At 46.6% G+C, this 249,369-nt stretch overlaps 3 protein-coding genes and 1 long non-coding RNA gene across 5 annotated transcripts; 1 reads left to right on the top strand and 3 right to left on the bottom strand.

The window, feature by feature from the left end:
- Nucleotides 1-4,296: 4,296 nt before the first annotated feature.
- On the bottom strand, nt 4,297-30,957 carry LOC106827324 (uncharacterized). Its single transcript, XM_070485380.1, has 11 exons — nt 30,901-30,957; nt 24,829-25,061; nt 24,433-24,550; nt 19,925-20,038; nt 18,863-18,945; nt 16,930-17,104; nt 15,604-15,646; nt 8,255-8,381; nt 7,883-7,978; nt 7,610-7,795; nt 4,297-5,697 (listed from the first exon to the last, which is right to left on the bottom strand). The coding sequence occupies exons 1-8, from the start codon at nt 30,955-30,957 to the stop codon at nt 8,338-8,340; spliced, it is 867 nt and encodes a 288-aa protein (XP_070341481.1). The 3' UTR covers nt 4,297-5,697; nt 7,610-7,795; nt 7,883-7,978; nt 8,255-8,337.
- Nucleotides 30,958-55,934: 24,977 nt separating this feature from the next.
- On the top strand, nt 55,935-216,545 carry RNF216 (ring finger protein 216). 2 transcript variants are annotated; one of them, XM_044746461.2, is made up of 17 exons: nt 55,935-56,112; nt 72,731-72,866; nt 77,909-78,042; nt 88,799-89,650; nt 91,123-91,199; nt 98,426-98,528; nt 99,669-99,833; nt 107,005-107,119; nt 111,351-111,490; nt 114,746-114,796; nt 115,978-116,115; nt 117,769-117,917; nt 118,439-118,517; nt 190,720-190,817; nt 197,978-198,200; nt 212,534-212,603; nt 213,488-216,545. In XM_044746461.2, the coding sequence occupies exons 2-17, from the start codon at nt 72,800-72,802 to the stop codon at nt 213,808-213,810; spliced, it is 2,784 nt and encodes a 927-aa protein (XP_044602396.1). In that variant the 5' UTR covers nt 55,935-56,112; nt 72,731-72,799; the 3' UTR covers nt 213,811-216,545. The 2 variants fall into 2 exon arrangements, with proteins under 2 accessions (XP_044602396.1, XP_044602397.1); XM_044746462.2 differs by having other exon boundaries at nt 55,938-56,112; nt 88,970-89,650.
- Nucleotides 216,546-225,705: 9,160 nt separating this feature from the next.
- FSCN1 (fascin actin-bundling protein 1) lies at nt 225,706-235,126 on the bottom strand. Its single transcript, XM_014835095.3, has 5 exons — nt 234,193-235,126; nt 227,984-228,140; nt 227,778-227,899; nt 227,377-227,544; nt 225,706-226,916 (listed from the first exon to the last, which is right to left on the bottom strand). Exons 1-5 carry the CDS (start codon nt 235,022-235,024, stop codon nt 226,714-226,716), a joined length of 1,482 nt encoding a protein of 493 aa, XP_014690581.1. The 5' UTR covers nt 235,025-235,126; the 3' UTR covers nt 225,706-226,713.
- Nucleotides 235,127-244,275: 9,149 nt separating this feature from the next.
- LOC139040117 (uncharacterized) lies at nt 244,276-246,534 on the bottom strand. The gene is made up of 3 exons (XR_011494008.1): nt 246,387-246,534; nt 245,957-246,045; nt 244,276-244,733 (listed from the first exon to the last, which is right to left on the bottom strand). It is a non-coding gene; the product is annotated as an uncharacterized lncRNA (long non-coding RNA).
- Between the last annotated feature and the right edge of the window lie 2,835 nt (nt 246,535-249,369).

Below are 249,369 nucleotides of genomic sequence, written 5' to 3'. Positions count from 1 at the left end.
AGGAACCTGGTGCACACAGGAGGTTCTCACTATGAAGCATAGACCCTCCCCCTGCCCCCTGGCCCCCGCCACCTCCTCCCCAAGCCTTCCAGAGAGGAAGTCCTCTCTCCTCGAGAGAGACCCAGGGATGGCATTCCTAATAGAGCCTGCCAGTCCCTGGCGCCCGGCCTGCTGTGGTCGTTGGACACGTGGTCGATTTCGTCCCAGCACATCTCTGGAGGCAGGGTTAGGCCCCAGGGGTCTCCTAGCAACCCTGTTATCCAGACCGTACGTGGTAAGAGCAACAGCCACAGCCAAGGGGACCATTTGCCTTTGACTTGGGCCTCCTTGGGGGAGCAGTCTGGGCACTGACCAAGGGGGGCGTGCCTGCTTTGGGGTCTGATGCGGCTCACCTCTCCGTCTAAGGTCAGGTAGGGGCCCGGCCTGTGTCTACTGAGACTGGCCCAAGATCCCAGGGGTCTTTTAAAAGTTGGTGCATTTGGGGTCTGTGGGATACAGCTGGTGGCCGCATTTCTGTGGCCATGAGTAGCGGCTCACAGCCGGCATCAAACATGCTCCACAGCCAGCCAGCCCCTTTTTTCTGCCTCCTGTGGCACAAAGTCTTTTAAAATATTTTGAATCTTAAGACACGTAAACTATCAATTTTGGTTTCTTTTTTAAAAATGTATTTATTAAGGGGGCTGGCCCCATGGTGTAGCGGTTACATTCGAGTGCTCCGCTTCAGCGGTCCAGGGTTCACACGTTTGGACCCTGGGCACAGACATAGCACTGCTCTTCAAGCCACACGGTGGTGGTGGTCCACATAAAATAGAGGAAGATTGGCACAGATGTTAGCTCAGCGACAATCTTCCTTAAGCAAAAAGAGGAAGATTGGCAGTAGATGGTAGCTCAGGGCCAATCTTCCTCACCAAAAAAAAAAAAAAAATTTATTGAGGTATATTTGACATACAACATTATATTAGTTTCAGGTGTACAACATCATGACAATATTTGTATATGTTGCAAAAAGATCACCACAGTAAGTCTGGTTAACATCCATCTCCTGAAAAAGTTACCAATTTTTCTTTTCTTGTGATGAGAACTTTTAACATTTACTCTCTCAGCAACTTACAAATAGCAACACAGGTTCAAGTTTTGGTCTCTCATTATCATCTCTCACCGATTGGACCTTATGGCTCGTTACCAGAAAGATCCGTGGAGGACGTCCTTGGCCAGGAGACTCATAGATGGCTGCTCCCTGTCCGGGGTGTCCCCATTGACCCCCCCTGGGATTACGGTCGCCCCGACTAGCATGAGGGCGGCAGGATGGCTGGGGCGCCCCGCACACCCCCAGGCTGTAGAACCCGCACCTTGGCGTGTCGGTGCATCGAGGCGCAGCGCCCAGGCTGCTGCCCGGGCCTTTGGCATCCAGGGAGGAGCGTGCTAACCTCCTCCGGCCTTACGGGTGGCACTGGCCCCGGGCACTCAGGCCACTAGATCTTGTGGCACCATGTGCCGGAGGTGGCACCCACGATGTCCCATAGGGTCTGGGGAGGTGGTGCAATAGTGGCAAGGTGTGCAGCAACACAGGGGCCCCTGCTGCACTCGCCTTCTTGGGGAACCCTGCCTCCTGGAGCACGGGTGCCCCACTTGGAGGGGTTAGGACTGGGGTTAGGACTCGGCAGCCGGCGCAGCGGCGAGCACTGCCATCCAGGGAGGGGAGTCTGCCTGTCCTCCTGCGAAGGGCACTCTGGGCGCCTTACTCAGGTAGCCTATCCTTTGTTGGGGGGGGGGTGGTCTCACTCGAGTGTCCGGCTGTTAACAGCAGGCCCTTGTGAAAGCCACGGCCTGTCCTCCCACCAGTCCGCAGTCGGGTCCTCGCTTGGAGGAAACTCACTGAAGCCGAGCGCCTGCTCGTGTCTCCGACAGGCGCAGACACACGCAGGCGCCTCAAACCAGCCTGTGACTCCGCTTGCTTCTTCAGAGCTTGCACGTCGGGATGGGCAGGCGGCGCCGATGGATGCCAGCAAGTGGTGGGACACACACCCCCGCCCCCATGTCCTCCACCCGGCAACAGGACTACTCACTTCGGGGAGCCAGTTAGCCAGCCATTCGCACCTAAAACGCGGAAGCACATGACACAGCTCGAGGGGACGCACGGGGAGGTCAAAGCAGAGCGCAGACAGGCACACTGGATTCGGGGCACAAGCCTTTCTTAGCGTCCCTGGGTGGAGGGCTTTGGGGCTCCCCGCTAGGGCCGGATTGGGCGATTCAAACCAGAAGAGCAGGGTTTCGGTAAGCGCCAGGGGGTCTTATCTAAGGGGCGCAGAATGCACACAGGCGCCCCAGACTGCTGATCACAGGACAGTTGGGGAGGTCAGCAGGAACGTGGGTCTGTCGGTGACCCTGCAGCTGCTGTCTAGGGTCTGCGCTTGCATGAAGGGCTGGCGTCAGTTTAGGGACGCTGCAGACCCCTTCGCGAAACAAAACGGATGCCGAGGCTGTACCACCACCGAGTAGCTTAGCTAAACTCGGACACTAGACATCTAGATGTTAATCTGTTTGCATTTATCTAGCTAGGCATACATCGTGCTGCCTAACACGTCTTTTGTCAAATCTGAGCCATCATATCTTTGGAGTATTTACTTTTCTCCCATTTTGTCAATTTTGCCTTCCAGGAACTCCTGCTTGCTCATCTCATTTTAACCCCTCTATGACGCTCACCCACTTTTTCACATTTTCCATCTCTCCATATACTGAATTCTATGAAGTGGCTTAGCTCTGTCTTCTGTTCCCTTTCTCTTCAGGGGAGTTTAATCTACTGTTTATGTTGGAGTATTTTAATGTTGTTTTAAGTTTCAATGACAGTGTTTTTCATTTCTAGAAACTCTACGTGGTTCTTTTCCAAATAAACTAGTTATCCTTGTGCCTTGCTTTCATATGGCTTTAATTTTTTGTTTTTAATCATTTTTAAAGATAGTTTTTCTTATACAATTGCAAACTTTTCTATTACCTAAAATACTTGAGGCTCTTATTTTAAAAGTTACAATGTCTGTTGACTTTCATTGTGCATTGTTTCCTCACATTCTGTAATTCTGGATTGTGAACTCATCTGGGGTTTATATGTCAGAATCCTGAGAAAAGTGGGTTGAGAGGGTCTTCCTTCAAAAAGATTTTGTGTTCACTTCTGGAAGTTGTTTCAAAATCAGAACAAATCTCTACATTAACTGTTCAGCTTTTCAACTGGGATATGAATGGGCAAATTCAAAATTCTTGTACGAGGTACAGATCAGGGCTTATGAATCAGGAGGGTAAACTCTTTCCCCATTTGAGCCCAAGGAGAGACAGATAACCTCTTGTGCAAGTAAGATTTTTCTCTAGTCCACCCCTTCCCTTTATGTATGGACTTCTGAAATTTCTGAATTTGTTTCAGCCCCAACTTTCTGCCTTGTGTGGCCCCAAGGCCTTGTCTCTCAACCCTCTATAGTCTATGACACCCAAGCTTCTGGGTAAACAAGATTAAAGCCACAGGGCAGCAGCAGCATCAACTCACACTGTATTTCTGGTTTTCAGTTCCCTCTCCCTACCTGGCACCCGGAAACTTCACTTATCTTCTTGCAAGCTGAGTTATGCATTTAAAAGAACGTTATCTGTTACCGTCCGTCATTTCTAGTTGTTTACTGTGGAATGGTTTCCACTTTAGATAACCCACCACTATATTGCCAGAAAAGGGAGTCCCAACCTTACACACTTAATATAAACGTAACTTATACACTAGTTGAGAGGCATCAGAAGATGTCATGAAATTGCTGGTTTCCAGATCCAGGGGGCTCTGTAACACGCCAGCAAACACAAGAGAACTGGCATGTGGTACAGTGTGTGGACTCTGGTTTAATAAAAAATTCATGTCGTTCCAGTTATAAAGTATATTACAAAGACAAAAAGGTATGATTTAGTGTGAAAAGTCTTGACAGACTTTGTTCTATCTGTCTACAAGTTCACAATTATGTTCCATTACCAATGCAGTTCAAAAATAAATGAAATTCTTGGGGCCGGCCTGGTGGCATAGCGGTTAAGTTTGTGTACTCTGCTTTGGCAGCCTGGGGTTCACTGGTTCGGATCCCAGGCATGGACATACACCCCGCTTCTCAAGCCATGCTGTGGCAGCATTCCACATATAAAATAGAGGAAGATGGGCACGGATGTTAGCTCAGGGCCAGTCTTCCTCAAAGTAAAACAGAAATTTAAAAAATTATTTTTATGTAGGAACATAACCCCTATATACCCCTGGGATTGTTCTGATGGGGATTAGATCTGTTGTCTTAATGATTTAATTTATTCACATACTTCAAAGTTCAATATCCACAGTTAATATAGATACAGACACACATTGTAATTAAGCATATCCTATAAAAATATACCACTCTAGAACATTAATATCCTTCTATTATTAGTTTTAAGAGAACAAGTTTTTCCTAATTCTCCAAATGGGTAGAATTTCACCTCGGGGTGAATGTCTGCCCACAGTGGCACTGGACTTCTTGCTGAAGGGTTTCCCACATCCGGAATATCCACAGGTTTTCATTCCTAGAGGTGTCGTGACTTCTTGAAGAGACCTCCTCCCACCTCACCCATACAGTTTCTCCCTGGTGTGAATTCGGTGATGTCTGATGAGGTTAGCCTTCTGGGAGAACGTCTTCCCACAGTCAGAGCACTCGTAGGGCTTCTTTCCCATGTGAGTTCTCTTGTGGATGATAAGGCATGAGTTCTGGGAGAAGGCTTTCCCACACTCACTGCACTCATAGGGTTTCTCCCCTGTGTGAGTCCTCTGGTGGAGAATGAGGTGTGACTTCTGGAAAAAGGCCTTCCCGCACTCGCTGCATGCATAGGGCTTCTCTCCTGTGTGGATGCGGTAATGGATGATGAGGCACGACTTCCGGGAGAAAGATTTCCCGCATTCCTTGCAGCCGTAGGGCTTCTCTCCCGTGTGAGACCTATGATGTTCGATGAGACGTGACTTGTGCGAGAAGGTTTTCTCACACTCTGTACACCTATAGGGCTTCTCTCCAGCAAGAACCGTCTCCGGGACAGACAGGCTTGTCTTCTGAGAGAGCGTGTTACCACAACCACCGTTTCCACTGGGTCTCTCTTTGGTGTGATTTCCCCGTTCGTTGAGGCAAACTTCCTCCCTGAAGCCAGACCCCTGTTCGGTGCATCCATTGGATTTCTCGCCTCTGTGGACCCTCTGATGTGTAACGAGTTCTGATTTGTGGGAAAAGCCTTTTCCACACTCGGTACATTCGTGGGGTTTCTCACCATTGTCGGTTCCCTGATGGGCGTTAAGGGCTTGGTCATGGCTAAAAGCTTTTCTACAGTGGCTACATTCACGGGCATGCCCTCCAGAACGTGGCGTTTCCAGCTTAGAATAGAGAAATAAGGTCCCCTGTCCATCACACTCAAATCTCCTTCTTGCAAGGTACGCGCTAGGACTAACGTCTACGTTACATTTCAAACTTGTCCCACATGAGTCACATTGGTGGACCTGTTGTCTTGAAGGAACACCGTTTGTGTTCTGACACGTTTCTTTTTCAACTGGATGACATTCATGGTGCCCTTCTGTGGTTGACTTGTTCTTGTCTAGGAATGCAACTTGCCTCAAAAGCTTGTCTTGGTGTTCCTGTTGTCTATCTTCTTGGGTATCAACTTGCAAAACTTCTTCTAGGAAAAAAAAAATAAGGACACAAACTTGTTAATCTTTTCAGGATCAGATCACAGATCTAAATTATTTCAGAAATGTTTGGAGGGAGGATTAAGTTTGAGGTTTCCAACCTAATTGTCCAGATTAAGTAACCATAATCCTAATCCTACTACAAACACTTTCTACTCCCTTGGCTTTTGTAAAAAAAAACAATGAGATGCTGGAAACAGGGATAAAACATTCACGATGACTGGAATTCGCTTTGCTATCAACAAGTCTGGCACAGTAAACTGGGAAGAAAGCAGAAACACACGCAAGGAAAAGTGAGTAAGAGAGAAAAACTGGAAGAGCAGTGGATTCAAGGCCATGATGTGCTGAAGAACCAGCTCCCCAGGGGCAGGAAAACCCTGATGTGTGGCATTCACCAATTTCCATGGTGAAAACACCCCCCCCCCACCACCAGGGCCAATTTCAAGCCACCAAGATGACGTCACTGAGTGCAGAGCTGGGAAGGGTCAGCCACAACCGGCTGTCACAGGCCAGCACCAGCTCTAGCATCCCTCGATGAGGGGGGCACATAATAAGGAGGTCCCATCAGGAGACAAGGATATTCGAGCAAACTATGAGCAAAGACTAAAGAAAGACTAGAGTTTCCAGGGGAACCTAGAGAGAAGGATGTTTCGGAAACATGAGCGAAGGACTCAGGCTGAAAGAAGTAAAACCGAATGTGAGTTCCCTCCATTTATTCCCAGGTTACAGATAGACTCTTCAGTCGTCTGCACGTCCTGTGTCCTTGCCACCTTGTGTTCCCCTTCCTTCTGCCTCCCGGATGAATTTTCTCGAAGCATCAAGTCCTTTCTTGTTAAAGGACTTATCTCAGGGCCAGAGGTCCATTCTGCAGCGATTTAGTCTCACATGGACCTACAAGATCTTTCTGATGTCCAGTGTAAGGACACAAGAATAAGTACCCTAGGCACAACGCTAGCCGTCCTTGCTCTGGCAGACTCCCTGTTGTATTCTGATTGCTGGGATGACCGTTTCCTTCAGTCGTGGTTCCCTGATACCAAATCTGGGTGACAACCAAGTCCTGTGTGCCCTTCCCATCGGTCTGACGGCCTTGGCTGCAGACCAGCCCCTCACTAAACCCGTATTAACGTCCCTCGGGCGTGTTGGTTTCCACGTCACTACGGAATCTACTTTGAGAATCTTAAATGTTGGGTTCTCCACCCTCTGCTTAGATCCCTATTTGCTTTTGTCTTCACTGATGTTTGAAACCACATGTGGTACATGCTGTTTCTCCCTGGTACCCATACGCCAATCAAACCATGGAACCTGTTTGTCTACAGATGTGTAAGCCCCAGTGCTGAATTCCTAAGAGACAAAATCAATGCCTCCTGATCTTTCCTCATCAGATTTTCTGGGTTGGGACCCAGCCTGGGGGTGTTTTCCAAGTTTCTCAGGTGATTCTGGTGTGCACCCATGATTAATAACGACTGCCCTGAACAAACGCTTGATAAAGGACCGTTGTCCTGGAAAGAAGAGGGAGTTAGTCAGTGTCCACCATGTGCATCCCACAGAAATAAGGACGAACAAATTAAAGGTCTTCTCCCCATGGGATTACACTGAAGTGGGGGAAAAGCTTTAGTTATAACCTATTAGGCAAAATGGGACCATATTACATGGTTTTGAAAGAAGAGAAGTTTAAGGTCATATAAAAGGTAGCAAATCAGTGTTTGAGGCATTTCAGGGTAAAAGAAGGAAGAGAAAAGAAAAAAGGACGAAAAGAAAAATGAATCCCCCAAAATGACACAGTTATTTTAAAATAGGGCAAATCTATGAATTCCTGAAAGTATAAGAAAGTCTATTTCATAACCATGGGGAAAAGTGTAAGACGGAAGATTCTAGAGAAAGACTGAGCAAGCAAGGTCTTACATGGGGAGAGCAGGGTAGAACCAAAGGCTAAATAAGAATAGAATATGTCTTTCTCTAATAATCCAGGAAAGGAGAGTGATCATGCAGTGATGTGTGCAGGTGGCAGGAATCATGCGGGCATCTCAAGGTCTCGGGCCAAATGTCCACAGCTGCTTGCAAAGATCCCAGGCTTTTAAGAACAGTTGCCTGAAACAAGAAAACATCCAAGGTTCTGCTTTGTGACCTCCCGGAAACTGATGTCCACCGTCCCCCTGCAGGATGGTTCTCTCTCACCTGGAAAGCTCCATTCGAGGATCTCTTCGTCCTCCACCCATGCTTCTTGCCCCTGCTCCAACCTGGAGATCACAGCTGGTTTGCTGACTTGACACCCTGTTCGTGAGAAATAGTTACAGGATTTATGCTGAGCCGCCGGGGGGCCATCGAAGGAAGCAGAAGGTTGAGGCTGCACGAGGACCATGACACCTCAGCCAAAGAACAGATACTTCATTTGGGAGGGAAATTCACAAACAATCCGGGTGAGAGGAAAGCAGGACTCATTGACAACTGGAACCCCAGGCCAGACACTTTTAGCACTTAAGATGTTTTACGTGACTGAGAAAGGAAAGGAGCTCAGACACAATCGGGGACACGGGAAGCCTTCCTCACCCACTGAGACCAGGTGGCTATAATTCTCCAGCATGACATCCCGGTACAGGGTCCTCTGCGTGGGGTCCAGCTGCTGCCATTCTTTACGAGTGAAGCCCACGGCCACGTCTCTGAATGACAAGGACCCCTGGAACAGCACATTCCTGATTAATCTGGAGCGCTCGGCACAGAGTATTACAGCAAAGATGGATCTTAGCACCTTCAGAGGTGAGCTTCCCCCCATGTGAAGTTATATGGGAAGCTTAGCATACCCCTAACTTTGTGCCACATTTTGTGGGAGAGAGAAAAAAAGATCATTAGAGAAGATCTCAGTTTTGGATCTCCATTCATTCATTCATTCATTCATTCAGTGAGAAAGCATCTACTGAAGACCCAGTATGTTACTGGCATTCTGCTTGGTGCTTGGGGTCAAAAGCTGAATGCATGCAACACTGCTCCTGTTCTAAAGGTGTTCACAGCCTGGTGGAGTGAGATGAACATGAAAGATTTCTATATCGTAAGATTACCCTGAAGACTGTGACAGAAGTAAATTTAAGTCAGAACGGACACAAAGAAGACAGCAGGCAAATTCAACGTGCTGACGTCTAGTTAAGCTTCACCGGAGGTCTGGTTTGAGCAGAGTCACGAAAGATGAACAGTGTGTTCTGATGTCAGAACGGTATTCCTATCAAGAGGCACAGCATGAGAAAAGGCTAAGCGTCACAGGAAAATCTGGTGGGAAGTGCAAACAGTTGGGAACGACAATACAGAGTATAAGGGGTGTGTGTGTGTGAGAGAGAGAATTTAATTTATGTAGAATATTGTAATACTCTAATGTTGGTGTGTAAATCATTTTTAACACAAGTATAGAAATTAAAAGGCAAAAGTCTAAGAACAACCATATTCACAGATTTGTTAATGAAACACAATGTAAAAGGAAGTAAAACCTGCCATAAATAATAAAGTGTGTGTGGGCCGAAGTAAAGTGTAGAGTTTCTGTATGTGATTCAAGTTAAGTTGTTATCAGGTTAAAATGCTGTTCTAGGGGCTGGCCCCGTGGCCGAGTGGTTAGGTTCGTGCGCTCTGCCGCAGGCGGCCCAGTGTTTCGTTGGTTCGAATCCTGGGCACAGACATGGCACTGCTCATCAAACCACGGCTGAGGCAGAGTACCATATGCCACAACTAGAAGGACCCACAACGAAGAATATACAACTGTGTACTGGGGGGCTTTGGGGAGAAAAAGGAAAAAAATAAAATCTTAAAAAAAAAAATGCTGTTCTAACTATAAAATATTCAGTGTGAGCCTCCTGGGAACCACGAAAAGCAATCTATAGGAGATACACAAAAATCAAGAGAAAAGAATCAAAGTATATCACTACAAAAAAATCCTCCAACCACAATAAAGAAAACAGAGAGGAACAAGAGAACGACAAAACAGAAAACAACCAACAAAACGGCAATAATAAGTCCTCACCTGTCGGTAATTACTTTAAGTATAAATGAACTAAATTCCCCAAATTAAAACAAATAGTGTCGCCCAACGGATAACAAACCAAGATGCATCTACATGGTGTCCGTAAGAGACTCACTTTAGACTCAGGGACATACACTGGGTGAAACTGAAGGGGTAGAGAAAGATATCCCGTGCAGATGGGAATCAACAGAGAGCTGGTCTGGCTATTCTTGTATTAGAAGAAGTAGACAGTCAAAAACTGTCACGAGATGGGGCCAGCCCAGTGGCGCAGTGGTTAAGTTCACACGTTCCACTTCGGCAGCCCAGGGTTCACCAGTTTGGATCCCAGGTGTGGACATGGCACCACTCGTCAAGCCATGCTGTGGCAGGCGTCCCACATATAAAGGAGAGGAAGATGGGCACAGATGTTAGCTCAGGGCCAGTCTTCCTCAGCAAAAAAAGAGGAGGATTGGTGGCAGATGTTAGCTCAGGGCTAATCTTCCTCAAAAAAAAAAAAAACTGTCACAAGAGATAAAGAAGGTTATTATATAATTATTAAAGGATCCATTCAACTGGAACATATAGGGATTATAAATATATATGCACCCATCAAAGCACCTAAATGTATAATGCAAACATTGACAGATCAGAAGAGAGAAATAGATAGCAATACAATAATAGGAGGAGACTTAAATAGCCCACTTTCAAGAGTGGATAGATCATCCAGACAGAAAATCAATAAGGAAACAGCAGAAGTGAACACCACTACAGACCAAATAGCCCTAAAAGATATATACAGAACATCCCACCTAACAGCAGCATAATACTCATTCTAGAACATTTTCCAGGATGGATCATACGCTAGGTCACAAAACAAGTCTTAACAAATTTACGAAGACTGAAATCATTCCAAGTATCTTTTCTAATCACAATGGAACAAAACTAGAAATGAATGATAGAAAGAAAATAGAAAATTCAAAAGTACGTGGACATTAAACAACACACTCTTTTTATTCATTTATCTATTTTTTTGGTGAGGGAGATTGGCCCTGAGCCAACATCTGTTGCCAACCTTCCTCTTTTTGCTTGAGGAAGATTGGCCCTGAGCTAACATCTGTGCCCATCTTTGCTCTATTTCGTATGTGGGGTGCCGCCACAGCATGGCTTGATGAGTGGTGTAGGTCCACACCCAGGATCTGAACCTGCAAACCCAGGCCACCAAAGCAGAATGTGCCAAACTCAACCACTACACCACCAGGCTGGCCCCAAACAACTCACTCTTAAACACCACTGGATCAGAGAAGAAATCAGGGGCCGGTCCTGTGGCGTAGTGGTTAAGTTTGCACACTTCAGCAGCCCAGCATTCGCCAGTTCTGGGCCCAGGCAGGGACATACGCACCACTTATCAAGCCATGCTGTGGCAGGCATCCCACATATAAAATAGAGGAAAACAGGCACAGATGTTAGCTCAGGGCCAGTCTTCCTCAGCAAAAAGAAGAGGACTGGTGGCAGATGTTAGCTCAGGGCTGATCTTCCTCAAAAAAAAAAAAAAGTAGTCAAAAACGTAATTAGAAAATATTTCAAGACAAACAAATGCAAAAGCACAACAGACCAAAACTTCTGAGATGTAGCAAAAGCAGTGCTAAGAGGGAAGTTTATAACAATAAACACCTACATGAAAAAAGAAGATCTCAAACAAACAACCTAACGTTGCACTTTGAGAAAAAGAACAAACTAGGCTCCAAATTAGAAAGGAAATAATAAAGATTACAGCCGAAAGAAATAGAGAATAGAAAAATAATAGAAAAGATTCAATAAAATTAAGAGTTGGTTTTTTGAAAAGATAAACAAAATTGACAAAATCCTAGCTAGACTAAAAAAGACGGAGGGAGAGAAGACTGGAATAAATAAAATCAGAAATCAGAGAGGAAACATTACAACTGATGCCCCAGAAATAAAAAGGATCATAAGGGATTATTATGAACAACTACACACCAACAAATTGGACTGGCTAGAAGAAATGGGTACATTTCTAAAAACACATAACCGACCAATACTGAATCAAGAAGAAATAGAAAGCCTGAACAGGCCAGTAACAAACAGAGAATGAAGTAGTAACCAAAAGACTCCCAACAAAGAAAAGCCCAGGACCTTCACGGGTGAATTCTACTGAACATTTAAAGGAGAATTAATACCAATCCTTCTTAAACTCTTCCAAAAAGTAAAAGAGGGAACACTTCCAGACTCATTCTGTGAGGCCAGCATCACCTTGATACCAAAAACAAAGACACTACAAGAAAAGAAAACTGCTGGCCAATCTCCCCAATAAACACTGGTGTAAAAATCCTCAACCAAATAGAAGCATATCAAACTCAACAGCACATTCAAAGAATCAAACACCACGACGAACTAGGATTTGTCCCTGGGACGCAGGGATGGTTCAACATTCGGAAATTAATCAATGTGATACACCACATTAACAGAATGAAGGATAAAAATCACATGATCATCTCAATAGACGCACAAAAAGCATTTGGCGAAATTCAGCACCCTTTCGTGAAAAAACTTCCCAACAAATTAGGCACAGAAGGAACTTACCTCAACACAATAAAGGCCATTTATGAAAAGCCCACAGCTGACATCATACTCAATGGTGAAAAGCTGAAAGCTTTCCCTCTATGATCAGGAACAAGGCAAGGGTGCCCACTCTTGCCTCTCCTATTCAATACAGTACCGGAAGTCCAGCCAGAGGAATTAGGCAAGAACCAAATAAAAGACATCCAAACCAGAAAGGAAGAAGTAAACGTGTCTCTGTAGATGACATGATCTTACTGAGTGCAAGATCTCCAAGAGACACCTGCATTTCCATGGTCGTAGCAGCATTATTCACAACAGCCAAGATACGGAAACAACCCAAGTGTCCACCAACGGATGCATGGATAAAGAAAATGTGGTCCATACTCTCAATAGAATATTATGCAGCCATGAGAAAGGAGGCAATCCCATCATCTGTGACAATATAAAGAGATCTGGAGGACATTATACTAAATGGAGTAAGCCAGACGCAGAAAGACAAATACTGCAGGATCCCACCTCTACAGGGAACCTACAATAGTCAAAGTCACACAACTAGCGAGTAGCATGGTGGTTACCAGGAGCGGGAGGAGCGGGCAAACGGGAGGTGTTGGGCAGAGGGGTCAGTCTCGGTTATGGACGATGGGTAAGTTCTGGAGATCAACTGCCTACAGTTAACACTAGTGTATTACATAAAAGTTTGCTCAGAGGGTAGATCTTCTGTTACACGCTCTTACCACAAAAGAAATAAAAAGTATTGAAAAAGGCGGGGCAGGAAGAAACTTGGAGGTGACGGGTAAGTTTATGGCCTTGATTGTGCAATGATTTCATGGGTGTACGCTTATCTCTAAAGTCATCAAGCTGGATACACTAAATATGAACAGATTTTTGCATGCCAATCATACCTCAATAAAGTGGCATAAAAAAACAGAATTTTCTAGTAGTCACATTTTTTAAAGTAAAAAAAGAAATTAGTTAATTTTAATAATACCTCTTATTTAACCTAATATATCCAAAATATTATGTCAACATATAATCAGTATTTTAAAATCACCGATATATTTTTGATTCTTTTTTCATACCATGTCTTCAAAACCTAGGGTGTATTCTCCACTTACAGTACATCTCAATTCAGAAACTATATTTTCAATTTCCCTTTAGTGAAATATAGTCCTATCAAAACAAAAAAGTTGTGTTTAATGGGAAAATATTTGACTTTGATTCAGTTTTAAATTTTAAATGTAAATTAAAAATTCAGGCCCACAGTTACGCTAACCGCACTTCGGGGACTCGGTCCCCACCTGTGGCTAGCGGGTGGCCAAGGCAGGTCTGGATCACATCCTCACCACTGGACTCCCGGGCTGGGGATATGGAACCGGCAGACAAACCACAGTTCAGTTCAGTCCCTAGGGGCCCAGTTCTGTGTCTGTCTGTCTGAATTCAGGTCCCAGCTCCATCCCCTAATAGACATGAGAACTCAGCCAACCTGCTTAATACCCCCAGCCTCCATTTGTTCATCTGTAAAATGGAGGAATGGTTAACGATAACATCTGTCTCACAGGTTTATTCACGAAATAACATATCAAGAACAGAGACCGGCACATAAGTGTTGGACAGATGGAGTTTTACAACTTTTATTGTCATTATCTTTATGGCAGGCAGCCCTGACAAGGAGAGGTACCCACTGAGAGTAGGTTTCCTACAAAATAACAGCTTCCCCCAAAAGACACCACATCTGGCCGGCTTCGCATCACGGGCGCGTCTGACAGCCTCGCGTCACAGTTGGCTCTCTCCTCTGAGAACGCTGTGGAGTCGCCAATTTGTGTTCAACCCCTCCTAGCGGTCCTGTCCCAGATGTTTCTGGTATTAACCACCGAGAGAGTCCTAACTTTCCTAAGCACAGACACATCAGTCAAGACAGGGTCCTGAGCTAGAAACGAAGACCCTGTGGACGCTTTTCTTCCTGGAGTGGACAGCTGTAACGTCTGCCCACAAGGCCTCATCTTCCTCTGGGACTAATGTCCCCACCCCCCGCCCCAAGCACGCGGTGCTCCCAGGAGCTCCCCAGCACAGACCCAGCCCCTCAGCCTAAACCTGAGCTAAGCTGGACCACTGCAAACCTTCCCCAAAGATCCTGCAGACCGCCTCCATGAAAGGAGGCTTGGTCCCTTTCCACGGCAAACTCGAAAATGTGAGGCATGGGAGCCGGTGGCCATTCCATTTCTGGCCACATGGATGAAGTCAGTATGAGAGAAGGAAGTCACAGAAACAGAGACAAGGGACAAGAAAGACTCCTGGGGATAGCTGGGTCCAGCTGCACACCTGCTCTTCCCACAGTTCGGGGTGCTGGCCTCGATTCTGTCTTTGTCCTAAGCCAGTCCTAGCTGGGTTTCCGGCTCTTATAACGTCAAGGGTTCTGACCAGTGCACTTGACATTCATGCATCCCGAGAGTCCAGGGTAAAGAGAAAAGCCTTTAGGAGCAGAGAAATGCGAGAACGCAGACAGGCTGATGGCAAACGAGGATGCTACTGATGTCTGAAGAAAAGCAACGATGAGTGAGCGAGCAAGGACCCAAAGGAGGCCAAGTGCACATGGGCGAGGTCTAAGTCCCGAAAAGAGAGGGAGGCCGCCTCCCCAGACTCGAGGAGAAAAGGCCAGGAGAGCTCAGCCCATCTTCCCTCCCCGGCCCTGTCAAAGACCAAAACTTGGAGCTGTTCGCTCTCCATCTGTGTCCAAAATTATTATGAAAACTAAACTTGAAGAACACGCTTTGCATCCATCCTGCTAGATAATGCCGTGTTTATCTAGGTCGCTTTGAGCCATAACAAGGCTGATTATGCAGACCTGAGTATTCTGATTCCCTAAGCAACTGTAATCACAGATTCCTGCATTGGCATAAGATCATCTGTTTACACTGAGGAAAAGGTCACAGGAGATTTGCTGTCGTGCTTATTTCCATGTTGCTACTATTAAGGAACCCGCCTGCGACATCGCACGTATGAAGACCCAGCACATAACTTTCTGAATACCTGAAAAAGCTTTTATTTCCCTTGAGAAGTTGACACGCTTGTCCCAAACAGACGACACAAGTCATATATTGGACGGAATCCATCTTCTGAGAGTACCAGAAATGTCAAACATAAATATATGGGGGCAGCTAGTAACTCCAGCAGCCTCTGGAACACGTCCACCCCGCCTCTCCCGTGGCCTTGCTCTTCCATCCTCTTTCCATCTTCACTGATCCTGATTTCCGCCTGCATCTGGTTGTATTGGATGCATTCTTGTAAGCATCCTGAAATCTTTGGTAAAACAAAGCCCAGTATAAAGGAATCCCACACTCACCTGGCCCATGATCCTTGCCGGCTGGTCTGGGAAGAGGAAACACCTGTGGGGGCAGAGATTGGGGTGGGGGAGGAGAGGACGTGAGAGGCCAAGCTTGCCTTCAGCCTCAGAGCCAACTGCTGGAACCCCCCAGGTGCAGACGGAGAGGCTCCCCCCAGGACCCCTTTGTCAAAGCGAAGCCCTCACCTCGAAATGTGATGGGGACACAATCTTATGAGGCTTGAACTGGATTTTTTTTTCCTACTTAATGAATATATGTATCTGCGTCTCAGTGATCAATATGCAATTTACTACCCTCCCCTCACCATTACTGGTTCTATTAATAAATTAATAGAAATTTATTGTAAAGAAACAGTCATGAGTTCAAAGATTTAGCTGCCAATGTATTTATTCAATTTGGTGAAACTCTGAAAAAAACAGAAATAACTAAATATCCAACTACAGAGGACTAGTTGAATAAGCCTACTGCATACAAAGGGAAATAAACATTATGTAGCTATCAAAAACAAAATCATAGAGGGGCCGGCCCGGTGGTGCAGCGGTTAAGCGCACACGTTCCACTTCAGCGGCCCGGGGTTTGCCAGTTGGGATCCCGGGTGAGGACATGGCACCACTTGGCAAGCCATGCTGTGGTAGGTGTCCCACATATAAAAGTAGAGGAAGATGGGCACGGATGTGAGCTCAGGGCCAGCCTTCCTCAGCAAAAAGAGGACCATTGGTGGTAGATGTTAGCTCAGGGCCAATTTCCTCCAAAAAAAAAAAAAATCATAGAAAACTATTTATTGGTAGCATCCTGATAATTGAAAAAGGTGGTTGAAAACCATTTGCTCCAACACACACACATGCACACACTCTCACTCACACACTCATACAGAATAATCTCTGAAATGATGTAAGACAAACGCTAGTAGTGATTAGCTTTGGGTAGTTGGATGATGACCATTTTTAAATTTTTTTCTTTGTACTTAGATACGTTTTCTAAGCTTTTCCAGGACATTTACATATGAAATTCCTTAACAGTTATTTTTAAAATATCTGTAGCCTACTAATGTTCTAACCCAAAGCGTCTATCACCAGTCCTGCCCCTGGTGTGGAGGAGGATAGAAAAATGGGTTCTTGAGGGCACTCCATTAAATGGAGCTCAGCTAAGGCCACTGGGGGCTATGAACCTGGGGCGCTCACTTCTCCCCAGGGATCTTGCTAAGTAAGCTTTGTTTATTTCTCCTCTGCAAGTCGCAGTTTGTCAGTGATAACTTTTATTATCACACAGCTAAACTGTGCTGCTCTCTGCCCAGGAAGCGGTCTTGGTCTGGCTCTGCCACTTACCAAACATGGGACAAGATCTGGTGACTTCTCCTGAGCCCTCCTCCTCCTTTCCTCATTTTCCCAGGGAACAGGAACACGAAGGTTCAGGAGCAAATTTACTGTGGCCGGAAGCATCAACGGGACCCCACACCTATCTCTCTCCTGAATAGACACGAGGTCGGTCTTAGGTACGTTCCTACTCAGGACAGAGACACACTGGAGTTTGATCCAAGAAGTCTGCAGAGACACTAAAACTCTAGAATTACCGAAAACTCAGTAAAGAATTCTGAGGGAGGTTTTAAAAAAAGTGGAGGCTACGGAAGTGCTTAAAAATAAGAGATTGGTTAATCAATTATGATACAATTAAAGCATGTCAAGCTATGAATCAACTTAAAATATTACAGAAGAAATATCTGACGTGGAAAGATCTTCCAGCAACACCAGTAAGTGGAAAACACAGGGTACATAAGCATATGATTCACAGATAGGTAACAGGAGGATGGTTGGGATTTTCCCAGGTGCCTTAGAGTTTTAGCTAAATCCCAAATGCCCCAGATTCTAAGGAGGAGCGGCTCGACACATCCTAACAGACTCCTTTCTCTGGGAGAGGGAAAGAGCTGAGGGAGAGCTGTCTATTGCGGGAGCATTCTATGGGATTTTCCTCCCCTCCCCACTGGGGACTGCTGCCTCCCAAGCCGGAAGAGAGGGCTGCACAAGGACTGTTCATGGAGACTGGAGGGAGCCTGACAAAAGGGGAGAACTCACCTCGCGCCCCAGGGTGGACATGTGCCCAGCTGCAGAAACTCTTAGGCACATGGTAGTTCACCAGAAGGGAGCACGAGAGAGCTCCTGGGAAAGTTTAGGGCGTGCCGGAACCCACAAACAGGAGCCAGCTGAAGAATTGGCTAGTTAGAGGCTGGCTAAGCCCACCCATGGTGGCCAGGTGGGGGGGGGGGGGGGGGCGGGGGTTACAAGCGGGAACCACCTTCAGAGCCTGCATTTGCTGGAACAAGGATGCAGGAGTTCCCAGGTGCCAAGAGGATGGCTGTGAACTCAGCGGACTTGACCTTTACTGCAAGGATGCTGTGCAAGCAGGCTGCCTGCAGGGCGAGGACAGCTGGCCCTGAGAGGCAGGACCACTGGGCCAGGAGCTGGGGGTCAGCACAGACGTCTGCTACAGAGCCCCTGCTGGCGTCCTAGGCTGTTCGCCCCACATAGAGCCATCCTGCGGCCTCCTGCATAATGGAGGGCAGCCAGGATTAGGCAGGTGAGAGCGACAGATAGCACCAAGAAAGGAAAAATTGGTGTTACTTTCCCTCTGTCTCCCCCTCCTCATATAGAGCCTGACCCTGGAGGAGAAAGAAGAAATCCAGTGGGTTGAAGGAGAAGTTAAGGAGGAGCAGAGACAGAACAGACCACAGGCCCTTCATGTGGGGAGGTCCCAGCCTAGGGTTCCCCTGGCAGGAGGCAGAAGCTTGAAACTGGCCGTGAGAGTCAAAGGTCCCTTAGACTGAGGCCACGTGAGAGAGACCACTCTTTACGACAGCCTGAAGGACTGGGCAGCCGTGGGGCTTCCCCGAGACCCCCTCCTGGAGGGGAAGTGCTATGGGTTGAATTGTGTTCCCCAAAGAGATCTATTGGGGTCATAGCCCCCAGGACCTCAGAATGTGACCTGACTTAGAAACAGGGACTTTGCAGCGGATCAAGTTAAAATGAGGTCATTAGGGTGGGCCCTAATCCAGTATGATTGGATTGGCGTCCTTATAAAAAGGGGAAATTTGGACACAGAGACACACACACAGGGAGAACGTCAGGTGAAGAGGAAGGCAGAGGTGGGGGTGATGCAGCAGAAACTAAGGGACCCCAAAGATGGCGAGCAAAGCTCCAGGAGTTAGTGGAGAGGACTGGACCAGAATCCCTCACCGCCCTCAGAGGGACCCAGCCCTGCCGACACCTTGATCTGAGGCTTCCGGCTTCCAGAACTGAGAGAGAGGATGTTTCTGTTGCTGTCTGTGGTGCTTTGGCGGCCCCAGGAGACTAACATGGGGAGGAGGAGGCAAGAGGGTGGATCAAAAACAGCGGTCAGAGACCCTTTACCCAGCTCCTGTTTGCACAGGAAAAATTCCTTAGGAAACCATGAAGTGTTAACAATCGTTACCCTTGCACGGTAGGGTTTGTTTGTCTGTTTCTACATAGTAGCATTTTCTAAGTTCTTAAGCAATAAACATGTACTCGTTCAATCTTTACATAGTTCATAGAAATATGCATATATCATCTCACTGGGTTTTCTCTCCACCCATCAGAGTCCTGCCCCTGGAAGTCCGTGAGAAGGTCTGAAGCGAGGAGGAGGGAAGGGTGCACACAGGAGGGAGCCCCCTGGGGACAGGCGCCTGGGGCTGCAGCCCGCTCAGCCTCCACAAAGCTGGGTGACTCTGAGCATCTCTCATGCCCATTTTCCTTCATCTTTAACATGAGAAGGAAAAATGAAATTCTCTTAGGTTAAGAAAGCGACTTCCACGCCTTGACAAAACTAGAAGGGGGTGACACATCCCCAGAAGTCGGATATGGGGGCGACACTGGGATGGGATGATCTAGCCAGCCAGACAGGAGAGATGAGAGCAAAGGAGTATGAACATAGAGAAATCGGTGGTCGGGGGTCATCCTCTGAGAGTCACGGGGATCCCTTCATGCTTCTCCCCCCATCTCCTCCCAGCACACCTTCCCCTAAACCGAATCCTAGACGACCTGCCCCCCCAACAATGACATCACCCAAATTCCCTCTGTCAGCAAGCGGGGCTGGGTGTGTTAGGGACATTTTTCTGGGGGCCGCCCATATTGTGAGCCTCCAACGTCAGCCCTACGCTATGGGGAGGTCTCAGAGACGGACCCCTCTTTCCAGAGTAGATTGATGCTCCCCGGGTCGCCGTCTTTACAAGGACCATTTCTGGGATGCCTGGAGCTTGAGGATCGGGGCCAGTTCAGCAGGCAAAGCTCTGCTCTCCTGCTGAGAACTTACCAGCAGCTGGAGGCTCCCAGACTCAAGGGTAGGAACGAGCCGGACTACGTGGACAGGACTGAGCCGCCTTAGTTCCAGGCTGATTCTAAGCCTTGGCAAAGACACTAAGAAAACCTGCAAACAAACAGACGACATGGTGAGACGCACGTGAAAACATCAGCAGGACCCCTGACTCTGAGTCAGAAGCCGACCGGGCGCAGAAGGGGACGTCGGAAAGAGTGGAAACCCAAGAAGGAGCCGTGCCCCATTTCTGGCTTGGAAAACGGACATGCCAGTTGCTGGGAGAGGACCTCAGCTGACAGCCAGCAAGGAATCAGGGACCTCAGGCCTCAACCGGTCAGAAACTAACTTCTCCTGACCCTGGCAGGAGCCTGGAGCAGACTGCCCCACAGATCCTTGCGGCAGAGGCCAGCCTGGCCACCGCCTTGATTCCGGCCTCCAGAGGCCTGAGCAGAGCCCAGCCACGCCCACCTGGATGTCAGCCTGTGCAACTGTGAGCTAATAATCAGTGATGCTTTAAATCACTAAATGTGTGGTTACTTGTCACCCAGAGATAGAGAACTAACCCAGATCCCCACCAAGCGCTCTCAGGAATGACTAGGGCTGAGGGGGAGACCACAGAGACCCCCCTGGGTACGAAGTTTGGAAAGAGGAGACTGGCTGCCATTGTGGGAAACATGTAAAGCCCCATCCGTCCAGAAATTTCTCTCCTGAGAACAAAAGCCTTGCGCTACTGGGGGAAGGACAGCAAACCCCGTGGCTCCCCGAGCACAGGCAAGCCCTAGGGCATCTGGCAGGGAAAAGGGGAAACCCTCTCCTATGGAGTGGCACGTGGCCTCGGCTGACTTGGACAGCCTCCTACCACTGGGCGGGGCAGCATCCTGGACAAGGCCCCTGGCCCAACTGAGGGACCCAGGGCTCTCCTGAGACCAAGAAAGAAAGAGCAGCCGTGCCCCTCCGCCACCGGGCTGGCCAGCACTGAGGAGCGAGCAGGAGGAGAGAGCCGAAGAAGGGAGGCTGCCAGGCGCTCCAACAGGAAGCAGCCACTCTAAGCACAGAGCCAGGCAGAGAACTGCAAAGCCGGTGGCCTCATGGTAACCATAGAGACAACAAATGCCAGCCAGGCGCAACTCCCGACCAGTCCAGTCGCATCGCAACCAACCTCCTGGCCTCCCAGCTCCACACACATTAAAAGCCGGAGTCTCTGCTCTCCTACAGACGATGTCCAGCATTCATTAAAAAAAACAGACATGCAAAAAGCAAGAAACCCATTGCAAAGAGACAAAGCAAGGACCAGAAGCCAACCCAATCTCAGGTCTGTGCGCACCAACAAATGTATGTGAGGCATATGCATCTCAGACGCTCATAAAACAAACATTGACGACACGATTTGAAACTGATAAATCCTCTATTACAGTAAAAAGATTTTAGTATACGCTTTCAGAAACGAAGATCTAAGCTACCAAAAAAAACAGTAAGGATATACAACAATTGAATAACAATTTAAAAGCTTGATCTATTGGGATCAGACAGAGGAATGTACTTGATAATCAGAGAATACACATTCCTTTTAAGCAAATCTGTGATGGCTGTAAAAATTGACAAGCTAAAAAATAAACCTCAAAAAATATTTTTAAAAATTGCTATTGTATTGATGTCACTCTCTAAACCAAAAAGCAGTAAAACTAGAAAATAATAAAAAGAATGCAAAAGTATATATAATGACTATGAAATACATTACATATCAAAATTGGTGGATATTTACAAAGGAAAACTGAAGTCCTAAAATATGCATTAACTGAAAACTGAAAATTAATGACCTTCAACACAGGAGGCTAACACAGAAAAAAAGAGTAAACCCAAAGACATAAAAGAAAAGAAAGAAGTGTGAGCAGAGATTTAAAAAGAAGAAATCAAAGAAATAATCAAGCAGGTGAAAAAAAAATCCTGCCACAAACGTATGACTTCAATCTAATCACGATGAAACACTACATAAACCTAAACTGAGGACCATTCTACAAAATAACTGGCCTATAGTCTTCAAAAATGTCAAGAGACAATGAAAGACTGGAGATTGTCACAGAGTAAAGGGGACTAAAGAGACATAAAAAAAAGCAGTGTGTGAGCTGAGATTTCCTTTAGCTAGAAAGGGTATTATTCAGATGACTAGCGAAATCTGAGTAAGATCTGTGGGTTAGACAATGGTATTGTACCAAGGCTAATTTCCTGAGTTTGATCATTATATGGGGGTTGTGCGACAGAATGTCCTCATTTTGGGGGAAATGCACACTGAAGTATTTGTACACGCACATATGTATGGAGGAGCGAGGAAAAGAAAGATAAAGCAAATTGTTATATAAATGAGCCAAAGATGGCCTCTATAGAGTGGCCCCTAGGTTATTTCTTTCTTCACAGCGGGCTGAGACCCTTAGTTCAAAAGACCAGCAACACCAAATTCAAATGTCAACACATGCAATTGTCTTAAACAGAGCCCAAACATAAGGAGAGTTTTAGTCATTTAGAACTTGCCTGCTTTGCCTAGCCCGTGAAACCGGACCCAACATCTGGGAGCCACAGATAAAATAAAGCACACGGCTATAAAGACCCCAAGCGCTGATCCAGATACCCAGGATTTCCTGGTCCTCCTCCCTTCTGGGAAGTGGTCCCTGGGTCCCAGCCTTGGGATGGTATCATGCTGCGAGGGACCCCTCTCCCCCAATGCACATTCATAAATAAAGCTTCCATGTGCTCCTGCCATCTCATGGTTACACCTTTTTCCTTCACTGGCCCTGAAACCCCTCAGACTCCCTTTTCAATTGTGGTAAAATGTTAATATTTGGGGAATTTAGATGGAAGGTATTTAGGAATTCTTTGTACTATTCTATCTACCATTGCAACTTTTCTTTAAGTCTGAAATTGTGCCCCAAGAAAAATTAAAAAGAGAAAACTAAAATCAGTTCCTGGAAAGGATTTATTAAAACCAATGAAACAACTGATCTGTATTTAAAACTAATAAAATAGACTAACCTCAGGCATGATTGATCAAGAAAACAAGAAAGCAAAAATAAACAATTTTTAGGCATGAACAAGGAGACAATTCCAGATATAGTAGAGTTTTAACGAGACTACTATAATTTAATGCCATAAGTTTGAATTAAATTGGACAACTTTCTAGAAGAATACGTTACTGAAACTGACAAAGCAACAAAAAACCGAATAAACCACTAAACATTAAATGAAATGGATCCATACTCAAAAACATATCCATTAAAGAAACACCAGCCCCAACCAAATTCCATTCAAGATTTTCGCAATGTGCATAAGCCAAAATGGATTTGTATCCAGAACATATGAAAGAAAAATACTAAAAATAAATAAGAAAAAGACAATCCAAAAGGAATGTAGGCAAAGGTAACGAACACACAAAATAATCTTAGGTACTGTTTATGGCTACATTCACATCTAGTAAGTAAAAAACATGGGAGGATACACAGCAATTCCCGGAGCTGTTACCCCTGAGCGAGAGGAAGGAAAATGGAATACGGAGGGAGCAACATTTGCTCAATCTGGGGGATGAGTACAAAAGTTTTTTTACTTTGCTATGCATCTGAGATATTTCCTAATATTCCTAATTAACAATCTTAAGAAAGAGTTATGGATTGTAGCAGGGAAAACCTCCTTTATTAAGACCCAAGTTCAAGTCATAATGGAAAAAAATGGATACATTTGGCTTTACCAAGATTTAAAATTATACTACCGATTTCACTGCCCCCGCCCCAGCTCAGGTCTGTCCCATTTAGATGAAAAAGCCTCCAAGAAAGGCAGATCCTCCTCCATCTCTGCACCACTTCCCACCTTCACTCACCCAGGCAGGGCGCTGCCACGTCTCCACAAACCCGAGATACGGCCCCTTCTCACTTCTCTCATTATCTCAGTTCAGTCCCCACCAACTCTCCTCACTGCTGATAAACTATTAAGGACAAAAGACAAACATAACCAACCATGCCACTGTCTTGCTTAAAACGCTTCAGGCACTGACAGGACCCAGTCCACACCCCCTAACCTGGCTTGATCTGCTCCCTGAACCACCTCCAGCCTCACCTCCAGGAGGCTCCTCCCAGGCGCCAAATCCAGCAGTACCCACGCGTCCTATGCCTCTGACCTTTCCATATGTTGTTCTCTCCTCCCGGAATACCCTTTTGCCCCCTTGCACCTGCGCAAGACCTTATTTTTCTTAAGTCTCACCTTGAGTCACGCCTCCCCCAGTAGAACTGACCTCCCGCCCTGGGGGTCCATTCATCCACTAGGGACAACTATCAGGGGACCCTTATCTGTTCACATGACCGACATCTCCATAGGACTCCAGCCAAGGATGGAACCCGGTGCTTCCCCAGGGCCTGACCCAGACACTCAAGAAAGGTTTGTCGGATGAAGACAAACACTGTGGATCCCTGACATAACCATCATTGCACATCCTTCCTCGGGGGCCCCCACAGCTCAGAGCCTACCGTTGGCCGTGATGTGGGGTCCGCAGGAGTGAAGGAGGGTCGGAGAGAAGGGGGGCTTTTCCTCAGCAGTCCTTCCTCGCCCACAGGAGGCTCAGACGCCTGAGTGAAGTTCAGGGACCTGGATGCGCAGAGAAGCTCCAGGTCAAGCGATGGGAGCAAATCGACTATCGGGAGAGAGGGGTGACCATTCGGGGGTGAGCTAGCCCCCAGCTCACTGGGGCCAAGGCTGTCCCTGGGTCCCCTGCACTAGCCCCCTGTGGATGGTGGGCTCCGAAGAGGCTGAGCTGCAGGAGGACAGAGGAGCAGTGAAACCCCGCTTGCCCGCACCCCCCGCCCACCCCGAAACCAGACAGGAACCCCGACCCTCCGCAGCAGACGTCAGACGGAGCCGCCCACCCGGACCCTGGCGCCGAGCGCCCGCCTGGCTCTGCGGCCGTGGACTCCACCACACGTGCCCTCTCCACAGCTGGGCGCGGAGGGAACCACCGACCCGAGGGGCAGCGGATGACCTCAGAACCGACCAGGTCCGAGGTGGAGGCCACGGCGAGTCCAGCCTGGGGTCCGGAAGTGCGCAGATCACACTCGGAGACCTCCCAACACCGCGTAGGCGCCCCTGGACTGGGGCCGAACTACAACTCCCGGGGGCCTCCGCGGCGGGGTGCTTCCGGTTGGCTGCTGACGCGTTTCCGGCCACGGGGCGGCTGCGCTGGCTAGCGTGGGCGGGCGGGCGTGGCGCCGGGGACTGGCTGGGAGAGGAGTCTCGTGGCAGTCCCAGTAGACGGGCGGACTGTCAGGGAAGGCGGTGTATTGCACGTTGTTGCCACGGCAGCAGAGGCCTTGGCAGCTTCCCACCCGATCTGATCTGCTCCCTTCCCAGCCCTGCACCATCTGTAGGGACGGATTACGGCTGCCCCAGGCTTGGAAGTCTAGCTTGGGCCTGGCCTTAGGTTCATCCCAGAAGATCTACTGCCCGAGAGGCTCCCCGTCGAGCACTTAATTTTTTTAAAAAGGCCGATCTTTCAGTCCTCAGGACAATCCCCGAAATAGGTATCTTTATCCCCAGTTAGCAGATGAGGAATCAGAGGCAGCCTTTCTCAGTATTTTTACTCTGGAGGAACCCTTGAAATAATTCTCAGGTCTCAGGGAACCCCTGCATAAATATTCTATCAGCAGCTCATGATAGAATAAGGCAATCATGAAATTATACATGAGACACTGAATATACAAAAGGACAATGGCCCGAGCATATATAAAAACAGAACTCTGACCTACCACCCCTGGCAACCTACGCTGAAACCAACTCCTTCATCTACAACAAACAGCCCAGGGAGCCAGATAGCTATCTCCAGTCACAATCTGGGAAGCTAAACAATAACTTCTCTAACAGTTGGCCCCAGGTGACCAAGACTTGATCAATATCTGACAGCTTCCCTAACTTTTGTCCCACTTATAATTTAGGACCAATTAGAAGAAAGTCAAATATGCTCCTCTAACCAGTCACCCAGGAAGCCCCACTTCTAGTTAGCCAGCCTCCAGCTTCCTTGTGCCGACACCCTCCAGTGAGGGCAATACCAGAAGCCTCCTTTTCCTCTGTAAAGCTTTCCCATTCCTCTGGCTGCCTTTGAGTCTGCCAAAACGCAAGTGACAGTGCTCTGAGTCAATAGACTTTGCCTGTTCTCATTTGATTGGTCTTCGTTTATTTTCAAAGATAGAATTGTCAATACTTTTCTGTCGATTCTGTTTGTTTTGGCTAGCTACTCTTTCGTGGGGTTTTCCCCTCATCATTTGCCATTAAAAATTTATTACTCAAAATTCACAAAGTAAGTGAAGGTAAAACAAATTTAAACTTTAAAATGATGCTTTTTATATGCTTGTAGCATTTATACTGTTAAAGTTATTAAAGCTTCACACTTTGGGATATCCTATATTACATGATGGTGTTAATAAATTAGACATTTTACAGTGTTGCTGGAATTTCCTGTAGGGTTTAACAACCGAGTATGATATTGGTCTAAAATAGATATTCTTTATGATAACGTATCATGTGTGAGAGACAGCGAGAGGTTCAGGCAATGAATGTCATCATGTGATTTTTAAAAAACTAATAAACAATCATTTTAGCTAGCTATTAATATGTTCAAATGGTAAGTTTCATATCAATTAATCTATTTTGCATTATTAGATACAGCCCTTAAGAACTTTTAAAATATACTGGTGGATTCAGCTCTTGCTCTTTTTGAAAAAAAAAAAAAGTAATCCTGTTCTTTTGTAGCATAGGATTGCTTCCCTTTTGTTTCTACTTCCTGTATCAGGTTTGGACATCAGCGATTGGTGTCCTTTGCAAATTCAGTTACATAGCTTTCTACCTTTTGGGTTGTTCTAGACAGAATTATAAACAGTAGAAATTATCCCTACTATTCTTTGTGAAACTTCTGAGCGTAGAACCTTTTACAGGATAATTCTTTGGGATTTTATGTCTTTTGTTCTTTTCTTCCTGTTTAACCAATTTTGGTGATATATTTTTTTCTTCCAAATTGTCCTCTACTTCAGTATTTTCAAGTTTTTTAGTAAGTTTTTTGTTACACCTGTTACTTTAAATTATTTAAAATTTCTGGATCGATTTGCAAGAAATGGTATCTCTTTTGTATGAATTAGCACAACCAGAGATTTGTTACTTGCTTTTTTTTTTAGACAAAGCTTTAGATTTGTTTACTTCAATTTTTCTTTTCTTCTCTGATGAGGAAGAAAATAAAACTGTCACAGTTATCATCTTCCAACATAAAGATGACATGGGAGCTACTGTAAAATAAATGGGGGAGGGGAGCGTTCCAATTCTAATTACAAAAGTAGAACTAAAAATGGATGGAGCTATATTATTTAGGATGTGGATAAAAGTGCTGTAATAAAGATGCCAAAACAACAGTGCCTTAAAAAATCACAGATGATTATTTCTCATAAACCCGTCTGCCCAGCTCCAAGGGAGTTAGAAAACTAGGCTCCTTCTAAATTACTACTCTACCATCCCTATGGGGTTTTCCTAATCCATATGGTTCAAGATGGCCAACACCACTTCTGTATCTCAGGCAGCCTTAAGAGGGAATACGGATGTGCATAGACGCTCTTTCTTTTAAAGGCGCAATCCAGAAGAGGCACACGTCACTTCTACTCACATTCCATTGGATAAGTCATTGTCATACGACCACTACTATCTACAACAAAGACTGGGAAATCAAATCTTTATTCTGGGAGGGCAATGTTCCCAGCTAAAAATTGGGGGTTCTATTAGAATTTAGGAGTGGAGAACAGATACTGGGAGATTACTAGTAGTCTCTGCCATAGGGGATGAGAAGACTGGAGATGTCACAGAGAATGCCAGCCACACGAGTTTGTGATATTGACCATGAACCACCCCCCACCTCATCGAGTTAGACTATAGATAGCATGGACTTTTATTTATTTTCTCCATTTCACCAGAAGACAAAATTTAATCTTCTAGGGATGGGAGTAGACAAGATAAACAATAATAGCTACCCAGATATGCTGGACAGAGCTGGAGACAAGAGAATCTAATGGTTCTGATTATAGATTTTCACGTTTTTCAATTTACTTGAAAAACATAATAAATGTATGGTGTAATAAATCAAACAATTCAAATACAGAAAGCTAATCCCCCTGTCTCCATATTCCAAAGTAACAAACATAAATGGCCTAGTATCTATTCTTCCATATAATTCTCCTGCCTCTATGTGATCAGATAAAATCAAAGACCATTCATATTTAATATGATTATTAACATGGTTGGGTTTAAATCTCTCATCTTGCTATTTGCTTTCTATTTTTTCTTTATTGTTCTTTTCATTTTTTCCTGCCTTCTTTTGAATTGAATGTTTTTTACAATTCCTGTCTCAGTCTGTTTGGGCTGCTATAACAGAATATCACAGGCTGAGTGGCTTATAAACGACAGAAATTTACTTCTCACAGTTCTGGAGGCTGGGAAGTCCAAGATCAAGGTGCCAGCAGATTTCATGTCTGGTGAGAGCCGGCTGCCTGGTTCACAGATGCAGATCCACTCACTGTGGCCTCACATGGTGGAAGCGGGGAGGGAGTTTGCTGGGGTCTCTTTTATAAGGGCACTGATCCCATTCATGAGGGCTCCACCCTCATGACCTCATCACCTCCCAAAGGCCCCACCTCCTAATACCGTCAAATTGGGAGTCAGGTTTCAATATATGAATTAGGGAGAATGCAAACATTCAGTCTATAGCAATTCCATTTTATCTCCTTTGTTAGCTTATTAGTTATAACTCTGTTTTATTATTTTAGTGGTTGCTTTAGATTCATAGTAACCATTTTAACTTATCATAATCTGTCTTCAAGTGATATTGTAAGATATCATGTATAGCCCTCTCTGGCGTTCTGTCCTGAGAACTCGACTGTGATTGCCCGGGGCTTCAGGTCCAGCTGCTCAACTCAGGGAGTCTACTGGACTTCACCTGAGTTACCCTTTGTGCCTAAGCCCGAAAACTCTCCCAAGGCTGTACGCTGGGGTAATCGCAGGGTTCCGTCATTTATTTCCCACGTCTCAGGAATCACTCTTCATTTCCTCACGTCCAATGTCACACCAATAATTGTTTCATGTATTTCGTCTGTTTTTTTTTTCCAAGTGGAAGGGTAAATCTGGTCCCTGTTACTCTATCTTCACTGGAAACAAGCTTGTCTTCATTTTTGAAAGATATTTTCTCTGGGTATAGAATTATAGGTTAACAGGGGTTTTTTTTTTTTTCTTTCGGCACTTAAAACAATGTGATTCCATTTCCTTCTGACTTGTTGAACATCTTCTACTGCATAGAAATTGCATTTTTTTCCTGTTTTTATTTTTATGCTTCTATATTAGAATTTTAGAAAAAGAACCACAAACTAAACCCAAAGAAATTAGAAGGAAAACGATAATAAGATTGGGGGGATAAATTGATAAAATAGAAAATAAATAAAAGTAGAGAGGGAGGACCAAAAATTCAAAACATCTAGTTGTGAAAGGCAAAATTATATCACTTTTAGAAGATATAGGAGAATGTCTTCACGATTTTAGAATGGGGAAGATGATTTCCTAAGAAAAACACAAAAACCATTAACTATAAAGGAACAGATTGGTAAGATTGTATCACGAGTAAGGACACCACACAGAGAATGAATGAACTAGCCAAAGAGCAGGAGAAGCTACCTATAATATGCATGACTTACAAAGACTTATCTGCAGTATTAAGAATTCCTACAAATCAGGGAGCTGGCCCAGTGGCGCAGCGGTTAAGTTCACATGTTCCACTTTAGTGGCCCGGGGTTCGCCAGTTGGGGTCCTGGGTGCGGACATGGCACCACTTGGCAAGCCATGCTGTGGTAGGCATCCCACATGTAAAGTAGAAGAAGATGGGCACGGATGTTAGCTCAGGGCCAGTCTTCCTCAGCAAAAAGAGGAGGATTGGCGGCAGATGTTAGCTCCGGGCTAATCTTCCTCAAAAAAAAAAAAGTGGAAAACATTTACACAGCGTAAAACAGCATGACCAGAGTAAAAAGACAAATGACTTACTGGGGGAAATATTTGTGATGGATGTCACAAAGTGTTCCTATGCCTAATACAGAAAATGCTCCTAAAATTAGAGAAGAAAAAGACAGAAAGCCTGTATAAACCTGGACACAGGATATGGACAGACAGTTCACAGAAAAAGGAAAGCAAATTCTCTTCAACACATGAAAAGTTGCTCAAGCTCATTCATTATAAGAGAGACACAAGGAGAGACTGTTTCTCACCTACCAGATTGGCAAAAATTCAAATGTTTGACAACACAGTCAAAAAATATTCATTAATTGCCTTTGGAAGACACTAGGAGACCAAGTCATTATTTTGAAAACAGGTGTATTACAGAGGGAAAAAAAATCAAACATTTACCTTGTCTTTCTTGTATAAATAGTACCCTTAGGTAACCAAATAACTCATAAGGGGAGATCAATAAATTAATAATTGAGAATCATAATATTTATCATTTCGCAATCCCTAATGAACTCTTAGGCAATGATCTCCAATGACCGCTGACATCTTTTTTAAAATATGAGAAAGCCAGACATTCTGTTCATCTATGTGGTTGTACACATTACCTATGAGTAATCTTGAGAAAAAAAAAAAAAAAAAACCAAAAACCTGAGTCTGACCAAGCCTCTGGATCTAACGACCAAATTACAGGAAAAACAAGGGGCAGCAGAAAGATATGTCAAATAATACCACGATAAGACAACCCGCAAAATCCAGGCTGTGGGAGATTCCACACTGTCTTCAACACTTACATTAGCTTCTCCACTGCCCTTCCCTCTCCCTCGGGGTTTTTATCATTGTTATGCTCATTTTACAGATATGTAAACTGAAGCTCAGAGAGCTAACGCACACAACACTGAGATGCAGGAGAAACTCATACATACAGAGTTGGCCCAGTCATACAGGTCGGAAGTGGCGAAGCTGGAATTTGATTGGATCATCTCGTTCTGAAATGTCCTCTGCCACCTAATTTGCTTCTTGATTCCCCTCAAAATAGAAGCCACAGAGGCCCCTGGGTGCCTGATGGCAGCCAATGTCTTGCATTACGTGCATTTTTTACACAATCGGGCAGCCTCTGGTCTCCTCCCCGGCAGAGCTCCTACTGTCCCGTTTCGAGGCACACCTCCCATGTGCCTGTCCCCTCTTGATAGCCCTGAGCTTCACTACCTGCGTTCTGCACCTAGGGAAACCGTAGCCTGAAGAGGTTAGCGACAAGACAGGGACTAGACGTCTACTCCTCTATCTCCTACTCCGGTGCTATGGTCTCCTGACACCTTTCCCTGGAAGGGGGGAGGGCAACAAAGAATGACAAGACGCCCTGGGACACCCGGATGTCCTAGACTGAGGGAGAAGGAGGAGGAGTCTGACATGACCATCCTCAGAGCAGGTCTAGAGCAGGGGGTGGTCGACACGCACACGAGACAAGAGCCCAGACATCACCCCTGCCTTGAAAAAGCAGGCAACACACACTAGCCAATGCTAAACTCGCTCTCCACCATAGAAAAAGCATTTTAGAGACGCTCTGGGGCTGTTCTCCAAGGCTGCCTTCGCCCTGTTCAGTCAGACGTATGGCTTTTATTGAGATAAAATTTACATTTTATGTGAATGTACAGAGCATAAGCGTGCAATGTGGTGCAGCTTGACAAATACACACGCTCATGTAACTAAAACCCAGTCAGGACGTAGAATTGTCCAGCATCTCAGAAACTTCCCGCACGCTCCCCCCTACTCAGTGTCCATCCTCCCCTTGCACCACGACTCTGAGAGGTTCTAACACCTTCTGGAGCACTCGAGTCTTCTCGGTCTTTCCGCTCACCAGTGGGTCCTTGCAAACCACGTAAGCATGAGGCTGCCAGGTCCCTGTGAAACGGAACTAGCTTTCTGAACACCGTCCACGTTGCTGGCTGTCACCACGAGGCCACCCAGGTCAACCACCTAGTGGAATTTTTCACTTCCTCCAAAACCTTCCACAGAGCTGATTTTTCCTTCTCTTTCGTGGCACCTGAGGCCCCAAGCTCATTTTATCCCACGGCTAAGACCTATGACAAAGCAGGCTCTGATGGAGCGCATGAAGATGCCTGCAATTACCTTAGCAACGGAACATGCTGTGCAACTGAATCATATAATCCCATCCCCATAGCAACCCAGAATCCCAGAATCCTGACCCTTTGGAGCCCAGTGGCAATAGCACTCATAGTCCAACCCCTTAGATTAAAACAGAGCCAAAACCAAACCAAAACAAAAAATGTCACTTTCAGCTCAGACAGCCTTCATATCCTTGTACCTATTCTTGATCCGGATTGTTTATAATGGATACTGACACAAATGAGATAAGCCCAGGAGTGTCCATTTGGGCTCTTGATTCTTAGGCTGACTTTAGATCTAAAGCTTTGTCCTACGCTATTAGGAACAAAGGGGGATTATTTCATGGACGGAGGCAGAGCAAGTCTGCCAGAGAAGAACGTAGGTATGTTGGTATCAGAGACCACAGAGCTGTGGCAAGAATTCCTCATTCAGGGGCCAGCCTGGTGGCGCAACGGTTAAGTGCGCACGTTCTGATTCTCGGTGGCCTGGAGTTTGCCTTTTGGGATCCCAGGTGCGGACATGGCACCGCTTGGCAAGCCATGCTGTGGTAGGCATCCCACATATAGAGGAAGACGGGCACAGATGTTAGCTCAGGGCCAGTCTTCCTCAGCAAAAAAAAAAAAAAAAAAAAAGAGGAGGATTGGCAGCAGATGTTAGCTCAGGGCTAATCTTCCTCCAAAAAGAAAAAGAATTCCTAATTCATTTATCTCTTAATGTGTCTTCATAAGCAAGATTGCATCCTCCTTCTGCCTCTGAGGTTGGCATGTTAGTAATGACCTTCTCTTTTATCAACTGGGGTTAGGATGGTAATAGGAAAATATATTCTCTAAGGTCAAAATGCCTTCAACTCCTTGGCTCAGAGCAGCTCTCCGGGCCAGACGGTACTTTAATACGAAATGTAAACATGGGGTCTGGAGAGGTGGCACCTCTTCCTGGTATCTGCTCTACCTTCTAGATACATCTTGGTCTCACTCAGCACCAAGAACTCTGGAGCAGGGTGGTGTCTCTCGGCCCGCCCTAGGAGGCCGCTACAAGCTGAGATTTACAGAGCAGGGAACATCTGAGCTGGCCCTTGAAGGATGCATGGATTCCCTCCAGGCAGGTGGGCTGGCAAGCGCCACAAGAGAGAGAAGGGGTCTGCCTGATTTGCTGCTGCATCGCTGGTGTGAAGCCCAATTTCTGGCATAGATAAGTCACTGAAAAAAAATATTTTAGTGTGACAGGTAATGGTGATAGGTTTGTCTTGAATGTTCCCACTTCTAAAGAACTGAACAAAGCCAAAAAGGATAACGGGGCGGGGGGGGGGGGGGACCGCGATATCCACAAACTATACCTGGTCAAATCCCCACAAATTTCCAAATTCCCATAAAGGCGGACAAACTGCCTAAAAATGGACAGGACTCTAGCTTTCAGTCCAGCACGTAAGGAGCTTGGAAGTGGCCACTCCATCCTAACAACAAGTGAAAAGCTGAACAAGCTGAAAAATCAACAATTCTTCTTAGATCCATCCTGGAAGCAAGGTCAGGGGGCAGAGGTCAGGGGGCAAGCCCGCTGCCCCTCAGGTTAGAGAGATCGACAGAGAATACGGAGAACCATAACTTACCAGAGCAGAAGCACACAAGCAGAACCCTCCAAAGGAACCAGTGCCGGGGAGCAAAACCTGTACTGTAATTGATGAACTGCTGGAGGCTCTGCGTGGACAAGGCTGAGAGTCAGAAACTCCCGGTTGGGGGACCCCACACTTTCCTGAGTTTTACCTCCAGAAGCTCCACCAGATTCTCACAGCAAATGTCGGGGGAAATCCCTTCCTGCTTCCTGCAGGGGGAGGGGGAAAGCAACGATTTTGAAACACACCAGAGCATTCTGTCCCTCTTAACAAGGCCTCCCCTCAGGAGAAACTAGTTAACCACAGCCTAACCTGCTGGGGTCTTCTCAGGGTCTAACCCACCTGGGAAAGGGAACGACCTCACTCAAGCTGACTGTAGCCTTCCTCATGGGGGAAGGGACATACCCACTGCAGCCCACTCTAACTACACTATCCCCTCTAAGCCGGAGGGGGCTGAGAAGCGCTTGTGAGGGTCACGCAGTCCAGTGGCACAGGCTCGCTAAAAAGACTGAGACCTAATCATTGGACTATAGACCACTTCCCCTCCCCCAAAACTCACCAGCACATTACCAAAGGCCTATTGATGGCAGTTCCTTCTACCCAGTACATCATGTGAGGCTATCAAGAAAAAATTACAAGGCATACTTAAAGGCAAAAAAAAAAAAAACCAGTTTGCAGAGAGAGAGAGCAAGCATCAAAACAAGACTCAGATATGGCAGGGATGTTGGAATTATCAGACCAGGAATTTAAAACAACTGTGATTGATATGCTAAGGGCTCATGGATAAAGAAGACAGCATGCAAGAAGAGGTGGGCAGAGTAAGCAGGGATATGGAAATTCTAAGAATTAAAAGGAAATGCTAGAGTTCAAAAACACTGTAACAGAAATGAAAAATGTCTCTGATGGGCTTATTAGTAGATGGGACGCATGTGAGGAAAGAACCTCTGAGCCTGAGGATATCTCAACGGAAACCTCAAAAACTGAAAAGCAAAGAGGAAAAAGAATGAAAAATACGGACTATCCAGGAACTGTGGGACAACTGCAAAAGGTATAGCATATGTGTAATGGAAATACCAGTAGGAAAAGAAAGAAAGAAAAGAACAGAATCAACATTTGAAACAATAATGACTGAGATTTTCCTGAAATTAAACCACCAAACCAAACCACAGATCCAGAAAGCTCAGAGAATACCAAGCAGGATAAATGCCAAAAAACAACTACAGCTCGGCAGATCATATTCAAATTTCAGAAAATCAAAAATAAACAAAAGATTCTGAAAGAAGCCAGAAGAAGAAAACAGCTTGGCTACAGAGGAGCAAAGATAAGAATTATATCTGACTTCTCCTCAGAAACCATGTGAGCAAGAAGAGAGAGGAGTGAAGTGAAATATTTAGAGTGTTGAGGGGGAAAAAACTCTACCAACCTAGAATTCTTTACTCTGCAAAATTATTCTTCAAAAGTAAATGAGAAATAAAGACTTTCTCAAACAGAAATTGAGGGAATTTGTTGCAATAGACCTATTTGCAAGTGATGTTAAAAGAAGTTCTTTAGAGAGGAGGAAATGATATAGGTCAGAACCAAGATGTTCATAAAGGAAAAGCATTAGAGAAGGAATTAGTGAAGGTAAAATAAAAACGTTTATTTTTCTTATTCTTAATAGATCTAAAAGATAATAGTTTGTTAAAAATAACAGGAACAATGTGTTCGGTTATGCGTGCTTTATTAGATGAAATGAACCAATTTCTCAAAAGAAACAATCTGCCAAAATTCACAAAAGAAGAAATAGACTATAGAAACTAAAGCAATTGAATCAATAATTAGTAACCTTCCAAAATAGAAAGCACCAGGTCCAGATGGGTTCACTGGTGAATTCTACCAAACGTTTCAAGAAGAAATTATACCTAGTATCTACAATCTCTTTCTGAAGATAGAAATAAGAGGAAATAGTTCCTAAACTCATTCTATGAGGCCAGCCTTACCCTAATACCAAAACCAAACAAAGATATTACAAGAAAATCACAGCTTATACCTCTCATAAATATAGATGCAAAAATCCTCAATAAAATATTAGGAAATTGAATCCAACAATGTATAAAAAGAATTATACGCCACAACTAAGTGGGATTTATCCCAGGTGTGCAATGCTGGTTCAACATTTAAAAATCAATTAATGTAATCCATCACAACAACAAAGGAAAAATCACATGATCATATCAATAGATGCAGAAAAGGCATTTGACAAAATCCAACACCTATTCGTGATAAAAGCTCGCAGTAAACTAGGAATAGAGAGGAACCTCCTCAACTTGGTAAAGAACATCTGCAAAAAAACCTACAGCCAACATCATACTTAGTGAAGAGAAACTTAAAGCTTTCTCACTAAGATCAGGAACAAAGCAAAGATGTCCCCTCTCACCACTGCTTTTCAACATTGCACTGGAAGCCCTAGCTAATGCAATAAGACAAGAAAAGGAAATAAAAGGTATATTGATTGGGAAGGAAGAAATAAAAGTTTCTCTTTTTGCAGATGACATGATCGTCCATGTAGAAAATCCAAAAGAATCAACAGAAAACCTCCTGGAACTAATAAGCAATTATATTAAGGTCACAGGATGCAAGGTTAATATATATAAGGTCATTGATTTTCCATATGCCAGCAAGGAATAGGTGGAATTTGAAATTAACAACACAATACCATCTGCATTAGCAACCCCCGAAAATGAAATATTTAGGTATAAATCTAACAAAATACGTACAAGATCTGTATGAAGATAAGTACAAACTTCTGATGAAAGAAACCAAAGAAGAACTAAATAAATGAAAGGATATTCCATGTTCATGGATGGGAAGACTCAATATTGTCAAAATGGCAGTTCTCTCCAACTTGACCTACAGATTTAATGCAATCCCAATCAAAATCCCAGCCAGTTATTTTGTGGATATCAACAAACCAATTCTAAAGTTTATATGAGAAGGAAAACACCCAGAACAGCCAACACAATACTGAAGAGGAAAGTTGGAGGACTGATACCACGCAAATTCAAGATTTACCATAAAGCTACAATAATCAAGACGGTGTGGTATTGCTGAATAAAATGCAAGCTGTTACACATTATACCTCCTACTATTAAGAAAGAAGCTGAGCATTTGATAGGCCTTTCCAGATTGTGGAAACAACATATATCACACATGAGAACAGTGCTACAATTTTTTTTTTAGGTGACTCAGAAGGTTGACATTTTTTAGTGCTACCCTGAGCTGGTGGTTCCCAGCAATATATAAGAAGATTCCACGTTTAGTGAGGGCAGACCAGATTTCTGGGATTAAGAAAATGGAGATTGGTGGGGCCAGCCCCGTGGCCGAGTGGTTAAGTTGGCGTGCTCCACTTTGGTGACCCAGGGTTTTGCCAGTTCAGATCCTGGGCGTGGACATGGCACCGCTCATCAGGCCAGGCTGAGGTGGTGTCCCACATAGCACAACCAGAAGGACCTACAATTAGAATTATGCTTCTCAAAGCAGAAGGGTAGAGAGCGACAGGGGCCTCATCTAGAAATGAGTGAGTAGGTTTGGAGATGAAAATTTGAAGGGGTCTATGAAGGATTCGCCAATATAGGCTTTCCGCTGATGGGAGCTGGGTAATGTAGGATTTTCCTCAATTTAATAGAAAGTAAGATCGAATTATGGGCAGGCGTAAACCCAATATGGAGGGCTGGAAAAGCTGGTGTGGAAAACGTGACACACTTTGACCAAGGGAAAATAAGGACTAGCAGAGTGGGAGACCATGAGACGTAGCGGCCTCAACCCACATTGTTGCGGGAGGTTCCTCTGCAGCCCACAGGAGGAGCAGAAGAGTTCCGGGCTATTTTCAGGGCTGGATGTGTCCAGTTAGCAGATGTGCAAAGTCAGGCAGTGGCAGGCTCATAATTCCAGAAGGCCTCTGAAGTGCCGAATGGTCATGGAGACTGAGCCAGCACTCTAGAACTGGCGGGCAGCTGTGGATGGGGGAAGGGGGGTGAGGATGGAGGAGGAAGTTCCCAGGGGTAACCAGGGCTTACCCCCACACGTCAGAAATAAAGCCTGGAGCAGCAGGAATCATTTATGATTCCAGGAGAATAGGAGATTCCAAAATACCTCCTGTCTTGGCAGTGGGGGGCAGGATGCAGCTCATATCAGCTTGCAAGAGATGGCTTTTGCATTTTTAAGAATTCTGCAAGCCAGTGGACATCAAGTTGGTGGTTGAAATCGGCCACAGTGGGAGGATTTACCCACGGAAATCATCAAACAATGCGAGTTGTGGATTTTTTTCTTTTCCTGGAGAGAAGATGGTGAAACATTTCCCAGAAAACCACTGTGCTCTGGTAAAAGTTGGCCCAGAAAAAGAGGAAGTGTGAATGTGTCAGGGCAAGGTCCACAGCTGCTCCTAGCAGGAGAAAGCCTCTCCTGCCATGTGTCTGTCACAGCTGGGGAAAACCCGGAATGCAGCCAGCATGATGATGAGTGGCTATGCAAAGTGGAAGCACACATCTATGCCTGGCTCACACTAGTCCCCGTGATATAACAAACTATTCAAAGTGAGGTTAAGAACATCCAGGAAGCAATTAAACACAATGGAGGGTACCACCATCTCTAGGGGAAACTCTAGTGATCCCCGGGAAAAAGGGCATGAGTGAGTGCTCTTGGAATAGCTTCCACTTGCATGTCCCAGCCTTGGCCATTACCAAACTTGGCCCATTCCTACAACACAAGGCTGCCATTCACAAAATTTAAGAAATCGGCCTTCTGGGACACCAGCGATGTTGAGCCTGAATCTTCTTGGGTCTGATAACTCAGCTCTGATCCTGTAATTGGCATTTGGACCCCAGGTGTCCCTCCATCTTTTGGTTGACTTGATGGGCCATCTCTGATCAGAATCCTCCAGTCTGGCCTTGGGGGCGAATACATCTTTCTCTTCCTACTGTGCGGGCATCCCAGCCAAGTCATCCCAGTATCACCAGGACAGGCAGGGGAGGGGGCTGTCAAAGGAGAGGCATTCGGTCATCGAAACCAAGAATCTTTGGTTCCAGAGTTCAAGCTCGTCTTCCTGACATTTTCAAGACAACCACAGCACGCGTCCCTTCTGCTGCATTCTACCAGTCAAAGCAAGCTCAAGGCCAGTCGAGATTCAAGGGGAGGAGAAATAGATGGCATCTCTTTGGAGAGGGGTGACAAAGTCACACGGTATCTTACATGGACACCAGGGAGGCATGATTCATTGTAGGGTCATTATGGTGACAACCAACAGTCCTTGGTTTCCATTTCCATAGCTGAGCCCGCTCTAAGAGAGACTCCCCCAGGCTCCAGCCCCCTCCTCATGGCCCAGCCCCCTGTGTGGTCCTGCGCTTCTGCTCCAGCTGAGCACTGCCAGCGGGACCCGGAATTGAACCAAGGCCTTTTTTCCCAGGTAACTGAATAAAAAATTAACTGGAGATAAACTTTTTTGCAGTTAAACTTTTTCTTTCATACATGTGGTGCAGCTCAATTTCTCAGACTGTAGCAGGAGTTCTCAAACTTACTGGCCTCTTGAGCCCTTTACGCTTCTAAAAAATTTTGAGACCCCCACCCCCACCCCCGCAAAGAGCTATCAATATAGCTATTTCCATATTAGGAATTAAAACTGAGAATTCTTTAAATGTTTACTTATTAACTCATTTAGAAATAATAATGAACTCATTACAAAGTGAGAAAAAAATAAGGAACTCATTGCAAAGTAACATACATTTTTATTTTCATGGAAAATAACTCTATTTTACAAAACAGAACCCAAAAAAGCGTTAGTGAGGAGAATGGCATTGTTTTGCATTTTCTCAAATGTCTTTAATATCAGATTTAATAGGAACCCAGCTGTATTCTCATATCTGCTTCTGCATTCCGTCTGCTGCAATATATTGTTTTGGTTCAAGTGTGTGAAGAAATTATGGCCTGATACATATATATGTGATTGGAAAAGGAAGGAGTATTTTTTTCTTTTTCTTTTTTTTTTTTTGAGGAAGATTGGCCCTGAGCTAACTGCTGCCAATCCTCCTCTTTTTGCTGAGGAAAACTGGCCCTGATCTAGCATCCGTGCCCATCTTCCTCTACTTTATATGTGGGACGCCTGCCACAGCATGGCTTGCCAAGCGGTGCCATGTCCACACCCGGGATCCGAACTGGCGAGCCCCGGGCCGCCGACGCGGAACGTGCAGACTTAACCGCTGTGCCCCGGGGCCGGCCCCAGGAAGGAGTATTTTAACAGCTTTTTCAGATTGTTGTGGATGTTCTTCTTTGATATCTTACCAAATCTTACGTGCATGATTTTGTAACATCAGGCATTGATCATTTGGAAAATATTGGTTCGCTGAGTTATGCAGCTTTTCCAAGTGTTGACACATTTCACAAACTATCAGAAAATCACATTCATTAATATCACCCCCATCTCATCAGAAAAGTTTCTAAGTATTGGTAAACTGTCAAGCTCACAGTGGCAGATACAAATGTTCCAAAATTCTAATTTTCTCTCGAAACCTCAAATTTTATCACTGGCAGCAAATACAGTTATTTTCCTTCATTCATTTTTCAGAAAATGTCTGCCAAGTACCCAAGTCTGAATAATCATAGTTTGTCGGCCAGTCATTCTTTCAAGAGGATGTTCCATAAAGAAGGTAGCCAGTTTAGCTCGCGACTCAATGACACAAGGGCTTTCCCTCGAGACAGCCACTGTGTTTTGTGCATACTTCCCGTCTCACTATTCAGAGTATGAAAAAGACGTGTACACAAGGGTCCAGATTTAATGACATCAATACTTTTCTTGCTTTTAATGAAGTACGTTCTTGAGTGAAACTGGACTTGTTTCCTTGCAAGCGTATGGTGTGAATAATACAGTGACCACAAGTGTAGTTTGGTGCTGTTGTCTTGATTAGTGCTAAGATACCAGCAGTTTCCCCCATCATTGCTTTTGCATCGTTAGTACAAATAATGCCAAGTGTTATTATGAAAACAGTTTTGACCCTGTGGACTCCCTGAGCGGGTCTACGAGACCCCCGGGGCTCTCCAGACCACACTTTGAGAATCACTCTACAACAATGAGAATGAATGATTTACAGCTACATGCAGCTACATGGGGATGACCCTCACAATCATAATGCTGAGATTATATATTGTATGATTCTATGTATATATAGGACATAAAGGGTCAAAAAACTTGAAAACCCAAGCTATGGCATTAAAAGTAGGATAATGGATACCCTTAGAGAGGTGGGTAGTGCCTGAAAGGGAGAAGAATGGGGCTTCTGGGGTGCCAGTCAAGTCCTTTCTCTTGTCTTGGATGCCAGCTATACGAAAGTGTCCACTTGGTGAAAACTCATCAAGCCTAAGATATGTGCACTTTCCTACATGCATATTATTCTTGAATTAAAAGGCATTTACAGCATGGTTTACAGCAGTATCAAGTGAAAATAAGCATTCCCCCAAAACCAACAACAACAAACCCTGAAAGATTTTCCTAAATGAAAACAAAATGTCTCTGTGGCAATAACCATGACAAATATTTGCCAAATATATGTTCATAAAGGGATCTCCCCAATAATTCTTTCATTACTTATGTGGCACCTCCTACCTGCCGAACAGGTGGGAGAGAACCGCCCGCTGGAGAGGGATGACAGTGGGGGGCGGCACCTGGAATGTTTGCACAACATTAAGCAGGGGCATCTTTGTAAATTTCTATCAGAGATTTGGTCAGAAAGATTCAGGATGTTGGGGTATGTCAGCTGCTGCGTGCACCTTTCCAAAAGGTCCCTCAAGAAAGAGACAAGCTGAGGCTCAAAATGACTCAAGTGAAAGCAGAGAAGGTGCAGTTCTGGGAGAAGAGGCTCCTTGCCTCGGGCCTGCTTTCCAGGAGGAGCCAGACTCCACCCTAGGTTCCAGGCAAAGGGAGTGAACATTGGAGGGTCCAAGTGTGCCTGGGGGAAAGTGGATTACCAGGCTGGTCAAAAGCACCTCCCTTTGGGCGCCCTCACCCGACGGGGGTTAGCTGACTCGTGATGGAAGACAGTGAAATGGGCAAACAGTTAGCCATTGATGATTAAGTAGCTAGAACTAAAGGTTCTTTTCCTTTTTTGCAATGACTGATTATAGCTTTTAGCTGTTTTAACCCACTTGTTAAGTGCACTGCTTAGGCAATATGCTGACTCCCACTAGGTTCCTATGGATAATATCTCCCTGGAGCCTGGGTCACCATGGTAATGGGTGTGTGAGCTGTTCTTCAGGAATTAGAACACCTTTGTCCACTCCAGGCTGGTTGAGACTACCAACTCATCAACTGGGCCCATGCAGATGTCCAACAGGCGACCTTTTGATGTCAAGAGGCTGAAAACTGCACCCTCAAATCATGCTCACGCCGCCATTTTGTGAACACGGGCCCTATGAAGAGGCATGGAGTCTGACCACGCTTGCGCAGATCATCAATGACCTCACCTCTCCTCACCTCGAATGACCTGTCTCCACATTTCAGACCACCTTGCCCCCATCCCATAAATATCCCTGAGTCCCTATTTTCGGGGAAGCAGATTTGAGACTCACTCTCTCGCTTCCTTGCATGGCTGCCTTGTGATTAAACTCTCTCTCTGCTGCAATCTCGTCATCTCAGTGTTTGGCTTTCCGAGCAGAGGGAAAAATGAACCTGGCACAGTAACAATAGCTGAGGTGCATGGGGGCCCAGCATCTCAACCCAGACTGTCCCGGCTGAACTCACGGCTTTGCCCTCCAGGATGGAAGCTCCTCTGTGCCCCATCTGTCTAGTTCCCCAAGTCAGAACCTTCATCCCCTTTCCCTAGTCACATGAAGCCCTCAGAATCTCTCCTGGGAAATGGTCAGGGAGTGACCCCAGGCGCAAGCAGCCCTGAATATCCAACTGACCCCTCCGGATCTCTGCCCAGTAATGACTCAATATCTTGTTAGCTCTTTGATGATTTTAAGAAATTTTCTTTATGTGACATCCAGATTACTTTTGTCGTCTCCAGTGGAAGGCTTGCCTGAATGACCTTTGCTCTTATTAAATGGACAGAGCCATCCTCCAGGTGGGTTTTTTAAAAGGAAGCCTGTACACTTCCACTGGCTTCTGACCCTTCTCCGCTGCTCTGTTTGCCGCCCCCAATGAAGTTCGGGTTTCTGAGCTTGGCACTCAAAGCCTTTTGTGATTTCTTTCCAGGCTTTCCATTCCCTGCCTCCCACCTCCCGCCTCCATCTCTACTCCCTGTGTTATCTCTTCAGCCTGTACATCCTCTGCTCACCGTGCTCTTTCTAACCATCAAGGCTTTGCTTCAGAGCATCCTTCACACTCTCCTCTCCTCCCCCAGCCCAATCTCTTCACCTAATAAATCAGTGCTCATCCTTCCAGAATCTGTCTCACCCGCTGTGGATGGAGCCACCCCTCATCCCTCTCCCAGGAGTGAGTGATCGCCCCCTTCTCTGCGTCTCTACAGTCCCTGCTACATTATAGATTGAAGCAATTTTTTTTTAGTATCATGCATTACAACATTTATTAACAAAGTTTTCCCCATTTGAATATCTCTCATCATTTCTTTACTTGAGTAGTACTGCTAGTTGCCTGTATCAGTTGGCTGGGGCCGCCATAGCAAAGTACCACAGACTGGATGGTGACTGAAACAGCAGAAATTGATTTTCTCACAATTCTGGAGGCTGGGAGTCCAAGATCAAGGTGTCCACAGGTTTTGTTTCTTCTGAGGCCTCTCTCCTTGGCACAAAATGGCTGCCTTCTCCCTGTGTCCTCACATGGTCTTCCCTCTGTGCATGTCTGTGTCCTCATCTTCTCCGAGTCATATTGGATCAGGGCCCACCCTAATGACCTCATTTTAACTTAATTACCTCTTTAAAGACCCTGTGTCCAAATAGGGTCACATTCTGAGGCATTAGGGATTAGGACTTCGACACATGAATTTGGGGGGACACAACTCAGCCCATAACATCACCCTACTAAGAATTTGACACTAAGCTTATTATTAGAGACGAAGCACGTTGTTGCTGCATTCCGAAGTCGAGTGAAGAGCATTAGACACCTATTTTAATTTCAAGCAAAAGCACAAAGGAAGTTATTTCAGCACCTCTCAGGTGCCTTGCTGGCTCTCAAGGCAAACAAGGTGAGGGCGATCGTTCTGCAGAGTTTCTCACGGGCAGGCAAAGCATTGGAGCCCACAGGGGGACCGCTGTCCTCTTGAAAAGGCAGTTTGCTGTCCTGGTGGGCAAGCCCCTCACCAAGGATCCTCCAGTCACACTTTGACTACTAACAAGAAGGGTTTTGTCCTTCAAGGTTCTGTGTCCACTTCTTCTTCTGCAATGCCAACAGCCGATGAGCGGTGAAATTCCCAGGATCACTGTTAGGATGTCAATCCTCGCCGTCCTTCTTGGATGAGATGGTCCCTCCATCTGCTGGCTGGCCGTGTGTGTGTAAAATTCCTTCTTTGGTTCTTAATCTTTTTGTTCTCCCTGGTCTGGAGTCCCATGATGGTCGAGACTTTGGATTTCTGATTGGTCATCTGTGACGGCTGGATCTCAGGGCAATATCAAAGCTCACATCCCCTGGTGATGCTGGCTAATTCGGGCGGCTTCAGGGTGCCCCGGAATTCTTCCAAGGTGGAGACTGAAAGGTAGCTGGCATCATCTCTCCCAGAGGGGGCTACAGGACCAGATGCCACATACTGGGGTCACTACTATGGATCTGAGGTCATACTTTCCAGCTCTTTTGCTTTTTGGAGCTCAACCAGGAACCTGATCAGATCATGAACATGCATCTCCTTGAGTCTTTAGTAGTTTACGCCTTCTCTATTCATGCTCTTGTTACTATATTCATTCAACAAATATTTACTGAATGCCTTTTATGTCCCAGGCATTTTGCACTAGAGGAAGAGTGGTGAGCAAAAAAAAAAAAAGAGAGAGAGAAAAATGAAAGAAACCAGCCCCGGCCTCTGTCCTTCTACAGTGTACCACAGTGAAGGAGAAAGCATTAACCAAATAATCACATAATTTCAAATTGTAAATAGGCTATGAAGGAATGTTTCAAAAGGAAACTGATCTAGCCTGAACTGTTGGAAAAGGTTTCCCTGAGAAAAATAGCATTTGATCTGATAACTGAATGATGAATACGCAAAGAGTAGGCACTCAGTACACATCTGTGGAATCTGCTTCTTCCTCTAAAAGCTTCCTGTGACCTTGAGCATGTCACTTGCCCTCTGTTTTCCACCTATGTATACCACTTAGAGATTAGACGGGGCGGATGCCACTGGTGCCAAGCAAAATTATTTTAATTGGTTCATGTTTGCACGTTAATAGTTATTTTAACATAAATACAAATAAGTACCATATAAAATCCATGACTTCAAAAATATGACTGCTCAGGAGAAGGTTAAAGTAAGAAGTGCTGGGACCTCCACTTTTTATGTTGATGAGTAATAAGGACTAGAGTCATCCTCCCACAGTAAACACCTAGAAAACTGAACATAGTTATGAACAACAGTTTTCAGACATTGGACATCATGCAGCACAGGACCCGATGCCTGAGAGAAAGATAACAAACGAGATGAGCCCCATGACCACCCCAGCTTCTGTCTGGAAGTAATTTCCGGACCAGAGGCACAAAGAGGGAAAACCTAATCGGAGCTCAGGAGCCTTACTGGGTGGAGGAGATAGAGATCAGAACTCAGGGAGACTCAGGCAGCTTGAAGGTGTCGGGCATGATTTTGGAAAGGGTAGAATTGTGGAGTTCATATTATCTGTGGAAGTAAAAGCACAAAAGATGGGCAGGGGAGATGAAAGCATATTCTTCATAAGGGTCTCAGATTACGCATAAAGCAGGAGAACACTATGGGAAGATGGGTTGTCCTAAAGTAAGGATGCATGTTGTAAACCTTAGCGGGATCATTAAAATGTTAATACAAAGAGGAATAGCTAATAGGCCAACAGTAGAGACAAAATGGAAATCTCAAAATTACTCAACTAAATCCAAAAGAAGGCAGGAAAAGAGGAAAAGAGAACAAGAATATGAGGGTCCAGTAGAAAACAAATACGAGGCAGCAGATTTAGATCCAACCATATCAATAATTACATTAAGTTAAAATGGCCTGAACACTTTGACCAAATGACAGAGATTGTGAGATTGCATAAAAATGCAAGACCAACTATATGCTATCAATAAACCTACAACAATAGCTGGAGATTTCAAGACTCCTCTCTGACTAATTGCAAGAACAAGGAGACAGAAAGTCAGTAAAAATGTAGATTCTAACACTGACCTAGTTGACATGAATAGAACACTCCACTAAGAACAGCAGAATACACATTCTTTCCAAAGGTACACGGGAAATTCACTGAAATAGACCGTGTCCTTGGCCACGTAACAAGTCCTGATAAATGTTTTCAAGTTGGCAGCATGCAGAGTGTGTTCTCTAGCCACAAAGAAAGTAAATTAGAAATCAGTTACAGAAAGATATCTAGGAAACTCCCCAAGTTATAAAAAACTTAAAGCACAGTTCTAAATAATCCATAAGTCAACAGAGACATCCCAAGGGAAATAAGAGAATGTTTAAATTGAACGGAAATTTAAAACATATATCAAAACTAAAACTTCTGGGGACCAGCCTGATGGTGCAGAGGTTAAGTTTGCACGTTCCACTTTGGCGCCTCAGGGTTTGCCAGTTCAGATCCTGGGCATGGACCTACACATCGCTTGTCAAGCCATGCTGTGGCAGGTGTCCCACATATAAAGTAGAGGAAGATGGGCATAGATGTTAGCTCAGGGCCAGTCTTCCTCAGCAAAAAGAAGAGGATTGGTGGTAGATGTTAGCTCGGGGCCAGTCTTCCTCAGCAGAAAGAAGAGGATTGGCGGTAGATGTTAGTTCAGGGCTAATCTTCCTCAAAAAAAAAAAAAAAGGCCAAAAGATTGAATAGACATTTCTCCAAAGAAAATATACAAATGGACAATAAGCATACGAAAAGATGCTGAATATCATTAATCATTAGGGAAATGTAAATCAAACTACAATGAGATACCACCTCACACCCATTACTATCAAAAAAACAGAAAAGTGTTGACAAGGATGCCGAGAAATTGAAATCCTTGTGCACAGTTGGAGGGAGCATCAAATGGTGGAAAACAGTAGGACGGTTCTTCAAAAATTAAAAATAGAATTACCATATGATTCACCACTCTGCTTCTGGGTGTATACACAAAAGAATGGAAAGCGGGGCCTTCAAGAGAGATTTGTACACTCATGTTCATAGCAGCATTATTCACAACAGCTAAACCATGGAAGTAACCCAAGTGCCCATCGACAGATGAAGTGATAAGCACGATGGGGTAATACACACAATGGAATAACATTCAGCCTTAAAAAGGAAGGCGATTCTGACATATGCTACAACATGCATGAACACTGAGGACAAATATTCCAAGTGAAATAAGCCAGTCACAAAAAGACAAATACTATATGGTTCCACTTACATGACATATTTAGAGTAGTCAAAATCATAGAGACAGAAGGTAGAACAGTGGTTGCCACGGGCTGGGAGAGGGGGAGTGGGGCGTTATTAACAGGTATAGTCTCGGTTTTACAAAACGAAAAGAATCATGGAGATGGATGGTGATGGTGGTAGCGCAGCATTACGAATGTATTTAATATCACTGAAGTGTACACTTAAAAATGAGTCTGATGGTAAATTTTGGGTTTTTTACCACAAAAAATGAACATACGTTGAGCAAAAGAAACCAGACACAAGAGTACATGCTTTATGATCTCATTTATCTGAAATTACAGGGAAAAGAATTCTAATCTAAAGTGACAGAAAGCAGATAAGTGGTTGCCTAGCACCAGGGATGGGGGTGGTGGATGGACTAGGAAGGAGCATAAGGGAACATTTTGGGGTGATGGAAATGATCTCTGTCTTGTTTGTGGTGGTGGTTACGTGGGCATATAAATCTGCCAAAACTCATAGAAACGTACACTTAAACTGGGTTCCTTGTAATGTATATAAATTATACCACAATAACATTGATTTGGAAAAAAAAAAAGCAGTGGGCCAGAATGGCAGGAAATTACTACTTCTGAAAGCAGACAGAGTTCAGGAATAATTTCCTCCAAGGCCAGACTAAAACAGCTTCATCTAGATAAAGCTGATGGCAATACTCACAGCTATTGGGAACAAAGTGACAATGCACAAATTGTGTATCATGGCAGTCCTCTACTTTTATAAGTGATTTTACAGGTCACAGGCACATTAAACTAATTGCAACCAGACAATGAAATAAAGGAAGCAATGCTGTGATGACTCACTGAAGGTATGAATTATACCACAGCTTTCTGGAAGGCTTGGAGCGCTCATGTATGTTTCACACCGTCCGCCATCACTGCGTGGAAGTGTAGTCAGTATGGATGGTGCCAATTTCCACACTTCTCCCCAGGAAAATAGCAAAATCACTTGTTGACAATAATTTTGTCTGCAAGTAGATATCTTTTGCGCTTTCTGATTCTTGGTGTCGGTTAACGTTGAAAGCAAAAGAAGTGACTCCTCTTATCGACATAGAACTCATTTTTCCCTTCAACTGAAAACACGGACCAGCTATCCCTTTACTTCTAACTGATCACAAACTATTCCATTCTTCTCTTAAGGAAGCTTATTTTCAGTTATACGTTTCCCACCTTGATTTGATTTAACTTTTACTTGTAGTTCGTTGGTTTCTTTACTCTAATTATGTATTTTAAAAAATTCAATAACATTGCTTTATTTCATTGCATCTATTTTCACGGTTCCTTTCTGCTTATGGAAAGTGAGAGTTGTCTTCTATTATAGTAGTGAACTAAAGTTTCCTTTTTAAATAAATATCTTTTAAGAAAAAAATGAATCAGTCGAAAGAAAAATACTAAGAGTGGGTAATAAGTGGATTAGGCAAAAATTGTGGTGGTACTGCCCAAATGTCTGAGGTATGGGAAAGGCTGTCTCCTTTTCAGCTCTACTGTGTTGTGGTTCTATGAGAGGGTGGGTGTGGGCTCGCCTGTGGCATCTTGATAAGATGGGGCAACGTCAGTCTGACTTGCTGTGGGACTTGGACATGTCCCTTGTCAACTCTGGACCACCTACTCCCTACAACCCTTTCTGGCCCTCACATCTGATGACTCCATACCTCTGTCCCTTCCTGTTGGCCCTGTCATACTCCCTTCACCTGGTTTGTGTGAATTTCAGTGCACAAACTCCTTTGTGTAGAACATACCACTTTTCTAATTATCTAGGACTCAATTTAGTTGGTTTTTTTTTTTTTTTTTTGAGGTCCCAATACAGTGAGAAGTCAGAATCTAAGTCCCAGATAATTCACTGTTCCCCACACCTTGCTTCCCTGCTTAGGGTATATCTAAGGGTTTGGGCAGCACCAAGATGGTGATGGAGAGTATCTGGTACTCATGTCACCTGCCCGCAAAGGCACCTATTATCCATCCATTTTCCAATGGAGTGCATCCAAAGCACTCTTAGCCAGGAATCAACCATGCAGGTCACCTCTGGCTCCTGCACCCTGGTTCCTTCATGTCAAGTGACTCTTGGTAGCCACTTGCATGACACCACCAGGGCCTGCCTGCCTGGACGCAGCACCATATATCCATTCCCTCTCTGGCCTACTCCCAGAAACTGCCTTTGGCCCTACCATCATCACCACTCTCAACATTTTCCCTCCATTTCTTCCTTTGCCCAGCCCAGAGGGTTCCTTTGACTAATCTCCATGATTAGTAAAAATGACAGTAGAAAATCACTTGGTATTTTCTCCTCAAATGTACACCTTCTGTGTTGAAGTCTCACTAAGAGACACTTAGCATCATCTCTCCAGTGGGGTTAAGCTTTTAGAAGACAAAGGCAACAAGTCAGGCCACAAACCTTCCCAAAGATAGGAAGAAAAAAGGAGAAATATTTGAAGAAAATCTAAGACAGGAAGTTAATATTGCAAAACATTATCCTGCCACACTTGTAGCCTTAGCTAGAACCAGTTGCCATGGGAATAAAGGCCTGAGGCTTCAAAGATATGCAGAACCATTCCAGGAAACCAGGAAGGAGAGAAAAGGCTCCCTATTGCCCTCACTAGAAGATAATGCAGAGATGGCGAAAAGAGCCTTTATGGTTCTTCCAATGTTTAAGACACCACCACTATCTAGACAAATAACTTCTCAATTCATACATGATCCCATTTTATCCTTGCAAGAACACTGGGCAAGAGATAATGTGAAAATACATATGTTAGAGAAATTACAACAGATACCACAGAAATGCAAAGGATTATAAGAGAATACCATGAAAAGCTACACGCCAACAACTTGGATAATAAAGAAATGGATAAATTCTTAGACTCATACAACCTCCCAAAACTGAATCAAGAAGAAATAGAGAATCTGAATAGACCAATCACAAGTAAAGAGATTGAAACAGTAATCAAAAACCTCCCCAAAAATAAAAGTCCAGGACTAAATGGCTTCCCTGGAGAATTCTACCAAACAAAGAAGATTTAATACCTATCCTTCTCAAACTACTCTGAAAAATTGAAGAGGACAGCATGCTTCCTAACCCATTCTATGAGGCTAACATTACCCTGATACCAAAACCAGACAAGGACAACACAAAAAAGGAAAATTACAGGCCAATATCGCTGATGAGCATAGACACAAAAATCCTCAACAAAATTTTGGCAAATTGAGTACAAGACATTAAAAGGATCATTCACCACAATCAAGTGAGATTTATTCCAGAGATGCAAGGATGGTTCAACATCCACAAATCAATTAATGTGATACCCCACATTAACAAAATGAAGAATAAAAATCACATGATCGTCTCAATAGATGCAGAGAAAGCATCTGAGAAGATCCAACACCCATTTATGATGAAAACTCTCAATAAAATGGGCTTAGAAGGAAAGTACCTCAGCATAAAAAAGGGCATATACGACAAACCCACAGCCAACATCATACTCAATGGCAAAAAACTGAAAGCTATTCCTCTGAGAACAGGAACAAGACTATGATGCCCACTCTCACCACTCTTATTCAAGATAGTGCTGGAAGTTTTAGCCAGAGCAATTAGGCAAGAAAAAGAAATAAAAAGGATCCAAATAGGAAAGGAAGAAGTAAAACCTTTGCTTCTATTTGTTGCTTCTTTGTTGCTATTTGTGGATGACATGAACTATACAAAGAAAATCCTAGAGAATCCATCAAAAAACGATTAGAAATAATCAATGAATACAGTAAAGTTGCGGGGTACAAAATCAACATACAAAAATCAGTTGCATTTCTATACACTAACAATGAACTAGCAGAAAGGGAACTCAAGAATACAATCTCATTTATAATCACAACAAAAAGAATAAAATATCTAGGAATACATTTAACCAAGGAGGTGAAAGACCTACACACTGAAAACTATAAGACGTTATTGAAAGAAATTGAAAAAGACATAAAGAAATGGAAAGATATTCTGTGCTCATGGATCGGAAGAATAAACACAGTTAAAATGTCCGTATTACCTAAAGCAATCTACAGATTCAGTGCAATCCCAATCAGAATCCCCATGACATTCTTCATGGAAATAGATCAAAGACTCCTAAAATTTATATAGAATAACAAAAGACCCTGAATAGCCAAAGCAATCCTGAGAAAAAAGAACAAAGCTGGAGGTATCACATTCCCTGAATTCAAAATATAAGACAAAGCTATAGTAGTCAAAACAGCATTGCACTGGCAGCAAAATAGATACAGAGATCAATGGAACAGAACTGAAAGCCCAGAAATAAACCCACACATCTATGGACAGCTAATCTTCAACACAGGAACTGAGAACATACAATGGAGAAAGGAAAGTCTCTTCAATAAATCGTGTTGGGAAAACTGGACAGCCACATGCAAAGGAATGAAAGTAGACTATTATCTTATACCATACACAAAAATTAACTCAGAATGGATTAAAGACTTGAATGTAAGACCTGAAACCATAAAACTCCTCAAAGAAAATACAGGCAGTACACTCTTTGACATCAGTCTTAGCAGTATCTTTTTTTTTTTTTTTTGGCTGGGTAAGATTCTCCCTGAGCTAATGTCTGTTGCCAATCTTCCTCTTTTTTTTCCTCCCCAAAGCCTCAGTACATAGTTGTATATTCCAGTTGTAAGTCCTTCTAGTTCTGTGCCAGCTGCCACCACAGCATGGCTACTGACACATGAGTGGTGTGGCTTGGTGCCTGGGAACGGAACCCAGGCCGCCAAAGCAGAATACACCAAACTTTAACTACTAGGCCATCAGAGCTGGCTCTTCGCAGTATCTTTTTGAATACCATGTCTACTCAGGCAAGGGAAACAAAAGAAAAAATAAACAAATGGGACTGCAGCAGACTAAAAACTTCTGCACAGGAAAGGAAACCATCAACAAACGAAAAGACAACCCACCAAATGGGAGAAAATATTTGCAAATCATTTATCTGACAAGGAGTTAATTTCCACACTATATAAAGAACACATACAACTCAACAACAACAAAAACTGAACAACCTGATAAAAAAAAAAAAAAAGTCAGAGGATCTAAACAGATATTTTTCCAAAGAACATCTACAGATGGCCAACAGGCACATGAAAAGATGCTCAACATCACTAATTATTAGGGAAATGCAAATCAAAACTACAATGAGATATCGCCTTATACCTGTTAGAATGGCTATAATGACCACGACAAAAAATAACAAATGTTGGAGAGATTGTGGAGAAAAGGGAACCCTCATACACTGCTGGTGGGAGTGAAAACTGGTGCAGTCACTATGGAAAACAGTACGGAGGTTTCTCAAAAACTTAAAGATAGAAATATGATATGATCCAGCTAGTCCACTACTGGGTATTTATCCAAAGAGCACAAAATCAGTAATTCAAAAAGATATATGCTCGTTGCAGCATTACCCACAAAAGCCAAGAAGTGGAAGTAACCCAAGTGCCCATCAACAGATGAATGGATAAAGAAAATGTGGTATATATACATACAGTGGAATACTATTTAGCCATAAAAAAGACGAAATTGTGCCATTTGCGACAACATGGATGGAGCTGGAGGGTATTATGCTAAACAAAATAAGTCAGACAGAGAAAGACAAATACCTCATATATGGAAGATAAACAAACAGATAGATAAGAAGAATAGATTAATGGTTACCAGAGGAGAAGGGGGATGGCAAAAGGGATAAAGGGGCACATATGTATGGTGACAGATAAAAACCGGACCGTTGGTGGTGAACACAGTGCAGTCTACACAGAAACTGAAATATAATGACGTACACATGAAATTTGCACAATGTTGTAAGCCAACATGACCTCAATAAAATAATTTTTAAAAAAAGAAAATCCTCATTTTACAGATGAGGACTTCTCAATTCAGCAAGGTAACTTGATTCTGGGAAGAGTACGTTTCCGTCGGCCTTCACAACAACCACAGCAGGGTTCAAGGGTCCAGGAAGATCCTTGTACTCCTGCTAAGACCACCAAGCCCCACTTCTCAACATTCCCTGCCTCGACATTACAAATGGATCATGGGAACGGTCCCAAGAAGGGGACTATAACTGAAAGTGACTATCCGAACCCGCCCAAAAGGAGTGGCATGGAGGATAATCCCATCAGGCCCAACGCCCCTGTTTTACCCACCAGGTTATCCCAAGACCTCATCTTCCTAAGTCTCAGTATTAAGCTCTCACTCCTGTCTGCCCTGTAAACTCTCCCTTCCACTGCGCCCTCTGGAACTCACGGTCTGCTACCAGTAAAATCCCCATATCCGTACCTTCTTCTCTAAGCAGCTTTCACCTTCTCTGTCACTGAAACATGGCCATTCCCTCAGGACACTGCTTCCGTGTAGCCCTCTCAAGCAGCGGTCACGTCCCTCCAGGGTAAACCTCCATAAGCCACGATCCTCTGACCTGGAGGAGGGGTACTCATCGCTGCATCCAGACTCTGGTTCCTCCTACTCCCCTTAAAACAAAGCAAAGCGAAAACGACAACGATGACAGTTAACTGACTCTTCGGAAGCACGTGCCATCAGACCGACTGGACCACCTTCTTGCCTGTGCAGCTGTCTGCTGGCCTGCTGGTCATTCCTGCTCATTCACTGACATCTGAGGAACTGTCTTATTCCTTGCCCCCTCTCCTCATTTCTGTCATCTTTCTTGACGATTTAACATCCTGTTAAATAATCTATCCATACCCGGGTCTCTTAGTCTCTTGATCCCTCTCCTTCAACGATCCGAGACCTCCTCTCTACCCCAGTCAGCCACTCTCACAGTCACACCCAAGGCTTCGTCATTACCAGCAACTGCACCATCTCCAAGACCTCAAGTTCAAGCACGCCCCTCTTTGACCCCCTCCTATCTCTCCAGTTCTTCTATTTCCTCTGCATTTAAGCAGGTGGCTGGAGAAAGACCCACATCCTTTCTGCCTGGCCTCACTTTACATTTATGATCACAGAATTCCAGGGCCAGCAAGCCTACTGCATCCTGCTGGTCATTTAGCTCTCTACTCTTTCCTCCACAAACCTCCAAGACACTCTCTCTGACCTCACTCTCCTTCTTGTTTCATTGAGACTCAGATCCATTGTACTCAGTCTCTGAGCAGCATTTGGTACCACTGCTCCTGGGAACACTTTCTTTCCCGGGCCTCTGGGATACCACGCTCTTCTAATTTTCCTCCTCCTTCACTGGCCTTTCCTTCTCAGCATCTTTCTCTGGACTCTAAATGTTGAAGTGACCTCCGTATTCAGCTGTCCTCTCTCCTCTATCTACACTCATTTGCTAAGTATAAGTATAGCCAGTCCCATGGCTTTATATATTATCTTTATCTTAATGACTCCCAGTATAAATCATTAGCTTCCAAGTCCTCCCGTCTTTCTTAAGCTGCAGACTCATATATCTAATTGCCTGTTGACATCTCTACCTGAAAGACCACTTGGCAATTTAACATGTCCAAAATGCGTTCACGTCTCCCAACCTGGACCAGAATCTGTTCCTTCTGATTTCCCCCCATATGTGTGAACGGAACCGCCATTTACTCAGTTGCGCAAGCCAAAAACCTCATAGCTATCCTTGACTGCTTTCTTTCTCTCTCACCCCACCCCCAACCCATCAGCAGATTTCTCTATTCTACCTTAAAAAAAAAAAAAAATCCCTCATCTGACCATTTCTCACCACCTCCTCCCTGACTGCACTAGTCCAGGTCACCCTCACTTATCATTTAGACTCCTGCAATAGCTTCCTAACTCACTTTCCAGACTCACCTCTCATCTCTCCATAGTCTGTTCTCCAAAGAGCCACCCCAGTGATCTTTGGAAACCACGGGCAGATCAACTCACGCCCCTGCTCCCAATTCTCTAATAGCTTCCCACCACACTTAGAAGAAAATCCAAATCCCTTATTAAGACCTTCTATTATTTGACCCCCCGCCACCTCGCCAAACCCATTCCCTACCACTGGTAGCCGTAGGACATCCCTGCTGTTTTTCCAACACACCACGGATATTCCCAGCTTGGGGCCTTTGCCCTTTCTATACCCTCAGCTTGAAGGGTTCTTCCTCCGAGTGGTCACCAGGGCTCACTCCCTTACCTCATTCGTCTTCTGCTCAAATGTCCCCTCCTCAGAAGCTGCTTTCCCTGATGACGCTATTATCCCCATCACTCTCCATCCCTTTCTCTGCTTTATTTTTCCTTTTTTCTCAACACCTCCCGCCTGAGGCAGTATTTTAGTTAGTTCGCTAGTTATTGACTTGCCCCCTAAAATAGAAGCTTCATGAGCCCCGGGACCCTTTATACCGTTGCATCCCCATTCCCAGAACAGTGCGTGGCACACAGGAAGCCCTCCAAAAATATGTGTTGCATGAATGACTTGCCAAAGACAACGGATGCAAATAGGTGCCTATCCAGATTTCCACGGCCACCTGCCCCCACGCCCTTTTCGACTCCAGGGAGACATGGTGACACCTCAAGGGGTTCAGGGGGCCTCCGCTGCTTTCGTCCTCCCGCCTAGTGGGGGAGTCAAGACTCAGTGGGCGGTGAGCGGGGTGGGGGGGTGGGGTGGAAGAGCCGACGGGCGCCCCTCTCTATGGTCGGAGTCCCCAGGCTCCTCCTCCCAGCACCCGGCGTGCCTCTATGGTTCTTCCTGTCATTAGTCGGGAGGGGGCGCTGTGCGCAGGCGCGAGGTGACGCCGCGGCTGGGCCGGAAGGAGCGCGGCGGCGGCCTCGGCGGCGGCGACGGCGCTATCGGCGGCTGCCTGTGGTGACTGGAAGCCGCGGCGACAGCGGCCGCCGAGCCCGCCTCGTGAGGGGACGAGCCGAGTGGCGAGTAAGTGTCGGCCGCGGGGCGCGCCCGGCTCCTCGGCGGGCTCTGTGAGGCGAGTGGCGTCTCCGCCTCCATGAGCCCGGGTGGGGGTGGGGGCGTCGCCGTGAGGGGCCGCGGGGCCGGGGGCGCGGGGCTGGCCCGGCGGCGGCGGCGGCCGCACGCGAGCGGGCCCGGGGCCGGGGTCGAGGCGGGAGCCACAAAGGCGCGGGCGGCCGGCGGACCCTCCCGCCGCTCCCGCCACTTCGGGAAGTTTCGCGGGCCGGTCGGTCGGCCTGCTGCGCGGCTGCGGCGGCGGACGCGCCGAGAGTCCGCGAGTCCTCGGCGGCCGCGCGCGTGGGGGCGGCGTCCGGGGAGCCGAGCGCGGCCCGGAGCCGCGGGGGGCGAGGCGCTGCGACTTGCAACTCGCACGGGCGGGGCGGGGCGGGCTCCCCCTTCCCCGGACGAGTGTCCTCCCGGGCAGGGCGCGACTCCCCTCCCCGCCCCCCGGCGCTCTGCGAGCGTGCGGACCCCCTGTGCGCGCGGGGAACGTGAGCCCGACACGTGCGCCCGGAGCCCGGGCGGCGGGCGAGAGCGACGCTCCCGCGGGGCGGGCGGCCGGAGCGCTGCGGAGCAATTGTCAGACTTGGGGCCGCTTCCGTCCGGGGTCCTCCCCCCATTCCCTGCCGAGTGCCCGCCGGGTCCCGACGTTTCTAGGGGGGTCCCATGTAACCCAGGCGGGGGGCCCCCGGAGTGCGTAACTGGAACGCGCGGGGATAAGCGCCTTGGGATGGCGCGATCTCGACGTTTGGCTACGGCAAAGAGATGACTTAGTCGGCTGGGGGAGGACAGGGAACCCCTTGGGACGGACCCCAACCTGAGAGCGCTATGGAATGGCTTTGCTGGGTTTTGTTTATTTGTCCAAGTGCTTTATTGTGGCTGGGAGTAGGGAGTGGCCGAACTTGAACATGTAGCTGGAGGGCCTGGGGCCAGACTTTGGACCTCTCTGTAGATCGAAATGGAGGCTTTAGATTTTTTGTCCTGGAGGCTGGCAGCGGCGGAGAGGGAAGCCTTGCAGCCGCTACGGAGAAATCTAACGCTGAAAGTTTATGAAATCGGTTAAACGAGAGAGCCTCCGTTTGCCAACTAGTATAGCTCCTCCTTGATGGGGGTTTACTATGTTCTAGGCTGTGTTAAGGTCTCAAGGAATGACAGACGACATAAGTAATTCTCACGCCTGACAATGTTGTTGTTTTATCTTCGTTGTTAATAATAATAGGACAAAACCTATGCTGTGTGCCAGATGCTGTCCTAAGATCTACCATATATTAAGACTTTTAATCTTCAGTGACGTAGATTCTGTTAACATCCTTATTTTAAAAAGGAAGCAAACACGTGCTGAAGAGCGGCTTAGCGCGTCACCGAGCTTGTAAGGGTCGGAGCCGGCACTTGAACCGAGTCTGGTGGCAGAGTTCCCGCCCCTGATTATCCTGCTCTACGTACTGGGAGGGACATTTGATATTTATTCTCAGTTCATCCGGAGCATCTGCTTGGTGTCAGGCAGTGTGCTGTGTCCTGGGGCTCTGGGAAGAAATGAGGTGCAGGATCCGACGGTCTTGGACCTTGTTTTAGCAGAGGAGATAAACGTGAAACGTGGTTTCCTAAGCAATTCTGTGATTATTATTGTGCTCAGTACTTGGAAGAAGTGAGAGACGTGTGAGTGAACGCTGGGGATAGTCAGGAAAGGTTTTTCTCTGAGGAAGTGACTTTGAAGCTGAAGAACTGAAGGATGGGTAGAGTTAGTTGGGTCAGAGAGAGGCAGTGAAGAAGAGTAATCCAGCCTGGAGTGGAAGAAAGGAGCGTGGCATGTTCAGGGAACTGAGCCATTGTCACAGGAGAATGAGGAATGGGGGGAGGAGGTATGAAGCGATGCTAGCTGTGTCAGCAAGGGTCATATGAGGCAGTTTTTCAGGCCATGGTAAGGATTTCTTTTTCTTGAGGAAGATTGGCCCTGAGCTAACATCTGCTGCCAATCCTGCTCTTTTTGCTGAGGAAGACTGGCCCTGGCTAACATCCCTGCCCATCTTCCTGTACTTTATATGTGGGACGCCTGCCACAGCATGGCTTGTTGAGAGGTGCCAGGTCCGCACCCAGGATCCAAACCTACAAACCCCAGGCCTCGGTAGCAGGACGTTTGGACTTAACTGCTACACCACCTGCCGGCCCCCATGATGAGGGTTTTGGTTCAACCGTGATGAGATTTGTGGTTTAAAAAGACTCTCGACGCGGGGCCGGCCCCGTGGCAGTGGCCAAGTGGTTGAGTTCGTGTGCTCTGCTTTGGCGGCTCAGGGTTTCGCCGGTTCTGATCCTGGGTGCGGACATGGCACCACTCGTCAGGCCATGCTGAGGGGGTGTCCCACATGCCACAACTAGAAGGACCCACAACTAAAAATACACAACTATGTGCCGGGGGGCTTTGGGGAGAAAAAGTAAAAAATAAAATCTGAAAAAAAACCCAAAAAACCTCTCGATGCTGTATGAAAATACATCAGTGGGTAGAGCGTGCAGGCAGTATTAGGATAGAAGGAGCAGGGTGTCAGAGTTCACAAAGGTGTCAGAGTTCACTGTAAAAAGATCATTGAAAACACTGATTTTTCCCCCTTGTGGAGGAGAGTGTGCTTACTTATCTGTCCCAGTTTCTGAACCAATTTTCAGTTGTCACTTGAGGAAAATCTTAATGATATAAGTTCAACTTTTTAGCCCACCCACTGAAGATTTTGAATTTAATTTTTGGTTTAAAATCTTTCCTGTTGTAAAAAGACACTGATAACGGGCTTTTTAGAGCTCTTTTAAACTCAGCTTGATCTCCAGACTAATTGTTCACATCATTATTTTCTGTAATTGGGAATGTTGTTTTGCCTTGGTTATTTCATTTTGTCTACATATTCAAAGTGACACTCATTGCATTTTCTTATTCTGAACTCATCACTGCCTTATTCATTCTTAGTAGTATCACCATCCTCCAGTAGCCTGATCTCAGCATCTAGGGCAGCGTTGACTCCTTTCTTCCTCTTGCCCTCATGGCCAGTTGCATACAAAAATTCCATTGAATCTAACTCTGCAGTCAGTACCTTGTCCCCTTTTCCTCCCCCTGCCTACTGTTAGCTCTGGTTCAGGCGTCACTGGCTCAAGTTTCCTAGATCTCCTGCCACCAGATGTCCTCTGCAGTCTGTCTTACACGTTGCAGCTAGTTTGACTCTCATTGCATTGCTTCCCATTGGTGAGGAAATAAAAATTTGAGCTCTGCTTCAGTTATGTTGACGCGTGGCAGAGCACCCCCAAACTTAGTGACTTAGCACAGCAGTTTGCTTTGTTGACAGTTTTGTGAGTCAGGAGATTAGGAAGGGCTCACCTAGGCCGTTTTTTCCTGGTCCACAGGGCTGTCAGCTGAGGTGGCCGAGGCCCCAGCCACCAAAATCAATTTCCAAAATGGCTTCTTCACTCACATGCCTTGTCGGAGATTGCTGGAAGCTTGGGCTCAGCTGCCCCTTCCCTCTCCACGTAGCGTGAGAGCTTTCTCTCCAGCAGGGTCGTCACACTTCCTCCAGGCTGACTCTGGGCTCCCGGAGCCCTCGCTGGAAGCTGCTGTTCTCTGAAGGGCTATTCTAAGCCTGGAACTGGGACAGCGTTCAGTTTAGCTGAAATACTGCTGTCTCCACTGAGCCTTCCCTGACCACCTGCCCTCCTCCGACGGGAGTAGGCTCTTTATTGAATTAATGACTTCATACTTTGTAGGGTACTTATTTGTGTCCATATTTTCTCTCAGGACTCTTAAGTTCTTTGAGGCAAAATCCATGTTGGATTTTCTTTGTTTGTATCCCCCGTGGTGCATAACACAAATACTTTACGCCACGTAGCAAACCCACAGTAGTATTCTTTTAACAGCTGAATTCTTTTAACGTATTTTAATTTTAAAAGGTAATGTAAATCATACCAATTTAGCATTAAAAAAATCAGAAAATATATAGAACTAAAAAAATAAAACTACCTTAAACTTACTACTTAGAAATAACCATTATTAATTCTTTATTGGGTTGATTTAAGATGATTAAATACTAGTATGAACTTACAAAGAATGGGTATCCAAATAATGGTTAAGATGAGAAGCTAGTATTTGAGTGAACAGCAATAATCATTTATAGACACTTAAAAAAATATGCTAGGAAGAGGTGTTGTGGGGGCTAGTATGACATGGGCTTGTCACCTTCTCCCAGCCTATGCCTCACTCTGCTTTGCCTCCCTTTCTCTGGAATGTTCAAAGAGATTAACTCATGGAATTGGAAACATCTTTCATTACCCCAAAATTGATGTTGCAGAAGTGACAGGCATATTTATGGAGATTACTCTAGAAAATGTTATCTGACTCTGGTTCTGTGTGGCTAGGCTGAACAGCCCTGTCTCTGACAGAGGAAGATGTTTTTGGAGCCACTCATTCATTCAGCAGCTGTGCAAGACACTGGAAATACGGCTGCGAATAAGACATAGTCAAGGGCACATGGCGAAAACAATTAAAATGTGAACTCTTTGTTGTCATGTGTTGATTCATCCATGCAAGGAAGAGAAAGGGATAAAAAAAATCATTAGGACAGTTGTAGGAGGTAGAAGAGAGCATAGAAGAGCTGTCATCTGATTTTCTTAAATTTTTACAATATAGTGGTAGTACATAAGATTCTCCACAGGGTCAATGAAGTGCTGAAATATATGCTAAATTTGGGTTCTAATTTGGAAGGATTAAATCCTGTGTTTGACTGTATAGTCATAAATGTACATATGATAATTTTTGTTATAAAAAGAAGAGGCAAGAATGAAATAGTCTTTCTTGGGTGACATTTCCTATTTCTGGACGGTACTTTTATTTAACTTTTCTTCAGCCATCTGAGAAGAAGTGAAAAGACTTATATAGAGCATCTTGCTACTTCCGGAGGGAGAATGAAGTTTCTTATAGAAGCGAATAGAAGTTATACTGCAAATAGTTATCATACTAGTAAAGAGTAACTTGGAAGAGGAAAGTAAAGGTCCCCTCCGCTGAGTTTATTATTAATAAATACTGTGATCTGTTGTGTTCTTGTGATAACAAAGCTCTTGTGTTAATGGCGTTTACCATATACAAAGTGGCTTCTCATATTTTATTTAATCTTCAACATAGCCTTAGAAGGTAAGAATAGCTATTTCCATTTCACAGGTAATAATAATAGTCATACTTGTTGTGTGCCAGGCACTATGCTAAACGCTTTATATATATTTAACTCAATTTTAAAGTGACCGTTTCTCATTTTACAGATGAAGACACTAGGCCCCAGAGAATAAGCAGTTTATACAGAGTCACTGATGCGCTGACTGGTGAAACCAGCGTCTGTGCTTAAGGGTTTTGATCTGGAGTCCAAGTGAGAGGACTGAGTGTCAGAGTTGAATGACCTTTACGGAGAAGCTAGGCAGGAGTAGAAATTCCATCACCAGGCTTCTTTTCTCGCTGCAGTTGGGGCCACTGTGTGTGCCACTCATGAGGACTCTTGCTTTAAAGCACCACTAGTAATCTGCTTAACTACAAGCTTGACATTTTAAATTGGATGTAAAATGAACCACATTTCCCTTTGATTTCCAGTGTAAAATGGAAGGGATCTAGTTGTGGTAAAAGGAGAAATAAGAGACTTGGCTCTTGGAATTCTGTTCAGAATACTTTTTAAAAATTATATTTGAAAGAAAAAGGGCTTGATTAGATGCAGTTCAACTTCGACAGCAGAGCTCTTTCCTTTATACCATGCAATTTATAAATAACATTATTATTGTTATTTTAAGTGCGAGACCCAAACTTAGACTTTAATTTGTAAGTTTTAAAAATTGAGATACCTTTGTCCAGTTATAGATAGCAGAAGGTTCTGTTGTAAATCTTAAACATAGTCTTGGAATACAACTTTGTATCCTCATAAGTTGGAAAAATGCTGTTATTATTTGACTATTAACGCTTTGGGGACATCATTTAATGAGAAGCCCGGGTCTGGGGCCTGCCTCCTCTGAAGCAGATAATTTCTTTCAGGAAGGCAAAGCCAATTGAGATTGTCCGAGAGAGGAAGACCAATGTTGAATAGGTAGGTTACAGGTAGGATCTTGGAACTAAAGAGGCCCCAGAGTGATTGTAATTGTCCCTCTTTGGTTGTTATTTATTGATTTTCATTCTTCTAATTTTCATCAAAGTAAAGAAAGAAAATGTTTAAAAAATCAGGCTACAGAAGGACTGAAGTAAAAGCAATTATCTTCTCTTCCTGACCCCCAGCTACTGTTTCACAGAGGCAACCACCTTTTTTTTTTTTAATAATGGCTTTTTTCCATTATTTTCATTCTGAAATACAGCACACACGAAGAAGTTTCACCCCAAGCAACTAAGTTTAGGCCTATGCCTAAATTTTTTCTAAGCGGAGTCATTCAATATATATTCTTTTATGTCTGGATTCCTTCACTCAGTTGTTAGGTTTTAAGATCCATCCATGTTGTGTGTGATTGTAATGGCTTCATTTTTGTTGCTGTATAGGTTTTCATTGTATGAACATACCACATGTATTTGTCTATTCCATCATTGATGTGAGTCCTCCATTTTTAGCTCCTTAGAAAACTGCTGTGAACATCCTTGTTCATAGACCTGGTGCATATAAGCATGCGCTTCTCTAATGTAGATCTCTAGCAGTGGATTGTTGGGTCTTGTGGGTCTGTATCTTCCCTTAGAGTTGGTAAAGTATCAAGCATTTTTGCACAGTTGCAGTACCAGTTTACTCTCCACCAGTAGTATAGGAAAGTCCCCATTGCTCCAAATTCTCAGTAACACTGGTCATCAATTTTCAGACTTTTAGCGATTGTATGAGTTTGTAATATCTCATGAGAGTTTTTTACCCTTTCAAAATAAAGCAGTATGTAAAACCACATAAAACAAATGTATAGCTTAGTGAATTATTATAAGGTGCTTGTATCCCATACCCAGGCAAGAAGTAGACCATCCCAACCCCTCTGTGTATCCTGTCCTGTTCATAGTTCATTCCTTCCCCCAAGATTAATTGTTAGTCTGACTTTTATAATCATTTTCTTGTTTCTTTATGGTTTTCTCACCCAAGAGTACATCCCTAGATGCTATAGTTTAATCTCACCCATTTAAAAAATTTGATAGATCCTTTAAATCAAAAGTTTCTCTTCCAGTCCTTTGTTTTTCCTTATAATTTATCTGTTGTTGAACATGAACCTTTTGACCTGTAGTTTCCCAGAGCCTAGATAAGTGTTTGTCAGACTTTAAAAAAATTATTCCCCATTGTATAGCCTTTTTAGATTTTTTTTCCCTATGTCTCCCCCGTTAAATACCACGGAATACGATTTTGCTGAGATTGTATTTTGGAGGGTCACAAACCATTGCAATCTGTAAGATCTTTTCACGCCCCTGTGAAATCGCCCCTGTTGAGAATACGTGGTCTGGATTGCATACTTATGGTACAATTCAGAAATTTCATTTTTCCTCTAGCTTCTATTCTAGAATTTTGGCTGAGTCCAGAGTCTTGACCAAACTCTATTTCACTCTGTTTGGCGTGACTATAGATAGTGTTATTTTCTCAGAAGGCACTGATGTATTGTTGGCTCTATCACGTTAGCAGCCAATGATAATTCAGTGTCTAGATCCGGTAATTCACTGAGAGATGCATAGTGATGATACTGTAATTAAATTTTTTAAATTGATATTAGAATATTTTTATAAAGAAGCCATTTTCTCGTCTACTGTTTGATTATCCAGTCATATAGTGCTTATGGAAAAGGCAAGAAAGATGCCTGATTCTTTGCCTTTATTTTATCAATTTTAAAGATAATGTCTTGGTTCAATGTCATCCTCTGAAAATGACCTTTTCTTAAAAAAATTATGGGCTGGCCTGGTGGCGCAGCAGTTAGGTTTGCATGTTCCGCTTTTGCCGGCCCGGGGTTCACAGGTTCGGATCCCGGGTGTGGACATGGCACCGCTTGGCAAGCCATGCTGTGGCAGACATCCCACATGTAAAGTAGAGGAAAATGGACACTGAGGTTAACTTGGCCAGTCTTCCTCAGCAAAAAGAGGAGCATTGGCAGCAGACGTTAGCTCAGGGCTAATCTTCCTCAAAAAAAAAAGAACACTTATACATCTTCTTAAGAGATTGATGCCATATCAATTATTAGCTTTATTGAAGCTCAAAATGTCCCGTCTTTGGCCACTGGGAGCCTCTTCAGGATTTTTTTTATGAGTTGTTCTGACAGGACCCAGTCTTTGATAAGTAGTCTTTGATAGCTTCCTTGCTGTCTGATGTGACAAGATGTTCCAGGCTCATTTTGTATGGTTCCTGCCCCAGACTTGGAATTAGTAATTTGTCCCAGAAGCCCTGGTTTCTTTTGGTGAGAAATAGTATTTCAAGACCATAATCTAGGCACTGTGGATGTTCATTGCTACAAATAGGTCATTGTTTTCAGGCGTTTTTTTCCTGGACAGAACTAAAATATTTTATGAGTTCATACTAGTATTTATAATGCAAATGTAGGACTATAGGGATTTTACTTAACTTTACTACTTTTATATTATAAATGTAATTCCTTTTTTCCCCCACTAAGAATCTTGATCCTCAAGGACAGAGGGATTGATAGGATTAGAATATTCCATAACTGTTCATTTGTTTTAACCCATTACACACACAAAAATGTCAGAATGTCACAACCAATATTACTGTAAACAATTTTAAGGTTTTCCATATGTTTTCCCTCCCTATAATTTTTGTGATTGTACTATATCATTTAATTTTAGTTCTCATTTAATCTTAGTACTACAAGTAACTATATATTTAATGTTTACCACCAGTCTTTGTGTCAGTGTCTTTCTAGTCATTTCAGTTGCCTGAAGCTTCTTTTTCTGTTGATTCCTTAGGAAGTGCAAGTATAAACAATATTCCATAAGTTCTTGTATGTTGGTAAGTTTGTTTGTGCCCTTTACCTTAAAATTAGTTTTACTGGATATAAAATCTCTGGCTCACTTTTTTTAAAGTATCTTATTCCATTTTCTAATGGCATAAAGTATCGCTGTCAAAGTCTGTTAATAATGTAATTTTCTTTCTTTTGTAAGTCTAAGCCCAGGTGCTAAAGGATCTTTTCATTAAAGTCCAGTAATTTTGCTAGAATATTTCTTGGTAGTTGTCATTCCAGGTTGTTTTTCTTAGGTGTATACTGTGTTCTTTTGAAATGCAGCATTAACATTTTTATTTTTGGTAAGTTTTTTTTTTTTCAGTTATAATTTTTAGTATTTTCTTTCCTTTTGATTTATTCAAGAGCTCCTGTTGTCTGTTATGTTGTATCATCTTTGTCTTGAATTTTGTTCCTTTATCTATTTTTTCTATTTTAAAATTTTCTCCTTTCACCTTTTAGTTCTAAAGCAGAATGTTGTGTTTATTCATGCTTGTGTTCCTTCTAATTTAGTCTTCACTCCTGAAAGATTTTTTTCTTTTATTTCTGTTTCTTTCCTGAGATTTGTCACTCCATTTCTAAGTTTTTCTGGTTCTGATTTATGCTATTTGTATTATTTTCTTAATGTCCTTTGGTTTGTTATATCTTTCTGGCGTGTTTTCATTGTTTATAGGGATGTTTTGCTGCTTGTTTTTCTTGTGACTTCATGTGAAATTTGATATCAGTTCTTTTCTTTGCTTATTTATTTATTTATTTTTTGAGGAAGATTAGCCCTGAGCTAGCATCTGCTGCCAGTCCTCCTCTTTTTTGCTGAGGAAGACTGGCCCTGAGCTCACATCGGTGCCCATCTTCCTCTACTTTACATGTGGGACGCCTGACACAGCATGGCTTGCCAAGCGGTGCCATGTCCGCACCCGGGATCCAAACAGGCGAACCCTGGGCCGCCAAAGCAGAACGTGCAAACTTAACTGCTGTGCCACCGGGCCGGCCCCTTCTTTGCTTATTTTTAATGAAATTAGTTTTCTTGGCTCTTTAGAAGGAGGTATCGTTTAAGATACTTTCCCTAACTTCACAGAGCTCCCTCATACAGTCTTCAAAATATATCAGCTTGCTTTTTGAGGTTTCTTGCCTCTGTTCTCTCTTTATCTGGACCTACCTTCTCTTTCCTTTGTCTCTATTTTCTCTATCTTACTCAATTTAACTCTGTTCCCAGCATTTTCTTCTCATTGTAGGGGCATGTCCTGCAAGGGAGCCCTGGTCAGTTTGAAAAGTTTGTGGGTCCTAGAGTGCTATATCTCTTTGAAATCTTGCAGTGGACTCCTTGCATCCACCCACTATTGAATTGAGCAAAACCCCTTCCTAGTGTTAGTTGCTTTCTCAGATTGGCCTGTGTGCTTTCCAGTGAATACCTTTCAGTTATTTGGGGATTATCCTGTTCTCAGGTCCCAGTGGTACCCTGTGCTTTCTGAGTCACAAACGTTGATGCTTCAGAAATCATGTGGCTCTTAGTGGTTTGTCCTCATCTGCTATTTTGGAGTTTGTGGAGACTCCTTGCTGGGGTTTTTTTTTTGTAACTGAGTTTTTGTAACCATGGAATTTTTTTCTGTTTTTGTGTGTGAATTTGGAGAGGTTCAGAAGCTTTGGTGCTGCCATTACTGCTGTCTTCCCAGAATTTCCTTGTGGTTTTAGTTTGCATTCCTCTGATGTCTCATAATTTGGGCACTTTTTCATTTGTTTATTGGCCTTTTGGGTTTCCTCAAGGCACTCAACATTGTGAGTTCACATCTTTTAGCCCATTTTTCCTTTAAGTTGTCTGATTTTTTTTTTTTTTAATTAACGTGTAAGAGTTCTTTATATTTTCTGGATAGGAGCCTTTTGTCAGTTACATGTATTGCAAATTTCTTCTCCCAGTTGCTTGCCTTTTCACTCTTAATTTCTTTAGTGAATAGAAGTTTTTAGTTTTTAGGTACAATATTTCAGTCTTTTGTGGATAGTGCTTTTTATATCCTATTTAAGACATCTTTCCCAATCTCAAGTTTGTGAAGATATTTTCTTATGTTACCTTCTAGAAACTTAATTATTTTACCTTTCCATTTAACTCAAGAGTTCACTTAAAGTTGTTTTTATCTAAGGCTTGAAGAAGTCTAGTTCCTTGCTATTCCTGCCTTTCCCCTCCCAAAATAAGCTTTCTAGTACAGCAGCATATAGTAAAAAAATCGTGTTTTTCCACTGCTCTGCAGTGCCACTGTTGTCAGAAATCAGATGTCCGTATATGAATGAATCTGTTTCTGGACTCTATTTTATTGGTCTGTTTTTCTCTTCTTTTGCCAATACCACATTGTCTTAATTACTGTAGCTTTATAATAATAAGACTGACTGTCTTTTGTTTTTCTTTGTGAATACCTTGGTTACTCTTGGCTCTCTGCATTTTCCTGTAAATCTTAGAGTCAGCTAGTATATATCCATTTTTAAAATCCCATTAAAGCTGTATTAAATCTAAAGATCAATTTGGGGAGAATTGACATCTTTACAAAATTGTTTTCCAACCCACAAATGTGGTATGTCTCTCCATTTATTTAGTCTGTACTTTCTTTCAGTGATGTTTTGCAATTTTCTGTGTAGAGGTCTTGCACGTCTTTCATTGCATTTATTCCTTGGTATTTGTTGGGTTTTGATGCTACTCTAAATAATATGCTTTTAAAATACCATTTTCTAATTGTTTCTTAACAGTATAGTGTTCATTTTTGTGTATTGACCTTTTATCCAGTGACTTTGTTATTCATTCATTCATTCACTTATTCATTCCAAAGATATCTCTGTGTACAGTTACATGTACAAATATACATAATTTTGTTCTCCTGTTATCTTCCAGAATTTTTATTGTTTTATCTTTCCTTGGTAATCCATCTGGAATTGATGGTTATGTGTGGTATAGGAATGGATCAAGACTCATTTTTTCCTGTATAGGTGGATATCCACTTGACCCGGTAATGTAAAGACCACTCTTTCCACTGCATTGCACCAGCACCTTTGTTTTTATGTGGGTGACCAAATGTGTGTGAGTCTGTTTCTGAGTCCTCTGTTCTATTTTTCTATCTTTGCATTGGTACCACAATTTTCTGCAAATGTTGCAACTTTTATTTCTTCATTTCAACGTGACATTTTATTTCTCTTTATTGCCCTGCTCCATTTGGTTCAACCTCCAGTACAATGTTGACAAGAAATGGTGAGAACTCTCCTTCTCAATTTCAGAGAGAAAGCTTTTCAGTCTTTCAGTGTTAGGTGTGAGGTTTGCTCCAGTGTTTTTTAAATGCCTTTAATTAAATGAAGGAAGTTCCCTTCTAGTACCAATTTACTAGGAAAGTTTAGTCATGAATAGGTGTTGGATTTTAATGCTTTTTCTTTTCATCTCCTGTGACGATTATGTGGTTTTTCTCCTTTATTGCAGTAACGTAAGCTGCATTCCTTTGGTTATGATTTTTGTATTGGTGTTCATGAGAGATAGCAGTCTTTCTGGTAATGTTCTTACAAGCTTTTTATAAGAGGTAGCTTGAGCTAACCTCCGCCGCCAATCCTCCTCTTTTTTTGCTTTAGGAAGATTAGCCCTGAGCTAACATCTGTGCCAATCCTCTTCTATATTTTTGTACATGGGACATCTCCACAGCGTGGCTGGTGAGTGGAATAGGTCTGCGCCTGAGATCCAAACCCATGAACCCGGGACACCAAAGTGGAGCATGCGGACCTTTAACCACTTAGCCTTGGTGCCAGGCCCCTTTCAAGCTTTTAGTATCACAATTATACCAGCCTCATAAAATGGTTTCAGAAATAATGTTTGTTCTTTTTATATATTCTCTGAAAATTTTTATAGTGTTAGGTGCATTTCTTGCTCAAATGTTTAGAAGACTTTACTGGAGAAACTTTCCAGCTTGCAGTGTTCTTTGTGGGAGGGTTATTAATTATTGATTTAATATGTTTATTTGATCTATTCAGATATAAATTTTTCTTTGTTTGTTGTGGTAAGTTGTGTCTCAAGGAGTTGATCCATTTCATCCAAAATGTCTAATTAATTGGTATAAAGTCATTTATAATATTCTCTTTATTTCATACACTCTTCAGTGATATCTTCTTTTACATTCCTAATAATAGTAATTTGTATTTTCTTTTTTCCTTAATCAGTCTTGATAAAGGTTTATCTATCTTTTTTTATTTTTTTTTTATTATTGTTTAAAGATTGGCACCTGAGCTAATGACTGTTGCCAATCTTCTTTTTTTTTTTCTGCTTTTTCTCCCCAAATCCCCCCAGTCCATAGTTGTATATCTTAGTTGTGGGTCCTTCTAGTTGTGGCAAGTGGGACGCCGCCTCGGGATGACCTGACCAGCGGTACCGTGTCCGCACCCAGGATCCTAACTGGTGGGACCCTGGGCTGCCAAAGTGGAGCACGCGAACTTAACCTCTTGGCCACGGGGCCAGCCCCTATCAATCTTTTTAAAGACTCAACTTTTTACTTGGATTTTTCTCAGTTGTGTGTCTTTTCTTGATTTCTGCTCTTATGATTTTCTTATGTCTACTTTTTCTGGGTTTAATTTACTGCACTTTTTCTAGCTTCTTGAGATCAAAGCTTGGATCGTTGATTTTTCAGTTGTTTTTCTTCTCTAAAATACGCATTTGGATCTGTAAATTGCTCTCTAAGCACTGCTTTAACTCGATCTCACACATTTCCATGTGTTTTGTTTTCATGATCTTTCAGTTCATTGAGTGAAAATAGTTTCTCATTTTCAGTGTAATTTCTCCTTTAACCCGTCAGTTGTTTAGGTTGCTTAATTTCCGATATTTAGAAATTTCCTACTTGTTTGTCTTTTACTGGCTCTTGTCAGATAACATGCTATATGATTTCAAGCCTGCGAAATTTGTTGAGGCTCAGCATATAGACTGTTTTATAAATGTTCCTTGTACACTTGAAAAGAATGTGTGTGTGCAGTTGTTGGCTGGAGTGGTCTGTAAATGCCGGTCACGTCAGGCTGTTTGATAGTGCTGTACAAGCCTTCTATACAGCGCTAAGTGTGGATTTGCCTTACTTCCTGAAGATCTGTCAATTGAAGCTATGTGTATTTTGAAACTGTTATTAGAGTCATACAAATTTAGGATTGTGTTATCTCCACTGAGTTGACTCTGTTTTCTGGATGAAATCTCCCTACTTGTCTCTAACGATACTTCTTGTAATGTCTATTTTGTCTAATAGTAATATACTCATACAATTTCTATGGGTTTTCTTGTACCGAAAAAAGGGAAAAGATAAAATAGTTGAAAAGAGGATTGTGATTTATCTCTTAAAAATCAGATGAGCATTTTATATTGGAAAAATATAATATTGGAAATTAAATACTTATGAGTTGTTAATGTTCGATAGGTTGCTTTCCGTCCTTTTACTTTCTTTGTTCTTCCCTGCTTTATCTCCCCAAATCCCCCCTGGTACATAGTTGTATATCTTAGTTGCAGGTCCTTCTAGTTGTGGCATGCGCGACGCTGCCTTAACGTGGCCTGATGAGCGGTGTCATGTCTGCACCCAGGATCCGAACTAGCGAAACCCTAGGCCATCGAAGTGGAGCATGAAAACCTAACCACTCGGCCACGGGGCTGGCCCCCTTCATCGTTTTACTTTTAAACCTTTCCGTTTTCTTGTACTTTTAGTGTTTGTCTTGTAAAACAACACTTAGTTGGGTTTTATCTGTTCTGATAATCTTTGTCTTTTGATCGGAGTAGTCTGTATATGTAATATAATTTCTGATAGAATTCAGTTTTTTAAAGTTGTACAGCATAATGACTTGACGTATATGTTGTGAAATGATTATCACAAGTTTAGTTAACATCCGTCATCTCATATAGATACAAAAAAAAGAAGAGAAATGTTTTTTTTTCCTTGAGATGAGAGCTTTGAGGATTTACTCTCTCAGCTTTCAAATATACCATACAGCAGTGTTAACTGTAGTCTTTATGTTGTAGATTATGTTTCCAGTACTTATTTATCTTATAACTGGAAGTTTGTACCTTTTGACCACTGTCATTGAGTTCCCCCACCTCTCACCTCTGGTACCCACAGGTCTGATCTCTTTCTCTGTGAATTTGGTTTTCTTTAGATTCCACATGTAAGTGAGATCACACGGTATTTGTCTTTCTCTGTCTGACTTACCTCATTTAATAGAATGCCCTCGGGATCCATCCATGTTTTCACAAGTCATAGGATTTCCTTCTTTTTTATAGCTGAATGGTATTCCATTTTCTTCGCCCATTCGTCTGTTAATGGACACTTGGTGGTTTCCATGTCTTGCCTATTGTCCATAATGCTGCCGTGAACGTGAGGTGCGGATGTCTCTTCAGCATAGTGATTTCATTTCCTTTGGATATATACCCAGAAGTGGAATTGCTGGATCATATGGTAGTTCTATTTTTAATTTTTTGAGGAACCTTCATACTATTTTCCATAGTGGCTACGCCAGTTTACAGTCCCATCAACAGTGCACAAGGGTTCCCTTTTCTCCACATCCTTGCCACAAGTTGTTCTCTGATCTTTTTGATGATAGCCGTTCCAGCAGGTGTGAGGTGCTATCTTATGCTTTTGATTTGCATTTCCCTGATGATTAGTGATGTTGAGCACCTTTTCATATACCTCTTAGCCTTTAGAATATCTGACTTGGAAAAAAGTCTATTTAGGTCCTTTGCCCATTTTTTTATTCTTTTTTTCCTGAGTAAGATTGCCCTGAACTAACATCTGTTGCCAATCCTTTTTTTTTTTTTTCGCTTGAGGAAGATTAGCCCTGAGCTAACATCTGTGCCCATCATCCTCTATTTTTTTTTTGTACGTAGGACACCTCCACAGCCTAGCTGGTGAGTGGAGTAGGTCTGTGCCTGGGATCTGAACTTGTGAACCCAGGCTGCCGAAGTAGTGTGCACAGAACTTAAACCACTCAGCCACTGGGCTGGGCCCTGCCTGCCTTTGCCCATTTTTTAATTGGATTATTATTATTGGGTTTTTTTTGCTATTGACTCATATGAGTTCTTTATATATTTTGGATTTTTTTTTAAGTTTTTATTTTTTTCCTTTTTCTCCCCAAAGTTCCCCAGTACATAGTTGTATATTCTTAGTTGTGGGTCCTTCTAGTTGTGGCACATGGGACGCTGCCTCAGCGTGGTTTGATGAGCAGTGCCATGTCCGTGCCCAGGATTCGAACCAACGAAACACTGGCCGCCTGCAGCAGAGCATGCGAACTAAACCACTCGGCCACGGGGCCAGCCACTATATATTTTGGATTTTAACTGCTTATCAGATATATGATTTGCAAACCTTTTCTCCTGTAGGTTGCTGTAATTGAGTTTTTAAGCATACTTTTTGTTTTTTATGTGTCTCATCGGTTCTCTGATCCTTTATTCCTCACTTGTGTGTTCTTTGGCAGTAATTGGTTAATTTTTTATTATTCCATTTTTTCCCTCCTCTATTAGCTTTTTAGTTATGCATTCTTTTATTTTTATTTTTAGTGGTGTTTTCTCCATAGGCTTAGAATGCTACCTTGATCCTTGATCAGATATGGGGGAAGGGTTTCAGTAGTCTCCTATTCTTAGTTGTTTTTTTTTTTTTCATTTCAGATCCTTTGGAACAGATAGTCGCCATGTTTAGATATTAGCAAGTGCGTATGTTTTTGTCTGCATTTGAAAATGGCAGAGGGAAACAACAATGAAGAGGTAATTCACTTGAACAACTTTCACTGCCACCGGGGACAAGGTAAGTGTTTGTTCTCACTTTCTCCCTTTCATCCTTGCTTTTTCCCTTAGTATTACAGTTCTCTCTTTTTTGAAATAAACTTATTTTGCACCATGTAGAACCCAGAGACGTTTCATTTTTAGACCTGAGAACATCAGATGTAAACGGACTCATCAGACTAGAATGTTGTGTCAAATGGTGATACCTGCTGGCATGAATAAGTTTAAGAATCTTCCATCACAAGTAAATTAATAAACTACTAATTAGCAAGCCAAAGAGAGGTGTGAATGTGCAGTCATTGGATCTTGAGAGATGGGAGTACGGGGACAGTGGCAGGTCTGTGCTTTTGAAGGAATAGTAACTGCTCCTCCATGTGGAGTGTAGCTCCTCCACGCCGGTGTGATCTAAAAGTACTAAAGTTACGCTAAACGTTTTTACCCCCTCATACAATGCTTAATTTTTTTTTTTGCTAGAAGATTCTGGGTTAGCCTTACAGGGAATTTTCATTTTAGGGTGTTTAAAATTTGGGAGAATTCGTTCACAAAGGGAAGGGAACCTGCGTTTCTATAACATCCCTAAATGCATATGAAATTTCCTGTCAAATCCTAATTTACATTTACACCTGGACTTAAGAAAAGTCATGCAGATGACTAAGAAAAGATCATTTTTTAACAAGTATCAGTTCCATGGAAGGAGTTGTGCCAGTTTTTGTTTTTTCTCATTGGTAATATTTTGTGCTTATGAGGATGATTTTTTTTCTACATTATATATATATATTTGGTCTTCGGAGCATTTAAAATTGAGCAAATTTTATTAAGCAAATAAATTGAGAAAAACAGATAGAATTGCTTAAGCTATTCAAGTTATGAGTACAAAGGAAATACTAATATTTTAGAATTTTATTAAAAGTATATTCTATGTTGGTAGTGATTATAGCCATAATTTTTTGTGATTCAGAAGGTTTTAAATCTTAGCTATAATTTGTATATATGATCGTTTTTCAAGTTTTCTGAACATGTATATCAAATTAATGTTGTTCTTGTTTTTTAATTGGGTCTTAAATATACTTGAACAGAGTGTCTTTAAGAATAACTAATTCCTTTTGGGAAATTATTGACGTTGAAGGTAGTATTTTTCTGTTAGACAAGTTTGGTATATTCTTCACTCATTATGAGGATTTTTTTCAGACATACAGAGTTTTTTGTTTTTTAGGTGTACAGTATTAATAATTTTTATTATGCCAACTCCTGTAGAGTTTTTTTTAATTTTTAAATTATCTTTATTGAGGTGTGATTTGCGTACAATAAGTGCACACATTTTAAGTTCAGTGAGTTTTCAAAAATGAAAACACCCATATAACCATCACCTTAATCGTGCTATAGAACATTTCTATCATCCTAGAAGGATTCCTTTCCAGTCAGTCCTCACTCGGCTCCTGGCCTAAGGAAACCACTGATCTGCTGTTTGTCACTGAGCAATTTCATATAAATGGAACCATACAGTATTTACATTTGTGCCTGAATTCTTCTGCCCAATATGATTTTTTTTGACATTCATCCATGTTGTTGCGTGTATCAGTAATTCAATCCTTTTAAATTACTGAGTAGTAGTCACCTAGAATTCTATACCCAGTGAAAATAGGCTTAAGAATTAAGATAAAAGAAAGGTTAAAAAGTACAGGAATGAAAAAAGACACATTATGCAAATGGTAGTTCCCGAAAAGAGCTGTATGTCTATATGTTGTCAGATAAAGTAGGCACTCCAGACAGAAGTATTAATAAAGTGAAAGAGTTCATAATGATAAAAGGGACAATGCACTGGAAAGATAAAACAACCCTAATCTCTGTACGCTTAGTAGTGTGCTGTCAAAAGAGAGAAAGCAAAAATTAGCAGAACTAAAAGGAGAAATGGACAAATCTGCAATCATAGTGGGAGATTTTAACATGTTTCTTTCAATAACTGAGAGAGCAAGCACATACAAACATTTGTTTGAATATAGAACATTGGAAGAACATGATCAACTTGACGTAGTAGACATGTATGAAATGCTGCACCCAAAGTGTTTACCAAAATTGACCATATTTTGAACTGCAAAACAAGCTTCAAGTTTCACAAGTTTGAAATCATATAGATTATCTTCCTTAACCGCGTTGGAATTAAGCCATAAATCATTATAGAAATATAATTAGAAAATGCCTGTGTGTGTGGAAAATGGGAACATGCTTCAAAAGAACTCATGGTTCAAAGAAGAAATCACAATGAAAATTAGAAAATATTTTGAATTGCATGATAATGAAAAATAATATATTAAAGCTTATGAGATACATCTAATGTCATGTTTGGAAGAAAATTTATAGCCTAAAATGCATATATTGGATAAGAAGTAAAGCTAAGAAATTAATAATCTAAACCAGAACTTAAACTTAAGGAGCCAGATAGTCACTCTTTTAGCCTTGCAGGTCATGTGGTCTAGTTGTAACTGCTCAGCAGCTATAGATAATACATAAATGAATGAGCGTGGCTGTGTTTCAGTAAGGACATGAAGTAACAGGACAGTCTTACACTGCTGGTGGGAGTGTAAATTGGCACAAACAACTTGGAAAATTGTTTGACATTGTCTATTAAAATTGAACATATGCTTTCCTGTGACTCAGCACTTCTAGAATGTACCCAACTGAAATGCATATACCAATAGACTTGTGCAAGAATGTTCATAATGGCATTATCCAGAATAGCCAAGGCTGGAACCAACCCAAATGTCCATCAACAGAAGAATAAATAACTTAGGATATAGTCTTATAGTGGATTTCGTCCAACACAGAGAACTGCTGCAACAGGTAGAAACATGGATACATCTCAGACTTGGTATTCGCAAGAAAGCCAGAAACAAAAGAATGTATGCTCAAAAACAAGCAAAACTAAACTGTGGACTTAGGAGGCTGCTAATGTGCTAGAAATGTATTTATTGTCCTTAGTGATGGCCACACAGGTATGGGCCTTTTGTATTGATTCATGGAGTTATACACTTAATTCAGAGACTTAGCTCTGTTATACTTTTATTTTTTAAAGTATATTTTTAAAAGCTAATGTGTTTATATATGTGGTTTGTGGGGAGTATCTTGTCAACCAGTGGGCTTCACTCGCTGTAAGGTGATAGGTTTCAGACCAGCTTTTTTGTTGAGTCCCCCAAGATCGTTGTCTGTGTCTTTTTCTTGGGCCAGTTCTTCCAGAAAGGAATCTGATTTCCTGCCTATGGAATCTCAGACTGTCTGCCAGCATTCAGGGAGCCCAGCAGCAGAAGGCACCTGAGGTCTTATTCGTTAGGCTCTTTGTGGCACCCCTTTCCTCTCTTGACCCCGTGCCAGGTGTCTAGTGCCCCTCAGCCCCTGTCTCTTTAGAATGGACCTCCATGGGGTGGGTCTTCTGGAATGGCTGAGTGAGGAGCTTGGCAAATCCTCTCCCCAAAATCAATGATAAAATTAGACAAAATTGTCAAAAACAACCAGTAAAGACTGGAAATCAACAAAGGCCTACAATAATTGAGACCATTTATGCAAGAATATCTAGGATTCTGCAGCATGAGTTAGACCACCCCTGGTTGGCTGCCCCCTCTGCAGGCTGTGGGTTTGAGCCTTCTCCATTCTGCTAGAGCCCTTGCCACCTGTAAATCTGCTGTTTTCCAGAATTTTGTTTTAAATCCCCTGCCAGCTATCATCTCCTTTTCTCTTCTTTGTGTACTTGAAAGGTTGTAGTCTTCAGCTCCTTTACTCTCATTTTGGTGGGGTTTCGGGAGGTGATGGTGATAATCTCTTGGATTCATTCTCTATAATGTACTTCCTGGACCCTCAATTCAGTTGGTGGTTAGATTTATCAGTCTACTTGAAATCATGCAACTTTACTGTGTCTCAAGTACTATAATAAACAAGCATTTTATGTGGGTTTTCTCACTTTGTACACTTATTTGAACTAGACATCAATGTTAATGTGTTTTAGTGTTGAGGAAATGGAAGCTTAAAGAAGTTAGGTAACGGTGTCATGCTAGCGTGTGGTGGAGCTGAGATTTGAACCTGTGCAGTCTGACCTTAGATCACACAGACTTACCTGTTTTAAGCTACTCTCCCTACCATCACCACAGCTCTCTTACAGGAATGAAATGAGAGAATTGATTTTAGATTGCTTTTCAGATTGTTGGGTACCATGAAAATACACGAGCCATTAACCTTGAGAAAGGCATTAGAGCTCTAATGGAGGAATTTCAAAATTTGTAATGATAATGCCTCTTTTTCTTTCTTTCTTTTTTTTTTTTAAACCCTTTTTGCTAGGACACTTAATGCATTTCCTCTTCATTGCCCATTTTAACCTCCAACATTCCCACAAAACCAGATAGGAAAAAATACCAGTTTATGTTATCCAGTAATTCGTATTAAACGTGATCCATCTTCAAAAAAATAAAAGGAGTTAGAGGCCTTGAACAGAATTATGATGTCTCCATGGTTAGTTTAACTCTAGTTCTATTTAAAAGGAAACTAGGAAAGTTAAATTGCTTACTGTCATAGATGCTAAATGAGTGTTTGACTAAAACAGTGAAATATGTTTGCATAAATAATAGTTAAAATTTATGTCTAAAGTGAGCAAATTTTAATATTTTAAATGTTACATGAAAATTTTAACTATTTTTAAGTGAAAGTATTTTCAGACCTATCAGTTTGGATAAAACAATGTTTCATTCCCTGGGAGGAATAGAGATGAGGTAGGAGGCCACGATTTCAGTCAAGAAGATTTTATCAACAGATTTTTCCAACCTAGTATAAGAAAAAGTTGATAATCTTGAGCATAGTAATTGTCGGATTTTCTCTAGTGATTCCCGAAACGTTTTATTGGCAAAGATCAGCATAGATACATGGCTCTTAATGCTTGGCTGCAGGTGCTGCTTGAGGAGTTCACACACCAGTAGCCATGAACTGGGCTTTAGGCTTGACCTAAAAAGTCATGCCAAAGTTGAATGAAAGGACTGAATGTGCCTATTCCACCTCCCGGTAACAGTGTTCTCTGCCTCCTTTTAGGCTGGATCAGCCTCAGAGATGGACCCATCACCATATCTGACTCCTCTGATGAGGAAGGGGTTCCAATGCTGGTCACCCCAGCTCCTCAGCAACACGATGAAGAGGACCTGGATGATGATGTCATCCTGACGGAAGTGAGTTTTCTTAAACTTACCGTGATGAGGCGTTACTGCAAGTTAGTGCTCTGGTTCTTCAGCCGCTCAGTGGTGGGCACTGGGGCCTCGGGGCAGAATAGCTCAGAGCGGCACTTGGGCTACGTGGGTGGCGCGTGGTCTGCGCTTGTTCCACGGTTCTGAGGACCATGCCCTTTGCACCTTGCCTGATGTCCACTTAGCCTTAGAAGCCGTGTTTTGGTCTGTTTCTGGACCTACCTTTTGCACCATTGCTGTCTGGCTCTACATGTGCTCGTCTACGCTGTTGTGATTACCACAGCCTTATCATGCATCTCGATAGCAGGCAGTGCTCATCTCCCCTGAGTGCTCGGCAGTTTGCAGAATCGTCCTGGGTATTTTGGTGCTTATATTTTTATAGAAATTTTAAGATCAGCTTTTCTAGTTCGGGTAGATAGGTGGTTTAATTCAAAACCAGTCTTATTGCTATACTTACAGAACAATTTATATAGTATTGACCCTTTCTAACTAAGAACAAGTTTTATCTTTCCATTTAGTCTAGCCTGCCTTTATATTCTTCAGCCAGAGCATTTTGAATTTTTCTTACTATAGATCTTAAACATATTTCATTAAGCTTGTTCCTGGTTATTTATCTTTTCTGTTGCTTTTGAAAATGTCATCTTTTCTTCCATTGTACCTTTTAACCTTTTTTTTTTTTTAATTTAAAAGTCTCTTGGGTTTTACATTAGTTTAATACCCAGTCACCTTATTTTTATTGTCTGTAGTTGTTTTTCAGTTGACCCTCTTAATTTCTCAAGGGATGGCGTCTGATCTATCTGTAAATAATGATACTTAGTTTCTTCCTGTCCAGTTTTATACTTAGTCTTTCTCTTGTCTAATTATGTTAAGTGATAGCTCCTCAAAGATTTTAAGTAGTAGTGGTAATAAGAATAAGAAAAATACCCACTGACATAAACAGGAATTTTTTTTTTGAGTTCATAATAGTTTACATCAATGTGAAATTTCACTTGTACATTATTTCTTGTCTGTCACCACAGAGGTGCTCCCCTTCACCCCCTGTGCTCACCCCCCACCCCCCTTCCCCTGGTAACCACTGAACCGCTTTCTTTGTCCTTGTGTTTGTTCATATTCCACATATGAATGAAGTCATCTGGTGTTTGTCTTTCTCAGTCTGGCTTATTTCGCTTAGCATAATTCCCTCCTGGTCCATCCATGTTGTTGCAAATGGGATGGTTTTTGTCTTTTTCATGGCTGAGTAGTATTCCATTGTGCATACACACACCACATCTTCTTTATCCAATCATCAGTCCATGGGCACTTGGATTGTTTCCATGTCTTGGCTATTGTGAACAGTGCTGCAGTGAACATAGGGGTGCATATATCACTTTGGATTGTTGACTTCAAGTTCTTGGGGTAGATACCCAGTAGTGGGATGGCTAGGTCATATGGTAGTTCTATTTTTAGTTTTTTGAGGAATCTCCATACTGTTTTCCATAGTGGCTGCATTAGTTTGCATTCCCACCAGCAGATTATGAGGGTTCCCTTCCCTCCATACCCTCTCCAACATTTGTTATTTTTAGTCTTAGTGATTATAGCCATTTTAACAGGCATAAAGTGGTATCTTAGTGTAGTTTTTGTTTTCTTTTTTTCTACTTTTTTCTCCCCAAATCCCCCCAGTACATAGTTGCATATTTTAGTTGTGGGTCCTTCTAGTTGTGGCATGTGAGACGCCACCTCAGCATGGCCTGATGAGCAGTGCCATGTCCGCGCCTGGGATTCGAACCAGTGAAACCGTGGACTGCTAAAGCGGAGCACACAAACTTAACCACTTGGCCAAAGGGCTGGCCCAGTATCTTAGTGTAGTTTGATTTGCGTTTCCCTGATGATTAGTGACGTGGAACATTTTTTCATGTGTCTATTGGCCATCTGTATATTTACTTTGGAAAAATGTCTGTTCATACCCTCTGCCCAATTTTTTGATGAGGCTGTTTGTGTTTTGTGTTGTTTTTGATCAGGCTGTTTGTGTTTTGTTGTTTAGTGGGTTGTCTTTTTGTTTTGGTCCTAGTTTCTTTGGCCTTGCAGAAGCTGTTTAGTCTGATGAACTCCCACCTGTTTATTTTTTCTTTTGTTTCCCTTGTCTGAAAAGACGTGGTATTTGAAAAGATCTTTTAAGTTTGATGTCCAAGAGTGTACTACCTATATTATCTTCCAGGAGTTTTCTGTTTCAGGACTTATCTTCAAGTCTTTGATCCATTTTGAGTTTATTTTTGTTTAAGGCATGAGATAGTGGTCTACTTTTCATTCTTTTGCATGTGGCTGTCCAGTTTTCCTAACACCATTTATTGAAGAGACTGTCTTTTTTCTCCATTGTGTGTTCTTGGCACCTTTGTCGAAGATTATCTGTCCGTCTATGTGAGGTTTTATTTCCGGGCTTTCAGTTCTGTTCCATTGATCTGTGTCTGTTTTTGTGCCAGTACCATGCTGTTTTGATCACTGTGGCTTTGTAGTGCATTTTGGAGTCAAGGATTGTGATGCCTCCAGCTTTGTTCTGACATAAACAAGAATATGTTTCTTTATTAAGTGTGATGATGGCTTTTTGCTTGAGATACCATTATTTAAAATAATGTTAAGGAAGTAGCCATCTACTTTATTTCACGTTTTAATTATAAGTGAAGGTAGAATTCTGTCAAATTCAATTTCAGCATCTGTGAAGATTATCATATGATTTTTCTTCTTTGAGCTGACAATGTGGTAAATTATTCTGTCTTGGGACAGACTCCGCTTGGTAATGGTATTGTAATGGTAATGTGCTGTTGGATTCCATTTGCTAAGATTTTATTTAGGGTTTTCTCTGTAGATCTCGTAAGTGAGAATGGCTGATAGGTGTTTGTATATGCCTGTGCTATCCTTGACAGATTTTTTATAAACATGATTCTGACTTCAGGAAAAGAGTTTCGAAGTTTTCTTTCTTCCTCTGTGCTCTGATACAGTATTTCAAATAACATTTGACTTCCCTGTTCCTTAAAGATTTGGTAGAGTATACCCTAAAGCCTTGTGGGCTGTTGCTTGTTGTGGAGGACGGTTTGAAAACTGTCTCAGCGTCCTCTGTGCTAATTGATGTGTCCAAGTGTTCTTTCACTTTCAATATCAGTTTTGTTCACTGCTATTTTCTTAGAAAATCATTTATTTATTTCAAGGTTTTTTGATATACTTAGTGGAATTAAACAAAATAGCCTTTTGTTCTTTCTAATTCCTCTGAATCTATGGTTCGTCCGTTTTTCTTTTCTCTTTTTGTACTTGTGTTTTTTCCTGATTTTATGAGCTAACCCTTCTTCCCTCCTCCCTTCCCTTCTTTTCTTCCTTTCTCCTTTACCAAAGAAACTTTGCCAAACTTCTTAGTTTCTGCTTTTGTCTCTATTAATTCTTTCCTTCTGCTTTAGCATGTTTAACATACTTCTTTAGCATTCGTTCTGTGGTGCTTTTACTAACTTCTTGGGTTATTTGTTCTTTATTCATTCTTTTATATTATTATTCTGGTTATTTATTGCTATGTAATGTATCACCTCAAAACTTAATGGGTTAAAAAAACTGCAGTCATTTCACTCTCTCATGGTTTCTGTGGGTCAAGAATTTAAGAAGGGTTCAGCTGGATGATTCTGGTTTGCGATCTCTCACGTGGCTGTTCTCAGATGGTACTGTAACTGGGACAGTGGGGGCGGCAGCACCTGGAGGCTGGCAGGCATTGCTCTCTTCAGGACTTCTGCGTGGGCTCGCTCACTCTCCTTTTTTTTAATTGAGATATAATACAAAACCTATATAATTTCTCCATTTAAAGTGCACAGTTCAGTGGTTTTTAGTGTATTCACAGAGTTTTGCAACCATCAACACAATCAATTTGAGAACGTTTTCGTTACCCCCCAAAAAAGCCCTGTGCCTATTAGCAGTGACTCCCCATTTCCCCCCCACTCTCTACTCCCCCCCAGGCAACCACTGATCTACTTTTTATCTCTATAGATTTGTCTCTTACAGACGTTCCATATAAGTGGAATGTGGTCTTTTATAACTGGTTTCTTTTACTTAGCATAGTATTTTCAAGGTTCATCCATGTTGTAGCATGTATCATTAGTACTTCATTCCTTTTTTTAAACAATTTTATTGAGGTATAATTCACATGTCATACAATTCATCCATTTAAAGCATGCAATTCAATAACTTTTAGTATATTCAGAGTTGTGCATCGATCACCACAGTCGATTTCAGAACATTTACATTACCCAAAAAAGAAACCCTGCTCCCCTTAGCTGTCATCCTCCATTCCCCCATCCCAGCCAGTCGTAAGAACCACTCAGCTACCTTCTGTCTCTATAGGTTTGCCTATTCTAGACATTTCATATGAATGGAATGATACAGTATGTGGTCCTTGGCGACCAGCTGCTTTAATGTAGCATGTTTTCAAGGTTCATCTGTAATGTAGCATGAATTAATAATTTCGTTCCTTTTTATTGCTGAATAATATTCCCTTGCATGGATAAACCACATATTGTTTCTCCATCAATTGATGGACATTTAGGTTTCTTCCACTTTTTTGCTATTATTAATAATGAATAATGCTGCTATGAACATTCACGTAGAAGTTTTAGTCTAGACATATGTTTTTGTTTCTCTTGGGTATTGTCTTACTCCATTCAGGCTGGTATAACAAAATACCACAGACTGGGTAGCTTATAAACAACAGAAATTTATGACTGCAGTTCTAGAGACTGGGAAGTTGAAGATCAAGGCACCAGCATGATCGTGTTCTGGTGAAGGCCTTCTTCCAAGGCACGAATCCCGTTCATGAGGGTTCTACCCCTTTGACTTAAGCATCTCCCAGAGGCTCCCCCTACTAATACCATCACCTCCGGGGGTTAGGATTTCAACATACACTTGGGCTGGGGGAGGAGACGCAAACATTCAGACCATAGCAGGTACGTACCTAGGAATGGAATTGCTGGATCCTGTGGTAACTGCACTGCATTCTTCCAGACGGTTTTCCTTAGCAGCTGCACCATTTTACATTCCCGCTGGCAGTGTACAGGGGTTCCGGTTTCTCCGTATTCTTGCCGACAATTGTTATCATCTTCTTTGTATAGCCATCCTTGTGAGTATGAAGTGGTATCTCATTATGGTTTTGATTTGCATTTCCCTGTAGCTAAAGATACTAAGCCTTTTTTGATGTCCTTATTGGCCATTTGTATATCTTCTTTGGGGAAAAGTCTGTGCAAATCCTGTGCAGCCCATTTTTAAAGTGGGTTGTCTTTTTATTATTGAATCTTTCTGTATTCTGGATACTATATACTTTATATATTCTGGATACCTTTATCAGATATCTGATTTGTGGACATTTTCTCTCATTCTGTGAATTGTGTTTTCACTTTTTTGATAGTGTTCTTTGAAGTACCAATGTTTTAAACTTTGAAATTCAGTTTATTTTTTCCTTTGTCACTTGTTTTTGATGTCATGTCTAATATATATGATCTATCTTAAGGGCTAGGTCAGGCTTCCTCACGTCATAGAGGTCTCAACATTAGTATAAATTAGTGCTTTAAACTCATCCTGGATAATGTAAAGACTTTAAAACACTTTAACTCTATTTATTCACCTCCTGACTGAAATACTGTTTTCTTAAAAATGTATTTCAATTCTGTATACATTTTTTAAAAACCTTATAGTATGTTTTTTGTTTTATATAGTCAGTATTCACTTTGCCTTCTCCAAATATTGACCTTTTTTGTTCTTCATTCCTTTCTGCACCTCTGCCTTAAACTGAGATGATTTTTCTTCTACCTAAAGAACACTCTTTAGGATTTCCTTTACAGTAAATTTGATGTTTTCATTGAGTATAAAATTACATGTGGCAGTTATTTTCTTTGAACACTAGGAAGATTCCAGTATTTTCTGGCTTCCATTTTTCTGTTGAAAAATCATTTGGTCTTATTTTTTTCTATTGAAAACAGTGTGTAGTGCTGCTTTTAAGAATTTATTTTTGTATTTGATTTTTGCAGTCTTTGTATGCTACCTAAGTTTCTTTTTTCTTTTTTTTTTTTTTTTTGTGAGGAAGATTGGCCCTGAGTTAACATCTGTTGCCAGTCTTCCTCTTTTTTTTCTCCTCCCCAAAGCCCCAGTACGTATTTGTATATCCTAGGTGTAGGTTTTTCTAGTTCTTCTGTGTGGGATGTTGCCACAGTGTGGTTTGATGAGCGATCCATAGGTCTGCACCCAGGATGCGAACCAGTGAACTCCAGGCCGCTGAAGCAGAGTGTGAGAACTTAACCGCTTGGCCATGGGGCTGGCCCCCATAGCTAAGTTTCTATTGTTTGGGTATTTTAATTCATCCTGCTGAGATCTTCAAAACTAAAATCAAGCCACTGTCCTTGAATGTTTGTATTTTGTCTTCAAATATTGCATCTTATCTCTCCTCTCTTCTTCTAGAACTCCAATTACAAGTTGATAAGAAAAAACCCTTTTCACTGTATTCTTTCTGTCTTCTAGTCTCTTATCTAATTTTCAGTCATTTTGTGTCTCTATGCCTTATTCTGGCTATTTTATTCTGACTTGTCTTTCGCTTCACTATTGTCTCTTCATCTGTGTTTATTTAAAGTGCTTTCCACCCATCCCTTGATGCCTAACCTCAATTACTATATTTTTCCATTCTGGAATTTCCATTTGATTGGTTCTTTTATTTTTCTTTCTTTCCAACAATTTCTAATTCTCTGCTAAAATTCTCAGTCTAGTCTTTTATTTCCTTAAACATGCTAAGGATGTTATTTTAGAATCCATGTCTGGTAAGTTTACTATTTGAAACTTCTGTAGGTTTATTTCTGTTGTCTGTTATTTCTCTTGGTTTGGTTTTCTGTTATGTTGCATCAGTTTCTTACATGCCTGGTTATTTTTTATTCCACGGTAGTCATTATTGTATATGAAAATTTTGAGGTTTTAGATGCTGATGTTGTTCTTAGAGAGGGCCCCCATCTTCTCTTGGAGAGAATTAGGGAGACCAGCAATCACCGATTCAGGGATTTAAACTGTCAGGACAAGGATTCAGTTCCTGGAAAGTCCAGCACATTTCCAGTTCACCCTTACTTCAGTGGTGCAACCCTTCAAGGACTCACCCTAGAGCTTGAGATTTACCAGAACCCTTCCCCATGCTGTGTTCTCATATTCCAGCTTTTGTGCCTTTACCTCCTCAATGACTGTATTAGAAGTTTTGTTCATCTTCTCATTCTTCAGCCAGGTCTGGAATTGGCAGATGGATCTGTAGGAGAAAAGTACCCCAGTCTGGGGCTCGTTTTGTTGGATTTCTTCATCCTGGACCTTGTCCCCCAGTATCTCTGAGGTCTTTGAGTAGATGTTTTGGTTTTGCTTTGATATTTTGACTAGATTTTCTGCTTTTACACAACAGAAGGGTTGATCTTAATGATCTAGCATGTCATTACTGGAATCAGAAGTCCATTTTTGTGTCTTTATTCATATGCTTTCTGAATCACTTGAGTTGCAGTAACTTTTAATTATGTAGTTGAGTTTTGCCTAGTGGTTCTATTTAAAGAGACTTAAATTTAATAGGTGAATTGATCTCATTTATATTTATTAGTGTGACCAACATAGTTTGTTTTTAGTTCTCTCATAGTGTTTAATATGCTTTATATTTTTATCGCTTTAAAAAATAATCTTTCACTTTGTTCCCTGCATCTTTGAGGTTTTCATATTGAGAGAGTGTGTTCTTGCTGATAATTTAAAGGTTTTTATCTTTAGTTTTATTCTTTTTAGTTCTTCTGGTAGTTACTTTATACTTTCACATGCTGTCCTTACATATGTAAGTTGATTTGTCAGGTTTAAGTGTATGTGTTGACCCCCATCTTCTCCACTTTTGATGGTTACCTTATTTCCCAACCTTTTATTGTCACCTTATTTCTAAAAAAAAGAAAGATTAAAAATGTTTCTACTAAAGAGATAATTATTTTGTCGCTTCTCTGTGTTCTTGTTTCTGTGTTTTGTCATTATTTCATCCACTGTGTAGTACTTTTCTGGTATGTGTTACTCATCTACCATTTCTTCTTTTTTTAATAATTAGGTATCTTTATATAGTTTCTCTGCTGGTTATTTTTTATCATCACTCAGGTTTGAATGTAGTTGAATTTTCCTGAACCAGCTCTTTGTAGGCGGTTATGTTGGAGACGGGCTCAAGCACTCTTCTTGGCTAGCAGGAATTCTCCTCATCACAGTGGCTGTGTGTGTGTTGGGGGGAGGGGGTGTTTGCACACATGCATTTATATTTATTTAGCCTTTTTCTTTTTTATTGTTTCTTTAGCCTTACACGTATATTTTTTAATGCAGGGTCTAATCAGTGACCATACTTTGCATTTAGCTGCCATGTCTCTTTAGTCTCCTCTAATGTAAAACAGCTCTACAGCTTTCTGAGTCTTGTTTTGGTCGTTCGTGCCATCCGCATTTGTGAAGGGTCCAGGCCAGCTGTTCTACGGAACGTGCCTCCACGTAGTGTGGCTGCTTCTACGCCATCTGATGCAGGCTGGATGTTTTCAGCAGGAACGCTGCATGGATGAGGCCATGTCCATCACACTGGTTCTCACCAGGTGATGCATGATGGCGGTTTGTCCCTCAATTGGTCCTCTCGGTTTTAATCTCTTGGTTAAGATGGGTCTGCCATGTTTCTCCATTGCAAAGAAAAGTTTCCCCGTTCATCAGTAATAAGTAATCCGTGGGGTGAAATTTTGAAACTGTGTGACTCCCCATTCCCCAACAACTTTCACCCAAAGATCTTTGCCTCAGTCAGTTATAACAGTTACTATAAAATTGTGATTTTCAACACTTGTTTCTAAATTCATTGGTTATAATTTTTCTGTAAAAAAAAAAAAGAGCTTTCCTTCAGCACCACTCCACCACCCCCATACACGTAGTTTTTAGTATCACTGTGAGTTTGGAGAAATGACTGATTCCGGAGTGGGGACAGGATGAGCCTGGGACATTCTCTTGTGCTGCACAGTAAAGAAAGACTCAAGGAATGACCAGCATTTGTCAGGACAAGGAGCTGGATCCAAGGAGCCCCAGGTAACCCAACTCGGGCAATTTGAGAATCAAAAAGAAGAATAAAAGTGATGGTTTGTAACATGTTGAATAAAAAAATCCACAAATTCACAGTGATAATATTCTTCTTACCAGCCAGCAAAGATTGCCATTCCAGAGCAGCCCAGTTCAGAGTTCTCTGCATCCTGCCTCTCTCCATCCTTCCTCACTGACAGCCTGCCTCCAGCAGAGAGATGTATGTCCTCACTCAGTCTAACCTCAAAAACGCCTTGCTGCCAGATGGCGTGGAGGTTCCCATTGTTCCACACATGAGATTGCTGGGTTTTCCCCCCAGGGCACACCATCTACTTTGAAAACTCTGCCTCTCTGAAGCTTTCTCTGCCTTGCCTGAAATCTGTGGCTGTACTTCCCTCCCTGCGTTTATCAGGTCCTCCTCATATACATTGTGATTTGAGATTGCAGATGTCTGCTGGTTTCATCAAAGATACTCACTTCTGTGTCTCATTCTCTTCCCTGGATTGGTGTGATTTCAGAGGAGAGAAGTATTAGAGGCATCTTGATTCTGCTACCTTAAAATTGGACATCTGTTTTCAGTTTTTTAAATTTACAGGTAACACGTGATTACCTTCGCTGTAGAAATTGAAACAATTCAGATAAAACTAAAGTATAACGTCACCAGATTCTCCCTCCTCAGGGATTTCCAGAGGAACTGTTGTTATCAGCTCGGCATATATCCTTCCAGATCTTTTTCTTTGAATTTGTGTGTGTGTGTGTATGAGCGTGCACATGTGTGAGTACATATATATGCATTTATAATTGGTTATGTTTATGTTTGCTTTGATTTTTTTTTTTAAATAAGTAAAATCACTCTCTGTATGTATTATTTTGCAAGTGTTCTTCACTTAATGACATTTCTTGGTGAGCTTTCCATTTCGGTAGGTGGTGAGCTGCCTCTTTCTGGGAGAGGAATTGGGGAGTATTTAATAGAGCAGATAAGTAGTAGTTTACTTAACTATTCTGTTAGGGACAAAATTTAGAATGTCTCCAATTTTTTTCTTTTTATGTTATAAGCAACGTGGTGGTGAATATCCTGTATAGGCCCCATTTAGGTACATAAAGGTTTGTAGACTAGATATGGAAAAGTGGTATTGATACATCATAAGGATATACATTTTTTATTTTAATAAATAATGCCAAATTGCTCTTCTAAATTCACCAGCAGTGAATGGCAGTGTAAGAGTTTTCCCACATCCTTATCAATGTTTGATATCATCTAACTAGAAAATTTGTCAGTCTTATGGGGGGGAAAAAATCTTGTTTTAATTTGCATTTTGCTGATTGCTAATGAGATTTAGATTCATTTCATATGTTTATTGGCCATTTTCTCATTCCTCTATTGTGTTGTCATTCTCTCATTATTTCCTATACTATGCAGTAATTTTTGTTTTCGTGGTCTCAGGTGAAATTACAGGCTTCAGTCTCCGAGTGACTGCTTTGATTCTTTAGTGACTGTAGTGTGATCAAATGTTGAGATAAATGTGAAGAATAGGTTTTGTTGGGGAGGGTGTTTTGTTTTTGTTTCTTTCCTATTCTATCTCAGAAGCTCAGTATAAGTACTTATGGAGGCATAGACATAGGAAAGAAATTGAATTATTATTAAAATTTCATTTTTTCTTAGACAAGTAAACCTCAGACATCACGACCCAATCTCATCAAACCAGCTGCCCAGTGGCAAGATCTCAAAAGATTGGGAGAAGAAAGGCCTAAAAAGTCTAGAGCAGCCTTTGAATCAGATAAAAACGGCTATTTTTCAGTGTGTAATAGCTCATTGTTTGATTCTGGGGCACAGGATGATTCTGAGGATGACTACAGTGAATTTCTGGATCTTGGGCCTCCTGGAGTTTCGGAATTCATCAAGCCAAGTGGCCAAACAGAGAGAGAGCCCAAGCCTGGACCAAGTCATAATCAAGCAGCAAATGACGTTGTCAACCCCAGATCAGAGCAGAAAATCATTATCTTGGAAGAAGGTAGCCTTCTTTTTCCAGAAAGCGATCCTTTGGACACTCAGAACCAGTCATCTGAAGACTCAGAGCTGTCATCAAACCTCGGAGAAGCGACTTCTGTCCTCGATGATCAGGCCATCGAAGAAGACTGCTGGTTAGACCATCCTTACTTCCAGTCCCTGAACCAGCAGCCCCATGAGATAACAAACCAGGTTGTTCCTCAGGAGCGGCAGCCTGAAGCAGAGCTGCGCCCGTTGTTGTATCAGCATGAGCCTCCAGGGCCAGCTTTTCCAAGGCCGGCTTTTCCAAGACCAGAACCCCAGCAGGATGGGATTCCAGGCCCTTCTTCTCCTCAGCCTGCCCATCCTCTAGGCGAGCTCGAAGACCAGCAGTTAGCAATAGATGATGAAGAGCCAGGTCCAGCCTTTCCACTGCGAGGATCTCAGGAACCCAATTTGGAAAACCTTTGGGGGCAAGAAGCTACTGAAGTAGATCAAGAACTTGTTGCACTATTAGTGAAAGAAACAGTAAGTTTTGTTTTATTAAGTAAATAGTTATAAAAGCTGAATATTTTGAGTTTTCTTTTATTGCAAAAACATTATTTGTGTGTGTGGACTTCATTTTCCTAAGGGCTATATAGCTAGATAGATAGACTAGAAGGAGAGAAACTCTGAAGACGTGAAAGTTGAATCAGGATTCCTTAATCCATCCTTAACTCCCCAGCAAGTCCTTTGGGATTCCAGCTGCAGATCATGGGTGCTCTGGTGCTAAGCAGTCCCCTCACTTTTTAAAAAGTTAACTCCACATTCAAACCCTTAAAGCAGATCCACCTAGAGCTACACTGTCCATTGTGGTAGCCTCATGTGGTTGTTTAAATTTAAATGTCTTACAATTTAAAATGTAAAAATTCCATTTTTAAATTTTCCGTTTTTTTTTTTTTACAGATTTTATTTTTTCCTTTTTCTCCCCAAAGCCCCCCAGTACATAGCTGTATATTCTTCGTTGTGGGTCCTTCTAGTTGTGGCATGTGGGATGCTGCCTCAGCATGGTTTGATGAGCAGTGCCATGTCCGCGCCCAGGATTCGAACCAACGAAACACTGGGCCGCCTTCAGCGGAGCACACGAACTTAACCACTCGGCCACGGGGCCAGCCCCAAATTTTCCATTTTTAAGTGACTGTCTGGCACAAGTCACATTTTTAGGTGCTCACTAGCCACATGGGGCTGAAGTACTGCCGTATGGGAAAGCACAGAGGAGAACATTTCCATTACTGTACAAAGTTTTATTGGACAGCACTCATCTGCAAAGTAATGCAGGTCTTTATGTCCTGGCTTGGCTGCTGTTTGCCTTTAAATAGTCTCTGAACCCTTCTTGCCCTGGGTTGTCTTCACCTGGCCCACTAGGTCGTGTGCTTCTTGAAGGTAGGCACTAGGTGGCGCTTTGTTCATCTTTGGACTCCCTCTGCCTGGGCAGAGATGTTCGATATTAATTGAAAGAATGAAGAATAATCATGCAGAAGGAGGGCAGAGGACCAGGTGATCTCTAGGGACCTTTCTAGGTCTGTATTCTACGGAGGCAGATAAATCTGGGCACTTCATGTAGAGTTTAAGCTGGACACAAACCTGTTTTACAGCCCTTTTCCAGTCTTTAGTTATTTTATATACTTTTTTTTTTTTTTGAAGATTGGCAACAGATATTAGCTCAGGGTCAGTCTTCCTCTTTTTTTTTTTTTCTCCCCAAAGCCCCAGTACGTAGTTTTATATCCTAGTTGTAAGTCATTCTAGTTCTATGTGAGATGCCACCACAGTGTGGCTTCATGAGTGGTATGTAGGTCTGACCCAGGTTCTGAACCGGCGAACCCCTGTCTGCCAAAGCGGAGTGTGGTAACTTAACCACTCAGCCGTGGGGCTGGCCCCTTATATACTTTCTTGCCATCTGGTTTTTATTGCAATTTGAAACCCTTTAGTGATGAAATATAATGTTTTTAATTCCTTTCCAGGAAGCAAGATTTCCAGATGTAGCAAATGGGTATATTGAGGAAATAATTCATTTGAAGAATTATTATGATTTGAATGTGTAAGTATACCACCATGTCTTTTTTCTTTCTTTTTTTTATTGTGGTAAAATATACATAACGTACAAGTTTACCATGTTAATCATTTTTATTTGTGCAGTTCCGTGGCATTAAATATACTCACATTTTTGCACAGCCATTACAACCATCCATCTCCATGATTTTTCATCTTCCCAAATGTAAACTTTGTCCCCATTAAACACTAACTCACCATACAACCCCCCGCCCCTGGAAACCGCCATTGTACTTTCTGTCTCTATGAATGTGACTACAGTATTTGTCCTTTTCTGACTGATGTATTTCACTTAGCATATGTCGTTTTTTTTTAAAGATTTTATTTTTCCTTTTTCTCCCCAAAGCCCCCCAGTACATAGTTGTGTATTTTTAGTTGTGGGTCCTTGTAGTTGTGGCATGTGGGACACCGCCTCAGCATGGCCCGATGAGCAGTGTCATGTCCACGCCCAAGATCCAAACCGGCGAAACCCTGGGCCACCAAAGCGGAGCCCGCGAACTTAACCGCTCAGCCACGGGGCAGCCCAGCATATGTCTTTTTTTAATGATTGTGTTGAGAGTTCTAATTTTAGTCTTATACTCTTTGTTTCTGGGATCTTATAGAATCCTGCATGGTTATGGAATTAAGATGTTTAGTTAATTCTGAGCATTGATACTACCTATGTTTTGATCAGGATGTTAAAAGATATTTTCTTCCCTATATTTGTAACAGAAAGTGTTCTGCAACCACTCTGCCTGTTTGGAGAAATGTATGGAAGTGTTTCTTTAGTTTTTATTATAAAAATCATAAATATGTTTTTTAAAAATTGTGTCCCAAAGAATACAAAATGAAACATAAGTCTCTTCCTCTTATACTCTTTCCCCTCCTAGTCTGCAGAGGTGAAATAGTTGTAAATTTGTGAAGAACAGTAGAGTATTGAAATTAATCAGATTTTCAATTAATTAATACAGATTGTTTTAATTAAATGAAAGAGGTCATATCCTAAACCTCTGTCCTCAAAAATTGTATCCTCTACTTGGCTACTCAGTCAAGGGTGCAAATGGGAGCTAAACCCTGCCATGACGAAGAGGGAAGGGCCCCCTTTCCCAGATCAGCCTGGAGGAGGTATTCTAATTCGTACAGACACTGTTAGTGCCCACAGCAGCCTTGTCTGTCCCCCTTGGTCCAGAGGCAGCCACTGTTTCAGGTTTTAAATGAGGATCGAATCAAGGATTCCTAATGTATGTATTTGTTTCTCTCTAGCTTCTTAATCTAGAACAGTCCCCCACTTACTTTTTTTTACTGTCACTGATTTTTTCCCCCCAATATTTTTTAACATAAAAAATTGAAAGACTGGGGCTGCCCCAGTGGCCTAGTGGTTAAGTTTGGCACACCCCACTTCTTCAGCCTGGGTTCGATTCCCAGATGCAGACCTACACCACTCATCTGTCAGTGGCCATGCTGTGACAGCAGCTCACATACAAAAAGAGGAAGATTAGCAGTGGATGTTAGCTCAGGTGAATCTTCCTCAGGAAAAAAAAAAAAAGTTGAAAGACTGTACAATGAGCACCCATATAGCCACCACCTAGATTATTATCTGGCATTCTGTTATAAGGAAGATTTTACCTTTTTACTTCCTCTTGCTGTTTCTTTTTTTTTTTAATCACTGTGGACATAAAGGTTTTGTATAAGTGGTGTTCTATCAGTTAAAGTCATTTTTCTTTTCAATGCTGAATTATCCTAAATTTGACCAGTAGGAGCCTCTTAAGATGCGTGTGTGTCTTTTTGGCATGACCTCGTTAATTTGAGCACTTCCTTGCTTTCTAATATACCAAGTTGCCCCAGGCTTACTTGGAACTTCTCTGCCCCAAATCTGGAATCTGTCATTTCTCCAAAAAGTTTTATTTTAATATTTCATTTAGCATTTTTCATTTTTCAGTGGGAGACTGACTGCCTGGGTACTTAATCTTCCGAACTGCAGGAAAAGCAAGCCATTTTGTTATTTTACATGCCATTTATTTACTCTTCTCAAGCCTTCCCTCCATATTCGGGATTTGTGTGTGACTTTTGAAACCTTTTTTGTTGTGGACTATAATACACATACAGAAAAATGTACAAAAAGATATACAGCTTAATAATTTATCATAAATCAAACATTCGTGTAACAGCCACCTAGAAATCTTCAAAAAATACAACATTGCCCCCATCTTTGAACACTTTATGAAGATTTTATGTAGTCTTCATTCTTGTGTGACTGGCTTCTTTCACTCAGCATTATGTTTGTGAGGTTCGTCCATGCTGGGTATAAGTACATTCAGGCATTTTCATTGCTGGGCCGTATTCCGTTTATATCGAAATACTGTGATTACATTTTCCCTCTACTTTTGATGGACATTTGGGTTCTTTCCACGTTTGGCTGTCACAGATAAAGCAGCCATGAGGGTGCTTCTGCGGGCCTCCTGAGCGCCAGTCTTCACCAGTTTGGGCTGCTTCACCGTCCTGTGGAGGTAATCCTCTGGATACCTTCCAGCAGAAATTGTTTGTTTTGTTTTTTTATTTTTGGTCTTGTTTCTCATTTGAGAGGATTGGTCTGCCATTACTAAAAGTGCAAGTGCTATTTTATTCTAAGCTTTTAAAGTAATTTTTTTTGAGTATGTAAACAACATGACATTAGCTACATTATTTTTAATTAATAAACTTAATGTGTAGAGCAGTTTTAGATTCACAGCAAAATTAAGCAGAAGTAACTACCTTTTTACAATGAAAAATATCTCCTAGACTTTCACTCAAATAAAAAACAACAGATTTTATTTTTATGTACCCTTTTAGTTCTTCTTAAAATGAAAACATAATTTTTTCATCAGGTAAATACAATTTTGGGTGTCTCGTTTATGAAATAATGTTAAGTAAAAAGTGTTTTCCCTTTTTTTTCTTCATGGTGTTAATAATGGTCACCTTTAATAACAGTTATTCTATTGAATTTTCCTCTTTGTTAAATACTTTGTTCGTAGTTTTCACTAGTGTTCTGATGAGCATTATTCTACCTATACCCTTTTCCTTTTTTTTTTATTATATATCACATCCTGAAGCCTTAAAATTTAAAATTTGGAGTCGAGGATTATAAATCCATGGTCCTGGAAACACATTCCAAAGAGCTTTCCAGTGGAGTTATACCAGTTGATGTTGGAGATGTGTGTGAATTGCTTTAATAATTCCTCAGCAGTATTGAGGAGTAGTGATGTTTTTGTTAACTAGGCATAGAGTAATCTAATATTTTAGGTAACATTTCTTTGATAATTGGCTATGTGGCGTTTTTCATGTTTGTTTACTAACTGTATTTCCTTCCTATGTAAATTGTTTACTCCTTCTCTTTTCTCCTTGAGTTCCTTTCTTTTAAATGTTTTCCTGATTATAAAACATAGTACTTGTTTGTTCATTTTAGAAAATATAAATGATAAAGTATAAACCTTGCACATTTAGTTACAAAATACGATTTGAATAGGAAATACCAAGGCTAAATATTTTTGAATAATTTATAGTAAACATTAAAGTAACCCTTCAGAAATTTAGTATACTTTGTTTCCGTGTCATTCTGCAGGTGAACATATTATTTTTTAAAAATGTCTGCAAGATTAGTTGTCTGTAAAATATCAGTAAAATGTGATCAAATTGACAGATTCTGTGGTGATTCTGTTTTCCTACCTCCCGAGTCTCATATATATCCTTTTCTCTAGGAACTCACTGACTCTCTGCCTTTTGCATCACTCAGAAGTAAATATTCATTCTTTTTTTTTTTAAAGATTTTATTTTTTCCTTTTTCTCCCCAAAGCCCCCCGTACATAGTTGTATATTCTTCATTGTGGGTCCTTCTAGTTGTGGCATGTGGGACGCTGCCTCAGCGTGGTTTGATGAGCAGTGCCATGTCCGTACCCAGGATTCGAACCAACGAAACACTGGGCCGCCTGCAGCGGAGCGCGCGAACTTAACCACTCGGCCACGGGGCCAGCCCCGTAAATATTCATTCTTAAACACAGAAAAATCCTTGTGAATGTACAGTAATTGTATTGCATCTTTTATACCGTCTGATGTTCCTGACACCACTTTCCTTGTGTCCCCGGACTCTGGCACTAAGTTAATTCCCACAGCTAAGCTAAATGTTGTTAACGTAGAGCCAAAAGCAGGCCTGGAGCAGAGCTGAGCAGGCTGGGAGTTTGCGTAGCTGACTCAATCACCTTATGTGCAGTCTTTAAATCACCTGTGGCCGTAACCAGCTGGTCACGTTAGCAGGAGGGGCCTGCCCACCAGAGAAGCTCCTGTGATGGTACTCTGTCGTGAATTGGCTAAGACTTTTCAGTCATCTCTGGTGCAACTTAAATTGGATCAAGGCACCACAACTATCTAAAGAATAAAAGCTTGGAATACTCACCTTGTGTGCTTGGAAGAGTGCTTTCTGGAGCCCCTTTAGCTTGTCGGGTCAGATCAAGCGTGAAATGATGTAACCAGGTGGGGCGAGGTGAATTCAGACGAGCCTCCCACTGCCTTTGCCCCAGACTGTAAGTTTTAATGTATTGGGTTGTAGCTTATTTCTGTAGAGGGGAACTTTGTCCATAATTGCATGTGCCACTGAATGTCATTTAACCTCTGGGAAAGTTCTCCTGGTACGGGTAGAGAAGGTACTAAAATAGCAATGGGGGACCGGCCCTGTGGGCGAGTGGTTAAGTTCGAACACTCCGCTTCAGCGGCCCAGGGTTTTCTCAGTTCGAATCCTGGGTGCGGACATGACACCACTCATCAGACCATGCTGAGGCGGTGTCCCACATGCCACAACTAGAAGGACCCACAACTAAAAATGGACAACTATGTACCGGCGGGCTTTGGGAGAGAAAGGAAAAATTAAAAAAAAAAATCTTTAAAGTAGCAATGAATTTTGACAGTTGAAAGTGAGAGCCTCTGATTTCTGCCATGCGGAATTCCACATCTTGCAGCATTTCAATGTGTGAGGTTCTTAACATTGTTGAAAATACAGAAGGAATTGGTAAGAAGAGAACCCCTAAAATGTGGGGGTTTTTCCAGAAATTATCCCCACTATTCTACTTCTGTATCATTATACTGTAGTTCTGTATCATGTACTTTAGAAAATACAAAAAAATAGAAAATTTTAAAGGGTGAGATTTTTAAAAATAGAACTAGAAGTCAATACTTTCTTCCAGCACTCTAGCAGGTCACCTTCCAGGCACCCCACCTGGAGACCACTGGCTCAACTCATGGTTGGCCATTCTGTCAAAGAAAATTCTTTACTATTTGACCTTTTTATCTTTCTCCAAATTCCTGGTATCTGGCAGTTTGTTGGCTGTGGTAGCCACACTTAGCAGAACATTATAAACAGGCAAGTTTTGTAATGGTTTACATTGCACTTGGTTTGTAGTCAGTCCAGGTGTGCATGTGAAAGGAGTTATTGGAACTCCAGGCCTTTCCCCACAGATACTGGATTCTTCTTCTTTTTTTTTTTTTTTTTTTGCTTAGTAAGATTTACCATCAGCTCACATCTGCTGCTAGTCTTCCTCTTTTTGTATGTGAGCCACTGCCACAGCATGGCCACTAACAGACGAGTGGTACAGGTCCATGCCCAGGAACTGACTCCAGGCCGCAGGAACAGAGTGCGCTGATCTAGGCCACTGGGGCTGGCCCAATACTGGATTCTTAATGGTGGCTTATTTTCAGGTCAGCCTTCAAAGATCTGTGTAACCTACAGTGTTGATTAGTTGTACTAGAACAAAGAATCACCGTCAGTGACCGTGGCTTTAAAGAGAGATGTGCTCAGATTTCTTGACTAGGGGCGTCTCTCCTTGCTACAACTATAACGTGGGAAGATGGGATTTTTCCCCTCCGAGTGGGATTTAGAAGCAGTGTAAAAGTAACATTGTGTATAATTATATATACAATTATATATATATAATTGTATACCAGTAGACTGGGCATGGTCGTGAGGAAGAGGAGAGCTTGGAGAAAAGAAGCATTTGGGCCTCCTGGAAGTGGTGGTGAAGAAAATGGTGTTGAGGTGTGCTGACCAGACCTGGAACAGAATGAGGAGGGGGCTTGGCAGTCAGGCCAGTGCTGAGAGTCCTCCGGGGGTTGCAGAAGTGTGTCTCCACATTTTTTTGGTCCCCAAACATTGGCCTCTGGGTGAGAAGAGGAGCTGGAGGAGAGCACTTTTTCTGTCCTCTTCCTGCTGGACCTGTCTTACTGTTAGAGGCTCCAGTATTGACAGTGGACAGGAGAGACCTGGGAAGAAGAGAGGTGAGAGTCATACGTGGGGCATCTACGAAGGGGTGGAGTCATCCTAAGAATCTGCAGGAGCAAGAGAAGGAAGAGGGATGGAGGAGAGGGGGAGCCCCCCTGGCCTTGAGAGCCGAGAAGCTTTCTCGCTTCCGAAGTGGGTCATGCTGCACACCACCCAGGCTGTCCTCGTCACTGGAATCATCCCAAGAGCACACTTGGTTGCCTTACTTGGTGGTTATAGGGTGGAGAACTTTGCTAGTTAACATTCGTTAAATCTGGGTGGTGATACATCCGTGTGTGTCATCTTGCTCTCTATATCCTTACCTTTGAAGTATTTCATAGTAGTGACAAAGACACAGGGCTATGGGTTTGGTACAGAGTCTGTTCTTAAGCAAACATGGTCTGTTCCTTGAGCCTTGCGGTTAGCTAAGTAAACTGAGCAGCACTTAAATCACTCATAGGGATTTATATCACTGTAGGGTTACAAAAAGTCTTAATGAGTTAACATTCTTTTCTGTTCCATTTATTAGCTCTCTTAGAAACCATTTTTAATGGTGAATGTGAATACACACTTTTTCCCACCCCTTATTTGTTACAGTTTTCCTGACAGACGATAGATACTTTCCATCTAAATTCTCCAGTTCTATACAGATCAACCAGTAAAAACTTCAGTGACTTCATTACATTGACACCCAACTAATAGAAAAACTTGAGAGGAGTGTGCATTCATCAGTATGTTTATTGCTTTTTAAACTAGCAAGCAAAAAGAGAAATTCAATATAATAATCTTTCATTTGTCTATTTGTTTTATTTTTCTGATCTGCAAGCATTTTAATTCTTTGATAGGCCAATTGTAATGTGCCACCAGGGACTTTATTTTTTGGACATTGCGTTTGAATCAATGGGCAAGTGTGGGATTTAGAAGCAGTGTAAAAGTAACATCAATTATTTTCGCAGACTTTGTAATTTCCTTCTGGAAAATCCAGATTATCCAAAGAGAGAAGATAGAGTCATTATCAACCCCAGTAGCAGCCTGCTTGCCAGCCAAGATGAGACAAAGGCAAGTGTCGTCCTCGTGTTTTGCAGTCTCTACCTGGAAGTGCCCTGCTCTTTTCGTCTTTATGGGAATATAGTGTGCTTTGTCGGGACACATTTTTAAAGACTGTCCAGGAAAATAGGATTTTAGAATATATTTATACTTCAGTGGGTTTCTGAATGTGAGCAACGTTGAATTCCGTATTTAACTTCTTTTGTTGTAACTCTGTCTTCCCTTTCCCCACAAAGAATTAAACAAATCTTCCATATCTTTAATCCTACAAAGTAAGTTCCTAAAATGAAACAAGATGGGCCAGGGTTCTTTGTATCATTTTAGTGTTTTTTTTTTTAACATTTTAGTGTGAAAATTTTCAAACATAAAGTCCAAAGAATTTTACGTTGATCACCTATATACCCACCATCAATACTAATGAAAGTTAATGTTTTACCATGTCCACTTTGTCACATATCCATCCCTCTGTCCATTAGCACATCTCTCTTATATTTCATTTCATAACTCACTTCACAGTAAATGCAAAAACATCAATACCCTGCCCCCATAAGTACTTCAGCATGCAGATCATTGTCTAGAGTTCAATATCTGTTTATAATTTCTCTTTTGTTGTGAGATTTATATACAGTGCAAACACACCTGTGTAGCCAAATCCCATATCAAGATATAAAGTTGGATTTTTAAAAATCTTAATTATTGTCCTCATTTGTGATCCAAACTAGCATTCAGTGTGCTCAGTGGTTGAAGGAAAGACTAGTTCAGAGCTGCTTCTTTGGGGTCTATTGCTCATTCCTTCTACTCCCCACAAATTCTTTTGACTGTCTCTCTCACATGATCTGTAGCAGGAAAAAAAATCAGTTTTTTCTAAACATTTTGTGGAAAGAAGTAGCCTAAAAGATTGGGTTCAAATCCCCAGGCATACTTTTTTACTAGTTCTAACTAGTAAAACTAGCCTTCAGACTCTAGACAGCTTGTTTAGCCTTCCTGAATCACCATTTCTTCACCCTATTCAAGGCTGATAACATCTCTGTAGAGTAATTATGAGTACAAGTGAGGTTATTCTATTCTGTAATAACCAGTTCTTCAGATGGTTTCCCCTTCAAGGGGAGTTCACCATATGGCCTCTCATGTTGTCCCTCTCTCTCGTTTCAGTTGCCTAAAATAGACTTTTTTGACTACTCTAAATTGGCTCCTCTTGACCAGCGCTGCTTCATCCAAGCTGCTGACCTCCTGATGGCCGACTTCAAGATGCTCAGCAGTCAGGACATCAAGTGGGCCCTGCATGAGCTCAAAGGACACTATGCAATCACCCGAAAGGTGCTGTACTTGGTCTTCCTGGTGGGGACACAGCTCTTGACTGCTTCTTCCCGTGATAACAGAGTGAAGAGTTCAGTTTGCGGAAATTGGGATGGTTTATGATGGCAGGGAGTTAAGGGGTTGGTCAGGGTGAAGATAGATAGACAGAGGTGTTTGCCGATCAGGAAGTACTGAGTGAAGCCAAACAATAGATGAGAAGCAGCGAAGTTCTGGTTTGACCATAAAGACGTGGAGGGTGATGAATTTTACTGTGGAGTGCAGGATGTCTAGACGTTGAAGGATACATTCCAGTGCTGCTCCTCCCTGATTGGCTTCCTGGGAGGAAAGCACACACTCCTCCCCAGGGTGGCCCAGTTCTCGATTACTTGAGGCAGAGTCTATGAAGAGCCCGGGAGCTCAGCGCTGTCCACTGAGTGGTGGTTTGCCTCAGAAGAGAGTGGGCAGCTCCTGCAAGCTCCCAATGTTTTTTCCCCAGGGTCCCTAACTAAGATTCCCCTTAAGGGCCCTGTTTCAAGGCTTAGGAGGGTGCTGGTCCCTAGTGGGTAATGGAACGTGCCTTGTTTAGTGAAGCCCGCCGCATGGGGCTGTTTCACGGTCAGCCAGGACAGAAGAGTGAGCACCAGCAGGTGCTTGGCTTGCTCCTCTTCCTCTCTCCTGCTGCCGCTAAATCCATTTCTCCCGCTGAAGTTCTTGTGATTCCCAGCAAACACTGTGCTGTTTCTCCAAAAGACGAACAAATGTGGACTTATTTTAGTGGTGAAAACATCTACTGGGTCTCACCTGAAGGAAGGTGAACTCCAGGTGAATGTGGCCTCATGCTGAGTCGAGGCCCCTTCCACCTTTAGATTGCCAAGAAAATCCAGGCAACTGTCAACAAACTCCTAATTGTAGGTTAATTTTAGGTAAAATTATTCTGAAGGAAACACAGTCAGTGCTTTCTATTTCTGAATCTCATTCCCCCTGCTAAATAGGGAATGCCTGTACCATCGTTGAAAACTGCACAAGCCTCCCCCGAAGACAGTGACCGCAAGACAGAAAGGGCTCTTCCGTCTTGAGGCCCTGCCTGGCGTCTTCACTGCTGATGAAGAGTAAAAGGGCAGCAGCAGGAGACAGTTCCTTGGTCTGGGGGTGGGTTGGTCCCCGTTAGTAATGTCCCTGCCACTCTCCTGGGACCAGTAAAAGGAACTTCGCTAGCAGATGCTTCTCCCAGCTGAAGGTCTGATTACGTTACAACCCACTTGTTATTTGGGTGGGAAGTTGTAGGATTTGTGGTCCAGTTTTCCTTGTTCATACCTTCCTTATCCCTTTCCTCGTCTTTCTGGCCCTTTATATTTTTTATGGTGTCTCCTTGTTTTGAGTGGGTAGTTTGATTTACAGGGTTTTGAAATGGGGTGGGTTGGGCTGTTTGAATGAAAGTGTTCTGTTTTGCAGAAGCTAAAACCTGATGCACGCAATTAGAACTTAGAACTTCACCCTGCTGTGTGCAAATGGTGCACGAGTTCTGCCCTGCAGAACGTGATGCTCCTGTGGACGGGGATGTGGAAACGTGGCGAGATGCATTCTAGTTACAGCAATCGCACGTCTTCCCTGTGCTGCTCCCCTAACAGGATGATAGCTTAGGCGAAGCATGTTCACTCTGAAGACAGAGTCCCACTTCCCTGGATTTCTTGTTCACTTTTAGACATCAAACACTTAGAAAAATGGAGATGGTGTTGTAATGAGCCCCAGCTCCCCTGTCACTCAGCAGCAGTAGTTATCAGCTCCTGCCCATTCTTGTTTCACCTCCTCTCCTACTCGCTTCCCCCTCCGAGGCTGGGGGGAAGCAAATTCCAAGGATCATTGCATTTTCTTTTCATCTATAACTGTTTCAGTGTTTACCTTTAAAAGGTAAAGAAACTTTCTCGAAAAACATAATCAGAATACTATTATCATACCTTAAAAATGAGCATCATTAGATATCTGGTCAGTGTTCAGATTTCTCTTAATGTGTCAGATGTCTTTTTAACAGCTTGTTTGGTCATATTGGGTTCTAAGTAAAATCTCTTTAATCTCTTAAAGTCTTGCTTCTCCCTCCCTCTTTATTTTTTCTTGCTGCTTATTTGTTGAAAAAATGGATTGTTTATTCTACAGGTTTTGACAATCTAGATTTTTGTGACTGCCCTATGTGGTGTCATTAACCGATGTTCTATCCCCTATATTTCCTATAAACTGATGGTTAGATCTAGAATCTTTATCAAACTCAGGTTTGATTTTTTTTTTTCCCCTTGAATTTTAGTTCCAGTTTTGCCACTTCTCACTCTGTGACTTTGAGCAAGTGTCTTAAACTTGCAGAGCTTCACTTGTCTTTCAGTGAGTGCCTTACACAGCTCTTATGAAAATTAGATGAGATAGCGGCATACGGTGAGCCCGTGCACAGTGCTCACATATACCAGGTTTCACTCCCATCCCCTCACACTTCGTTCTACATGCTACAGAACAATCTTCAAGTCTTTGTATTTAAAAATTACTCTGTAGCTGCCTCACAGTACTATCTTCAGAGTCAGTCCTTAGCATACTATTACAAGAGCCTTCTGCGATTGGTCTTCCGTGGGACAGGGGCACTGAAGTCACGCTAGAGAGGCCTGTGACGTGAAGGGACTGCTCCGGTTTGTTCCCAGCCTCTGGACTAGAGACCCAGAGCGTGAGAAGACATCACCTGCCTGTGTGTGCAGTTGTAAATATTAACATATTTAACGCTTTTAGGGGTGTATCCAGTGGGTAGGCTTCCTGGAGACCCCAGTGCAGCTGCAGTAGTGTCTTCTGCTGGTGAAGCTCTGTAGGGACAAAGGTGCCATCAGCGCTATTTTTAATGAATAACTTCTAACCTGGAGGGAACAGGTAATCCTTAAAACTCACGGCAGGAACCACTTCTTGAAATGAATGTTATTTTTAGCAAAGTAGTTCATTTCTAGTTTAAAAAATGAAATAGTGCTAAAATGCTTATTTATAATTTTTTTAAAAGACAGGCTGAAGCCCCCTTCTTCAATCTCTTCCTCTACTCTCCAGAGGTAACTCTCAACTCTTCTATTTTTTTTCTGATATTTACATTTATGAACTTATGCCTCATCCATCAGTTTTAGAAATTATTTTGGTTTTCTCTTATGGTAGATGAGGATTCTAGATCTTACACACACACACACACACACACACACACACACACACACACACATACATACATCTTTTCGATATATACATAGTTTCTTTTAAATCTCTTTTCAGAGTTTTCATTATCATGACTATGGAAATGTTCACTGTTAGGGTAAGTAATGTACTATGATAATGTTGCCTTTCTTGAATTTGCTATTTTTCAAAGTTAAAAGTATTTGCCTGTTTTTTCATTTACTTTGGTTTCTTTGTTGGTTTGGTTTGATTTGGTTTTGGTTTTTGGCTCTGTGGCTAAGTCTTTCACACCTGACAGCCCTGAAACACGCTTCTCGTTACAGTTTTGCCTGTTGTCAAACCTGTCAATTAGTCCTCAGTTCATTTTATTTCTCCGGAGCCCTCCTTCCTCCTCCAGTCTGTTCTGATTGTTCTCTGCGCCTGCTGCATAGCCGTCATCATGGAAAGTCCCTTTGCCTTTGGACAAAGATTCATCCTCTGTATTCTAGATCCTGATGACTTCCCGTATCTTGGTTCACACACTAAAACTTGACTGAGAGTTCCCCTGGGTTGAAAATTATTTCCCCTCGAAATTTTTGTCAGTAATTCTGCCACAGATGTGACTACCTCTTTCATTCAGACAATTTGTTGTATGACTGCCACGGGGCACACTCTGGGAATGTTGTGGTGGACTGTACAAGGTCCCTTCCCTTGTGGAGCTTAATACTAGTGGACAGGGCCATCTTTTTTAACGCATCCTTTAACTTCTCTTCTCTAACATTCTGAGGGTCTTCACTCCACAGGCTTCCTCGGTTTCTCCCCCTGCATGCTTTACTGGTCGCCTCTGTCTCTATATAGGTGACATGTCCCCGTCTCTGGACCTGACCTCTCCCCAGGCACCACTGGGAGTCTCTGTCCACTCCTCAGCTTTTATGTCATCAAATGCCCATTGTAGTGTTTTTAGGTCATTCCTTAAAGGAACTTTAGCTGTTGTCACAGATGTCCTAAAAATCTTACCAGACTATGCTCTTGATTCTCAGAACTAATACCTTGGGTAGGTATTTGGTTTGTAAGCTGGAGGGAGAAATGCCAGATAACAGCAAAAGGAAAACTCATTTTTCGACGTCTCTTGTTCCTCTGTGCTGTGTGTAGGTTTTTTGAGTACTCACTCCGTGGTAGTTACCAGCTAGACCCTGAGCCCTTGGTGGAACCCGGATTAGCTTCCTTCCAAAGAATTTTGGTCTGTTTGAGGAGATTAAAATAAAGAGATTAAAACAGTGTGATGAGTGTTATAAAAGAGTGAATAAAGGTGTATGAGAGCACCAGGAAAGAACTGAAGAAGGTGTCATCAGAACAGGGTCTCAAAGGAAAGATGTTTTCACTGGAGGAACGATAATGTGCAAAAGCAAAGAGGCAAGGAAAAGTAACCTGTGTCTTTGGAACGTAGAGGTGTGAATTGTAACTGGCAGCCGTTGAAAGGAAGGAGTTCTGATTCCATAATCGAATTCTATCTGGGCTACTTAACTAGACCTTTAGTCCATGCTAAGATAAGTGATGACTATTAATGTATCTATTAAAGTAAGATTTAGGAGTTTGCTTTTAATTTGTAGACATTTTGTTTTAAGATACAGTTTCCTGACAAATACCGATTTGTGTTTATGAATATGGATTTCTTCCTGCTAACTAGAAACAGTATTTAAGTGGGACCAAGGTCATGACCCGGTTGATGTCCAGTCAGGAGTCTGCATTTTTGTGGCAGTGTGGTGTGGTTGAAAACCTAGTGGACAACCAGTTATGAGCTCTGGGTTCACATTCCAGTTTCATTAGTTGCCGATAAATGGCATCTATGCTTACTTACCTCATTTATAAAATGCAAATTATATACCTGTCCTGCCTTCTTTCCTGAGTTTTTGCAGATAGCCCTGGTTCAAGGGTGGCATATTTGCCTTTAGGTAAAACTTGGTAGAAATTAGTAATCTTGAGCTGAGTACAAACATCTGGCTGTAAGATTAATGCCTAGGGGTTTGTGGGGAGCACCGTGGGTAGTGGGAATTCCAGAAAGAAGAAACAGAAAGCAAGAGAGGAGGACACTGATCAGGGAGATAGAAAGGTAGCAAGATGACTTTTGCCAGCTCTTGATGGGGTTTCACTGCATCTGTCTGTGAGGGCAAAGTGAAATCAAAGAGAGGAGCTTTCATCAGAGACTGGCCTGAGTTCAAATCCTAGCTTTAATTAAGGTTTGACTGGGAGCAGGTTTCTTCTCCTCTCTAAGCCTTGTTTCTCTCTACTGTAAAGTAAGTGATGCCTCCCTCAGAGGATTATTGTGAGAATTAAGTGAGATAAGGAGTAGAAAGGTCCGTGTGTGGTGCTTAGCTCATAGGAGGGATGTGTAGCAAATGGTGATTCCCTTCTGAAGCCCAAACCTAGGAGCTTTGAAAGGGGAAGGGGTGGGAGACAGAGTAAGTTGAAAAGGTGATCCTTCCCTCTTCTGTGGCTGAAATACTTGTTTTCTTTTGTTATCATTTTACCCCACAGATAGACAGCTGTTTCTCTGAGATAAACAGATTCAGAATGTGAATCTTTCTGAATTCAGGTGCTTTGAAAGAGAGGGCCTCCCTGGGCATGTGACATTTCATCACCAACCTAAGTGTTAGATAAGTAGGAGTTCGGTAAGGGGGTCATGGGAGATGGTGGTGTCATTTCCTGGGATGGGGAATACTACAGAAGAGCTAATTTGGAGGGAAAGGATCATGAATTCAGGATAGGAAATGTTGAATTGCCAACATGAGACATCCAAGTAAAAATAATTCATTGGTTGAGCCAGCCCTGGTAGTCTAGTGGTTAAGATTTGGCACTTTCACCACCAGCCCTGGGTCATTTCCTGGTCCTGGAACCACACCACCTGTCTATCAGATGTCATACTGTGGCAGTGGTGGCTCACATGGAGAACTAAACTAACAACTAGGATATACAACCATGCACTGAAGCTTTAAAAAAAAATTCATTGGGTGGTTGAATGGGCAAAAAAGGTGGGAAATATGGAGTAGAGTCGGGATTTTGAGAGTCATCAGCCTATGGAAGTAACCTCACAGCCTGGTGAGGTACCCAGAGAGACTGTCGGGTGAGAAGAGAGCCAAAGCTGCCTTGAGGTGTTCCAAGGTGTGACGTTGAGGAGGGTAGTGGAGAACGAGCAGGCAGAGAGAGAGAGAGGAAGCAGGAAGTCAGGAGACTGGAGCAGTCAGCATTGTTAACACTGCTGAGAAGTCAAGTAAGACAAGGACTGGTGTGGAGGCAGCCCCATGTGAGGAAGTGGATTAGCAAGAGAGAAGGTGGGGTTTAGTGTCACATGGGAGGGAGGTGGTGGAAAGCTCATGGGCGTTGAGGAGATGAAATGTTGGACAGACAGCTCCTTTGATAAGTTTGGCTACAAAGAGGAGGAAGAAAAAAGGGGGCTGGTAGCTGAGAGGGGAAGGAGGCCAAGAGAGGAAGCGTTTTCTTTTTTTAAGATGAGAAAGACTCAAGCACATCTAAATGCCAATTGTAAAGACCTGAAAAGGGGAGAAGCTGAAGGTGTGGAAGAAAGGGGATTGTCACTGGCATAAGAATTTTGTCCTCCAGTGTGCAGTACAAAGTGGGGTAGCGGTGAAAGCCACAAGGAGTCTGGGGAAGTGGAAGAAGGTGTGTTCACCAGAAAAACACCATGTAGGATACACCCGCAAAATAGAACTGGCCAGCCATTTGTGATGGGATTTAACCTGTGCGTATTCAAGGACAGCTTGAACAGTTTCTCTTTTCTTGTGTCACCCTTTAAATTTGTCAGTAAGCATTTTGGTTCTGCCATTATAGCAGTTTATGAGTCAGAGGAAATGAAAATAATGAAATGCTACCTGTTTATTTTGCCACTACCTATTTCTGGTAAGCCGTGCAGAGAAGACAGCCAAAACTCAGAGTCAGAATGAGATTTGGGGATTGCCTGTGTTTCATGTTCTTGTGGCCCATTTACAGTGTCTCATTTTCCTTTCTCAATTTTTAGGCCTTTTCTGATGCCATTAAAAAATGGCAGGAGCTGTCGCCAGAAACCAGTGGAAAAAGAAAGAAGAGAAAAGAAATGAATCAGTATTCTTACATAGACTTCAAATTTGAACAAGGTAATAGCAAACTGAATGTTGCTTACAGTGTCTGAAGCTGCTGGGCAGAACCGTCCTCTTCCCAAACAGCCCGTAGAGGACGCGGTGGTGCTGCTGACGAGAGAATGCCCCCCCAGACCAGTCCAGGGAGTGGCTCTGACGCGGACTGCTTTGACAGCACATCAGCATTTTCAGAAAGTGGCCACGGTTGTCTTCCTTCTTTCTGCTTAGGATACACCGTGACAGGAAAATTGTGTGCAATGTTAGAGAATTCATGTGTGGAAAAGTGTTGGAGACCCCCTAAGCTTGGGGCAAAAAGTGGTCTTGAGGGTTTGACAAGAATTAGCTTTATCGCTAGTAAAAACTGTCTAGACCAGTGATTATTGCTTACTGCGGAGGGGTCACTTAGACACCTGAGAGAGTGGCTTCTGCACAGGAGAAAACAGCTCACAAAGAGCCACTTGTTTATTTAAAATTCTTTTATTTTTATTGATGAAATAACTGCTGAAAGCTCTTTCAGAGAGGTTACTTCAGGTCTAACCCCCCAAAAGGTAAACTTGTTGAATTTTGCAACAAATTTGATCTGAGTTGCTCGGTTCTAAGAAGAGCATCTACCACAACTTTTCCTATAGTTTCTGTCATAAATAGGACTGTTTTCCTTCCTTTTCTCCTGTTTGTCTTTCTGATTTCAGGAGTGACTAATTGGAAACTCCATGAGATAGCTGAAGAGTTGGAAAATATTTGAATTTCTGGACTCTTCGGAATCCAAAAGAAAACCCCATAGGCTCTGACTCCTCAGGTCCCCAGCTAGTCTGTGGAGCAGTGTTCTCCCAACATGACATTCTCACGTGTCTGTGGCAGAACGAGAACATGGGGATAGTGTGTAGGTGGTTTTTCATTCAACTAAATGTAGGCGCAGTTTAGACTAGGCATCCCTAACACATAGTCCTTCCGTAATTGTTTCTTTGTATCAAGCCAAAGTGTACCTTCCTGCAATTTCTTGCCATGGTTGTAGTTCTTGCCTCTCAAAGGACTCAGAATATGTCCATTGCCGCTTCATCATCCTGACTGCCCTTCTCTTTGTGTCCTTCTCTAGCTTGTCAGTATCTCTGAGAGGCTGAGTATGCAAGGCTAGACAGAGTACTCCAAGTGAGGTCTGCTGTGTGGAGACACCAGCTGGGATTTAGATTCTATCCTTCAATCCATAAGCCTAAGAGTGCATTAGCTTTTAAAATCAAAGTAGGTCTCACCCTTGGCTCACATTCAACCTGGGTCTTTCTACTCACGTGGCTATAAGTCATAAACGACTCTCTCAGTTTTACAGTATCTGACGTTTTTCTCTGTTAACTTCATCTTCTTAGTTCCAGCCCATTGTTTCAGGTATGTCCTTTTATTTTAGATTCTGAATCTTAAATTCCACTTCTTAGATCATCTTTCAGGACACTGAAAGTTAAATACCCTTGATTTACATTAGTAGTTTAATATTTGTGCCTAATACGCTTAGCCTTTCTTGCCAGCAGTTTGTAAGCACAGAGGCTGAGGAGCCTTTGTCTGTTCCAGGAATCCCGTTTTTCCCCTTTTCAGCTGTTTTCCATCCTAAGCACTGCTGTTTGGGCTCTACAGTGCTTGGCTCAGAGAGAGAGATTCTCCCTCCATTGTCCTTTTTATGGCCTGATGAGCTGACCACCACACAGCCTTTCATGAAAAGTCTGGTTAGAATTTGAATATAACCTGAACATCAGTAAAAATACAACGTGTCACCTGTATCAAGGCTCACCAAGAAAAAAAAGAGAAGACACAAATTACCAGTATCAGGAGTGATCGCTCCTCATAGGGGATATCACTGTAGACCCCACAGCGTCCAACGGGGAATACCGTGAACTACTTTACACACAGAAACTTGACAGCTTAGTTGAAGTGGACCAATTCTTCAAAAAACACAAACTACCAAAACTTACCCATACAAAATAGATAGTTTGGATAACCCAGTAGCTTTTCAGGAAAGTGAATTCGTAATTTTAAATCTCCCAAAAAAGAAATCTGTAGCCCCAGTTGGTTTCATTAGAAAATTCTTCCAAACGTTTTTTAGAAGGATCAATGCCAATTCTACACAATCTCTTCCAGAAAATAGAAGAGTAGGAAATACTTCTCAATTTGTTTTCTGAAGCTAGTATTACTCTGATAACAAAACTAGAGAAAGAGAGTACAAAGAAGAAAACTACAGACCAATATCATATAGATGCAAGAATCCTTAACAAAATATTAGCGGATGGAACTTACATGTTTAAATACGTAAGAACGTTTTTTAAATTGTGCACCATGACCAAGTGGGGTGTAGTCCAGGGGTGCAAAGCTGGTTCAATATACAAAAACCAATCAGTATAATCCATCATATTAATAGACTAAAGAAGAAAAATCACATGACCCTATCAGCTGATGCAGAAAAGCATTTAACAATATTTAACACCTCTTCATGATTAAAATTCACAGAAAATTAGACATTGAGAGGAGCTTCCTCAACTTGATAACATCTATAAGAAAACCTGTAGCTAACATCATACTTGATGGTGACTCCTTTCCCCTTAAGATCAGGAACAAGGAAAGGATGTCCTATGTTCACTGCTGTTCAACACAGTCCTGGAAGTTCTAGCGAATGCAATAAAGAAAAGGAAATAAAAGGGACAGACCAGAAAGGAAGGAATAAAACTATCCCTATAAGGAGATGGCATGATTGTCTATAGAGAAAACTCCAAGCAATCTACTCCCAAACTCCTAGAACTAATAATGAGTTCAGTAGGGTTGAGAATATAACATCTACCTACAAAAACCAATTGTATTTCTATATACTAACAGTGTGAGCATGTGGAAATCAAACTTAAAAATACAGTACCATTTATAGTTGCTCCAAAAAACGTTTTAGATACTTAGGTGTAAATCTGACAAAACGTGTACAGAACTTATGAAAACTATAAAATACTGAAGAGAGAAATTAACAATATAAATAAATGGAGACATATACTGTGTACGTGTCTCAACATAGTAAAGATGTATATCCTCCACAAACTGATACACAGGCTTAATTTCTTTCAAAATCCCAGCGAGATTTTTTTGGTAGATATAAGCAAGCTTATCCTGAAATTTATATGGAAAAGCAAGGTACTAGAGTAGCTAAAATAATTTTTAAATAGACTGTTTTCTCACATTTTATTCTTCTATCTGATTTGAAAACTTAGTAGATAGCTACAGTGATTAAGACTGGGTAGTGCTGGCAGAAAGATAGGCACAGATCAGCAGAACAGAATAGAGAACCCAAAGCCGGTTTTCTAAATAGTAAGCTAAAAAATAAAAACTTTTAATTTTAAAAAACTAGTGAGAATGAACAGGAGAAAAAAATAAAAATAAACTATATCAGGAACCTGATACAGTAAACATTGATAAAATCAAAAGAGATTACAAAGAACAGACTTTTATGAGTAAGTAGAAAATCTGTATGGAATAGACAGTTTTCTAGAAAATGTAAATTACCAAATCAACAAGAAATACAAAACCTGAATAGACCAATTACATGACTTGATATTTATCATTCTGTTATCTTTTATACTAAGTGTTACTTACTGTGAATTTGGGTACTACAATTTCAGCTCTTCTGTTTGACATTTTCAAAATAAATAAATTTAAAAACTTACATAAAACAAATATACACCCACCAGAATGGCTAAAATTAAAAACTGATGGTACCAGGTGTTGAGGATGTGGAGTGGCTGGAACTCACATACATTGCTGGTGGAGGGAGAGTGCAAATTGAAACAACCACTTTGGAGACTGGCACTGTTTTCTAAAGCTCATCCACTAGTTCTACTCCTTCATGTATGCTCAACTGAATTGCAGATAGATGTTCAGCAGCCCTGTTCATAATGACCCCAAACTGTAAACCCACCTGTTTTCCTTCATTAGTAGGATGGATAAAAAATTGTGGTATATTCACACAGTGCGATACTGACAGGATAGGAGAGGCCCTCCTGTCACTAGAGCATGACGAGGGAGAAAAAAGACGTGAGAGTCAAAGAGTGCATGGGAGGTCAGGGAATGGCAAGGAGCCCCGTTTTCCCAAACGCTGGACTACATTACAGGAGAGTCCCAAAACCTGTGCTAGAAGGTAGCTGGGGCCTTGGCCACAGCAGACTGGAATGGCCGGCCTGGATTCCTAGCAAACAGTTGTCTGCATGATTTTGCATTGTCATGTGTCTTCTAGGTGACATAAAAATAGAGAAGAGGATGTTCTTTCTGGAAAATAAGCGGCGACATTGTAGGTCCTATGACCGGCGTGCCCTCCTCCCAGCTGTGCAACAAGAGCAGGAATTCTATGAGCAGAAAATCAAGGAGATGGCAGAGGTAGGAAGACATGCTTGGAATGTGTTTCTGGGATTCTGGTCGACTGTTAAGACCTAGTATAAAACTGTCTTGTAAGATTTGCCTTCTCTGTTGAGTGATTAATTTGAAGAAACTATGAAGTTTTTAGAAGGAAAACAAAACTAGATTTTGTAATGATACCCACTAACGTTCGCAGTTTCATAAGTCAGATTTATGTTAGAGAATTTTAATTGGGGTTTAGCAAACATATCTGTTTTACCTCCCTCAGCCTCTATGGTAGAGAAACACCAGAGAGAGATTCCATTTAGCTCTTTAATTCTTCCAAATAGACTATTAAATGTGTAAGTCAACCAGAATATATATTGGTTGTTTAATATGTATTTTCTAGACTAGCGGCTCTAATAGCATGGCCTATGGAGCCCTGGCTTCCCCAAGACTCTAGGGGTTCTGCAGGGACAGATCTCTTATAACAATAAGGCATTACTTGCCTTTTTCATCAGACTGACAAAACAAGAGCAGTGGTGCCTTAGCATGAATCAAGCCAGTGTCACCACATTGTACCAGTTAATCAGTATTTTCTTCACTGCTATCTACTCACATTTTTTTAAAAAGGGCAAAATTGTCTTTAATGAAGCAGTAAAAAATTTTTAGTTTATCAGATTTTTTGATAAGACATTTTTTGATGCTCTGACGAAATGGGAAGTATGCACAAAGTACTTCTGCTGCATCCTGACTGTGATGGTTGTCTCAAGGAGAAGCACTTGTGCCATCGAGTTACAAGCAGCTGAATTAGGCACTTTTTTTTTTTCGGTTACAGAACAAGTAAATTTTCAAGTAAAAATGACTGACAGAAAAACGATGATTATCCAGAATTAGGTATTTAGCAGACATTTTCTCTAAAATGAATGAAGTGATTATTCATGGCCAATGATAAAATTCTAGATCTCAAGCAGAAATAAGAAGTTATCATCGTGTTCCATCCATCAGAGTCACCTGTCCACCTGTCATCTGTTACGTTAAAATCTGTTAATGTAGCTTGCACTTTGAATGGATGTGTCACACATGCATGATTTTATCATGAAAAACACTGATTCACTGGGTTAAGTAGGTCTTCCAGATGTTGGCACATTTCACGATACAGTATCAAAACATGGCATTCATTAATGTCACCACCAATCTCATCAGAGAAGTAGTAAACTATTGGCAAGGTGTTGATGTGTTTTAGTTCATTGTAGTCGTCATTCTTTTTGCTGTCCAAATGGTCCCGTCTGTGCCCGGTGGCATCCCCTTCAAGTCACTTCCTCTGCTTCGGCCCCAGTCGTCTTGGACAGCAGCCTTGCTTTCTAGCATACAAGATGATCCCGGTTCAACCTCTGCTTTTCCTGACCTGGACCTGGACTCACCAGCTTCTCCAAGTTGCCTTATTTCTTTTAGTGGGAATTTATACTGAGATTTCTGTTTCAGATTTGGTTTACAGGCTTTTTACTTCTTTCATGGTAATGTTTGTATTTCTTTCCTCTTATACCTAAAAAATCTTGGTTCTTGATAACATTAATATAATGATTTATTTCCTGTATCCTATTCCTATATTTAATAGTTGCAAAATAACAGCCCAGTATTATTACCAATGATAAGACTGCTAAAGTCTAAGATTTAATTGTAATTTTCTTGTCAGATTATATCAGATTAGGAATATGAAATCAAAATACAAAGTCACTGAAATAAGTCTTTGTGTGGTTATGCTATTAATTTGATAAACAATGAAGTTTATTTCTGTTTATTTGCGTTTTAAGGTATTGGTTTTTTGTTTGGTATCTAACTTTGTTCTTCAATTGTGTAAAATATTTTTAGTTCTGGGGCTGGCTGGGTGGCGCAGTGGTTAAGTTTGCACGTTCTGCTTCGGTGGCCCAAGGTTCGCTGGTTCGGATCCTGGGTGCAGACATGGCACCTCTTGGCAAGCACGCTGTGGCAGGCGTCCTACATATAAAGTAGAGGAAGATGGGCACAGATGTAAGCTCAGGGCAGTCTTCCTCAGCAAAAAGTAAATAAATAAACTTTAAGGACTTTAAAAATATATATATTTTTAGTTCTAAAGTCAAAACTATAAAGCAAGGAACATTCAGAGAGATCTAGCTTTTGTCATGTCCCTTCCCCCATATTCCCTAACTCCCTCCATACATAACCTTTTCTTTTTTTTTCTTTTTTTTTTTTTTTTGAGGAAGATTAGTGCTGAGCTAACATCAGCCGCCAGTCCTCCTTTTTTGCTTTTTTGGCTGAGGAGGATTAGCCCTGAGCTAACATCCATGCCCATCTTCCTCTACTTTATATGTGGGACACCTGTCACAACATGGCTTGATAAGTGGTGCATAGGTCCGCACCAAGGATCCAAACCGGCAAACTCCAGGCCGCCAAAGTGGAGCCTGCAAACTTAACCACTGCGCCACCAGGCCGGCCCCCATACATAACCATTTTTAATAGTTTTGCGTTTGTGTGTCTTTATTTCATGTAAAAGATATGTGTGTGTGTATATATCTTCTTTTGTTTGTCCCTCGTTCTTACCTGAAAGGTAGCACATTCTTCTGCCCCTTGTTTTTTTCACTTAACAGTACATTACTGGCAATCTCTTCACAGCAATCCATAGAGTACCATTATGTGCAATACCAGAGTTGTTTCAGTTATTCCTCCATTGGTGGACATTTAGGGTTGTATCCAGTTTTTTGCTGTTGTAAATAGTACAATGATAAATCACCATGTGCATACATCATTTCATGTTTCTGAGATAGATTACCAGAAGTGGGATTGGTGAAGGGTAAATACTTAGGTCCTTGTTATATAGTATCAGATTCCCTCCATCGTGGTTGTACCACTTTGCATCCTCACCAGGAACCCCTACGCAAGAGTGCCTGCTCCCCCCCAGCCTCAACAACAAAGGATGTTGTAGCATCGTTTTTACCAATTCGATTTTTTGTTTGCTTATGCTAGTCTTTACTGTTCAGAAGTGTTTTATGTGTCTTTTCCCTTATTCCTTCCACATTTTGAATCAGATTTAAGAAAGTTTTCCACATATTTTCTAGTGCTTGTATGATTTCCTTTTTTATATTTAGCTTTCTGAGGCATTTAAAATGTATTCTGAGGTAGCTTTTTAAACTTCTAAGCTATGCAAGTGGAGAGATGACTATTAATAGAATTCTTTTATGTTTACGGAAATAAATTCTAAATGTTTTGTGGCATCTTTACTAAATTTATATCTGCATGTATGGTTTTTTTGTTCCTTAGCATGAAGACTTTTTGCTTGCCCTGCAGATGAATGAAGAACAATATCAAAAGGTAGTTTGAAAACTCACCTAACTTATTTGTTCTGGGTACTTTAATGGACTGTTTTCTCTTATCACATTTCCTTGGCATTTTGATGGCAAACTAGTTCCTGTATAACCTCCTGTGGATCTGCTGAGTTTTTGGTTCAACCAAGTTCCAGTCAGATACTTGAAACATAGCCACTCTTAGTACCAGACTGGATCAGAATTGAAAGGAAGATAATGATAGAGATGGTGCTCTTAAAAACACTACTGAGAATCCAGTGGATAGACTCTTACAGGAAAATTTGGAACTTAGATAATCACTCACAGAGGTGGAAGGAAGAACTATGTCTAACCTCAGGGCCAGATGGGTTTCATACTATGTCCGCCATCCTCACATAGTGGCTTTTCTAACATGGGAGGTAGGAATAGGCTAGTGACCGGATCAATTACTGCCATTAATAAGAAGAGTAAGTTTCAAGCCAGTCCCGATGGCCTAGTGGTTAAAGTTTGGCATTTACTGCTTTGGGGGCCCAAGTTCACTTCCCAGTTGCAGAACCACACTACTTGCCATGCTGTGGTGGCGGCTTACATAGAAGAACGAGAACCATTTATAACTAGGATATACAACCATGTGCTGGGGCTTTGAGGGGGGACATTGACAACAGATGTTAGTTCAGGCTGAATCTTTTCTTGCAAAAACAAAAAAAAGTAAGTTTCCTGGTATTCATGGTCCTAGGGATTGCTGCTTTAGTTAGCCGCAGTAGTCCCTTAAGATAAAGCTCTGGCTGAGACACGACTGCCCCACACGCCTGTCTTCCAACAAGGAGAGCAAAATCCAACTTTTGAAGCCTTTTAGATAACATCTCTCCTACCACTTGTCCCTGACTCTTATACTCATGTTAGTATCTGATTACAGATGTTATAGTTCTGCTGGCAACAGGGAATTCATGATATGGGAACTTTATTGTAGAGGAAGACGTCAAAGAATCCAAAATCCACGTGGAAATCTCACTGTCTTTAGCTGTGTATTAATATTTGTACTAGCATCTTGAACTAGATTATACAACAGAAAACAGCTCACCATTGCTTTATGGCTTCTAGGGGTTGCATTTTACCTCAGAATATATTTGGAGGTGGGGGAATATGAAACATGACTGCTGCCTCTACTTGAGTGTAGGGAATTTCACGTGTGTTTCTGATGGCCTGCAGGATGGCCAGCTGATCGAGTGCCGCTGCTGCTATGGGGAATTTCCATTCGAGGAGCTGACACAGTGTGCAGATGCTCACTTGTTTTGCAAGGAGTGTCTCATCAGATATGCCCAAGAGGCAGTCTTTGGATCTGGAAAGGTAAGAACTGTGTAATATTTGCACGTAGGAAACGTTCATAAAGTCTGAGGAGACCACGTTTATAGACAAGTGTAAATGCCTCATGGAAGTGTCTTTTCTGGGATGAGATGGAACTCTACTAGGACATGCTTATGGGTGTGATTCATAGACAGTCCCTCATTTGTCTGATTATGTTGTAATCACAGCAAATTTTGTCTTCAGAGAATGCCGTAATTCTTCCATACCCCCATGCCTACCTCCACGGGGGCACCTGCTTCTTCACTCACCTTCCTGTTCCTAATAAAAATGAAGGATGAACTCAAAAAGAGAGAACCGTGTAAACTGTTTGAATGTATGAGAGTGTGTTAGTATTTTTACAAAATTTTTAAAGGATTTTATAGTTGTATTCAAATGAATTAACTATTTCATACAAGATCATATTTCTCTGTCCGAAGACATTTTCTCTTGACACCAGGGTAACACAATAGGGAAAGGAATTTTGTTTCGTTCAGTGAACACTTAAAAACCAAAATTGCTTTTCATAAACACCTGACCAATAATCAAATCAGTTGACATCACTTCTTCCAAGGTCAGTTGTAGTTTAGTCAGGGATTGAGCAAGAGCTATGAACAGAGTAGTTATGATTGGCAGAATAATGGCCCCCCAAAGATGTCCATGTCCTGATCCCCAGAACCTGTGAATATGTTACCTTATGTGGCAAAGGAGAATTAAGGTTGCTAATCAGATGACCTTAAAATAGGAAGATTGTACTAGATCATCCAGGTGGGCCTAGTGAGTTCACAAAGGTTCTTAATAATGGACGAGAGAGGCAGAAGAGAAGGTCAGAGTGATGTGGTGTGAGGACTCAACCTGCTGTTAGTGGCTTTGAAGAGGAAGTCCACAGCCCTGTGGTCTAGCTGTTCCAGAAACCGTCCTCCTTTCTGTTGGGAGAGTTTTAGTCCCCTGACTCCATCTGGAGAGGGTAGGAACTGGAGGCTTTTCAAACAATCCCCCTGTTTTTAGTTTATATTCCTGTCAGTCCCCTCCCCTCCCACCACTCACCTCTGCCTTCCAAGAGGTCTAGACCTCCAGCCTTTTGAGGGGCCGTGGAGGGAATCAAGTTGCTTCTCATGAGTGTCTCCTTTTGAGACACTGAGCTGTGACCTTCCTCTTCCTGTCTGCTAAGCCGTTTACCCTTCCTCATCCACTTTCCATCTTTGTGTATAGTCACGCACCACATGACATTTCGGTCAGTGACGGACCACGTATACCGTGGTGGTCCCGTGAGATTAGTACCATGTAGCCCAGCTGTGTTGTAGGCTGTACCGTCTGGGTTTGTGTAAGTCCACTGTATGATGTTCGCATTTCTCAGAACGTATCCCTGTCGTTAAGCAATGCGTGGCTGTATTGTGATTTGGGCTGATAGATCCTCTGGTGTTATCAAGGATGGATTTTGTGTTTTTATTTCCTGGTCTCCTTGTTGCTTTGTGTGTGGTTTCTCAGAGAAGAGGGGACAGAGAAATCTTGACCATCTCAAAATCTCTGTTCTTAACCACTATTTATTTGCTTCCCATTGAAAGATGCTTTTAACCACTGAGGCTTTTTATTTTTCTGAAAACTTGGTTGAATTTTCTTTTTTTTTTTTTCCTTTGCCTCTTGACCTTATCATTCTAGTCAGAGCTCAGCTGCATGGAAGGCAGCTGTACATGTTCATTCCCAACCAGCGAGCTGGAGAAGGTGCTTCCCCAGACCATCTTGTATAAATACTATGAGCGAAAAGCCGAAGAAGAAGTTGCTGCAGCCTATGCTGATGAGCTTGTCAGGTGAGTTCTCAGAGTTGGAGGGTGCCATCTGTCAGCTCATTCCCTATTAGGAAGACTGCCTGAGCACTTTCGTCACAAAATAAAAATTCTGTAACCAAGCTGTGTCTTCTAGGTTTTCTGGCATTTCTTGCTGAGAAATAAGAGAGTAATTTTATGAATGGAAAAATCTGCAGTTCAGATTTTTACCTGCATTCTTTGGCACCTCTTAGTCATCCGGCTTATAGGTACAATCATTGTGCAGTGGGTTGGAGGAAAAGTGGCACGTGCAAGGAGTCCTCAGAAAGGAAGGGGATATGTGTTCATTGAGCGGTTTACACTGAGGCAGGACCTAGAACGACACCTGCATTTCTCGATAAGAGCCAGCACTAAGGAGAGCCTCAGTCCCTGTTTTAATGAAAAGTAAGGAGTGAAAGAAGATAGGGCTGTCCAGCTGAAAACTCTGTGTTAGTGTGAACGGCCCCGTGGAACCTAATCAGGCTCTCGTGTCCTGAGTAACGTCCCTTCTGCTTTTTGGACTCCAGGTGCCCCTCCTGTAGCTTTCCTGCTCTGTTGGACAGTGATGTGAAGAGGTTCAGTTGTCCCAATCCTCGCTGCCGAAAGGTACGGAGGCAGATTTTTTTCTAGATTTATGTTTGAATTATGGTATTATGGGCTACCCTAATGGCACAGATATTTGCTAGTTCTCTGCATGCTAACCCCTCAGAAGAATTTGAGTGCTCTCCTTTTCAAGAAGGAAAGTAAAGATTGGTACATTGTGAATAATTGTTGACATAGTTACAGAGATGGGGGCCACTTGGGGAATCCAGTCACAAAGCTCTGGATCCCTGGTTTTATGCCATCTTCCAATAAGGGCAGCTATTGTAATGTAAAATGGGAAGGGTTTTGTGTTTTCCCGTTGTGCCAGCATTTTTCTTGCTTGCTCTTTTCACAACCCTGTTATGCTCAAATACCTCCACTCTGCCCACACATGCTCTCACTCACACACACACTTCCTGCCATTTTCAAGGTCCAAGCGACACTTCTTTGATTGAAGAACTGGGTATTATGGCGACATCTCTATCATGTCTGTTAGATTATTCACTCAGCTGTTCTCATAAGAACAGATGATGTAAGGTGAGACCAGAGCTGTCAGGTCACCCTGCTGCTGAAAATCTTTCTTCTCTTTAACTAGACTCCTGCTGTGTGAACTAAGAATGTCTTAAAATTTGTCAATTTATTTATTTATAAGCCACTTAGAATTTTTAACAAATATTGGCATCCACCTAGACAAGTATATTTTAAGCCATTTTTCTAAAATAGCATGATCAGAGTTGAACATTATAATATCTCTCCCTTGTGGGGGAGTGAAGAAATAAAAGTAGATATTGAAGAAGGAAGGAGAAACCAAACTAAAGGACTAAAACTTTATTCCTTTTGTTTTCAACATTAACATTTCTGTGTAAAATGTGGATGTATTCTTACAAATGACGTATCCACTTAATAATTTGTCCCCACCCCAGGCTATTGTTATAACAATTAGCCCAACAATCTCTGCCATCTTGAACTAAGAAAGCAGAGTAACTGACTGTCCCTCTGTGTTTCCAGTGTGTCGGACACTGGCATGCCTGGGAAGGCAATGCCTGAGCTAGGATACAGAGAGCAAGGACGCGATAGCCAAGGGAAGGGAAGAGTAGGACTGAAGTGAAAGTGAGTATGTTGGAATGTTCTAGGTCCAAGGAGAGTAGCATTCTGGACACTGACTGGTACCAAGAGTGTGAAGGGGAAGGCTCATGAGCTGGTGGAGCCAAGGCCATGCAGGCCTTGAACTCCATTCTGAGGCAAGGGGACATGGGGAGTGAAATATCGGGGAGAGGTGTCGGGCTGTTGAGTCGTGCAGTGAGAGATGCATAACACTACCACCCCCTCTGGAGTCTCCACGAATTGCCAAGAGGAAGCTGGAAACTACATTTCCTGTATGATTCCAAATTAGACTTTACCAGTGAAACTGCTCACACATGATTTGGAAGGCCAAGGAGAAGGGGAAGCCAGTATTATCCAAAGACAGTTAACAGGTAGGCATGAGGGCACACGTGAGTCTGAAATACAGTCCCAGGAGTGTCTTGAGGACATCCAGCCTGGGATGTCAGTGAAAGCCTCCCAGAGGCTCTTAAAGCTGCCTAACTCCTGGCTTCTCTCTGGGGAGGGAAAGAGAAGACTGAAATATGCATCTAACGTTCACACTGCTCAGGCAACTGCCCAAGGGGCTGGCTTCTATCTTTCCTGAATCCAAGCACTCCAGGAGAGGGCAGCAGGTGGGGACTACTGAGAACGAAGGCAACGTTTTTGGACTAGCATACACTTACTCACCATTGCCCTTCTCTTCTGCTTAGTGTGGAAAGACCAGGAGAGAATCCCCAACTCCCATTTCTTCCTGGGGAGGGAAAGAGGTTGGAGTGTGCGTCTAACATTCTGGCTTTTTGGAGGTCTACCCAAGGACCTGGTTTCTGTCTCACCTGACTTGGAGTACTGACAGGACCACGCATGCTTTAGATGCCTGGAGGCCTCCGAGAACGAAGGAGAGCTAGGAGACTTGCTCCTACTCCAGACGACCCGCAGTACAGCAGACAGAGGCTGATACAGCTCCACAGCTTCCATTTGGGGAATCTTCTTCCCTGGATTCAGGAAAGATAAGAGGAAAGGGAAGAGTAGAGCATACAACAGCGTTCTAGCTTCTTGGGGGAGTGCTCCAGAGACCTGCCATCTGCCATACTCTAGATGCCTGGGGGCTGCTGGGAACAAAAAAGCTCATCAGGGGCCAGCCCTGTGGCCAAGTGGTTAAGTTCATGCGCTCTGCTTTGGTGGCCCAGGGTTTTGCTGGTTAGGATCCTGGGCGTGGACATGGCACTGCTCATCAAGCCATGCTGAGGCAGCATCCCACGTGCCACAACTAGAAGGACCCACAACTGAAAATATACAACTGTCAAAAAAATTTTTTTAAATAAAAAAAGGGGCTGGCCGGTGGCGCGCAGTTAAGTGCGCATGTTCCGCTTTGGCAGTCCAGGGTTCGCTGGTTTGGATCCTGGGTGCGGACATGGCACCACTTGGCACGCCATGCTGTGGTAGGCATCCCACATACAAAGCAGAGGAAGATAGGCACAGATGTTAGCTCAGGGCCAGGCTTCCTCAGCAAAAAGAGGAGGACTGGCAGTAGTTAGCTCAGGATTAATCTTACTCAAAAAAAAAATATATATATATATATAGCTCAGGGCCAGGCTTCCTCAGCAAAAAGAGGAGGACTGGCAGTAGTTAGCTCAGGATTAATCTTACTCAAAAAAAAAAATATATATATACACACACACACACACACACACACAACTGCGTACCAGGGGGTTTTGGGGAGAAAAAGGAAAAATAAAATCTTAAAAAAAAACAGGCTGAGCAGCTTACCGCAGCTCCAGAGAACCTGCAGTACTATAGACAGACACCAGAGGGCGCAAGAAATTATAAGTGCCTGAGAAAAGAAACTGGCAAAACCTCTTTAATTGGGAACTTACATGCGTAAGTCCAGAGAAGACACATCCACAGAAAAGATTTGAGAGGCCCCCAAAAATGTGTTTTTCAAATGTGTGGATCCCAACACAAAGTAACAAGACACAAGAAGAAGCATGGTCCAACCAAAGGAACAAAATAAATCTCTAGAAACCAACCCTAAAGTAATGGAGGTATGTTAGTTACCTGACAAAGAATTCAAAATAATCATCGTAAAGATGCTCAGTAAGCTCAGGAAAATATTTGAACAAAATGAGAATGTCAACAAAGAGAAAATATTTAAAAGAACTGAACAAAATATGGAGCCGAAGAATACAGTAACTTTTACACTAGTGAAAATTTCACTAGAGGGGTTCAATGGCAGACTTGATCAAGCAGAAGAAGGAATCAGCAAACTCAAAGACAGGTCGTTTGAACTTATCTAGTCAGAAGAGCAGAAGGAAAGAAGGAAGTGAGGAAAGCTTAAGGGATGTATAGGACACCATCAAGTAGACCAGTGTATGCACTATGACAGTCCCAGAAGGAGAAGAGAGAGAGAAAGAAGCAGAAAGCCTATTTGGAAAAATAGTGACCCAGAACCTCTAAACTCTGGGGAAGGAAATGGACGTCCAGATTCAGGAAGCCAAGTGGAACCCAATTAAGATGGAGTGAGACACTTTATAATCAAATTATCAAAAGTCAAAGACCAAGAGAATTTTGAAAACAGCAAGAGAAAAGCAACTTGTATGTACAGTGAAGCTCCTGTAAGATTCTCAGTGTATTTCTCAACAGAAACCTTGCAGGACAGAAGAGAGTAAGATGATATATTGAAAGTGCTGAAGAATACAAGGAAAACTACCAATCAAGAATACTGTATCCTAGGGCCAGCCCTGTGGCATAGGGGTTAAGTTTGGCACACTCTGCTTCAGTGGCACAGGTTCATGGGTCCAGGTCCCAGGAGTGGGCCTCCACCACTCATCAGCCATGCTGTGGGGGCAGCCCGCATACAAAATAGAGGAGGATTGGCACAGATGTTAGCTCAGGGCTAAATCTTCCTCAACCACAAAAAGAGGAAGATTGGCAACAGATCTTAGCTCAAAATGAGTCTTGCTCAGCAAAAAAAAAAAAAAAAAAATACTATATCTGGGGGGACTGGCACTGTGGCCTAGTGGTTAAGTTCGGCACACTCTGCTCTGGCAGCCTGGATTTGGTTCCCAGATGTGGACCTATACGACTTGTTGGTGGCCATGCTGTGGCAGTGACCTGTTTAGAAAATAGAGGAAGATTGGCACATATGTTAGCTTAGGGTGAATCTTCCTCAGCAAAAAGAAAAGAATACTGTATCTGGCATACCTGTTCTTCAAAAGTGAGGAGGAAGTAAGACATCCCTAGATAAGCAAAAACTGCAGGAATTCATCACCACTAGACCTGCCTTCCAAGAAATACTGAAGGGAGTCCTTCAAGTTGAAGTGAAAGGATGAAGGATGCTGGATAGAAGCACAAAAGCTCATGAAAGTACAAAGCTCACTGGTAAAGGTGAATATGTAGACAGACGCAGAATACTGTAATGTATGTGTGTAATCACTTTTAACTCTGGAATAGAATTTAGAAGACAAAAGTGTGCAAAGTAACTATATGAAAATATATTAATGGCTACACAATATACAAAGATGTATTATGTGACATCAGTAACATAAAGGGGGTATAAGTAGAGTTCTTGTACGTGGTTGAAGTTATCAACTTGAAATAGATTGTTATAAATACGCACAAAAGAAAGTGAGAAATGAATCAAAGCATATCACTGTGAAAAAGTCAACAAAACCCCAAGGAAGACAGCAAGAGAGAGAGACAACAAGGCTACAAGACAGAGGGAAAAAACTGGTAATAGTAAGTTCTTTCCTGTCAGTAATCACTTTAAATGTAAATGAATTAAGCTCCCCAATCAAAAGACATGGAGTGGCTGAACGGATTTTAAAAAAAAAAAACAAGATCCAGCTACAGCCATGCTGTCACTTAATGATGGAGATACATTCTGAGAATGCATTGTAGGGCAATTTCATCCTTGTGCAAACGTCATAGAGTGTACTAGACAAACCTAGATGGTACAGCCTACTACACAGCTAGGCTATATAGTACTAATCTTATGGGACCACCATTGTATATGTGGTCCGTCATTGACCAAAACATCATGATGCGATACATGACTGCATGTATTTTCTACAAAAGACTCACTTTAGGTTTAAGGACACACATAGGCTGAAAGTGAAAGGATAGAAAAAGTTATTCCATGCAAATGGTAACCAAAAGAGAACCAGGGTGGCCATACTTATATCATACAGAATAGTCTTTAAGTCAAAAACTGTTAGAAGAGACAAGGACATTATATAATGATAGAAGAGTGAACTCACCAGGAAGAGCTAACAGGGATAAGTACATACATGCACCCAGCATCAGAGCACACAAACATATGAAGCAAACCTTGGCTGATGTGAAGGGAGAAATAGATGGCAAGACCATAATAGTAGGAGACTTCAGTACTCCTCTTTCAGTAATGGATAGAACAAGCATACAGAAGATCGATAAGGAAACAGAGGATTTGAACACCATAAACCAAATGGACCTAACAGACATACACAGAACATTCCACCCAATAAGAGCTGAATACACGCTGTTCTTGGGTATACGTTTTATGAGGCCAGCATCGCCTTGACACCAGTGCCAGACAGAGATACCACAAGAAAAGAGAACTAGAGACCAGTATCTGTGATGAAAGTAGATGTAAAACTCCTCAACAAAGTCGTAGCAAACTGATTTCAGCAGCACATTAAAAGGATCATATACCATGACCAAATCGAATTTATCCCTGGGGTACAGGGATGATTCAACAAAAATCAGTCACTGTGATACACCACATTAACAGAAAGAGGGATACAAATCATAGGATCATCTCACTAGATGCAGAAAAATCATTTGACATAATGCAATATCCTTTCATAATAAAAACACTCAACAAATTAGCAATAGAAGGAAATTACCTTAACATAATAAAGCCCATATATGGAAGGATTAAAGAGAAGATGGCGCCGTGAGTAGTCCTCTTTGTCTCTCGCCCTTCGAGTCTACAATTATTTGGACACTTATCGCTTGACAAAGGATATCCAGACAACATCTCAGGACGTCTGAGACACCCACGCGACTATACATCGGAAGGCGAATGGACTTTCCTCCGGGAGGATGTGGAAATAGGTGAAAACTCTCCGACCCCGACGGGCAGCCTAGTACCCGCAAGCGGCTTTCTTCCAACGGACGCCCCCAGAGGATCCACACACATCTAGGCCAGGAGCGAGAACACAACAGAGGAGCGACGGTGGAAACAGGTGACCAGAACCCTACCTAAACCCCCCGCAATTACTCCTAAACGCAGAGGGAAACTTTGGAGTTGCACACCTGAGCCCGCGGGGAGAGTCTCTCCCCGCCATTGGCGGGGAGATCCAGCCTGGTGCTCGGGGCGCCCGGAGGGTCCCAGAGAGAGACACGGAGGGCACGGAGGTCTCCCAGCTGCCGTTGCCCGCCCCGTGGGACTAGGGATTGCCGGAGATCTCGGAGAGGACCGGGGCGGGGGGAAGTTTCAAAGGCCGGTTCTGCGACCCGGAGGGGAAGCGCCGGAGCTCCGCCCGGGCAGCAGACAAAACTCTCTGTCTGCCGTTAGCAGAGGGGCCACGCTGAACATTCACGGCTCCGGGAGAGGCCCGGAGAGAATCCCAGAGAGCGGGGCGACCCCCAGCTGCCGTTGCCCGCCCTGTGGGGCTAGGGATTGCCGGAGATCTCGGAGAGGACCGGGGCGGGGGGAAGTTTCAAAGGCCGGTTCTGCGACCCGGAGGGGAAGCGCCGGAGCTCCGCCCGGGCAGCAGACAAAACTCTCTGTCTGCTGTTAGCAGAGGGGCCACGCTGAGCAGTCACGGCTCCGGGAGAGGCCCGGAGAGAATCCCAGAGAGCGGGGCGACCCCCAGCTGCCGTTGCCCGCCCCGTGGGGCTGGGGATTGCCGGAGATCTCGGAGAGGACCGGGGCGGGGGGAAGTTTCAAAGGCCGGTCCTGCGACCCGGAGGGGAAGCGCCGGAGCTCCGCCAGGCAGCAGACAAAACTCTCTGTCTGCCATTAGCAGAGGGGCCACGCCCAGCATTCAGGGCTTCCGGCAGAGGCCGGGAGAGAAGCCCTGAGGGCGGGGCGACCCCCAGCTGCCGTTGCCCGCCCCGTGAGGCTAGGGATTGCCGGAGATCTCAGAGAGGACTGGGGCTGGAGAGAGTTCCAGAGACCCAGCTTAGTAGCCTAGTGGGAAACCCTACAGGCTCACAGCAGCCTTAGGGAAAGCCTCTGCACAGCACCAGTAGAAGGCACCCAGCCGCCAGCCACAAGGCTGGAAGACCCCAGGGCAAAAGCAGCATAGCTAGGTGTACTAACCACAGACTGTAGAAGATGCCAATAGCTCTCCTGCGACCCATAGAGGACAAGTGAGTTTTGGTGGGTGCAGAGAGCAACGGAGCAACAAATATAAGTGATCCCACCCCTGGCCGCTGGAAAAGCCCATAACACCGTTGCAGACCCCAAGGAGAGAGCACAGCTAGGTGGGCTGCAACAGTAGGCACCTGCAGCCTGAAGCCCCCCTGTGACGGCCCCCACGGCAGAGGAGGGAATACAAAGGGCCACTGTGGCTACGAAGAGGGGCCCAGGCCCAGTTAGCAACTACGGACAGGGTTCCTGGTAGGTGAAGTATAAACAGCGGCTCCCCCCACCACAGCAGCTGAAACAAGTGAAAGGAGCAACTAAACTCTATCTCCATGCGGAGGCATAAATCAACAACATCAAGCAATATGAAAAAATACATTAAATCTCCAGAACAGAAAGAAGGTAACAAATACACAGAAAACAATCCCAAAGAAAATGAGATATATAACCTAAATGATGACGACTTCAAAACAGCCATCATTAAGATTCTCAATGAGTTAAGAGAGAACTCTGACCGACAACTCAACGAGTTCAGGAGCTATGTCACAAAAGAGTTTGATACGATAAAGAAGAACCAAACAGAAATATTGGAAATGAAGAACACAATAGAGGAGATTAAGAAAAATCTAGATGCTCTGAACAGTAGGGCCGATAATATGGAGGAAAGAATTAGCAATTTGGAAGATGGCAATATAGAATTGTTGCAGGCAGAGGAGGAGAGAGAAGCAAGACTTAAAAGAAATGAAGAAACTCTCCGAGAATTATCAGACACAATTAGGAGATGCAACGTAAGGATTATAGGTATACCAGAGGGAGAAGAGAAGGAGAAAGGGGCAGAAAACCTATTCAAAGAAATAATGGCTGAGAACTTCCCAAATCTGGTGAGGGAGATGGATCTGCAGGTGACAGAAGCCAATAGATCTCCAAACTTTATCAATGCAAGAAGACCAACTCCACGACATATAGTAGTGAAGCTAGCAAAAGTCAACGACAAGGAGAAAATATTAAGGACAGCCAGGCAAAAGAAACTAACCTACAAAGGAACCCCCATCAGGCTATCAGCAGATTTCTCGGCAGAAACTTTACAGGCTAGAAGAGAGTGGAATGATATATTCAAAAATCTGAAGGACAAAAATCTACAGCCGAGAATTCTCTACCCAGCGAAAATATCCTTCAAATACGATGGAGAAATAAAAACTTTTCCAGATAAACAAAAATTAAGGGAGTTTATTGCCACAAAACCTCCTCTTCAGGAAATCCTCAGGAAAACCCTCACTCCTGAAAAATCCAAAAAAGGAAAGGGGCTACAAAACCAAGAGCAGAGGAGATAAGTAGAAGGACAACAACAGAGAGTAGCAGCTCTACATCAGAACAGATTAAACCATGGGACGAGAAACAAAGGAAACTGAAGAAAACCGGAAAACAAGACACAAAATGGGAGTGGAAGGCCCCCACGTCTCAATAATCACTCTAAATGTAAACGGATTGAACTCCCCAATCAAAAGACACAGAGTGGCAGGATGGATCAAAGAACAAGATCCAACAATATGCTGCCTCCAGGAAACACACCTCAGCCCCAAAGACAAACACAGACTCAGAGTGAAGGGATGGAGAACAATACTCCAAGCTAATAACGAACAAAAGAAAGCAGGTGTCGCTATACTAATATCAGACAAGGTAGATTTCAAAGCAAAACAGATAAAGAAAGATAAAGAGGGACAGTATATAATGATAAAAGGGACTCTCCACCAAGAAGACATAACACTTATAAATATATACGCACCCAACACAGGAGCACCAAAATTTGTAAAGCAACTCTTAATAGAACTAAAAGAAGACATCAACAACAATACAATAATAGTAGGGGACCTCAACACACCATTATCACCAATGGACAGAACATCCAGACAGAAAATCAACAGGGAAATAATAGAATTAAATGAAAAATTAGACCAGATGGACTTAATAGATATATATAGAACACTTCATCCAAAAACAGCAGGTTACACATTCTTCTCAAGTGCACATGGAACATTCTCAAGGATTGACCATATTTTGGGAACCAAAGCAAACATCAATAAATACAAGAGAGTTGAAATAATATCAAGCATCTTTTCTGATCATAATGCTATTAAACTAGAAATCAACTACAAGAAAAAAGCAGAGAAAGGTGCAAAAATGTGGAGACTAAACAACACGCTTCTCAACAAACAATGGATCATTGAAGAAATTAAAGAAGAAATCAAATTTTATCTGGAGACTAATGAAAATGAGAACACGACATACCAAATCATTTGGGATGCAGCAAAAGCAGTCCTAAGAGGGAAATTCATCGCAATACAGGCTCACCTCACTAAACAAGAAAAAGCTCACATAAGCAACCTCAAACGACACCTAACAGAACTAGAAAAAGAAGAACAAACAAAGCCCAGAGTCAGTAGAAGGAGGGAAATAATAAAAATAAGAGCAGAAATAAACGATATAGAAACAAAAAAGACAATAGAAAGGATCAATGAAACAAAGAGTTGGTTCTTCGAAAGAATTAACAAAATTGACAAACCCCTAGCCAGACTCACCAAGAAAAAAAGAGAGAAATCGCAAATTAATAAAATCAGGAATGACAGAGGAGAAATCACAACAGATACCAATGAAATACAAGAGATCATAAGAGAATACTATGAAAAACTATATGCCAACAAATTGAACAACCTGGAAGAAATGGACAAATTCCTAGACTCCTACAATCTCCCCAAACTGAATCAGGAAGAAATGGAGAATCTGAATAGACCTATCACAAGTAAGGAAATAGAAACGGTAATCAAAAACCTCCCCAAAAACAAGAGTCCAGGACCAGACGGCTTCTCTGGAGAATTCTACCAAACATTCAAAGAAGACTTAATACCCATTCTCCTCAAACTGTTCCAGAAAATTGAGAAAGATGGAGAACTCCCTAACACATTCTATGAAGCCAACATCACTCTGATCCCCAAACCTGACAAGGACAACACAAAGAAGGAGAACTACAGGCCGATATCACTGATGAACATAGATGCAAAAATCCTCAACAAAATTTTGGCAAACCGATTACAGCAATACATCAAAAAGATTATACACCATGATCAAGTGGGATTTATACCAGGGACACAGGGATGGTTCAACATCCGCAAGTCAATCAATGTGATACACTACATCAACAAAATGAAAAACAAAAACCACATGATCATCTCAATAGATGCAGAGAAAGCATTCGACAAGATCCAACACCCATTTATGATAAAGACCCTCAGTAAAATGGGTATAGAAGGAAAGTACCTCAACATAATAAAGGCCATATATGATAGACCCACAGCAAACATCATACTCAACGGACAAAAGCTGAAAGCCATCCCTCTGAGGACAGGAACAAGACAAGGGTGCCCACTTTCACCACTCCTATTCAACATAGTACTGGAGGTGCTGGCCAGAGCAATTCGGCAGGAAAAAGAAATAAAAGGAATCCAAATAGGTATCGAAGAAGTAAAACTCTCGTTGTTTGCAGACGACATGATCTTATACATAGAAAACCCCAAAGAATCCACAGAAAAACTATTAGAAATAATCAACAACTACAGCAAAGTAGCAGGGTATAAAATTAACGTGCATAAATCAGTAGCATTTCTATACACTAACAATAAACTAACAGAAAAAGAACTCAAGAACTCTATCCCATTCACAATCGAAACGAAAAGAATAAAATACCTTGGGATAAACTTAACCAAGGAAGTGAAGGATCTATACAATGAAAACTACAAGACTTTCTTGAAAGAAATTGACGATGACATAAAGAGATGGAAAGACATTCCTTGCACATGGATTGGAAGAATAAACATAGTTAAAATGTCCATACTACCTAAAGCAATATACAGATTCAATGCTATCCCAATCAGAATCCCAAGAACATTCTTCACAGAAATTGAACAAACAATCCTAAAATTCATATGGGGCAACAAAAGACCGCGAATTGCTAAAGCAATCCTGAGCAAGAAAAACAAAGCCGGCGGAATCACAATCCCCGATTTCAAAACATACTACAAAGCTACAGTGATCAAAACAGCATGGTACTGGTACAAAAACAGGTCCACAGATCAATGGAACAGAATTGAAAGCCCAGAGATAAAACCACACATCTATGGACAGCTAATCTTCGACAAAGGAGCAGAGGGCCTACAATGGAGAAAAGAAAGTCTCTTCAACAAATGGTGCTGGGAAAACTGGACAGCCACATGCAAAAGATTGAAAATCGACCATTCTTTTTCACCACACACCAAAATAAACTCAAAATGGATCAAAGACCTAAAGATTAGGCCCGAGACAATAAGTCTTTTGGAAGAGAATATAGGCAGTACACTCTTTGACATCAGTTTCAAAAGAATCTTTTCGGACACTGTAACTCCTCAGTTGAGGGAAACAATAGAAAGAATAAACAAATGGGACTTCATCAGACTAAAGAGCTTCTTCAAGGCAAGGGAAAACAGAATTGAAACAAAAAAACAGCTCACTAATTGGGAAAAAATATTTACAAGCCACTTATCCGACAAAGGGTTAATCTCCATAATATACAAAGAACTCACACGGCTTAACAACAAAAAAACAAACAACCCGATCAAAAAATGGGCAGAGGACATGAACAGACATTTCTCAAAAGAAGATATGAATATGGCCAATAGACACATGAAAAGATGTTCATCATCGCTAATCATCAGGGAAATGCAAATCAAAACTACACTAAGATATCACCTTACCCCCGTTAGATTGGCAAAAACATCCAAAACCAAGAACGACAAATGTTGGAGAGGTTGTGGAGAAAGAGGAACCCTCATACACTGTTGGTGGGAATGCAAACTGGTACAGCCACTATGGAAAACAGTATGGAGATTTCTCAAAAAGTTAAAAATAGAAATACCCTATGACCCAGCCATCCCATTACTGGGTATCTATCCTAAGAACCTGATATCAGATATCTCAAGAGTCCGTTGCACCCCTATGTTCATCGCAGCATTATTTACAATAGCCAAGACGTGGAACCAGCCTACATGCCCAGAAACTGATGATTGGATAAAGAAGATGTGGTATATATACACAATGGAATACTACTCAGCCATAAAAAAAGACGAAATTGGCCCATTCACAACAACGTGGATGGACCTCGAGGGCATTATGTTAAGCGAAATAAGTCAGTCAGAGAAAGACGAACTCTATATGACTCCACTCATAGGTGGAAATTAGTATATTGAGAAGGAGATCTGATCGGTGGTTACCAGGGAAAAGGGGGGGTGGGGGGAGGGTACGGAGGGGGAAGTGGTGTACCCACAACATGACTAACAAAAATGTACAACTGAAATCTCAAAAGGTTGTAATCTATCATAACATTAATAAAAAAATAAATAAATTAAAAAAAAAAAAAAAAAAAAAAAAAAAAAAAAAAAATAAAGCCCATATATGAAAAGGCTACTGCTAATATCATACTGAACAGTGAAAAACTAAAACCTTTTCCACCAAGATCAAGAAAAAGGCAAGGATGGGGGCTGGCCCAGTGGTGCAGTGGTTAAGTTCACGCGTTCTGCTTCGGCGCCCCACAGTTCACCAGTTCGGATCCCGGGTGTGGACCTACGCACCACTTGTCAAGCCATGCTGTGGCGGGCATCCCACATATAAAGCAGAGGAAGATGGGCAGAAATGTTAGCTTAGGGCCAGTCTTCCTCGGCAAAAAAGAGGAGGATTGGCAGCAGACAGATCTTAGCTCAGGGCTAATCTTCCTCAAAAAAAAAAAAGAAAAAGGCAAGGATGTTCATTCTCGCCACTTGTATTTAGCATAATCCTGGAAGTCCTAGCCAGAACAAGAAGCAAGCAAAAGAAATAAAAGGCATCCAGATCAGAAAAGAAGCAAATTTTCTCTGCTCACAGATGACATCATCTTACATGTAGAAAACTATCAGGATTCCACAAAAAAACTGTTATAACTAGTAAGCAAATTCAGCGAAGGTACAGGATACAAAATGAACATCCGGAAATTAGTTGTGGCTCTGTACACCAGCAACAATCTGAAAAGGAAGTTAAAACAATCCTATTTACTGTAGCATAAGAGTAGGATACTTAGGAATAAACTTAACCAAGGGGACAAAAACCTGTACACTGAAAACCATAAAACGTTGCTGAAAGAAAGACGACAAATAAGTAGAAAGACATCCATGTTCATGGATTGGAAGATTTAATATTGTTAAAATGTCTCATACTACCCAAAGGCATCTACAGATTCAGTGCAATCCCTATGAAAATCCCAGTGGCATTTTTTGCAGAAACAGAAAAAAAAATCCTAAAATTTAATATGGAACCAAAAAGGATACCGAATAGTGAAAACAATCTTCAGAAAAAAGAACAAAGCTGGAGGCCTCACACTTCCTTTCAAAGCATATTACAAAGCTACAGTAATCAGAACAGTATGGTACTGGCATAAAGCCAGGCATTGAGACCAATGGAACAGAATAGAGAGCCCAGAAATAAGCCCGTGCATATACAGTCATGGGTGCCAGGACGACACAGTGGGGAAAGGATAGTCTCTTCAACACATGGTGCTGGGAAAACTAGATGACCATGTGCAAAATAATGAAATAGGACATTATCTTATGCCATGTACAGAAATCAATTCAAAATGGATTAAAAGACTTAAATATGTGGCTTGAAACTATAAAACTCCTAGAAGAAAACATTGGGGAAAAGTTTGAGACATTGGTCTTGGTAATGATTTCCTGGATTTGACACTAAAAGCACAGACAACAGAAACAAAAATAGACAAATGGGGCTACATCAAACTAAAAAGCTTCTAGGCAGCAAAGGAGACAGCAGTGAAAAGGCAACCTATGGAATAGGAGAAAGTATTTGCAAACCATATATCTGATAAAGGGTTAATATCCATAATACAAAAGGAACTCCTGCAACTCAATACAAAAAAAAAAACCCAGTTAAAAAATGGGCAAAGGACCTGAACAGATGTTTCTCCAAAGAAGATATACAGATGGCCAACAGGCACATGAAAAGGTGCTTGACGTCGCTAGTCATCGGGGAACTGCAAGTCAAAACTACAGTGAGATATCACCTCACATCTGTCAGGATGCCCACTATCAAAAAAACCAAAAACAAAACAAAATAAGTGTTGGCAAGGACGTGGAGAAATTGAAACCCTTGTGCATTGTTGGTGGGAATGTAAAGTGGTACAGCCACCATGGAAAAAGTATAGAGTGTCATCAAAACATTAAAAATAAAACTACCATATGACCTAGCAGCACCACTTCTGGATATTTAGCCAAAAGAATCGAAAGCAGGATCCTGAAGAGATAACTTGGATTTCCATGTTCATTATTCACAATAGCCAAAATATGGAAACAACCTAAATGTCCATCGATGTATGGATGGATACAGAAAACGTGGTCTATTCATACAATGGAGTGTTATTCACTATTCAAGGAGGAGATCTTGTCATGCTACAACGTGGATGAACCTTGAGGACTTTATGCTAAGTGAGATCAGCCAGCCACAAAGAGACAAACACTGTATCATTCCACTCACAGGACGTATCTAAACTATCAAACTTGTGGAAGCAGAAAGTAGGATGGTGGTTGCCAGGGTCTGGGGGAGGGAGAAATAGGGAATTGTCGTGCTGTGGGTATGTAATTTCAGTCATGCAAGATGCAGAAGTCCTAGAGATCTGCTGTACAACAATGCACATATAGTTAACAATACACTTAAAAATGTGTTATTAATAGGGCAGATTTCATGTTATGTGTTTTTTTGTTGTTGTTGTTTTGTTTTTTGGGTTTTTTTTTTTTTGAGGAAGATTAGCCCTGAGCTAACTACTGCCAGTCCTCCTCTTTTTGCTGAGGAAGCCTGGCTCTGAGCTAACATCCATGCCCATCTTCCTCTACTTTATACGTGGGACGCCTACCACAGCATGGCTGCCAAGCGGTGCCATGTCCGCACCGGGATCCGAACCGGTGAACCCCGGGCCGCCGAGAAGCGGAACGTGTGAACTTAACCGCTGCGCCACCGGGCCGGCCCCCATGTTATGTGTTTTTTACTACAATAAAAAGAGAGCATATGGTTCACCGTCTCTTTTCTTCTGCTAAGATGGACATGTAGAAGTAAATCTGTTTGGAGCTACTGAAGTCTGAATTTGTTCCAACCGCATAGCCTAGCACATTCTGACTGATACAGATCATGAGAATCAAAACTGACTATGGGGGTGGAGAAAAGGGAGCAGATTTGAAAGATAATTTGGAGATAGGATTAGAGGAGATATTCTGACTGGGGGGGTAGGGAGAAGTCCAAGATGACTCAGTTCTCTGGTTTGGGCTACTAAGTGAGTGATGATGCTATTCACACAAAATTGGAAATAGAAGATTGCAGGAGAGAAGATGATCAGTTCTGTTTTGGACATGTGGAATTTGGAGGGTAGAGGTATTCCATATGTGTGTGTTTGCCCAGTGCCTGGGACATAGAAGGTGCTCAGTGATGATTTGGTAGGTGACGAGGGTCGGAACACAAGGAGTGATTTAGGCTGGCATAAGGTTTCAGAGTCAGGAATAGGAAGCATTGAAAGGGTGGAGCCCTGGGGCAGACAGAGGGCAGGGGACCCAGCAGGGAGCTCGGGGAAGGCCGGGGCAGGGCCATTTAGCAGTCACAGGAGTTAGAGAATACTGCTAAGTGTTTTGATTAGAATCTCATCAGATTTGTAGATGAGTTTAGGGAGATAATTACCTTAAAGATGTTGAGTCCTGCTATCTGAGTTCAAATTCTGTCTTTCCATTTATTCAGATCTTTTTATGTCCCTCAGTAATGTTTTACAGTGGAGAGAGTGCGTCATAAGGCATCATTGATTACCGTGCTTCAGAGCTTGATGCTCACCTACAGATAACAGCATTCACCTTCCAGACTTGCTTTCCACTGTTAGGGTAGGTCTGCAGGTGTTTGACCCACCATGGAAGATAAAGTGAAAACTCTCCTGAGTGCCTGAGGCAGTTGACAGCAGGTTGCAGGCAGATTACAATTACAACCAAGTCCTTCTGTCCTTGTGACGAGCTGTGGAAAGAGTCACCACTAGGTGGCACTGATACTCCGTGAGGAAAGGTTTTTCTCTTAGGCGTTTCAAAAGTATGAGTGTCAGGGCGTTTCAAAAGTATGTGTGTCAGCAAAACACTGTCTCGTAAGCAGGATTGACAGAATTCTGCTAGGCTTAGTACCAAAGCAAACCACTGCATGCATTCAGAATTTAACATCAAAGATGTCGGTGTTGTTCGAGCATACGCTTTTATCTTCTTCACTTGTACAAATTCTCCTTATGACATCCTTTCTCTTCAGCTAGGTGGCTAAACCAACCGTTAATCCTTGAGGATTCCTAATGTTTAAGAAATGAGCCACAAGCTAAGTTTGGCACGTGTGAGGCTAAGGGAATCTGCTTCCGCATTGCAGTATCTTTGCCAGTAATCTAAACCCTGGTTAGATTTCCAGGAACTTGTCACGCTGAGATGAGGCGTTTGTATTAATGAGTTATCTGGAGGAGGGCTTGAATGCCTGGAATCGTTCCCCTGAAGTCCGTGAAGAATAAGACACTGTGTCTTTGATGAAATGGGGAGAGAGTCTTTGTTTCACTGATATGATGGAATGCTTTTGTCAAGGCCCTCAGCGCCCTGAGTGTTCTCAGATAAAGGATTCATCAGTTTGTTTTCAGCATGCTGCTTTTGGGAATGAATTGGATGTGTTTGGTGTGGGACTGCAGAGTGTTAGATAAAAGGAGATTTGTAAGTGATGCTCCTGGAATATTTCTTTTTATGGTCAGAAACTTCCATGTTAATTCTTTTTCTGCCTTTCCAGAACCGTAACTTTGCTCCATAAACTCAGAGGTATGTAAATAAAGCTTTGCTAGCCAGGGCCACAAGGTGGAGGTTTAAGAATACTAATGCAGCAACTGCTAAGAAACAGAGACCATGCGGTGGTGAGAGTTTAGTCAGGATCATTGTGAAGAACACCTCATTAGGTGTTTTTAGTGGAGCCTCTGAATATGTAACCACCCATCCTTTCCCAGTGTCACTTATAGTTGTTTTTATGTCTTTCTCATTCTCCATCTCTCTTCCTTACTTATCTTTTTCCACCCTTTCAAGGCCTCATCCCGTCCTTTGTAGCATTCAGTGTTATTGACTCTATCGCAATGAAATATAACCAAAATTCACATCTGCAGTGAACCAATTTGTTACTAAAAAACAGGCATCTGCAGCTGCCTACAGTAGCTGAATGGCTGTGTGAAGAGAATGTCAATGAGTCTGGACCAGCTGCCAGTGCCAGGGCGGCTCCAGCTGTGACAGTGGACGGGTGGCACTTATTAGCAGCACTGTAATTTGAGGCCCAGCCAGTCAGCTGACTTCTGTGCTGAGCACAGGCCTTTACATTTATCTAGATGTGCATGAAGCTTCATCCTGTTATTCTCACTATCAGGGAGAACTTTATTCAGGAAGTAACATTGACAAGAACCAAATGTCTGGGTAACAAAAGAATTAAGTCCATGCTGCTTAATGCAAGTCCACAAAAGAAGTGGGGTGGGATGGGAATTCCTTCCCAGGGATTTGGCCTGCCCCTGCTTCTCTCCAGCTAAGTCACTTCCTTGGGAGTCCAAGGGTTCTGGCTTAAGACCTGAGGCCATAGTGGTATGCAGGTGCGTTGGGTAGGGTGCCTTGCAGATCTCTCAGCTCCCATTGGTCCCCACGGCCACGCTATGAAGTGGACACTGACGTGTGAAGTTGAGTAATAGTAAATGGTGGAGCTGAGAACTCAAAGGGAGATCCCTGCCCCAAACACAGTCCCGGAGCAGATCCCAAACTCCATCCCTCTGAGCCATCCTCTCATCAAGCACTGAGCAGGGCTAGTGTAGCAACGGGATTTCAGGATTTAACTCTATTTTTATCAGTTTCCCCTTTTTAAAATTCCCCATAGTAAACAGCATAGTGAATCCATTCATCATAGGCTTTTTGGTCCTGGAAAGATTTTGGTTGATAATTACACACACTTCCTTATCTATCAAATACTGGGAGTAGAGAACCTGGTTTTTTTCAGTGTGGGTGTGTGTGTATTTCCAAGAAGAATAAAAGCAACCAAAGGCAGATACTGCTTCCGTCTCTTCCACCCTGCCTTCCCAATAAAAGTCACATACCGTATCTGCTGGTGTTTGCAGTGCTTGTTTGAAAGGAAGATAGACATCTACCCAGTAGGGAAAGGTGAAAATATCCATATGTTAAACTAAAATGCCAATATGAATAAAACATTTGGTTTTGTTTCCCCTCAGCTCTACAGAAATAGTTTTTATTCCTGTATTTCATCCTCTTTATCCTTGATTTCGGGCGCTGACTAGTGACAACAACTGCCTTCCCCTCTTGCCGGCCTTAAAGGAGGCCAGGGGGCTGGTGAGTGTCACTGGCGACGCAGCCATGCCTGCTCCCCCAAGAGCTGACTCAGCCCTCAGATTTCTCCCCTTGAAACTCGCAGAGGTTAGCTGCTGACTTTCCAGCAGCTAGCGGAGTGCGTTTCAGAGCCAGGGTAGTCCAGACAGGCTGAGCTGTCAGTGTAGGCTCGAGTGTTTACCAGCTTCCCTGATCCCCAGGAAATGGACATTATTCTGCTTTGCCCCTAGAGATGTTCCAGTGCTTTTTTTCTTACCCAGTGATATGGCTTTAGACAGTTAAAATCTTGCCACCCTCCAGGAGACAAATCACAGAACTTCCTGTTCGGTTCAGAATGAAGAGGCTTCTCGCTTCTCCTCTGTCAGCATTGCTTGGGACAAGTACTTATGCTGGCTGTTATTAGTAGGTTCTCTTTTTTGAGAGTTCTTTTGAAGACGGTTTTGTAAGAAGTATTCATTGATATGCTGCTCTGGATCCAGTCCTATGCTAGATGCCATGAGGCTGTAAATACCAAAGAAATCCACGGCTGTCGCTTACACTCCAGCTCAGGAGACAATCTGGCATAGTGCTTAAGATGAGAGATTTGGGGCCACCCCCATAGTGGAGTGGTTGAGTTCGCGCACTCCAGTTTGGATCCTGGGCAAAGACACGGTACCTCTCATCAAGCCATGCTCAGGCAGCATCCCACATAGCACACCCAGAAGGACCTACAACTAGAATATACAACTATGTACTGGGGGGCTTTGGGGAAGAGAAGAAGAAGGAAAAAAGAAAGATTGGCATCAGACGTTAGCTCAGGTGCCAACCTTTAAAAAAAATAATAAAAGACAAGGGATTTTGTCTCATACTTTAATTCCGGCTCTTCCACTTCTTGGCTTTGTGACATAGGGTAAATACATCATCTCCCTGAGCCACTTTTTCCTTATCTGTAAAATGAGAACAATTGGACGTACCTCCTAGAGCTTTGGTGAAAAGTAAGTAGCATGTCAGTTGTATCTCAGTAAAGCTGGGCGCAGTGGGGAGAAGTAGTAAGTGACCCGATGCAGGTGAAGCACTTGCTCCAGTGCCTGGCGCTTCCACTGTCAGTAAACAGCGGCTCCCTGACGAGGAAGGCTGAGACTGATGCCAGCAGTGTGCAGGGCGCTGCAGGCTCTGGTGAGGAAAGGGCTTTGGAACAACTCCCAGGTTTAAATAATCTGCTGCCACAAGAGCATGGAGTTCCCTTAAAGTGGGCACAAGAAAAGTCCCATCAGGGGACCAAAAAATGACTCCTCAGTTCCCTTAGTTTTTTAAATCATGTACTCAGAAAACACCTCTCTTAGTAGCATGCGACAATGACAAGGGGAGAGGTTTTTGAAATTGCACTTTGCTAAACAATATGTTCTGTACGAAATGGCTGTTCTCGCTTTAGTCCACATTGTTCACATTCCAAGGACCCTGTGCTACCCTGGGGAGAGCTATGTCCTGAGAATGCTGCCCATGGGTTTGCTCTCCACGTCTTGTTGCATGATCCACAGTGCTGCTGTGTCCCCTTCTGTCAGGTTTCTCATTGATTTATTTTGGTGAGGAAGATTGGCCTTGAACTATCACATGTTGCCAATCTTTCTCTTTTTTTTGCTTGAGGAATATTGTTGCTGAACTAGCATCTATGCCAGTCTTCCTCTATTTTGTATGTGGGACGCTGCTGCAGCATGGCTTGATGAGTGCTGTGTAGGTCAGCGCCCAGGATTGAAACTGGCAAATCCCAGGCGGCCAAAATGGAGTGTGTGAACTTAACCACTATGCGACTGGGCCGGCCCTATCTCGTTGATTTTTTTGTCCCTATCCAGAAGGATTGACATCTCAGGGAATGAATGATGTTCAAAGAGGTGAGCGTAGGAAGGCCCTAGAAACCAAAACGATAGTACATTTTGCTGGCAAACTCAGAATTAGTCACAAAGTAAGAATAAAAATACATGGTTTGTCTCCGTGACTCATTGGTAATGATTTTCGTCATCCTGGGAGGGCACTGACCTTTGAGTCCTGACCACCCCGCCCACTCCCAGGGCTGCAGGCAGGCCTGGAGGTCGGTGCTGCTCCCCTTTTACCATCCTTGTAGTGAAAGGACACACCTCCTATCTTTCTTTTGTTGCTTTGGTCTCTACTAAAATACACTGTCTATAGTACTTAAAGAAAAAGACTCTGGATTTTTAATAGGCTTGTATGGGCACTTTGTTAAAATAGAAACTCTGACCCTTTTTCATGGTTTTTGTGGCCACCATTAGCCATTGCTTATCAGACTCATCTCAGCCTAACCCTGTTCACAAGTCATACAGGGTCATAAGCTTTTGAGTGCCTCTCTTTCTGGAAACTACGCGTTATTTGTTTAGTGCCTTTGTGTTTTGCTAAAATAACTTAATGGCATTTTTCTGTGTCTGTGGTCTCATCAAAGGAGAGAGACATTTTTATTCAAAGTGTTTAGAAATCTGGCATTAAAAAATCTCTCAAGAATTGATATCTACAAAATATCTTTTTATAGAGTCATTTATCTCCTTTTTGTCTTTACATTAATTGTGTGTTACCAGATGTCATCTTAGTTTGTTTTAGTGATTCTCATTGCCATGTCCTTGAGCAAAGAGTGTATGTGTCTGCGTGCGTGTGTGTGCATGCATCAAGTGTGTTGGAGGGGCATGCAGAGTGATGGTGTCCCCTCTTTGCATTCTCAGCACAGAACACTGCAGGGCTTCTAGCCTTCTAGGTAAAAGAGAAATTGTTGCTATGGTAATAACACAAGCATGAAAACACCCTATATCCCCATGGGCGTCTGTGTCAGGGAGGAGGAATGTGGGCAGGGGATGCGGTAGCAAAGAGGAATGTTGTGAGCATCGAGCACAATAAGAGGGAAGCCTAAGCTAAAGCTGCTGCTGGGTGGAATTGCTTGTATTTACTGTTGAATTCAAGGTCATTTTCTGATTGCTATGTGGTAGCTGAGAAATGTAAATGGCCTGTTACTCCTCAGTGTCCTCCCTGACTTTGAGACAAACATACAGAGAGTGAGAAAGGCCTCTGTCACCTCTCTAGTCCCCAGAGGCTACGTGACCGACCTTCTCCCAGACCACGGTTAGAAATGTATATCTGTATCTGTGGCCAGTGCACTGTTACAAGTGGGATCAACCACCCACACCCACACCACCCACTGCCCTTCATCTCCAGTGTAGCAGGCTCAGGAGCCAGCCCTGCCATCTCTTTTGAAACCACATGGCAGCTGTGCTCTGTGTCTGTACTACATGCTAATGTCCTTGAGAAAATGGACTCAGAATCACCTTGGTAACTCAGAGCAGTGCTGAGAAACTCAGTCCAGTCCGCTGAGGTTGGGGTGAGGAGCACAACCGAAAAGCTAGTGTGCTGTTCTCCCAGGAAGTCAGAGCAAAGGTCGTCAGGGTGCCATGATCTGGGAGCTTGGCATCATAATGGAAACGTTATGACGTTAGAGCTCTTACCGGGTTCTAGGACTTGCTACTCCTTATCTGCTCAAAGTCACACAGCTAGCAAGTGACAACATCAGGATTCAAATCCAGGGCTTCCTTACTTACTGTTTCTTGTGTGTTTTTAGGGGTGATTTTGATATGATGGGTCAGTTTTAAGAGTCCTTATCTTTTGGAGATACAAACTGAAATACGTACAAATGGTGTATAACCTGGGATTTGCTTCAAAATTATCCTGGAGGAGAGAGGATGAGAGAATAGATAGAGTATAGATGAGCTAAGATTGGCCATGAGTTGATAATTATTAAAAATGAGTGATGGGTACAAGGGGTTCATTATATAATCTACTTTTGTGAATGTTTAAATTTTTTCATAATAAAAACTTAATTTAAAAAAAAACACCAAATGAAGAAATCTAGGTCTGTTTGACTTCTCTGTCTGTGCTCTTGCCTACTTGGCTTTGCTTCTTTGGGGGCACTTCACTCTTGGGGGCTGGAAAGACCCTTACTCAAATGTTCTATTTTCTTGTGTGGTCACTTTTTTAAGAGGTGAAGAGAATTTGTAACATAACAGGAAAATGTCAGCAGCGACTTGTAGGAAGATTGAAGGGCTAGTCGTCGTCAAGGAGGGAAGGCTTCATGTGTGTGGTTTCTCTGTTTGTACGAGATTCTTCCATAGACGTGATGGTGAGGTGATGTTTTCCGACTTCCCTGAGAAAACAGACTTCAACTCCCCATAAGAAATTGAGGATGGATCGCTAGACCATAATGTAACCAGTGAAGCGGGTTCCGGGAGCCTGGGGCCCTGCACCGAGGCCCTGCTGGCGGCTCTTGTAGAGGCTCCTACAGCCTCCTTTCTTTAGCGTGACTTCCAGCATGCAGTCCAGCCTCAAGGCCAGGAGAGACACCAGGTAACCTTTCCAGTGTCCTCCAGTCCAGGGTCTATGATTCCTGGAATACTGAGGGTTTTCAAGCTAGCGTTGGCATTTGGTTTTCAAAGAGAAGTAGGCTAAGAAAGTTTCTCACATCAAATCCCTGTAGCCTCATAAAAGCACTCTTCAGTTTTATTTCCCATCAGAAGTTCATATGAAAAGCAGTTTAAGTTTCAAAAGCTCCCTATATCTGAGAAGCTGATCCAGATTCCAGCCCAGAGAAAGTGGGATAGATCAGAATTTTTTTCTTCTCTTGTCTCTGAGTACGGTTTGTTCTTTTGCCTTCCTCTCCTTTCGTGTCATTTTTTGCGTTAAAAACATCTCCTATTGCTGCTTCTGTTACCACAGCTCTCTTGGCTCCAAGGCCCTCTCACGTCCCATAAAAACCTCCTTTTCTCCCCCAAGGCCAGCACCCACTCTCACCTAACGTATGTCTCTTTTCTCCAGGCAGGCACCCTTGCCCCTCAGCCCTTCCTCACTGTGGCCCTGCCTGCCATGCAGGTCTTCCCTCTTTCCCTTGTGCTTTCCCTGGACTCACTCTTGGCTAAAACCTTTGCCTGGCCGTCCTGCAGAAGAAGCCGGCGAGTCTTGCCCCTTATCCTCCCTGACATTTCTTCCCTCTTCCTTGCTCCCTCAGCATAGGCTGGAGCCAAGACAGATGGGCTGTCACTGCTTTGGCTGGAGTCTGGTCATTCATTCAGCACATCTTTGTTGAGCGTTGCTGTGCCTGAGGAAATACAGAAGGGGCAGGCACAGCCCTAATCCAAGATCTGGGCGAGGGAGGCCAGCTTATACACAGACAGTTAAATAGAGAGATGGTGATGGTGACTACTCCAGGGAGTCAGAAGAGGGGACAGTCACTTTGATTTGGCTCAGTCAGGAACCACTTCATGAAGGAACTGGCTCTTGGCCTGACTGGGCCCTCATGGAACCTAATGGGTGGACATAGGGAGGAAGGTACTCCTGGGCCAGAGAATGACGTTAGCAAAGCTGTGTGAAGGGTCAGCCAGGAGACAAGTGTGACCGAGCAGGAGGAAATAGGACTAGGAAGATAAATAAACCCCAGATGGAAGAGGGCTTTGCAAAGCGGAATAAGGACAGTGAATTCTGATTCTGGCCCTCCTGGAGAGCAGTTGCAGGCCTAAGGTAGGGACAATGTGATCAAAGTGCTGTTTGGGGAAGGTGGACCTTGTAGAGCCATGAAAGAGAGGGGTGGGCATTGGGGCGAGATCAGATTCAGAAATGTCAGTCTAGTTTTCATCCTGAGTTGTTTCTGGTACCCTGGTGACCCGTGATCTGGGAACACACAGTGCTCCCGTAGTCCTCAGTTTGCAAACCCTCCGTCCCAAAGCCCATTCGTGTCATGCTGCAGCTATTTATTGTGACCTTTGCCCTTCTCCAGAAGACCTCGGTGGGATCAGATGGGCTTGAAGAAACACCAGTCTTCTGAGGGCTGATTGGGGGACGGCGGGGGAGAGGGGACAGCAGTCAAGAGCGATAGTCAAGGCAGCTGATCTGAAGCTAGTGGTGGTCACAGTCTGGGCACGTGTGTCCAGGAGGCCGCTTCAGGTGTTGCTCTTCCCTCCTATGGCCGGCTGTCCCTGGAGCACGGCCCCCTACCACAGTAGAAGGAGTGTTGTGTTGGAGGGAGCCGCGTTGCTGCTGCAGAAAAACGAGACTCTGCGTCACTGAGTAGCCGCTGCTTTGCTGCAGTTCCCTGGCCAGCAGGTTTTTGTAGTCCTCGGGTGCTTTAAATATGGAAGAAACCATGTAACTATCAGAGCTTCCCCCACCCATTTAAAAAGGCTTGTTTTCCAGTCGAAAGTATGTTGGATAAGCTTCATTTCTCTGACTCAGATAAGCTTAATTTCACTAACTCTGATGTGTTTACAGAGAATTGCCTGGTTCTCCTTTTGCAATGTGTTTTCCCAGCTGCTGGAGGGCCTGCTTTGTTCCTGTGGGTCTCCTGACAGGAATGCTAACAGTGCAAGGCCCCATGATACCAACTGCTGTTTATTACCACGGGGGCTTGAATGTGGGTGTGTTTTCCCAAGGAATGTATTTATCTGGAGTTTGTGGCTACTTTCCTGTCCCTCTGAGCTGAGCAGGAGACAGGGACCAGCACAGCTGCAGCCCCTCCTTCAGAGTGAGGTCACCTCCCTGCCCAGCTCCAGTCCTGCATCCTCGTGCAAGGAAGTGGAGTCGGTTCCTCGGATACAGTCTGACTGGAATCGTGTTCTGGGCACCTCTGCTTGTATCCTTCAGCAGGACACAAGCAGCCTTTTTATACCTTGTTTTGTAAAATGTACATTTCCACAAAAATAAGGCTTGATGCTGTTCATAAATAACATAGCCTTTTGCAGGCAAGGCAAGGAAGGAGTGCATCTGGGAGCGGTTGGACTGGGGATTTTGCATTTCCCTCACTGAATGCCTGGCGTGCACTGTCCATCCAAGGGTGGCTGAGGGGAGAACACTCTATTCTCTTGCTGCCAAAACCACAACAAATGACAACTTTCCGTTCTGTCATCTCTCTCAGCTCCACTGCTGGGCAAGCAATTCATTTTTCTACCATAAAAGGACAACGAAGCTTGTGTAGAGCCGTGGTGCCTTCTGCACTGCAGTGAGGAAGCAGAAGACAAGCTGGGGAGAGGGATGCGCGCCACAGGAGGTGTGGCAGCGCTCTCGCTGAGCCCACAGCACCGCTGAGGCCGGGCAGCGGCACAGTCAGCGCAGGGAGTGGAAGGCCTGCCCTCTCACTGGGCAGTGTGAGGTCCAACAGGCTTGGGTATCATTGGTGTCCCGTGCTCGTCTAGCAGGACACATGGATGTGTAGTTGAAACCCTGTTAGGAGGAACTGCACTGAGCCTGCCTAGGTGGTTCTATATTCATTGGCATTTGATTCGCTCGATTTGTAATTGTAGGTGCTGGATTTATAAGGGGACCTCTGCGGGATCACGTAGCCCAAACACCTTCATTGTGCACATGAAGAAAGGGGTTAAGTGCAGGGTTCATACAGCTTAAGGAAATCGTCGAACTTCCATCTTTCAGCTGTATATGGACTTTAGGTTCAGGGAGAGCTCTCTCAACTGTCTATGTCCTCAGTGTCCATTAGTGTGCAGTTTGATTCAGTTAGAGGTGAGACACACAAACCTTGACTCATAGAAATACACTTCTTAGTTGGTGAGTTTGTGTGTTAGTCAGTCAGGGTCTTTAGGAAAATGTCTGTTCTTTGTAGTGTTACCTGTAAGATTCACGAGTCCTTCAGGTGATTATAAATAAATGTTCAAAATCAATACAGGAGTAGGTAGAAAGTAAACACTTAGCTGTTTTGACAACATTTAGAGCACTTTGGAGACAGTGGTTGCAAAATTCCTGCCCTATGCAACCTGGCAAAGGAACCAGGACACCAACTCAGCTCAGAGTGAGCGGCAGCACAGAGAACACTTTCAACAGGAGCCCCGCACCAGGACGTGGCCATCCACACAGATCTCTGCTTCGGGCCTCTGCTTTCTCCGCGGGAGCAGCAGTTGCCCTGGAGAGAGCAGGCTCTCAGACTGAGCCCAGAACAGTGCCCACATCTTTTTGCCTGGCTCTCTTGAAGACTGTCCTTCAAAAGAACTGAGATTCATTTTGTTGTTTAAACTTAACTCTGACTGCACGTCTGATTTCATAGCGGAGGCTGGAACTGAACTGAGCACATTCCTGAGGGAATAAAAATCATGTCCAAGGATCTTGCTGATCTGGAAGTTTGGGAGGAAAGCAGGGATTTTCAAGGTTAAATTTTATTACCCAGATAGTGCTAGTGGTCAGACTAGATTCTGAGCTCGTTGGCTCAGAATCAAAAGTTAACTCAGAAGTCGTTCCTGAAGGAGAATATCACTGAGCAGAGATGGCGGAAACGAGCTAAGTGTGAATGATTCAGTATCGCATACCCACCTTGTCGAAAACTGTGAGACTAGTTTAAAACCTTACCGTTCAGCACATAAAGCAATTGGGAAGGCAGTCATAAAATGACGAGTTTACACAGTTGTTTTTTAGCATAACCTTTCCACATCCCTTTTTTCTCCATAGTGTAAAACTGACTATCTTCTTAATCTGTCGAAGAGCTAGTTGATATATATTTGCTCTGGTCCTTCTCGAGATGTTCACTGCCCTGAGAATAAAGAGAGCAGTGCCCCAAAGAACACCTCACACATTCTTTCTTTGTGGAAACCTTGGAAGCCCTTGGTTTTTGTCAGGAGCAGTAACTGAATTTCGTGTTATAGAACAATTATTAATTCTTACGAAGTGCAATTTTTATAAGGCTAATTTCTCAACCAAATAACATTTCCTTCTTGGACTGAATCTCTCCTTCCCCATCCATCACTGTCTAAGCATGCCTGAGCGTCCTGGCCATGTGGTGACCAGCTTAGAGACATCAGCCTGCTTGCTTCCTAATTTGGTCACAGTATGCTTCAGTCAGCCTTGCCTAACTTAGAGAAACACAAACAGGGAGTAGCTTTGATATAGCAAAGGGGAATTTCCTCTTATCAAAAGACCTACAGTTCGCCTCTTACTTCCTCTAAAAAGAGGAAGTGACACTTGGGGAGGTTATAGCTTGCCCTGAAGGTTCCCTCTTTAAGCCTGCTTCTTCATGCTGGCTTCTTCCCAGCTAGTTCCTGCTCTTTCCTTTCTCATCCTTCTCAGTGCCTCTCAACATTTACAGAGATTAATTTTATCCTGAGGATACCCATTTTCCATTTGAGTGTTCATCAACAAGGAACAGATTAAATATGTTTTGGTACATCTATGCGATGGCATACACCAGAGGTCAGCAGACACTCTCTGTAAAGGGCAAGATGCTAAGTATTTTAGGCTTTTTGGACCCTATGATCTCTGTCACTGTTAGTCAGCTCTGCCTCTAGCTTGCAGGTAACCGTAGAGAGTATGTGAACAAATGAACACAGCCATGATCCAGTAAGATATTTACAAAAAGAGGCAGCAGACCAGATTTGGCCTGTGAACTGTTATTTCGCCACCCCTGGCATATGCCCTAGCATCATAAAGAATGGCGTGGGTCCAGTTGTGCCGATATGGAGCTGTCTCCAAGATACATTAAGCGAAAAAGGCAAGGTGTAGAATGGTGGGTAGGAGTGTGCTTAGATTTGGGTCTCAAATGGGAAGAGGAGGAGATGTGTGCTGACACATACGTAAAATCTGTGTGGAAGGATAGATAAGAAATTGGTCATGGGGCATTGCTGGGGGAGGGGGTCTGTGTGTGTTACTTTCTCAATTAAAAAATAAGTGCACCGATTTTCATCAACCCAGTCATCTCTGAACTTTTAAAGCAAAAAGGATTTTGTTTTGTTCGATTTAAGAGAACTTGAAAAGAAAGATAGAAATGTGATTCTAGAAATGTGCTTGTATGTTTTCAAGCCCATAGCCATTTCTCCCGGATCCTTGTGGGGGCTGCTTTTACCACCCTCAAAAGGAGCACTTTGGCCTCAGGTTGTAGGTGAAAGCGTGAGGATTTTGTGGTGTGCGGAAAGAGCTGGAACTCAGCAGCTCTGCCTTTCTTCTTGCTGGCCTTTCTGCAGGAGCCCAGTCCATAGCTCATGTTCAGGAGCTGCTGGACAGTATGCAGCCAGTGAGAAAAGCTTGGCCCAGAAGTCAGTCTCATGGGAATAAATACAGCTTTCAGTAATTGTGATTCAAGACTGTTTCCAACTGCTTCCTTTTCCCACAGAGACTATTTCTGACTAACAAGTAGGGATCGGTCCTGATTCACCCAGGCATTGCTATGACCTGTTTTAAAAATGTCTGGTTTGGGTTGTGAAACCAGCAGATAAAGTTGTTACTTTCCTCATATGTGAAATAATTCTCTTTTGGTATGAGAGAGACAAGTGAAAGGTTTAGCATCAGACCCTTCTGTGCTTAGAAGACGAAGTAGATATAAACAGCTCAGGAGTCACGGATGGCTGTCAGCCTCACTTCGTAGCCACCTCCCCCAATCTCCCAAGCAAATATTTTTCAAATAGCCACACTAATCCTTTTCTAGGCATAATTTGCAGGCTTATTTGCTGTCATTCAGTTCTTCTACAAAGCTCCGTATAGGAATGTCAGATATTGTACCTTTTGAAATTCCCCCATGGAAACATGGTGGTGTGGGGATTTGCAGAGATACGGAAGCAATTGTAACAACAGAGTCTTCTGTCTCCTCCACTAAAGGACTACTTGGCTGCCAAACCCAGGGCCTGTTTTGCATCACTTGTCTTGACGTTCCTATAAAAGCATTAAGCGGGAAGGTACCAGTTCTGCTGAACACGCAGGTCTTCCCTTTTATAAGAGAAGTCATTTAAAACATCGAAAATATGTTTGAAAGATACTGGTGTAGTTTCCTCTGACCTCAATTTCATACACTAGTAACTCTCCAGCGCCCGAGACTTAGCACCGACACACTCCCTGCGAGGTGGCCGGAGACATGTGTCCACTCCAGAGGAGAGACGAAGCTGTACTTGGCGTGATCAAGGACACTCAGAAGTTGTGCTTTGCCATACGTATTGCCCCTAAAGGGAAGCTGGGTGTTTTATAAAAAAAGATTTAAAACTAACTCTCTCTCTCTCTCTCACACACATACACACACACACTTTTCCTCCTCTTGTACCAACACCACCTGCACCGCCCCCCGCCCCCCGCCACCCTAGCTCTCTCCGTTACTGCTTCTAACCTTGAAACCTCTGTTGCGCACTTAAGCATTCATCCTATTCCCGCTCTTGCATTATTAATGGGCCTGGAGCGATCCAGCCAGAACACTGACATTACTAATTACTGCTTATAACTGAGGAGTGAGGAGTGAAGTGGGTCACAAGACAGTGTCATAACGATGGGAGACTGCTGTCGGGCACAATGGCGTGGCGTCTGTGCTGTTTTTTGTTCAGGGTGGAGGTGAGTCTTCACCCCAGGCCGACCCAGCAGAGACCCTGCTGGTGGGAGAGGAGAGGCTCTTCGCATCGGTCACCCCAGCCGCTGTCTGTGCCCAGGGCTAGAGAAGGGGATTCATTTCTGTTAGAACTTAAAAACATCCAGAATTCTTATTCTGGCAGAACAGCCCCTTGGAAAACAGGCTGTTTGCACTGGCTGTGTGAGCCCAAGGGGGACTGCAGTAAAGTGGCGGGAGAGGCGTTGCACAAGGCAGAGTGTGGAGAACCAGCTTCCGCCCGCGCTCGGCTGCGTGCTGTGTGCGCTTGGATCAGCCCTTCGGCTCCCGGTCTGAGTCTGCTCCTCTGTCAGTTAAGTCTCCCAGCCCCCAAAGCCCAACTCCGTGGTGAGTTGCGTACGTTTTATCTGCATATATCTGTGTTGCAGAAGGTGTAAGCTTGGCAGACTGAGCACATGCACATACCTAACGGACGAAATAGCGGGCGGTAGTTTTATCATTGGAAAGCAAGAAGGACCGTTTTGAGAAGACATAGAGCTTAACTTTTTCTTGAAAGAAAAACAGCTTCATGAAAGTGAGGAATTGTTGATCACTTGAGAGTGGAACTGAGAGGATAGAGGTTTCTGTGTGCCCTGCCTCTTGGTCTTGAGATGTTCTGCCTTTTTCTTTTCTTTTTCTTTCTTTTTTAATACTACAAATATGGCCGTAGTTGAGAGAGTGTTGGGGTGAGTCATGGTTCTCAAAACTGAAAGTAAATCCTGCCACTTTCCCCACATCTCACACTCCAGCAAGATGCTGAAGCAGGCTGTGTGGGAAATACAGGCACCCGGCGGGAGGGAGGCACCGACCGAAGCAGCGCTGCCCCGGCGCTCCCTCCAGTCTCCCGTGCTGTCAGCTCGCCAGGCGGGCACACGTGGTACTCAGGGTGGGGCTCCGTGCTGGGAATACATCGTGTCTTATAGTCTTGACTTCCTGTTCTTCACAAGGGACGGAGCCACACCAGAGTCATATATATGTATGTATCCCCCAAGCTTCTCAGATCCACCTGAGGGGAAAAAAGCTTATTTCCTTTATTCAGTTCTTTGAACTCTTTTTTTTCTGTTCCCTCATTCAGTCAACTTTTGAGTTCAGGGTCTCTTAAATTTTACTTTAAAAAGCAATGATCTGGGACCGGCCCAGTTGCGCAGCAGTTAAGTGTGCACGTTCTGCTTCAGCGACTGGGGGTTTGCCAGTTGGAATCCCAGGTGCGGACATGGTACCACTTGGCACGCCATGCCGTGGTAGGCGTCCCACATATAAAGTAGAGGAAGGTGGGCACCGATGTGAGCTCCGGGCCAGTCTTCCTCAGCAAAAAGAGGAGGATTGGCGGGTGTTAGCTCAGGGCTAATCTTCTTTGAGGGGGAAAAATAAAAGCAATGATCTGCATAGTAATGTTACCTGTTGTCATAATTTAGGAGCCCATATCATGCTGTATCAAAAGCAACACTTTTATTGATAAGACAGTGAAATAAGTCAAGAATTGCTCAATGCTAGAAAGAGTCATCAAAATTTTGTGTAACCCATTCCAAACGAAATAAGATAGACCTATAGGTACCGATCAGGAAATCTCTCCAAGAAATGCACTGTCAAGTGAAAAAAAACAAGGTCAAGTGTCTGCAGCGTGAGCTTTGGGCTCCTTTTGTATAAATGTAGCATTTGTTAAATATGTGCGTTATTTTTTTCAGGAATGAAACACAAACTGCTAAAGGCAGGCTTGAAACGAGGGGATCTTTCACTCTTGGTTTACACGTTTTTGTATTTCTTAGCATGTACGTGTATTCTTTTCATTCACCAGTGTCAACAGATTTAAAACAAAAAAAGAAAGAACTCCTCCAGGATAGAAATCCGGGTTTTACCTACACACTTCCCCTGACACTCAGTCTCTGTGGAATGAACCAGTCAGTAGTTCCTGCTTCTCTTTCCTCATCGATTTTGGATATGTGTGTCATGTTATATACAGCTTTCACTGTCCTTCATTTCCTGCCTGCTTATACTTATATAGCTTTTTACTCTACTTTTACTGTCAACATAAAAATAATTGAAGGAAGACTAATCATTGCTAGAAAAGCCTTTCAGTTTTACACAATTCTGTGCTTTTACCAGTATAATGAAAACCTGGTATCCTCCCTGGCCAGCGGTAGGAATCCAGGACTTGAAGCAGGAATGTCTTCTGTTACAAATACTCTCATGACTGTTGCAGGAAAGCTTGGCAGACCTTCCTGCATTTTAGATGCTAAAATTCCATTTGATTCATTTGAACTGAATCACTCCCTCCATCTGTTTGACCTAGAGTTGTGTCAGGGCCTTTATTTGTAATCGTGTAGAAGTAAGTGAAATTCGTTAGGCAAAAACTTTGATATTAAAATATGTTTTTAAGTTTTCTCAGTTTAGGAACAGAATCAGTACACAAAACACAGACTTGTTTATCAAATCAAAGTTATCTGATGTTTATTTACTGCTCAAATCCCCTCTGTAGTTTCATTTCCAAAAGCCAGTACCTTCCATCAAACTTAAGTAAAATTGTCAGAAAAGCTGTTTTTTCCTGCTAAGAACAGAGGACAGAGTATGATAGGATGTTAATTGTGGTCTGACAGTAAGAATTCTCGGCATAACCTATGTAATCTAGACAAGTTCTTCAATCTCTTAGTAACTTTGTTTCCTCATCAAAATGGGTGTGATGATACCTACCTGTCTTCCTGGGTTGTCTGAGGGGTGAATGAAGGGATGTTTGTAAAATTCTTAGACAGTACCTTTAATCTTTAGGTCCTTGAAAATGGGGTGGGTTCGTTTATCTTCTCCCTCCCCTGAGGCTTGGGAGATAAACAAAAGCTGAGTGTTTTCGCTGTTCTTGATTTCTCGTCTTTTCTCTACCATTGGTTTTCTCCTGTAGAATGAAATTATTTACCTCAGAATCTTGCAAGATGCAGAGGAGCTTATCAGACTTTTGGACCTAGAAGAAGCTTGAGATGTTGTTTAGATCCACAGGTGTCCATATGAGAATTCTTCTACAGTATCTTTGTCCAAAAAGTAGATATGAGTACCCTCTCTTTGGTTTCTAAAAACTACCTGTTCCCTTAATTTCTAGATTTTGATATTGAATCTGGTGTTCCTGACAGATACATTCAATTGACCATGGTAATAAATTCAGTTGGAATAATCAGGACTTCTGCTTTTATCCTGTAAGATCTTCTGTAGGTAAAATACCATTACCACAAATAGCACTACTTTAGAAAGCTTTGTTGACAAGTTTTCCAAACCCAACTGTCTTAGCTCAGGCTGCTGCAACAAAGTGCCATAGGCCGGGCAGCTTAAACAGTAAACATTTATTTCTCTCACTTCTGGAGGCTGGGAAATTCAAGGTGCTAGCAAATTCAGTTCTGGTCAGAGCCCACCTGATCTGCAGACAGCTGTCCTCTCTCTGTATCCTCACATGGCAGGCAGTGGAGAGAGCAAGCTGCCCTGTCTTTTCTTATGATGAATCCCATTCATGAGGTCTTCACCCCCTGACCTCGTTCCCTTCCAAAAGCCCCACCTTCTAATACCATTGCTTTAGGGGGCAGGATTTCAACATAGGATTTTTCCAGGTGACAAACACTAAGTTCATAACACCAACTCCTATGTCTTTTAAGAAATAGTTGATAACTACAGGTCTAATAGAGCCAAGCACTTTAGACAAATTATGGGAGCCCATTGTATGTGATTTGGCCTACATTGTGACAGCCTTTCCCAGAGGCACTGACCGGTAGCACTTAATTGCAGAACTGATAACATTCAGACTCTGAACTACTTGCTGTGTGACCATCAGCACATCATTTACTCTGTCTTTCCTCATCAGAAAAATGAACACGCTAATTCCTGTTCCAGCTCCTTTCAGGGTGGTTGTGAGAAGCAAATGAGGTTCTAGGAAGTGGGGGCTCTGAGAAAAGAGTCAAGAGCTAGTCAGAGACCACATGGCAGCAGCAGTGTTCCTTGACATTTTTGACAAGTGCACTATTTTAGAAATGGAAGATTGGATGCCTTCCCTCTAAGACGCACAGTCTTTTTCAGAGTTGATTGTCAGAGATTATCCCTGGAAGATGACACCAAGCTGTGTGTTTTAACAAGGAAATAAAATAGAGGAGAAGATCCCAGCACAGCAGAAGCAAAGGACTTTTCCAAGATGTATGTGAGGGCTGTCGGGACCTGGAGGGATGAAGGTCAGAGAGAGTTAAAACCAAGTGGAGATTATCATTGGGTGAATTATGTGGAGCCTGAAAGTAAAGATGTTTATCAAAGCACATTTTTCTAAAGCTCAGTATGGACTGAGATTGTATCTGCATTCTTTCTGCCATGTTTTTACAGTATGTGCTTCACTGAATTTTTTACATAGTTTTCTATAAGATCAGTACTTAGAATGCATTATGATTCTACTAATGTAGAGAATTCACATTTTGAAAATGTTTAGCTTTTGTCCAAGCCTTCTTAACATACATATTTAATTAAAAGGCATGAGGATTAGTGCAGCTTTGAATATTTAAAGTTCTTTTCCCAAGATTAATTTGATTTAATTACTCCTGAGATGGATGTTTACAGCCTTGTGACTTGCCGTTTGGATGTGGCTGTGAGAAGAGAGGGGCTAAACCACGACCTCTGTCAGGTTCAGCTTTTGGCTTCTTACTTCCCTCCCCACTATACCCCCTCCCCTCTCCTTTTCAGCTCATCACTTTGTCCTTTTGGTTTGGGAAGGAAAGAGGTAAAGTTAATAGAATTTGCCTCTATGGAGCTCATCTCGTAGCTTGCTATGTTTTCAAAGTAGTAATGTTTAATGTGTGTCCTTTAACATCCAGGAAAATCAGGTAACAGAACAGTGTCTACAGCTGTGCTCTCCCAGAGACTTAAAGATCTTCTCTTGCACCCTGGGTCCTTCGACCCAGCGGCCTGTGTGAAGAGGAGTATGCACGGGCCCATGAAAGAGCTCGGAGGCCAGTGGGAGTCCCCCCTCTCCTAACATTAGTCACATTTATCCATCTAGTTCTGAAGGCAGAGGAGGTCAGGGAGCCTATGGGACAGAGAGGAGGAGGTGACTTTGTTCAAGTTCACTGTGTTCCTTTCCATCTTGGGCTGCCACCGCCAGTGGAGCCACCCCTGTGTTCACATGTCTGCGATGGATGACAGTTGGGGAGCTCCTATAAGAGAGAGAATGAACAAGAATGTAAAATGAGCAGCTAGTGGCAGAGGTGGCAGGGTTGAGGGGAGGCAGAGGTTTGGCTAGCAGAAGCTGGCTTCATCTGGTGTGCAGCTTACCATCAACAGTCCCCGGGCACCCTCGTCCGCACCCAGCTTGTGCTCAGCAAGAACGGGTGCTCCAGTTGAATGATGGTCCTTCTCTGTGCAGCCTGAGCCTGTGGGTGGGGAGCAGCAGCAGACTGCCCCAGTGGGAGCTCGCCTTTCCTTCTTGGGGAGATAAATAAGGTGTTGCGCTGATCTCTCCTTTAGCCACTTCAAGAAAATAATAAGTTATATTATTTGGTTTGCCAGAGGAGAGGACTCTACAAAAGCAAAGGTTTTGTGTTTCCTTCCTGCTTGTGAGGGCCTTGAGCAGACGCTGCTTGGGAGCCCATGGGAGTACCTGTTAAGATATCAGTGGAGGCCCTCCCCTGCCCTGCCCTGCCCTCCCCCCCAGGCACCTGAGCCTGGGGGAACTGGGGGCTCCTGCTACATCCACTCCTTGGGGTGATGTCTGCAGCCACTGACGTAAGCCAAGCTCACATCTCCAGAAACCCCAGGTTGTGTCGTACAACAGGAGTGGTGACTGGTGCTTCCTGGAGCAGGCCAGGGAAAGCAAAATCTGGCAGTGGTTTGGACCTCAGGAACTTTCCTTTTTTCGCTGCAGAGGCTCAGCTTAGAGAGCACAACTAATGGAAACCCACGTTCAGCCATCACAAATCAGTGCCAAATGTGGGCCTGGCTGAATGCTTTTCTGCTCCCTTGTACTTCACACATCCCCGTCTGCTTTTGTCTAGGCCTTCACTCAGCCATGGTGAGCCTTCTCGCCATATGTATGCGACTTGTCGCATCGTAATGTTCCCATTTTTCTTCAAACAAAAGCTACCCCCATCCCCATCCAGAATGAAGTTGGGAAAGCCTGTCTCTCATTTGTCTCTATGATAATGGCCAGAGTAACTAGCCTGTAAACTCTGCTCAGCTCGTTTATGAGCTTTTTACAGATTTTATCCCAAGACACTGATATGCCTGCCACCACCCTACATCCCCCAGTAATAAATATCTGACTCATTGATTATCCGCTGCTGTGCTAAGCAGTTTAAAAACGACCGACCGCCAGTCCTCAGAGTAACCTTGAAAGGCGTCATCATCATCCCCATTTTACCAGATGGGGACACTGAGGCCAGGGGCTAAGTGTACCGTAGACCACAGAGCCAGAAACAAGGCCAGCGAGTCTGTTTAGAGAGTCCTAGTGAAGTGATTAGGATCACCATGCCCAGCTGCCTGTGGCCTCAGTTTCTTCAGAGGGAGAGTAGGGGTGATGCGGAACCTGCCTTAGAGTATGGGGAGGAGCGAGGCAGCAACCCAGCCCGGCTCTCGCCTCACTGCCGAAGAATAGCAGCTGTCATTTATTGAGCGCTTACATTTTCTCATTTGTCTTTACAGAAATCCTGCCAGGTCCTTGTTTCCCTGTTTTTATTGATGACGAAGCAGAGGGCAGGACTTGCTTGTAGTTACAGGGATTCCTTTGGTCCTCGGTCTCCTGCTCTACCACGTGATGCTGCCTCAGGACTAGCATCGTTTTTTTCCCCATCTGATTGCAAACATTTCATGTATACAGCGCTCTGCTCTGCTTTTTTTACTTAGTGTGACATCATCACCTTCTGCATTCTTAAACAGCTTGTAAATCTGTGTCATGGGCAGCTGTCATTCCTTCAAACAGATGTGCTTGGGTTTCCTTACCCATACCCCTGTGTTGGAAATGGAGGTGGTTTTCCGTTTTTGCTTCTGCAGATAATGCAGTGCACAGCTTTCTACATAAAGCCTTTTCTTTTTTAGAATTATTCCTTACGATAGATCCCTAGAGTGGGACTCCTGGGCCCAAGAGAATTTTCTTAAGACTCTTGAAATATAGCTCCAAATTTCTTTCCAAAGGATTTGCCCATGGTTATGTTTCCTTTAGTATGTGCTCCTTGTTTTAAAGGGGAAAATGTTGGGGCCGGCCCAGTGGCACGGCAGTTAAGTTCGCACGTTCCGCTTCTTGGCGGCCCGGGGTTCGCCGGTTCAGATCCCGGGTGCGGACGTGGCACTGCTTGGTAAAAGCCATGCTGTGGTAGGTGTCCCACATATAAAGCAGAGGAAGATGGGCACGGATGTTAGCTCAGGGCCAGTGTTCCTCAGCAAAAAGAGGAGGATTGGCAGTAGTTAGCTCAGGGCTAATCTTCCTCAAAAAAAAAAAAAAGCCGAAGAAATGTCATCTGTTCTTTAGCCCTGAGACTGACTCTCCCAAGCTGAACAGTGACACATGCTGCATGGCTGCCCCTCCAGAGGAACACCTGTGAAGTAGCCTTTGAGACGATTCCAAAGAATTTTAAAACTAAATAGCAGTTTTTGAAGTCCAGATTTGAGCAAAAGCCAGTACGTAGGTACAGGATATGCCAACTTTGCCATCTAGAAAAGGGGGAAACACACAGTTTGTCCTGGCAGCATGCACCCACTGCAGTCTCAGTTGTCCTCTGAGTGTGCAGCTGTGCTGGCATTTTAAATGCGGGCGTTTCTTGATTGTCTCTGCCATGAGGAGAGCAGCTGCTGGGGCGAAGAAACAGCGTGAGAAGAACCAAAACAAACGGACATGCCTTCGAAGCCGCCATCGTGAAGGTGTGTGCGTGCGTTCCACACGGACGTGCCTGTGAAGCCACCATCTCGAGGTTGTGTGCACATGTTCCATCAAGGTGGTTGTTGGCTCAGAGAGTTTGTCACCTTTGGTCACCTTCGTAGCATTCTCTAGAAGATCTCCGGGGGCACCACCTTTTGAGGCTACACAATTCCTGTTTCGGCTCTGGACTTGCTTTTGATCCTGGTCTTTTCCCTTCCCGTTCTGGATCTGTTTCCCGTTTGTAAAATCAGGATTGAGCGGTGGCACTTGACTGGACACCAGCCAGTGAATAAGTACTAAAGCTGGCCATGCTCAGGCCGTCTGTGGCAGCTGTCCATTGTGGCCAGTGCGAGGCCAGGGCAAACACACCAGACAGAAAACTGTCTCATTTTGAGGTTCAGGATTCGTTGTTGACGCTTCCTAAGCGAGGACAGAGAGGGGTTCTTGGAGTGGTCAGTTGATTGGCTTAGGAGGGAGGAGGACACTTGTCCTTGGTGCTCACCTTCCTGCTGGACCCTTGAGGCTTTGAGAACACCCTTGGAATGAACTAGAGAGAGATGTGCACCGAAGCAGGGCTAGTGATTTTCCCCCAGAAGCTTAGAAGCTGTTGGAGACCTAGTAATCGAGACTCATTTATCTGCAGCTATAAAATATGGGGCTTGTTTGAAGCCAAGGGTGACTTTTCTTTCAGGACAAAGCCAACAGTAGTTTGTATTTTTTTCTAAAATAAATATAATGCTGGGAGATCAAACAGGATTAGAATTCAGATTCTGACCCCAGGTAATAATAGATTTCCTAACACAGGAAACATAGGTTTCTGCGTGAGGCGTGGTAACAAGCAGCATGAGGAGTACTGGGCGTGGCTGAGCTGGCTCTTCAGTGCCTCTGAGTGACTACACGCAACTCAGGTACAGCCCACGTTTTTTAGTAAGAAAGTGCTTGATCCAGGAACGGAGAGCTGGGAAGGCCTCTCTGAGAAACATTTGAATGGTGAAAAGTTAGCCGTGCATATAGTCAAGGGGAACCCTCCATGTGAGGAGAGGCACAGGAGCCAAGGACCCAGGGGAGGGAAGGGGCCGTGTGCTGGAACGTCCATGTAGCTGGAGCATTGTGAGCAGGCGAGCAGGGTGAAAGGACATGAGGCCGAGTGGCCTGAGGCCATGTAGTAAGGACCAAAATCTAAGCTCCTTACACGTCCAGGCCGGAAATGATGCTGGTTTCTGGACACAGGCAGGAGTGGGTGGATTTGAGGTAGAGCTGAAAGGACTGGCTGGTGGAATGAGTGCAGAGGGGTGAAGAAAAACGAATCCCTGGTTTTTTGCTTGAGCAGCTAGTTGGTGGTAGTGTCCTTTGACGGTATAGGGGAGACTGAGAACAGTTCTGTGGGAGGTGAGGGATCAGAATTCATGCGTCAGACGCGTCAGGGACGCTTTCAGACGTCCATGGGGAAGTGTCCAGTAGCCACTCAGATATACAGGCCTGCCGTGAGGGGAGCCCGAGTAGAGGGAGGCACCAGTCCTGTCACGGAAGAGCCTCAGAGCCTGGGGCCCACGTGGGCTGGGGAGGGAGTGGACGAGGAGGGACTTAGATATTTGGCTGGGAGAGCTGGAGGAAACAGAAGTGACTTTGGGATTGGACGTGGAAGGCTGCTAGGAAAGCTAGGGCAGAGGAGTAAGGAGAGGCCTCCCAGAAAAGGACACAGAATATTTCAAATGTTTCCAAGGGAGTGGTAGGGGGATGACATGGCTGGAAGCTTCAGAGCCAGCTGGTGAAGGGGACAGTCCCTGTGGGAAGAGTGTGGGCTTCTTCCTGTTAGCAATAGGAAATCTGTCCGGGGTGGGAAACAGGAAGGATATGATCAAATTCATTTTTTCAGAAGATTATTCTGGTGGCAGTTTGGAAAAAGGACCGAAGGTGAGAAGGGATTGAAAGCAGGGAGAGCAGTAAGAAGACAGCACAAGGGTCCAGCTCTGCTGTGTGAAGATAGCACGGTGCAAAGTTAGTGCAGCCACGCTGCTGCCGTCCTCTGTGGGGTGCGTCTTGTACGGTGGGCCAGCCTAGGGCGTGGGAGGGCGGTGCTGGCGTTCTCCATCCAAATGTGATGGGCTCGTTGCTCTCACTCTGCCTCCTGAGGGCAGTTCTAGAGACGCTCCTATCCCTAGTCCTATAAGACCAGTTGTTAAAATGCTCACACCCACTCAGGTCTACTCATTTTCTCAGTGGTTTTTTTTCTCTCTTTTAAAAAAAAAAAAGATTGACACCTGAGCCAATCTTCTTTTTTCTTTTTTTTTTCCTTTCTGCTTTTTCTCCACAAACCCCGCCCCCCCCCCCCCCCAAGGACGTAGTTGTGTATTTTAGCTGTGGGTCTCGCTAGCTGTGGTACGTAGGATGCCGCCTCAACGTGGCCTGACAAGCAATGCAATGTCCGCACCCAGGATCTGAACCAGCGAAACCCTGGGCCGCTGTAGCGGAGCACGCGAACTTAACCACTGGGCCACGGGGCCGGCCACCTCTTTCTTTCTCTCTTTCCTATTTTAATTGCATCCTGCAACAGCACATTCCACTGGCAGATTCCATGACAGGAATGCTCTTTCGCTTGCTTGATTTCAGTTGTTTGATGTTGTGGTCTGTTGCCATAGCTCCTGGAGCTAAGGCCTTATCAAATAACTACTCCTCTAGTGAGGACCTAACTCCTGGAAACCTGAGGCAGGAGGACTGTTGAGGGGCTCTCTGGTCAGCTCTCCCACTACTGGAAGGCCTCACCCAAGTTCTCCTGCCTTCCTGACAAGCTGTTCCACTGAGTAGTCTCTTTAGTGTATCAGTACACTCTCATCACCTGCAGGCCTCGGTCCTCACGATTATCCCCTTGTGAGGTTGGCCAGGCCACGGTTTTCCCTGTGCTGCACCTTTCTGGGGCTGGAGGATTTGCCCCAGTGCCTAGATGGTGGCAGAGCAGGCTGTTGGTCCAGATCCCTGCCCCTCGGCTTGCCAGCTGTGTGGCAGTACACAGCCACCTCACCCTCTGCCGCAGCTTCCTCAACTGTAAAAACGGAGCGCCCTCCTGAGAGCTTTGTTCTGAGTTGAATGACGTAAGATAAGTTAGGCGTTTAGTCCATAAGCACTCAGTGAATGTTAGCTGCTCTTATTATTCATCCCGCTGCGTGTCTGATCTCTCCTGCTCTTAGATGTGGCAACTTTACTCAATAAGCCTTTCGGTACTCTATACCTGTAGCTCCCACAAATTGCCCTGGTGCTCTATTGGCCATTTCCAGTCCCTGTGTGGTCAGGGCTATTGGAGAACAACCGGTAGACTGACCTGCTGCCCGTGCTGTTTCTAGGTGCTCACACTCCACTCACCTGCAGCATCTTAAGTTTCCTCAGTGGTCTCCGCAGACCTGGTTTTCAGTTCTTTAATGCTCCCATTGCACTATCTGCTCTCGCGACTTCGCTTTCCTTTTTCAGTTGGCAAAGCCGGCTCTCTTTTGGTGAGCTGGTGTCCAAAAGTGGACTCTGTCACCTTCTGTGTGAGACGCCTCCAGCTCATCTTATTGCTGTAGACCCCCATGGGGCAGGTTTCCCTGCAGCTGCTCTTGAAGGGCAGGAGGCCCTGGAGCCCAAGCGTGAACAGTTGTGGTGACGGTGGGAGTGGCAGAGCAGCAAACATGTACTAGTCACTGCGTGTGCTGCCACTCTGTTACATGCTGAAGTGCCTCATCCCATTCAACCTGTAACCTTATTACGCCCTTTCCATAGACGAGGAGACTGCGGCTGGGGGAGATGAGCCACCTGCCCGTGGTCACCACTTAGTGAGTGGCCAAGGCGGACTACCCAGGTCTGCCCAGAGCCAGTCTCCTGACCACCAGGTTATGTGGGGAGCCCGCGTCTCAACCTGTCTGAATCTCGCTTTTCTCATCTGTAGGATGAGATTAACAGTACGTACATGGCAAGACTGTAATGCTGATCAGAGGCAGATCCTTGACTGTTAGTTCCTTTCCTAAGACTGGTCACAAGCCTTTCTGTTCTGCAGATCCTTTTTTATAGTAAATATGGATAAAATATTTGCATTGCAGGAGCTCAGATGACATAAAGCTGTGTTGCATATTTCTGTGCACTTGGATGTTTTAAATTAATTGTAAGCTTGTAGATGGCAGTAAGGTGGGAAGGTTTCTGAGGGTGATTTTCTTGTTGGTCTAGTGAGGAGCTAACAGTTACAGCAGGCAGCCAGCAGGGGGCCCCAGAGCCTCACAGATAAGCCTGGACTCTGGCCCCAGCAGGATGCCTGCCCGTTCCCATGCCAGGCCCCCTTTGGCTCATCGGGGGTATGTTCAGGCAAGCCCGCACTGGAGTGCACATCTCTGAACTGGGAGGAAACTCCAGCACCTCCAAAATCAACATAGGTGTCAGGTGGAAGGTAGAAATTATAGTTAATTACAGAACACTTGCAGGATCTGGTGACCAGATAGTCGTGAGTGGTCTTGCTTTGAGGGTGTGGCGTGGGATTGTCCGCCATGTTAGAAGAGGAGCCCGTTGGCCTCTGCAGGAACCGGGAAGGGAACAAGAAACTGTTTCTCCAACTCCTTCACATTCCAGTGTCCCCTCACTCTGATTTTTACTGGGTTCTGATTCAATAACCCTAATGGCTTCTGCACGTGTGTCCCCTGGGCAGACTCTTTCCTTAGGAGGTCCTGAGCAACACTCCCAGGACTATGGACAGTAAGTGCCAGTGAGGTAGTGGCAGGCCACCCAGGATGGGATTAAGCTGTTTGGCTCTTAACCCCTAGTATTAGCAGTTGAATGGCCAGATTCCAGACTAATTCTTACTCATTTCTTTCCAATCAGAGGATCCTGACTGTAGGTGTGATGGATTGATTGATTGATTGAAAGAGAAAGAAAAGTTCTTAGAACAATGCTTGTATAAGTGCTTGCTATTATTATAAAAGCCTTTAAATGATGGCCTGAATCTTATATTTCATTCCTATTTTTTCCTATATTTCTCATTTTCTCTCCTTTATAGTGAAAAGCTTGGGGAAATGGCAAGAAAGCCAAAAAAATGTGGTTGTATCATTAGCAATTATACCCTGTAATGGGTATTATTAGCTCCTGCTCACCATTAGTGAATTCAGGAGGTACTACCTGTGCCCCGCAGACAGCGAGTAGAGCCTGGAGTCTTCAGGGGCCAGGGAAAATGATTGGTGACTCCGTGATTGACGCGGTGGAAATGTGTGTTCAGCAGTGTCTACGTAATATGCATTTGCTTTGAAATGAACACCTTGACGGTTTAGAAATAACACCAGTACAAAATAAAATCATTTGCAGCTTTCAACGCCATATAAGCTATGTCAGGATAGCCTAAAATGTTGGGCAGGAAGGCTGTGCGCGCGTGCGTACGTGTTCTGTAGCGGCATTTTACTTCAGTTAGTTCACTAGTTAGTTTTCTTAAGAAGGTCATTTAATACGGTTGAGTTTTTGTTTTTGGTTTGGTTTTGTTTTTAAGAAACAATAACCCCTACCCGCTGGAAATGCAGGCCTTGGATGAGATTATATCCGGTATTCTCTGGTCCCCATTTGGAGCACCCCAGCTGGATGCACACCTGGTCAATAAGCCCAAGGTCGACCTTGAAATAGTAGCATGGACAATGGCTGGAGGGGAAGCACTTGGAAGCTGAGGCCCAAGGAGGGCCAGTGGTTTTTCTGTGTGGCATGGTTCTCACACTGCAGTGTGTTTTTGAGTCCTTTCTTTCTTTCCTAGTTGTTAGGCCTGAAGTGCCATTCTTCCGTAACAGGCTGAGATTGGACCAGCTTTTTCTGACTCAAGGCTACTCTTTCCACTTGTGGACCTGTCCCCATCCTGTGCCCTCACAAGGTGTCCAGGGCATTGTTTGTGTTCCAGGAGCACCATTGAAACTGTGGTAGCCACACAGCCAGGCAGACAGGGCTGAGGCGGTGGGTCTGGAGAGGACTGCACATTTTCTTCTGTGCAGACAGACATGCTCTGTGGACAGAGGCTGCAGGGAAGCAGCTCACCACCTCTGCTGCAAGTGCTGCTGGGAGATTTCCCCAGCGGCACCTCTGACAGGGCTTGTCTTGAGTTGTGCTTATTTTTTGCACCTGCTTTCAACACTTTTGCCATCAGCTTTGTTTTGTGTCAAAGTTTGCCCACATTTTTAAGTTACGGAGCTGGGGGGAAAGGTATTTCTTTGGATTGAGGAGAACTCGATTAGAGGTGGTGCTATGAGCTTCATGGTCTGTGTGGTCCTGCCACCCTCCCCTGTCCACTGAGATCCAGCCCAGGAACGTTACTTCCCCTGCAGGAGCCTCAGCTTCTTGTCTGTGACAGACGTGGTGTCTGTATAGGGGGTTAGGAATTGTCAGGATGTTGAGGGTGAAGCACCCAGTATAGCAGCTAGCACGTAACAGGCGCTTAATAAACTGGGCTTTATCTAAGTGTTCCCGAGCCACTACTTCTTTCCGTGCTATTATTTTATTTTTATTGATTGGGGAAGAAGATTGGCCTGAGCTAACACCTGTTGCCAGTCCTCCTTTTTGCTTAATGAAGATGGTTGCGGAGCTAACATCCATGCCAGTCTTTCTCTACTCTGTATGTGGGATGCCGCCACAGCATGACTTGATGGGCAGTGTGCAGGTCTGCTCCCGGGATCCAAACCCGTGAACCCCAGGCTGCTGAAGTGAAGCACGTGAACTTAAACCACTACGCCACTGGGCTGGCCCCACCATGCCATTATTTTAAAATAAGTTAACCTTTCAGTTAAATTGTGGGAGTGCTGCTATGTTACATACGAAACTAGCTTTTTCAGACATTATTTTGCATCTACATTTTTTTTAAAGTCTCTCCTCTCTGTGCTCCTACAAATGAGTGAGCGTCAGCACCTCTCTGAACAGTCTTCCCAAGGATTCCCTGGCTAGCAGATTTTTCTAATAGGCTGTGATGACTTAGCATTGTTTGGGGTTTTTCTCCTGAAGCTAGGCAATTGGAAGAAGTTCTTCAGAAACTCCCCTCCTCCCATTTCACCTGGTCCAGACTCTCACTCTTGGACTGTGGCCTTGGCCTCCTGTGCTCAGCCCCCTGACTCTCTCTTCTCCTCCCTCCTGTCTGCCCCATAATATCAAGGTAGCCATGTTGTTGGTTCTATCACCCCAATTAGAACCTATATTGGCTTCTAGAGCCCCAGGTTTTTGACACTCGTTCTAGTCCAGGTCCTCCTGATTTCTCACAAGCCAGACCAGTCCCGCACCTGCTTGCATCTGTTTGTGCTGATGCCTTCCCCCAAACCGTCCTCCCCCTTCTCTTCATCTCTTGTCCTGCTATCTCCACCAAGCCCTCTCCAGCCCCCACTGCTCTGTGGATTCTGTCTACTCTAATTACCGTCTGTAGGCAGGTGGGTAGGTAGGTAGGCAGGCAGGCAGGCAGAGGCCCTGTTTTGCATTCTGAGGCTCCATAGAAGAATCTCAGTACCACTGAGTGTTTAACTTACGTCCCCCATTGAAGGGTAGTGCAGGTGCCAGATGCAGTACCGCCCACAGGTGGGGCTTGGTGTTGGAGAGAGTACATCTGTCTGAGCGACAGACTGGTCAGTAAACTCGAACGGTCAACTGGTCTCAGGCGGTCCAGATAGAGTGGAAGGGATGCCCACACTAGGCACACATGTCCCACCAAGTGAGCAGAGGCTGCTAGACACCAACGCATGTTTTGTTAAGACACAACAGACCTATAAATTGCAGCTCCTTAGGCCAAGGTTCAGGAAATCTCAGCAGTTCTGTAGATTTTCTGACCAAGGGATCCCCAAAAGTCAAGCGATAAAATCCAGAGAAGAAACTCAAGCACCTCTGGCCAAGGGAGCACCTTAGCAGTGTCCAAGCAAAGACTGGGCTCCATGTGTCCCGAAGGGCCTTGGCTCTTACCTCCTATCCTAAACCCCCACCCTCCCTGCTCCCCATAGCCCCCTTCACCTCCACTTTCCCACTTTTCCTCACAGTCTACAGCCAAGCCCTCGCTCACATCTGTCCTCCACGCTACACCACTCGCCTGGATTACCACAACAGCCTAACTGGGGTTCTGCTTCCGTTCGCCGCCTTCCAGTTCCATGCGCTGGAGTGACCTTACCAGGCTCCTCTCCTGCACGTGTTCCTTCTCCCGATATCTTGTTCCAGCCACACGTGACTTGAGTTTCTGCACTAGCCAGGCTTTCTCATTTCCACGCTTTATACTCATTACACGCTCCATCCTCTCCTGGGTGACTCTTCCTTAGCCTTCAAGCCTCAGCCAGACCCTCTCCTTTGTGCAGCCTTCCTGGGCCCATCCCACCCATCCCCTGGGCACCTAGAACACTGTGTGACTTGCATTTTTCCTTGTCCCTCACTACACTAGCCAATCCCTGAGCAGAAACACTAGGATTTCTCTCGTTTAACTGGGATGTACTTAGGACCTTGGCATAAGCGTTTGTTTGAATGAACAAGTGAGTTAGTCATGAGGAGTAGGCACCACTACTCCTCGATGGTGTCTGCTGTATGAGAAGACAGCCTTTTTCACAGGGGCCTTTTCCAAGCAGCACTAGCCAGGAACTCTCGTACTTGTCTTTGGGGCAGGGAATGGGGGAACATTCTCTTGATGGCTGAGGAAAACTACATTTGACACCTCTCCGGAGCGGGGACGGGCTGGTGGGGAGGGGGGCTGCTGTTGCCACAGGGGATCAGTGGGCAAGTGCAGCAGTTCGGTGGATGAACATGCAAACACACCTAGACCTACAGCACAAGGTACAGATGTTTCCTTGGTGCCCACCGTCGTCCCCCAGCTGTATCCAGTGCTAGACCTGGTCCATGAAACGCAAAGCCAGAAATTGTAAAGTGGTGTCACACACACCACGTCCAGCACATAGCCATATTTCTTTGGTCCTCGCCAACATTATAAACTTATTTTTTTTATTAAGATTATGATAGTTAACAACCTTGTGAAGTTACAGTTGTACGTTATTGTTAGTCATGTTGTAGGTACACCACTTCACTCTTTGTGCCCTTCCCCCACCTCCCCTTTCCCCTGGTAACCACTGATCAGTTCTCTTTGTCTGTATGTTAACTACCACCTATGAGTGGAGTCATACAGAGTTCGTCTTTCTCTGGCTGGCTAATTTCATAAACTATTTTTTAGATAGCTACTGGTATATAAAATAAAATTTTATGTAAAATTCAAGATTTCTGGCTTCTCTTGAAACTTTAGGCAAACTGAGTCTCACTTTTGCTTGACAACTGTCAGTCACCACACTTGGTTGTTACATTTCTAACAGTTTTCATTACCTGCTGCCCTTATAGGGATTTTGAGTGTGTAGTTCCTGGTCTACTGTAATATCCTGAAAGTCAGGGACAGAGTCTTATAGTTTTTTTCCATTTCCTAACCCAGTGTCTCGCTTGCTTGGTAAATATTTGTTGAAACAGATATAATTAATGACACCTAAGTATAATAACTATTTGTTGTTGGGTACTGGCAAGAGAATGCAGGGAGATGGATGCAAATGTAATTCAACATATATTTTGTGAATTCTGGAAACCTCTCCTTAGTCCCAGAAAATATGTTCAGAGTCTGACTGCTGTTGAAATAGGTCAGTAGCACAGACTTGATACTCCAAGCGCTGCATCGCGTGGGGGGTGTTATTCTAAGGCTGGTTGCTTTGCTCCTTTTTGTTAGTTTAGCAAACGTAGCTCTCCAACTTGATCTTTTTCTAGAGTGAGATCATTTGATATTATCATTAGTAAAGACAAAAGTAACTGATAATAGCTACAGGATTACTGTTCCCCCAAAGTAAACATGTCTTTAGAGGCAGCTGCTTCCAGGAAGCCGTGTGTTCTTTTATTTGGATGAAAAATAAATTGGTGGCACTCTGGGTTTTCTGAAACATAGCCCCAAGTCTCTACAGCCTGTTTCCCATCTGTCTCCCACCAGAATCACGACTTAGAGTCCCACCATGTATGAAGCAGACCTGAGCATGCCAGTGTGCACGAAGAGATCAGGAGCTCTCTGGGCCCACCAGCATCTAGAATTCTCGTTGAAGGCCACTCTTAGTTTTGTAGGGCCGCCATAACAAAGTACCACACACTTGGGGGCTTAAACAACAGACATTTATTGTGTCACAGTTAATTGGGGGCTGGAGGTCCAAGATCAAGATGTCAGCAAGTTTGATTTCTTCTAAGATCTCGGTCCTTGGCTTGTATATCTCACTGTGTCCTCACATGGCCTCTCCACTGTGAAGGTGCGTGTCTGGTGTCTGTCTGTCCAGATCTCCTCTTGTGAAGACATTGGTCAGACTGGATTAGGGTCTGCCTTAAGGTCCCCGTTTCCACCTCGTCATTTCTTTAAAGGCCCTGTCTCCAAATAGATTCACATTCTAAGGTACTGGGGTTAGGACTTCAACATCTGAATTCAGAGGAGGACACAGTTCAGTCCATGACAACCACGAATAAGTGATGTGTCTGTTTTAGCATGTATGATTCAGTTGGGAAAGCAATACAAAGCAGGAGTGGTTATAATTGGGCTTATAGTTGAGCCAAAGACAAATCTATTAAAATATTAGCAGGTATGTCTCCTGTGAATTTCCGGGTTATCCAGCCTTCATCTGGGTACACAGAGCAGTTGCTGCTGAGCCTGAGTAGAGAGAGCCTGGGGTGTGTGGCAAAAGACTTCTAGTGACGTTTTATCCTGTGTCCATCTGGTGTTCCTTTGAGCAGCTGCTGCAAGGAAAGAATTAAGAATGGAAAAGATACTCACAACACAGAGCAGGCTGCCACTCTGGCAACTCTCCATGGGGGCAAATGTTCCCAGAAATCACTGTTGGCCTTCCAGGGAAGGGGCGTGAGGGGTGTGGGTCCCATCAGGTAGAGCTGCAGTTCTACCTTCCTGGGCTGGACTCCTGCCCTCAAGAAAGGCTATAGATAGGCTCCTTATATGGTCAACATCACAAGTTCCCCCTGTGTAGGCCACATAACTGGAACTGAGAATTGGGGCTATGGATTAAGGCTGAAAGACAGCTTGAAAAAGATGAGAGGGAAGTCACGTTTGCAAAATACTGTGTTACAAGACCCATTTACAACACCTTAGTTGCACTTTTGCTTCCAAAGGTCACCTTTGGGTTTTTGAACATGAGGAAACTAATGAAAAAGTGGGGGTGGGGATTAAGCATGCCTTGGGTTCAGAGCAGTAGGGATGCACCATTGATTAATTTCTCCCTAATGAAACAGTTTTTGTTTTGGGGGGTTTTTTTGAGGAAGATTAGCCCTGAGCTAACATCTACTGCCAATCTTCCTCTTTTTGCTGAGGAAGACTGGCCCTGAGCTAACATCCATGCCCATCTGCCTCTACTTTCTATGTGGGACGCCTACCATAGCATGTCTTGCCAAGCAGTGCCATGTCCGCACCCAGGATCCAAGCCAGTGAACCCCAGGCCGCCGAAGCAGAAGGTGCAAACTTAACCGCTGCAGCACCGGGCCGGCCCCAATCAAACAGGTTTTTGGGGGGTTTTTTAAAAGATTTTATTCCTCCTTTTTCTCCCAAAGCCCCCCGGTACATAGTTGTGTATTTTTAGTTGTGAGTCCTTGTAGTTGTGGCATGTGGGACGCCACCTCCGCATGGCTTGATGAGCGGTGCCATGTCCACACCCAGGATCTGAACCGGCGAAACCCTGGGCCGCCACAGCGGAATGCACGAACTTAACCACTCGGCCAGGGGCGGCCCCCAAACAGTTCTGATAGTGTTTGAGGTAGTGGAATCCTACGCTTTGTTTTATACTCGAGTGACAGACTACACCGAAAACTTAAATCTGAGCATAAGCAAACAAGAAAGTAAAGAAACAGTCAGTTCAGCACTGTCCCCTGGTTCTGAGTGTCTCTTCTTGGTAGCTTCCTCGACGTGGCCTCGGCCAAGCCTGCCTCCCTGCATGACTGGGTCCTTCTCCGTCAGCAAGCAGCTGCTGTGATCAGGCAGGTGTGTGCTCAGTGCAGACAGTTTATATGCAGTCCTGAAGACCCTGTGTCGGAGCTGTCTACAGGAGTGCTTTCCAAAATGCATTGTCCGCCGGCTCATTTTCAAGTGTTTGGCAAACTTGGTATGAAATTTAGACCTTGCTTTACAAACAGGAGCGAGTGTGGATTTCACTGCAGCTTTTCCTCTCGCTGCAGTGATGCCTTTTTGGTCTCTTACTGTTAAGTCTGTTGATGCCTTCCCGCTTGAAGCAAGATGAAGTAATGATTTCATGAGCATTGAATAAACTCCGCCAGTCGTCTCAGCCATGCTGGAAAGAAGGACAATGAATATACTGAACTTCCTCATAATTGCCAATAGCAAAATTTGATCTTCTAAACAACCCAGCTTGTCTGGTTTTTTTCTTTTTTGGATAAAGGATCAGCAGAATTAACATCTGTGTAGAAAGAGGTCAGAGCTTCTTGAACCTTACTGTGTATCAGAATCACTTGGCAGTCTTGTCAAAATGCAATTCTAATTAGTGGATCTAGAGTGGAGTCTGATATTCTGCCTTTCTAACAAGCTCCCAGGTATAGACAGTGCTGTTCATCCTTTGAGGAGCAAGGGGCTAGGTAACGATCCCCTGAGGGAACCCTCGGGAGCCACCCCCCCACGGTAAAGTGTTCTCTGATGTTCTTTGTAGTCTTATGTCCCACAGAACTAAGAATCGTTGATGAAATCATTTGTATATCTGACAGAGATGACTAGTTTTCAACTGATGAGGAGCCATGTGGGCATGTGTGTAGACGTGTAAGAAGAATAGTGTCTGGAGACATCAGATGGGTAATGCACTAAGCAAATGATGGGGTGCTACTTCCCACAACAAAAATCTGTGAAAGATTTCTTATACCATAACTGGAATTGCCAAAGCTCGTGAAGAGGGAGAATGAAAGGAATAAGGCATTGGAAGAATAATAGCATGCCACACCGTGTATTACGAAGTTTCTATACCGAGACCCGTATTCATGTCCCTGTTTCTATGCCTTGCAAGCTGGCAGTCTTCCACTTGCACTTCGTATCATGCCCCTGTGTCAAGTTGACATTTTTTTCCTCCCTTCTCTGACCCATGTACTCAGTTCATCTCTCCTGCACCCAAGAGAAGCTTTCCTTTTTGTCACACTTCAGTAACAAGGAGGGAAAGATTGACAGCCCACCTTTGCTGTTAAGTCTGAGGAGAGTTTTGTGGTTTTGTGTGTGTGTGTGTGTTGTTATTGTTGCTGTTTTAATGAGAATGTGAAAAAGTACTAGTGTAGGCGGCAGCTTTCTCTATGCAAGCCTGCTGTATGTATGAGCAGCACTGTGGGGCCAGCCCCGTGGCCGAGTGGTTAAGTTCACACACTCCACTTCGGCGGCCCGGGGTTTCCCCAGTTCAGATCCTAGGCACTGACCTAGCACCGCTTGTGAGGCCATGCTGAGGTGGCGTCCCACATAGCAGAGGCAGAAGGACCTACAGCTAGAATATACAACTATGTACTAGGGTTTCGGGGAGAAGAAGAAAGAAAAAAAGGAAGATGGTCAACAGACATCAGCTTAGGTGCCAATCTTTAAAAAAACAAAACGGCGCTTGTGAAGCATGGTACCAACTCTGCCTCCAGCTGAGGTCGAGGAGAGGACCTTCGTTCAAATACCAGCAAAAGGAGACTGTCATCAGCAACACAGCAGCAAGCCATGTCACTCTTGGTTTCTTACCCTGCTCAATAAAAATGACACAGCACGTTATCATACCTCCCCAGTTGATACCAGAACAGAATTAGTGAATGTTGAGGTGGCCATTAGGGACCAAAAGTGATGACGCTCTTTCATTTGCTTTCACTTTGTTTGCTCTTTCCTTCCTGGAAAGTTGGTGAGGATTCTGTCTCCTCGTGGTATAAAGAATTTGGGAGAACTCTGAGTTCTTTGGAGGAAAGTCATTCTAAAAACCTTAGTGATTGTGTGGTCTCCTTGATTCCCGTCCCTTTTCCAGGAGCCAAGTGTGGCTTTGGGCAGATGGGTGGTTTATAAATGGCCGTCAACTCCCTGGGCGGTGAGGAAGGCCCTGGATTTTCAAGACAAGAGCTTTGTGATCAGATGTAGTCCAAAGAGTATGGCCAGGGGCCACAGCTGAGGGATTAGGTCCAGGATTCAAAGGTTTTCCAGTATGGGAAGTGTAAGGTGACACAGTTTGATAACTTCAGGCTTTGCTGGCAGCACCCCGACACTCTGCTTGGTCCCCAGTGGGCCCACAGTAAATATTCTAAGTGGATGATGTCAGCATGGGATCTGCCCTGCAAACCTTATAAACAAAGAAAGAAGAAAAGAAAAAAAGAGAGACAGACTCATACCTAGGTTGCACTCCATGCAAGTGTAGAAAACAAGCCACAAGGAGCATCAGGCTTGTGCTGGTGCTCTAATTGTTAGAGAGTTAGAAACACAAAGGACAGAGTGGTGAGAGGTACAGCAGGGAAGTGGAGCCCCTAGTGAAGTCAGCATTCAAAGGGACAGCCTCTGCGTGCCAGGCACCATAAAAGAGGTGGCATATTTTCTCATTTAATCCTTAGGCTACTCCAAGGAGATCTGAATAGTAAATCTTTGAGAAGAGACTGGGGAACCTACCCATAGCAATAAATAGCAACACATCGTTTGTCTTATTTTCCAAAACCTAGCCCCCCTCTGCTGCATTGTGTTGTCTTTATTCCTTTCAGAAGGTGTTGGGGCAGCAGGTGGGGAGGATGGGTGAACTTTAAAAACAGAAGTAGAAGGAAATCCAATGGGACTTTCCAATTACCAGCCTAGAAGTGCACCTGAAACCAAGCCCCAGAAACCATTACTTTAAAACAAAAAAAGTGAGTTTCTGAAAACTAGCTTCCTAAATGTCATTTTTTCTGTGATCTGTCTACCCAGAGTGATGAGCTGTAAAATCCTTCCAAAAGAACATGTCTGTGAGTCTGTCTTGGGGAACAGGAAGCAAATGGAAGCTAGGGAGAGTGTGTTATCCCAAGAAGCCCAACAAAGAGTGAGTGAGCACCACACTCGAGGGAAAGGACAGTAGACTTCTCAAGGGAAGGGCCCTCATGTGGCCACTACCTCCTCATAAAGTCCAGTTGCTAAAGGGGAAATGAACATCCTTGGAGAAAGAGTAGGATTGGGGAGATGGGGAGGAGGCTATCAAGAAGATAGGAAAATGCAGACATACAGGGCCTGTCAGAGGAGTGGCGGGGAGAAAGCAGCCACTGTAGAGAAATGATGTGAAGAATTGTTTTCCTCCCCTTCCCGCTCGAATGCTCTCTTTGGCTCTTTCCCACCCCGACCCCCACCACTCCTCCAAGACCTGTTCCCCTGCTCAAGTTTTCCAGAAGTCATTATCCGCTCTTGGTATCACAAATAGTCATACGAACTGTAACTACCAATTTTAACAGCTATATGGAGGTCATGTTCTTGTTATACATACACTCCCAGGCATGAATAGCTGCCATAAGCCCAACTATACTGGAAGGGTATTACTGATACATTCCTATTGGATGTCCACCTAGGAATGCCTTTTTTGTGTGTGAGAAGTGAAGATTGTGGTTCCAGGAAGCTGCTACTAACTTGTGCGCTTATGTTACATGAATGTTGCCATTCTGACCCACCAATTATTAACAAAATTTGAGCCAAGAATTATCTGAGTGTTATCTAGTGGTTGACTGGGTCCCAGAGTTAAGCTGGTTGCTTGTATCGCTCTCGGTACCAGGAAGCCCAACACTAGCAGAGGTTTGGATTCCTATCACTCTAGGACTACAGAATGACAGAAATTCTGTTATCAAGTTTTACAAAACATCACCAGAGGGAAATGCAAGTAGGCTGTGCCTCAGCACTCAGGCAGAGAGAGATGAGTGGGATGTCCTTAACTGGCCCAAAAGGTAGAGGTTGCTGATCCCTAGCGCATGTCAGTTTTCCCCACTCTCTCTCTCATTTGTCATCTCTCCATTTTAGAAACCCAATCTGAAGGTTCCTAAACAACCTCACCACTCAGAAGCTTCCCAGTTCTCCCCCTGCACACCACTCCTGGAGCACCCTGGGGCTCTCCTCTGTCCCCACTTGCCTGGGGTGATCTTATCCAGGCTGTGTCTTTAAATGCTTTCTACATGCCAAAGTCTCCCCAATCCGGACTCCAGCCCCACCCCTCCCTGAGATCCTAGCCCATCTCACAGGCTCAGACCACACCTCCCAAACAATTCCCAAATCCACCACGTAAAATCTAAACCCGTCATGTGTTCTTCAAGAATAACTCCCTTCTCCCTGAGTCCTGGGGAAAAACAGACATGATTACAGAAAGTCCCCATTTTGAAGAGCTGAGTTACTGAGACGTCTGTTTGAGGAGAGTTGTGTTAAGTGCCAGTCCGTGGCGTCTGGGGTTGCTCTGTGGGCTGTTTGAGTTTTCATGCAGTTAAGTGAGTCTCCCAGGCTTGTTCTTCTGCTTCATCAAATGAGGGAATACACATAAATCCAGCCCCCACTTAATCCCTTTGGTAAACATATGTTTGCTATTACAGTTCCAGAGACTATGTCTCTGTGATGTCTTCCTTTTAAGCCTCATTTTCCTTTTTCTTTTCCTCCTCAAAACCCCTCAGTGCATGGTTGTATATTCTAGTTGTAAGTCATTCTAGTTCTTCTCTGTGAGCCATCACCACAGCATGGCAGCTGACAGACGGGTGGTGTGGTTCCGCAACCGGGAAATGAACCCAGGCTGCTGAAGCGGTGAGACCACTGAACTTGAACTAGACCGTCAAGGCTGGCTCATAGTCTTGTTTTCTTGACAAGGGGCTTCATAAAGACAACTCCTCATAAATCATGGACCCTAAAAAGTTACAGTGAGCCTAATGACACCTGGGCAACCAGATCTAAAACAACTGTAATATACGTGGTCTCCCACTGTCAGAACCTTGGGTTAGGTGAGAAAGCCTGTTGATAAGAACGGGTTGAATATGTCCTAGTGAAAGAGGGGCTTGCCATCTAGTAAAATGAGAGGACATAGGCCCCTTTCTCCACCCTAATAACTAAAGACGGGTGGTGTTCTGAACGGCGCCCTGCCTAGGCTGGAAGACCACCTCGGAGACGCTGAACACGAGGTGAGGTGATTGACCTTAGTACCCTGCAGCCCATGCACGCGTCTGCTGAAAGAGAGTGTGCCTTTCCTTGCACGTTTTTGGCCCGGTAGGTGAGGACAGTCAGGTTGGGAAAGGGCCATCAAGGTCAAGCCAGGGCAGATTCTGCAGTCCTTACCAGTTTCGAGAAGAATTTTCCATGGCTGCCTTTTTCATCTTCCCTGCTGAACTGGTGGCAGGAGCTAATCTGAAAAGCCTTTGAAGCATCCAAAAAAGTTAACATTACAGTCTATGATGCTCTATCCTCCAAGGTGAGGCCTAGAGATTTGTCTTCAGGTCGGTCTGTTCTTGTTTGAGACCCAGTTCTAAAACGCTTAGTTATCCGGTTTTCGATTCCTTAACAGACAGATCGGGAGAAAGGGAGAGTGTTTCAGGCAGGGATTGAAACAGCAGTGAAAAGGGGCTGTCTGAAATCAGGACGAACATTCAAAATAAACATGAGGACTCGGAGGGCCCAGCAGCCTGGGGACATTCAGGGTAGGAGCAGATGCCCACACATCGGGGTAGACTCCAGTGGCTTTCCTGGTTACGGCTCAGAGTGGCTGATGTGCACCGAGACCGTAACTGTGAGTCATCAGGAAAAGATTGAATTTTGTTCCCTCCGTTCTTAAGAATTTTATCCTAAATGGTTGAAAAATGAAGTCCTAATATGGATAAAGCTGTCTAAGAAATGGAGAACCAAAGGTACCCCAGGATCATAGATTCCACAAGATCCTCTTACAGTTATCAGGACTCATCTTTCTGAGTATATGCTAGTTGTTATTATTTTGATTTTTAACTAGCCAGAGTTTTTTTCAAAGTATTCTGAAACTGAGTCATTTTTAGACCAAGTCAGTGAAATGAATCCTCAAACCTAACCAAAATGGAAGCATTAGTGAAAGATAACCCCAGAATATACCCCGCACTCTGAGCTTACATCCTGTTGCTAGTGCTTTGTGTTTTGATTTTCGAATATGGAGGTTAATCAGTCATTGTACCCCTGGTTTTAAATCCTGTGGAGGGTAGGGGGCAGTAATAACGATTTGAGCCCAGAGTGTGTGGGCAGTATGTTTAGTCTTGGGGTGAGGGCTGGAACCCTCAGGTCCACGAATCTGAGTCAGTCACACCTTGCATCTCAGGTCACCATCAGAATCGCCTGTGCAAGACCCCTCTCTTGTTTTATTTCTTTTTCTTCTTCGTCTGCAATCCTTACTTCTATTCCCCCTCCCCTTAGACACTCACTTTAAATGTTCAGTATGTGTCCTTGGATATGTGTGTATCTTGAGAAAATAGAGAGGGCTATGTGTGTATGATTTTCGTTTACATAAATGGTATGTGCTATAGACTCATTTTTTCTTTTTTCATTATATTTTGAGGTCTGTCTGTATTGCTTTCTGTGAATGTTTCTTCTTGCCTGCTCACCATCGTATCCATTCTCCTGTGTAGCCAGAGCCCCTCTCTGCTGCCATAGACTCCCAGATACCTCCTGCTGGGCCTGGGGAAGTGACTCCAGGCAGGGGTGGCTGGACAGTTGATTCTCCAGCTGCACACAGTGGCTCCCTTTGACAGCCTCACCAGCACTTGACCCTGACTGACCGTGTGATTTTGGCCAGTCTGCTGAGTGTAAAGTGTTTTCATGTGCATTTCTCTGATAACTTCTAAACTTGCTCACCTCCCCTCTGTGATTTACCTATTCATATATTTAACACATTTTTCTATCAGATTTCTTATTTTTTACTTCCTTATTTTTACCACTTCCCTGTACTCTCTAGATAGTAATTTTGTTTCAGTTTTAAGCGTTTCAAATTTCTTCTTCTAGTCAGTCACGCGTTTGTCACTTTTGGCTAGGGTGTCCTCCTCAAAATAAAACTGCTCAGTTCAGTTATTTCATCTTTATAGTGTGTACTTTTGGGGACTTGTTTAGGAAGTCCTTTCCTAACTGAAGAACACAAAGGTATTTGCCTACGTTTTCTTCTATCAGCTTTAACATTTGAGAAAGTACAGTTTCTAGTAATGCCTTCCCTGCCTGAGAGCCTTGCTAACCTGTGCGGCACAACTTTCAGTCCATGCCTCTTTGGGAAGGATTTCTCATTCTGTTAGAATTATTTGCCTCTTGGACTCCTCAACTCAGGGATAGACCGTCTGCCGGGCTGGAGGAGGGGGTGCGTGCTCAGTGAGTGGCCAAGGTGTTTCTTGAGCCACAGGCTACTGTGACTGGCCTACGGGTGTTTACCTCTGGGAAACTTCTGCTTATAAAGTAAAAAGCCTAGGTCAAAAACCTTTTGAGCTGTCGTCTCTGATGTCCACGGAGGGGTATTGTAAACCCTGAGTTCTTCGGATCCTGGGTGCACGTGGTCCCACTGCCAGCTGTGTAGAATGCCCCCTGAAGCTACACTTGCACCTTAGAATCAGCACTTCCACTGCATGACCGTGCACAGAGTCTCTGCTTCCTCTTTCCTGCTGTGCTTGGGCCTCAGCGGCGCTTTCACCCCACCTGGGCAGCCTATTTTAAGCCCAGCTGAAAAAATCTCCCAGCCGCTCGCTAGACTGGGCATGGGGAGGAGTGCTAAGATGACCCTCATCCCTGCCTCTTGGGCCTGCCTGGCAGGGCCTGGTTTCTCCACTTCTCTGGCTTCTAGTATGTCATCAGACCTAGGCTAAGATAAAAGTGGACAGTACGTTCAGAAGACCTTTTTTTCTAACGTCGACAAAGAAGAAAAGAGTGAGAAAAGCGTATGTGCTGTCTGCTCAGGAATCCATAAAAAGAAGCTAGGCAGCCTATTGGGCGAGGGACATTAATTAGCATGTATTTGTTCTTCGCTGGAGGGAAAACCAAATCACCACGGAGAAGTCAGGACTGTCCTAGAGGAAAGCCACTAAGGAGGCAGTGCTGTGATCCGGGACAAGGTTTCTTAAAACACAGTTCATAAGCCAGCTGTCACAGTGTCCCAAGATGCTGTGTATGCAGGCTCTGGGCCCACCGAGGCCCAAAGTGCTGGAATCTGCGTCTTTGATGAGCAGCCGTAGTGATTCTTCTGCACACAGACAATTTGTCCCAGGGCCAAGGGTTTGCTTTGACACTACTGGTCCCGAAGCTGAATTTTCTCACGCTGGCCCAAACCAAACCCACATAAGATTAAGAGAGAAACCAAAATGATAGTTCAGTCACAGATGTGACTGCCACGTAGACACTTAGGTTGGCCCTCTAGCACATACTGTCTGTCCCCCTTGACACATCTGAGAGGCGTCCCAAGGCAGGGGAGGGATCCAGTCGTCTCGTGACCACTTGTCACCCCTGCTGGATGGTAGCCCTGCGAAGGCCAGAGCTACTTGAGCTGGCCAGTGCAGTTCCCTCTCCCTTCGAGTGTATGGAGGCAAGCTGACCAGTTCTTGCTTCCCCCTTTCTCTAGCCTCAGATGACGCAGGTAGCATCTTTCCGCTCCTCAGTTGGTCAGAGCTGTGCATTGGCTATAGCGCTCTTCTCCTTGGTCGTGCCTCCTGTTTGATTTTCAGTCTTCCTCCCTGAGCCGTTCCGCCACTTGCCTGTCTCCCCCCAAAAACATGTGCGTTTCTCATTTCGGCACTGAGGGAGAGGGGAGCTCCTCCAGGTTCTGGGCTGTGAGGAGCCGTTTGTGTCTGCTTCCACCCGCTGCCCCTGCCCAGTTAGCTAACACCATGAAAATATATGTGTGGTCCCGAAGCATGTTGTGGGAGGTGCATCTCGGGGGGGTTTTTTAAAACCTGGAGCCTATCTTCCAGGGCAAGGGGACAGGGAAGTCTGAGCAAAGAAGAGCTGTCTTTACTGGCCACTCCTGCCATGCCAAGGTTCCCAGAAGCTCCAAGAAACGCAGGAGTAGCCCTTGCGGTGAGCAAAGACGAGATCTGCCTGGGCTTGTTTCTGCCCAAGTTGTAGCAGCATTTATTTTTGACAATTTGAAATGGTCTATTATTAGATCCACCACTTCCTAATACATTGCTTTGCTACTGAGCCCTCGTGAAGGCTGTCATTCTGCCTGATTCTTATGATTGTTCCTCACTAAAAGCATTACCTACAGGGTAAGTTGGAGATGAAGCTGTTTTTCAATCCCTCACAGGGGTCCTTGGGAGTTCCTATTAGGAGAAAGACTCTCTCTGATCCCTTAAAGAAACTCTCTGGGTTTTTTGGGTGGTTTTTAAAGATTTTATTTTTTATTTTTCCTTCTTCTTCCCAAAGCCCCCCAGTACATAGTTGTATGTTTTAGTTATGGTTCCTTCTAGTTGTGGCTTGTGGGACACCACCTCAGCATGGCTTGATGAGTGGTGCTAGCTCTGGACCTGGGATCCAAACCGGCGAAACCCTGGGCCACCGAAGCAGAATGTGTGAACTTAACCACTTGGCCATGGGGCTGGCCGCTCTGGTTTTTGAATGAATCCTAAGTTAATGGCTTTCAAACTGTTTTGCCTGTGATCTATAGTAAGAATTTATTTTACCATAAAACCAATACATACATAAACATACATAGATGTAAGCCAAACAATACTTTTACAAAAAAATACCTGGCATGTGGAATGCACTTTAGTATCTTTTCTGTTCTAGTTAAAAAAAAAAAAAAAAAAATTGGTCATAATCTAAAAAGATTTCACAACCCATCAGTGGGTTGCAATTCAAAGTTTAAAAGCATAACTGTGAGTAACTTTGGTTCCACAAACTTGTATTGTTGTGTTGAGCCTCTACTGTGAGCAAACCCCTTTGGACAGGGCTGTCACAGCCTCTGCCCTCCTGCCCTGTGACTGCAACGTAGAGGCGTGGAGAGGCCCAGGGCCCTGGCAGAGGTGTGGCTCAGAGGCAGGAGAGCTCTTCATGAAAGGGGTGCAGCAGATGGGAGTTCTTTGGGACTTACCTCATGCAAATCCTTGTAGAGAGAATCGTCATTAACCTCATTTACTCTGGGTACGTGCCGAAGGCCTTTATCCTTACCTCCCAGACCCCAGACCCTGCACCTTCCATTCAGCTCTTACTGGCATTCCGCCTTACTCCTGGCTGTTCCCATGGCCTCGAGTTCTTTCTTCCAAACATCACAAGGCTTACTTCCTCACCCTTCTTAAATCTTCACTTAAATAGACCCTCTCAGAGGGGCCTTGTCTGCCACCCACTTTATGATTGTGAATGACTTCCCTCTCTGCACCCTAGCACTAACAGTCTTCCTTCCTTTATTTCTCACCTGTAATTTTTCTCCTGTAATGGTGTCTTACTGTGTATTTTGCTTATTTAACGTATGGTGACTTCCGCCTGCCATCCCCGGTAACTTCTGGGAGGGCAGGGGGTTTGCATTCATTTTACTCCCCAATGCCCAGGTTGTCAGTACCTGGTAGGACCTCAGATATTTTTCTTCGGATTTGTATATAAATGTGCACCTCCTGGCATTGCCCTGGGTGTTGCCGATATTGTCCCAATGATTCTGGTAAATGGGCATTTGAGAGAAACAGTCATCAATATTTAGATAACTGCTGTAAAGGAATTGGTGTTCTTGTGGTTATTCTGATGAAGTAAAACAGAAGTTATGTTTATTCGGGGAAGCGTTCACCTCCCACTTCATCTTAGAAGTGCCAGTCCCCTCACTATAGTAAAAGCACGCAGCTGTGGCCCTGGTGGAACTGGCTTTCCCAATCAGTATTTCTCACGCATTGCCCTCTCCCAGGCTGTGTAAATCCCCATCAGTCCCGGTGCCTTTATAACTTTCTATCTCTAGGGGGCAGCGTGAGCACAGAAACCAAATTTGAAGCCTCCTATTCCAATTTGTCACCTAATCCTGGTGGACCTAAAGGAAAGCAATGTTTGGCTTCTTTCTAATCTGCAGGAGAGATTAGAGAGAGAGATTTCTTTTTTCTGAGTCTGCTTCTGTACATAGAAATGATGGGTATGTAGAAATCCAGTGCACACATTTTTTTAAATCCTCTACTTTATGTATATGACCATCAGAAAGTTGTGAGAACCGTATGAAATCTTCCCCTAAGAAGTCATTTTCTCAGTAATGTTGTCCAGAGCTGTTGCCTGGCCACTCCCAGATTTGAATTTCTGTATTTAGAAACCAAGAGGTTCTCCTGCCCAGAAAGGTTATTTACTTTGCGGGAGAAAGAGAAATCCCCTGCCCAGAGACCTTGGCTTCTTGTGGAGACGAGATGCAATCAGATAGAAGACATCATTAAAAGAATTAATGTTAGAATCTGTTTTTCCTTTGAGAAAGCGGACCCAGGCCAGCTGGGCTCTCTTGTTCCAGTGCACGGGGCAGGAGGAGCCTGTGGTCAGACCTCGGGTAGTAACTGACCTTCTGGAGCCCCTGGGGAGGGGAGGGAGAGAGCCAGGCTGACTGTGGTTTTTCAGTCCTGACCCCTGTAAACTAGAGGTGCTCACAGGCACGCGTTTGCGGGCACTACTGTTTGTGAACCTCCTCTCATTGGACATGAAGAGAGATCAGTTTCCACATTTTGGAGCTATAGGAGAAAATCAACAAAGAACATCTTAACTGAAATACATGCAGTGCTTTCTCAGGCACCAGCTGCAGACATTTGCCCATTCGCTTCTTGGTAATAACTGGTCTTTGCAGTTTTATGCATTAGATTGGAGAAGGGAGCTGGAGAGCAAAGGAACCACAATGAAAAAGATAGAACCTGTATTCTTAAAGCATAAACTCCAATGAATTAACCTGAAAGTGTCTTATGTATGACTTGATTTTCTCATAAAATCATTATTATACTTTGCATAGTTTATAAACATGAAGACCTAATAGGGAGGAAATAGTATTCTTTGGGGAAGGGGATCAGTTTACTGAGAGGTTTTATGTGCCTTTTTTCCCATGTAAAATGCAACACTCTCAGGAGTAGGGGTGGGGCTCTATTTGTAACTCTCTGCATGGAGAGGAATGTGCTTTGTCTTGCCACCCTTCTCTCTGTAATTCTTCATACATTCAGCCCCTTGTGTGGGTCAGACCTTGTGCGAGGCCCTAGAACCCAAAGATAACTGAGACGTGTGGCAGATTGTAAGCTCCTTGCAGTTAGGAATTTTGCTGGCTTATTCACCAGTGCATCCCCATGTGCATGAAATAGGCACTCAAAGGACAGCACGTTTTTGAATAGAGGAATTGAACCCTCCGTTCCAAGCCTCTCTGTAGTGATCAGCAGGGCAAACTGCCTGCAAGGAGGGCTTGGCTCTTTGGAGATGTGATGTAATCAGATAATTACAAGATGCTATTAAAAGTTCTGTGAGAGAGTGGGAGTCAAGTGCTCCAGGAGTCCAGGGAAAGAGTGCCAACTTTGCCCAGGTCATTTGGGTTTCCCAGAGCCACTGGTGTTTGAAATGAGAACTGATGAGTATGTGTTGCCAGAGGAGAATGGACATCTAAGCAGAGCAATTTGTGGTTGAGGGTGTCAGGCATGTGACGCTGGCAGGAGGCCAACCCTGCTGGCCCTGGACGCTGGCTTGGGACAAGTTGTGAGACCCTCAACGGGCAGCTTCTCTGAGCTCCTCTCCTTGATCACTCCACCATCTTGCTTGCACTCTTCTACCAGATACCCTTCAGGTTTGAGCTGAAGTGCCACACATGCACGAGGCCGTCCTCACACCGTGTAAAATGGCAGCTTCCCTGCCCACACTCCCGCCCCTCACCTGGCTTTAGTTCCCCCAGAGGTGCATTGCCTTCCTATTTGTAAGCCCCCCACTCACACGCTCCCAGAACATAGACTTTAGAAGGGGAGGGACTTCATTTGTTCGCTTATCCTTTGCTGAGAACAGAGCCTGGTCGGGCCTGTGGCAGGCTCTCAGGAGGTATTTGTTGAAGGGGGCGAGGGAGGGAAAGTGAGCGTTATCATTCCTTTCAGTGCAGGACTTGTCTCTCTAACCTGTATCACTTGGAACAAACCGTTGACCCAGAGCAATGTTGTTGATGGTGATGATCGCAAGCATTGTCGTTAGCAAGTCTTCATATATCGCAGTCCTGGCCACCTTTGGGGAAGTGAGTGGTGGGTATTTATAAGTAAAGGCCCAGGAGAGAGAAGAACCAAGTACCTGATATTTGGTTCTGGTGTGGAGCACTCACATCGAGGCGTCTCTGTTTGTCCATCTAATGGGAATCTCAAAACATGCTTCCTTCCATGCCCTACCAGACGTGCAACTGGCTGTAGGGAGCAGGAACAGCTGCTTCCTCACACATGTCCAGTCTGAGAGCGCTCTGTGATTAGCAGCTTCCTATCATCGTTCAGAACTCGTGTCCTCAGATTGAATCCCAGTCCATCCTGCTTCATGGGTCGTTCCCAGCTCTCCAGGAAGCACGGGGAAGCAGGCATCCTGCACAGCTGCAGCGGGGTGTCCACGCCTTTCATACCATGACGCTCGGTTCTGCGGGGCCTTGCCGAGCTCTCATCTGTGGTCTCCTTACACAAGATGCCCATTGTAACCTCAGGGCTTGTCTCATACCCTCGTGTCCTCAAGTTTTCCAGTAAACAATGACCCATTCTTGCTAGCAAACACCATGCTGGCAAGCGGTGAGAATGGAGCAGAAAGAGTAGATTTGGAATCAAGCAAACTTGAGTCCATAGCTCTGTGATTTTAAACAAGTTAATTTGCCTCTCTGAGCCTTTCTTATCTCATTTACTTTTTTTTTTTTAAGATTTTATTTTTCCTTTTTCTCCCCAAAGCCCCCGGTACATAGTTGTGTATTTTCAGTTGTGGGCCCTTCTAATTGTGACATGTGGGATGCCACTTCAGCATGGCTTGATGAGCGGTGCCATGTCGGCACCCAGGATTTGAACCAGCGAAACCCTGGGCCGCCAAAGCAGAGCACGAAGTTAACCACTGGGCCATGGGGCTGGCCCCATCATTTACTTTAAAAAATAACGAGGGGCCACCCTGGTGGCACACCAGTTAAATGTGGATGTTCCAGTTCGGCGGCCCAGGGTTTGCTGGTTCGGATCCTGGGTGCGGACGTGGCACCACTTGGCAAGCCACACTGTGGTAGGCATCCCACGTATAAAGTAGAGGAAGATGGACACGGATGTTAGCTCAGGGCCAGTCTTCCTCAGCAGAAAGAGGAGAATTGGCTGCAGATGTTAGCTCAGGGCTGATCTTCCTCAAAAAAAATGGGGCTAATGGTCTAGTACTTCCCTTATAGCATTGCTGTGAGGATTGAAGATGTGTCTGTAAAGCACCCCATACCGGAAGATGTATTGGTTTGGAACTTTGAGCCAGTAGTGCTGGGTAGCGGGAAGGATGTGTGAGTTCAGGACGCCTCTTCAAGATATGTCCCTACCATATAGACGGCATTTCAGTGGGAATGTCATCAAGAGCCAAAACTGAAAAACAGTCTACTTTTAAAATTAAAGTAATAATGAAATACCTTTCTGAAGTCATATAGAAAAAGCTGTCCACTTATTCCTAACAGAAAAAGATAGACATGTTGCTATTTCCCCAATCACAGCTTGGCCTCGCCCCTGCCAGGTTCAGTGTCGGCACACCTTGGTTCAGGAAAGAGGTTGTGGCCTTATTTATTTGTGGAGGAAGTCTGGTCAGGAATCGAATCCAGACTCAGGGCTTGTTCCCCAGAGGTTATTTACTGGCTCTAGTTTAATGAGGGAGTCACCGGAAGGTCCTACAACCTAATAAGCACCGAGTGCTGTGCCTTGGCCATCAGCAGCCAGAATGATCTTTTGAAAATGTAAATCAGATCATTGCACGTCCCACCCACTCAGCCTGCCTTTCCAAACTCCTCCCTGCAGCCTCTGCATCTACACACAGGGTTGACCACGGTCCACTCTCAGCCCTCCCTTAGGGCTCCATCCACACCAGCTTCCTCTGTGCTCCTCGACTCAGACAGCCCTCTCCGAACCAAAGCCTTCACACCTCCTCTTCCCTCTGCCTGGAGACCCGCTACCTCTGCTAATTTCACTCTACTGTTTTACTCTTAGAGCACCTGGCGCTTTTCCTCTGAAATGTTCCCATCACAGCTCTAGCTTTATATCCTGTTTTAATATCTGTTTTCTTCAATAGAACATAAGCTCCAAGAAGGTAGAAACTGAGTCTAACTTGCATATCACTGTATTCCCAGCATCTCGTATGGCACCTGGCAAATGATAGAAATTCAGCAGATAGTGAGAGTAAATAAATAGCTAGTCTAAAAGTAAACTTATGTTCTCACCTCTGCCTCCCACCCTCACTCAGATCTGCTCCTCCTCCTGCATCACTTGATCCAAGCTCTTGTTTCCACCAGCGCAGCTGGTGTCCAAAGTCAGAAACCCAGAACACACTCTAGACTTCTCTCTCACCTTCATCTCTTTCATGGATTCTTCCAGTTGCTATTTAACTGTCTTCCTGCCTCAAGCCTCAGCCTGTTGCATCCATCAAAGCATCGGAAATGCAGGCCCGGACAGATGGCTGCCCTGTCTGGATCCCTTCCGTGACTTTCCAATATCTAGAGCGGTAGATGCACGACTTTGTGATTGCTCACTGTATCAGAAAAATTGTGTAGAGAACGCCCCCCCGTGTATGTGTTTGTTTATTTATAAAGTATGTCTGTGTACTACTGTTGCAAAACATACATAAATAGAGAAAATTTAAGAGTGGGATGAAATAAATCTTACTTTTAAACAACTTTATTTGGTGAAACGAAAACCTTTTTATGTTCATTAAAGTATTAACATATTGCTATATCTCACTTGAAGTGTTTGAGAGTCCAGTTCTACACTTCAGGTACTGGCTTTCAAGGCTGCGGTAGCTGAAACAGGCGCTTCCCAGAGCGATGTCGGCCCGGGTCGGAGGAGCGCTCGATCAGTTGCTGCGTGTTCTCGTCACTCGCGATACTTGTTTCATTCAGTCCCGTGAACATACCAACTCCTCAAGGAATTCTTGTCTGACATAGCCCCTCCCCCCTTCTTTTTTTTTCCTTTTTGTTCATTTTTTTTATTATTATTAATGTTATGATAGATTGCAACCTTGTGAGATTTCAGTTGTACATTATTGTTAGTCATGTTGTGGGTACACCTCTTCCCCCTTTGTGCCCTCCCCCCACCCCGCCTTTTCCCTGGTAACCACCTATCAGATCTCCTTGTCAATATGTTAACTTCCACCTATGAGTGGAGTCATATAGAGTTCGTCTTTCTCTGACTGGCTTATTTCGCTTAACATAATACCCTCGAGGTCCATCCACGTTGCTGCGAATGGGCCAATTTTGTCTTTTTTTATGGCTGAGTAGTATTCCATTGTGTATATATACCATATCTTCTTTATCCAATCATCAGTTTCTGGGCGTGTAGGTTGGTTCCACGTCTTGGCTATTGTAAATAATGCTGTGATGAACATAGGGGTGCAAGGGACTCTTGGGATTTCTGATTTCAGGTTCTTAGGATAGATACCCAGTAATGGGATGGCTGGGTCATAGGGTATTTCTATTTTTAACTTTTTGAGAAATCTCCATACTGTTTTCCATAGTGGCTGTACCAGTTTGCATTCCCACCAACAGTGTATGAGACTTCCTTTTTCTCCACAACCTCTCCAACATTTGTCGCTCTTGGTTTTGGATGTTTTTGCCAATCTAACGGGTGTAAGGTGATATCTTAGTGTAGTTTTGATTTGCATTTCCCTGATGATTAGCGATGATGAACATCTTTTCATGTGTCTATTGGCCATATTTATATCTTCTTTTGAGAAATGGCTGTTCATGTCCTCTGCCCATTTTTTGATCGGGTTGTTTGTTTTTTTGTTGTTAAGCCGTGTGAGTTCTTTGTATATTATGGAGATTAACCCTTTGCCGGATAAGTGGCTTATAAATATTTTTTCCCAATTAGTGAGCTGTTTTTTTGTTTCAATCCTGTTTTCCCTTGCCTTAAAGAAGCTCTTTAGTCTGATGAAGTCCCATTTGTTTATTCTTTCTATTGTTTCCCTTAACTGAGGAGTTATAGTGTCCGAAAAGATTCTTTTGAAACTGATGTCAAAGAGTGTACTGCCTATATTCTCTTCTAGAAGACTTATTGTTTCAGGCCTAATCTTTAGGTCTTTGATCCATTTTGAGTTTATTTTGGTGTGTGGTGAAAAAGAATGGTCAATTTTCAATCTTTTGCATGTGGCTGTCCAGTTTTCCCAGCAGCATTTGTTGAAGAGACTTTCTTTTCTCCATTGTAGGCCCTCTGCTCCTTTGTCGAAGATTAGCTGTCCATAGACGTGTGGTTTTATCTCTGGGCTTTCAATTCTCTTCCATTGATCTGTGGACCTGTTTTTGTACCAGTACCATGCTGTTTTGATCACTGTAGCTTTGTAGTATGTTTTGAAATCGGGGATTGTGATTCCGCCGGCTTTGTTTTTCTTGCTCAGGATTGCTTTAGCAATTCACGGTCTTTTGTTGCCCCATATGAATTTTAGGATTCTTTGTTCAATTTCTGTGAAGAATGTTCTTGGGATTCTGATTGGGATAGCATTGAATCTGTAGATTGCTTTAGGTAGTATGGACATTTTAACTATGTTTATTCTTCCAATCCGTGTGCATGGAATGTCTTTCCATCTCTTTATGTCGTCGTCAATTTCTTTCAAGAAAGTCTTGTAGTTTTCGTTGTATAGATCCTTCACTTCCTCGGTTAAGTTTATCCCAAGGTATTCCCTCCCCCCTTCTTTGCTGTCTCGTGCGTGCACGTGTGAGTCTGTGTACGCTGTTACACTTAACTCCACTGTGCTCTACTTGGTTTGCTCACATATCTGACTTCCTCAGGAGACTGCGCATCCTTACCCTAGGAAAAATAGAAGTTCTCTGATTCCCTTAGGGAAAGGAAGGAAAGCCCACCGATTCTGCCTCAGCTTTGACTTTGCCAAGCTTTGTTGATTATCAAGAGTTCCAGCATCTGTCTCATTGTCTGTTTTGTCTTAAAATTGGTTTCTTTCTGGATGTGGCTGATGTCCGTATGTCATTTGGGCCTAGAGGTGGAAAGTACCAGTGACTTTGACACTTGGAAGATACATGTGGCCTGAATGGTCAGATGCCCAGGCCTCATCTTTTACTTTAAGAGGTCTGGATTTACAACCCCTTCATTTTTAGAGTACCTGAGGTGGCAAAGGGGAGAGCTGAAATTTCAGAGATTCAGTTTGGATTGGCCATGCCCCGTATCTAGGCCAGGGACCTCTCTTCCCTGGAGAGAGAGTCTAGAAGTTTCACTGGAGGAACCATTCACAAATAAATTAGTTTCTACCATGTTCTGCTTCTGAGAAGAGGCTGGAAGTCAAGCAGGTAAGATGCCCGTTGCACAGGGAGCCAAGCAACTCCCAAGTAGACCTGGAGAGACTGAGCAAGGAGCACAGAGTCTGGTGACTTGGATCCTTGGTCTCTTCTTCTCTTGGGTTCTTTGCCAGCAGCAGGAGTCCCTGCTGTGTGTAGACGAGGGGATGACCTGGAAGAGTGTCTGCTGGTCTTTGAGGAAGCTGTTGATAGGAAGAAATGTCAGCCCCCCGGCAGGGTTGTCTGAAACCAAACTGAATCTCCTGCCTTACCCTCAAAACATTACTGCAGCAGCAGGAGAGGGGTGGGGGGCTATGCAGTGTGTTCTTTGTATTGCAAAGTTAAAACCTTAGTGAATAGTCAGAACATCTTGTTGCGTCGTAAGGACTAAAGAGCAACATAAAATGTAACCAGAAATCCCTCATATCATGAACACCATGGACTGATAGCTGCTCCTTAATGAGTTAACCAGTGTGTGTGCGCCTTCCTCATTTAGAAGGAAGGAGCCGCCTTCTTTGTTGTCTTTGGGATGATGATGAATTCAGCTGTTTCTTCCTGATCTGAAAGTGCACACGGGCGATGGAAAGCATGGTCTCCGATTAGATTTGATAGCTGGGATAGGCGTGTCCTTCATGTTTTGAAGTTATTTGTCAAAATGTATTCTGCCTTCTAAAATGGTCCTTGGGACTTTCTCATTAACCTTACTTTGAAGAATGTGATTATTTTCATGGTAGAAACGTTCAAGAACATTTCTTCTGCCTAATATTGTTTAAGCATTTGTTGAGTCTAGGAACAAAGCCCAGCTGTACTTAAGGAGAGAATTACAACTGAGTAAAATATACACTGTGTTTAGAAGAGAGGGTACGTTTTAAAGAAACAACACAGAGAAAGCTGCAGATGTTAAGTTTACCCAGCCTGCTGTTTGCTTGCCTTATTTTAATTGTGGGTTTCAGTGTCACATTGTCAATGGCTAGTGTCTTCAAAAGACATTTCAGTTTTTTTCTCTGGGGCCCCTGGCTCCCCAGTGAGAAGTGCTGTGGCTGAAGGTCCACGTGTAGGCCTACAGGGAAACCACTGTGATTTTGGGAGGGAGCAGTGGCTTCCTAGCGACCCCTCACTCACAGCTGCCTCCACTTGGCCAGGTCATCTTGCTGTCGGGGACCTGTGCCTCACCTGGAAAATGGGTTCTTCCTACGTGAAGAAGGTCCCATGAATTAATAACTGGGTCACCAGGGCTGCTACAAAGCACTGTCTAAATGCTGTGCATTGTTTTCAAGCCACTGCTCCTGATGGGTGGCTAGGTTAGTATTGTTTTGAAGGTTAGAATCCAGATACCAGCTCATCTATTCTGCAGCTGTTGTTTATCCTCCAGTTTCCGGGATCGTCAAGCACGGAGTCTTTTAAAAATGGATCTTACACTGCTTTACGTTTTGGTGTGTAATAACTAAGCCACTGCTGAGTTAGTCTCTGTTTGCTGACAGGGGTACAGGTAGTGGACCAAAGAACATCCTAGCTCCCGGAACCAACGGCTTTCAATATGGAATCTCCTATCAGCTCCTCTCTGCACCCACCGCATTCCGTTGATGGAAACCTTTTTACAACCTCCACCAAAGGCTTGTTCAGGTTCTCAGCTCCCTGAGCAGTCCATTTCATTTCTCGTACGCTTTTTAAATTTTACTTATTTTAGGGGCCGACCCCGTGGCCGAGTGATTAAGTTCTCGCTCTCCACTTCAGCAGCCCAGGGTTTCACCAGTTCAGATCCTGGGTGTGGACATGGCACCGCTCGTCAGGGCACGTTTAGGTGGCGTCCCACATGCCACAACTAGAAGGACCCACAGCTAAAATATACAACTATGTGCAGGGGGGATTCAGGGAGAAAAAGCATTTTTTAAAAAAAAGATGAAAAAAATTTCATTTATTTTTTAATTAGAATAGTACATTTATATGGTATAGGGTTCAAAAGATACAAAAGAAGCGTCACCCCTGCCTTCCAGCTCTTGGGACACTCAGTACTACCGTTTCTTGGGTATCCTTTCAGGTTGATTTTATGTATCCCGGTATTCTCCCACCACCACCTTTCTTATGTAGAAATGGTAGCATCTATACTATACATATTATTCTGTGCCTTGTTAGAGTCATCTTAGTAGTGTATATTAGAGAAAGTTCCATTGTAAGTAGAGAGTACAGATAGATGTTTCTAGAATTGATGTGAAGCTATAATCTAGTATATCTCCTAGTGACCTAGCCCAGCCACTCCCAAATGATAAACATTTACCCCCAACGCCCGGCCTGATCTCTTGGCCAGGTGTCTCACGGGTCCCCCTGTGTCATCACCACCCAAATCAAACTCAGGATCTTAACACCTGCCCTCCCCTACCCAAGCCAGGCCTTTCCTGCTGTTCCCACATTCCACCCATGTCGCTGTTATCTCGGGTTGCACAAACCAGAAACCATGGCATCATCCTTGACACTTACCTCTCCTCACTCCCAGGGCCGGGCCATCACCAAGCCAGCCAGTTTTACCTCCTAAACTTGTCTCACATCAGCCGACTTTCCTTCACGTCCGCCCCTCCCTCCCTAGTCCAGGCCTCCTTCGTCTCTCTCCTGGATGACTTATAGCTTCCTGCCTGTCGTTTACACCTCCACTCTCTCCTTCCTCCAGTCTGTTCTCCACGGAGAATGATCTTTTAAAATCACAGACCTCATCCTGTTACTTCCATGCTTGATGCGTTTTGACTTCTTCCTAGTGCTCTTAGGATAAAGGTCAAACTGATAATTATGCCCTACAAGACCCCACATGGACGGGCCTCAGAGGGCCTCGCCAGGCCTGTTTTCACTGTGTCCAGTCCAGCCATAGGAACCAAACTTGCCCAGCTTCCTCTGCCGGAGTCTTCTCTTACTCTTCCTCTGTTGGGATGCTATTCTTCTTTCACTGTCTTTGACTCATCTTTCAGATCTCAGGTTCCCCTTCCTCAAGCCTTCACTGTCCCCCTAGACTAGATCGGGTCCCCGGTTAAGGCTGACACCACCATCTTTTCCTTCATTGTTCTTATTAGGGTTGTAATTTCCATTTATGGAGATTAAATTAGATTAACATTTCTTAAAAATAAATTCTTGTTTTGATGTGAGATAGTTCCTGGCACATTAAAGTATTTCATGAACTATGAAAAATCCTAGAATAAAAAGTAGTAACTTTATAATTCATGCTCATAAATGAAGTTAAACTATGGAGGATGACATCCATGTTTATGAGTGAGGGACAACTGAGGGAATGGAATGTCTCCCTTAAGGAGCCCTAGTAATCCTGATCTAGACCATTCTTCAATTCAACAGAAGGATTCTGTGCCAGACCAACAGTGGAACACGGGGCATAAGGACTGCAGAAAATCATAAAACCCAGACAGTCCCTGCCCTCAGGCAGCTCGCAGTATTTTATATTAAAAACCCAAGGTCACATAAATCTGTCTTCTGTGGTTTTTTCAGGTAACTCCAGGCATTTTAGACAGCCTTCTGCAGACTGGGTGATGGGAGCAACACTTTCTTTTGATCTAAGGAGAGAAAATTTTCTCCATGCTTTCTTCTCATCATTCTTAGTTCTTCTATCAAGGCATGTCTTTAGAAATACCCTTGCTGAAAGAGAGAGAGATCATCTGAAAGAATTCAGGCCAAGTGTTTCGCATTCCTTGTTGTTGAACAGAAACTTGTGTGGTGTCTACTCACCAGGAGCTGTCTTTGTCTCTCCTTTATCTGCAGGAAACCTGTAGGAAGTGTCAGGGACTGTGGAAAGAACACAATGGCCTTACCTGTGAAGAGCTGGCTGAAAAAGATGACATCAAGTACCGAACGTCTATGTGAGTAACATTGATTCCCACCCCACTCCCACCCCCCCATTAACCTGCCTTTTTGGCAGAGGGAGCGGTGAGTACTGTGGGAAGAACAAGCTCTCACGCCACCCAATCTAGAGTGGTCTCAAGGAAGAAACTCTGTTTCCTTGTCTCTGCAGCCTCATAGAGCTATTCCCGGGGTCAGATGTAGCATAGTAAGTACCTGGCACATATGAATTCAATAAATGTTGGTTGCTGTTCTCCTTATTATCTAAGTAAATAAGCAAGTAACACATTTTAATTAGATTAGATTTCATTAGTTTTGCTAAGATCTATGTTTCCTTTAGGATACTGGTGGCCTGAGGCATTAAATGGAATTACAACCTCTAGAATGCAAAATAATGTAATCAGTAAGCAGAAGAAGAACCATTACTGTATAGCACTCCCTATGTGGCTGAGCACTTTACGAATATAAACTTATTAAATGCATTGCCTTAAGTTAATACAGCAGTCTGTTTCTCTCCCATATAAGGGTCCAGCCTTGCCAGGCACATGGGGCAGATCTGTCCGGTGAAGTCGTGCAGAGACCAGGTTCCTGTATCTTGTTGCTTCACCATTCCCTAGGGCAGTGGTCTCATCTGCATGATTGTGATTGGATTGCAGCCACATGTACACTCCATCTGATAGGAAAGGAGAAAGAGACAAGTTGCTAGGCAGGCAGCTTTTCTTTAAGTTGTAAGTGATGCAGAAATTCTATGTATTACTTCTGCTCGTATCCTTTTGGTCTAGACTGAGTCATATGGCCACAACCTGGCTCTAAGACAGGCATCATTTGTAGTCTCTAGGGGGTGACTTTATGTCCAGCTTAAATTTGAAGGGTAAGGAGTGAGTTTTGTTACTAAGAAAATGTAGTGAGAAATGGCTATTTGGGGCAGTCAGCAGTCTCCAAGCTCCACACAGTCAGGTACCATTATCCTCATTTACAAACGACACGACTGAGGCCCAGAGAGCCCAGGTAATTTGCACATAGTCACACAGGTAGTAAGTGGCATAGCAGGGACTTGAACCTAGGCAAATGGCTTTCTGACTGTGCTCTTTACCACAAGTTTGATAGGCAGAATAATGGCCTCCAAAGATGTCCATGCCCTTATCTCTGTAACCTGTGAATATGTTAGCTTACATGGCTAAAGGACTTTCCAGATGTGCATAAGGTTATGAACCTTGAGATCGGAAGATTCAGATAAACTCAGTCTAATCACGTGACTCTTCAAAGCCGAGAGCCTTTGTCTGGTCACATGGAGATGCAGTGATGGACAGAGAGTCAGAGAGACATGAGATGGACTCGACCTCCTGTTGCTGGCTTTGAAGATAAGAGGAAGGCCATGACCAAGGAATGCGACAGCCTCTAGAAGCAGGGAACCCCCTTCAGCTTGCAGCCACCAAGAAAACGGAGACCTTGGTCCTACAACCTCAAGGAACTGAATTCTGCTGACAACCCAAACGGGCAGCACACAGATTCTCTGAATTCTGCTGACAGCCCAGACAGCCCACAGATTCTCTGCTCAAGCCTCCAGTAGGTAATGCGGCCTGCCACCACCTTGATTTTAGTCTCATAGACCCATGCTGGGCTTCTTACCTACAGAACTATAAATAGTAAATTTGTCTTATATTAAGCTACTACATTTGTGGTAATTTGTTGCAGCAGCAATAGAAAACTCATACAGATTTTGGTACCAGAAATGCAGTGCTGCTGTAACAAATACCTAAAAATGTGGAAGTGAGTTTGGAATTGGGCACTGGGTGGAGAGTGGAAGAATTTTGAGAAGCATGAAAGAAAAAAAACCTGGATTGCCTTCAACAGACTGTTAGTAGAAATATGGACATGAGAAACTCCACCACTGAGGGCTCAGAAGTAAGTGAAGAACGTCATGGGCAAAACCTAAATTGCCTTAGAGAACACTTAGATCACCGTGCGCAGACGGTTAGTGGAGATAGGGCGTTAAAGGCACTGCTGGCGAGAACCCAGAAGGAAATGAGGAACATGTTATTGAAAACTGGAGGAAAGGGAATCTTTGTTATCTGGGAGCAGACAGCTCAGCTAAGTTGTGTCCTGCAGTTATGCAGAAAGCAGAACTTGTAAATGATGAAACTGGACATTTAACTGAGGAGATTTCCAGGCAAAGTATTGAAGATTGGAAAATGTAAGTGGAAAGTGATAAATGGAAGGAAGAAGAATCAACAAAAAAGGAACAGGACTTGATTGTTTCTGAAATTCTTATCCTATCCAGACGATAGAAGATCCTAAAATTAAGACTTACTGTCAAGAAAAGCATGCTCTAGAGAAAAGCCAAGGATGTGTTCACAGTATTCAGTCATACAAAGACTCTTTGAAGAAACTGAGGGAGTGACTCACAGACCCCCTCAATCTAACCAGGGATTCTCTGGGAAACTTGGATGTTATCCCTCAGCTGGCTCAGCAGAAGTCAAAAATAGAGATGGGATTATCTAGGAAATACCTGTGAATGAGCTTCATGGATAATGGAGTGAATCCCTGTGACATACACGGAAAACCCACAAGGTTCTTGAGAATTTTATATCAACAGAAACACTGCAAGCTTGGACTGAAAGAGACAGAGAGAACGAAATGAAAGAAGTCTGTCAGAACCCCCAAATTCTACAAGCAGGAAACAAGCTGATTAAAAACTATTTAGCTGCAAACATATGCCACCTTTCTTGAAAAAAGGATTATGCAGAGAGTGGAGCCGTGAGCCAAGAGGGCAGAGCCTCAAGCCTCAGAGGATTATTCTCAGATCTGAAGTATAAGGGAGTTTGCCTGGCTGGATTTCTAAATTGATTGGGAATGGTGACTTCCATTTTCTCCCTTTTTAGACCAGAGGATCTCTAGCTGTTGTCCTATCCCTGTTCCTTTGTCCTATTTTAGGAACAGATAGTTTGTTTCTTTAGTTTCTCAGGACCACAAATGAAGAAGCAGCGTGTCCCAGAGTGGATCATATCCAGAGTCTTACCTATACCTGATTTAGATGATAAGATTTGGCACTATTGAGCTGAGATTTAGATGAGATTGGGACTTTGAGTTGATACCACGGTGGATGAGATCTTTGGGGTCCATGGTTTGAGATAGCTGTAGTTTGTGTGTGGGATCGATACAAATCTTTGGAAACCAGAGGGCAGACTGGTAGGCAGAAGGATGTCCTCCAAAGATATCCATTCCCTGATCCCCAGAACCTGTGAATATCTTTACCTTACATGCAAAGGGACTTTGTGGGTGTGATTAAGGTTATGGCAACAGTAGAAAACTAACACAGCAATGTGGTATATGTTGGTTCCAAAACCCAGAAAGGCCTCCCGAATGTCTGACTTGTTCTTCGTGGTCAGGGATACACGATACAGCAACATGGGCTTAATTTCAAAAGGAGTAGCCTGCTAGACACACCTGACCTCCAGACCACCCAAACTTCATAGAAAGTACAGATCTCTCTCTTTTCAAGGGACTTGTCTCCCACTTTCTGGCATGCATACTCCATATTAATGTATCCTAGAGTACCTGCTACTTCCTGTTCACCAGGTTCTATCTGCTGCGTGTCATCTGAATATTAGTCCAGTGTGTTGTACTGTTGGACGACAGATGATCAAGGTCCTTGCCAACTGCTTCAGGTATTCTCTGCTTATTGGATAGAGAATAAAAGCATTTTCCAGATCAGTAGGTACGTACCAGTTGCCAGAGGCTATGTTTATTTGCTCTGGTAAGAAATGACATCTGGAGGAGCAGCTCTAATTAGGGTGAACACCTGATTAGGCTTATAGTAATGCACTGTTCTCCAAGACCCATTTTTCTGTACAGGCCAAACAGAGAAGTAAAAGGAGATGCGGTTGGGAGTCAACACCCCTGCATCTTTGAAGTCTTCAGTGGTGGCACCAATCTCAAAGGTGCCCACGAGACTCTGGTATCACTCTTTGTAGGGAAGGGGTACTTCAGGGGCTTTCACTTTGTTTCCCTGCCATATAGCCCTTACGCTGTGTACCGGAGAGCCAAGGAATCCTGCTCATTGCTGGGGTCAAAAGTAAGAAACAGCACAATCCACACAGGGAATTATAAGCAGTTTATTGTTGCTGAATAGTAAAATACAGCATGATATGTGGTGTGAGATGAGGCGGGTGATCCAACAAAAACTTGGACGAGATTGTTCATAGCAGTGCTGTTTACAGTAGCCAGAGGGTGGAAGCAGCCCAGATGTCCATCAACTGATGAATGGCGAACAAAATGCAGTCTATCCATTGAGTAGAATATTACGCAGCCATAGAAAGGGAATGAAGATACTTGCTGCAACATGGATGAACCTGAAAACCTGCTAAGTGAAAGAAGCCAATCACAAAAGGCCACTTCTTGTATGACTTCATTTGTATGAAGCACCCATAGGCGTGTGGCCATTTGCCTGTGTACAGAACAAACAGATCCATTAGAGACAGAACACACATTTGCAGTTGCAGGGGAGGGGGTCGTGGGGATGACTGCTTAATAGCTATAGAATTTCCTTTAGGGATGATGAAAATGTTCTGGAACTAGATAGTGGTGATGGTTATACAACATTGGGAATATACTCAAAGCCTCTGAATTGGACACTTTAAAATGATTTAAATGGTAATTTTTTGTCCATTTTACCACAGTAGGAAAAAATGCATACGCAAAGGAAAACTGTTTAAGGTTTTGGATAGTATATGCCACAAGAAATGAAGACAGCTCCCAAAGAGGCATTCCTAACATATTTAAATAGTGGTGGGAACAAATAAGTGGAATCATAGGATCTCGAGTGGTTATAGAGGAGAGGGCAGTGCGCCTTCCTGTTTAAACACAAGGCCAGCAGACGCAGCTGCAGCTCAGGCTTCTCTTCCTGTGCTGCCCAGGGCCATATCCTGTGGGGCTGTTTGTTTCCTGCCTAGTTTAGAATCTAGTTGCCAAATCACCCTCCTCCCAAAAGAATGAACTATGATTTCTCCCCAAGCCCATTTTGTGCTTCTGTGTTATTGGATACGTGGTCCCCACATCCCGTAGTAGCAATCCTTTTTTTGGTACAGGGCCATTGTGGCCCTAGCTAGTACTGTTCTTGTGAATGCAGAAGCAAAGGGCTTGAATAGATATTCATGCAGTGTTGAATAGCTGTTTGAACATTATAGCAATGTTGAGTTGTATGCATTCTTTATATATTCCTCTGTCTATTTATGAGTGCCTTTTCTCTCCTACCACACCCGTTATTATTTCACATTGGCAACTGACAGCTTGGTGGAACAGAGCAAGCAAGTGCACCCTCTTCACAGGCCTTCAGAAAAGAACTGTGTAACCTTGGTTCTTTTCAGCCATTTCTTTCCCACACTACAGCATAAGCAGCTGCCCAGGGAAAAAGTCAGCCAGCCCCAGGCAACCAGACTGCCATGGCTTAAAGCCACACCTCAGTCTTGAAGGTGCTCTTACACAGAAAGTTTGTGCTATAGAAAATTGCAATTGTGTTTTGGTCACAGCTTTTCAAATTAGAAACTTTTTCATGAGAACCTTTGTGAGTCTTCCTGTGACGCGTTGAGAAGTATCTTCACAGTTGCTGAGTGACTGAAATCACGGGCATGTGTGCTATATTATTAAGTTGACAGTAAGAAATTCACTTCATTTCAATTTTGTCTCCTTGACGATGTTTCCTATTCAAAAAAACTTAGAACTCATTTGTTCTCTTGTAACCTGAGCTGGGTTTCAGTTCTTTTCAGGCCAGAGTTCTGCTTGCTTTCATTTTGGGCCATTCAAAAATGAAACCTAAATGAATAGCAGTCAGTTTCCTAATGCATTTTTCTATTTTTAAACACAGGAGCTGGCTGCTAAGGAGCATGCTCCAACAGTCTTCTAAGTATCAGTAATTAAAAACACTTGCCTGCCCCCAGACTCACCTGGCTACTCGAACTTAGCAGAAAACTTGGGAGCAGTGAGAGAAAGAAGGCTGCATTTTCTCAGCCTTAGGAGAGAGTCAGTCTGCAGATCAGAACTCCTCCCCACACTATTAGAGTCTTTATGTTGAAGCAGTCCCCTGGTCACCACTCTGAGTTCCAACTTGGAAGGAAGAGAAGTCCTCAGAGCAGTGGGCTAAGTCCCAGCCTCAGGGCTGTCCACCCTTTGGGTCCTTCATGCTCTTCCCTCATCTCGGTAGGCAGACCTTCTGACTGCCAGCCATCAAGACCATATTTTTTCATTCCAGCTGGGTACTGCAGCACAGTCTCTGCCCTCTACCTTCATGGAGTTCAGCTTAGTAGAGGAAGACAGACACATACACAGGTATAGGCCAGGATGGCACGTGTTATTTTAGAGTTATGAACAGAGAATCATGAAAGTAACTAATTCAGCAGTGCCAGCTCTTGACGAAGAGCCAAGACCTCGTTTTCACTCTAGTCATCTGCTCCTCCATATCAGTTAAAGTGCTCCTGGAAACAAGCAGTTTTCCTACAAGCTTTCTGTTGGCCAGGATTGAGTCATACACATGCCCATCCCTAGCTGCAAGGGAGTCTAGGAATGTGGCATTGTGACATAGAGGTGGCTCTGCCAGATTCTGTCATGGGAACTGGGCTCTGCCGACAGGAAGAAGTCATAGACTAGCTATTGGATCATCCCCAACTGTGTCTACCCCACCCCCATGCCCAGTATTTAGAAATCCAAGGTGTGTATGTAGCTAAAGTGTAGGCTCACTAGCTCTCCATTATCCAGCTTTGTATCATAAATCAGTAAAGAAAGAAGAGACATGATATAGGAAGACCTTGAGCTTTTTCTGTCCACTTTAAGCCTACAGGAACTCCTGTGACAAATAGAATAGTCATTTTCTAAATGCTGAGTGCCAGGCACTGAGCCAGAGTACTTTATATCTTATCTGTAATCTCAAAACACTGTGAGAAAGTTGGGTTTTCCCAATTTAAAAATGAAGGAACTGAGTCTCCAAGCAGTTGAGTAATTTACCCAAGGTCATACAACTGATGAACTGAACCCAGTTCTCAGACTCCAAACATAGGCTCTTTTCACTCTTTGAATGTTACCAAAAGGGCTAGGCAATCATTGTATGTGGAAAGAAATACTTAATGGCCATAATATTTTTCTTTCCTCGTCTTCCCTGCTATCTCCAATCATGCTTTCTTTTTCTCAGTGAAGAAAAAATGACTGCTGCTCGCATTAGAAAATGCCACAAGTGTGGGACTGGCCTCATCAAATCCGAGGGGTGCAACCGCATGTCTTGCCGCTGTGGTGCCCAGATGTGCTACCTCTGTCGAGTGTCTATCAATGGATATGACCATTTCTGCCAGCATCCTCGCTCACCTGGAGCACCTTGCCAGGAGTGTTCAAGATGCTCTCTCTGGACCGACCCCACTGTAAGTGAATGCACAGCTGCCTGTTGCTTTATAGGGGGACAATATTGGTAAGGTAATATAATGACAAGAGATTTTATAAATTCATAACATGTTTTGACTCATGAGAAGGTAGGAAATTACATAGAGACAGATAACCACAGGAAAAAAATTGAGAAAGTAATCAAAAGGCTACTCCTCAGAAAGTAGCTTGCTCAAGCAGTTTATGGGTAAATCCGTTTCAGTCTTTTTAGGGAATAAAATTTTTCTGTGCCATCTGAAATATCCCAGAGCATAGCAAACTAAAGTTTTACATCTGCAGCCATGCACTGTGTAACTTTTTGCACGATGGACTGCATATATGACAGTGGTCCCATGAGCTTAGTACTATATAGCCTAGATGTGTAGTAGGTTATACCATCTACGTTTGTGTAAGTGCAGACTGTGATGTTACACAGCGACGAAAACACCTAGTGATACATTTCTCAGAACATATCCCATGTTAAGCGACACACGACTGCATTTGTGTAAAGCCTGATACCAAAATCTGACAGCGATAACCATAAGAAAGAAAACTACAGATCCATCTCTCTTATGAATATAGGTTTCAAATTCTCTAAATAAAATTTCAGTAAATAGAAACCATGACCAAGTGAGATTGTTCCAGAAATGCAAGGATGGTTCAATACTGAGACCTCTATTAATAAAATTCACCATATGATGTCTTTAGATGGTAAAAAGACATTTAATAAAATCAAATATCCATTCTTGATTGACACCTTAAAAAATAGAATTAGGACACTTTACTTAATATGATTTTTTTAAACCCCATATTTCAAAACAGTCATTAGCATATATTTAGTAGTGAAATACCTATACAGAAACATTCCCCAAAAGGCAGATATAGACTATCACCGCTGTTTTGTTCTGAACTGCTAGTCAATGGTAAAAGAATGCTAAAAGAATAAAAGGTATAGATATTGGAGAAGATAATCACTAATGTTTATTGGGCACCCACTGCCGTCAGACACTGTTCTAAGCACTTTTATAGGCAAAGCAGAAAGGCAAATCTACCATTTTAAACCTGAGAAAAGACAAAATAATCAACTGGAAAGCCATTAGAAGCAGTGGAAAGATGGCTAGATACAAAATAAATAGCCAGAATGCCATTCCCAGTAACAATATAAATCATAAAATACCCTAAAATGAACTTTAACAAGAAGTATGAAGAAAACTAAAACTATTGAAGGACATGAGGAGACAAACATATGGAGAAATAAGCTTTGTTCTTAAGTTTTAGTATTGAAAATGGATCAGTTCTTATTAAAATAAGTGTGAAACTATCACAGTCAGTTGTAAGCTGATCTATGAGAATGGCAGTGTGACGGGGGCCGGCCCCATGGCCGAGTGGTTAAGTTCTCACATTCTGCTTCCGCGGCCCAGGGTTTCTCCGGTTCGGATCCTGGGCGTGGACATGGCACTGCTCATCACGCCACGCTGGGGTGGCATCCCACATGCCACAACTAGAAGGACCCACAACTAAAAAATACATATATACACAACTATGTACTGGGGGCCATTAGGGAGAAAGAAAAAAAAAGAATAGCAATGTGATATGTGAAGAAACTTGTTCTACCAAAAAGTGACTCAGCGTAACAGAGAATGCCTGCTAACCGAGCAGATGAGGACGCGTGTGCACCAAAGCCCCCTGAGGCCAGTGCCAGCCGGTCACTCCTCAGCTTGCGCTGGGACAAGGGAGGGTGACCTGGGTAGCGGAAGGGCTCCTTGTCCCTCTAAGGGGAGACTCAGTATTACGGAGAGATCACTTCTCTCCAAAGTAATCTACGGGTTTACTGCACTTCTCACTTAAATTCACTGACATTTATTTTTTTCTTGAAAAATTACCTGTAATTTTGAAAATGAGGCTACTTTTTACTCCAAAGCAACACTAATCAAAGCAGTGTAGGGTAACACAAGAATAGGCAGATACATCAAAAGGGCAAAATAGAGACCAGAAACAGACCCATAAGAATTTAATGTGTGGTGAAAATGCCATTTCAGGTCACTGGAGAAATGATGGATTCATCCATTCTTTCATTCTTAACTTTAGTGTTGCCAGGACTGGTCTGAACAGCACAGCCCCTGTCCTCATGGAGTTGACAGTTTGATACAGTCTAGAAGAAGAATCTTTTGTGTAGTTGGTGCTGTGTAGGAATCATAAGAGTGAGGTGATGGGGAATGACAGGATCTGAGGGGAGGAGGCCCACTGGAGAGTGATCAGGACAGGCGTCTGTGAGCAGCATTTGCAGTGACACCTGCATGCAGAGGAGGAGCGAGGCAGCCGAGGAAATGAAACAAATTCAGTCTGTTTAGGGACCAAAAAGGTCCCTGTGGTTTTCAGCTGGTGAGCTGGGGGAGGAAAGTGAGAGGGGGGCAGAACCAGGCCATGGGTCTCACCGAGGGCGTGGGAGCTCTTGCAGGGGTGACGTAGGGGAGTGACTTGGCCTAATTTACGTTTTCATGATCACACTGGCTGCCATGTGGGAGAGAAACATTCTGTAGCTGTTTGCGGGCACTGGGCTAACCATTTGGAAATACATCCAGAAAACAAAGGAGATGACTTCTGTAATCTTGGAGGAGAGAAGGTCCGTCTTGGTGTTATATCAAGGCCAGACTAAAAATAAATAAATTCTCTTTGGCGAAAGACACCATAAACCAAGGTAAAGGTAAATGAAAAACTGGGGAAAATAGTTGTAACATACATATGCTATAAATGAATGTTGTTAATATGTAAAGAGTAATACGACTCAATAAGAAATCAAGAAGTAGCCCTATATTAATAAGGATCAGTTGGCTTCAAATAACAGGAAACCCAAAAAGTACAGTGGCTGACATAAGATAGAAGTTTATTTCTCCCTCCTGTGTAAGTACAGCCGTGGACAGACCAGGGGTGGTGGCTGTTGACATTAGTATAGTACGTGGCTACAAAGAGTGGTGCTATATATCTCTATTTAAAAACATGGAGAGAAAAACGTGGAAAGATTACACATAGAACATAAGCAGCATGTAGCTGGGGTCGCAGACTCAGGTTGCCACAGGGGCAAGTAGTAACGTAAATGATTGATGAATGTGAAGTAGGCCAGGTCTAGGAGACAGCGGGGTGTAGTGGGGACTGTGGCAAACAGGAGAGGCTGTGGGCCCCGTCTACGGGGCTGCTGTTCAGGTCTCACAGATTGTTGCCAGATGAGACTGTGCTCAGTTACCACAGCCTCAGATTTTCCAGAGAGGTTGGAAATCAGTATTTTAGTGTGAAATCTCCCAATTTTTAAAGATTGTCCATTAATCCAAATATCTTTAAAATACTGTGCAAGCCAGCACTTTATTAAAAGCCAAAGGAAAAGTCATGTTAGCCATCAGTCTTTACCCCGATGCAGAACATCTCCAATATGCCCACCAACAGAGAGCATCAGGGTAATGGTCTGGCCACTGTGGGAAAGCCACCACAGCCCATTCCGGTGCCTGATCCTCGTCCTCAGAGCTGCCAACAGCTTTGGAACGCAGGGAGGCCTGTGGAAACCCAGCTTCCTCAGTGGGTGGAAAATTGGGCTGGGGCGCCCAGGAATTGCTCCTTCCGTGGCTCTGTGGCCCAGTAAGACGCTTAGCTAGCCCGCTCCTGTCACTGAGGAAATACACGAAAGAAAGAGGAGGATTTCTAAGGAGACAGTCATCCTTCTGTTGCTGGTTGAGTGGAGGGAGGTGCGGCCCACGGTAGGAAGTGCTTGGCGAGGTGACCCCGGCTGCTTTTTGTGACACACCTTCCCAGGACCTGGCAGTTCTACTGACTCACTTGCTCAGGCCCATCCAGCTAGCCAACTGGGGGCCTTAGCATCTCTAGGAACTTCGTGAGGAAATGGGATCCATTTTTTCGGCTGGAACTCCTAAGAAGTATGCCTCCCACTGCATTTCGTCTCTAAAAACAGGGAGCAGAGTGGGAGTTACCACATGAGGGAGGGTGTTTAGCAGTCAAGCCTATTCTCAGCTCTGTTTTTCTTTCTTCTCCCTCTTGTTCTTGTCCCTTCTCCTGCCACCTCCCCTTACTTCCCACATGTGGAATTGATTAGGGGGGTTTCTCAAGTTCTGTTACCTTGTTTGGGTGCTGTAGCATGCGACTGCCCCCTTGTTTTCTCGTTGATTTGTTGTCTTCCACCCTGAGAAAAGTTATGTAGTGGCTCAAAATAAAGTTCGAAAGGAAGGTCAGGCAAATAGAAATCCCCCCCCATTGCCTCTGGCGGCTGCAGCCAGAGGTTTTATCCCGTCTGTCCCATTCCCATCAAAACCAAGGTCCGCCCCGTTTCCTTGATTCTCACCAGGAGGCCTATTGAATTCCAACCCGGCATCTGTTGGGGCTGCTGAGAACACAAAGCCATTCAGAAGTTCAGGGAAACAAAGCATGCCCTGTCATCCGAGCCTTTGCTCCGGCTTAATTAACCAGCAAGGCCAGGAAAATCTCTCATTTGTCAGTGAGGGAGTTGTCCCTTCATGGTTTGGAGAGAAGTTGGGTTTTCATCCTTAATGACTAGAGATTGCTTGGGAACCTGCACTGACTCCATATTAGAGTGCTAAAATGGTGAATAGTAAACTTTCTTTCTCTGTTAGTTATCAAAAATAAGCCAAAAACATTCAACCAAGAGTCCTACAAAACAAGATGTCTTTTTAGGAAGGGGGAGAAAAACCAGAAGCAAACACAGTCACAGCAAACCACAGTTTTCTGGTTTAAGAGGTCAGAATGCAAAGCCAGATCTCATCACAGAAATGAACAAATGTTATTTTGCAGTAGGGGCAGGGGTATCCTGGTCTTTACTGGATTAAAATATGCTGGCTCTCTTGGGTCCACGTGTGGCCATGTGAGTGCTAGCTAAAGGAGTTAACGAGTTGTATCTGTTAGAAGCCGCGTTCCGAAGAACAGTCACCTGGCAGTCTGGATTCCAGAAGTGGGGCACATTTCATAACAGCATTTTCTCTTTAAATGCAGAACAAAGTCTATGTTTATCTTGTGCTTAGACTGCGAGAAACTGCAGAGAATTGTTTTCCACAACTTCTTTGTTGTTTGAATGTTAAGAGTTTGGAGCATGCTCACTTCAAACAAAGCCTGGGGTTTCTACGACCAGGCTCCTGTGTGGCGCCATTATCACCCAGCCATTTGGTGGGGAGACCTACTCATTTTCCCCAAGCCTTCAGTGGATTGAACCTGACATAAATATGTGTTAATTTAATTCTGTCATAATTCCTAAAGGCAGATGTATTGTCCCAGTTTTACAAATGAGGAAACTTGCTGAAGATTGTGGTCAGTACATGGTAGCACAGGTTTCTGTCCCAGGTCATTTGTTCTCTTAGCGTCTTCAGCAAAGCCACCACCTCCTGCCTTCTCCCCTCGGTGGCTCTCGTAGTACCCAGGCTAGACCAGTGTGCACCGTCTTCCTGGTGGGTCGATCAGGCATGTGGAGGGCACCAGGCACTTTTGAGGCCCTTGTTTGAGTGGCCAGGGCAAAAATGAAATGTTGCAGGAATAAAGGGAGAAGAATATTTCAGACAGAATTGATGACGAAAAGGTGGAAACCCCACAGGAAAAATAGTCCAAACTTTAGGTCGGTGACTAATTTTGGGGTCAGGTTTTCCTTAACTTTTTTAATTTATCTTCTGCAAAAGGAACAAGGTAGTAAAGTGAACCCCCGTGTAGTTCCGTCACCCAGTTTTCACAATTGGCCTTATTAGCATTTTCTTTCTAGTCAGTGTTTGAAATACCATTGTTTCCCTTACAGCAGGGGGGTAGGACCACTTTCCTGTTCTGCAGGTGAGGAAAATGAGACTCTGATCACGGTGAAATCAGGGTCCAAACCCAGGTCTTCGACCAGATACCAGCCCCTTCACTCCACGAGTCTCCACGCCCCGGAGCGGGAGGGCACCGACGCAGGAGATCGCCAGTATGCCCCCGGGTCCCTGAGTCCAGTGAACCAGGCGAACCTCTGCAGAGGGCTGGGGCCCTTGCTGGACTCCTTCCCCACTGAGCAAGTTGCAGATGGTAGAAAGGGGGCCTGGCAGCTCCAAACGGTGATGGTGTCCCCAGGTTTAGATGTCACTAGAGGACTTTACTAAGAAGGGTGGCAGGGGGCCAGCCCAGTGGCACAGTGGTTGAGTTCACATGCCCCACTTCGCTGGCCCCAGGGTTCACAGATTTGGATACCAGGCGCAGACCCAGCACCATTCATCAAGCCACGCTGCGGTGGCATCCCACATGAAACAGAGGAAGATGGGTACAGATGTTAGCTCAGCAACAGTCTTCCTCAGCATGCAGAGGAAGCTTCGCAACAGATGTTAGCTCAGGGCCAGTCTTACACACACACAAATAAAGAAGAGTGGCAGCATGGCTCAGTCAGTCCAGTAAACACAGTGTGTTGGTATGTGTTGTCTTCAGCAAATGCCAGCAGGCCCCAGGCTAAGCACTTGACCCTGACAGGAGTCAAAACATGACCACATTCCCTGCTGCATCAAGGTCCCTTTGGGAGAGCTCTAGATAGAAAGGTGTTTGGGTGCTGGACCTCTGTGACCTGAGGAGACAGCTGCAAAGGCCAGCTCAGAGCCTGTCCAGTCTTTGCCCCTCCCCAGCACGTTGTCCAGCCCCCCACTGGGCCGTTCCAGACCCCAGCTGCACAGCATGTGCCGCTGCAGGCTGCGCCTCACCCTCCTCCCCCCAGTTTCCTGTTGCAGGGGGACAGCTGGGGCTGGGGGCTTAGGGTCTGGCGTTGCTCGGTGATCTGCAGCCGATCTGGGAAGAATTTGAAACGAAATCCTCAGCTCTTTGGGAGCCTTTTATGAAATCATTGCAAGTTTATTAACAACAGCTGCGGCCACACAGGACCTGGATCCCTGCCCCAACCCCACCCCCAAAATCACAGGAGGGAAGCAGCAGTTGACTTGTAATTCCCAGTCATCTTTTTAAGGGGAGAAAAGTGAAATGAAGAAGAAAAGCCACGCATCCTCCCTCCGTGGTCACGGGAGGCTGGACAGCAGGCGAGCGGGTGGCCAGCCCTGGTGATGAGAAATGCTGAAGAAAACAGAGGCTCTGAAGGATGTTTAAAAGCTTCAGCAAGAACAGCCCTGGGCCAAGTGCTTAAAGGTCTATTTTAGGAACCTTCCGCCTGTGGCTGGCGATGACTGTGAATATCTGATGGTGGAAACATTCTTTTTCCCCTTTAACCACTTGAAGTTTCTCTTCCTTCATTTTCTTCCGTCCAGACCCTGTTGCACAGGCAGAGCTGCAGGGCCTCGTTGTTGAGGGGCAAGTTGACGAGTGGGTTTTGTGGTTGTTTCTTCTTAATTCAAACCTCTCTGGTGACTTGTACCTCATTTCCTGCCGGCGACTCTTGTGCTGAGTGGGTTTTGGAGAGGCCGGGCCTGCCGTCGCCTCATGCTCCTGCTGCCTTACTCCCCACCCACCTCCATGTGAAGCCAGCATGTCAGAGTCTTCCGTCTTGGACCGGCACTTTCTGTATCCTGCTGAGCTCAGAGGAATTCAGGGAAAGGAAATAAAACCTTCTCCCTGTTAAGATGCAACCCGCTCAGTTGTTTATTTAAAGGACTCTTCCAGATCTCCTGGGCAGTGAGACTCCATGTCGCTTTCTGCTTTAAGCCTTTCTCCCCGACACTGCTGTCGGGGTGCGTCAGCCCACCGTGGGTGCTGCTCACGTTCCCTTCACGGTTCTCATTGCATCTAGTTGTGGTCTCTGGCTTCCACTCCCAGAGTGGCTGTGGGTAGCGATAGAAAGTGCTGGGTGGTTCACTTCTCTAGCGTGGTGTCTCGTTACACTCAGTCTTTTGAGTCCTGCCCATGCTGGGACATACTATGGTTGCTAACCAGTGTCCACTCCCTCCCATCTCAGCCTCGCCTTGCTTATAGGCACACTCTGTGGATCTCTTTGAAAGTTTTCACTGAGACTAGGAGAGGCCAGAAAGAGGGCAGAGAAGGGGACTCATCCAGGCCTACTCAGTCAGTCTTGAAGCCCTCACCACAGGCCAGGGAGAGGCGTGCCAGGGCCAGGGGCGCTGCATCTCACCCTTGATTGCCGTTCACTAGAGCCTGTTGGGGTGTCCAGTGTGGTGGGGAGACAGAGAGCAGTCTGCTCCTCCCGCAGTTGCCCGCTGACCAAGGCAGGCAGAGTGTGAAGGGGAACTCGAGTCTCCGGCAGGTTCCATTTAGCCTCCAGCCCTAGTGAGGGCAGAGCAGTGGGGGGTGTCCTAGCAGCCCACTCTCGAGGCCTGTGGCTTCAACTGCCTGCAGAGCTGAGACCCGCCCAGGCTCCCCTGGGGCCTGTAAGCCCAGACCTCCAGCCCCAGGGGCAGCTGGTCCCTGCCCTGGTCTGATTTCACGCCTCACCACTTGGGGACCCTCAGCATGTCACTGCCTCCTCAGAGCCTCAGTTTCCTCACGGATAGAATCCTGGCCAGGCCCCACCCCTACCCTCCAGGACTAGGAGAGACACTAGAGAGCGGGCGTGTGAGAGCCAGAGCAGTCCAGGGCCTGGCTGTGCAGAGCACAGTCTTCTAGAAGGAAACCTCTGATTTTTGGAAAGTGAGATATGGATGCAGAAACAACCAGTGGGAATTAGGCCAAAGTGTTCCTGGGAGTTATCTGCAGTGAGGAATTTACCGGTGACTTTTTTTAGTTTATGTTCTGTTAACCTTTGTTTTTCCAATGTTGCTTTAACGTGTGTGAGAATCAAAACCCTGTTTTTTGTGGCAGAAGGAGAAAATTCCACAAGATCCCATGGTATACAAGTAACTTGGTGGTCTCATGAGAAAATGTGTCAGGCAAGAAACGTAGAAGTGTTCGTTTCCCCCCTCAAGGTGGGCCAATGACAGCAACCCAGTCAGGAGCGATAGAAGGCTCAGTTCCCGTGAGCCAGTGAGAGAGCCTAGCCTGCAGCTCAGGTTTCTGGCTCCAGAGGTGAGGTTTACGGGTGCCCTGAGCTCCCGGCCCCACTCTGGGTGAGAAGGACATGCTGGCTTCGTCTCCAGGGCCAAGTGCCAAGGAGGCCAGTCAGAGACCGTCGGATGGGTCATTTTAAAGGATGGCACATGTACTGCTGGGTGAGCTGACCCCGGGAACATACTAATTCCCTAAAAATTTCCAGGGACGTGGCCCCCTTCTCTGCTGTATTTCTGTTCATGTCCTTGAGTGGAGGCGTTTTTTGTTTTGCGCTATCCTCTTCTCGTATTTAGTGGAGAAAGGAGATTTCAGAGTTCTGCCCATCCCTGAGAGAAGAAGCCCTCTTGTATTTCAAGGAGGGTAAGATGCACTCTTTCTGGAACAAAGCAGAGCCTAAAAATAGTCAGCTCTGACAGTGCTGAGGGCAGGATGGGGTGGGCACAGTTCCCAGGGCCCTGCAGTCCCAGCACTGCAGAAGCTCCGGTCCAGGACCTGCTGGGTTGTGTGGTTAAGAGCTCAGAGTGTGGGATTGCCTGCCTGGACTGAACCTCACTGTGCCTCGGTTTCCCGATTTGTAGCGTGAGGATGGATTGATCATCCCTAACTCGTGGAGTTGTTAGGGAGATGCAGCGTCCGTGAAGCTTTAGAATAGCAGCTGGCACATAGGAAGGCCTCAGTAAATGTTAAGCACCGTCACTACTGTCAGTGTGCTTGGTGCTTTATAAGAGAGACATCATTTGCCTCTCGCAATAAACCTGCTGTGGAAAGGAATGGGTTCCAGATTAGATCGTGGTGGGCCGAGGGGACCCCACTCCAAGGTCTGGGGAGCCCCAAAGCTGAGTTCTTCCCATCTCGCCACCTGCCTGTCCGTTTCGAAGCCATGCTGCTTTAACATAAAATTCGGCGTGTGCGTTTGCCGTGCTCGGGGCTGCTCCTGCGGGCTTGGGCTTCCTGTGCTGACTCAGCCCTGCACGGGCTGGAGGACAGTTCACTCTGATCCCGCCCACACGCGCCGGCCCTCTCATCATCTGCTTTCCTCCTATTGTTTCCCATTTCCAGCAGCCTAGGTGTGTCCTAGATTTGCAGAATGGCAAGCCTTTTTCACAAGTGTCCTTATTCACCATGAATGATGATACTCGGGGTGCCCAGAATGTTTCCCGAGAGAGCGCACGTCCAGAAAGGCCTCAGTGGCCCCATCTGTCCCTCAGCCCAGACCCAGGAAGTGTTCTGGTGAGGGACCGGTCTTCATGTTTAATCTCAACACCAGCTCTAAACTTGCCTTCGCTTTTTTTTTTTAACATTATTAATTTTTTAAATTGTGGCAAAATATATGTAAAATAAAATTTGCCATTTTTAAAGTGTACAATTCAGTCTGCCTTCCCTCTCAACTTGAAGAATTAAAAATGCTTAAGGGAAACTGCTTGTGAAAGGAACTTTCAGCCCAGATGAAGTAAGAATTCTTCCCCTTAGTGTCTAACGTATTTGGCTGACAAGTAAATTTTTCTTTAAAAAAATATTGAAAAGTATTTTAGTTCTTAGTTTCTAAACACAGTGTCCTGTGACTCCAAGCGGTTGGAGAAAGTTGAAGTCTGAAATGTCTAACCCATATTCTGGGTGTGACTGACAATTTATTCATTGTGGACGGTGACAGTCACTGCTCAGGATGGTTGAGTGCTGACATTTTCTGGTGAATACAGACTGTATTTAGACTCTCGGGGCGCTGCCTGCCTGGGGAAGGACAGGGCATAAGGACAAATGGTCTTGAGTCCACCTACCAAATCAGGAGAGATCCGAGCAATGGCAGGAAGGGAAGAGGCTCCAGGTGGCTCTCTTCAAAAGGTGACGGGCTCTGGGCTCCAAGTCTCCTCCTCCTCCAGGAAGAGCTCGCGGTGGCCCCCGGGCGCCTCTGCCGGGGCTGGACCTGGCCGCTGTGTCCTCGAAGCCGGCAGCTCTGTATCAGTAAGCCGAACCCACACTCGCCTCTGCAGGTGCCTCAGGCCCCCGGGGGGTTGTGCCATTGCGTTACTCAGTGACGAAGCTTGACCAGGAGCATTCGGATTTAGCCCAGGAAACTTAGCATTGGGGAATATCAGATGGATGCCCTGCATGCTCACACCCTCAGCAGTGCCATCAAGGACCTGGAATCTTCTGCCCAAAAGGGATACTTCTCTTCTCCCTCATTCTTCCTCTGTCCTCACAGAAAGGAGAAGGGTGGGTTAGCGATTAGTCTCTAACGCTGTGAAGTTACCCTTTAAGCCCATGTACAATTCCACAGTGGAATGCCGGCTCACACTGTGATCACAACACAGAAACGTAAGCTCCACACGGGGAGGGGGCAGGTGAGCCTTGCTCTTGGCTGTCGTCCCGCACAGGGCCTGAGCATCCTGCACCCTCGGCACATAGTCCCAAATGGAAGAACGTGCATGCCCTCCAGATTTCCACACCAGACAGACGGTGGAGACAGGGAACCTTCAAGGGACTTGTCTGTGCATTTTCTCCAGGAAAGCTGTTTGACACCGTAGAATGGTGTAAAGCATTTGCCTAGCCCACCGCCAGCTAGCCATAACTGAACACCTTAGTGTCTCTGCGACCTCAGTTTCTGTGCTGTCAGGAAGTTGGAATGGGTGATTTCTAAGGTACCCTCCTGTGCCATCAGAGGCTTTGAGTATCCTTCTGGAGACTGATGGGCATAACCGCATTTAGGCGATGTGGCAGGGACCGGGATGAGGCAGTGGTGCCGGTGGCGGTGGTGATATAGTGCTGATGGTTATAATGAATAAATAACCAGAGTCAGGAACCTGTCACTCGTACCACAAAGAAGCTACTGAGAGAAATGTTGGGGGCATCTACCCATCTGTACCACCTTTTCCGGAAACTTCTTTTCTTTCTAAAATCTTCATCCCTGCCATTGTTTACGACTCTCCTGCCTTTAATAATGAGTGCTTACTTTGTCCTTGACACACGTCGGCTCCTTCAGTCCTTACAACAACCCATTTTACATACAGGGGCCCAGGCGCAGACGTGCAGGAGCTTGCCCCTGTCACAGCGAGGCGGGTAGAGCCACTGCTCTCCCACTTTCCAGTTTTCTTAATCACTTTCTCTCTCTCTCTTTTTTTAAATCTTTCTTTCTAGGTCTGCCGCTGGCACCAAAATGAAGAGGTTTGCCAGCTCCTAATCTAGACACTTGGTCGAATTTGTCTTGACACTCACATGGGGACTTCAGACTGCCCACCAAACCCTTTTGAGTTACTGGGGCCCTTTGTGTTGATTGACTTAGTGATCACTCTGTAGAGTACTAAGTTTCCTTTTTGGGAGTTTTGCAGAGAGCCTAGATGACCATGTTTTGGGGTTTTTATAAGACTTCTTGTGCATAACCTGGGAGATGGACATTATGCCCACCAGGATTCCTCCTGGATGTGTGATTCTCTGAAGGGAACTTAACCTTCGTCCCTTCTCCTCTTCCCCTTGCCTTGCTCAGAACAGCTGGACAGGTGAGGCCGAAAAAGACTTGGGTGTATGATAAGAATTTCCAAATATCAGAGTTGGAAAGAAGCCTTGAGACCATTGAGTCCAGACCGTCATGTGGCATCTTGAGGCCTGGAGAATGTGAGCTCATGTCATACAGCCTCCTGCTGTTGCCAGGGAGCCTACAGTTTCTGGGAACTCTGTCTTAAAATGTTTTAATCTTCCAAGCAAAGGGAATATATTACATAGCTATTTATTTATTCCATCAATATGACCTTCAGTTTCATTGTTGATCAGAAGTTTAACCAGTAAACTTAGAACCGTGTCTAGTACAGAACAGGTGTCTGATACACACTGATTGCGTGAAATTCATGGCTCTAGAATCCTTGAGAGTTCGTAACTGTGTGGTGAAATCATTAATTACTGTCTTGGCTTGATAATTAATAACATACTAACTAAATATGCAAACTGTCCGTCGCTCAGCTCCACGATGAGGCTGCCGCATTCTCCTCTGGTCCAAGGATTTCTGGGTATCCTTTCCAGCTCGTGTGCTCTTCTCCGTGGGCCTCCATTCACATCTCAGAAGTTCCATGGGTGTTATCAGCCACCCAGACCCTCAGATCAGCGTGAAAGACCGAGTTAGCGCTGATGTTGTTCTGGCCCGGAGCGCGCATCGGCTCTGATGCCTCGCCTGGGGCAACACTTGTTTCCAGCAGGCTTCTTGCAGCACTGAAACCTGCTCATACCCTCCTGCCCCCCCATTCTTCCCAGCTTGACTGCTCTCAACTCCTGGAGAAGCAACTGGAAGACCCCAGAAAAGAGGCCAAGCCTGCCCGTCACTCAGTTTGAATCCATGCAGTTGATGTGGTCAGGTGTTGGCTGCAGTGTCCCGCCCTGTTCACTGAGCCTCAGCCCTGCAGGGTAGCCCGTTAAGTCCCACAGCCCTCCACGGCTGTGCTGCCACATCAGCAGCCCTGAGCTGCGCAGCAAAGACGTGCACCGTCTTGGTGGCTTTCTTCAATCCACTGAGTGTCCTTTCAGTCCCCAGATACATTGGAAAGCCTCTTTGCAGGGCCGCTGAGGAGTGGCTCAAACTCCAGCACATTACCCCCACCACAGCGCCTGGGCAGGTGGAGTTGTGGGAACTGCATGTGGGGTGGACCTGGTCTGCTCACCTGGCGTGGCCCACAGACCTTCCCTGATGAAGCCCCATGTCTGCCTGCGTGCACAGTGCCTCTGGCTCCTGGCCCCAGGGGGAATCGTCCAAACTGGAGTTGCCAGTTACCATGGCCAGCCCACCAAGCGCTGAGTTTGGGAAGGGGAGACATCAAGGTCTATAAACTTGGCCCTTCCCCCTGTACCTGAGGCCTGACCCAGGCCACCTTTCTGCTCTGCAGCCCACCGGCCATCTAGGAGCTAAAGGCCAGTTTCAGGGCTCAGGCAGCCTGAGTGGGCGCTTGTCCAGCTCAGTTCAGGGAGTCAGCAAGACTCTGCTGGACTCTGCACACGGGCTGCTGTGCTCAGAGCTTGTAGACTCGCCATCTGAGACTCCTCAGGCCCTGCCCACCCCAGACTCACCGCCTTCCCACACCGTTGGGTCATCAGTCTGCCGCCTCCCAGCTGTGGAAGCTCTCCCTCTGCTTCCCCTACAGCTGAGGGAGCAAAGCAGGTTCCAGCCCCGCCCCCAGACAGCCACCTGCCATGCACACGCCCCGCTCCTCGGTCCCAGCCTCTCAGATGGGCTTCCTCATGGGAACACCATCCAGTGATGACGGAGGAAGATTCTCAGGGAACCAGGAATGAGTGGTGTGCTGACCAGCAGCAAGCCGGCCTCCCCTGTGTCCCAGTGGGGCCTCAGTGCCACATAGAGCTGGTTGAGAGCAAGCTTATCGTCTTGTTTTTTTTCCAGGAAGATGATGAGAAGCTGATTGAGGAAATCCAGAAGGAGGCCGAAGAGGAACAGAAAAGAAAGAATGGAGGCAAGTTCTCCCCCAGCACAGGCCCCAGGCCCTCCATGTGCTCAGGGGAGAAGGGGACCCCACTACTGGCCCTCCCTGGGGCTCCTGCACTCCACCCAGCCAGGGACGACCCAGGGAGTGCTGTCCCCCACACTGCACCTGTGTGTCCAGCTGCCTGTGGGAAAGGCTGGGAAAGCTTAGATACAGTTTCGGCATCTCCTTGATGGTGAGGAAGTCCCAAGGGGTGGGTTTAAGCTTAGGAAGCAAGTAGAAGCCAAACCAGACTAATAAGACAGTAGGTTGGGGCCGGCCCAGTGGTTAAGTGCACGCACTCCGCTTCAGCGGCACGGGGTTCACCAGTTTGGATCCTGGGTGTGGACCTACATACCGCTCATCAGGCCATGCTGTGGCGGCATCCCACACATAAAGTAGAGGAAGATGGGCACGGATGTCAGCTCAGGGCCAGTCTTCCTCAAAGAAGAAAAATACATTAGGCCCACCCTGACCCTTCTGAGATTACAGGGGACAAAGTGGAGTTTCTGTGAGTGGCCATCCAGGCCTGGCTCTAAAGGAAAGTTTCACAGAGGCTCCCCCTGTTCTGAGCTCGATAAATAACGCCGCCTTCCGAGGTGACCGCTGTCGAGTGTAACACTCATTCAGAAGTGTGATTTTGTCCTTGGTGATGGGGCGGGGCTGTTTCTGCATTTTCTCCTTTACTCGGGCTTATTGACAGGTAAGAACGATGCTGGAGATCAGAGGTTCCTGGCCTCGCCTCATGCTCCGGGCTCTCGGCCCCCAGCTCAGGCAGGTGGGGCCAGGGTCAGGGTGTGCAGGCCTGGTCCCGAGCCCGATGCAGGCACAGTTGGTTTTAGCTGTTCCCCTGCTAAATCCCGTCTCTGTTTCAGAGAACACCTTCAAACGCATCGGGCCTCCCTTGGAGAAGCCTCCAGAGAAAGTCCAGAGGATGGAAGCTCTGCCGAGGCCCGTCCCGCAGAACCTGCACCAGCCGCCCATCCCACACCCCTATGCCTTCGTGCACCCACCCTTCCCGCTACCGCCTGTCCGGCCTATGTTCAACAACTTCCCCCTCAACATGGGCCCCATCCCTGCGCCCTACGTGCCCCCTCTGCCCAACGTGCGCATCAACTACGACTTTGCCGCCGTCCACGTACCGCTGGAGCACAACCTGCCTATGCACTTCGGCCCGCAGCCGCGGCATCGCTTCTGATAGCCGGGGGCGCTGGCGCAGCCCTCAGCCTGTGCCCTTCACCCCCGAGGCTGCTGGCCCTGCCCTGCCTTCAGAGCGCGGTGATGGACGTGGCCCTCAGGAGGACAGGCGGGCTTTCTTCCTGCTCCTTCCTGGGAAGGGCCACTGCCCCTTGAAGAGTGGCCAGCAGGCCAGTGCCCTCTGGGTGCCTGTACCAGGATTGGTCTGGCACTCACCGGGCCAGAGATAAGAAGGCAGCCAAACCCTCTTCCTGAAGAATTCTGCCATACTAGCAGCCAGTGCAGGGGGCCTGGCCACAAGGTGGCTCGTCTCTGCTATGTGGCTCACGTCCCTGCAGAGACCTCCCTCCTTCCCTCCCCTCCCGCCGGCAGACGACAGAAGTCTCCCAGTTAAAACCCGCTGCCGGCCTTCCTCCCTGCAGCCCTCGGACCCCTAATAAAGCCGAAGTCCCCACGCGCTTCGGAAATTGGTGAGAGGTCTGAGCCCTGCAGAGCGGCCCCGGGGCTGCTGCCACCCGCCGCCCCTGAGGCCCACCAGAGGGAGGCGCGCCCTGCTGCTCCGAGCCAGGGCCGTGTCTGTAGTTGAGGGGTTTCGGGCCCTGTTGTCCGTCTCTGGGGGGCCAGCCCCTCAAAGGCTCAAGGTTGATCCATGCGAAGAGGTGACAGCCATGTCCATGGGCCTGGGAGCGTCGCTTAGGGTGGGAAGGCTGCAAGGCCGTGTCCCCCAAGTCCAGAACCCCAGGCCGCCACCGTGGTGACCGCTCAGGGGTCTCCTCTTCCCTCTTGGCCCACTCAGATGAGACCGCAGAGAGTTCTGTTTTTAGTTTATCTAAAACGTTTGCTGTTTACTCACTTCAAACTTACCAGTTTTCCATGGCCTACTAGAGTTTCTCTCTCTCAGTCTCTGGAAGGTCAAAGAAGTGTCTTACCCCATGCCGCGCAGCTGATGAGGGCAGGGTGGTCCTGAAACGGGCCAGACAAAAACTGCTTTTCCCGTGGCTCTGACTGGCCTGGGGGCTCCCGCAGGCAGCCGATTGTCGTGAGCCTTCTTTGCACCAACCAGCTGCTGACCAGCTTCTCCCCTGAGGTTTGGTGGAGGCAGTGGGTTCCCTAGGGGACCAGGGGGCGCAGATGGCGCTCAGCGGCACCCTCCCCCGCGAGGAGCTGCACTGCCGGCTGTTCTGCAGGCCCGACGCTGCCCTGTCCTGCAGGCGACCCGCTCTGGGGCTGCTGGGGGCCCTGTGTGTCCCTCACCCTTGCCTGCCCGGCACCAGCGGGCTTTGGAGCTGCGTCTGAGGCCTCGCCCTGGCCCTAGCCCGCCGCTCTGTGCTCCTCACCCTCCAGTCCGCGCGCAGAGCCCAGTCTGACACCGGTCGCCAACACTGTCCTGCCCTCCCGCAGCAGGAGGCCTGCCCCTCCAGGCTGCCCACTGCTGTGGGGACCTCACCCTGGCACCAAGCATCACCACGCATGGTCGCCCACTGCCATCAGCTGCTTAGATGTATTTTGAGGATGGAAATGGGAAAATCTAAACTGCCCGTTCTTGCTGCCTTCATTCTGAGTGAGGTCCTTGCAGGCAGGTTGTCATCTGGGCACAGCGTGGGGCCCCCGGGAGAGGCCAGCACCAAATGTCCCTGCCGGGAGCCTCTCCCTGTTGGGCTGCCGGGTCCTCACTGCTGGCCTCTACAGCAGTCTTGGGGTTACCCTGCAGGGCACAGTGACAGGATTTCTTTACCTTAAAAGCATGTTCCCTGCTTCCCCAAGAGAGGGTCTCTGAGAGCAGCAAACCACTAGCAGTTGTCCCACCAGAGGGAGAAGGTGACCCCAGGTGCTGCCCACCTGCCCCAGGGCACATGGGACCCTCCTTGACCTGCTGAGCCAATTCATCATCCACCCAAGGAAGCAGGTTCCGCCTCTGCCCTGTGGCCAGGGTCTGCGGCTCCACCAAGGGCCTGGGGCAGCTGTAAGGACAGACCCTGAGGGGGCGGCGTGCCCGCACTGAGTCCCCTAGGGCCCAGCTTTCAAAGGTCCCCCTGGCATGGTAGGGAGGAGACCAGAGTGATGGTTCCCCTGAATGCCCGAGCGAGGACTTGTCCTCTGGGGCGAGTTCTGGCTGTTTGTAGCCCCACACAGCTGCTGGGGAGCCACTCTGGCCTTTCTGAACCAGGGGCCTGATTTCTAAGGTTGCCCCTGAGCCGGACTGCAGGGTGGCTCACAGGTCTGTCGTGCAAGGTTATTGCCGCGAGTTCTGCCCCTAGCGCCAGTCCCTGTGCATCTGTGAGATGACCCTCCAGGCACCTCAGTGACCCTGAGGTGGGACCCGGACTGCGGGCTACTGGAGAAGCTGTCTGTGCCAGTGACGCCCATGGAGGTCTGCCCCTGTCTGGGGGGCGCACAGGCGTCCAGGGGCAGCCTAGCCCCTCCCCTTCCCAGGGCCGCAGCGCTTGCTCCCCCACCCCAAGCGAGAGGCTGCACCCCGACGGTCTCGTTCTACTTGCCTTAAAACTGGAGAGAGGAATCTAGTATTTGCACTTAGAAAGAGATTTAAAAACTTTAAAAAATGCATGACGTGTCGCTTTGTATAAAATAGCAAAATGATTAGTTTATTAAGTTTTTTTCTTTAGCTTCTGTTAGTAAAAATACAGAAAATAATTCCGTTTAAACTACTGTGTGTAAAAAGCCTGTATCATATGTAAGTGGGACTTTTTGTAAATAAATGTTGGTGCGCTCTGCTCCCTCTGATTGCATTTGTCCACGCGGCCCGATCAGGCAGGCCCTGCCGTGCACACATGCGCACACCCCACCATGAAGTTACAGGGGCCGCGCAGACAGGGCCCGGCAGTTTCCTGGGGAGCAAGTAGATGGTCGTGACACCATTCCCGGAGCTGCGGGTGGCTGCTGCAGGAGACCTGCAGGGTTTGACGCCCACAGAGCACACCCGAGGGCCTGGCCCTGCAGAGGAGCAGGAATTCCCCGCCGCTCCCTGACCGCAGCATGGACAGGTGATCCCTGTGCTGACCGTGCTTGGGAGGCTGCTGAGGGCCGGGTCAGGCACAAAGGGTTTGGTTTCTGTTTTTTCCCCGGCACAGAATCCCCTTCAGGAAAGTGCAGTCAGCCCCTCTTTGGCCACCAGCTCAGCCCTGGGGAGCAGGCTGCAGAAGCGGCCCGGCCAAAGTTTGGGAGGAACAAGAGAAACCTGGTCCTCCAGGAAGGGACAAAGGCCCGAGAACAGGGAGTGCCGAGCCAGGCAGCCACAGTCTTGGGCCCCGGCCCTACCTGCTGGGAGGCCTGCGGCCGCCCCTCCTTCAGGCACAGCCTCTTCCCTGCTGAGTCCCCGGAGCCAACTGCCCAAGCAGGGACCTGCGTGTGGCAAGCGAGCAGGAATCGGCCCCAAGGCCTGGGGAGCACCTGGGCACGGGCGGACCACAGCACAGCACAGCACACTCAGGCTCAAGCCCAGCTGAAAATGTTAATGAAACATGGGGCTGTTCTCACCTGACGTTTGCAAGTTTCTATTGAACGATACCTTTTTTTTTTTTTCGCGTGTCTGAGAAAAGTATGGGAATAAATACAAGGTGAAAGTTACGCTCATCCCAGCTCCTCACCAATTCAGTGTGTGGTTTTGATTTATTGGCGCCATCTAGTCCTTGCTCCTGCATGTGTTCCGTATTTTACATATTTGCAGCAGTCCCACAGACCCTTCTACAGGCTCAGTAAGTAGATGAGCAGTGGCTGTTTTCCCCATCTGTGGCCATCTTTGTTCCACCCTCCAGGTGATCAGAGTCCTCCTGCCTTTCCCCACGCGCCTGCCAGCACATTTCAACACGCACGCCCGCGTATCCGGGCTCTGGGACATTTGCTCTTAAGAGAAGCCGTTTCCTGCCTTTCCTGCAGCTGCTGTCCTCCTTTCACAGCTAGGGAGGGTCCCCCAGGTCTGCGGATCTGCATACTGGCGCCAACTCCTTTCCATGCCTTCCGTGACCCTTGTTTGTATAGATTTACCCATTATTCAACCATTCCCCTCTTAAGGAAAATGCGGATGCTTCCGATGCTTTGCCACCTCCCACAGCAGCTCAGTGAACGCTCCCTTTGATGTTGCAATAGATGTGCTTCCCCTGGTGGAGCTGCCGAGTCAAAGGACAAAGGACGGGGGTGGAGGCGGCGTTTCGATGGCCTTTGCCGAATTGCTCCCTGCAAAGCCCTGTCAATGTCCAGACTTTAGTTTTTCCATCCTTAGAAACTATCTTTATATATATCCATTTGCCAATTATAAATGTTTTAAATGGAAAAATTTGGAAAACACAGGAAAGTATAAAGAAAAGGTAGAAATGTTTCATTACCCAAAGGTCACCACTCGTAACATTTTGATGTATTTCCTGCCACTATGGTTTTCTTCTACGATATATATAATGTGTGAACCAGAGTGCGGGCGTCCCTCCAGTCTTGAGCATCAGCAAGGCATCCTGACCAGGTGCTTCCGAGACGTGACTGTGAACGAGCTCCTTCTAGAACCCCTGGGAGCCTCCCCTCTCTTTGGACATCTTGGAGTCCCTTTTCTGAAGGCTGCTGCACAGCGACCCCGCCCAGCCCGCTGGCCCTTGGTTCCTGTGACCCCTTGGGGGAAGCGGTCACATCCCGGCTGAAATCCCAATCAGTGTCTTCCCTCTGGGTCAGGATTAACTTGGAGCACCAGTTCCTCTCGCTGCTCCTCTTCCTTCGCCAGCACGTTTTTGGCGAAGACAGCCCAGAACTGATCACTGGCTCGGCTTTGCAGTAGAAGGTGCCGGTGAAAACCCTCGGGAGAGGGGCGTAGGGCGAGCACAGGCTGCCGTGAGGGTCACCTCTGCCTGGTCCCCGGCCAGCCTTTTCCATAAGCGGGAGAGAGCCCAGCCACAGGCCATCCCAGGCCATCACGGGTTCAGAACCCACCCAGTGGCCTCTGCAGGCATGGGGATCCCAGCCCTGCCACCTCTGAACGAAGTGGCCCGGCGAGTCACTTTAGCCTGCTGCTCATCCCAACAGGTCGTGAGAAGCAGACGAAATGCGGGCTTGGCCTGAAGCCAGCACGGTGAGGGCAGAGCAAGGCGCAAGGGCGGGCCGTCTGAGTCCCCTCTCATGACCCTGAGAAGCCTCTCCCAGGTGCGCCCCAGGTCAGGCCCGTTTGGATCCACAAGTGTGTTGCTCCTCCCCACACTACAAGGTAACTCCTTGGGGACAAAGTGCTTGTCCTCTTGACCGGACAAGTCCCGTCCACCGGCCCCACATCTCAGATAGGCATCAACTCCCATATGGGGGTCACAGGGCACTGAGTCCGTGCCCCTGCCCCCTCACATAGTGCCTGTCCATCCACACCTGGGCACGTGCTGCTGCACAGGGCAGGCCTGGGCTGGCCGAGGAGGGCGCCACTGAGCCGGGCAGGCCCGGGGCTGCCGGGTTCCCCAGCAGGGGCGACAAGAAACATGCAACTAAAACACTAGGCAGGTGGGAACGGGGGGCGGCCACTAAGGGGACAGTGGGGCAGCCCAGGGGTGTGGGGAGGCAGCATGGAGGGGGTGCCTGGAGTTGAGGCTGTGGGGAAGAGCCCCACCTTGTCCTCACGGTCTGGAGTGTGTCCAGATCCAGGTTCCAGGGCCTGAGGCTCTGGTGGTTCCTGGCATCTGCATTTTCAACCAGCTCCACTGCTTGGGCCTCGGCAGAGTCCCAGGGAGGAGGTTTGGGAGGGGACGGGGGACCTGGGAGGAGGCTGCTGTCTGGCCTCCAGGTGGGAGCGGGCCAGGCGGGAGCTCATCTTGGAGGGGTTCAGGAGGCAGTCCAAGGGAACTTGGCACCGATGGAGAGAGGGGGCCCCACGGCGACGTCCAGGCCCTGTGAGGGCAGCCAATGGAGGGAGCAGTGGGCCAGGGCCGTTTGGGGTGGCTGGGAGGCGCTGGCTTCGAGCGAGCATGGTGTCTGTCAGGGAGGTGCCTGGCTGCAAACAGTCCTGAAGGCCTGGGAACGGCCGAGCCGGCCACAATGGGCCCTGAGGGGCAGCCCCATTGACAGGACAGGCGGAGGCAGCCGAGGCGGCAGGAGGAACCCAAGGGGTTGTCCAGCAGCAAGGGGGTCCTTCCTGGCCCTTGGAGCCTTCTCTCTGGCCCTCTGCTTCCTCCGGGTGTCTGGAGCAGCATCCCCCATCCACGCCCATCCAGGCACTGTCCCTCTTGTGCGCCCCAGACCCACCCCCACCCCCCCCCCCCCCCCCCCCCCCCCCCCCCCCCCCCCCCGCCTCCTGGAGCCCGCAGCCCCTGCTTCTCCAGCATCTCGTCCACCGGCGCTCTGGGCTGACGCACTCAGCGGGGCAGCTCTACCCGCAGCCAGGACTGGGCTGAGACTGCAGCCCCGAGACAGCCCCCCACCCAGGGCTGCTCTGCCCGCAGCGTCTCATCAAGGCAAGAGGACGGGAGGGGACACTGCCAGCCTGTTGAGGGCTCACCCCTGAGCGCGAGCAGCAGCCCTCCCATCTGGTTCTTGCGGCCACAGCAAGCCCCAAGGCCAGCCCAGAGGAGATGACAGGAGGGCCTTGGTGTGTGAGTGGAGATGGGGGCAGAGGAGGAGGAAAATGCCCAAATCGAACTTCTAAAGATGAAAGTATACAAGGTTTTATATTAAAAAGAAAATACACTATGTGGAATTAATAACAGATTAGATGCTGCAGGAGAAAAGATTACTGAACTTGAAGACATAGCCATAGAAACCATCCAAAACACAGACACACAAGAGAAAAGAGGCTGAAAAATAAACAGGAGGAGGAGAGAGCCAGACAGGACACAGCCTGCACCTTCAAGGACGGCAGCCTTCGAGGGGAGGCCATTGGGCCAGGGGAGCGGGGCACCGGCCAACCCCCCAGCTCAGGCTGCTGCAGAGCCCCCACAGCCCATGAGGAGCTGCCAGGACACAGGCCTCCTTGGTTCCCAGCTCCTTGATGAGACTTTGTCTGGAGTCCTGGGAGATGTGGCAGGTTTTTATTTGCACCCCCCCACCCCTGCCCCAAATCTACCAATGGTGCTTTGGGAAAGAAGGAAGTTGAGTGGGCAAGAGGAAGAAGCTGATAAGCCCCCTGACCCTACCCTAGCCCAGCCCAGACGCCCTCTGCTCCCCGTTATCACAGACTTTCCCAGACGCTCCCGACACTCTGTGCCAGCAGCACCAGAGAAGTGCGTTCCTGAAGGGCAGCTGCAGCAGGCGCAGCTCCTTCCTCTGCCCCCCGGTCCCCCCTCGCTTCTGTGCCCAGCCCTCTCTCCCTGTGCCACCCCTTGTCTACGCCTCGCTTTCCAGAGAGGCCCAGGGACTTTAGGCAGAGGGTGAACTCTGTGGTCCATCCTCCTTTCTCCCCCACAAGACGGTGCCCTGAGCCATACGGGCCCCCTAGCCGCCCAGAATAAAGGCCACCTCCCCAGATGCTTGGCAGCTGGGGACACGTGACTAAGTCGTGGCCGGTCGACTGTGGTGCCCTCCTAGGAGAGCTGGCTTGCACCCTCCCGCCAAGGTCCAGCCCCACTGGGACATTTGTCCTTTGGCTCCCAGCACCCAACATCCTTCCTTTTGGAGAGAAATCCCCCAGGTGAGTGACAAGCAGGGGTGTGCTGCTCACTACACGGCCCACGGGCGGTGGCAGGTGGCGTTTTCCAAGCTGGCAGTCCCCACTTGCTATTTCTCCCAGGCAGCTCGTCTGTGCCCCCGATCAGTGGAAGGGGGTCTGGTTGCTGCCCTGAGCCGGCCTCGTTCCAGACAAGAGCCGAGACGCCGGATGTTTTCACTGCAAAGCAGCTGCTGGCACAGCCCCGTTCTGGAGCACAGGAAGCGGTTCCAGTGTCCTCAGGACCTCTGTTCTCATTTCCCACGCTGGCATCCGTGGCGTCACGTCATGGCTCCATCGCACAGATGAGCGAGCCAGGTCCTGGCTCAAGGTCACACCTGGAGCTCTCCAGGGGCCCAGCCAGGTGGAGCCAGTGCTCGCGTCTCAGAGGCAGACACACCTGGGCAGGTGAGCCCAGCAGGCCGCCCCTCCCTCCCGCCACGTGGCTGTCATGGCACCCACCTCACCAGCACCGGGTGACCATTGCTCAGGCAGATGTCCGCAGGACGCCTGTTCCCACCGCACAGCCTGGAGAGAGCTGGGCAGAGTGGGAGGCGCCCGCCTCCACAGCCGGTCTCCTCATCTCCTGGGGGGCCATCTGGCCACATCCATCCAAACGAGGGGTAACCCAAGAACTGGCCTTGGTGTATTTCCAAATACAGTCGCATTCCGGGGCTCTGGGGGTTAGGACCTCAGTATATGAATTTGGGGGAGCGCAATGCAGCCGATCACAAGGACCGAATGAGTGAACAGAGGGCTCAATGCCTGGCACATAGTAAGGGCTATACATTAATTCTTTAAATAAAAAATACGATTTTCCAGAAAAGTGTAAGAAACTGCTAAGAGGGCTGCCTCTGGGGGAGAGGTGTGGGGCTGGGGCGCCCTTTGACTTTAGACTCTGTGGATTTGCGACCTGAATTCTTAAAAGAATAACAAAAATCATACTAATAGTAATGCTTTCAGAGCACCTGCCCAGTGCCTGGCACGAGTTAGGGGGTCCGGAAAGGTGGGTTTCCCCACCTAGGGGTCAGGCCCAGGCTCCAGAGAGGGGGAGGGCAGTGCGGCTCCCCTCCCCCATTCCCATGCAGCTTTTGTCTTGGTCATCACCCCTCAGGGAGGCCCAGCCTCCGCCTGGTTAAGCCCCCAGCCCCACTCAAGGGCTCGGCTTCAGGCCAAATGCTCAGCCCGCCCAGCCCCTCCCAGGCCGGCCCCTTCTCCAGGCCTCCTTGCGCCTGGGGAGACCCCATCTGTTCCCTTCTCTGCTGCCCCAGGGGTCTCAGAGTCCCTCCCATCTGGACGATCTTGGGGCCCACGGCCCAGGGAGGCCAGAAACCCAACTGCCGGTTGCTCGAATAGGGGAAACTGAGGCCAGAGTCCCCAGGGAGTCAGACAGGCTGTGCTGGTGATTCTTTGCAGCCTCACCTACCTTAGGCTTCAGCGTGAGTTATGAGCCCCCAAGGTCGTTCAGGGTTACCTCTCATCCTTCCCAATTCTAGCAGGTCCTGGAGGATATGGGACCCAGCCAGGTCTGGGGTGTCCTCCACTGAGGTCTCCCCAGAAATGAACAAGGGAGGAGCCTGAGCTGGGAGGACAGGGGGCCTGGAAGGGGTGTCTCCTAGAGGCATATGTGGGCTCAGAGGCCTCCCCACCAGAGGGACCTGCTCGAGTCCTCCTAGGGCTGGCGACAGCTCCACGGCCCCCCAGCAGGGCTCGGGGGTCCCACCCCGAGGAGAGCCCTGCAGGGCCAGGCCTGTGGGGGTCCCAGCAGACAAGAATGGGGAGGCTCAGGACGGGGGTCAGGTCCTGGGACGCCAGGTACTCCAGCCACACCTGCCCCCCAGGGACCAGGAAGGACCCGGGAGGGCGGAAGGCCTCCCTCTCCTTTCTTTTTTCCTTACAAATTTAAACGAACATGTTTCCTTCAATTGTGATCTTTTGGGCTCACAATTACCCCTGACAGCGACCTGCGGCACCGACCTGGAGCACCAACAGCTCCTGCTCAGACTCACTGGGCACCCTTTCCCGGCCTCGGTTTCCCCATCTGAGCCATGAGAGGCTGAGCTCTTGCTCGGCTCCCATGGCGGGCTTGGGGGGCACCCACCCCCGGAGCTGGGGGTCCCTGCTGGCCGTCCCTGCTGGCCTCTGACCCAGCTGGGGTGGGGAGGAGCTGCGGCTCAGCGTCTGGGTCCCTGAGGCCCAGCGGTGGGAACCCCGTGAGCTGTCAGCGCGGCTGGTGTGCAGTCACAATGGGCTCAGTGCTCCTGGGAGCAGGTCTGGGTGCGTCTGTTGTCTGTGTGCAAGCACTTGTGTCTTTATGTGCACACGTTTGTGTGCATGGGACTCTCCACATACCTGCGTGTGTTCACGTGTGCACACGCCCGGTGTGTGTGCAGGGTCACAGGTCATGGGCCACCCCCTTGTGAATGGGGAGTGGCTGAGGAGGTCAACAGCGACCACTGCTCTGGGATCCCAGCCTCGGGGCCCCCCAGCCAGTTCTGACAGGAGGGACCTGGAGCTTTGAAAGGACCGGGGAATGGGGTGCCCAGGAGGGAGTCTGGGGGTCCCCAATGTGCTCCCCGGGAGTCCAGCTCGTTTGGAAGATGCCGGTGGGCTTCGCTGGCTCAAACCCACGCTTCCTCCAGGACCCAACGAGGCCCCAGCCCATCTCCTGCCTGGCTTCCTCCCCCCCCCCCCCAAGCCTCTGCTTCCGCGGTTCCCTCCACCAGGAGCCCTTCCTGTCCGTTGTCTTGGGCCCGGTCCTCCTCCTCCGCTAGGGGCGACTCCTCCCCCGTCAGACTGGGCGCCTCCTTCGCCGCCGGGAACCCACAGTCCCGGGAATGAGCAGCCACGTGCTAGGCGCCCATTTTTGCAGAATGAATGGAATCCAGAATCAGGCCCCGGCGCGGTGGATGCGGGAAGGGGACCCTGGGGTCATCACAGGACAGGTCGTTCCTGTTCCGCGGGTGGGGCTGGGTTGCCCATGTCCCCCAGCACAGCAGGGAACCGCTTCGCCCAGCAGGATCTACAAGTGCCCATCTGGGGACCCGCCGCCCCGAGCCCCTTGCAGAGCCCCCACCTCCCATGATCGGGAAGAGCTTGGCTCCGGAGGACTCATCTGTTATGTCCACGTCATTAAGACTTTGCTGGCTTCCAGCCTGGCTTTAACCGGAGCTGCGGTTTGGCCGCCAGGACCCCGCTGGGGGCCCAACATCCCTTTGTGGCCTCCATCTGCCCTTGTCAATCTCGAGTCTCCCGCCCCCGAGGGCCACCAATCACAGCGCGGGCCTCCCAGTTTCGTCATCAGCAGCCAATCAGCGCTTCCGCTGACCGCTCGGGCCGCAGCAGCTCCGGACAGCGTGGTGCCCCGGCTGCCCCGCGAGACCCCTGCGTGTCCAAGTCCGTCCTCGACCACCGCCTCCTGTGAGGGACACCGACGGGGCGCCCCGTTGCACCCACAAGGCTGTGCCTTGCCACTCTGAACCTCAGTCTCCTCTTCTGTAAGATGGGAACAGCACTACCCTGGGGATGCTCTGGGGTTAAATGATACACTGCACTGAGCGACCCAGCCCAGTGCCTGTCCCCGGGGTCCCCGCAGCTGGCCCCGTGGAGATCTGCCAGGGGCAGAGACCACAGTTTGGGGTCAGGACCCAGCTCCTTCCTCGCGGCTGGAAACTTCCAGCTTCTTGTCCGCCAGGTGGAGAAGGGCCTCCCGGCTCCCAGCGCGGGGCATGGGGGTCCTGCTTTGATGGTGGGTGCCTCCAAGGGTAGTCCATCCAGCTGACTCCTTCCAGGGCCTGGACCAGTCCTTGGTGGCCACCCGGCTGGCACATCTCAACCCCAGGAGGACCCTTGCCCGGTTTGGGGGCTGTGGATGGAGGCACACAAGGAAGAAGGCAGCCCAGGGCCCCCGACCTTCAAGTTCTAGTCGAGGCGCACCTGCAGAGGCAGGAGGAGGAAGCGCCTTCTGCTGCCTCAATCTCTACCCGCTAATCACGCAGGCGGGTGGTACCCAGGCCGCCCAAGGGCGCCCCAGCTCGAGGCCTCACTGACACTGGAGGTGCAACATCGAGGGACCACAAAATCAGCCACCTCCACACCACGGAGCTCCCACTACGTGCCTGGGACACCGGGGGCCCCTGGCAGGTCCCTGGGGGGAACAAGGCTCCACCCCCTGTAGGCCCTCCTTCCTCCTGGAGGTGTCCAGGCTGCTGAGACCACCCATCGGAGCCTCGGGCCCACCCTCCGCGCCCGCCTTCGTCCGCCAGACACACACAGGCTGCCTCAGGCTGCAGACTTGCGTTATTTTATTTTGCTCTTTCCAGTCTGAAGCTACTATCATGGGCGTTTAGAGTTATACAAATGACACTTACAAAAAATAAAAGACCAGGACACCCAGAGTGAGATGCATGGCAGAGACGACCTGGCGGTGGCGGGGAGGAGAGGGAGCTGGCGGGGGCAGGACTGGGGGCCCGGGCGGGGGGGGGGGCCCCAGAGGGTGAGGCCCGGCTTCATCCCACCCCAGGAGTCCAGTCAGACGAGGAGCACCGATCACACCGGGGGCTCCGGCTGAGGCGGCGGGGGGCCCAGCACCACCAGGGGGCACACAGGCCTGGGACCGGGGTGGGCAGAGGGACAGGGGCTCCCTGGGGAGGTGGGGGCAGGTTCCCGATTCAGGGAGGCACCCACCTGCCGCACCCCTATTGGGTAGAGGGGGCACCGAGGCCCAGAGATGCCATCTGGAGACCCCCGACAAGCCCCCTTGAAGACCACACTGGGCTACACCCAGGCTTGCCAGGGGCGCCTCCAGCTGTAATGTTCCACTAAGAAAAAATACTGATTTGGTCATTTTCTGCTTCCAGTCAGGCCAGGGTGAAGGAGAGAGAGGCAGGGCCCCGGACCACGTGGGCCATGTGGGGATAGGGCAGCGACGGGCATGCTCCAGGTCCCGGCCACCCTGTGTGGCTTCCCTGCGGCCGTGGGCCAGGGCGTGTGCCCGGCTCCTGGGTTGGGGGGGCCTCTCGGGAGGGGGCAGGGGGATTCCAGTTACACACCCCGCCTCGCCCAGGGGCTCGGGGAGGCCTCATGGCCCCCCGCTTCTCCTTGGCCACTCGGGGGAAATAAGGCTCAGAGCTGTCTGAGGTCAGAAGAGGTGCCAGCCTCGCCCACAGCAGAGAAGAGAGGACAGAGGGAGCTGGGGTCCCTCGAAGGCCCAGGCCACCCCGCCCGGCCGCCCGGGGAGCCCACCTGGCAGGGAGCGAGCGGGGCCGGGCGGCCGGGTGGGCAGCGGGCCTAGTACTCCCACAGCGTGGCGGGCTCCACGGCCTCGGCGCAGGCCTTCAGGACCCCCGCATGGTCCCCCTTTAGGTAGCGCCCGCCCACCTTGATGGCCACCTTGTTGTAGTCGCAGAACTCGAAGAAGAAGTCTACGGGGGTGTCGCTGCTGCTGGTGACGGAAGAGTCGCTGCCAACCATCCAGTACTTGCCCGTGGAGTCTGGGGGGCGACAGTCCGTCACAGCCCGGCCCAGCCCCGCTCCCCACCCAGCCATCAGGGCTCCAGACCGGGGAAGGGGTCCGTTCCACCCACCCGGGCCTCCTGTCCATGCTGGATGGGTCCCCACCCCCAGTCCTTGGTGTCGTATCTCAGGTGTGTGACGCCTCCCCTGGCAACCCCTTCTCGAGTCCCATCTCCCTCTCTGCCCGCCTCCCCGTGCCCCTTCTCTGGCTCTGTCTGTGGTGGGCAGGGAAATCTCCCTCACTTCCAGACAAGAGGGGCAGGGGCTGCCCCCAGCCCAGAGCCTGGACGGCCACAGGACGGCTGTCCCAAGGGGGACTGGAATGGCCCAGGTCAAGTCACAGGGTGGCCAGACTGAGAGGGACGGGCGGTTCCCTCTCTGTGCCCCAACACCGGTCCCTGGGCCCCACTTGGCAGCCGCCCTCGAGGGGGAACCTGCCTCTGATGTTGTAGGCGCCGTCGTTGAACTCCAGCTGGAAGACATCATAGCTGGAGCGATTGGCATCCAGGGTGCCTGTGACCTTGCGGCAGCCGATGAAGCCGTGCTCCCCGCGGAGCACAATGATGGGGCGGTTGATCAGCTTCATGAGGAAGAGCTCAGAGTCCCCTGTCCCGGGAGGGGCAGAAGCAGTAAGCCTCATGGGGGTGGGGCTGGGACGCCCAGGGTGACCCAGAGAGGGAGAGCAGGAGCCTGCGGTCACACAGCACACCAGCCCTAGGGTGAGGCTGGGCAGGGCCGGTTTAGGGGGGAACGCCCAGCATCAGGTGGACCTCAGCTGAGTGACCTGTGGGTGGACCCTCCAGAGAACCAGGACTCAGGGTGCACCCACAGGGGGGTACCTGCTGTTTCCACCGACGCGGCCAGCTGCCCATTCTTCTTGGCCGTCACGAACTTGCCATTGGAGGCACGCAGCGTGATCCGCCGGTCACGCCACTCGATGTCAAAGTAGCAGCTGGCGTTCCTGAGGGTAGTGGGATGGGGTTAGATGGGACCAGACAGGCCCCCAGGCCAGGGACCCACAGGAAGGGCCGGCCTCGACACTCACTTGGTGGAAGCGGTGGACTGCACGCCCCCGGTGGCCGTCAGCGTCCAGTACTTGCCCGTGTGGGTGCGGAAGGCGCACTTTTTGGTGTCGCGGTCGATCTCCAGCTGGAAGGTCTCCTGGTCGGTCTCTTCGTCCTGATTGGCCGACAGGTCCATCCCTGCGGGGAGAGCCTCCAGCTGGCACGGGGACCCCACGCCCCCGCCCCGTTCCGGCCAACCCCCCTCGGCCCCACATCAGAGGGCAGAAGCCAGGACCCCTGGGCACAGGAGGCAGGGACCACGGCCGTGACCCCCATCTTCACATCTCTCTCTCGGATCCTAGGAGCAATACCTTCCAACAAACCCACAGCAAAAGACGTTCCAGAACCAACCGGAAGAATCTCAACGCGGCCCAGGACAGGTATCAAGGCTTAATTACTCTCCGTCACATTGTGGTGATGTAAGAAAATGGCCTCATTTTTCAGAGATGCAGACGGAAATATTTTGAGATGAAACACCCTGAGGTCAGGGGTTTGCTTCAAATATAACCAAAAAACGATGAATCATGGGGCAGATGGGGCTGGCGTGGCAGGATATGGCACCTGGGGGGGTTGGCATATGGGGCTCCTGGTACCCTGCCTGCTTCTGTACGCGTGTCAAGTGAAAAGAGAACAGCACGCGCTCCTCTCAGGAAATAGGGAAAATTCACAAAAGCACAAAAACGCAGTCAGCTGTGCCCCACCCCCCCAGGCCCACCGCACCCAGACCGCCCTCCCACCTTCGTGCAGTGTCCTTTGGCCCTGAGCACGTGCAGGCTGGCGACCGGCCCAGCATCTCTCCCCTGCATCATCTGATGGGACGGGGCTGGTCCCCTGGCCCGCGCGCACTCTGCAGCCCAGTCCACAGCCTCTGCGGCCACATGGTTTGGACACCCGTGTAGACTCCTCCAGCTAAAGGGGGATCTTTGGTTCCAAGAGACCCACATTCCCCGGCACCCCGGGGTGACTGCCAGGGCTCGGGCCTGTCGGGAACAGTGGGTGGGTCACTGTTCGGGCCTCGAGGCCTTTAGGAAGCCGGGGCCACAGTGGCGGGTGACGGGCATCCCTTCAGATGAGGAGGTGGAGGCTGGCAGGCAGGAGCTGGGGTCTGAGCTGCCCCCAGGGCCCTCCTCCAGGGCCCAGACTTAGATCCACCCACTCGAGAGCTGGATGGTGCCAACTCCGTCGTAACCCATGACATGTCCACGTCAGGGCCACGGGGCCCACCTTCACCCCCACTTTACAAGAAGAGAGACTGAGACAGAACAGCAACGTGTCCTTGGTCAACGTCACCCAGAAAGGAAGTAAGGGGTCCCGGTGGCTCTCAGAAGGGGAGGTGGGCAGACTCAAGCCTCCTGCCACGCCCTCCCACCTCTGCCTTTTCCTCCTCTCTGTGGACTGGCAGACGTGGCCTCTCTGGGTCGCCCAGGGCCCTGAACCAGACCCTCACGGAACCCCTCGGCTCAACCCTCCAGGCCCACCAGGCCCCTCACCCCGATGTCGGGGATCTGCTGACCGCCTGGGACCCAGGGGTTGAGCTGGATCCACCATCACGCCCCAGTAAAGCACCGGGTGTGGACAGGAGTCAACAGGGGCTGGGCCTACCGGGCGCCCGAGCCATCACCTGGAAGGGGACCAACCTAAGGCTGTGGCCGGCAGCAACACTTGCAGCTGGGGTCCCTCCTTGCTCAGACCTCGCCCAGCAGGCCGCAGTCCTGCCACCCCCACACCCCACCTCCGCTCTGCAGAAACCGGCCCTGAGGGCCCCAGCCTGCTGGCCACAGGGCGCCACCTGCCCACTGTGTGGCTAGCCCGCCGATGGGAAGGAAGGGGGCAGACAAGAGGAACAGCCCCTCTGGGTGCACCCCAGCAGCAGAGACAGAGGGGCTCCCAGAAAGGGGGGCAAAGCAGACCCGGAACGGAAGTCAAATCCCTAGGACAGCCTCATCCTGGGGTTCAGAGAGCCCGTCTCAATGCAGCCTTGCAGACAAACAAGGTGCTTCCCAGCCTGGCTGACAACAAACGCAGGAAGCTCCTCCATGACACTGGGGTCACGGTGCCCTGGGCTCTGTGCGGATGTGGACAATCCTCCCGGCAGCAGCCCCACGACACCGTCACTAACATCCTCTTCCCGCAGAGGAACAAAGGCAGGCCAACCCCCCCCCCGCCCCCCACCGCCGTGGTCATTACATGCCCAGGGCCACACCACCGCCACCATCTGCTCACTTCCTCAGACTTCGTGAGCCTGGTTGTGTCCAGTCCTGGAAGCGCTTTGATGACAAGGCCAAGGCCGGCCAATGGGATTCCTAGAGTGGGGCCAGGCACCCTTGGGCGAGTGTCTTCTCCTCCCTCAGCCTCAGTTTCCCTCTCTGCCTGTCCAAAGGGCCCAGTCTCTCCATTCTGCCAGGAGATTTGGAAGGATTTAGGAGCCTGGTGCCAAGGAGACACCAGATCTTCCGACCCCAACAGGCAGGGGTAGGGGTGGGGGAGGAGACCCCCGCCACCATCCAGCGCGGCCCCTCCCGGCTCCAGGGCCCTTCCTACACGGGAAGGGCCCCTCTTGGCCCTGGAACCTCAAATCAGAGCTGGGTTGCTATGGGAACGCGGTTTTTTCAGGATCTTTCCTTTCATGAACAGCAGCACAGAAAACCTGAGTCACAGAACATGTGGGGGCTCAACGGAGCCCACGGGCGCATCTCCCACTTCCCTCTGGGGAGTCCTAGTGAGCCCCCTGGGCCCCCGCCTGGCCCCCTCCACCATAGCTTTCCCGTCTCCAGTCTCAAACATTCTCACGCCTCCCCGTCTAACCCCCTTCCCGGGTCCCCACCCACTCCGTCCTCAGCAGTTCTCAAGTCCCCCTGGTTTGTTCGAAAGAGGGAGTCCCCACCACCCCGACTCAGTTTAGAGGGGAGCCTGGAAGCATCTGTGTCGTCCCCCCCATTTTTCCAGTCAGCTCTTGCCACTTCCTGACGGCTTCAAATCCCGCACAAGCCATTCCCGGGGCCTGAAATGCCCTGCCTCGCCGGGAGAACTCCTACACATCCTGCAAAGCCCAACTCGACCAGGCCTTCCTTAGCCAGCCACCCCTCGCCTTTGAGCTGCTGGGACAGAGCACTTCCTGAGCACGGGATCCCCAGGGCACAGCTGGACAGAGGCAAGGAGGCCACGGGTCCAAGTGAGAAATGCCGGCAGGCCCTGCCCAATCCGCATCCTCACCCCGCGAGGTGCTCACAGCTGCACTGCTCCCCAACACCTGCACCGGATGTGAACCACCTGCCTGGTCACATCAGCTCTTAAGCAGCAGGACCCACTCACGGGGTGGGGGTGGGGGGGCCGACCCTGTCTCTAACGGTGCCTGTGACGGAGGGCCTCCTCCCAGAGATAAAGCCTGGCTGAGAGAACCTGCCCAAGGCAGCCCCTAAGAGATGGGGAAACTGAGGCAGGAGAGCAGGCTGCAGCTTCAGCAGGGAGCGCCCCACCCCCACCGGGGCCCGGCGTGTGCAGGCGCGCGGGGATGATTCACACCCCGCAGCCGCCTCAGCACTGACCCTCCTCCTTCCCGGCTGGCGTTTCCCAACATGTGCCGGAAGCTCGGCCGCCGCCTCGCTGCCACGCAGGCCCGTCCAAAATGGCCCCTGCAGACACGCCCCCCCGCCCCCCATGCTGGCTGGGGGTCCTGCGGTCATCCTCCATCCCACCGGCAAGATTCGGGGTCAGCTAACGTGAGAACGAGATGGGGACCCCAAGACCCTAGGTCAATGGAGCCCCAATCTCCGCCCCCCGGAGCCCCCTCCCCCAGCTCCCCCTCCCTTTAAAGTCACAGATGAGCCAGCACGTCTCTGGGCCCAATTTCCAGCTCCTCCCGCGCCGTGAGCCTGAATCACACCCTGACGCCCCGGCAAGCTTTACCAGGAAGGAGGCATCTGCCCAGGCTCGCTGGGGGCTGCCAAGAACACCCCCAGGCACTCTCTGCGCCTTCCGGGCCCCAACAGTTACAGACAGAGCCACCAGCCCCCACCACGTCTTCCCCAGGGGAGGTGCTGGACACAGCCCAACAAGCATGCAGCATATCTGAGTCAAGGAGCACCCAACACGGGCCCTGTGACCCTGCTGGCTGCTCCGGTCCCAAGTTCCCAGCCACAATGGGCATTCTCCTCCATCCTGCCTCGGGGCCTTTGCACAAGCTGCGCCCTGTGCCTGCAACACCTGTCCGCACACCTGATGCATGCTACCTTCCATTCATCCTTCGGGTCAGCGCAAGCGTCCTCAGGAAAGGACCCCCTTCCATCTAATCTGGGGCCCTGATATATTTCCTGGACCCCCAGGCCTTTTCTCAACACCTCTGGGATATTGCTCCTGTCCGACAGAGAGCACCAGCTCCAACAGGGAAGGGCCCAGGACACGCCCATTTGTCCACCACTCAGGTCTCAGCCTGTCTCACTTGCTAAGGGCTCAATGTTTGGGGCACAGGTGGGGAGCCCTGCCCCACCCAGGACTGTGTGAGGCCTACTGCACCCTGGAAGCCGGGAGGCATCAGGCGGTTCAGGTAAGAGCCCATTCTGGAGTCAAACGACCCCGTTCTGCATGCTGCTTATTTGCTATGTGACCTTGGGCTCATGGCTTCACCTCTCTGGACCTAAACCTGTCCATCTGTAAGATGAACAGGATACCGCCCGCCTCAGCCAGCAAACTCAGGCACCAAACTGCCGGTACCCCACCCGGGGCCTCCACTCCCGCAGCCAAGGGGCTGCGCCCCCCTCCGCAGAGCCCAGGCAGGAGAACGGCCATGTGGAGGGAGCCCTTCCTCCATGGAAGGAGGCCCCTGACTGGGCTCCCATCCAGCCACCTCCAGAGGCTGGGATCCAGCTTCCCATCCAGGGGAGCGAGACCCCCGCAAGTCCTCCAGCGGGGCCTGCGGCAGCCAAGAATCAACTGCCTTCGCCAAAGCAGGGGCGCAGGCGCCAGAAGGAAGCGCAGCCGCCTGGGGAGAGAACCAAGAAGGGAAAAAGGGGGGCTCGCTTCTGGCGCGCAGGCCGGGAGGAAATGGCCAGGCCAGCGGGAGGCCGGAGCGAGGACGCATCGAGTTGCGGCCAATTGTTCCCGGAGGGAGCCTCGGGGCGGGGTCGCTCCACGGCAGGGGCTTCCCAGTGGAGCCGGGCTGGGGTCCCCAGGGGCGCGCGCGGCCGCCCTCGACGCGCGCAGGGCAGCGCCCGGCCTGGAGGCGCGCGGCGGGCGCTGGGCGGGGAGCCTGGCCGGCCGCCATCCGCGCCACGCCGTCCCCGGGCCGGGGCGCGAGGAGAGAGCCGCCTCCTGGGGAGGCTCCGGACCCGGGCGCTGGACCGGGGACGGCGCGCGATGGGGGGGTGGGGGGGTCCTCAGCGGGGGGACCCGCAGCAAGCCCATCCCCTCCCCCGCCCCGCCGCATCTGGTTTTCCCATCTGCAGAGAGTGAGCAGGACAAAGGGGGCGAGGGAGGGCCCTGTCGCGGAGCCCGCCCCCCTGCTCACAAAGGCCGCGGCCCCGAGCGCTGGGCAGGCGCGGGAGGAGGGGCTGGGGGGGGAAGGGCAGACAGTCGGGGCGCCCCCCCGACCCCCGGCAGAGGCCGACCCCTCCCGGCAGCGAGAGGGGGTGGGGAAAGGCCCGGAGAGCAGGGAGGTGGAAGCGCATCCCGCGGAGATCAAACGCTCCCCTCTCCCGGCCGCGAAATGCGGTCGCAGGGGGTGGGGGCGCGCCCCGCGCCCGTTGCGACCCCCGCCTCCGCCCTTGAGCTAAAGGCCGCTGGCGGGGGGAGGGGCACGAGGAAACCGGCGAGAGGGGCGTCTCCAAAGGACTGGGCTCCCGGATGCAAGGGATCAGCGCGCGTGGGGAGAGCCTACATTGGGCTGGGGGTTCGGAGGGTGGCACACAGGGCGATGCCTTACGGGGGCCTGGGGAGCCTCAACCCGATGCCGGGTGGGGGTTGCGCAGCGACGCCCAAGGATGGGCAGCGCCCCACCCCTCGCCCCCTCCTCCGGGAGGCGAGCGCACGTCCCGCGGCCGGGCTAAACGGCCTGCGCGCCCAGCAGGGGCGCACCGGGCGTCGCTCGGGCTGGCAGCGGCGCCGCGGGCGAGAAAGGGCGGGAGGCTGGAGAGACGGGGGTGGGGGTGCGCTTTGTGCGGCAGTCGGAGAGGCGGGGGGCGGCGTCCCCACTCACCCTGGCGCGTGGACACGTTCCTCTCGTTGGCCGCCTGCAGCACGACCTGGGCGCAGCTCTGCTCCAGGGCGAAGAGCTCGTCCTTGCCCACCTTGGTGGCCTTGCCGGCCTTGAGCGTGCCGCTGGGCCCCGACGGCGCCAGGTAGCGGCCCTCGCAGTCGCGGAAGGCCACCTTGCCGGAGCGGAACTCGAGCGTGTAGCCGGTGGCGGGCTCGGGGCGCGCCACCAGGCGCCCGTCGTGGCGCAGGAAGCGGTGGTCGGCCGTCTGCACGCTGTAGCGCTGGTCCTGGAAGGCCAGCGTGATGAGTGAGTCGACCCCCCAGGGCACGTCGCGGTCCACGGCGATCTCATCGGCCGGCCGCGCGCTCAGGTGTGCGTAGCGCTTGCGGGTCAGGCTGTAGATGTTGACCTGCGGGTGCATGGCGATGTGCACGCTCCACTTCTCGGCCGGCGACACGCTCTGCGCGAAGCACGACAGGCGGTCCTCGGTGCCGCCGAAGTAGCGCCGGTGCGCCTCGGACTGCAGGGACCAGCGGCCGTCGTCGTGCGCCACGATCAGGAAGCGGCAGTCGGCGCCGGGCGTCTCGCGCTCGCAGGTCACGTTGCCATCCTTGTCGGCCGCCAGGTAGCGGCCCAGGTGGCTGCGCAGGCACACGGCCGCGCTGCCCGCCTCGTCGGGCGGCTGCTCCAGCGTCCAGATCTGCTTCTTCTTCAGGCTGCTGGCCGACGCGTTCACCTTGAACCCGAACGCCTCGGCCGTCAGGTACTTGTTGCTGCAGTTGATCAGGCCGAACTGGATCTGCACCGCCTCGGCCGTGCCGTTGGCGGGCATGGTGGCGGCGGCGCCCCGCTCCTTTGTTCGGCTCGGCGCCCGCGACCCGCGCGCTCCCTCCGCTGCGCTCCACAAAGCCGGCCCGCCGCGCCCGCGCCTTTATAGGCGGGGTGACGTCAGCGCGCGGCCACGCCCCCGCGCGCTCGCCCCGCCCCCGCCGGGGAAGGGAGGGGAGGGGGCGCGGGGGGCGCCTGGGGCGCCTCTGCAGCCGCCGACGCCTCCCACCCAAGGCCGGGGTCCCCCTGCCGCGGGGCCGCAGCCTGAGGAGCCACCCAGAGCTCGGACCCCTCGGAGAACCGCCCCCCTCCCCAGGCCCAGCCCGGGGGAGGGAGGGACCAGCCAGATTTGAGGTTGTGACAGAGACCAGAGGGACCACAGAGCATGCGGGTGCTGCGCGCAGGCTGCTCGGAGGAGGGGGCCTTGGAGGAGCCGAGAGGGGGCCCCCGCGAGGGCCTGTTGGCCCAAGGAGGGGGTGCAGGTCAGGAGCTGGGAGGGGGTCTGCAGCCCCCAACTCACCCAGCCTGGGCCTTGCAGCCTGGCTCTCCAGAGCAGGGGCTGTGGTTCCCTGAGGCTTCCCGCCCTCCCAGGACACTGCCCTGAAGGCCACGGGGCCCCCTCCCTGTGGCCAGGCTCCCAGACCCGCTGGCCCACTTTGGTGTCCGTGGTAATGGCCGAGACAAGTGACCAGCGGTCCTGTTCTGGGGATGGGGATGCAGACGTCACAGTGTTCTGATCTACGGGCAGTGGGGTGAGCAGTGCGCCCTTTTCCCGGTGGCAGCTCGGGGCAGCGCAGCCCGCAGGACGCAGCCGGGGTCTCGGCTCTAGGCCAGCGTGCCTGCCACTTTATACCCCCAGGTCCTGACTTCACAGAGCGCCGCAGGAAGGGTGACGCAGCCGTCCCCCTTCAAGACCCCAGCTCTTCATCCTCCTCCAGCAAAGGGGACATTCCCTACAGACGCCCACCCCACCCCGGGCAAGGCACACTTCCCTTTTCTGAGCCTCTGTGAAGGCTGACACTTTTGCTGGGACATTCCCCACATGCCAGACAGGCCCCTGGAATGCCAGCGTGACCACAGGCTGCCCACAAGGTCCCGGGGCCAAAGGCAGAGAACCACAAGGCCAAAGGGCACTGGGCTGGCTCCGGGGTGGTACGTCTGTCTCTGTGCCTCCCCTCAGGAAGTCCCCTCTAGGGATTTTTATCTTCCCTGGGGATGGTGGTGTCACCTTCCCATCGGTGTTTACTGGCAGGGCCTTGAACCCCCGGCAGGCACGCCCATAACATTCCCTCCCACAAGACCCACCCTCCAGAGCTGGGGAAATCAGGCGTTTCTCACTTTGAGGTCATCTAATGGGTCAGATAGACCGTCTCTTGAAACCCAGTCTCTCACTGGCTGTGTGACTTTAGGCAAGTTACTTAACCTCTCTGAGTCTCAGTTTCCCCTCTTGTAGAAGAGATACGAAGCCCTCATCTGGGGGGGGGGAGGTCTGAGAATCCCTGGGGGCCTGGAGCTCAGATACTGTCCCTGGCCACCCTCGGGACCCACTCCAGTCCCCAGGAAGCCCCATGCATAGATAGGGAGACCCCAAACCTCTGGCCAAACCAAGGCTCAGAGGAGAGAATCCAAATACCCGTAGATGTTTCCAGAAGGCTGCAGGTGCCAGGCTCGGCGCTGGCAGCCAGGCTGGAGGATGCTGAGACCCACCCAGGGGGATGGGGGCTGGGTGGCCCCCTCCCTCCTGGGTCTGCAGCTCCCCGGTGGCCCGAGTCCCCCTCCTGCAGCTTCACAGCCTGGAGGCCAGGACAGGCCTGGGGTGGGGGCTCCTGCCTCTGTCACACCGCGGGGGGAGAGAGGGACCAGGCGTTGGCAAGAGATCCTCCCAGGGCTGGGAAGACTGGCGAGTCCGGGTGGGCACGGCGGCAGCCTGAGCCCCCGCGCTGGGCTTCCTGGGCTCCGATGGCAGCTCTGGCTCACGGTTTGCTCGTCTCTACCAGGGGCTGGACGATAGCAGCTGCCCTGGGGTGGGGGGGTGGGTCACGAGCACTGGAGAAGCTGCCACTCAGAGACCCGACTGAGGGGGCTCCTGGGTCGCGGGACCCCACTTTCGAACCAGAAGCATCTCCCTCCTACGGGGACAAGTCACGACTCTACACATCCGGCACCTAGAACAGTGCCTGGCCTGTGTCAGTGCTCCATAAACACCAGCTGTTTTATTATTCACTCAACAACCTTGACGGGAGCGTGCTGGGGACACAGACCGCCAGACTCCCTCCAGCCTTTCTTCCTCTTATTCACATTTTTTCCCGAACAGATAATACATTCATGTAGTTCAAACATCCAAAAACATGCAGAGGCCTTCCTCCCCCGCCATCCGCACCCCGCCACCTGGAGAACCGCTTTGAGGTTTGTGTCTTGCGTTTCCCTGTATTTATGCAAAGACAAGCGGACGTGTGTCTGTACTCTCATTTTTCTCCTCCTTTTTAAGCAGTATTTTGCGCCCTGCCTTTTTTACCTGATGTATCTTAACACCGGTTCTGCTTCAGACCTTGATCTTTTCTGCAGCCTCGTAACACCCCCCGGTAACGTGTAACCGGCGCCCTGTGGACGGACATGTGGGTTGCTCCCATCGATGCCCTGCTTTGGCCAGAACCCCTCCCAAGGGTGAAGCCTCCAACCGCAAACCAACATGTCCTCGTGTTTCTCTTGGCCTGGCTCTGGCCCATGCACCAAGTCAAAAATTAAGGCTGTCCAGCTTTGCCTTGAATGCCTCCGGTGATGGGGAGCTCACTCTGTCCTCTGTGCAAAGCTCGTGTGGGTGATGCATATTTGCCCTGGTCTAGAGTCGGTGGAGATTTGGGGGCCCACAAGAGCTGCCAGAAAAGAGGGGTGACAATAGACAGGGCAGGCTACCGGTGGCTGAGTCTCCGACCACAGATCCTTGGATGCGGGGGCGGGGGGAAGTATCTTGGTTTTTAAAAAATTATTATAATTAGCTATTGTTGGAAAGCCGATATAGAAACAAAAGCTCAGGCAAGTTTGGCGGAAGAGCGTTTTAAAAAATCTGTCCCAGCTCTGCGTCTGTGCCGCGTTCCCTCCTCTCGCCTTCCCCGAGTCTGGTTACACCGGGAACCGCTGTGTCCCACGCCTTCGCACAGTCCTGTCTGCACGCCCTGCCTCGGGTCCCTCTGGGGAAGGACGGCGACACGGATGCCGTGTCCCTGAGCCCCACGGGAGCCGGGTGCCACCTGAGCTGCCCTGGAACGAGGGCATGGCACGGGGAGGACGGAGGTGCTGGGCGGGGGCGAGGCCCGGCGGCTCCCAGGCTGGCACCGGGCGCCCTCCTGCCTGACCCAGGGAGGGAAATGAGGGCACCGGGATGCGCTGCTCCGCTGGCCCTGAACCAGCTCCCTGAGCGAGGACTCTGAGCCACGCACCTCGGACCGCTTCTCCCCAGCCGAGCAGCCTTGGAGAATTCCCTGCGCCCCGCACCGACGCACGGTGTCTTTCCCAAATGAAGTCCCGAGGTGCAGGCCGGCCAGGAGGCCAGGGAACGGATGCTGGGGTCAGTCGGTCCCAGCGCTGACGCATCCTCCCCGTGGGACCTTCGACAGGTTTCTTCACTCACCTGCCTCAGTTTCCTCATCTGTCAAATGGGAATATAGTACATGCCGTTTCTCGTGAAAACACAGGTGTAGATATAATAATGGCACAGTGTTGGTTACGTAAAAACAAAAACAAAAACAAACGTCTTTAGCTGTCAGAAACGCCCAGAAAGATCTGCCTGTGAAATGACAAGATGTCTTAAAATGTTCTAGGCAGAGGGGTGGCCATGTGGGGGCTCCTTCCGTGGTTGTGTCTATGTTAATAAATGTTTGGACGTTTCCATCATGAAAAGTTTTAGGAAAACACGTGAAAGATAAAAATAAACAATTAAATATCCCACATATCCCTCCCCCCAGAAAGAGCGGTGGTGGAGAATGGATGGAATGTGAATTTTCGTGCCAGCAGGGTGACAGGGTGACAGCGCGAGAAGGTTCGCTACGCTTCAGTGTTTTCTATGTATGTGTGAAATTTTTCATGACGGCAATAAAACCTGACAGAGGCATTGAAGATTGAAGACCCTGCTGACTGTGTCTTAGTACTGTCATGTGTGCACTGTTCTGTTGTGTTTGGAACGCATCCTGCCAGACCTTTCTCTCTACATTTATTCACAAATGTATCATGTAGATATAGATAGATGATCGATCAATCAATCTAGATGGATAGATAGATGGATAGGAGGTATCAATAGATATTTAGATAGAGAAGTGCTTAGCTTTATTTCTGAGGGTTTTGCTTGTTTGTTTGGTGTAGGCTTCAGTTTTCTTGCTCTGCATCTTGCTTCCAAGCCCTTGGTGCCACTTCCCAATGAGCCCCCGTGTCAACACGGCTACTCCCACCCCGGTCTCCCTGGCATGTGGAGGCTCATCAGATTCCTCCTGGGCCACCACGTGGGGTGACGCTTCCAGCTTGATCCCTGGTGGATGGCTGCCTGACCAGCTGGGCCCTCGCCTCCACCCACCCCACCTGGTGGAAGCCGGTCCTCCCACCCTGAGCCACATGCTGGCCAGGGTCTCCAAAACCCGTGCTCCCCGAGGCTCCTCCTTGCGGAAATCTTCCCAGCCCCCAGAATTGGGCCCCGGCTCCCACCGGCCCCTGGACCCCTCCCTCGGGGAGCATAGAGTGTGGGGGCGGTGAGGCAGCATGCAGCCCCAGCAGTCATGGGAGCGCCAGGCAGCGTGCCAGGGTTCCTCTCCCTTAACCTCCGACAAGCCTGCATCTCACGGACGAGGGCCTGAGCCGCCAGGTGAAGGACCATGATCGGAGGAGCAGGCTGGCAGTTGCCAGGGCAACGGGAGTGACTGCGGATGGGTACGGGGTTCCTTCCTGGGTGACGACAGTGTTTTGGGACTAGAGAAGAGGTGCGGGTTGCACCACGCTGTGAAAGGACTAAATGCTGCAGAATCTGGACACTTTAAAAGACTTAATTTTATGTTATGTGAATTTGACCTCCGTGAATCTTAAGGGGAAAAAAAAAACAACCTCCGAATCACTCAGCTGGGAGGTGATGGATGGAACAGGATTCGAACCCGGGCTTGAGACTGTTAACTGCGGCCGACAACACTACCAAGCGCCAGGCCGCTCCTCCCGGCCGCACCCCTCCCAGCCGGGCCGGCAGCTGGGGCTCTCCCCCGCCCCAGGCTCCCACCCTCCCTCTGCCTCTGGGGGTCCCAGGGAGATGGGAACCTCAGGTGCCACCTGCCCAGGGCTCTGCCTGCTTTTCCGAGCCTGGGTCCTGCGCTTGGTCTTGACCATCACCCAGAGACCAGCATTTGGGGCCCCGGGGATGGCCCTGCGCAAATCACAGCCCCCCGGAAGCTTCGGTTCCTCTTCTGAGAAAGGACGGGGTGTGACCTGGTCCTGGGAGCTGCCCGCCAGCATCACTTGGAGCTGTGTCACGGCCAGGAGGCCCCGGCCTCTCGAGCCTGTTTCCCTTCTCTCAAAGGAGGTCAGCGCACCCCAGGCAGGCGTGAGGGACAGAAGGGCCGTCCCCACTACAGACGCACAGATGTCCCTGGCTCGGCCACCGTAAGTGACGGCCTCGGCCCGGAGCCTGTGAATGGCGTCTTTGTGGTTCTGCCGCGGCCGCCTCTGTGGCCCCTCCGGGCAGCCTGGTACGGCCGGCCGGCGCCCCTCATGTGCCTCTCCGGGGGAGGAGCCAGTCCCAGGGTGTGACTCCAGGACAGCTGTGCCATCAGGGCCACAGGCTGAAGCCAGCACCTCAGGGTCAGGGCCCTCATCACCCCGTCTCCACAGCATCCCTGCCCATCTCTGGCTCCAGGGCCTTCAGGTTACAGATAGAGAAACTGAGGCCGGGACAGAACAGAGGGACTCTGGCCCCGCTTTAAGGAGAGACGTGCAGTTGTCAGGGTCCCAGGCACGTGGATCTCATCAGATTTGCCAAGAGATTTGTGACCCCTGGCCCCTGGCCCTAAACGGTCCCCCCTTGAAGGCAGCAGCCAAACCTGTGGGTGCCCAGGGCATGTGGTGAGCTGTCCAGGCAGGAGGACCCCTGAGTGAGCCGTGAGGTCCAGGAGGGCCTCCAGGAGGAGGTGATGCCTACGCTGGGTGAACGGGAGCTCAGCAGGGCAGAGCCAGGCAAAGCTGGAGCAAAGCATGGAGGCCGGCCTGCCCCGTGTCTGCTCCTGAACGCACATCCCTGGAAATCGTTTCTATTTCTGTCGTCCTGGATGAAGATGCCCTTGAAGAGAAGCCTGGATTGGCCATGGCCGGCAGCTCAGAGGCCGCACCCGGCCGTCCCCCCCACTCACGGTATGGCAGATGCTGGTCCAGGGCCCGATGTGTTTTGCAAAGTGAGGCCGTGTCGGCGTCTGCTTGGCAAATGCCCGGCTAATTAAGAGGGCATTAGCACCCTGGGCCGAGCCCCGCTCCTGCCAAGACGTCCTTGCCAGGAGCGCGGCCGGATTCTTGGCTGTGGAGAGCCCATCGGCTGGTGACAGACCTCAGCCTCCCCGCACCTGGCCGCCACCCCCTCTGGCTTCCAGGATCCTGCGCCCGCCCTCTGGGGCGCCCCCGCCCTTCCACCAATGCCCCTGAAGCCCGGCAGGACGGGTCAGCTCCGGCCTTGCTCCCATCCGTCAAATGGCGTGGTCATCCGTCCCTCCCTGAGCCATGGGCACCCTGTCTGTAAATGCCCAGAAGTCCAGGGCTGCAAGGAACAGGGGGCCCGCCCTTCCCCAAGACCCCTCAGTTCTATTCTGATGGACTTCTGATGCTCAGGGGGGAGAGAATAACAAGCATCTCCCACAGGGACAGCCGCCTCCATCTTAACCCTCGTCGCCCCCACCCCACCCCCCGGGGCAGCAGGGTGACTTCCTAAAAGGCAAATCTGGTGTCGCTCCCCAGCTTGAACCTCCCCCATGGCTCCCCAGTGCCCAACGCCCAGGGCGCTCGGGGCCCCGGTGGTCTGGCCTCCGTTCCTCTCTCCTGCCTCCCCTCCTCCTTCCCTCTCCTCCCCTCCACCTGCCAAACCCCCGCTCATCCTCAAGGCCCACTGCAAACCTCTCCCACCCCCTCCCGGCAGGCACCTGCCCCCTCCGTTGTATTCTGAGCTCCCGGATCCTTCCAGGAGCTCATGGAGGGGGTTTTGGCACTTGTCACCCAGGTCTAGGTGTCCCCGGGGGGGGAGGGGGCTTGTCTGGCATCTGGCCCAGCACCATCCAAGAGAACTTTCTGTAATGATGTTTCCAGAATGTTCTAGAATCTGCTCTGTCCAATACGGGAATACGGGAGCCTCCAGTGACACATGTGGTTCTTGAGCATTTGAGGTGCGGCCAGGGCCGCCGAGGAAGGGACTTTCCATTTTTACTTCACTGCAATTAATGTACATGTGAAAAGCCACCCGTGTCGTGGGCAGCACAGGGCTGGGCACCCCTGGGGTGGACTGGGCAGCCCCCAGGAGGCTGGAGCAGAGTTTGGGGCCTGAGGGGGTGTCCCATGAGTTGACAGATGTGACAACAGATGCCGGCACCCGGGGCAACGGTGGGTGGCTTGGCTCATTCGCCATCTTGCCGTGCCGCTGGGCAGGGCCGTGTCTGTGCCCCGTGCCACAGCTACAGCCCCGTGTCAGGCCTGCACAGAGCACGGGCCCCACAGACCCTGCCCAAAGCGTCCCCAAGGCCACCCGGAGGCCAGGCAGCCCGGGCCAGACAGACAGGGACCCAGAGAGGCCCTCCCTCACCCTCCCTGCCATCCAGGCCATTCCGGGCTCCCTGCTTCCTGGCCAGCAGATCCCCCCACCCCCGCCCCCGGCTCCAGAGCCCAATAGTCCTGGAGTGGGCACTGGGCCGCGAGAGAGCCTGGGGTGGGGCTGCCTCCAGAGCATGGCACTCCAGGACAGGCCGGGACATTTGAAATGCTCACCCGGGGGAGAGAGACTCCTTACCACCTGCCGACTCAGGGCGCCCGAGCTGGCACAGTTGGCCCGTCTCGACCCCCACCATTGGTGTCCATGACGCTTTACAAGGGTCCAGGCCATTGATGGGGGTCCTCATATGGGGACAAGGGCAGTTTGGGGCATGAACAAGGGGCACATCTGTGGGGAAGCCCCAGCGGAGGAAGGAAGGTCCATGCCAGCAGGGGACCAGGGAGCGCAGGCCGTGGTACAGGTCATGTGAGGGGCTCCCTCCAGTGTGGCCCGAGGGCCTCTGTGTGAGGACCGGCTCCTGCAGACCCTGATCTCGCCACACGCCCCTCCATGAAGCCCACCTGCTCTCCTCAAACTCGAGGTCTTCTCCCAGGGCCTCCGTGTACAGTTGCACAGGTTGTATCCCATACAAAGACTGCGCGGGTGTGAGAGCCGGTTCCAGCCCCCCAGACAAGCTTTGGCCCCCAGCTTGGGGCTGTGTCAGCCTGGAGGAAAAGGGAGGTTTATTTTTGCCACGAGTCATAATGCCCAGCCAGCGTACTTTTTTTTTTTTTTTTTTTTTTTTTAGGAAGATTAGCCCTGAGCTAACATCTGCCACCAATAATCCTCTTTTTGCTGAGGAAGACTGGCCCTGAGCTAACATCCATGCCCATCTTCCTCTACTTTATATGTGGGACGCCTACCACAGCATGGCTTTTGCCAAGCGGTGCCATGTCCGCACCTGGGATCCGAACCAGCGAACCCCAGGCCACCGAAGCGGAACGTGCGAATTTAACCGCTGCGCCACTGGGCTGGCCCCAAGCCACCCAGAGGAGCACCTTTTTCTAATTCATACAAAGGCTCTGGACATGCCGGCAGGCTTCTGTCCTCCCCACTCTTTCCCTAGGCCATTCCTGGACTCCTTCGGAAACACCCTCTTTCAGTCACGAAACCTTCAGTGAAAAAAAACCCCGAAAACTGACTCACGGGCTAAACAACAAGCCCATTAGTTATGATAAGAAATAAGAAGCCCTGAAGAGGGGAGTTTCCAGAGTTGGTTGATTCCGACAACAGCTGGGAAAGGACCCTGGAACTTCCCCGACTCCTCACTCTGCTACCCTTATTGAGTGAGCTTTGCACTCAGACTGAGCCCCTCAGAGACACAACATGGCTGCCAGGGTCCAGACATCACATCTCCCCAATATTATCTAAACTAGGCTTCTCGGTATCATGTTTTTAAATGCATAAGACAAAATACCTAGGATTACAAGGAAATTGGTCACACTGAAGTTGTCCACTTTGTTTAATTGTGATGTGTTAATATATGTGCTTCTTATTAATACATTAAATAATAATACCCAGTGGTGGATTTAAGAACTACCGTGATGTGAGTCTGAATGATATTCTGAAATTTCTGTAATAAAGGTAGTAGGGTCTGAAGCCACCAGTGATGCATTTGTGACAAAGCCACCGGCCCTCCTGGGGTTCGTTGCTCACATTCACAAAGGAGGGAAATGCTAGATCCAGTTAGTGGCGATCAGGACGTGACTGTTGTCTCCTCCGAGTTCACAGACTCCAGGCTCCTTGATTCCAGCAGCTCTTTGCCGAGGGCTGTTTTTGCACGTGGACAAGGAAACAGTCCTCGAGGGGGGCGTTGGGGCGGTGGGGCAGCACACGGCCACCCGGGTTGAGGCCCTTGTCCATCCTCTAACTTCCTTTCTCTCTCAAGCCTCAATGTCATCATCTGTAAAATGGGTACAATACTGCCCACCTCACGGGCTTGTGGGGGAAGTTCTGAAAAGGCGATGCGTCCGCTGGAGCCAGCAGAGGAGGAGGAGTTTAGGGACCAGCTGGAGACCAACTCAGGGTGCTGGGGAGGGGAGAGGGTGTTGGAGAGGCCAGCTCCTGCAGGGCTGAGCTCAGGGGTTTCTCCTGAGAGCACTAGGGAGCCATGGAAGGTTCGAGCAGGAGAAGGACATGCTCCAGTTGCCGCCTGGAGGAAGAGGGATGGGAGAGGCGGCCTGGGGCTGAGATGGGGGGAAGAGAGAGGTGTGGACGGGACTGGACGGGACGGAGTGCAGGAGGCTGACTCAGCATGGGGGGCAGGGCCTGGGAGCCCCAGATTCTGAGGGCCATGAGGGCAGCAGGCCCAGAAGACGTGTGCAGTGTGCAGAAGGCAGTTTCTGTTTTGGGGGAAGAATTTTGACACCATCTGTGGTTTTGGGGGGGGGCAGGAGGCATGATCAGGGCCAGATAGGCCCCGGGGGGCCACAAGCCTGCTGAGATCAAGGCCAACAGTTGCCTTGAGGAGCGCCCCTCCCCCAGCCCCAGGCTCCCTGCACGGGGCCAGACCCCACCATCCCGTCTGCCTCCCACGGTCCCCCAGCTCCCGCTGCATCCCCCCGACCCCACGAGGCCACGGGGGAGCAGGAAGGCAGCTGGTGGGAGGTTGGGGTGCAGAGACCGGGGACTGCCCGCAGGGTCCACTTCCCGCTCCAGCTGCAGCTGGCCCTTGGCAGGGGTCATAGAGGGGCCAGGGGACTGCGGTGTCCCCACTGGGGACTCTGGGGTTTTTTTTTGTAAAACCAACGCAAGGCAAAATCCTAAGAGGGGAGTGCCTTAGAAGCCGCTGCCCCCCCAGGCGCTCCAGGGCTGGACACGTTAAGGGCGCTGGTGGGGGTGAAGTCTCTCCCTTTTTCATCCCCAAGTCGTCAGCATCACTCAAGAGCCAAGGTCAGAGCACCCCTGGGGTTCAGAGGGACGATGCGCCTCCCCCGCCCCCACCATCCGAGCTGCCGTCCAGCCCTGGGCGCGAGGATCTCCATCCACCCTCATCTGGGCCTCTCCAAGGAGGACATTGGGGCTCAGAGAGGTGCATTTCTTGCTCAGGGATGCCCAGCTATTCAGGGTGGCCCTGGGGCGGAGCTGGGGCCTCAAATCCGTGCTCCGTGAGGAGACCTCACTCACCTGCTGCCAGTGCCTCAGTTTCCCCTCTGTTCCTGGGTGAGTGGCGCTCCAGGAGCTCCCCCCAGGCTCCATATATGAGTGTCCTGTGGCTGCCGTAACAAATCAGGTCCTTTCAAATAAGGTCACGTTCTGAGGTTGCGGTAGACGTGAACTCTGGGGGTCACAGTTCAACCCAGTCCAGCGGGGTGTGGCCTTGCATGGCCCGGGTGCCCCTTCCACTCTGCAGGCCCTCGGACGGACCCCCGGCAGCATCCCCGCCATTTGTGAGCCCCTCACGGTAAGGACCCTGCCATCGTGGTTGCCGTTGTGACCGCGTGCCCCGTCCATCCGGGGCCTGGCTTGTCAAATTCCCTGTGACCGTGCCATGACACGAGGGCCACAGGTGACTCTCATGGACAGGAAAGAGCACTTGCTGTGTGAGTCCACTTACCTGACGTCCCGGAGGGGTCAGGCTGGTCCAGGGGGACAGCAGCCAAGTGACCTCCGGGGAGATGCTGGCCGGGGAGGGCTTGAGGGGGCGTCCAGGGCTGGAAATGTTCTAATCCAGCCACGGCCGTAACTTCAAATGTCCCAGCAGCCTCATTAACAGAGTAAAAAATAAACAAGGGAAACCAATATTAATAATACACTTTATTTAATCCCTTAGCATGTCCAAAACATGATCATTTCGACACGCAATCAATATAAAACTTCCTGAGAAATTTGAGGTCCCCCCTAAACTAAGCCATCTGGGGCCACCTCCGCTGGGCCGAGCCGCACCTGGCGGGCCCCCACCACGTGGCCGCCTGGGCTCCGCGGGCCGATGTCCTGGCCCAGACACACGTCTCGACACACAGGGAGTCACGTTGCCCCGGTGACCCCGGCTTGGCCCTCAGCACCTCCCTTTCAGGTGTGTGCAGAGAGATGGGGCCCGGAGGCCTTGGAGACGACCTGGTGGCCTCTCCCGCCCAGGTCATCCTGGGGGAAGCCGCCCTCCCCAGGGCCGCTTATCTCCCTCCTCCGTGGCAGGCGGCCCATTGTCTGGGAAGGCAGGGCAGGGGGAGGGGAGGAGGCCTGCCCCGAGGGCACCCCAGGCCCCACCCGCCCTTTCCAGCCCCCCCACTGGAGGCCTAGGTGCCTGCAAACCTGGAAACCACAGGCCCCCTCCTGGGGCAGCAATCCTACCTGGATGGATAGGGGGGTGCGTCCCGTGAAAGTGAAAGGAAGCGTGCTCTTGACACAGTGCGCCCTTGGCAGGAGTTTCCAAGATAAAGCGAGGAACAGAGAAAACCTCTTCCTTCCTCTCCCCTTTGCCCCTTCCTTCCTTTTCCTTCTGGAACAATTCAGCCCTAAAGCCGTCAGCTGGGGCCGAGCAAGGTGGGCCCCACGCACAGAGTGGGGAGCCACGGTGGCTGTGAGCAGGGTCAGGGCCGAGGGCCCAGTGGGTGGCGAGGCCCCCCCTGGGGGCCGGTCGGCCTGGGAGAGAGCTCAGGTGGGGTCGGGGAGCGTGTCTAGGCAGGAGAGGTGAGGGGGGGCCCCCACGGAGGCAGCGAGGCTGAGCAGGACAGGAGGGCGTCCCCAGGGCGATGGGATGACAGCAGACTGAGAAACTTAGCAGGTACATGAGGACCAGGGCAGCCAGGTGCTCACTGGCCGAGGGGGCGGATGTAAATATGGAAAGGGGGGAGGATGGAATGAGCCATCACTGTCAACCTCTCGCCTTCAATTTATAGAACTAGATACAGGAGTTAGTCGAGACGTATAGTCATGCGCTGCATCACGACGTTTCGGTCAACGACAGACCACATAGATGACGGAGGTCCCATAAGATCGGTACCACGCAGCCCAGCTGTGTCGCGGGCTGTCCCATCTGGCTTTGTGCAGATGCGCTCTGTGATGTTCCCACAGCGATGGAATAGCCTAACGACGCCTTTCTCAGAACGCATCCCTGTCGTTAACTGATGCATGACTGTACAGAAATACGTTGCGTGTGGTGTAAGCACACACATACTTCCTAGCTCTGTCCCCGGAGGGTCCTGGGAGCAGCCACGCCTCATGCCTACATACCCCTTTCTCCACTAAATCGGTCAGGGCTCCCGGGAGGAATAAGTGATTCCAGCGCTGGGACATCTTCTTGTGCACAAGAACCACGAGGTCACATCAAAGGGATACGGGATTCTCCGAAGAAGATGCACGAATGGTCAATAAGCACGTGGGAGGATGCTGGATGCCCTTCGTCATTTGGGAAATGCAAATCAAAACCACGGTGAGATACCACCTCACGCCCACGAGAGAGACCAAAAATAACAAAGAAAAAGGAAAAGAAGAATTGTTGCTGAGGACCGGGAGAAATTGCAGCCCTCCCACATTGCTGGTGGGAATGCAAAATGGTGCAGACGCTGTAGAAACGTTCTGAGGTTCTTCAAGTTAAACATCGAATGGCCACATGACCCAGCGATTCCTCTCCTGGGTACACACCTGGGAGAACTGAAAACAGGGGTCCTAACAAAAACTTGGACATGAGCAGCACAGATGCTCACAACAGCCCAAAGGTGGAGACAGGATGAAACGATAAACAAAACGTGTCACGTGCATACAGTGGAATATTACACAGCCATGAAAAGGGATGACCTACTGACCCACGCTCCACTGTGGATGGACCGCAAAAACAGGATGCTAAGTGAAAGAAACCAGACACAAAAGGCCAAATATTGTACAATTCCATTTATATGAAACATCTAGAATAGGTAAAGCTGTAGAGATCAAAAGCTGACTGTGGTTCCCAGGGAAAGAGATGGAGAATGGAGATGCGTAACAGGTATGGGGGCTCCTTTGGGGGCGATGAAATGTCTTGGGACTAGATGGAGATGGTTGCACAGCACTGTGAATACACTAAAACCCCCTGAATTTTCACTTTAAAATGGTTAATTTTATGTGATGTGAATTTCACTTAATTTTTTAAAAGGACGTGGGAGGCCTGCCCCGGTGGCGCCGGGGTTAAGTGTGCACGTTCCACTTCGACAGCCCAGGGTTTGCCAGTTCAGATCCCAGGTGCGGACATGGCAGCACTTGTCAAGCCATGCTGTGGTAGGCATCCCACATAGAAAGTGGAGGAAGATGGGTACAGATGTTAGCTCAGGGCCAGTCTTCCTCAGCAAAAAAAAAAAAACCAAAAAAAAAAAAAGGGAGGATTGGCAGCAGATGTTAGCTCAGGGCTGATCTTCCTCAAGAAAAAAAAGAAACGTGCAGTTGATTACACGTCAACTTGACCTCAATAAAGCCGTGAAAAAGACAACGGAACGTGTCCCAAGGACACAGCTAGGAGGCGCTCCCACTGGCCAAATCTGAGACAATTTTAGCATCCAAAAAAAATTATTATAGTAACAGGTTGAATAAAATAGGAAAATATGATTCCATAGAGATATAAATACACA

This window comes from Equus asinus, chromosome 14 (genome assembly GCF_041296235.1).
Source record: "Equus asinus isolate D_3611 breed Donkey chromosome 14, EquAss-T2T_v2, whole genome shotgun sequence".
Taxonomy (NCBI): Eukaryota; Metazoa; Chordata; class Mammalia; order Perissodactyla; family Equidae; genus Equus; species Equus asinus.
Note: the sequence above shows the minus strand (reverse complement) of the source record. Positions and strands in the feature narration are given on the sequence as shown.

Coding starts and splice junctions, on each gene's coding strand:
- RNF216 (XM_044746461.2), top strand. CDS start 72,800: ATGGCAGAGGGAAACAACAATGAAGAGGTAATTCACTTGAACAACTTT. Junction 117,918..118,438: donor TATGCTGATGAGCTTGTCAG/GTGAGTTCTCAG, acceptor TTTGGACTCCAG/GTGCCCCTCCTGTAGCTTTC. Junction 118,518..190,719: donor CCAATCCTCGCTGCCGAAAG/GTACGGAGGCAG, acceptor CTTTATCTGCAG/GAAACCTGTAGGAAGTGTCA.
- FSCN1 (XM_014835095.3), bottom strand. CDS start 235,024: ATGCCCGCCAACGGCACGGCCGAGGCGGTGCAGATCCAGTTCGGCCTG. Junction 227,900..227,983: donor CAGTCCACCGCTTCCACCAA/GTGAGTGTCGAG, acceptor CACTACCCTCAG/GAACGCCAGCTGCTACTTTG. Junction 226,917..227,376: donor CGGCGCCTACAACATCAGAG/GCAGGTTCCCCC, acceptor GTCGCCCCCCAG/ACTCCACGGGCAAGTACTGG.
- LOC106827324 (XM_070485380.1), bottom strand. CDS start 30,957: ATGATCCAATCAAATTCCAGCTTCGCCACTTCCGACCTGTATGACTGG. Junction 17,105..18,862: donor GCCGGAAGCCTCAGATCAAG/GTGTCGGCAGGG, acceptor TGTCCTGAGTAG/GAACGTACCTAAGACCGACC. Junction 8,382..15,603: donor CGGCAAGGATCATGGGCCAG/GTGAGTGTGGGA, acceptor GTGCTGTTCCAG/GGGTCCTTGTCATTCAGAGA.